The sequence below is a fragment of the Rhizophagus irregularis genome, chromosome 3, assembly GCF_026210795.1.
Source record: "Rhizophagus irregularis chromosome 3, complete sequence".
NCBI lineage: Eukaryota > Fungi > Glomeromycota > Glomeromycetes > Glomerales > Glomeraceae > Rhizophagus > Rhizophagus irregularis.
Window position 1 is genome coordinate 932,228 of NC_089431.1, and position 282,413 is coordinate 1,214,640.

The 282,413-nt window shown below is 26.5% G+C and overlaps 57 protein-coding genes across 57 annotated transcripts, besides 2 other annotated features; 20 read left to right on the top strand and 37 right to left on the bottom strand.

Moving 5' to 3' along the window:
• Positions 1 to 7,073: 7,073 nt before the first annotated feature.
• OCT59_020259 (uncharacterized protein) lies at positions 7,074 to 9,373 on the bottom strand (the record flags this gene model as incomplete). Its single annotated transcript, XM_025313492.2, has 2 exons — positions 7,074 to 8,983; positions 9,067 to 9,373. The coding sequence occupies 2 exons, from the start codon at positions 9,371 to 9,373 to the stop codon at positions 7,974 to 7,976; spliced, it is 1,317 nt and encodes a 438-aa protein (XP_025187028.2). The 3' UTR covers positions 7,074 to 7,973.
• A 7,376-nt stretch (positions 9,374 to 16,749) lies between these two features.
• On the top strand, positions 16,750 to 18,324 carry OCT59_020260 (uncharacterized protein). The gene is made up of 7 exons (XM_025313493.2): positions 16,750 to 16,891; positions 16,969 to 16,991; positions 17,063 to 17,222; positions 17,327 to 17,639; positions 17,708 to 17,745; positions 17,825 to 18,047; positions 18,133 to 18,324. Exons 1-7 carry the CDS (start codon positions 16,766 to 16,768, stop codon positions 18,255 to 18,257), a joined length of 1,008 nt encoding a protein of 335 aa, XP_025187029.2. The 5' UTR covers positions 16,750 to 16,765; the 3' UTR covers positions 18,258 to 18,324.
• OCT59_020261 (uncharacterized protein) lies at positions 18,234 to 20,266 on the bottom strand (the record flags this gene model as incomplete). The annotated part of the gene is made up of 6 exons (XM_066149072.1): positions 18,234 to 18,713; positions 18,789 to 19,599; positions 19,669 to 19,711; positions 19,815 to 19,825; positions 19,894 to 20,148; positions 20,231 to 20,266. The coding sequence occupies 6 exons, from the start codon at positions 20,264 to 20,266 to the stop codon at positions 18,673 to 18,675; spliced, it is 1,197 nt and encodes a 398-aa protein (XP_065990020.1). The 3' UTR covers positions 18,234 to 18,672.
• A 759-nt stretch (positions 20,267 to 21,025) lies between these two features.
• Positions 21,026 to 24,067, bottom strand: OCT59_020262 (uncharacterized protein). Its single transcript, XM_025313494.2, has 8 exons — positions 23,654 to 24,067; positions 23,485 to 23,574; positions 22,856 to 23,412; positions 22,701 to 22,787; positions 22,585 to 22,617; positions 22,312 to 22,512; positions 22,169 to 22,227; positions 21,026 to 22,106 (listed from the first exon to the last, which is right to left on the bottom strand). Exons 1-8 carry the CDS (start codon positions 23,799 to 23,801, stop codon positions 21,350 to 21,352), a joined length of 1,932 nt encoding a protein of 643 aa, XP_025187031.2. The 5' UTR covers positions 23,802 to 24,067; the 3' UTR covers positions 21,026 to 21,349.
• Positions 24,068 to 25,216: 1,149 nt separating this feature from the next.
• On the bottom strand, positions 25,217 to 26,296 carry OCT59_020263 (uncharacterized protein). The gene has a single exon (XM_066149073.1). The coding sequence runs from the start codon at positions 25,995 to 25,997 to the stop codon at positions 25,746 to 25,748; it is 252 nt and encodes an 83-aa protein (XP_065990021.1). The 5' UTR covers positions 25,998 to 26,296; the 3' UTR covers positions 25,217 to 25,745.
• Positions 26,297 to 26,519: 223 nt separating this feature from the next.
• On the bottom strand, positions 26,520 to 27,904 carry OCT59_020264 (uncharacterized protein). The gene is made up of 2 exons (XM_066149074.1): positions 27,722 to 27,904; positions 26,520 to 27,600 (listed from the first exon to the last, which is right to left on the bottom strand). The coding sequence occupies exons 1-2, from the start codon at positions 27,752 to 27,754 to the stop codon at positions 27,139 to 27,141; spliced, it is 495 nt and encodes a 164-aa protein (XP_065990022.1). The 5' UTR covers positions 27,755 to 27,904; the 3' UTR covers positions 26,520 to 27,138.
• A 1,166-nt stretch (positions 27,905 to 29,070) lies between these two features.
• On the bottom strand, positions 29,071 to 32,440 carry OCT59_020265 (uncharacterized protein; the record flags this gene model as incomplete). Its single annotated transcript, XM_066149075.1, has 8 exons — positions 29,071 to 29,425; positions 29,500 to 30,044; positions 30,123 to 30,310; positions 30,394 to 30,820; positions 30,911 to 31,216; positions 31,307 to 31,696; positions 32,005 to 32,223; positions 32,303 to 32,440. 8 exons carry the CDS (start codon positions 32,438 to 32,440, stop codon positions 29,071 to 29,073), a joined length of 2,568 nt encoding a protein of 855 aa, XP_065990023.1.
• A 478-nt stretch (positions 32,441 to 32,918) lies between these two features.
• OCT59_020266 (uncharacterized protein) lies at positions 32,919 to 33,670 on the bottom strand (the record flags this gene model as incomplete). Its single annotated transcript, XM_025313497.2, has 1 exon — positions 32,919 to 33,670. The coding sequence occupies one exon, from the start codon at positions 33,668 to 33,670 to the stop codon at positions 33,077 to 33,079; it is 594 nt and encodes a 197-aa protein (XP_025187036.2). The 3' UTR covers positions 32,919 to 33,076.
• Positions 33,671 to 34,063: 393 nt separating this feature from the next.
• OCT59_020267 (uncharacterized protein) lies at positions 34,064 to 36,118 on the top strand (the record flags this gene model as incomplete). The annotated part of the gene is made up of 4 exons (XM_066149076.1): positions 34,064 to 35,452; positions 35,531 to 35,917; positions 35,982 to 35,992; positions 36,088 to 36,118. Exons 1-4 carry the CDS (start codon positions 34,097 to 34,099, stop codon positions 36,116 to 36,118), a joined length of 1,785 nt encoding a protein of 594 aa, XP_065990024.1. The 5' UTR covers positions 34,064 to 34,096.
• A 2,044-nt stretch (positions 36,119 to 38,162) lies between these two features.
• On the top strand, positions 38,163 to 39,398 carry OCT59_020268 (uncharacterized protein; the record flags this gene model as incomplete). The annotated part of the gene is made up of 5 exons (XM_025313499.2): positions 38,163 to 38,401; positions 38,492 to 38,585; positions 38,674 to 38,822; positions 38,892 to 38,989; positions 39,067 to 39,398. 5 exons carry the CDS (start codon positions 38,163 to 38,165, stop codon positions 39,396 to 39,398), a joined length of 912 nt encoding a protein of 303 aa, XP_025187038.1.
• Positions 39,399 to 43,490: 4,092 nt separating this feature from the next.
• Positions 43,491 to 44,741, top strand: OCT59_020269 (uncharacterized protein; the record flags this gene model as incomplete). The annotated part of the gene is made up of 5 exons (XM_025309019.2): positions 43,491 to 43,762; positions 43,822 to 43,915; positions 43,993 to 44,141; positions 44,224 to 44,312; positions 44,413 to 44,741. The coding sequence occupies 5 exons, from the start codon at positions 43,491 to 43,493 to the stop codon at positions 44,739 to 44,741; spliced, it is 933 nt and encodes a 310-aa protein (XP_025187039.2).
• A 1,301-nt stretch (positions 44,742 to 46,042) lies between these two features.
• Positions 46,043 to 47,269, top strand: OCT59_020270 (uncharacterized protein; the record flags this gene model as incomplete). Its single annotated transcript, XM_066149077.1, has 5 exons — positions 46,043 to 46,278; positions 46,367 to 46,460; positions 46,552 to 46,700; positions 46,767 to 46,858; positions 46,941 to 47,269. 5 exons carry the CDS (start codon positions 46,043 to 46,045, stop codon positions 47,267 to 47,269), a joined length of 900 nt encoding a protein of 299 aa, XP_065990025.1.
• A 2,712-nt stretch (positions 47,270 to 49,981) lies between these two features.
• Positions 49,982 to 51,997, bottom strand: OCT59_020271 (uncharacterized protein; the record flags this gene model as incomplete). The annotated part of the gene is made up of 7 exons (XM_066149078.1): positions 51,798 to 51,997; positions 51,243 to 51,716; positions 50,915 to 51,149; positions 50,321 to 50,614; positions 50,216 to 50,245; positions 50,104 to 50,139; positions 49,982 to 50,031 (listed from the first exon to the last, which is right to left on the bottom strand). Exons 1-7 carry the CDS (start codon positions 51,861 to 51,863, stop codon positions 49,982 to 49,984), a joined length of 1,185 nt encoding a protein of 394 aa, XP_065990026.1. The 5' UTR covers positions 51,864 to 51,997.
• A 2,096-nt stretch (positions 51,998 to 54,093) lies between these two features.
• Positions 54,094 to 55,184, bottom strand: OCT59_020272 (uncharacterized protein; the record flags this gene model as incomplete). Its single annotated transcript, XM_025310018.2, has 3 exons — positions 54,094 to 54,140; positions 54,335 to 54,361; positions 54,434 to 55,184. The coding sequence occupies 3 exons, from the start codon at positions 55,182 to 55,184 to the stop codon at positions 54,094 to 54,096; spliced, it is 825 nt and encodes a 274-aa protein (XP_025187042.2).
• Positions 55,185 to 55,698: 514 nt separating this feature from the next.
• On the bottom strand, positions 55,699 to 56,002 carry OCT59_020273 (uncharacterized protein; the record flags this gene model as incomplete). Its single annotated transcript, XM_066149079.1, has 2 exons — positions 55,699 to 55,845; positions 55,928 to 56,002. The coding sequence occupies 2 exons, from the start codon at positions 56,000 to 56,002 to the stop codon at positions 55,699 to 55,701; spliced, it is 222 nt and encodes a 73-aa protein (XP_065990027.1).
• Positions 56,003 to 60,960: 4,958 nt separating this feature from the next.
• On the bottom strand, positions 60,961 to 61,586 carry OCT59_020274 (uncharacterized protein; the record flags this gene model as incomplete). Its single annotated transcript, XM_066149080.1, has 4 exons — positions 60,961 to 61,007; positions 61,096 to 61,113; positions 61,189 to 61,218; positions 61,295 to 61,586. 4 exons carry the CDS (start codon positions 61,584 to 61,586, stop codon positions 60,961 to 60,963), a joined length of 387 nt encoding a protein of 128 aa, XP_065990028.1.
• A 2,753-nt stretch (positions 61,587 to 64,339) lies between these two features.
• OCT59_020275 (uncharacterized protein) lies at positions 64,340 to 65,394 on the bottom strand (the record flags this gene model as incomplete). Its single annotated transcript, XM_066149081.1, has 7 exons — positions 64,340 to 64,488; positions 64,567 to 64,607; positions 64,680 to 64,716; positions 65,034 to 65,052; positions 65,147 to 65,181; positions 65,277 to 65,288; positions 65,361 to 65,394. 7 exons carry the CDS (start codon positions 65,392 to 65,394, stop codon positions 64,340 to 64,342), a joined length of 327 nt encoding a protein of 108 aa, XP_065990029.1.
• A 3,595-nt stretch (positions 65,395 to 68,989) lies between these two features.
• OCT59_020276 (uncharacterized protein) lies at positions 68,990 to 70,437 on the bottom strand (the record flags this gene model as incomplete). Its single annotated transcript, XM_066149082.1, has 5 exons — positions 68,990 to 69,033; positions 69,104 to 69,139; positions 69,229 to 69,267; positions 69,339 to 70,230; positions 70,387 to 70,437. The coding sequence occupies 5 exons, from the start codon at positions 70,435 to 70,437 to the stop codon at positions 68,990 to 68,992; spliced, it is 1,062 nt and encodes a 353-aa protein (XP_065990030.1).
• A 284-nt stretch (positions 70,438 to 70,721) lies between these two features.
• On the bottom strand, positions 70,722 to 71,098 carry OCT59_020277 (uncharacterized protein; the record flags this gene model as incomplete). Its single annotated transcript, XM_066149083.1, has 2 exons — positions 70,722 to 70,955; positions 71,045 to 71,098. The coding sequence occupies 2 exons, from the start codon at positions 71,096 to 71,098 to the stop codon at positions 70,722 to 70,724; spliced, it is 288 nt and encodes a 95-aa protein (XP_065990031.1).
• Positions 71,099 to 72,617: 1,519 nt separating this feature from the next.
• On the bottom strand, positions 72,618 to 73,114 carry OCT59_020278 (uncharacterized protein; the record flags this gene model as incomplete). Its single annotated transcript, XM_066149085.1, has 4 exons — positions 72,618 to 72,667; positions 72,745 to 72,762; positions 72,835 to 72,864; positions 72,937 to 73,114. The coding sequence occupies 4 exons, from the start codon at positions 73,112 to 73,114 to the stop codon at positions 72,618 to 72,620; spliced, it is 276 nt and encodes a 91-aa protein (XP_065990032.1).
• Positions 73,115 to 82,762: 9,648 nt separating this feature from the next.
• OCT59_020279 (uncharacterized protein) lies at positions 82,763 to 83,949 on the top strand (the record flags this gene model as incomplete). The annotated part of the gene is made up of 5 exons (XM_025313504.2): positions 82,763 to 83,007; positions 83,074 to 83,167; positions 83,247 to 83,395; positions 83,467 to 83,558; positions 83,627 to 83,949. The coding sequence occupies 5 exons, from the start codon at positions 82,763 to 82,765 to the stop codon at positions 83,947 to 83,949; spliced, it is 903 nt and encodes a 300-aa protein (XP_025187050.2).
• A 4,177-nt stretch (positions 83,950 to 88,126) lies between these two features.
• On the bottom strand, positions 88,127 to 89,321 carry OCT59_020280 (uncharacterized protein; the record flags this gene model as incomplete). The annotated part of the gene is made up of 5 exons (XM_025323395.2): positions 88,127 to 88,452; positions 88,545 to 88,636; positions 88,703 to 88,851; positions 88,917 to 89,010; positions 89,077 to 89,321. The coding sequence occupies 5 exons, from the start codon at positions 89,319 to 89,321 to the stop codon at positions 88,127 to 88,129; spliced, it is 906 nt and encodes a 301-aa protein (XP_025187051.2).
• A 2,738-nt stretch (positions 89,322 to 92,059) lies between these two features.
• On the top strand, positions 92,060 to 93,851 carry OCT59_020281 (uncharacterized protein; the record flags this gene model as incomplete). The annotated part of the gene is made up of 6 exons (XM_066149086.1): positions 92,060 to 92,182; positions 92,266 to 92,404; positions 92,880 to 93,178; positions 93,245 to 93,653; positions 93,722 to 93,751; positions 93,823 to 93,851. 6 exons carry the CDS (start codon positions 92,060 to 92,062, stop codon positions 93,849 to 93,851), a joined length of 1,029 nt encoding a protein of 342 aa, XP_065990033.1.
• Positions 93,852 to 99,035: 5,184 nt separating this feature from the next.
• OCT59_020282 (uncharacterized protein) lies at positions 99,036 to 100,243 on the bottom strand (the record flags this gene model as incomplete). The annotated part of the gene is made up of 5 exons (XM_066149087.1): positions 99,036 to 99,361; positions 99,443 to 99,534; positions 99,618 to 99,735; positions 99,834 to 99,931; positions 99,999 to 100,243. The coding sequence occupies 5 exons, from the start codon at positions 100,241 to 100,243 to the stop codon at positions 99,036 to 99,038; spliced, it is 879 nt and encodes a 292-aa protein (XP_065990034.1).
• Positions 100,244 to 108,589: 8,346 nt separating this feature from the next.
• OCT59_020283 (uncharacterized protein) lies at positions 108,590 to 109,865 on the top strand (the record flags this gene model as incomplete). The annotated part of the gene is made up of 5 exons (XM_066149088.1): positions 108,590 to 108,883; positions 108,959 to 109,136; positions 109,217 to 109,502; positions 109,573 to 109,674; positions 109,739 to 109,865. 5 exons carry the CDS (start codon positions 108,590 to 108,592, stop codon positions 109,863 to 109,865), a joined length of 987 nt encoding a protein of 328 aa, XP_065990035.1.
• A 2,744-nt stretch (positions 109,866 to 112,609) lies between these two features.
• On the bottom strand, positions 112,610 to 113,717 carry OCT59_020284 (uncharacterized protein; the record flags this gene model as incomplete). The annotated part of the gene is made up of 4 exons (XM_066149089.1): positions 112,610 to 112,860; positions 113,355 to 113,393; positions 113,464 to 113,514; positions 113,588 to 113,717. The coding sequence occupies 4 exons, from the start codon at positions 113,715 to 113,717 to the stop codon at positions 112,610 to 112,612; spliced, it is 471 nt and encodes a 156-aa protein (XP_065990036.1).
• Positions 113,718 to 118,484: 4,767 nt separating this feature from the next.
• Positions 118,485 to 118,517: a sequence feature (Short protein (OCT59_020285, UZO01774.1) was converted to a misc_feature.).
• Positions 118,518 to 120,942: 2,425 nt separating this feature from the next.
• Positions 120,943 to 120,993: a sequence feature (Short protein (OCT59_020285, UZO01774.1) was converted to a misc_feature.).
• A 505-nt stretch (positions 120,994 to 121,498) lies between these two features.
• OCT59_020286 (uncharacterized protein) lies at positions 121,499 to 123,042 on the top strand (the record flags this gene model as incomplete). Its single annotated transcript, XM_066149090.1, has 5 exons — positions 121,499 to 121,837; positions 122,203 to 122,254; positions 122,360 to 122,434; positions 122,561 to 122,638; positions 122,702 to 123,042. 5 exons carry the CDS (start codon positions 121,499 to 121,501, stop codon positions 123,040 to 123,042), a joined length of 885 nt encoding a protein of 294 aa, XP_065990037.1.
• A 6,608-nt stretch (positions 123,043 to 129,650) lies between these two features.
• Positions 129,651 to 130,421, top strand: OCT59_020287 (uncharacterized protein; the record flags this gene model as incomplete). Its single annotated transcript, XM_066149091.1, has 7 exons — positions 129,651 to 129,653; positions 129,716 to 129,776; positions 129,876 to 129,908; positions 129,994 to 130,034; positions 130,128 to 130,134; positions 130,271 to 130,310; positions 130,403 to 130,421. The coding sequence occupies 7 exons, from the start codon at positions 129,651 to 129,653 to the stop codon at positions 130,419 to 130,421; spliced, it is 204 nt and encodes a 67-aa protein (XP_065990038.1).
• A 3,510-nt stretch (positions 130,422 to 133,931) lies between these two features.
• Positions 133,932 to 134,366, top strand: OCT59_020288 (uncharacterized protein; the record flags this gene model as incomplete). Its single annotated transcript, XM_025310019.2, has 1 exon — positions 133,932 to 134,366. One exon carries the CDS (start codon positions 133,932 to 133,934, stop codon positions 134,364 to 134,366), a length of 435 nt encoding a protein of 144 aa, XP_025187060.2.
• A 4,650-nt stretch (positions 134,367 to 139,016) lies between these two features.
• On the bottom strand, positions 139,017 to 140,906 carry OCT59_020289 (uncharacterized protein; the record flags this gene model as incomplete). The annotated part of the gene is made up of 7 exons (XM_066149092.1): positions 139,017 to 139,060; positions 139,133 to 139,168; positions 139,250 to 139,279; positions 139,355 to 139,695; positions 140,002 to 140,186; positions 140,270 to 140,743; positions 140,832 to 140,906. The coding sequence occupies 7 exons, from the start codon at positions 140,904 to 140,906 to the stop codon at positions 139,017 to 139,019; spliced, it is 1,185 nt and encodes a 394-aa protein (XP_065990039.1).
• Positions 140,907 to 145,795: 4,889 nt separating this feature from the next.
• OCT59_020290 (uncharacterized protein) lies at positions 145,796 to 147,102 on the bottom strand (the record flags this gene model as incomplete). The annotated part of the gene is made up of 5 exons (XM_066149093.1): positions 146,809 to 147,102; positions 146,639 to 146,732; positions 146,406 to 146,554; positions 146,211 to 146,302; positions 145,796 to 146,127 (listed from the first exon to the last, which is right to left on the bottom strand). Exons 1-5 carry the CDS (start codon positions 147,051 to 147,053, stop codon positions 145,796 to 145,798), a joined length of 912 nt encoding a protein of 303 aa, XP_065990040.1. The 5' UTR covers positions 147,054 to 147,102.
• Positions 147,103 to 158,770: 11,668 nt separating this feature from the next.
• OCT59_020291 (uncharacterized protein) lies at positions 158,771 to 160,484 on the bottom strand (the record flags this gene model as incomplete). Its single annotated transcript, XM_066149094.1, has 5 exons — positions 158,771 to 159,114; positions 159,559 to 159,670; positions 159,750 to 159,966; positions 160,115 to 160,124; positions 160,418 to 160,484. The coding sequence occupies 5 exons, from the start codon at positions 160,482 to 160,484 to the stop codon at positions 158,771 to 158,773; spliced, it is 750 nt and encodes a 249-aa protein (XP_065990041.1).
• Positions 160,485 to 175,644: 15,160 nt separating this feature from the next.
• On the bottom strand, positions 175,645 to 176,384 carry OCT59_020292 (uncharacterized protein; the record flags this gene model as incomplete). The annotated part of the gene is made up of 5 exons (XM_066149095.1): positions 175,645 to 175,790; positions 175,887 to 175,978; positions 176,062 to 176,095; positions 176,158 to 176,200; positions 176,280 to 176,384. 5 exons carry the CDS (start codon positions 176,382 to 176,384, stop codon positions 175,645 to 175,647), a joined length of 420 nt encoding a protein of 139 aa, XP_065990042.1.
• A 3,350-nt stretch (positions 176,385 to 179,734) lies between these two features.
• On the bottom strand, positions 179,735 to 180,958 carry OCT59_020293 (uncharacterized protein; the record flags this gene model as incomplete). Its single annotated transcript, XM_025309014.2, has 5 exons — positions 179,735 to 180,063; positions 180,153 to 180,244; positions 180,331 to 180,479; positions 180,555 to 180,648; positions 180,711 to 180,958. The coding sequence occupies 5 exons, from the start codon at positions 180,956 to 180,958 to the stop codon at positions 179,735 to 179,737; spliced, it is 912 nt and encodes a 303-aa protein (XP_025187066.2).
• Positions 180,959 to 183,659: 2,701 nt separating this feature from the next.
• On the bottom strand, positions 183,660 to 184,886 carry OCT59_020294 (uncharacterized protein; the record flags this gene model as incomplete). The annotated part of the gene is made up of 5 exons (XM_025324263.1): positions 183,660 to 183,994; positions 184,068 to 184,159; positions 184,253 to 184,401; positions 184,471 to 184,564; positions 184,639 to 184,886. 5 exons carry the CDS (start codon positions 184,884 to 184,886, stop codon positions 183,660 to 183,662), a joined length of 918 nt encoding a protein of 305 aa, XP_025187067.1.
• A 1,653-nt stretch (positions 184,887 to 186,539) lies between these two features.
• On the bottom strand, positions 186,540 to 187,801 carry OCT59_020295 (uncharacterized protein; the record flags this gene model as incomplete). The annotated part of the gene is made up of 5 exons (XM_025324264.1): positions 186,540 to 186,871; positions 186,958 to 187,049; positions 187,163 to 187,311; positions 187,387 to 187,480; positions 187,554 to 187,801. The coding sequence occupies 5 exons, from the start codon at positions 187,799 to 187,801 to the stop codon at positions 186,540 to 186,542; spliced, it is 915 nt and encodes a 304-aa protein (XP_025187068.1).
• Positions 187,802 to 193,129: 5,328 nt separating this feature from the next.
• On the bottom strand, positions 193,130 to 194,389 carry OCT59_020296 (uncharacterized protein; the record flags this gene model as incomplete). The annotated part of the gene is made up of 5 exons (XM_066149096.1): positions 193,130 to 193,461; positions 193,557 to 193,681; positions 193,746 to 193,894; positions 193,971 to 194,064; positions 194,142 to 194,389. The coding sequence occupies 5 exons, from the start codon at positions 194,387 to 194,389 to the stop codon at positions 193,130 to 193,132; spliced, it is 948 nt and encodes a 315-aa protein (XP_065990043.1).
• Positions 194,390 to 197,145: 2,756 nt separating this feature from the next.
• On the bottom strand, positions 197,146 to 198,398 carry OCT59_020297 (uncharacterized protein; the record flags this gene model as incomplete). The annotated part of the gene is made up of 5 exons (XM_025309016.2): positions 197,146 to 197,477; positions 197,566 to 197,657; positions 197,751 to 197,899; positions 197,978 to 198,071; positions 198,151 to 198,398. The coding sequence occupies 5 exons, from the start codon at positions 198,396 to 198,398 to the stop codon at positions 197,146 to 197,148; spliced, it is 915 nt and encodes a 304-aa protein (XP_025187070.2).
• Positions 198,399 to 200,310: 1,912 nt separating this feature from the next.
• Positions 200,311 to 201,558, bottom strand: OCT59_020298 (uncharacterized protein; the record flags this gene model as incomplete). The annotated part of the gene is made up of 5 exons (XM_025331479.2): positions 200,311 to 200,645; positions 200,736 to 200,827; positions 200,912 to 201,060; positions 201,139 to 201,232; positions 201,317 to 201,558. The coding sequence occupies 5 exons, from the start codon at positions 201,556 to 201,558 to the stop codon at positions 200,311 to 200,313; spliced, it is 912 nt and encodes a 303-aa protein (XP_025187071.1).
• Positions 201,559 to 204,535: 2,977 nt separating this feature from the next.
• OCT59_020299 (uncharacterized protein) lies at positions 204,536 to 205,240 on the bottom strand (the record flags this gene model as incomplete). The annotated part of the gene is made up of 3 exons (XM_025313509.2): positions 204,536 to 204,849; positions 205,002 to 205,069; positions 205,185 to 205,240. 3 exons carry the CDS (start codon positions 205,238 to 205,240, stop codon positions 204,536 to 204,538), a joined length of 438 nt encoding a protein of 145 aa, XP_025187072.2.
• Positions 205,241 to 208,605: 3,365 nt separating this feature from the next.
• Positions 208,606 to 209,963, top strand: OCT59_020300 (uncharacterized protein; the record flags this gene model as incomplete). The annotated part of the gene is made up of 5 exons (XM_025313510.2): positions 208,606 to 208,838; positions 208,937 to 209,030; positions 209,145 to 209,293; positions 209,378 to 209,469; positions 209,632 to 209,963. 5 exons carry the CDS (start codon positions 208,606 to 208,608, stop codon positions 209,961 to 209,963), a joined length of 900 nt encoding a protein of 299 aa, XP_025187073.1.
• Positions 209,964 to 212,114: 2,151 nt separating this feature from the next.
• OCT59_020301 (uncharacterized protein) lies at positions 212,115 to 214,663 on the bottom strand. Its single transcript, XM_066149097.1, has 5 exons — positions 214,482 to 214,663; positions 214,345 to 214,393; positions 214,189 to 214,253; positions 212,997 to 214,071; positions 212,115 to 212,905 (listed from the first exon to the last, which is right to left on the bottom strand). Exons 1-5 carry the CDS (start codon positions 214,573 to 214,575, stop codon positions 212,494 to 212,496), a joined length of 1,695 nt encoding a protein of 564 aa, XP_065990044.1. The 5' UTR covers positions 214,576 to 214,663; the 3' UTR covers positions 212,115 to 212,493.
• Positions 214,664 to 221,058: 6,395 nt separating this feature from the next.
• On the bottom strand, positions 221,059 to 222,920 carry OCT59_020302 (uncharacterized protein; the record flags this gene model as incomplete). The annotated part of the gene is made up of 3 exons (XM_025313512.2): positions 221,059 to 221,394; positions 221,513 to 222,547; positions 222,633 to 222,920. The coding sequence occupies 3 exons, from the start codon at positions 222,918 to 222,920 to the stop codon at positions 221,059 to 221,061; spliced, it is 1,659 nt and encodes a 552-aa protein (XP_025187077.2).
• Positions 222,921 to 227,866: 4,946 nt separating this feature from the next.
• On the top strand, positions 227,867 to 228,109 carry OCT59_020303 (uncharacterized protein; the record flags this gene model as incomplete). The annotated part of the gene is made up of 1 exon (XM_066149098.1): positions 227,867 to 228,109. The coding sequence occupies one exon, from the start codon at positions 227,867 to 227,869 to the stop codon at positions 228,107 to 228,109; it is 243 nt and encodes an 80-aa protein (XP_065990045.1).
• Positions 228,110 to 230,652: 2,543 nt separating this feature from the next.
• OCT59_020304 (uncharacterized protein) lies at positions 230,653 to 231,922 on the bottom strand (the record flags this gene model as incomplete). Its single annotated transcript, XM_066149099.1, has 5 exons — positions 230,653 to 230,981; positions 231,075 to 231,166; positions 231,253 to 231,401; positions 231,483 to 231,576; positions 231,660 to 231,922. 5 exons carry the CDS (start codon positions 231,920 to 231,922, stop codon positions 230,653 to 230,655), a joined length of 927 nt encoding a protein of 308 aa, XP_065990046.1.
• A 1,617-nt stretch (positions 231,923 to 233,539) lies between these two features.
• On the top strand, positions 233,540 to 233,821 carry OCT59_020305 (uncharacterized protein; the record flags this gene model as incomplete). Its single annotated transcript, XM_066149100.1, has 1 exon — positions 233,540 to 233,821. The coding sequence occupies one exon, from the start codon at positions 233,540 to 233,542 to the stop codon at positions 233,819 to 233,821; it is 282 nt and encodes a 93-aa protein (XP_065990047.1).
• Positions 233,822 to 240,794: 6,973 nt separating this feature from the next.
• Positions 240,795 to 241,133, bottom strand: OCT59_020306 (uncharacterized protein; the record flags this gene model as incomplete). Its single annotated transcript, XM_066149101.1, has 2 exons — positions 240,795 to 240,913; positions 240,998 to 241,133. 2 exons carry the CDS (start codon positions 241,131 to 241,133, stop codon positions 240,795 to 240,797), a joined length of 255 nt encoding a protein of 84 aa, XP_065990048.1.
• A 2,142-nt stretch (positions 241,134 to 243,275) lies between these two features.
• Positions 243,276 to 243,926, top strand: OCT59_020307 (uncharacterized protein; the record flags this gene model as incomplete). Its single annotated transcript, XM_025310021.1, has 1 exon — positions 243,276 to 243,926. One exon carries the CDS (start codon positions 243,276 to 243,278, stop codon positions 243,924 to 243,926), a length of 651 nt encoding a protein of 216 aa, XP_025187081.1.
• A 3,067-nt stretch (positions 243,927 to 246,993) lies between these two features.
• OCT59_020308 (uncharacterized protein) lies at positions 246,994 to 247,479 on the bottom strand (the record flags this gene model as incomplete). The annotated part of the gene is made up of 1 exon (XM_025331481.2): positions 246,994 to 247,479. One exon carries the CDS (start codon positions 247,477 to 247,479, stop codon positions 246,994 to 246,996), a length of 486 nt encoding a protein of 161 aa, XP_025187082.1.
• A 2,870-nt stretch (positions 247,480 to 250,349) lies between these two features.
• OCT59_020309 (uncharacterized protein) lies at positions 250,350 to 251,953 on the bottom strand (the record flags this gene model as incomplete). Its single annotated transcript, XM_066149102.1, has 4 exons — positions 250,350 to 251,179; positions 251,268 to 251,359; positions 251,432 to 251,580; positions 251,645 to 251,953. The coding sequence occupies 4 exons, from the start codon at positions 251,951 to 251,953 to the stop codon at positions 250,350 to 250,352; spliced, it is 1,380 nt and encodes a 459-aa protein (XP_065990049.1).
• Positions 251,954 to 252,975: 1,022 nt separating this feature from the next.
• OCT59_020310 (uncharacterized protein) lies at positions 252,976 to 254,374 on the top strand (the record flags this gene model as incomplete). The annotated part of the gene is made up of 5 exons (XM_025330001.2): positions 252,976 to 253,271; positions 253,355 to 253,448; positions 253,656 to 253,804; positions 253,872 to 253,966; positions 254,037 to 254,374. The coding sequence occupies 5 exons, from the start codon at positions 252,976 to 252,978 to the stop codon at positions 254,372 to 254,374; spliced, it is 972 nt and encodes a 323-aa protein (XP_025187086.1).
• Positions 254,375 to 260,399: 6,025 nt separating this feature from the next.
• On the top strand, positions 260,400 to 260,744 carry OCT59_020311 (uncharacterized protein; the record flags this gene model as incomplete). The annotated part of the gene is made up of 1 exon (XM_066149103.1): positions 260,400 to 260,744. The coding sequence occupies one exon, from the start codon at positions 260,400 to 260,402 to the stop codon at positions 260,742 to 260,744; it is 345 nt and encodes a 114-aa protein (XP_065990050.1).
• Positions 260,745 to 260,941: 197 nt separating this feature from the next.
• On the top strand, positions 260,942 to 261,577 carry OCT59_020312 (uncharacterized protein; the record flags this gene model as incomplete). The annotated part of the gene is made up of 2 exons (XM_066149104.1): positions 260,942 to 260,944; positions 261,224 to 261,577. 2 exons carry the CDS (start codon positions 260,942 to 260,944, stop codon positions 261,575 to 261,577), a joined length of 357 nt encoding a protein of 118 aa, XP_065990051.1.
• Positions 261,578 to 265,445: 3,868 nt separating this feature from the next.
• OCT59_020313 (uncharacterized protein) lies at positions 265,446 to 266,524 on the bottom strand (the record flags this gene model as incomplete). The annotated part of the gene is made up of 4 exons (XM_066149105.1): positions 265,446 to 265,456; positions 265,554 to 265,599; positions 265,682 to 266,396; positions 266,472 to 266,524. The coding sequence occupies 4 exons, from the start codon at positions 266,522 to 266,524 to the stop codon at positions 265,446 to 265,448; spliced, it is 825 nt and encodes a 274-aa protein (XP_065990052.1).
• A 2,029-nt stretch (positions 266,525 to 268,553) lies between these two features.
• Positions 268,554 to 271,223, bottom strand: OCT59_020314 (uncharacterized protein; the record flags this gene model as incomplete). Its single annotated transcript, XM_066149106.1, has 1 exon — positions 268,554 to 271,223. One exon carries the CDS (start codon positions 271,221 to 271,223, stop codon positions 268,554 to 268,556), a length of 2,670 nt encoding a protein of 889 aa, XP_065990053.1.
• Positions 271,224 to 276,009: 4,786 nt separating this feature from the next.
• Positions 276,010 to 276,468, top strand: OCT59_020315 (uncharacterized protein; the record flags this gene model as incomplete). The annotated part of the gene is made up of 4 exons (XM_066149107.1): positions 276,010 to 276,022; positions 276,097 to 276,135; positions 276,202 to 276,253; positions 276,354 to 276,468. 4 exons carry the CDS (start codon positions 276,010 to 276,012, stop codon positions 276,466 to 276,468), a joined length of 219 nt encoding a protein of 72 aa, XP_065990054.1.
• Positions 276,469 to 278,868: 2,400 nt separating this feature from the next.
• On the top strand, positions 278,869 to 279,362 carry OCT59_020316 (uncharacterized protein; the record flags this gene model as incomplete). The annotated part of the gene is made up of 4 exons (XM_066149108.1): positions 278,869 to 278,944; positions 279,039 to 279,092; positions 279,224 to 279,254; positions 279,320 to 279,362. The coding sequence occupies 4 exons, from the start codon at positions 278,869 to 278,871 to the stop codon at positions 279,360 to 279,362; spliced, it is 204 nt and encodes a 67-aa protein (XP_065990055.1).
• Between the last annotated feature and the right edge of the window lie 3,051 nt (positions 279,363 to 282,413).

Genomic DNA, 282,413 nt, shown 5'->3' on the forward strand with positions numbered 1-282,413 from the left:
CGCGAAAATATCTGCCTTCAAAAAATCTCCAATACATATAAATTGTCGAAGTTTAGATAAACAAATCTCAGAACCTTGATGTGAAAAAAAATTAAGATGGTTATTTGGAACCATAACCATTTCACCAGTTTCAATTGATAGTTTATGAAATGCAGATGAATGACTCATAAAAGAGTAAATTAACAATTTAGATACCAAAGCTACTCTTTCTCGATATACTTCTCCCCATGGTTCATACCATTCAAACCATGCAGCAATCCCATTATATAAATCTAAATATGAGATTTGTCGTAAGAACGATGGATAATCAAATGTTGGTGGTATTCTATTATCAGTAATTTCCAAAATATCTTTTTCACTATCGGTAAGTACTTGTGGATCAAGACAATTTATATATGTTTGAACTAATTTAGAGGAAGGAGTTCTACGTGTTAAACGAAAAGGTTGACTCCATAATAAAGATACTACAGTTTCACACCAGAGTCTATTCACTAAAAGACATGAATGTAGAGTATATCTATCTTCTTCAAAATCCTTGAAAATGAGATGTAAACAATCCGTTGTTAATAAAGGTGGAGACATTTTTTTATTATAAAAAATTTGAAAAAATTTTTTTAGAAAGATAATTTGGAACTATTCTTTTTTTTTTTATGCGGGGTATATATTTTATATTGTGATTATATCATATGCATAATTTAATAATTTAATTTTTTTTCTTGAAAATTTCATTTCTCGTGACCATCATGACGAAATATTTTAAAACAATTTTCTTTTTTAAAAAAAAATTTTTGGCTTTTTTGTTTGTAAAAAAGAAAAAATTTTTTTCTTAACGGCAATAACTCCTTTTTCTCCATTGTTTATCTACTTATTGTTCTTATTGTCACAAAATCTAGTGACGGAAAAATTTTTGAATCAACTATTAATATATCATGCATGAATATTATAGTTCAAAAATAGGATTAAAAAAAGCCTTTGTCCTCGAATTTATACTAAAGATGGTTGGCTTATCAAATGAATAATGTAATGATCCTGACCGAGATAAGAATTGGTATTCTATAAAAGGAATTAAACCAAACAAAGATTTTGATCGATTACGACCGAATTTGAATTTCTCGGCCGGAATTAATTCGGACCTATAAATTACAAATTAACAGAGTCCAAATACGGCAACATCCTTGTGTTGATCGTCATGATCGATCTTATCGATCATATGATAATAAATCTATACTTCTTTATATATGAAATTTCAAATCATCCCCTACATAGTATTCGCGCGTATTGAAAATGAACAGTAATTAATAAGGGAATTTCACTGTAAATTACGCATTAAACTATTATTAACTTCATTTTATTTATATTATTGCTAATTAAGAAAGACACTTAACTCTGTGTAGATATATTCTCTATAAATGCATTTCTTTTAAATGCATGATTCTAAACTTATATGACACTCTTTTTAAGTTCAGGATTTCCTGTTATAGCATTTATAAAAAGTTAGCTTGTATACATTTAAATTTAATTATTTATTATTATAATTAAGAAATTTACTAGCAACTGTAGATAACTTGCTTGTATTTTCAAATAAATGTTTATATGATTATATGATTAAAATAAAAGGTTCAATTTAATATTTAAAAATTTTAAAATTAAATTGGCCACTAGTTTTAGATAATATCATATACCTTCACTTACCTGTAAATAAATAATATATGACTAACTAGCTGTAATTTAATTTAATAAATAAATTTTTTTTAAAGGTAATTATTCCCTTTAAAATTAATATAATTTACTAAAAATCAAATTATCTCATCAAATTTAATTTAATTTAGAACTATAACATGTAAAACTAATATTATTTAACTTATTTTATTGAAATAAATTAAATGAGTTATATTTCATTTTTTTACAATTACTAAGTGGCAAGATATCTAATAAAATGTATTTTAATATACAATTAGATTTCTATATACTGATATTCTATATACCAATAATTACCTGTATTAATAAATTTTTTATGTCCTGTTAGAATCTCTAGATATAATAATAGAAATTTTATTATATAGATTTAATAATTTAGTGTTAAAATTTGATCTATGATTCTTATTATACATGTATGAATATAAAAAATTGACTAAAGTTTAAAGTATAGATTTAAACAAATAATGATTTGTTTTATTGTATAAATTTACAATAAAATTGATTTTGTATATAAATTTACAATAAATTTTACCTTCATACTTTAGAATTAAAGGGTTTGATGTATAAAACTTATAAATATACTTTTTATTATATTTTTTTTTATCAATTAATTTAATTATAAATGTAAATTTCAGTAAAAAAAGTAACTAATATAAATAGAAGTAAAGTAATAAAATTAAAAAAAAAATTAGTAAACAATAATAATAATTATAATGATAATTATAATAATAATGATAAGAATAATTTTAGTGATGAATTTGAAGAATCTTTAAACTAAAATTTAAAATAAGGGCCCTAATAGAGAAGGAAAAAAAAGATAATCTTCAATTTACTAATATTTGAATCATATTTTTTCTACCAAATATAACATCAAAACTTTAGCTAATAGAAATTAAAATAATTCAAAACTTTAAAAATTATTGCTTAAATATAAAATTATAAGTAGCTATATATTTGAAATTTAATTAAATAATTTGAATAAGGTTTTGATATAAGCAAGCATTTATTTTTTTTGTAATTTTATATTTTTTTTATATTTACTAATTTTTTTAAGTATAGAAATAAATTAAATATTAAATAAGCAATTGATTTTATTGTTAAACTTGAAAAAGTGTAAAATAGAAAACTATATGCAATTTGCTATTTATTTCTGATTCTGAATCAATTTAAAAAATATAAGCTATTGCATATGTGCCGATTTTTGGAATTAGTCTAAATTAAGATTTTTATAAAAATTTAATATTTTAGTAAGATTAACATTACACAAATCTAAATTAAATATGTGTTACATATTTACGTAACTCAGATTTAATAAAAAATAAAAAAAATTTTTTTAATCAATATTCAAAAATAACGGTAATAACCACTTCTTTTTCCCCATCACTGCCCATCACTTTTCCATCATTTTTCTATTCACTTTTATTAATTATGACAAAAAAGTTTATAAGCAAATATAGCAGTTATTTTTAAGTGGTAAGTAAAAGAAAAAACTTAATATTTTATATACATAGATAAGACATATTTTTTCATAATTTTTAGCTTTAATTTATTGTTTTTCTTTGTAAAAAATACATGCAAATAAAAAATAATTATGATGTAAAATAGTTGTAAAATGAATAATAAGATATTCTTTTTTTTCAAAATAACTAATTATATATTTGTTTTTTATCTTTTAAAATTATTTTATTAGATTTATTCTATTAAAATCCTTAAATGGCAAATAAAATCTTTTAAATAAAGTAAAAGAATTTGGGATTCTCTTATGAAAGCATTTTTTGGTAAGAAATAAAATTTTCAGATCGGACTTTATGCAGGTGACAAAATCGTGCATTATTATTCCTGGAGATATGCTAACGTCATCATTTTACATTCATTTGAAAGCTGAGAATTTGCTCTATCGTAAGAATCAAAGATCAGGAAAATTGGATCACTGGATGAGGCGTAATTAACGATCAAAGTCAAATCAAATTTAAAAATTAAAAATAAATATATTAGACATAATTATTCACAATCCAGTGATTCAATTCATTCGATTTTAGGCTTATTAGATAGACCTCAATTTTCTCTTTCAAATGAATATAATTTCATTCGTGTAGCTTGCATCTACAGGTATTTAATAAATTTTTTTATATCAGATTTTATCAAACTTATAAAATTTTATATTAATAATATAATTGATGATTCCTAAACATCTACATATATTAAACGAATTATTTTAAATTTATTTTAAAGATAAAAGTTGGCATCACCTTAGGGAGCAAAGATCATTCAAATTGAATCACTACATGTGAAGTAATTAACGATCAAATTTAGATAAAATTCAATAAATATACTGAACGTGATTACTGAACAACTAGTGATTCAATTCACTTGATTTTAGATTCATTAGATAGATCTCGATTTTCTCTTTCAAATGAATGTAAATTTATTTGTATAGCTTATTTCTACGAAGAATTATCAATAATTTTGTCATGAGAGTTATATTTAATCTTTTAAATTTTAATGATATCTTATATTAAAAAAAAATTAAAAATTATATAATTAATTAGTTTTTTTTGCATTATCTAGTATAAATTTATTATTCTTATATAAATGATAATTTATATTTGCTTTAATAAAATTATTTTTGTGTAAAAAATTAGATTCCAAGAATCGGCCCATATGGTATAAAATTAGATATACTTATTAATAAAATTTCAAATATTATTTCAACTATTTTTATTGATAATAAATAAGGTTCAATATGATTTAATGAATCATATTAATGATGCAAATTTCTTTACATACCAAAAAAAATCTTAGATAATATACAAATTATAAATCTTATATATACAAAATAAAGAAATACCTGCAGGCCTGCTGCAAAAAATAATACTAATAATGAAAAGCAAGGTATTAACTTCAAAAGTTTCACTAAAAGAAGTAATTAAAAAGGTAATTCTTTTTTATAAACAACAACCTATTGATAATAATTGTAAAATAAAAGATTTTAAACTTTTTAGATATTAGTATACTTTAGATTTAAAATTTTATTATATTAGTTTTTTACAATAAAAGTTAATTAAAAATTATTATTTTTCTTATAATTAAATACTATTAATATTGTATAATTGATTTTGGAATTTTTATAACAATTAATAATAATTAATATAAGGGGACACACGTCAAATGACCAAAAATAGGCAAAAAAAATGGCGCAAATCGCATAAACTATTCGCAAATTTGTATAAACTATTTACAAATAGTATAGGTTAATTCGTAAATAGCCAAAAACAGCCAAGAATAGCCAAGAATAGCCAAGAATAGCCACTGCTTTTCGCACCATTTTTTTTGCCGATTTTTAGCATTTTGACCTGTAGAAGTTACACATATCACATAATATTCATTTTATTATAAACCTTACCCCCCCTTGTTAGATTTTATAACCAATCAAATTATAATATTTATAAATCATATGATTTAAATAAGTGTAACGTAAAATTTTAACTACCTCCTCCTCCCTATAATAATTATGTAATATGTGTAAGCTCCCTAATTAAGTTTTAAATTTTAATTTTATAATAAATAATACAATAAATATTGAAATATGATTTTTTTTGCACTTGCAATATGTTATATCTTCCTTTTTTAATATTAATTATGTCAATTATTTTGATTACATAATTTTATTAAGATTTTCTATTTTTTATGGTATGAAACTTTATGCACTTATTATATACTATAAAAAACTTTATACTATACATATTTTTGATTATTTTACAAGTTTTCTTAATATATTAAAAAGTGTTATTTTTACTTTTATATATAACATATTATAGGGGTATAACATAATATAGATGTGATAAAAAAAATAATTTTTTATTATTATTATTATATTCAAGGAAATAATGTTTTTTATTTAAAAAAAATACAAAAATCAAATTTATTTTAAATAAATCACATTCTACTTGTTTACAAATATATTTTATAAATTCAATAAATATATTAAAATAAATTATTTTATAGGTTTTTATAATATATTTATTATTAAAATTTATAAAAAAAAATTTTTTTATTTATAGTCATATCTTTTTAAATGAATTATTCTAAATGTGTAATTATAAAGAAAGTTAACTATATTTTAGTAAATAATAAATTTCAAAATTTTCAGAATTTAAAAGTCAGATTTTTCTGTAAACTTTTTTTTTGGATTTTTTTCTTAAGTTTTATTGAATTTTTTTTTGGATTTTTTTTTTATATTTCTTTTTTAGATTTTTTTTAATTTTTCTTTGAATTTCTTTTTTGGATTTCTTTTAAGTTTCTTTTTTTTTTGTTAAAATTTTTTATTTTTTTTTATATTTTACTTTATATTTAATTTTAATTTTACTTTAATTTTAATTATTTATTAATCTTTTCATTTATTTTATTATTGGTTTTAGTTTATTCTAACTTTGTATATTTTATTTTTAATTTCATTTAATCTTATTTTGATTTTATTTTATTTTATCTTTTTATTTCAATTTTAATTATTTTTAACTTCAGTATAGTTATTAAAAGTCTGTAAAAATCATATGAACTATAATATAATATAATGAGATTATAGATTTTTCCATTTACAGTAAATGTATTTTAGATTAAAACTATATATAAATTTTTTAATTTTTTATACATGTGTGAAATCATCTGATTTTAATAAATTTATATATTGAAGAGTAAATTAGCAACAGTTATTTTTTTTTAGAGCTTACCCCCTGGGTTAAATAATTTGGGTTAAATCATCCTCTTAAAATTTATATTTCACATCAATCATTTTTTTTTTTAAAAAAAAAATTATTTGTATAGTATTATTAATAACCAAGTTTTCTTACATTCTTGATAGTCTTTTGTTTTTGATTGTGACTATAATTTACATTTTTTTTTGAAAATTTGGGCAAAATTATATAATTATATGAAATTTACTAATAGGTTAAATTACCCAGGTTAAATCATATATATATTTTTAGAATTTTTCTAACTATCACCGGGGTGATGATCACCGGTGACTGAAATAACGATGATCGACCAGCATTAAAAAAATATAGTGCCGGTAAAAATTGATAATTCCGGCCAACGGTGATGTTCACCCCCGGTGATTTGAAGTAAAAATCATATTTTTATATGCAAAAAACAAATAAATATAAAAATATATATATTGATTATACCAATGTATTCAGTTATAGTCATGTATTATATATTTTTAATGTTACTTTATTTTATTATTTTATATTATTAATAATTGTATTTTTTAAAAAACAAAATAATGAATTATTTTCCTTGTTCCACAAGATCACAGTTTGCACCAATCATGCTTCACAAAAAAATAAAGATCAAAATTGAGATGGTACAACGCTCTTGCTGACATTTATGATACAAAGAACTTATCGAGAATGTGCTTAGTTTAAAGAGCGATAGAAAGCATTAAAGGTTTCTAAGGTAACAGAATATGTAAAAGGATAGTGGAAATGGATTTTCCTGAATAATCTTTAGGGCAAGACGAACTTATTGAAAGTCGGGACATAAAAGATTCATATTATCGTAAAGTTGCCATGCAAGTGCTTGGTATATTTTCGTTAATTTGTCCTGCAAACTTTACTCAACACGTCTTTGTTTTAAAGATCTCAACTTGGAAGAGGAATTGTCATGTACTCTACCACCCGTCATATATTCTCAAAATGTACTACATCAAAGACTACTACGAAGGAACAACCATAATTGTCAGTAGTAAGCTTAGGGACAACAACAAACTCACATGCCGGATTTTAAGCGGAGTTATTGATCTTGGTGATTGAAATTAGAGAAAGTATTTTAGATGAAAAGACAAGAATAGTAATCCAACAATTTTATAATTATGATATTATTACCACTTAATGGATTCTACACCAAGAGTCCGAATTTTCATACAATCAGAATCCGTACTCAAGGTTTAACTCGACAGACAAAGGAGAAATCTCTTCATGGGGTAATAATCATACTCAAAATTATCGTTCAGCCAATTAGTAAATTAAAACTCAGCGATATTATATCAAATGAATAAATATATTTATGGCATTATTTATTTAATTCATTGGATAATATCAAATATGTTGTATCTAAAGTTGGAAGGGAATACTAAGCGCTAGAACATAATAATATTTACAAGTTTAAGTTTAGCATTTTTACATCATGTAAACAAAAATAATAAAGTTTCTGATTAACTGAGTGTGTATTTACTGTATATATGTGGATGATTGTGTTGTACAAATTAAAGTTTTTAAAGATCAGTCACTAGATCGGCGATGCTGGAAATAGTGGGTAATAAAGAACAGAAGGCTAACCAGCATACCACCAATGTATCCAATTCCATCATTTTGGAAGCCGACCAATAATCCTGCTGTTACGATCACTAGGGTAAAATTCTTCTTTTTTGTCTCATCATCATCATGATCACCTTTTCTCACGAAATTTCGTGCTGCAGATGATAATTCTGCTCCAGAAACAAAGAGCATTAAACCGAGAATTGACATGGGAAAATAATTTAAAAGACTAGTTAAAGTCTTTCCAAATAATATCCCAAGAATCAATTTAAAAAATCCAAGAATCAAAATGCTAACTTCGGATCTTGCGCCGAAACGGTATTGTCCAGCCAGTCCACCCGATCCATGACAATATGGGGTAGAGCCGAAAAAACATCCAATAATGTTCATAAGTCCGATGGAAATTGAAATTCTTCCAACAGTATTCAATGAGGAACGTTCCGGGAACAAATCATTAGCTAATGCTGCTAATGCGATAACAGAATTGAGAGCTGTCAGTGGAAGTTGACCAAGAGATGCACTAAGAAATCCGACTTTAAATTCTTCTAAAGTTGGGACAATAACTTCAGGATAATTAAATGAGGCTGATGGTAATATACTGTCAGATCTAAAAACTTTTATTAAGGCGATTATTAGCCCAACAATGAATAGAATTAGTGCTGACGGTACTCTTTTTGATGAATAAAATGTGAATACGAATATGAACGATAGAATAGCCCATTCATAATTATCATTCCATTTCCAAGAACTACCACCCCAACCACTACTTTTTCGAACCATATCAGCAGCTTTTATTATCAGCGTTACGCCCGCTCCCAATTGAATACCCCTGACAACTGGAATAGGTGTCCATTTTTCGATGATTTTAATAGTTCTAGTGATACCAAGAATAAGTATCATTGACCCAACACCAATACCTGCTGACATGATTTCTCCTATTGATAAATTTGCCGATATTGCAACCGCTGCAATAGCTATATATAGACATTAAGACATTATTAACTTTTTTTTTAAAAAAAAAAGAAAAAAAAGTAAAATTAACGAAATAAATTATCACCTTTCATAGGTTGAACGCACATAGGGATTCGAAACATCAAGCCACTAACGATATTCCATAGACCTCCGAATATAAGTGATGAAGTCAAAGAAATTTGTCCATTGATTGAAAGAGCTACCAAGATTGGAAGTAAGGTGCCCAAATCTCCAAGACTGCCACTCAATTCAGATAGAGAAGTGTTCTTTTTCATATGTAATGTTCTCTCTTTAACGGATGAGCGAATATAAAGTAAAGGCTCGTTCCAAAAGGAAAAGCCATGGTTCGAATTTGGCGATTCATCAATTTCGACAATTTCATGAGATGGCATGATTTAAATTTTATTAAGAAATATTTGCGGTCATTTTATCAAAAAATTTTTCCATCTTGTGATGATACACTGTATCCGATTCATAACGGTTTTTGAAGTATAGACCAAAAATTTTTTAAATTTAATTGGTTTATCAATATGAACGAAATTTTTGCTGGATCTATTCGGGATAAGATAGTAAACGAATACTGTATTTAAACTTTTGTGGATAATATTACATAATAATTATTAAAAATAAATTAAAAAGTTCAATTGTAAATCAGCCAATTGATGCGGATTGTGATTTACTGTACATAATAAGACTTGATTATCAAAAAAATCTAAACAATAATTATTTTGATTTTTTTCATACACAATCGGATCAACCTTTTGAGAAAGTAAATATTTATGCAGGGATCCAGACACAGTTTATTATTAGCAAATTTTTCGTAACTCTACTATTGTACTTTAATACTATCGATAACGATAATCTACATTGCATCAAAAAATTTTTTCACTTGATATTCCAGAAAACTTGTGATTAAAACTCTATAGTATATATTGATAACGAATTTAATGTTATAATATTGAACATTCAGTACAAAATAATGATGCCAAAGGAATTTAGAAATTATATTTTAAAAAAGACAATTTGTGTAGTTTATTTTCGTTTACAAAATAATTTTTGAAAAAAAAAAAATCCATACATAGCATATAATGTATTTACTAAGTATAGTACAGTACAGTCGTACAGTACTGTACTAAATTGTATTGGTACAGACGCATTGTATATTATTGCTTCTGTTATAATACAGTATATCTGTCAAGAAAAGATAAAAAAATTAAAACTCATCTAACTTATGTTAACTTCAAATAAACAGTATCATTAACAATTATGGGCGAGGTCGGGGATGGTGGGAAAATTGTATAGAATAGTAAATATGTTCGAAATTATTGTTGAAAAATAGATCAATTTCAATGGTCAGGTTGATAATTCATAAAACAAGTGTATGATGACGGGAAAATTTCTCAATTTTTCTCATTACTTCCGAAGCGTAATTATAAACTCTAACAAAATTATGTGAAGTGTTTCCAAAATTTTTTGAAAAAAAAAAAGTTCCGGGCTATACGAATACGCAAAATAAGGTGCAGTATTTTCGGGTGAAGTGACTTAAACTAATATCCGATTTTTTTTCGTTCCAAGATTCAGAGGATATTATTTCTTTTATGAAAAACGAACAACGTAAAGCCTTGCTCAGATAAATGGATAGAATTGAAGTCGGGCGGAACGTGACTTTATTTTTACAGAAAAAAGTTCCCAATCTATAAAAAAGTTTGGAAAACCTGATTAGAGGTCACGTTAATATATGAGTATATATCTACACGTGCGTAGCACCTCATTCAAGTCTTTCTTGGTCCCATGATAATCATTAGCTGGAACTATTATTGGTTTATTTGTGGATGATTAAAAGAGGCAGGAGGTAAAGAAATCACACCCAACGCGAAGCAATGACACTTACGTGTCTGATTTTAGAATTACAGTATATTTTTGTTTACTACTTTTACATAATTAAATGGTCAAATACAAAATTTTACCTAAAAATATAAATTTCCGTAACGCTAATAAATTTTTCGGAGGAATTAACATAAAAAATCTTTAAGTTGATATAACCAATATAACCACAACTCAATCTGTTTTAATAAATTTTATAATTGATAAAGAATTACCTGAAAACAATTACATGAAGTGTAGAGTAAGGATGAAAACAAAACCTAATCTTGAAAAAATGAGGGCTAAACCTTTTTCAAATAAATAAAATTTTTATTATAAATAAGACAATCCTATTTGTTTTTTTAAAAAGAATATATTATGATATATTAGATTAATATCAAATACAAAAAAGGAGAAAATGTTTTGTTAATGTTTAGTTTCACCTGGCTAAATTATGCTATAGGGCTAAATTAGGCTAAATAGTTTTTGTTTGCATCTCTAGTGTAGAGAAGATAATGTTAATAGAATTGAAAGCATTTATAGAGGGATATGGGAAGGTATGATGGGAACTTAATTTCCTGATTAATAAGAAAATGAATTATTAATATACCGTATGTAATTTTAGTTAAAATTGAGCTTCTCTTTATTCGATTCAATTTTTGGCTAATAAATAAAAGGGTATGATGTTAGCAACAAAGTTTTTCTATACTTTATGTATGTTATTAATAAAAAAGTACTTCTTAATAATTTTATATATAAAAAGGGTTAAATTTTATCATTGTAAATTTGAGTTCGCGTTGATTGATTTTCGTGTTCAAACTTTATTCGACGACAAATTATATCTGGTCAAAATCAAATCAAATTAAACACGCTAACGCATATACAGTATATATATATATGCACATTATGTAAGACTCTATATATTATATTGACAAAGGATTACACTACATGACGAAATTTTCGCTTTTAAATTTTAGTGTGTAACACACTTAAATGTACTGTCACGGACGCGGAACGTCTAATGCAAATTGTAATCAAGATGTCGTCGACTCAGAACTTAGAATACCTTATTCGATATGGCTGTGTGCATAAGATTATCACGTAAATAAGAGTATAAGGCCATCAAAAGAGCGCATATTTACGGCATACTGCGGTATTATGAAGAGCTGGAGAAATTGTTGGAAACGAAATCTGATGCATGCATAGCTAGCTGCGGAATTTAATTCACGTGACTAACCAACCAATAGGATAATAATTCTGATAGATGACCAGCGTAAATTCTTTATATATCAAATTTAGATTCAAATGAATAAAATGTTCAAAATTTAGAAGGTTGCATGGACCGTTACTAGCATTATACGCACAAGAAGAAATTTTCCTAACGGGATGCACAATAATTTTAGGGGAGTACACATACTATTGACTTTTTGGTGACCGATATTTACTCTACCCTCCTCCCTTCTTTATGGTGATAATAAAGAGGTACAATATCTTTCAAATCAAAGTTAATGAATTATGCTAAATTGGAATTGAAATGGGGGGAATTAAAAATTGGTGAAACGCGTAACAAAAAGAATAATCAATTAAATTGCTAAAAGAAAAAAAATGTTGGGGAAAAATATGTATGGTTCTAAAGAGAAGAGTAAAAATTCTATTTGGAAAATTTACATTTAATCAAATCAGGATTTCAATGAAAAAGAATTAATCATATTTGTTCAAATCATTTGAACTCATGCATGAAGATTAATAATAATAAAAAAATAGACCTGTTCAATTGTCATGTTGCAGGATATTAGATAAACTGATAGAGTCATTAATAATAAAATTAGAACGAATTATCTGTTGCCAAGAAGTATTATGTATTTTAAATTAACCAAATCAGGTTTTTCTTTTGTCTCTTTGTAAGAATAAAAGGATATAATCATATGTTCAAAATCATTTGAGCTCTTGCATAAAAGCAAAATGGATGTCTGCATTAATAAATAATTAATTTTTTTTAAAAAAATAAAGTCTCTAATAAAACAGAACAAAAGAATCTTCTTTTTATTAATAAAGATATTCTATTAACCCAAATTGAACTTTTCTTTTGTTATTTGTGAAAAAAATTAATCATATGCTCTAAAACATTTGGACTCTTGCATGAAGAAACATCACTGGCTGTATAAATTTTTTTTTTTAAAAAAAAATAAGCCTAGTAAAATAATCAAGTTATTACCCGTTTACTAGAGTGTTGATAAGGTAAAAAATTATATTAACTAAATTAGGCATTCTTTTGTTCTTTTTGTGAGAAAAATTTTTAATCACATGTTCAAAAATCTGCATAAGTAGAAAAACATTAAACCAAATTAGGCATTCTTTTGTGAAAACACCAAATCAATTATATTAAATTGGATGTAATTTTAGGGTGATTACATACTAAAATATATATTAAATATGTTCAAAATATATTAAAATATATTAGAAAAAATCATACTACTTTCTTTTGTTATTTAAGTATATAACATTGTTCTGAAAAATATTATATTCGATTAAAGGAAATTAATAGAATCTGAAAAAGGTTATTTACTGCGTTACAGATCTAAGGAGATGATCCAAAATCGGAAAAACCCCATTGATAACTACTACATTGTTATGCATTTTATCATTGGTGATTTCATCATTATAGCGGACTTTGTAGCGGACAACCTGAAAATAGCTTACTTTGTAATTTCCTGTTTGCCGCGGCTGCTGTTGTTCAACATATGAAATTCCATTTTTGTCAATAAACTTGTTTTTTTCAACCACAAGCCTGTGACCTAGATGCATGTAAGTAAACCGTCAAAATCCCAAAGAAAACCTGTTTTATGCATATTCCAACATCTAACAATGAGATAACAAGAGGAAAATCAATGAATATTATTAAAATATGTTTGTAATAACTATATCACAATACATGTAGATAATTTCCTGAATAATTTGTATTATTGAAAAAAATTTCAACGAGTCAGAATTTTTTTTTAAAAAAAACAAGTTTGTCTTCTTTTTTTTTTCTTCAATTTTAAATTTATACCCAATGACATAAATATATGCATTTTTTGGAGATAAAATATTAATTTGCATACATCTTTATAAGTGACTTATCTCGTTTATTTACCTTTTTAGAGTTTTATTGATACCTTCGTAGAAAGATATACAAAAAATGCCATTCCTTAAGTAGTAATCCGGCAAAATATATCCGATATTGTACATTATTAATGTAAAGATTTGAAGTTGTTAAATTCTTATCCTTTTTGTCCCTCTATTAAACATGAAAAAAATAGAGATTGGGACCAGTTAACGTTAACCGGGTAAGGTTTTTTTGGGCGGTTCCAATCTCTAGGAAAAATATATATATATATCACACTACAAACAAATAGATCAATCCAGCTTTACTTACATATCATACAAATATATCAAGATTAATGGTACTTTATTCAATAATTAAACACTGCATTTTTTTTTTTGTTTTCAGATCAGTTTTGTTTCTTTTTTTTTAAAAAAAAAAAGATTCACAGATTAAATTCATCACTTGCGAGTTAGACCTAGGTTTCTTGTTAAAAAAAAAAAAGAAATCCTATTTCAAAACAAGTTCACACAAAATAATGTAACGTTAATGATTTCAAATTCAATTGATATGACTGGTTTTTATTATTTAAAGGAAATAATATTAAATGAATTTATTAAATATTGACAAATATAATTTTATTATCGAAATATAAAAATAATGACCCACCCTCCGCTACAATACATTAAGAAAAACCACTCTCCCACTACTGCTCTCCCATCACAATTAGAAAAATTGTTAAAGAAATACCGCTCTCCCACTACAACTAGAAAAATTGTTAAAGAAATACCGCTTTCCCACCACAATTAGAAAATTGTTAAAGTACCGCTCTCCCGCTCTCCCACCACAATTAGAAAATTGTTAAAGAAATACCGCTCTCCACCATAATTAGAAAAATTGTTAAAGAAATACCGCTCTCCCACCACAATTAGAAAAATTGTTAAAGAAATACCGCTCTCCCACCACAATTAGAAAAATTGTTAAAGAAATACCGCTCTCCCACCACAATTAGAAAAATTGTTAAAGAAATACCGCTCTCCCACCACAATTAGAAAAATTGTTAAAGAAGTACCGCTCTCCCACCACAATTAGAAAAATTGTTAAAGAAATACCGCTCTCCCACCACAATTAGAAAAATTGTTAAAGAAATACCGCTCTCCCACCACAATTAGAAAAATTGTTAAAGAAATACAGCTCTCCCACGAAAAATTGTTAAAGAAGTACCGCTCTCCCACTACAATAAACTACAATTAGAATAGACTAAAAGAAAACCGAAATCTCCTCATGGATCTATTTCCAGATTTCCAGAGGAGATTGGTTTCCTTTTTATTCTTTTTATTCTTTAAACAATGAACTTTAAAGAAAACATATTGGCATTTAATAATAAATTAAAATAAATAATTCATTGAATGGAAAAAATCCTTTCAATAAATAAATTTTCATTTTAAATAAATTAATATATTAATAATAATTAATATTAATATTAATGTTTTGTTTTTAATTATAACAATTTTAAGAATTTTGTAGTCCATAAATTATAGTCTACAAAATTCAATGATTTGTGAAAGAGATTTTTTAGAAAAAAGTAATTTTGAAAAAATTTTTTGGGTTAAGATTTCTAAGGTGTGTGTGTATTATGGAGAATCAAAATAATCTTGGTGGGTTTATATAACAAAATTTATCTTTCACCATCTATGAATTACAAAATTTATAATTTACACAACAGTATATACAGTATACATCAGTAATATTTTTTCTTTTTTATGACTTTATCACTAGATATAGTCCCGAAATATCACTATAATCAAAATTTTTTAGGGTTTATACTTTTTTTTAGTTTCTTTTTTATTAGCCGGGGTGTTTTCCTAAAACTTGTCCCCTATAATTTGGAAATCAGAAAAATTTTTGATTAAAATACAAAATATGTAATTTTTGATTTTTGTAATATAAGTTTCAAATATTGATTAAATAGATACGTTTTATAGAAAAAAAAATGCAAGTTACATTATACGTTTCCGTAATATGTTTAATATAATATAAAAAGAACGAAAGGAAGCATTTGAATATAAAGAAAATGGCCATGGAGCCTTTACAAATTATGACTATAACTACATTAAAATGATGAACTATAAATTAAGAATTTGTTTATTAGAATATCTTATTTTTCGTTTTTACTCTTTACTGTAATAAGCTTGAATTAACTTCCCCATTTAAACTCCTCGATTAAAAGTGGTTCAATATCTGAACTAAGTTAATTCTGTTTTATTTACTGCGTATAAGTGTTAATTTCGTGTCATCTCTTGAAATTTTTTCATAAAGCCAAAATTTTACATCTTCATTCATCAAACTAAGAATTATTTTATTCTTTGTTAAGCATCTATTTCAATAGAATCCCTAACTTGAAATATTTGATATAACATTCGTTTTTTATCGAGAATGACCAGCAATGAATGCGTTCGAAATCGGATGCTGAATTCATAGGTTTGGGTGTTCCAAGTAGTTACACCACACTGACAACTTGTTAATGTGCATATATAAACGAATGGACCGTTAATAAAATATAAATTCCTTAAATAACTAAATATTATAATGATTAAAGTGCGGCTCGATTCTTATAGAAAGTAATTTACGTTTTATTAAGTTAAGTGGAATTGTAGGAAAGATATGATGTAAACAAATGTTATAATTTCATAGTCGAAAGATTGTGGTAGTTATATATACAATTTTCACGTTCGTGATAAATGCTGTTTCACGTGATATCACGTGTGAGTACACAAGATTATCAGATGATAAAAATGAAATTTTTTTCTCCGTTTGCTTTTTAATAATATTTTGACGCATGTATTTCTTACGTGAATTTAACAAAATTAATCCAAGATTATATAATTTTCTACCCCTTAGTTGCGGTTTACAAACCAATACTTTGATTAATCGAAAATTTTCCTCTTCAAGAATGGTTTCTCAGGTTTGTTTTTTTTTATAATTAAAATAATTAAAAGTATTGAAATATAAATATATTTATGTTCTTTTATTGTTGTTTAGACTGGATGGACGAGATTAATTCGGTAATGAAATTTATTTAATTTTTTAATTAATTATTTTGTTATTTTGATTATTAAAATCCTTTTATGAATAGATTCATAGGTGAAGATAATAAATCATATTCGGGTCAACCTATTGTTGATTCGAATGGATTTTTACCGCCCATTTCGGAATTAAAAGCCAATATAATTCAAGGTGATGTTCTTACGGAAGAAAAAATAAATATTACGGATAAGACGATCAAAGTCAAAAAAGTAATTCTTTTTAAAATTTAAATTTTAATGTCTCTCTTTTTTTAATAGCTAAGTATAATTAATAAAATTAAAGGAGTTATTATTTTTTATTTTTAAATTTCTAGTTGTTGACACCATTAGAACCATCAAAAATTCCAATAATTCGATGTATTGGACTGAATTATCGAGAACATGCAATAGAAACATCAAAACCAATACCAAAATATCCAATATTATTTATAAAACCATCATCTAGTTTACAAAATCCTTTTGATAAAATTAGAATACCTACTTTAGTTTCTAATAATCAAGTTGATTATGAAGCTGAATTAGCTGTGATAATTGGTAAAGATTGTAAAGATGTTAGTAAAGAAGATGCTTTACAATATGTTTTGGGATATACTGCGTCAAATGATGTTTCCGCTAGGAAATGGCAAGGTGCTAATTAATTTCTTTAAGAAATTTCTATAAATTATTTAAATAAATTAATTTATTTTATTATTTAGATAGTAGACTTGGATCTGGTCAATGGTGTTTTTCGAAGGTAAAGTATGTTATTTATAAATATATACCTCGTTGATTTTTTTTTACCTGTTTTATTTGATTGTTATCTTAATTTATAGGGATTTGATACCTTTTGTCCAATCGGACCACAATTAGTCTCACCGTCGATTATAAAAGATCCAAATTCATTAAGAATAAGAACAAGACTTAACGATAATAATCAATTATTACAAGATTCAAATACATCTGATATGATTTTTAATGTAGCTGAATTAATTAGTTTTTTAAGTCAAGGCACTACATTACAAGCTGGTTCTTTAATTTTAACAGGAACTCCTCAAGGTATAGTTTTTAATTAACAATGATGTTTGATTTAATAAGAAGCATTGTTTATTAAAAAAATAAAATATATTTTTTGAATTTATAGGTGTTGGATATACTAGGAAACCTCCAATTTATCTTCAACACAATGATAAAATTGAAATTGAAATTGAGCAAATTGGTACTTTAACTAATTTGGTTGAATATGAAAATCACAATTCTAAATTATAGATTTAATTTCTTTTTTGGAGATTTCATATATGTAATATACAATAAATTTACATTTTAAATTTTATATAATAATTGAACATTTGAATTAATGAATTTAAAAATTTTTTATAATATGGGGAATGATGACAAAGTACATTAGTTAGAAAAAATTCATGAAATAGAAGGTATTAAAGCTGACTAAGTTAATTATGTAAATAAATCCGAATCGAAATTCGAAGAAATATTCAATACTAGAAACACTTTCTAATATCATAAACGATTATATCAGGAGTTAATGTTCCTTAAGATTGAAGCCAATTTATGGCATTTACATAAAAGGCAGTCAATTGAAAGATTGATTAAATACATATACACAAAAGTTTGAATCATGATGAATTATGGCGAAATTTCTTCGGATATAATTATCATAACAATTTTACGCAGTTTCATCAATTACGCAATCAAAACACTCCGAAACTGAAATTTAAATTAAAAAAAAGTTAAAAAATATACAATAATAGAGGATCTTTATATAAATAAATTGAAAATTACCTAAATCATTTGAATTTACTGGCTCCGGAAGATTTTTGAAACTTAACAGTCTACTGGTATAGATTGCTTGAGGGTGAGTTTCTATATTTTTAGATATATTTTTAGATATATTTTCATTATTAAATCTTTTTATATATTTATGTCCTTTTATTTGGGAATAAAAATTTCCATTCATGTTTCTTATTTCATTTCTCCATTTTCTTAATTTATGGGATAATTCCTTAGCAGTTGGTCTATTTTCTGCTTTAGCATCCCAGCATTTAACGATCAAATCTGCGAGCGGTTTTGGAATATCTTCGGAGATATTTGGTCGAAGTCCTTTACATATCCCAACAGCTAACGTATGATCATGAGGAATATTACTATAAGGAGTTTCTTCAGACATTAATTCATTCATCACTATTCCAAATGAATAAATATCAGCTGCTTTTGTATATTGGCATCCACGTAAAATTTCTGGTGACATATAAGGCAATACTCCATAACCTCCTTCCTTGTCATTATTTGCTTGTCGGCACATTCCTAAATCACTTATATATGCATGTTTACGATTCATATTAAGTAATATATTTCCTATATGAAGGTCTCCATGAACTTTTTTAGCATCATGAATATTTTGAAGTCCTCTTGCTATATGAAATAAGTACTGAATTTTTAACTTTATATCCATATAATTTTCATTTAAATAATTTCTTAAATTTCCACATTCACAATATTCTAAAACCATCATATACTCTTTAGAATTTGGATCTTGAGTTATTCCAAAATATTGAATAATATCCCAAGTATACATGTGAAGATAAGATTTGATCTAGTACAATATGACGTTGAAAAAATTAATATTTGCGTGAAAGATCAAGTAAATTATTTAATAAATTACCTCATTTAACAAATCTAAATTCGTGTCGAAAGAATCATCCAAGCTTTTTAATGCAACTTTAACATTTTCACTTCTATAATATTCTTGGTTGTCAATATCCCAATAAATAATAAATCCTTTAGTCCATGTAGCTGAATAAACTTTACCAAACCCTCCTCTAGTAATATAAGTAATATCTTGTAAATCCTCATAAGTTATCCATTCAAGACATTTCTTACTACTTACAGCATTAAGTTGTGAATCTTGGATGAATTCATCAATATCTTTATTTCCACTAGTCCAATTTTTAAAATTTTCCTTAAATCTTTTGGCATTACAAGATTGACACCAAAGTTCTCCTGTGCCAGGTTCTTTACATTCCCAACATGTTCCATATATTTCTTCTCTTTTTTCCAAATCTTCTATATAAATTACTCTATCATCTGTCTTATTATATTCTTCTTCGGCAGTTGAATTAATATGAAAAATTGAAACATATTCCTTTTTTTTAAAAAAACAAATGATTAAAAATGATTAAAACTAAATATAAATAAATTGATTATTTACGATATAAAAATTCTACCTGATATTGAGCACTACCGCGTTTCCATGAATACATTGTTATTTTTTTTGTTTAATAATAACGTAAAAGTAAAAGTTCACGGATCACCCATCATTGATGCTTTTATATACGAAATAATGAAACGATTTTTTAAAAATAGATTTGTTTTTAAAATAGATTTGTTTTCTAATCAAAAAAAATTGATCAGCATTATCCGATTCTGATCGTGATCTTTAACTTCCCCAGTATCACCGTAGAAAAATGTCACATTTGGCCCGCATTACGGCGTTATGCACTAACACGTGAAAATAAACAGTGACGAATAAGGGGTGATGAATAAGGGTTTGCCTACTCGAAAAAAACTAAGTCCCTCAGATACTTATAGAAAATGGAAACGCAGTGGGGTGACGGTTGTGATGAATAAAAAACGATCACGTGAATGTGACATTTTTTCTGGGGAAATTGTGATCTTTGGACTGCGCCAGTACTGCGGAGAAAACGGGAACTGAAATAGCATCATCACACTATCCTCTTCCGACGAGTCGATGATATGCTCGATTCTTCGGAAAGTCTCAAATGGGTTTCAAACATTTTGTAAACTTTTCAGCTGGGCAAAGCTGACGAAATACTTCCATATGAGTTCAAACCTTTGTACTGTTGAGCACGAGAGAAGCACCTAAAGCAAGATTAAAATCAAAGAAGGCAGCAATGGAGAGTTGTCGATTATTTCAAATTTTTTATACCCAATTTGAAACATGCTTCATTATTTTAAATATCAAATTCGTATTATGACAATCAATTAATACAATCGCGCTATTTAAAAACGAAAATTTCTATTGAAAAGTTTAAAGTATTTTATTTTTTAAGGGAAGTGAAATATTACAAAATTTTGACATGTTTATAATATATGTAAAGTGTTCATATTTACTTTAGAAAGAAAAATTATTTTAATTTAGTTCGTGATAATAAAGGAACATAAATTAATATAAGAAACTTTGAAGGTAACCGCGAATGAAAATTTGTCCTAATAGATTCGAGATACCATTTCATTGTCATCATCTCATTCACTTCTTCATTTGATAAATTTATTTGGTCCAATAAATAATAATAAATATAGTAAACGTAACCGGAATATCATTCTTAATATTTAAGTGCTGCTTTAATAGCAGGGTCATCTTCTAATTCTTTGGCATCAGTAAAAGTATGGAATAAATCATCAGGTATTCCTTCTCTCAATAATTCAAGTCTTTCGTGGAACATTTCCAAGGGGGTTTTCAATACTTCATTATCTTTATTGCTTTTATCGTCATCATCAATATTATTATCGATATCATCATCAGATAAATTATTGTCATTCTTATCTTCAGCTTTATTGTCACTTTTAATATTACGTAGTTTTGTTGTTATTTTAGAAGAAATGGAAGCAGCTTTATGAGGTGATAATATTTTCGCGCTTAAGGGAGTTTTTGGTTTACTCGTAGCTGATTTAGTTGAATCGCTATCAATAGAATCAGGTGAATCCATAGCAGTACCATATAAATATGAAACATCTACGTGAAGTTTATCTAATAATCGATTGGTTAAACTTGACTGTCGTACAGGTTTATGAGGATCCCTGGGATCTGTTGTTACTTCTCCTGAAGTAGCTGCAGCTGCTTGCTGTGCAATAACCTGGGTTGCCGCATCTTCAGCTTTCTTTTCCTCTGGTGTTTCATTCTTTATTTCTTCTTCATCACCAGCATAGTAATTACGGAGATAATTATAAATTGTTGGAAAGGTTCGAGTATATGAATGTTTTGGTTTTTCTGGTGGCAAATCCTTTACATGTTCTGTTGTACAATCTCGAACATATATACGAAGAATTCTTCCAGGATTTTCTCTTGCAATAGTTGTATATCTAAATAAAAATAAATGTTAATTATTATTATAAATGATGACGCTAAATAATAAACTACGCACATTTCCGGATCGAGTTCGCCGGTATCTCCAATAAGAATAAATTTACGATTAGGAAAATCCTATTACGTCATGAAAAAAAGTTTTTTTTTTTAATTCATTTTATTTTGAAACATTAAATAAGAAATTATATTAGTATTACTTACTTTGAGTAACTCTCTAATGTACATGAATTTACTAGCCATAGGATTTTCTTTTTGTTCATAAGCACTTTTAATTAAACCATCATAAAATTTAAAATGTGCCGAACCGGGAGGGAAATTATAGGTTTGAAAGAAACTTCTTAAAGATGGAAATAATTGCCATGGTGAGTTAGATACATAATGAACTGATGCTCCTTTTTCATACTAAAATAAAAATAAAAATAAATATATAAATGAAAATTCTTATAAAAGACCCTATATATGAAATAAACTTACAAATTTACGATAGAGGTCGGCCATTCCTGGAACCTTTAATTAATTAAAATAAAATAATAATAATTATTCATTTGTATAATTAATTATAATTAATCGAAATATAAAAATTGTCTTACATCTTTGAAAGGATGCAAAAATGTGTTGGATAAAACTCTTTTTGCACCTCGGAGAATATTTGTATCTTTGATTGTATCATCAATATCCTACACACGAAATAAAAATAAAATTAGTCTTATATATTTAATAATTAGAGATCTAAGATGTTACTTACGGAAATAATGGAAACTCCTTCAGGTTCAATTAGATTCACAACACCATAATGAGGATCAATACCATCTCTAAAAACTCTAACTTTTAATAATCTAACTCTATTTTTATCTTTATTTCCAATAATATTATTAATAAGTCCAGTAACAACATTTTCATTATTTTCTTCCCCAATCCATTTATGAATAGTTTGTTTCGGAATTGCCAAACTACCATGGAAATGACCTGATTTTGGAGTAATTGTTACACGAGTAATTTCACTTTCTGGATGAGTTTGTGGGTTAATAATCTTCCCTGCTTGATTTAATACTTTATTTAAGTCAGGTACATTCACAGTTGCTGTTGTGGTCGTAGAACCTTCTCCATGAGGTTCAACGGTGGTTGTTAATGGACCTTCATCATTAGGATCACCTTCAATGGACATTTTGTTGGAATCAGTCAAGCCTTCTACTTGTACAGTAAATTCTCCTTGACTAACATTATTTGCCCAGAAATATGATGTACGTGATTCAAGAAATTGAAATCTTTCATCATCTTTTTGAAATGCCAACGCCGTTAATCCTTATTTAAAATGAATTAAAATTAAAATTTTTTCTTTTTCTTAAATTATACTAGAATGATTATAATACCAACCTAAGAATAGACTACGCGTTTTACTTTTTTTTGGTGCAGAGAATGCCCAACCACGAACACGAATATTCCAATCATCGGTAGTAGACTTTCCTATTTTAAGTCAAAAACGTTAATTTTTGGCTAAATTACACTAACTTTATTAAAATTTAAACTTTATCGTTTTTATTACCGTCAGGATTCCTAGTAGCATAAGTAGGAAATAATAAGCAAACTGATTCTAACGGACCCTCATTTTCTTCTTCAGCAGACCTATTTTTACTGTTTAAATCGTTTATAGCTCCTTCTACTTTTGCCATTAATTTGTTATAAATTTCCATTTTAAAAGAAAACACGATTAATATATATATGTTTTTTAACGATGATCTGCAATTTTCAATCTTTAAAAGGGAGTATTGGTATTTTTGATTATAGTTCACTTTTAAGGAGACATTTCTTTGTATCAATAAATGTGTCCTCGTGTGGATTTACAATTATAGTATTAACAATGAATTTTTTTGTTTTTGGGACAAAAGAAAAAAAAAATTTAAAAATATCTTTTCAAAGATTATTCTTATTATTCTTTTTTAATTAATCGAAACAATTGTAAAAAGTTGGTAAGTTTAAAAAAAAAGAAAATTCCATTCTTATAAAGTATTATTTGAATAATTTTAATAATAATTTATAGTAACATCGTCAAAATTACGCGAACTAAAGACTTTTTAGGAAATTAAAAAAAAATTAAGGGACAAAAATAAATTTTACGCCGTAATTATGTTGGCGTAATAGATTTACTTAAAAGGACTTATTAATTCCCATCGACACGTTATTTTAATTTTTCCCCATCTATATATTTAGATATACATTATTTATGATGACGCAAATTTTTGGGTTAGGTTGAAAGATCGACATAATGAGCATAATGAGAATATGGGATAATGGATAATAAGTGTGAAGGTACAAGTCACAATCCTGAAAGTAAAATGATTTGTGTTGTTATATTTTATTTTTATAGGTTATCGATAATAATTTTAATCCTCAAACTTTTCATTAATGCTTTGCATAATTCCCTATGAAAAGAATGAACCGACCGAAAAGGTAGCCCAAATATGTTAAATAAAACAATGATTTTGTTTCAGGCAAGAAGAATTATAACCAAAAATGTTCAAGGTTAACTTTCATTTCGTCACGTGACTCCATTTAACTTATTAACTTTACTTATAGCAGGTGTATAATGCATGTACTTTCATCTGGGTCATCGATGTTTTTGGCAACTCAGTCTTACTTTCTATCCCGTCAGATTTTCGAATTAGGTAAAATGGTAAATGAATGGCGGATGACGTAAATTTTAACAAAGAATGATATTTATCTTTGCTTTTTTTTTAAAAAAAAATGACTAATTAGAACGAAGAATATCTTTATCTCCGACATTTAAGGTGTGTGATATTAGTCATGTAATTTAGTCTTTCAAATTGATATTCAGGAGCATTGATTATAAATTATATCGTTTATATGGGATTTATAGCAATGATACTAACCTTATCTAAAGCTTAATTTAAGCTTTTAGCGTGTTTTTTTTTTAATAAACTGTATAATGGTTACCATATTTAGTATTAAAATCATTAAACTATATGTGCCATACTGAGACTTTTTTAACCTTAAAATTTTCGTTGGTATTTTTGAACATTTCAAAATATAACTAAATATTCAAACCCCATTTCACATTTTAAAAAGAACGAAAAAAAAAGGACAAATTTTTTTTAAAAATCAATAAATTTTCATATTACATACGCCATACTTTTTTATTCAATGAAGGAAAGGGAGTTTGAGTACATGTAGTATTTTTTTCAAAAAAAAAACTATAACCGTAAATCAAAACCATAAAAACTCTATAGGAAGGGAAGAGAAGATAATAAAGAAAATCGCTGGGATTTTCGTTAGTGGAGAAAATGGATATTTACAAGGGAACAAGGGAAGAAGGAGATGTGTACAACCATACGAAGAGAAAAAAAAGGTAGGTTAAACAAATGGTGTAATGATGAAGAGGAATAAAATGTATTATTAAGAGATTATTACGTCAAGTAATTAATGATAAATTAAAATAAATTAAAAATTCTATTATATATGTGAGGTATTTTATCTAAGAATTAAATTAAATACAAAGAATGCTTTTTAACCGCCTTTTATATAAATCCTCCGGATGGAAATATTTAAATAAAAAAACTCTATTTATCTAATGAATATAGAAAAAAGATTAGAGAATTAAGAAGAACTTTTATAAATAATTAATAATGTACAGGATTATAATTATGTTCGATTAATTTTACGGCCAGTAAATCTCCTTCGACTCGTGGATCCCAAGCGGCATAAACAACTAAAGCAAGACTTAGAGCGATAAGAGAATGAATTAGAGTCCTTTCCCAAGGTCCTAATTCAACCAAACAAGAAGTGCTTGCAGAAGTTGATATGTCGACTATATGGTGGTTGATGGAAATTTGAGTTCGAATGGTTCGGATGGATGAAATGAGTGATTTCATGGTGAAATGAAAGTTTTAATGAGTTTTGAATTAATTGGAGTTTTGTGAACAGGTTAAACCTTTGACTTTAATATGAGGAGTATGAAGAAAAATTTGGATGATAAGGAAAAATGGTATGTATTGTTATAAGAAAAAGGTTTAGTGCTCACCGGGAGAGTGATTATTATGAATAATATAGGAAATATAGGAATTCGAGAAGAAATGAAAGTATGGGTATGAAATATAAAAAAATTTTGATCTAGATTAATGCATTCCCAATTCCAAAATACTCTATTTCTATTTTTGAGAGAAAGACAGTCAAAGAAAAAAAAAAAAAAAAAAAAGAATTTTCACACTTTTTATATTTCAATGTTATGCCCGGTTAATTAATGTCCTGCATGAACCGACCTTGATTGGAAAAGCTCACTTGCAATTAACTCTTGTCAAACTGTTACGGTTATGCACATGTTGATATTATTTAATTTCTTTTTGAAATTCGGAATTGGGGATTTCCTTATCAAGTATGACATGCAAAATATGATTAAAAATGGAGTGTAATTTAAATATTTTATTAATTTATTATCCACAAATAGTCATTCATTTATCTAATCTTTGAAATCAATCAAGTATCATATTATAATGAAGTGCATATGTGAACATTAAATAAAATTTGTGTATATAAATTTGTGTATATATAACGAAATTTCTGTATTGATATAAATATAAACAACATTATTTAATACTAAACATATTTGGAAATTTGTGATCCGGGTAAGAATGGGACTCACGAAATTACCATATATATGACCAATATAACATTAAAATAGTAATAAAGATAAATTTAATATTTCCTTTAATGAAAATCAAATTCTAAACGGTTTAATATTAAAGGGTAATCTTTTTTGTAATTTTTGTAATAAATTTTTTTTTTTAAACAACTATATTACAATTTTTTTTTTCATTTCCTTTTTTTTTTTGAAATGTACATATATTCTAAATATATACTAATCTATAAAAAGTATTACTGTCCAGCAGTATTTTTTTTCTTTTTTTAAAACAAATAATATAAATAAAAATTCAGTAATACTTTTTTTTCTTTTTTTTTTTAAAAAAAAAATTACATTAAAATAAATAAAAAATACATTTAAAACTTAAATGTTTTTCATATGTAATAATAAAACCTTCGTTTTATTGGTGATGGATTTGAATCAAATATAGGAAAATTTTTTGGTATGCCAACTATCGGAGCTACAAAACCCCATCGTTTCATTTTCTTTTTTTGTTCACTTGTTATAGAATCTTCTTGATCAATATTATCAATATTTGATTCTTCCGAATTAGTGTTAGATGAAGGTACATTAACGTAACCCCAACGTTTTTTTGATAATTCGGGAACCTTGTGAACTGCAAGTGATTCTACCACTACAACCATTGCTTTTGGAAAGTAGTGATATCTATTCGGATATGAGATTATTGTATTGAATTCATTCAATTCATTCAATTCATCTAATTCATCTAATTCACTTAATTGTGATTCCGATGATATGCGAGAACTTTTATATGTATCTGGAATTATTTTAATATTGCTGGTAATTGATCTTGATCTTCTTATACATTTCCCTACCTAAATGAAAAAAATTAATTAATTTAAAATTAAAATTAATTAAAATTTATAAATAAAAAAAAAAAAAAAAATTTTTTTTATCTCCGAAACAACGGTCCAATTAAAAGAAGTTTTTACTTACTTTGGAGATTAAACTATTATTTCTACGAGACATATTGATATTATTAATAATGATTTTTTTTTTTATTTATCTATATATAAATTGCTCTGATCCAAAGCAGAAACAAGATTTACTTGGTTGAATTTTTATTTTTTTAATTTTTGTGCGTATTTTGAAAAAAAGAGAAAATCTTTTTTTTATTTTTTTTTTTAGAATGCAAATACTTCGTATTCTTATATATGATTTCAATAATAAAGAATCAAAAGATTGTCTATACCGTTAAAGTATTATCTCCTTGTCAATTTTTACAAAAAAAGGCAAAAAACAAAGTGTTTAAACCCTTTGTTGGAAAAATACTAAAATATCCTTTGTATTATCTGACGTTGTTAAGATTGTTCCTGTAATCTTTAAAAGGAAATGATTGTCCTCCAAAAAAATTTTATTCTAATAATACCTTTTGATATCATAAAAAAAGTTTAGCATAATATATTTATTGGATTGTTTTGGAATAATATATAACAAACCCTAAAAAAAATTCGATTTTTTTCGATCATATACATAAAATTTTACTAAAATTAATTATTATCCTTTCTTCTTTTTTTAAACGAGTCAGATGAGGACATAATAACTCTGTTGTCTAACAAGGGATCTTGCTTTATGTACCACTTTACCTATTACGATAAATATTGTTAATACAATATGTTTAAAGATAACACAACGATGGCGTAAAGTACATGTGAGTTATAACAGATAAGGTCTTGTAATAATAACACAATAGTAAAAATTGATGAATCATATTCTTTTTTGGACAAAAGTGCAACAATAGGAGTTATAAGATTTCGAAATTGCACTCAAACTCAACTAGCATTTTATTCATGCAGGAACAAATTCTAAAACGTAATATTTAAACTAAAGCGAAATGGTTAAATAAGAGAGATGAATGTATGTTAGAAACAACATTAACGATCAGTATGGTGGTCTTCGAAGAATTTGTTGTTTGTCTTGGAACGGTAAATCAACATTGGGACGTTAGTCTAACATATTCCTTACTAAATACGGTTACAAGTTATTCCGTAATGCATGATTAATTTTTAATTGGTTAAACTTAGTTTTATAACGACTGTAATTCATAAATAATAAATTTAATATAATAAAAAAGAAATATTGGTTTAATAATGTTACATTATGAACGTTTGTTTTTATTAGCTGACCAAACATTAACATGAAAAAATATCATTGAATAATAATATTTATTAATGTTTAGGTATAATTTAATAAATAATACATCATATCATAAAAAAAAATTAATAATTATTATTAAATACAAAAAACCTAATCTATAATACATCGGGGTCAACCATTTTATTACATTATTCGATGGCACCACTAGCCATGGCTTCTTCTACTTCTTTAACTTCTCCTTCCATAATTTTACTTCTTCCAAGTGCTTTCTTTGCTTCATCAAGTTTATTCGCTTTCTTAAATACTAAAGCCAACTTTTTACAATCTACAATACTTATTCTTACTTGATCTAAATATTTATCCATTGTCAATTGTCCAGTTTGTACTTGTATAACTAATAAATTCTGCTTAATCTCTAAAGCATTTTTCCTATCTGTTAAATCGTCTGGAATTGATTTATGTTGTGCTTCCAATGTTGCAATTTGAGCATCAACTGCTTCAACTTCATGTTGTATTACAAGATTAGAAACAAGGGCATCAACACTAGTAATAATACATATGTTAATAAATTTTCAAATAATCAATATATCATTTAACTAAAAAAAAAAATAAATTACTTGTTTAATTGCTCTACTGCTTGCTCCAAATCATTTTGTTCGCTACCTGTTGAAATCGTATCACGACTTGGAGTTGCTGCTGCAACTGTTCTATGTGGAGTTGCTTTTTGTTGTGGGACAGGAGTTGATATTTGGGAAGGAGTTTCATTTTTAACAGAAATAGGTGTACTTGGGGGAACTGATGATTTTGGTGTAGATGTGACTTTTGGTTTGATTGGTGTTTGTTGTGGTGTCTTTGGAGTAGCAGCTAGTGGATCTGATTGTAAAGTATTTCTAATAGGGGTTACCGGATCTGATTGTAAAGTATTTCTAATAGGAGTTACCGGAGCTGATTGTAAAGTATTTCTAATAGGAGTTACTGGAGCTGATGTTGATGCTTGAGTAGTAGATTGTAAACTAGCAAAAGTTGAATTATTAGTGTTAAACTCATCTATAATAAGCCATTTTTCAGTCTTAGCTACAATATCTGCTTTCGTTAAGGGTATTCGTATTCTTAAACGAATTTCTAACTTTCCACCTGTAGGTTTCCGTAAGTGATCTACTAGCTGATAATGAATAACATTAAATTATTTGATTATATATATTATAAATAAATAATATTAATTAAAATAATTATCACATACATCTAAAACTTGATGAATTTCGGCCTTATTTAAAAATTGTTCCAACTTAATGGTAGCTTTTCCTAATGAAATGGCTTTTCGTAAAAATCCTCTATAATGAAATACTTCAAAAGTAGCTTTTTTGGAGCTCACATAACGTTGAAATGCTTTTGTCCGTTCTATGTTTATAACTTTTTTCCAATTAAATACTAAATTTATAAAGGAAATTATGGAAATTAGTAAATTTTATAACATTAGTAAATTTTTTATTAAAAATTAAATAATTTTAAACCTGGATCCATTCCACGTGGAGCAGTTGAAGTATCGCCTTTACCACTACCAGCACCAGGACTACCTTCAGTTGGCCATCCAATATCCCAACTTACGAATGCATCAACATCTTTTCCATTCACTTCTTTACTGCCTAGATTATAGGCTCTAACAATGCAAACTTCCATATCATTTGCGGATAATTCTAAGAAAGCATTTTCAATACTATATGTTATGTCTTGAAAATGAAACGCTGGTACATCTTTCCCGTGCGTACGATATGAAATCAATGAAGTTAGATCAGCCGCAAAAGATTTTTTATAACGGTAAAAAGTCGTAGCTTCAACCTTATTTCCAGTTTTCAAATAATAAGCTGATAGTGTAGTACATAAAGCAACTTGTGATTCTAATTGAGATATTAGACGCGCATACTGTTCTTCCGTTGAAATCTAAAAAAAAAAAAATAAAATAATTTTAGAATATCGTAAAATACCACAAAAAAATAAAAATGCCATAAAATAATATCTATTTAAATTTACCATGGTAAATGGTTGTTCGTCATCATCAATGATACTCGCATTAATAGCATTATCTAATACTGTTAATACTCTTTTTTTTGGAGTCGATACTGGCGTTACGTTCGTTGATGCATTTTTTCGTATGGTGGGTGGACTTTGTGGTACAGGTTCACGTTGAGACACGTCAGGATCACCGGGAATCCCCCACCCTTCAGGTAAATTGGCACCATTTTCTAAAGATTTCATTATTTTTCGGATATCTGTTGCTGTATTAAGAAACTCTTTTGCGCGCGGAATATCGGAGGTTTTAAATTTAATAGCCGCCTCCTTATATTGCATAAACTTTTTATTTAAAATATCAATGATCTCCTGATTTCGAGAAGAAATTTCTGTTTTTTGCTGTGCACTAATATCAACCTGAATATTCTCTGATTTAACTTCAATTTCGGAAACTTGTTTACTTTGTGACAAAAGCTGAGCTCGTTTCGCTTCTAGTTGTTTATATGCTTTCACTGATTCTACAGCTCCAGCTTTGTCACCTTCCCGCTTTTTCATAAGAGCATTGAATTTTTCTTCTTGTATATATTTCGCTAAAAGGTCTACATCATTTGATTGTAATTTATCTTCAATTGATTGCTCTTCAACGACTTGCAACTCCGAACTTTGACTTATTAGAGATTCACTGTTATCTTTACTAACTTTAGTCTGAGTTTCCTGTACAACAATTTTCTCTGTTGCAGTAATTTTTTTCACATCCTCAATTTTTTCTTCATCATTTTGATGGCCTCCTAATCCTTGTAACTCTTTCTATAATTATCAACTAAGTTAGTATAATCGTTTAAATATATTATCTTAATTAAATCAAGATCAAGATAAAAAGTAGAAATAAAAATAAAAAAAAAGTAGAAATTAAAGTAAAAAAAAAAAAAAGTAGGAATCAAATAAAAACAAAAATTAGAAATCAGAATAAAAATAGAACAAAATCAAAATAAAAATGAAAATTAAAATGAAGATAAAATGAAAATAAATGAAAATAAAATAAAAATAAAATATAATCAAATAAAATAAAATAAATAAAAATAAAAATAAAAATAAAACTATTAAAAAAAACGTACTAACAAATTTGGATCCTTCATATCATCTTCAGTAAATTCAACTTCATGATCATCATTCTCTGCTCCCAAAGCATTTATTGCATCAATATCAACATCACCAGGAAAATTTGGGATTGATGTAAGATTAGATTTAGTTTGAGGTTGTGGTTGTGGTTGTGGTTTTGATTTTGATTTTGGTTTATTTCTTTGAATACTTGAACTTAAAGCATTTAATTCCCCCTTTAAAATTTAAAAGAAAAACAATCATATTTATAATATTCATTTACTATTAGTAATATAAATAAATAAAAAGTCATACCAATAAATCTGGATCATTTAAATCCATTTCATCAAAATCATCATTCATAGGTATATCTAAATCATCAAGTCCTTCTATACCAAGACTTCCTAAATCAATTTTATCAGAATTATTTGGTGCTTTAGACCATTTAAACATTTTTATTATTATTTTTTTTTTATTGATATTATTATTATTATAAATAAAATAAGTAAAAGAACAGGTATGAATAAAATAAAAAATTTTTTTAACTATATTTTAATTTAAGACGAGAATAAAGAGTATTTAATAAATAAAAAGTATTATTTTTTTTTCCGTTTTTTTGTAACGGCTTTTATCTAAAAAAAAAATAAAAAAAAAATCATGAGAAAGATATTCATTTTCAAGGTCCAAAATCATACGTGCATTCACTCTAATATAATGTTAAATCTTTCATAAATCTGTATTGTTAAAATAAAATAAAAAATTAATAAATATATTGCCTACCATATAACGAATTCAATTGAAAAGTATAAATAATAAAAAATGTTTTTTTGATCGATAAAGCTGAAAAGAACGGCTATTTTGTTTATATATTTATGTGATAGTTACACGACATCTCAAAATTTTTTTAAAAATCGTTAGATTAATTTTTATTAGGTTGAAGATTACTAAGAAATATTTATTTAATAAAACTAATTATACAGCAAGAAGCAAAGCTATTTTGTAGTAAATCAAGGAGTCATTTTATGATTCAGATAAACTCACTAACGTTACAAATGAACATAATACAATCGTTAAAGATCAGATAATTTGTTATTCTTCCTCCTCTTGAATTTTTTGTTGTTTTTGTTCATCATATAGAGTATCTCCTCCCAACAAACCAATATTATGTAAAATATAAACTGCCATTTTGTAAACACTCCAAATAGAAACGGTAAAGAAAGTGGTCGAGATTGCTGAAAAGGTTAAAAAAAGTGCGACAGGAACAAAGAATAACAAACCAATCCCAACGAAAAATCCTTCTGCCAACAAAATACCCATTCCACTGACAAATAAGACAAGAGTAAGAGTACCGATAAGAAAGGTGATTAAAATGGCTAAAGGAATAACATTTAAAACTGCTACACCATAACCAAACCAACTTAGAGGAGGAAAATTATTCCAAACATATCTAACCGACTTGATAATCGGTTTAGAATAATCACGTGGGTGTTGAAAAATTTCGCGTCCTTTATCCATTGCCGTTTCTAAAAGATTATATACCAATGATTCTTTTACGATTCCCCTTTGTGTGAAAGAGCGTTGAGAAAAATTATTTAGTGCTTCATTGACTTTATCTTCCCTTTCTTGAAAATCATCATAATAATATTTTTCATTATCATTAGAACATAACTGTTCTTCAGACATTGTGAACATGTAAAAGCAAAAAAGAGAAAATAGAAGGTTAAAAAAAATTTTTTTTCGCGATACTACTAAATTTATTAGATTTTTATCAATTATATAAATCAAATTTTTTCATGCATCATATTAATGAACTATGACCAAATATTATTACAGAAATAATCTAATGAGTAATCATATAATCATTTAATTAATCAATTAATCAATCAATCAATACAAGTTTCTGAGCAAATTTATCGAATCTCACTATTAGACATAAAAATTGTGCTGCGACAAAAATAATTTTTGTGCTACTGGCGAGGTATCACATGATTAAACAATTTTTGTGACGCGAGGACGCGAGGTATCACATGATTAATAAAGTATTTAAATAAGCCACTCGATGGTCATTATTAAAATAATAATAATAATAGTTTTACATTGACTTCAATTATGGACAAAATCAATAGTAATATTTTAAATAAAAGTCCAGTTCTTGTTCCTGACTGTCTTAATCTAGTCTTTAATTATTTAGCAAATGATAAAAATACTTTATTTTCATGTCTATTTGTAAATCACTTATGGTGCAATTTAGCCGCTCAACATTTATGGAAAGATCCTTTTTCGTTGACTTCGAAAATTCAAAAGGTAAAACTTTTTCAAGTCTACGTATCAAGTTTACCACATAAAGAAATACGACAACTTAACGAGAAAGGTTTGAAGATTCCAAATCTTGTAACTCCAAACTTTAAACTTCCATATTTTTCTTATTTAAAACAAATTTTTTATCGAAAAATTGAAGAATGTGCACTTGAATGGCTTTTATATGAGGATGATTCAGATTCTAGTGATAAATTTTCATTGAATTGTTTCGAAAATATGGAATATAATGATGATGACATTTCTGATGAGGAATATGAACCAACAGAATCAGAATTAGAAGTTAGTTCTGAAGAAAGTTCTGATGAATGTTCTGAAGATGATAGTGGATCTATGAAAATAGTTTTTAGAGATACATTTTTTCAACAAGATCCAAATCATCCAGTATTTGCCCTTCATCAGAAAGCATTAACTTTTGCAGTATTTAAACAACTTCTTGCAAGTTGTAACAAATTAGATGTGTTAAACATGTCATTATTTTCTTCAAATTCAACTATTCCAGATATTGTTCTTATACCAGGATGTCATACAGCATTTTCTGATATAACCGTATTTAATTTTTTTCAAAAAGGAATTTATGGGGATGCAGAACGAGCTAAAATCATCTGCTTCTTGAATATACTTGGATATTCGTCTCGTAATATTTCTAAGATTGGAATAATCGTAGACACAGAGATAGAAGAGACCTATATATCAAATTTAATTAATGTTCAAGAAGATCTTAAATACTTAACAATTAAATATGCACAGGGTCGTACAAACCTGCAATCATTTCTGGAATCTATACCTCAAACCTTAGTGTACTTGGAGTTATATGCTGTTAAACTTAGCGATTGTTCATTCAACGCTCTTTTTGAATGTAAAAATTTAGAAGAAATTAAATTAGTAAGATGTCGATTTATTTGTCATAAATTAGATCAAGAACAGGTGTCAGAATCTGAAGGTCTTAAATTGAGAAAGATCTTTTGGAAAGAGAATGTATATAATCATTATAAATATTTTGTATCTCTCATTAGAGGTGCAAATAAAACCCTTAAAGAAGTTGTACTCTGCCTCCCCGCGAATCGAGTAAGAGACGTTACTGATACTAATGAAATTTTAAATGCTCTTGCCAAATTTTGCCCAAACATTAAGCTCTTTGCGATTCTGGTAAAATTACAGAGAAATTGGTCTTATTTTCATGAAAAATTTTATGTTCATTTATTGACGTGCTTCTATTAATTCTAGGACGTTTACTCGTATTATACACAACTCGTAAAAGTATTTGAATCCTATCCTTGGGAAAATTTAACTTCTTTAACATTAGGATCAGAACATTCTTATTCAGTACCGTATATTGCCATAGATAGATTGGCTCCATACCTTCCTGCGTCTTTACGCAAGTTGCGTATTGCGTGTGCAGTATCTGAGCAAGATTTAAAAACTTTCTTTGACAAATGTCAAGCACCAATTGAAGAGTTGAGTATTCCTAATTTGAATCAAATATTTACAAATCGTCATTTGAGAATTATTAGAGATTACATCAAGGAAAAGAGAACTTTGAAACAATTTGATTTTGAATTTAGTCACAATCAAGTAATTTCTTACGAATTATGGAAAGAAATAAAAGAAATGGTAGATACTAGAACACATCATCTTTTTGATCCATTTTATTATCCTCCTTGTGATCTATTTTAAGGTTAGAGTTAGGTTAGTGTTAGGTTAGAATTAGAGTTAAGTTGGAGTTAGGTTGGAGTTAGGTTGGAGTTCGACTGTCTCGTGCCCTAATTGTTTCCTGCAATTAGCGAAGCAATCGATCCACGTCTTCCTGCATAATTCCGTGCTGGGTAATGGGTTTCAAAACAACAGAATCTTGGGAAGTAACAAACTTAGACCAGATTAGACAAGAATGTTAGATTTAGGTTAAAGTTAGAATTAGGGAAATAAAAAAGTGTTATAGAATTAGGGGTAAAACAATTATGTAGTGAATTTTAATTTTAATTGTTTTTAAAATATTGTTATTCGGGATCCGAAGGAGTTATCCGACGACATTGAAAAGATTTAACACGCAAAAAAAGCAGCAAGAATGAATAGTGGGTTACTTCATTGCAAGTAAACCTCCAGTTGATGCACTCAATTGGTACGTAATATGATCTTGCGAAAAAGGGTTTAGACATAATGGATGATTATTTAATTTTAATAAGTATGGGCTTTTCTGGAGTAACACAAAAGAGATATATAATATTAGTATAGTATGTTTGTGGAATTTTTTACTTTGTATGTATGATTTTTTATGGTACATATATACTTATCACAATATATAATAATATGTATGTATGATAGTATGATTTAAATTTTTTTATTACGTATAAACGAGTGAAATTTTAAAGAAGGAGCGAGCGCAATCGAAAAGGTGTATGACGAGGCTGGTAAAAAAAGTATGATTTATATACGTATGTATGAAATTTTTTTCACTACATACGTACAATTTTTCTATATTTAACAATCAAAGTAGTACGTACTACTAGTGTTGGTCTCCGTAAATAGTTGAAGTCCAAAAGTCAAGTAAATATAATGTTTGTAAATCAGAATTACCATCTTTTAACTAACCACAATAGTGTAGTATTTACAGCCAATTTACAGCTTACGTTTATAATATTACAACCGCTAAAGGTTGTAATTCGATATATAATAATCGTTACTTACGACAACCAACCTTAGTACGTGCGATTTAAAATCATACGTACTAACAAAAAATGCAATATACATACTATTTTACAAATCATACCATACTAAGATCGGATACACCGAATACAAAATATGTTTTTTCAATCAAAATATTAACAATTGAATAAGTGGTATGATTTTTAATGAAAATAATGAAAATCATTATACTTTAAAAATAGTAACGTTTCATAAATAATATTTCGGATTTTCTTTCAATAAAAGTCGTGTAACGAATTTTTGGTCTAGAATCTCTTTTGATATATCAACATAACAGATAAACAATTACGAAAAATCACGAAAAGTAAAAATTTGATTAAAAGGGAAATTTAAATTATTAAACAAATTTTTAAAATTTTTTTCAATATTTTCGGTATAACAAAGAAATTAATATTAAAAATAAATAAATAAATAACAAACAAACGCGAAATGTCAAAAAAAAAAAAAAAAAAAATAAGTAATCATTTTCAACTAGGAAAAAAAAATGGACGAAAAAGGTAAAAAAAAAAATGAACGAAAATGGTAAAAAACGAAAAAGATGATGATTTTCCTGAATTCATCAACAGCTGATTCTATCTTCAGCAAATCCTATTAATTAAATAAAGTTTTTCGTAGTTTTAATTGGGTAATACATGAAAAAATCAAAATAATAACTTTATTAAATCCCTATTGAACCCTTGTTGAACCTCATGTTTAACTATTTTGAACCTGTGATTCAAAATTTTCTGGTTTGGATCTGCCATATCATCGGGTATTTTCACCATTTTGGGACATTACCGAACCCTTACTAATAATTAATTGAAATATGCCTAATATTAGTAAGGTTAGTAAAGTTTTAGATAATAAAATAATAATTTAAATTATAGGTGATTTTTTAAAATAGAAAATTAAAAAAAATCATGGTATCCAATAATATTACATAAAAAAAAATAAACAATTTTTCCGGAATTTATCTCAAAAATAAAATTTTAACAGTTGATTAAAATTAACAATAACAGATTAATAACAGGTAAATAAATAAATCAGACGTGCATAAAAACTCTTTTTTATTTCGTTTCATTTCATTTCATTTCATTTTTTTTTAAAGAAATAAAAATATTGTAATAAAAGATTAATAACATAGTAATAAATAATCATTTTTTTTTAAAAAAAAACTATGGGAAACGGTAAGTCAAAAATTAAAAAACAAACAAAACTTACGACAGAGGTTAAGCCTCAAATAATAAATGAAGTAAAAGAAGATAAAGAACTGAAATATTATTTACCAAATAATTATACGGACGTTGATAGACAACACAATAATACATTTGTAAAAAAAGAAGTTTTTCAAGGTAGTTTTTCTGCTTCTATTGAAGAGAGATTAAATAGAGGAGAATGTAAAGTATTAGATGTATGGTAAGTAAAAAGTGGTAAGTAAAGAAAATTATATGATATTTTTTAAAATAATTTTATTAATAATATATATTTTTATACCATATTCTTTAGTTGTGGTCCTGGAACATGGTTATTAGACCTAGCAGCCAAACACGAGAAATCCTCTTTTTTTGGAGTGGATATTAAGCCAATATTTCCAACGGAGGTAAATTACTTTTAAAGGGATATTAAATTTATATAATACATTATAATACATTAATTAATACTTTTGCTAATATTTTTTTTTTTTTTAGATAAAACCATCAAATTTAAATTTTATTCAAGCAGATGTATCGAATGGATTACCATTTCCTGATAACGAATTTGATTTTGTGAATCAGGAAACAATGTTATTTATTTGGACGATAGATCAATGGGATTTTATCCTATCTGAGCTCGTTAGGTATTTATAATTTATATATGTATATATAAAATTTTTCTTTTATATCAATTTTAAATATTTGTTTTATAGAGTAACATGCCCAGGTGGATATATTCAAATATGCGAGCAAAATTTTTCTGTATATAAAGGCATAGGTCCAGTTTTTTATAAAATTCTTGAAGATGGACGTAAGTATTATTCGGTCCTTTCTTAAAAAAAAAAAACTTGATAATAGAATTCTCTCATTCATACTGTATGTTTTTAGATTACGCCTCTGGTTTAAAGCGAAATGTAGATATAAAAATAACACCTCGTCTTAAGGAAAAACTTGGATCCCAGCAAAATATTACAACGGTTCATGAAGAAGAAAGACAAGTTGTTCTTGGTCCAAATGGTGGTAAAATTGGATTAGCATTACAAGACATTTATTTAAGTTATATGTCAACTAATATAGCAATTGAAACAATGAGTGTTCTTTTAGGAATGTCAAAGGAAGAATATAGAAATCATTTAAATTATGATCTTATAAATGAATTTAAAGAAACTAATACTTTTCATATAGTAAATAGATATTGGGCTCAAAAGAATGTAAATTAAAAGTGTCTTCTTATTAAAAATATATTAATGTACTTATTTATTATACAGTTATTATTGTACTACTTTATTACCCTTAATATTAATAGAATTTGAATAATTTAATATAATTTTTTTGATTTTTTTTTTCCACTATAATTTCATTGTGAGTTGTGACATATGCGATTACAGTACGATTTTCTGAATGGTATTTCCCGAATATAATTTAATTACCTGAATGCCAATTTTCCGAACTGGACATTTTCCTGAATTTGCATAAATTACAGTTTTTAAATTTTGTTAAACAATAATTATAATAACTTTATTAAAATTTATACAAAAATGCATTCAGAAAAGAAACGCGGAATAGAATGAGCAATTATCATTCAACTAGATTACTAGAAATGTCTCACTTTATAAAATTTGGGAAGAAACATCAAATATATACAGTAAGTGAATCTTGAACCGAGATTATCATTAACGTAGTGGTACGGTAATTTCATGCGGTAATCACTTTGGGATGGCGTTTTTGTTTTTGTATTATGAAACGCTGTTATTTGATTTTCACGTGATCATTTGTCAAAGTGATACTTAGTAATTGCTGTTACGTTTAACTTAAAAATTCCCCTGATTATTAGCGTAACCACTTCTTTTAATAAAATAAAATAAAAAAAAAAAAACTGAATTTCTACGTGTTTTAATAATGGCGTGATTTTAAAATCTTAATTTTTTTTCGGTCTCCCTATGAAAAAGGAATTTCAGAATTTGTCTGGAATTTGCCCTCGTTGTCTGAATAATAATGTCTGGATAATGACCGGAATCTTTCACATTTCGGTACATTATTCTTCATCTATAATATACTTTACAATCCTCAATATTTATTTGGGTTATAAGAAATTTTTTTCTTTTTTTCAGAATGTAGCAATAGGAATACAATAAAAATTTTAATTTTCTTTCATAAATCAAGGTATAAATAAAGACCCGGACGTCCGGAATCATTCATATTTCGGTTCATTGTCCGGATGTCCGGAATTATTCATACTTCGGTTACATTATCCAGACGTCCGGAACCATGGTACATTTTCCGGAACGTTCCAGACATTCTCGCTGGACATCTTTTTTTTTTTTTGTAGGGACTAGGGATCTTATAAAATAAAAAAGTGGAATTATAAACATTATAAACATTATAAACATTATAATGTTTTCGTTAATCCATACTTTTTTAAATAATCATAGAGTTATTCGGTTTTCAGACATGTGATCAAAATTTTTAAATCATGTGATTGGAAACTCGTGTAAACCAATCAAAATAGTTTATTTATACAGAACCATTTGAGCCAATCATTCGAATTTTTTGAATTTTTTACCAAATTAATATTAGCTTAAAAATTTCCTTTTTAGATAAAAAAAGAATTTGTTTTGAAAATGATAAAATAATACGTAATATTAGTATTTTGGTAAAAATAAACAACATTTGTATAAACAACTTGAAAATATTTAAAGCATCCAATAAAAATCATTCAAATTAATCATACAAAAAAAAAAAAATTTCGTAATGAACCTAAAAAGAATGATCTAGACAAAACTTTCATCTAAATTTTATTTTTATTGGTGAAGATTTACAATCTTTTTGATTTATAAAGAGAAGAAGAGAAAGATTATTTTTTTGAAAGTTATTGTGAAAACCGATTCGTTCTTTTTTTTTTTGATATCATGACCATAAAGAAAGTAACTGGTACCTTATCAATGTTACCAATAATATATCATAATATTTAAAGAATGGTACCAGAAAGTAATAAAGTAATATAATTCGTTCTTTCTCACATAGTAATGACTAAAATAACTAAAGAAAAAGTGAAAATTTTACATAAAAACTCAACATATTGCATATTTCCGATATACAGTATTTATAATATTACGGGATTTCCTTTTTTCTTCACAAAAAAATTATTTTCTGTAGCAGTTCAAAAAAAATGAAGCTAAAAAAGGGAAAAATAATAAAGTATACAAAGAATTTTAATCTTTTTGCGCGTTTTTACACAAATGTTTTTTACATACCAGATACTGTAAATGTTATTTTCGCATATACATACGTTATACTGTTGATATACATGATCATGTTTTTTTTTTAAGTGTGCATAAAAAACTAAAAAATCCCTTATTGTATTAACAAGGGTTATACATATTTTTTTTTTCTTTATTATGACAAAAGTATATTTTTGTAATGTTTTTTTGTCTGCATGTAATCTAAAAATTTAGAATTTACCAATAAATAGAGTTTTAAAAACTGTCCTATTAAGGAGAATATTTGAATTGTGAGACAATTGAGACATTGCTTTTTTTTTAATGTATAAATATATATACAACATAGTTAAAACAACGATATATGCAGGGTCCCTCGAAAAATAACGTGGAATCGAGGGAATTTGATTGGATGAATTTTTCTCGTGTAACAATATAAATAAAGGAAACTGTAAACAAAGTGTTACTAATAGTCAAAAGATTCAATATTCCGAATTTCCCGATTATTATTATTTTTTTTTTTAAAAAAAAACTTCTAAAGGTGCAAATCCTTTCACCTGACTCTTCTTATGCATTAATGAGTAAAATTTACATGTAAAATTTTTAAGGGATGATATTCATTCCCTTACTTTTTTTTTTAAAAAAAAAATAAAATAAAATAAAATAAAATAAAATAAATATTAATATTTTAAATAATTTTTCATCGAATTTTCAATAACTGGAATTAAGAAATACCGATAAATAAAAAATAATTTTAAATTAAACTAATTTTATATTTGAATATGCAAAAATTTCTCATTTGAGGTTCATATAAATTGACATTGCATTTTGATCCCTGCATATTTATCTGGAAAAAAAACAATAAGCAAATATAGTAAAATTAAAAATTTTTTTTTTTTTCAAGAATAATTTTTCTATTCCGGGTTTGTAATGAACATGTTACAGTTGTTACACGACTTTTTTTTATTATTTTGGTCGTAAAATATTTGTTTTGAATAAACACATAAATAATGTTTTTTTTCTTAAGTCTGTTCAACGAAAATGATGTAATCAAAAATAAAAAACGTATCAAAAGCATCAAAAGTCATCAAACAACATAACATCAAAAAAAAAAAAAAAGTATCAAAAAGTATCAAATGTCATCAAATGTTATCAAACGTACAAAAAAGTATCAAATGTATGAATTTATGCTAAAGAAAGAAAAAAGGCTTTTATTTATTAAATTATACGTACATAATTTTTTATATATAAAAAAAAACTGTAGTTAACATTTTGTGGCTGCATTTTTTTCATATTATACCTTTTTAATACCTTTTGTTTTTTAATAAAGTACAAAAAGGAAAAACGTTATGTTTTTGTTATTTTTGAAATTTTAATAATATTTATTAAAAATAAGTTTTAGTTCTTACTATAAGTCGTACAAAAGTTAATAATTTTTTTTATTAAAATTAGTAAAATTTAATAAGTTTCAAGTTTAGTTTTATTTTTTTATTATTTTTTTTATTTTATTTTATTTTTTTTTTGTTTTTATTTTTTTTTTTTAAAATTTTTTTTTCCTTGTTCTCTTTCGTAACTTCTAAAGATACATGAGATGAGATAATCATCAATCCTATTATTTATTTATAAAAGTAAGCCTCTATTTTTTTTAAAAAAAAGATTGCACGTCAACTGTTGTAATAAAAAAGATTTGGAAAAGATCTGCATATTTTTATTTAGTTTAAACATTCCACATGGAAATACGATAAATTAAACAGATAACTTAATAAATTACAACTGAAACAATGCTTTTTTACAACATGATCAAACAAAATTGGTAAATTAATTATGTCGTGAATATTGATTGCGTATTTATTTATTATTTACAAACCTTAAAAATCGTACTATTAAGACTTTTACTATTAACTTGATAATTTGATAATGTCATATATTTTAAAATAACGATTTAAAAGTAAAACTTTTTTTTCTTTTTTTTTTTTACTTCATATTTCAAAGATTTTTATTTTTTTTAAAAAAAAAATAAAAATAAAAATAACACTCAAATAAAGATCATTTTTAAAGATCTTTTATTTCATTCTTTTTTTTGTAAAAAAAAAAATGGGAAATAACAAATCAAAAGTTAAAAGAACATTATCAAATTCTTCCAAAAAACATCACCAAAACTCACAATACTTATTATCAAAAGAATCCGAATCACGGAATTTAGATAAAGAAAAGGAGTTGACATATTACTTATCGAATCATAATGATGAAGATATTGATAGACAACATTTTAATCATTTTTTTAGAAAACATATATTTCAAAATAATTTTTCTGTTCCAATAGAAGAAGGATTAATCCAAGGAGGATGTAAAGTATTAGACATCGGGTAAGTAACTAGTTTGATTTCTTGAATAATGAATATTTTTTAAATGATCTATAAATTAGATGCGGTCCTGGATCGTGGTTATTAGATCTAGCAAGTAAATACGAGAATTCTTATTTCTTTGGAATTGATATAAAACCAGTATATCCGAATGAGGTAAATATTAAAGTGAACGCTGGATAAAAATGTATATCGTATCGTATAATAAATATGTACATTTTTTATATATATAGATAAAACCGAAAAATTTAGAATTCTGCGAAGCCGATATGTTTAATGGATTGCCATTTCCCGATAATGAATTCGATTTTGTGCATCAAGAAGTAATGTCATTCATAATAAAAGCAGATCAGTGGAATTATGTGATTTCCGAACTTATTAGGTATTGTATAATGTATAATGTATAATGATGCCTTTATTATTATTTACAGTATACCGACCTAAAAAACTTTTTTTTTTTACAGGGTGACGAAACCAGGAGGATTTATTGAAATTGTTGAATATATTTCACCCGAAAATAGTGGTCCAGTATTAACTAATGTGTATAAAACACGTAAGTAATAAATAAAATATATATGTATAATAAAGATTTTAATTTTTATATAATATATATATAATTAATATATATGTTATATATGTTATATATTATTTAGATTTTGATTTATGCCTTCAACGAGGCGTGGATATGAGTTTGATACCTAATCTTGATAAAATAATTGAATCACATCAAAATATATCACAAGTTCATAGAGATGAACGTTCATTTATAATAGGACCAAATGGGGGTAAAGCTGGTTTAGTCATTCAAGATATTATAATAACATTTAATACTTCTGACCTTGCAACTGATGATATTTCTTCTAAAAAAGGAATTTCTAAAGAAGAATATAAAAATATGATTTTAAGAGATTTTAAGAATGAATTAAAAATTACTAAACCCAAATTAAAAGTTTGTAGATTTTGGGCCCAAAAAAATGCCTAAAAAAAAAATAACATATATACATATATAAAAGTACATATTTAAAAAATATTTATATTAAAAAATTTTATTGTATTAAATAAAAAGAGATTTTGTACGAACGAATTATATTTGTATTTAAAAAGAGATTTGTAAGAATAAATTAGAATAATTATTATTATAAATTATAAATAAATAATATAATAAATTATTTTTTTTTCGGGGTTCTTATTTCCGATTAAAACAAAATTCAAACCGTCTTTTTCTTTTTTGGTAACAAGAATTATATTTTATGGGATTCTTAAATCCGATTGAAAATTCGAACCATTTTCGGCTTTCGGCTTTTATATAATTACATCGCGTATCACATGAAGTATTGTAACTGTAAACATTCCTTTTACATTGTTGCCCGAATAAATTTAAATCGGAATTACAAAATTAATTAAGGCGCATAATAAAACCGATTAAATTAGGTTTGTTATACCTCCGAAATAATTTATTATATAAAACTGTTTGAAAATAATGTTGTGAAAGTTAATTTCCAAATTTGGTCGTATTAAAATAATAATGAGTAATTTTCATTACATACAGTATTTTTACATTTCGTGAATGATCTTGATCGAAAATATTAAAAGAAAAATAATTATACTATCATTATATAATAATCTTTTTACTTGAATAATTTTGATTGAAACATTTAAAAATAATTGATAAAAACAAATTGATAAAAACTAATAAGGAAAAGTAAAACTGTACGTTGTAAATCCCACATACTACCACAAAATATATTAAAATCCTCTTTCTGTTTTTTTTTTCCTTTATTATTATATAAACAAATTCCTTTTTTTACTATAAATAAATATATATATATATATATTCAATATTATTTATATTTTTTATAAATTATTTTCTAATTTAGATTCCTTCTTTATATTTCACTATTTTCATTCCTTTTTAATAATTATCATATAATTGTCATTATTTTCTACAATATTCGCTCATTAATTGACAAAACCCTCCTTTTTATACGTCATTTATCCCTTAATTTAATCTTTTCTCCCGTCGTTCTTTTTCTTTAACATTCTTTTCCCCCTCCTTTATAACTCATTACCCCCCTTGTAATACGTCAACTTCCTTCCTACTTTCTTTTATTATTCGTATTTTCTTGCCACTTCAGGCGGAAAATTTATAATGAGTTTAAATTCCAAATTCTTTTAATAAATAGAACACATTTTTTAAAATCACAATTTCGTTGAGAAATCTTTTATTTAATAATATATTTTTTTTTTCTTGTATATCGTATTATTATTTTATAATAAATAAATATGGGAAATAATAATTCGACTTTTAAACGTAAAAATAAAAAAATAGTATTAGATAAAAATGAAACTATGGACTTGGAAGTAGGAAAGGATTTAAAATATTATTTACCGAATAATTATGAAGATATTGATAGGATTCATATGTTTCATTTTTTTCAAAGATATATATATCAAGGTAATTTTTCTTCTCCGATTGAAGAAAGATTAATGCAAGAAAAATGTAAAGTATTAGATATTGGGTAAGTTAAAATAAATAAATTAATTAATTAACTTTTTTTAAAAGCATTTTTTTTTTTTTTTTTGAGAATTAAATTTTTTTAAATAAAGATGCGGACCCGGAACTTGGTTGTTGGATCTTGCAAATAAATATGAAAAATCTTTATTTCATGGGCTTGATAATAATTCAATATTTCCAAATGAGGTTAGTAACGTGACAATTAATAAAATAGTAATTAGGTAATTAGGTAATTAGGTATAATAATTAATATATATATATATATAAATTTAATTAGATAAAACCGTCAAACTTAAATTTTATGAAAGCGGATATGTTTGATGGATTACCGTTCCCTGATAATGAATTTGATTTTGTACATCAGGGTACAATGGCGTTCATTATTAAAGCAGATCAATGGACCTTTATCATTTCTGAAATGATTAGGTATAACTTTATTATAAATATGTAAATAATTTAAAAAATGGATATTTATTTATTTATTTATTATAGAGTAACAAAACCTGGTGGATTTGTTGAGATTCATGAACCATATTGTATATCTAAAGGATTTGGTCCAATTTTAAATAAAATAAATGAAGCGCGTAAGTAAATTAATTATTTCTTCATATTTATCAACTATTTATTATTAAGGAATGACTAAGATCTATTTTTTAAAAATTATAGACATTTCATCTTGTTTACAAAGAGGAGTAGATATGAAATTATTACCAAATCTTGATAAAATAATTAAATCAAATCCAAATACGCCAATAACTTATAAAGATGAAAAATTCTATATTTTAGGACCTAATGGTGGTAAGATTGGTATGGTTAATCAAGATATTTTTATAGGTTTTCATGATAATGATGTGGCGATGGAAAATTTAAGTCCAGTATTAGGTATTTCTAAAGAAGAATATAAAATTATGATGACAAAAGATCTTATAGAAGAACTTAAATATACTAGTCCAGAATATTCATTAATTAGATTTTGGGCTAAAAAAATTAATTAAAAATTAATTAATAACTGATTAATAATATTATTATAGTATTTTTATAGTATTTTATATTTTTTATATTAGTTTATAAGTTATTATTATTTTATGATATAGTATAAATAGAGTATAACAATTATTTTATATATACTTATATTTATACAACTTTTTATATATGAAAAATTTATTTAATTTAGTAGCTTAATTAAATATTTATTTGGTAATATATATATATATATATATATTAATTTTTAATAAATAGGCGCTAATTACCAAATAAAAATTATTGAAGCATACTGTTAATAATGTTTGTATAATAATAATACAAAAAAACAGCACAGTAATGAAGTACTAATTTTTACGTTATTTTGACTCGACATTTTCGTATCTTGTTTTTCCGCTTCAATTTTTTTTCCGAATAATTTATTTGTATTTTCTAAAAAAAAAAACAAATCAACAATTAACAATTAATCCGTTCGTTTCATAATCATAGCAAGTTGCACTATTTTATCAGCGTTACTGGTGATGGACCGATCTAAACTCGGTTAGGATTAGTTGTAAATAATATTGTATATGTTTTTCACATGATATGAAACGAGTTTAATCATTTTTAGTTAAGGTCAGAAACACCATTTGTCCATTGTCCATCTGATTCAGCAATCACTTCTCTATAATTCGTTAAATTTTTAATGATATTCGGGATTTTTTCGGTCGCGATTGCGTGCGTCCACTAGTATTACTCTGTCGGAATAGATACCGAAAACTCTAAAGTGATTTCACTTTATGTAAAATCGTTAATTATCATTCTCTTATTCTTCATAACTACAGTAAAGGTAATCCGTAGTAATCTTCCCGTTTGTTTAAACTTAATATTATGGTGACTTGAATAAGTTAATAAAAGGGTATGATGGTCGTTCTTTCTGCAATTACATTTAATGTTGTCATAATAGAGTATTTATAATAATAACTTTTAGATTTAAGTGAAGATACTACTTTATAAAACCTATGAAATTCAATATAAGAGCGAACGTGATCCCATTTTCATTTCGGATTCTTTAAAAAGTACGTTTATCGTTAGCGTTAAGTATAATCATGTGATAGAATGGTATGATAGTTGATTCATTTCTTTTAATATTAAAAATCCGATTAATTAATAAATAATGTTATGGAAATACTAGTATTTCAGTTATTATCGGTTTACCATGATTTCATTGATTAAATTGTTACTTGTTTCAATAGATGTAATGTTTTTTAGAAAAAAATCTCGAATCTCAAGAACCTTCATCATGATAGTATTATATAAAATGACAATACGATATTTCTATTATACAAACTTTTTAAGTATTATATATTATATCTTATTCCAAGTTAGAAGATTGAATTTATTACTAATAAAAATATTTTTTATTTATTAAATTAACGCTCGTTTATATCCTACAGTATAATAATTAGTTTTTTTTCGTTTCGATTAAAATTAATTTTTTCATTTAAAATTAAATAGTAACTATACGTTTATATAAAAAAAAATATATAACAACCAGCAAAACATTCTTGCTTTTCGATCCGATAGTTTGTGAATAGCATGATCTATATATATATAATTCAATACTTTATTTTCGTCAATATCTAATTAATTGGTGCAGGAGAAACCGAATTTTGATCAATTTATTATTTTTTGTCCTTTAAGATTGTGAATACTATAAGATATTCTATTAAACTTACTGTACTATTGGAAAAAAATAAAAAGAAAATTTTAAGATGATATAAATGAGTACGATTGCAGTTTATGTTTCATGAAAGAAAATATACGTTTTTTTTAACCTCTGTTTCAAAAATAATTTTAGATGGATCAATTATTGCGGTTTTCAGAAATGTTGGCATTGATAGATTTTCAATATATTGTATATTTTGTGTTTTTGTGTTTTTCCGGACATTTTTGATGACAATTTCCGGACAATTTCCAGATATTTTCTGGACAAAAAAAAAAACAAACAAAATATAATTTTTTTCCGGACATTTTCGATGACAATTTCTGGACATTGCCTGGACATTTTCCAGATATTTTCCGGATATTTTACAGACAAAATATTGTATTTATGTTTTGTATTTTGTGTTCTTTTTTGTCCGGAAAATATCTGGAAAATGTCCAGAAATTGTCACCAAAAATGTCCGGAAAAACACAAAAACACAAATATACAATATATTATTGAAAATCTATCAATGCCAACATTTCTGAAAACCGCAATAAAGTCTTAGACAACTTAAAGAGAAAAAAAATTTTTATTTAAAAATTTATTCAAATAAAAAAATTAAAAAAGTGAATCACTTTAAATATAAAAATAAAAATAATAACAAATATAAAATTATTTGTTTGTTTGCTGCTAATTTTAAATTTTTTCTTAAAGCTTGATATACAAATAAATTTTTCATCATCATCGTATCAGAATGCTATTTTGCTAAGCATTTTCGATTTCTAACGTTTCTACCGGTTTGTGATCAAAGTTGAGCGTCTCTTTTTAATTTTTTAACACGTCCCCCAATAAATAATATAATTTCTAATATATATATATATTTTTTTCGTTTATTTGATCCTGACATAAGAAATTTCCGTTAAGATATAGTACTAAATAAATAAAATATATACTAAGTTAATAAAAATTTTTTAAATACTAACTTTTAAATTTATTAAATAATATTCTGACTATTTCCAAAAAAAAAACTTACTATAATTTAAGACTCATCATTCAAATCATCATCTTCTTGATTAATTTCGTTGAGATCTATTATTAAAATAATTAATAAATAAAATTAGACGAATAAAATAATAAATTACTTCAAATAAATTATTTTACCTAATTCACTAAATTGAACGTCAAAGCATTCTGAAACTATAAATTAAACAATAATATAATTGTTAGAATAAAATATAAATTTATAATTAATATTAATAATAGTTATACTTACTTATATTTGCTGATACTGATGGAACATCATCTGTTATTAAAAAAAAAATTTGATATCGTTAAAACTTGAATAAGATTTTTTCATAATTAAAAATTAAAAATTTACCCGAATTAATTTGAAATGATGATAAATCTGATGAATTTACTGGTTCTGGAAGATTTTTGAAATTTAACAGTCTACTTGTATAGATTGCTTGAGGATGAGTTTTAATACTTTCAGATTTATTTTCATTTGAACTGTTTTTCAATTTTTTTTCTCTAGTTTTTGTATAATATTCCCTCATTTGAAAATAAATTTCATTATCACATGTTGTTTCTTTCCATTTATTTAATATTTGATACAATTCTTTAGCAGATGGTCTATTTTCTGCTTTAGCATCCCAACATTTCGTAATTAAATCTACAAGAAATTTTGGAATATTTTCAAAAATTTTTGGTCTTAGTCCTTTACATATTTTAACAGCTAAAATATGATCATGAGGAATATCATTAAAAGGAATTTCTTCAGAAAGGTACTCATTCATAATTATTCCAAATGAATAAATATCAGATGCTTTTGTATATTGATATCCACGTAAAACTTCTGGTGCCATATAAGGTAATACTCCATAAACTCCTTCTTTTTTATCTGATTTCTCTTTATTATTTACTGGTTGACACATTCCTAAATCGCTTATATATAGAGTATCTAATATGTTACCTGAATGAAAATCTTTATGAACTTTTTCAGCATTATGGATGCTTAACAGTCCATTTGCAATTCTTGATAAATTATAAAGTTTTATAGTGTCAGAAGAACTATTTAAATAGTAATTTCTTAAATTTCCATTTCCACAATAAAATAAGACCATCATATAATCTTTGGTATTTGGATCCTGTGTTATTCCATAGCAGTAAACAATATTCCGAATATAAATCTGAAGATAAGATTTGATCTAATAATTAATATTTTAAAAAAAAAGTTTAATAAAATTACAATGACAATTTTATATAACGCACAATAAATTAATTTTTTTTTATTTAATTACCTCATTTATAAAGTCAGTACAAATTTCAGAAGAATTATCCAAACTTTTTAATGCAACTTTACAATTTATGTTTCTTTCCCATTTTTGATTTTCAATATCCCAATGCCAAATATATCCTTCAGGCCATTCAGCTGAATAAATTTTACTAAAGCCTCCTCTGGTAATATAAGTAACATTTTGTAAATTCTCAAAAGGTATCCATTCAAGGCATTTAAGATAATATACAGCATTAAGTTGTGAATATTGTATTAATTCATCAATATCTTTATTTCCACTAGTCCAATTTTTAAAATTTTCTTCAAATCTTTTTGCATTACAAGGTTGACACCAATTTTCTCCTGTACCAGGTTCATTACATTCTCCACATATGCCATATGCTTCTTTTCTTTTTTCTATTTCATCCATATAGATTACTTTATCATCAATCTCTTCTGATTTGGTAGCTGAATCAATAGTAGAAATTGTAACATGAACCTAAATAAGTAATAAAAATATATTTGTTAATTAAATCATATTATTTATACATAGTAAATTATAATTTGAAACTGCATTTACATGATATTTTTTCGAATCAACTCCTTTCCATAAATTTCTTGGCTTTTCTTTATTCAAAATTTCCATACTAGTATTTCTTGGCTTTTTTTGAATATCTTTTTTAACGTGTTTACTACAGTAATTTTAGTTATATGTATAGTACTGTTATTTACTTTATAATAAATGAAAATTTTTAAAACAAATTTAGTGAACGTAATGTTGTTTTATTAACAGAGCTTAGGCTGCTCAGCTAAATATATACAAAAATATGCATCATGCACATCTGAGCAATACCAATCAGAATCAACAATTTTGTCAGCCACACATTTTTATCCTAATCGAATCATTTTAGATAATTTTGTATTATGATTATGGCTAAGATTTTTTTTATACAATTTAAAAATTGAAGAATATATGGCAACTGGTATTATATCCTTAATTACATAAATTTTATTAGTAGATAATTCAATATTAAAAGTTTAATGTGTACTAACCAATATTTATAATTATAAAGTAACTTTTTGTGCTGTCGGTACATAATTTTTAATGGATCTAAACTAGGTTAGTATTGGGTAATAAATAATATTATATACTTTTCACATGATAAGAGTTTAATCATTTTTAGTTAAGGTCAGAAACACCATGATTGTCCATTGTCCATCTGATTCAGCAATCACTTCTCTATAATTCGTTAAATTTTCAATGATATTCGGAATTTTTTCGGTCGCGATTGCATGCGTCCACTATTACTCTATCGGAATAGATACCGAAAACTCTAAAGTGATTTCACTTTATGTAAAATCGTTAATTATCATTCTCTTATTCTTCATAACTACAGTAAAGATAATCCGTAGTAATCTTCCCGTTTGTTTAAACTTAATATTATGGTGACTTGAATAAGTTAATAAAAGTGTATGATGATCGTTCTTTTGCTCTGCAATTACATTGTATTTATAATAATCATTTTTAGATTTAAGTGAATATACTACTTTATTATAAAACCTAGTATGAAATTCAATGTACTAGTAAGAGCGAGCCGATTCTTTAAAAAGTACGTTATCGTTTAATAACGTTAAGTATAATCATGTGATAGAATGGTATGATAGTTGATTAATATTAAAAATCCGATTAATTAATAACTGAAATAATATTATATTATGGAAATAGTATTTATTATCGGTTTACCATGATTACATAGTAGATTAAATTGTTACTTGTTTCAATAGATGTAATGTTTCTAGAAAAAATTCTTTCAATGTCTCGAATCTCAAGTACCTTCATCATGATATTATATAAAATGACCAGTACATTATTTCTATTATACAAATTTTTTAAAGTATTATATATATATCTTATTCCAAGTTGGAAGATTGAATTTATTATTATTATAAAAGTATTTTTATTTTGTTAAATTAACGCTTCGTTTATATCATACAGTAATAATAAATAGTTTTTTTTTAGTTTCGATTATAATTAATTTTTCATTTAAAATTAAATAGTAACGTTTATATAAAAAAAAATATAACAACCAGCAAAACATTCTTGCTTTTTGATCCGATAGTTGTGAATAGCATGACCTATATATATATATAATTCAATACTTTATTTCGTCAATAAACTAATCAATTGTTGCAGGAGAAACCGAATTTTGATTAATTTATTATTCTATTAAACTTACTTTAATGTTAAAAAGAAATAAAAAGAAAATTTTAAGATGATATAAATGAACTAATATTTTTCAGGGAATACGATTACAGTTTCAGTATCATGAAAGAGAATATACTTTTTTTTAACCTCTGTTTCAAAAACAATTTTAGATGGATCAATTAAAGTCTTAGATAACTTAAAGAGAAAAAAAAAATATTTTATTTAAAAATTTATTCAGATAAAAAACTAATATGTATAAATGAATCACTTTAAATATATAAAATAAAAATAATAACAAATTTAAAATTTTTTGTTTGTTTGCTGCTAATTTTAAATTTTTCTTAATGCTTTATATACAAGTAAAATTTTTATCATCATCGCTATTTTGCTAAACATTTTCGATTTCTAACGTTTTTAACGTTTTGTAATCAAAGTTGAGCGTCTCTTTTAATTTTTTAACACGTCCCCAATAAATAATATAATTTCTAATATATATATTTTTTTTCGTTTATTTGATCCTGACATAAAAAATTTCCGTTATTAAGATAGTTAAGATATAATACTAAAGTAAATAAAATATAAGTTAAGTTTAAAATAAAAATTTTTAAATACTAACTTTTAAATTTATTAAATAATATTCTGACTATTCCCAAAAAAAACTTACTATAATTTAAGACTCATCATTCAAATTATCTTCTTGATTAATTTCGTTGAGGTCTATTATTAAAATAATTAAATAAAATTAAACGAATAAAATAATAAATTACTTATTCAAATAAATTATTTTACCTGATTCACTAAATTTTACAATCAAAACATTCCGAAACTATAAATTAAACAATAACATACTAATGTTAGAATAAAATATAAATTTATAATTAATAATTAATATTAATAATGGTTATACTTACTTAGATTTTCTGATATTGATGGGACATCTATTATTAAAAAAAAAATTTGATATTGTTAAAAATTGAATAAGATTTTCATCATTAAAATTAAAAATTTACCCGAATTAACTTGAAATGATGATAAATCTGATGAATTTACTGGTTCTGGAAGATTTTTGAAATTTAACAGTCTACTTGTATATATTGCTTGAGGATGAGTTATAATACTTTCAGACTTATTTTCAATTGATATATTTTTAAATTTTTTTTCTTTAATTTTTTCATATTCTCCCATTTGAGAACGAATTTCATTATTATTGAATTTCTTATCTTCTTCATGCCAATTTTTTAATATTTGATACAATTCTTTAGCAGATAGTCTATTTTCTGCTTTAGCATCCCAACATTTCATAATTAAATCTACAAGAAATTTTGGAATATCTTCAGAAATTTTTGGTCTTAGTCCTTTACATATTTTAATAGCTAAAATATGATCATGAGGAATATCATTAAAAGGAATTTCTTCAGAAAGAAACTCATTCATAATTATTCCAAATGAATAAATATCAGCTGCTTTTGTATATTGATATCCACGTAAAACTTCTGGTGCCATATAAGGTAATACTCCATAAACTCCTTCTTTTTTATCTGATTTCTCTTTATTATTTACTTGTTGACACATTCCTAAATCGCTTATGTATACAGTATTTAATATATTTCCTGAATGAAAGTCTTTATGAACTTTTTCAGCATTATGGATACTTAACAGTCCATTTGCAATTTTTGATAATCTATAAAGTTTATTAATACTACTAGAATTATTTAAATAGAAATTTCTTAAATTTCCATTTTCACAATATTTTAAAACCATCATATAATCCTTGGTATTTGGATCTTGTGTTATTCCATAGCAATAAACAATATTCCGAATATAAATCTGAAGATAAGTTTTGATCTAATAATTAATATTTTTTTTTTAAAAAAAAAAAGTTTAATAAAATTATAATGACAATTTGTATATATCGCACAATAAATTAATTTTTTTTTTATTTAATTACCTCATTTATAAAGTCAGTACAAATTTCGGAAGAATTATCCAAACTTTTTAATGCAACTTTACAGTTTTTGACTCTTTCCCATTTTTGATTTTCAATATCCCAATACCAAATATATCCTTCAGGCCATTCAGCTGAATAAATTTTACCAAAGCCTCCTCTGGTAATATAAGTAACATTTTGTAAATTCTCAAAAGGTATCCATTCAAAGCATTTAAGAAAATATACAGCATTAAGTTGTGAGTATTGTATTAATTCATTAATATCTTTATTTCCACTAGTCCAATTTTTAAAATTTTCTTCAAATCTTTTTGCATTACAAGGTTGACACTAATAATCTCCTGTGCCAGGTTCATTACATTTTCCACATATACCATATACTTCTTTTCTTTTTTCTATTTCATCCATATAGATTACTTTATCATCAATCTCTTCTGATTTGGTAGCTGAATCAATAGTAGAAATTGTAACATGAACCTAAATAATAAGTAGTCAAATATATTTGTTAATTAAATCATATTATTTATCATAATAAATTACAAATTGAAATTGTATTTACATGATATTTATTCGAATCAACTATTTTCCATAAATTTCTTGGCTTTTCTTTGGATATCTTTTTTAACGATTCCATACTTATCAATTACGAAATAAATGTGTTAACTACAGTAATTTTAGTTATATGTGGTTATTTACTTTATAATTGAAATTTTTAAAACAAATTTAGTGAACGTAATGTTGTTTTATTTACAGAGCTCAACTAAATATATAAAAATATGCACAACATGTATCATGCACATCTGAGCAATACCAATCAGAATCAACAATTTTTGCCAGCCACACGTTTTTATCCTAATCGAATCATTGTGGAATTAATAAGGGGTCGTAACTCGTAAAATTTTGTATTATCATGGTGGCTAAGATTTTTTTTTTTATTAAATTATGCAATTTACAAATTGACAAATTGAAGAATATATGGTAACTGATATTATCACCTGGCTACTAATTGGTATTTAGGATTTTTTCCGCCAGTTATAAACTGGCGGACCAATTACTATATCTAGGATGATAAAAAAGTTATTTACTGATCTAGTTTAGTATATAAATGGGCCATCATCCTTCGGATGATAACCCATTTATATACTATTAGATTAGTAAATAACTAATACATACTTTTCACATGATATGAAACGAGATTAATCATTTTTTAGTTAAGGTCATAAACATCATTGTTCCATTAATCAGACTTCTTTATAATTCGTTAAATTTTCAAATGATATTCAGAATTTTTTTCGGTCACAATTGCGTAAAGAAAATTACATTATTACGCTATCGGAATAGTAGATGCAAGTGCTTTTCATTCATAATTATAATAAAGGAAATCCGTAGTAATCTTTCCGTTTGTTTAATATGATGATGATTTGAAATAAGTAATGGGATATGAATGATGTTCTTTTATTTATAATATTGTCATAATAAAGTATTTATAATTAGAAATTGGTTACTGTACTTCTATGTTAAGTGTAATACTACTTTCAGTTATAGCGTCTATGTAACTGAATTCAATATAAGAACGGGCGTAATCCCAATTTCATTCCTGATTCTTTAAAAGGTACGTTATTTTTTTTTTCTTTTTTAAATTTTATTTAATTATTTATAATCATGATAGAGATTAACATAATTTTATAAAATACCTAGAGGTATCGTCGAAAGGCGATAACCCTATAACTAACCGATCTAATCTAAATGACTATAGTCGTGACTCGTGAGACTAAAAAAAAACTAATTGTGTAAAGTCTACAAAATTGATAAACTATTACTAATTATTGCGATTAGTGTGATCAGGTGATTTGTTAACGAAAAAACCGAAAATAACCGAAACCCCTATTCAAAAAGTTATTCCAAATAATTAATGGTCAATTGGTTTGTGTTCTGGTCACTTTTAATACAGTAACCACTAATGTAATAATAAGAATTACATGAAAAGAAGTTGGAAATCGATTATAGAAATATAGAAAAATCGTTACAGTGACGGCTAAGCATTGTGTAGATCAAATAACATTTATAGTAGTTTATATGTCCACATGATCACATGATCACTTTTCGCAGCCGATATTTACGATCCATGGTTTAAAGTTTTTTTTTTGAATTTTCTAATATTTTCTTCTGTTTTTGGGTTATAATTTTCTAATCAAATCAATAACTATATATATAAAAATTTCTAATACAAATTGTGAAATTAAATAATAGATACATTAAGAAAAATAAAATCTAATTAATTTTCTAATAGGAACGTACGCGAAATTAGACAAAAATTCTCCACTTGTCCAGAAATCTGATTCCTTTTCCAAAACAACTTGACCTAATTCGTCCTAAATTTATTTACTCTGTTGAACGTTTATTCGCTATCAGAGTCGTCTCTGCAACCCTGTATGTCACTATGCGTTTCTTGTTTTCATTCAATTTTTCGGTTTCTGACTCCACAACTTTTTCTTTACCTTTAGATACACTTTTTTCTTCTTTTCCGCTTATTTCGTTAATTCGACTACTAAACAGAGTTTAATTGATTAGAATTTTCTACCACATCGTTATTCGGAACCGTGGATACTGAAGGATAGTTAACGCATCTACAAATTAGTTGTTCGTAGGGAGTGCTCCTAACGGGTCGGGTTGGGTCAGGTTTAAGGGATATTTGAATTCGATTCGAATATTCATGTGATTCGACTTGAAAATTCGGATCGATCAACCGTGTAACCAAACTTGACTCGACCCGATCATAGTTTAACCCGAATAACCTGGGTCAAACTCGAATTTATATTAAATTTATGATCAGCTAAATTAATCGTCATTTTACGCAATTTTTTTACGAAAAATTTTACAATTTTTATTGTAATAATGTTTATTTATTAATTAATATAAAATTCAGTTTGGAATCTTGGTAAGTGTGAAAAATCAAAGAAATTTAAACTCATACATGCACGAACAGTTTGTGTTTTAAGGCTGAATCATTTTGTTGCCAGTAGATCAGCTCCACCAAAAAAAATTCGTTCTACTGGAACACTTGTTCAATAATATTATCAATAATTGCATACAATAAGCTTATTTATCTGTAATAGCCAGATAACCTTGGACGTATTGGAGTCACCAATTTTCCGTAACCAAGTCTTATTAACTCTAGAGTTTTAAAAAGAATTATGAAATAATATTAAATATATATTTTAAATTAAATACAATAAAAACTTTTACTTACGAAAACCGCGGCATCCGGGTCACCCGGGTTGATCTGATTCAAAACAACAGTACGACCCTAACCCGACGGGTCGGGTCATGCGGGTTACAAGTCATTAAAATGATTAATCCTGATTCGATTCAAAATTCGAGTCGGGTCGATCACCCGGGTCTGATCTGACCCGTACGGAGCACTAGTGCGACGTTGTCAGCCCCGTAAAAAAAGTCTATCCGTTTTTTTTATATTCCATCTTTTTTCCGTAAAAGGCTCATATTTCCGGAATTAATAGCCTTATATCACGGAATTTATCAAATTATTTACATTTTCCGTGAATGGATCCGGGAAAGGCTCATTTTTACGTAGTTTTTACAGAAATAATGGATAAAATTTTTTATAGGGTAGACGTCTTTCGATTGCCCGGTTTCCTGAATTTCATCTTGCGCTTTTATTTGTAATCCATTCCCTAAATCCTCTGTCATTGCTCATTGATACGTGGCCTTGGATAAATCTTGTCCATTATTTAAATACATTAAAATATATTTCACTTTGTTAATTTTAATGGTTTTAGCAAAATGGCCGCCATATTCTCTAATGTAGTCCTTTATAATCGTGTAGTCGTGTTTCCAATATCTTATTCGCTCAACTTATTAACTGCCTGCCAACTATATCTTTTCTTTATATCGTTCGATGAAATCTTTTCTTCAAACATTCTAAAGAAATATAAACGTCCATTTTTTGTTATTGGTATATTAGATCCACCCTTTATGAAAATTGATTCCATATTATTTGTTAAGCGGATTTTAATCTGGACAGTTTTATATTTGTAGTTTCATTTGACCGTAGACGTTCCACACTTCCACATAACCCACTTGTTCATCACATCTCTTCATCTTTCCAATACGCTACGCCGGAAATCATATTATAATCTCAAGTCACGTGAAACACTCGTGAAACGTTGGCAAAATATTTATCCAAAAGGTACGTTATTGTTTAAACGTTAAGTATATAATGGCATCATTATAGTTGATTCATTTCTTTTAATATTAAAAATCCAATATTAAAAAACTTTAATTAATAAATAATATACTATAGAAATAGTAATTATTATAATTTTACCATAGATTGAATGTTACTTTTTTCAACAGATATATGTTTTCTAGAAAAAATCTTTCAATGGCTCAAATCTCGAAACCCTTGATATCATATAAAATGACTAGTACGATATTATACAAACTTTTTTAAAGTATTATATAATTATTATATATTTTATATTTTATTCCAAGTTGGAAGAATAAATTTATTATTTATTATAAAAATATTTTTATTTTATGAGAGTAACGTTCGTTACCTACAGTATAATAAATAGTTTTTTCGTTTCGATTAAAAATAATTTTTTCATTTATATAATGAAATAATAGCATTTAGTATATAAAAAATACAAATGTTCTTGTTTTTTTTGTAATTTAGTTATTATATTTTGATCTGATAGTCATTGAATAGCGTGATCTATATACAATTCAATTGTAAATCAATTAAATTAGGCATTGCATTTTTAATTCTGCCCAAAATTCTACTCTAATTCTAGTAAGTTGACATTCACCAGCGGTGATATTTAGCAATACTTAATTAAATTAGTGTAAGAGAATTTTATTAAGACAAAATTCTTTAAAAATTCTTAACTGAACCAAATTTCGATCAATTTATTATTTTTGTCGTGATCATATACAGTATTTTATTAAATTTATTATATTGGAAAGAGATAAAAGAAAATTATAAGATGATAAATGAACTAATATTTTTCTCGGATATGATTGTAAATTTCTGTTTCATAAAAGAAAATTTTTTTTAACTCGTACCTCAAAATAAATTAAGCAAAGTCTAGATAACTTAAGAAGAAACAAAAAAATATTTTATTTAATATTTATTCAAATAAAAAAACTAATAATAAATATATAAAAATAAATCACTTTTAAATATAAAAATAATAGATTTAAAATTATGTTTGTTTACTACAACTAATTTTGAAGTAGTTTTCTTAATGCTTAATAGATCAGCTACTAACCCAAGTAACATTTTTTGTCATCATATCAGAAATTCTATTTATCAAACATTTCGCTTTCTAACGTTTCTAACGTTTTGTAATCAAAGTTGAGCGTCTCTTTTTAACATTTTAACACAATCCCAATAAATAATATAATTTCTAATATATACATTTTTTCGCTTATTTAATCCTGACAAAAAATTTCCACTAAGTTATAATACTAAAGTAAATAAAATATAAACTAAGTTAATAAAAATTTTACTTTTAAATTTATTAAATAATATTCTGACTATTCCCAAAAAAAACCTACTATAATTTAAGATTAATCATTCAAATTACTATCATCTTCTTGATTAATTTCGTTGAGATCTATTATTAAAATAATTAAATAAAATTAGACGAATAAAATAATAAATTACTTCAAATAAATTATTTTACCTGATTTACTAAATTTTACAATCAAAACATTCTGAAACTATAAATTAAACAATAACATAGTGTTAGAATAAAATGTAAATTTATAATTAATATTAATAATAATTATACTTACTTATATTTGCTGATACTGATGGAATATCATCTATTATTAAAAAAAATTGATATCGTTAAAACTCGAATAAGATTTTTTCATAATTAAAATTAAAAATAAAATTTACCCGAATTAACTTGAAATGATGATAAATCCGATGAGTTTACAGGTTCTGGAAGATTTTTGAAACTTAAAAATCTACTTGTGTATACTGCTTGAGGATGAGTTTTAATACTTTCAGACTTATTGTCATTCGATCTGTTTTTCAATGTTTTTTCTCTAATTTTTCTATTATATTTATCCATTTGAGTACGAATTTCACTACTGAGTTTCTCGTCTTCTTTATCCCATTTTTTTAATATTTGATACAATTCTTTAGCAGATGGTCTATTTTCTGTTTTAGCATCCCAACATTTCATAATTAAATCTACAAGAAATTTTGGAATATCTTCAGAAATTTTTGGTCTTAGTCCTTTACATATTTTAACAGCTAAAATATGATCATGAGGAATATCATTAAAAGGAATTTCTTCAGAAAGAAACTCATTCATAATTATTCCAAATGAATAAATATCAGCTGCTTTTGTATATTGATGCCCACGTAAAACTTCTGGTGCCATATAAGGTAATACTCCATAAACTCCTTCTTTTTTATCAGATTTCTCTTTATTATTTGCTGGTTGACACATTCCTAAATCACTTATAAACATAGCCAAACCCAGCAATATATTGCCTGAATGAAAATCTTTATGTACTTTTTCAGCATTATGGATACTTAACAGTCCATTTGCAATTTCTGACAATCTATAAAGTTTTATATTATCATCAAAATTATTTAAATATAAATTTCTTAAATTTCCGTTTTCACAATATTCTAAAACCATCATATAATCTTTCGTATTTGGATCTTGTGATATTCCAAAGCAGTAAACAATATTCCGAATATAAATTTGAAGATAAGATTTGATCTAATATTTTTAAAAAAAAATTACAATGACAATTTGTATATACGCAGGATAATTTTTATTTAATTACCTCATTTATAAAGTCAGTACAAATTTCGGAAGAATTATCCAAACTTTTTAATGCAATTTTACGATTTATGTCTCTTTTCCATTTTTGATTTTTAATGTCCCAATACCAAATATATCCTTCAGGCCATTCAGCTGAATAAATTTTACCAAAGCCTCCTCTGGTAATATAAGTAACATTTTGTAAATTCTCAAAAGGTATCCATTCAAGGCATGTTTTATAATGTACAGCATTAAGTTGTGAATATTGTATTAATTCATCAATATCTTTATTTCCACTAGTCCAATTTTTAAAATTTTTTTTAAATCTTTTTGCATTACAAGGTTGACTCCAGTACCATCCTGTGCCAGGTTCATTACATTCTCCACATATACCATATGCTTCTTTTCTTTTTTCTATTTCATTTATGTAGATTACTCTATCATCAATCTCTTTTGATTTGGTAGAAGAATCAATAGAAGAAATTGTAACATGAGTCTAAATAAGTAATCAAAATATATATGTTAATTAAATAATATTATTTATAATGAATTATAAATTGCGATTGCATTTACATGATAATTATTTGAATTAACATAATTCCATAAATTTCTTGGCTTTTTTTTGAATATCTTTTTTAACAATTCCATACTTATCAATTACAAAATAAATGTGTTAATTACAGTAATTTTAGTTACGTGTGTATTACTGTTATTTTTTTACTTTATACAAAATATGAAATTATTAAACCAAGTTTAGTGAACTGTAAAGTCATTTTATTTACGGAGCCCGAAGTATGCAAAAATATGCATGTATCGTGCGCACCTGAAGCTAAAATCCATACCAATTAGAATCAACAATTTTGTCAGCCACACATTTTTATCCTAATCGAATCATTGTGAAATTATTTAGATAAATAATAATAAAAATTAATCATGATGGTAAGATGGTAAGATTTTTTTGAAAACAAATATAAATTTGGAATCTAATTTGCTGATCAGAGTAGATTTGGTATGAAAATTTGTTGATCTTATTTTCGTTTGATCTACTTTGTCATTATCAAAATATGGGCATGATCTGCACAATTTTTTTTTTTCCGAAGTAGGACAGACAGGACGAAACTCTTAAACCAACAATTTTGTGATTATCCAACTCCCCATGAAAAAGAACACTTGTTAAATTATACAATTTACAAATTGAAGAACATATGGAAACTGGTATTATTATATCTTTAATTACATAAATTTTATTAATAGATAATTCAATATTAAAAGTTTAATGTGTCATAGTTGATTAATTTCTTTTAATATTAAAAATCCGGTATTAAAAACTTTAATTAATAAATATTAAAATAGAAATACTATAGAAATAAATAGTAATTATTATAAGAAAAAATGTATTTGTAACAGCCTGTTACATATCTTATTTGTAACATCCTTTTTTTATTTTTTTTTAATAATAAATTTAATATGTGTTTTACAAATAAAATTTTTATATGCAAAATTTAATTTGGAAAACTTTTACTTAATGTATTTAAGACAGTTTCATAGACAAAATTTTAAGTTATAAGCAGCATTGCAGAAACTTCATATTTTTAAACAACGTTGACACTGCGCCAAAATCACGTGATTCATCCGTCGTTATTATCTACCCCAGTATCGCCAGAAAATTTTTTCACCCCCACGTGACTTTGGCCGGCATTATGAGATTTGGCTGGAATTAAGAAATTAACCATGTGTCGAATAACGTGTGACGACTAGGATTTTAGACACCGAAAAAAATCTAAGTCCCCAGAATACTTATAAAAAATGAGAAAGTGGAGGGATGTGACCCGGGTGACAAATTATTTAGGGTCACGTGGGGGTGAAAAAATTTTCTGGCGATACTGGGGAAGATGTCGTTATTGAACGTCATACAACACGTTGCAAAAGTGAGAAAATGTATCGCCACTACGCTTTTTTAATTTACCATAAAAACGATTTCACTGCACCTATTTTACTACTGTAAACATATAGTCAAAACGTAGTAATTTATTTTTTACAACGTTTGTAAACACACTTTATTTGCACATATATTTAATAAAGCAAACAATGTTATATATTACATATTACGCTAGCTAACTATTAAATTATTCATTATTAAGTATTGATAATATAATTCTTTATATAAAATGTATAAAAGTATCTGAAAATAAAATTATTTGATAAACATGTTTTGCTATAGTAATTTGAAAAAAATCTAAAAAAATGAAACTTTTCCTTAAAACGAAATAATCCCATGAACTCCAAAAAACAATCTGTCCGCCGAGATCTAAGAAAAAAATAAAAGAAACATTAAATGTTTCTAATTAAAGAAAACAAAAAAAGTAAGTTTCGCGTAGAAATTTACCGTCTCCAATCTCCAGGTACCCAATCAAAGCCTTTCTATAACTACAAAAAAAAAGTAAAAAATAAGGATGTTTCCAATACTAAGAAAAAGGTAAATTCCATTACGAAACTTACCATTTCAAGATTCCAATACCTATTCTGCTATTCGAAACTTATAAGTAAAACAAGTAAAATAACTTTTCGTGATGAGGGAGCACTTTAAATTCTTGTATTCGCTCTTCTGTATCCAGTATCAAAGTCAAATTTTCATTTTGATTCATTATATGCCAATAGTAATACTTCAAAAGGTCTGGACATCTGAAAGAGAAGTATTGAAACATAAAACCTAAAAAAAGAAAAGAACATGACTGTTTAAAAAAAGAAAAAAGAAGATGAAACGTTAGTTAAACGTTTCGTTAAATAAAAATGAAAAAATTTAATTCGAAAGAACTTAAAAAGGAAAAAATCTAACCTTTGAAAATTTCACACATCCAAAGGCCTGACCTGTCTAAAAACAGAAAGAAAATGAAACAATAGTTAACATCTTATCAAAATAAAAAAATTTAATTCAGAAGAATTTAAAAAAGTAAAAAGAAATCAACCATTGGAAATTTCATGCGTCCAAAGGCCTGATCGTCTAAAAAAAGAAAGAAACAAGAAAATAAAATTTTAGTTAACCGCCAGTCAACGTTTTGTCAAATAAAAAAAATGAAAGAAAAAAATTTAACTTACCACAAGAACCGCCTAAAAAGAGAAAGAAATGAATTGTTAAGAACCATTTGTTAAAAGATGGAAGAAATAAATAAGAAACTTTACCAAAATGTCTCCCAAAATAACTTGAAAGAACCATCTAAAGAAAGAAAAAAAAGAAAAAATAAAGATGAAAAAAAAGAAAAAAATCTTACTGGAATTCTGATATCCCTTCCTTTACCAATTTCTTCTTCATCGATTATAAATTCATCATATTTAAAATAACGAATATACTCATTCTCTAGCTTTTTTTCAATCCATTTTTTTACCGAAGTTATTTTGTCATTTAAGTTATAATATACTTTTTTTTTAAAAAAAAATCGTTACGAACTCTTAATTTTCATTGCATAATGCAATGATTTTTGTCTAATAAAGAAAAATATCAAAATGTTGCTAAATGTTCCGCTAAGATTTTTATTAAAGAGAGTGAAACAAGAGGAAGAGAAAAAGAGAGGAAGGGAAAGGGTGAGACTGTGAGAAAGGAAAAAAGTTTGTTAAGGTTTAAAAAAAAAACGTGGCTGATCTGTTAAAATTGTCACGTTAATCACGTGATACATAATTTCATATAAATAAGGGCTTTCCCCGAAATTTGATTTTTTTTTTCCTGCTTAACATAATTAGGAAATATAAAATAATAAAAAAAATGAATGGCATTCAGAAATATTCTAAGCAATTATTATTAAATTTTTTTCTTACATTAGCTGATACTTAAGTATAAATATCTGCGCATAAAAACAATTTAATTATTTCAGTATAACATAGTATCATCATCGTTACTATGCAATTATAAGCATTGTAATCGCATTTTCAACATCAATATTATGAAAATGAAAAAAATAATACTTAAAAAATTTTAATATAAAAAAAGCCATATTTATGATACAGTCACAATGTATCAAACAACGCAATTACAGTATTGTAGATGTATTGCAATTTCGTATTAACATACAATGCATTGTTACGTTACTAAAATAATAACGTGATACTATAGTGAAAGCGATGTCATAAAATCACAGGTTTCAGCAATGAGTTTCTTGAAATTTTTTAAAAAATTCTTTTGTCTTAGTTACACGACTGATCTTTTGTTTTTGTTTACATTACGCCTGATCTTAAATTTTAATTGGATAAAATTGGGGTTGTTACAAATAAGACGCGTAACAGGCTGTTACAATTAGATTTATCCTTATTATAATTTTGCCATGTTTCCAGATGTAATGTTTTCTAGAAAAAAATCTCAAATCCTAAACTCTTGATATCATATAAAATGACTAAGTACGATATTATAATTTATTATACAAACTTTTTTAAAGTATTATATATTATATATTATATTTTGGAAGATTAAATTTATTATTTATTATAAAAATATCTTTATTTTATGAAAGTAACGCTCGTTACCTATAGTATAAAAAATAGTTTTTTTCATTTCGATTAAAAATAATGTGGTTTTCATTTATACAGTATAATTAAATGGGATTAAAATTTGAACGCACCTGCGCTTTGAACACACCCTTTTTTGTAATGCTGATCATTTTATCACGTGATACCGGAGAATTTCTGATTTTTTTGAATAAACGCTATACCTTATACACTTATAAATAAACTCACGTTATATGTGTATTTTTGCCTTCTCTACAACTTTACTTACTATGGCAAAAAAGGGTTTAAAACTTCATTTTTGACTTATACCATGGGGGTGCGTTTAAATTTTAAACACTAATTAAATAGTAGCGTTTATATAAAAAATACAAACGTCCTTGTTTTATTTATAGTTTAGTTACGATAGTCCTTGAATAACGTGATCTAGTATATGCAATTCACTACTTTACTTTCGTTAGTAAACTGGTTAGCAATCAATTAAATTAGTGCAGGAGAATTTTTATTAAGACAAACATTCTTTAAAAATTCTTAGCTGAACCGAATTTCGATCAATTTATTATTTTTGTCCTTCAAGATTGTGAACATTACTTATTATTATATTGGAAAGAAATAAAAGAAAATTATAAGATGATAAATGCCGTGAGTTCGGCCAGCATTAGGTTAATTGATCTAAATATTCTAAATTTACTAACAAGCCTATTGATTAATAAAATTAGTTTTTCTTTGAAATAATTTTTACTTTAAAAAGAATTAATTTCATTCATTTTCTGTTATAATATAATCTGAAATGCGCATCAAATAACATAATTATTATATGAATCACATGAGCTACGAATATTAAAAAACGATCACTTATTATTAAATATGAACAAACTCTTGAGGTGTTGCACCTCTTTCTCTTAGATTGATATGAGGTTTATAATATCAAAAATTCCTATTGCTATCATGTACGGTAACTAATACATAATATATACTATGATACTGCTAGTATCCAATGTAATGTTCTCAATTTTCACATCCACTGAATTTAGTAAACCTATGATCTTGTTATACATAATTACTGTATATACAGTATATATATCACACTTTTCCTATGATAAAGAATTATTCACTAATGATGATGATTGCTATAAAGTATAAATAATATTGTTGTTGTTATTTACAGATTAAAGAATATCCGTTTTCTAAATGCCTATCTCTATTCAAAAAAATTTTTTTTTTTTGATAATAAATAAAATAAAGTTGATATCTATAGTACCTTTATTATGTTTAACGCAAAAGCAAATGTGATGGAATGATTTGAATGGAAGTAGCTGGTATTTTATAATCATTGATAGAATAAGGTGAATTAACCGTAAATTCTTTAAACTATCGATTTAAGATTTATATTACGGGATAAAAATCAATTAGGCCAATTGCGGAAATCAAGGTGAAGAAAAAATAACATGATCACTTATTATCGCTTATATACATAATAGAGCATCGTGTAATTAATTACATCATTTTCATCTCAAAAAAAAAAAAAATGAATTTGAGTAACTTGATCAACTACCTTAAGTTCTTAATAGGCTGTGTTTTTAATAGTTTCTGATTATTATTTTTTACAATCTGTTACAATCATCAGTACTACTTTTTAGATCATAGCTCAGTTATTTGTTCAAATAATAAAATGTAGACTTAATAATTGTATGGCTAATAATTAACTATGAAATTATTGAATATTTGAATCCATTATAACATTCCAAATTATAATATATGTAATATTGCATCAAAGATTCCTTGTTTTATTATTTATTTATTTCACTTCAGAAGGGCCATCAGTTATATTAAGAATCCCATTAATATAAAATGGCTTTTTCTTCCTTTAAATTTAACTATTAAAAGTAAACTCGCTGTTTAAAACATCAATAAGTGATAAAAATTTTAAATATAAATAATAAATAAAAAAGGTATTAAAATAAATTTATTGATCATTTAAATACTTTAGGACAAACCAACCAAACATTTATTATGCATAATAATTAATATGATTTTATAAATACATTGAGTGGAATATTTACAGTTGCAAATATCACAGTTTTACATTCAAACGATCAAATAATAATCATCAAATAAGCATAATAAAAAATTTAAAATCTTTATTTATACAGAATATTCTTAAATATAAAATCCAATAAATCTATATATACTATAATATACTACGTAGAAAAAAACTAAGATAAAAATTTATAAAGTATAAATGAAAGTAGAATAGAAGTAAAACTAACTTCAACACTCAAACCAGTAATTTACTCTAACTTTCACATATAAGAAATTTACTTATTACTATGTTCACTATCTTGACAAATTTCATTTAGTTCTATAAAAAAAATAGATTGGATAAATTAGAAAGGAAATATTAGTAAAATTACAAATAGATAATAACTTACCCAGTTCACTTAATTGAACATCTAAGCATTCTGAAACTGCATATTATGTATTCATGGTATTTAAATGTTAACAATAATATGAATAAATAATTATAATAATTGATAATAATTAAGAGAATACTTACGTGGATTTGTTGATGTTGATTGAGTAGTATAATTAGCATCTATTAAAAATAAAATAACATTAATAATGTAAAATGGACTATATGATAAAGCAAAATTAAAATTTAATTACCTAAACTGAATTGAAAAGATGATAAATCTGAAGAATTTACTGGTTTTGGAAGATTTTTGAAATTTAAAAGTCTACTAGTATAAATTGCTTGTGGATGTGTTTTGAAGTTTTTGGATTTATCTTCATTTGATCTGTTTCTGAATTTTTCTTCTCTAATTTTATCACATTCTTTTATTTGAGACCAAATTTCACTATTATCTTTATTATCTTCATGATCTTCATGATCTTCATGATTATCTTCAATATCTTCAATCTCATCATACCATTTCTTTAATACTTGATACAATTCTTTAGTGGTTGGTCTATTTTTTATTTCAGCATCCCAACATTTTATTATCAAATCTGCAAGTAACTTTGGCACGTCTTTAGAAATTGTTTGTCTAAGTCCTTTACAAATTTTAATGGCTAAAAATTCATCATGAGGAATATCATTAAAAGGAATTTCTTCAGAAAGAAATTCGTTCATTATTATTCCAAATGAGTAAATATCTGCTGCTTTTGTATATTGGTATCCACGTAAAACTTCTGGTGCCATATATGGTAATACTCCATAAATTCCTTCTTCTTTAACTTTTTGCTTATTTGCTGGTTGACACATTCCTAAATCACTTATAAATGGAAGAGAATCCTCATCATGCAATATATTACCTGAATGAAAATCTTTGTGAACTTTTTCAGCATTATGAATATCTAAAAGTCCTCTTGCAATTTGTTGTAATTGATCAATTTTTGATTTATAATTAATATAATTATTTGATTTATTTAAATAATTTCTCAAATTTCCATTTTCACAATAAATTAAAACCATCATATACTCTTTATTATTTGGATCTTGAGTAATTCCATAACATCGAACAATATCAACAAGATAAATCTGAAGATGAGATTTAATCTAATTATCATCAAAAAGGAAAACTTTTATTAATAAATAAATGCAAATAACAATGATCCTTATATTTATATATGTTGTAAGTGGAAACGGAATCTATGTGGATTCTGAATCCACATATGTGGATATGGGATGTTGACCAGAATTAAAGCATAGTACCAGACTAGGATTTCGTAATGCTGACCAAGATCCGGTATTCAGAAACCACATACAACATATACAGTAGTTTAAGACAAAGTAAGTTAAATTATCTCATTTAAAAAATCTGAACATATATCAGAAGAATTATTCAAACTTTTTAATGCATATTTATCTAAATATTTGTATCTATGCCATTTTTGATTTTCAATATCCCAATAATCAATATATCCTTCAAGCCATTCAGCTGAATAAATCTTACCAAAACCACCTTCTGTAATATAAGCGATATTTTGAAATTTTTCAAAAGGTATCCATTCAAGACATTTAAAATAATGTACAGCATTAAGTTGTGATTATTGTATAAATTCATCAATATCTTTATTTCCACTAGTCCAATTTTTAAAATTATTTTTAAATCTTTTAGCATTACAAGATTGACACCATTGATATCCTGTGTCAGGTTCTTTACATTCTCCACATATTCCATATGCTTGTTTTCTTTTTTCTAAATCTTCTATATAAACTACTCTTTCATCTACATTTTCTGATTTAGTAGTTGAATCAATAGTAGAAATTGTAACATGGTACTATTAATAGACAAAAAATTATTAATATTTTTAACTACAAAAATTCAATAAAATAATTATAATTATTAAAATTATTAAATTGCTATTACCTGATATCTATCAAAATCAATTTCCTCCCATAAATTTTTTGGCTTTTCATACATATTAATTATTTTGAGTTGTGGATTATAAATTTAATTTTAGTTTTATAATTCACTACGTTACTCGAAATAAATTCCAGAATTATTATAGGCAAAAGAAAAAAATTATTAATTGAATGAAGTTCAATAAATTGCGCACTTTTATATTATTTATTTGTATTATTGTTTGTACTACTATTTATATACAAAAATTAGAGAGCATAGTAAACATGTAGTGTATGGAAACCTTTGTATGTAAGTATGGTAAAACATCACGCACTTATGGTCACGTGACCCTTTATATACACAATAGAACGGTCTAGGTCTTTCCTTATTTGGTAATAAACAATGTAGATCTGTATGGAACGTGCGTGATATTTTACTTACACTACATGTTATCGTATCGTAACACCCCAAAAGAGTAAAAGTACAATTTTTGTGACAAAAAAAATTCGTAAGCAGTTGCTGATCAACATAAAAAGACTTAAAATGCGAAGTAAAATTATTTTTTATCTGAACTTATTTTTTTCGGTAATGTACATCTTTTTTCTGTATTACCATTCTACTAAGGCGTAATATTAACAAATTCATTTCTATAATAAAAAATATTAACAAAAAGACATCTAATTTTACTAATTATTTTTAAGAGGGCGTGATTTTGACAAAAGACAATGGGAAAATGTCCGTGTATACGAACAGTATAATGTTCCAGATTCTTATCGAAATAAATCTGAATTAGCACGATCAATCCAAGCTGACAAACGAGCAGGTAACTTTTAATTATATTACAATTTTATTTTTAAATATATTTATGATAATAGCATAATAATTGTATATTTATTTAAATTATTTAGAAAAAAGACGTAAAGACAAGCAACCTTTAAAATCTTCAAATAAAGTTTCTAGTGCATCAAAGAAACAGAGATGTAATTCACGAAACAAGGAAAATGAAAATGAAATTATTTTAATAGACGATGATAATTTACTTGATCAGCAAGTAAAAATTAATAAACTAGTGCTAGAAAAGTTACTTCTTCAGAAACAAACAAATGATGAACTCGAAAAAGAGATTATGTTGCTTGAAAGGCGAAATCGCATTTTAGCAGGAAAATAGTTAACGTGAACTTTGATGCTAATAATAACATGTAATACTGTACATTTGTGCTTTATAAAATATCATCTTTTAATTTGAAACCTAATATATATATATATATTTAATAATTTAAATTATTTTAGTATTTAACGAACATTCAATTTATTAAATTACTTTTATAATTCGACTTATAATTATAAAAAATTTTTTAATCTTATCAGTTATACGCAATTGTAAATATAAATTACAAGTATAGAGATAAATTGTACTGTACGAATTTTTTTAATTACTGTACTGTACTGTACGATAAATTTTAAAAAAAATTCGTACAGTACAGTTTAGCTGCAGTAAGTTTATCTCTATACTGAAAAATTTCCACTAAGATATAATACTAAAATATAACCTAATTTAATAAAAATCTTTAGTTTCCGAAAAAAAACCTATTATAATTTAAGACTTATCATTCAAATTATCATCTTCTTGATTAATTTCGTTGAGATCTATTATTAAAATAATTAAATAAAATTAGACGAATAAAATAATAATAAATTATTTTACCTAATTCACTAAATTTTACAATCAAAGCATTCTGAAACTATAAATTAAACAATAACATAATGTTAGAATAAAAATATAAATTTATAATTAATATTAATAATGGTTATACTTAGATTTTCTGATATTGATGGAACATCATCTATTATTGAAAAAAAAATTTGATATCGTTAAAACTTGAATAAGATTTTTTCATAATTAATTAAAAATTTACCCGAATTAACTTGAAATGATGATAAATCTGATGAATTTACTGGTTCTGGGAGATTTTTGAAATTTAACAATCTACTTGTATAGATTGCTTGAGGATGAGTTTTAATACTTTCAGACTTATTTTCATTTGATTTGTTTTTAAATTTTTTTTTTCTAATTTTATTGTCATATTCCCACATTTGAGAACAAATTTCATTATCGGATTTCACTTCTTCTTCATCCCATTTGTTTAATATTTGATACAATTAGTAAATATCAGCTGCTTTTGTATATTTATATCCACGTAAAACTTCTGGTGCCATATAAGGTAATACTCCATAAACTCCTTTTTTATCTGATTTCTTTTTATTATTTGCTGGTTGACACATTCCTAAATCACTTATAAAGAAAGCTATATTACATAATATATTGCCTGAATGAAAGTCTTTATGGACTTTTCCAGCATTATGGATACTTAACAGTCCATTTGCAATTGCTGATAATCTACAAAGTTTCATATTATAATCAGGATTATTTAAATAGTAATTTCTTAAATTTCCATTTTCACAATATTCTAAAACCATCATATAATCTTTGGTATTTGGATCTTATGTTATTCCATAGCAGTAAACAATATTCTGAATATAAATCTGAAGATAAGATTTGATCTAATAATTACTGGTAATATAAGTAACATTTTGTAATTTCTCAAATAAAAGGTATCCATTCAAGGCATTTAAAACAATATACAGCATTAAGCTGTATTAATTCATCAATATCTTTATTTCCACTAGTCCAATTTTTAAAGTTTTCTTCAAATCTTTTTGCATTACAAAGTTGACACCAATATTCTCCTGTGCCAGGTTCATCACATTCTTCACATATACCATATACTTCTTTTCTTTTTTCTATTTCATCCATATAGATTACTTTATCATCAATCTCTTCTGATTTGGTAGCTGAAACAATAGTAGAAATTGTAACATGATTCTAAATAAGTAATCAAAATATATTTATTAATTAAATCATATTATTTATATACATAGTAAATTATAAAGTGAAATTGCATTTACATGATATTCCTTCGAATCAACTATTTTCCATAAATTACTTGGCTTTTTTTTGGATGTTTTATTCAAAATTTCCATACTAGCATTTCTTGGCTTTTTTTTTGAATATCTTTTTCATTTTCAACAATTTTAAAAATTTTAAACCAATTTTGAAATGAGTTATTAGCAGTAATTTTAGTTATGTGTGTAGTACTGTTATTTATAATAAATGAAAATTATTACAACAAATTTAATGAACGTAAAATAAAAAATATATAAAAAATATGTACAATATGTATCATGCACATCTGAAACTATATTTATTGTCATTACCTAATCTAGGGATTGGAATCGAAAATCGAATCTTTTCAAGATTTTTCTTATAGACAACCAACCTGACTTTGAATCAGTTTCTAATTTCAGAAAAATAATCAGCACTTGGCTGGCATGAAAAATTACTTTGAAGTCAGGTTAACTTATATGTAAAAAATTGCTGAGAATCGATTCTCGAGAATCGATTTTACTATGTTTTGTCGATTTTCGATTAATCGATTCCAATCCCTAACCTAATCGAAATATTGTGAAACCATTTAGATAAGGAAGGAATCGTCAAAATTTTGTATTACATCACCGGATTACGAATTATATTAATTTTCGCTCAGGTTCCCATTGGATCCGATGCGGAATTAGCTCGGATTCCATGTAATGACGGCAGAAGTTATGGGTCCGAATGACTACAAATGATTACAAATCAAAAAATTCCAGATGTTAATCAATCGGACCCACTAGGGGCGAAAATTAGTATAACCATATACGAGTGAAATAAATTCAGTTATACATTTTACAAATCGAAGAACGATGTGGCAACTGGCATAAAATTTTATTACACAAACTTTTATTAGTGGATAATAGTATGTATGATAGTATTCCATATTAAAAGTTTAATATGTACTAACAATATTTACAATCACAAAAGTAACTTTGTGCTATCGAAACACTATCGAAACACTTTCGGTTGTATACACGTAATGGTTTTGTAATAAAAAAAAAATATAAAATAATCAATAAAGTTGCCGGATACAATTTTTTACGAGAAAAGTTCACTTAAAAAAATAAAAGTCTGAAAAATTTGCAGAGTAATTGAGTTTTTTCCATTTAATACTTTAATTTAAAGAATAAATAACATAAAATAAATAGAGATTAATTTTTTTATATTTTTGATTTAACCACAAAAAATTTGAATGGAGAAAATCATACTGTTACTTACTGATCATTGATTTAGAAAGTGACTCTACCAAAGGGAAATTATTACTATATATATATATATATACTGTATATATATATATGTGCCAAAAATTTTGGATATATTTCATTAATACAGTACAAAATAATCTACAAAAATAACATACTTATATCTATTTTTTAAAGATTTTTGCAAACAAATAATGTTTCATGTTTTATTAAATGATTTAAAAATATTATATTTAAGAGAATTAGATCAAAATGTGATTGTTCCAAAATTCTCTTCTTTTAAAAATCAAAATTACAGTATCAAAGTGAGATCATATGATCCTAATCATTAATATCGTAGAAATCTATATGGAAACTGAATATTATAGTATCAATCTTGACCCCTTTTAGATTTCTTAGGACTTAGATTTTTTCCTTCTCTTCAAATAAATAATTTAGTTTTGTATTTTAAATAATTTAAAATAATTTTAACCGGTTCGTTCGATTGTAACTGAAAGACTTTTAAGTTAAGCAAGACGCACTATTTCACGGTGTAGGAACTGTATGGATGGATCTGATCTTGATCGATGATTTGATCAAATAAAATTTGATCACGTTTATGTAATTCGATCATGTGATTATTCAACTCTACATTTCGATATTTTTTTTACAAGAGAAGCTCGTTAACTGATATATTTTTTAAAATGGACATTAATTTATTTATTATAGAGTAATAAAACCTAGTAGGTATGGAAACGTATAGTACATTTAAAGGAGTTTGACCAATTTTAAATAAAATACATGAATTACGTAAGTAAATTAATTATTCACATTTTTATTTTCAATATATTTTTTGGGGAATGGCTAAGGTTTATTTTTTAAATTATAGACAATTTCATCTTGTTTACAAAGAGGAGTAGAAAAAATTATATTTTAAGTGGTGATGCCAACTTAATTGACATTTATTATTTTAATTTTGTTAAAGCTATAACAAAGTTTAAATGATAGTTTATTAAAATTAACTTTTGTGTATAATTACTTGGTCTAACGGTAGTTAGTGCTTAACACTATTACTCCACTCAAAGATTTATTTTTGCAATAAATTAGTATACATATTTTTCGATATTAAGTTATGATATCACGTTATGACTCATACACCCATAAAGCTTATGCTTAACCAATTACAGTATAAAGTATACTTAATGTTAATAGACTAGATAACCTAAGATTTTCCATCATAATTTATCATAATTTTTTTTAATGTTGTTTGCAACGTTCGTTGAGCCTCTCTTTTTTAGCACAAAGCACTCTAAAGGGAAATGTAATTTAGATTACGTCATCACCTGAAATTGGCTGATTTGTCTGACAAGTAAACAATTAGGAAAGCGAAACAGATTATTAACGAAACCTTTAAAAGGTCCATTTCTATAAGTGAGTGGAAAGGGTGGTTTTTTTATGCGAAAGAACACTAGGAATTTTTCTAACGTTCATTTTTATTTTTATTTTTATTTTTTTTAGGAAAAATGAAAAATGAAGCTTTCAGAAAGGCCCATTTCGATGGGTGGAAGTGAGAAATAGGTTTTTTTTTTTAAGTAAAAAGAACGCTAGAAATGTTTCTGATGTTCTTGTTTTTCTTTTTAGAAAAAATGAAACAGAACCTTCAGAAAGGTCCATTTTGGTAAGTAAAAGCGAGGGTGGATTTTCTGGTGAAAAAACGTTAGGAACATTTCTCTAGGAATGGGCTTTTACTTTGACCCAGATTTGTAAAACCGCAATATGAGGTATAAGTAGTGGGTTTTCTTTGCTTTACATTTAGTTCTGCTAATTGACATGTACATTGGGTTGTGTGGTTTTCTGTTCTTGATCTATTGCACTTTTGATCTTGATCTATGAGCAAAAATCCCAAAGCTCGGAATCCCAAAGATATAATATCCTGATATTTAAAATCCTGAAAAATCAAAATACCAAGTTTTGGAATTATAATATTTCAGGATTATGACATTTTGGGATTGAGTGTCAGGATTTAGAATGTTGGGATATTGTACCATCAGGATTCCAAGCTTTGGGATTTTGGACGGATCCCTTCATTCTTGATTCTTGATTTTGGATACATTATATTTTTGAACTCTGGTTGTAATTTTATTATGTATTGCGTGTACCTTTGATTCTTGATGTATTGTGTTTTGATCTTTGATGTACTGTGTTTTTGATCTTTGATATTAACTTTTAATGTAATATTTGAATTTTTTATTTTATATTTATTTATTTTATTACTAAAAGAGTAGTAAAACTAAAACTATTACAAATAAGAGTATGGGAGAATTTTCATGCTGGACTACTAATATACGTGTATAGTAATCAGAACTTCATCCACTACGGGACCTCACTCTTCGATCAAAGATTTAGGGCGTCCCCCGAGAATGCCCCAGGGACCCCAAATCTACCCTCTAATTTCTTCCCATTTCTGGGGGATAATGCGGTCTGCCGAATGCTACCACAATCTTCACATTACCACAAGGTTAGAGTCGACCACAATGTGCTCACAGCCCCGTCAAATTGATAGACCACCATATGGTGGTTGGTAGTCCCGCCCCTACCATTATAACCCCGATGGGCCACCCGGGTACAAGATATTTTTTTTATTTTATTGAAATATTTCGTAACTATTCTAAAATAAAATATTAAGTCACGTGCATTAACATTATCACGTGATACTGCCGAATTCAACTACCCCAAGAGGCAAGAGCACCCTGCACAAATCATGTGATCATTACATATCACATGATTGAGATTAAAGAATTATGTAAAAAATTCTGATATTCAAAAAAATTAAAGTATTTTATTATGAAACTTTTAAAGAAAAACTTTATTACTCTATTACTTTTAAAAAAGAAAATATTTCATAAATTTATTAATTTACTGCCTATCTACAAAATAAATCACTTCTGTTTATTATGATCTTTCCAAGTGAGTGCGTGGATTTGTAATCTGTCTTTCATACTTATTATTAATTTCTTTTTTTGCAAATTATTCCACTCCCTTTTAAATCTTTTCACCATGAAAGTTTTTCCCAACCACATAAATATTTATTATATTGTTGTTGATGATGTGGAATTAAACGAGTAAGAAGAATATAAATTACCAAATCAAGACGTGGTTGAATAAATTTTTGAAACATTGCAATTAAAATCTACTCTACTAGTTAAATCATTTTCTAAATATTCATTAGTGTTGATTTCTAAAATTCTTTCAAATAGTTGTTTTGACATTTCTTCTAGAGTTAAAAGTCCTACCTCTGTGTTAGATTGATTAGATGTTTATATTGCCATATCGGCGGATTTGTTCACCCTCTAATTAACATGTTTATTTAAGGTACTTTTGTTACACAAATTATTACATATGGCGCAGTAGGACCTGGGACGAACATTAAAAAAAAATTATTTGGTTTTATTAATACAATAATTTGATAAATTTGATAAATAGTTCTTTTAAGCCAAAATACAATAAATATTATTCTTAGCAATACTGATAATATCTGTTGTGGAATCTCACTTTATACAATAGCTTCTAAATCTTTTTTGTGTAAAAATCAATAATACATGTGCTTACAATTTGTTTGAATATAAAAGTTCCTATTTTGTCTACAGCAAGATAAATAAGAATTAATAATATGTTTTGAGAAATGCAAAAAATGGACAATTTTATGAAAGTTATTATATAAAAAAAAATTTTTTAAATATTAAATGAGTCTTAGAATACTTTTATAAATATTCATAGCTATTGTGTCTATATAAATTTTTATTTTACTTTTTGTTTTATTAAAACATACTTACTTTCTAATAATACACATTAAAAATACTATGCATGTGAGAAATGGGTTTTTGTTAACGAAATGGGTTTCTTTGTGTCTATTTTACATTAAATAATTTAAGTTTCGCAAATGTAAATTTTCACTCGACTTATTATTTAGTCAAGTGATATTCAATCAAGTGATTTTATGACATTACAAACCAGTTTTGGGTGACAGATATTATGAAAATCATTCAAAATTTAGCATTATGCAAAAGTAAACAAATCCGCTGATATGCAAAGTACGACATATATTACAAGTTTTAAATTGCTGAGTATTTTCATTAATGAAAGCTTCTAGAGGTAAATTTTTTTGACATTTTTTACATTTTTGTAAATTACCAGTAGTTACAATATCCATATTAAAAGTGGAAAAGCGAAACTTTAATAAAAGTTTATTTAATTAAATTATTATTTATTAATTTTTTATTTTATTTTTATTTTTATTTTTAAAATATAGACTCAACTGGGGTCGAACGCTAAATAAGAATAAACATGATCTAAAAGAACAATAAATTCTAAGCTAATAATAGACCCAACCTCTTGGGAGGAGCCCAAAGGGGTCGTCTTGCCTCTTATTCAATAGAACAATCAGGCATAACTGGGAGTCTAGAAAGTACTATCGAACAAAAAAGAAGAACTAAAAAAATTAAATTTAAAATTATATGAAGAAGAAAAATTATCTATATCTAACTCAAAACTACTAGGATGCCGGACAGAAGACAACCATCCACCAGAATGTAAAAAATTACATGTACACAAAATCAACCACATCAGTAGGTGCAGTAAGTGAAGAGGATGAGTAGATGGAGCCGTGGAGGACCAGGGGTGAAGCAAACGGCAAGAAGTACCATCTGAGGATGAAGAGTTCGTCCTGGGTCCAGGATGATAAAGATTTTGTGACCGGTGATGAGAAGAAGAGGCAATTCTAGGTCGAGCAGTAGTTTGATTAAGTTGATAATCATGTGGTTTCTTTGGTTTTTTCCTCTGAAAGTCATGTTTACGTTTGGATGTAATTCCATTGCGTTGTTCCCATAATTTTAATAAAGAACAATGTTTAGGCCATATTTGTTGATAAATATGTTCATGAAATGATATTAAAAGTTCCCATATAATTGAACGGGTAAGTTTGTCATTAAAAGTGAAAGATCGTACAAGATTATATAAATCCTGTGACACAAGTTGGTGTATAATTAAATATAATGGGTGATTATAAGAGTTTGAATCAGAGATCGGTGATAAAAGCTCAAGTTGATCAACAGACTGTGATATGAGAACGGAACTATAGGAAGTATTCTCCACAAGGAGGCGTTGTAATATCTGTTTGTGTTCCAATAAAATATTATTAATGACAGGTAAAAGGTTTGAACATAATCCCAAATGTTCATTGGTATCTTGGTAATTGTTACAGACCGGACAAGGTATGTAATTATTAGAATAAAGGTCAGGATAATGTTTTGTGAGGATATCTCCACAAGGAAGGATATGGTTAAGTGCTTTAATTTTAAAAGCGTTGTGTGATGATTTAGTAAAACTGCATACATTAGGTGTGGAATTGTATTGTAACCAGGATCGAGTAAGAGGCCAATGTATTGAAGATATGGGAAATCTATCAAAAATAGGTGAGAGCGAAGGATTACCCAGGAATTGATCGAAAGTATAGGCATCCGTTAAGTTATGACAAAATTTTCTAATGTCTCGATCAATCGGTGCTATTGAAGCCCATATCGGGGTCATTAATGAACCCGGTAGATTTGTAGGGTTGATTTCATAAGGTGCAAGTTGTCGTGCTGCATTGGCGAGATCATCTGCTATGTCATTCACTCATTCCAATAATCATTGGAGTGAGCTTTAACTTTGTGTAATCTTACGATCAAGGATTTTTTCGTAATTAAAATATCGATTAAACGCCACGCTAAATGATTGTTGCATTTCAATATTCGTCTTGTAGAAGTTAATTTGTTCATGACCACGTGAAAAGTATGGATGACATTGAGCGAATCCGTGAATACATCCAGTTCACTATCATCAGGTACTGCAATAATTGCTGTTAGTAAAGCGTAAACTTCCGCTTTGGTAGAAGATGGATTAAAAGATAAAGCGCCTTTGTATGATGGTGGGGGAGGACCTAAGTTAGGAGTTGCATCAGTAATCTCTATCCAAGCAAAACCCATTTGAGTTTGAGTAGAAGAATTAACATCTAAGCTAGTAAGAGAACCATCAGTATAAAAAGTAAAATTTTTTCGTAACAAAAATTGTTTAGCTATTTCTAAAAGTTGAATAATCAAATCTCTATTTCCTACAAATATATTATTAATAAAAAGAGGAGAAGAAATATTTAAATTTAAATTAATCGAATTATTAAAAATTTCTGAATTCGCATTTAAATACGAATCTAATGTAGATAAAATAGGGACTGTTGAAGGTAAAACATTGGGTATAATTAATCTATGTTTGGTAAATGAAAACGCTAGAGTACGAAGCATATGTAAAGGTGTAACTGGAAAAATAAAAGTTTTTTCTAATTTTAAAAAATTTTTGTTAGGTATAAATTTTTTTGCATGAACATTAAAAAGAATTAGTTGTGATGTTAGGGAAACAATAATACATTTCGGGCGTAAATCACCACTAAAAGGTACACTATGCCCACATTGTCCTGGACAAGGACGCAAAATAGGTGTTACTTTTTTGGGTGTTAAGTTGGTTCTAGTATCAGCGTCTAAAACTGGTATATAGTGTGTTCGATAAGTAAGGCTATATTATTTATTAATTACGTAACTCTTTAATCCCAATCATGTGATATGTGATGATCACATGATTTACGCAGAATTTTTTGGGTGCTCTTGGGGTAGTTCGAAAATTCGAAATGATCTGTAGATCTGTAAATAATGCTTAATAAAGTTTATTTCAAATAAAAATTTTTTATGTGCAAAGTAAGGGTTCAGACTTTTCTTTTTTTAGCTACATCACTCATTAAGGTTGTAACTCGTGACGTAGCTCGATATTATATATATTAGTTATTTGATAGGGGGGTTAGAATATCATCCGAACTGCTTTGCAGTTCGGATGATATTCTAACCCCCCTATCAAATAACTGTGTTATTCTGCAGCCGCCAATGATCATCTTATAAATACTATAAATACAATAAACCATTGATTAAACAACGTCAAAAATATCAATAATAATTATGCAATTATAGCTTAAAAAAAAAATATCAGCATGATAAAAAAAGCATGATCCTATTTGGCTGTAGAATAAAAATTATTAATCTGCAGTGACGTTATTGACGTAACTTTGTTATGGCAGTTACGTTGCACCTCTAGTGCAAAGGCTTATTTAAACTTATACAAACAATAAGGGAGCTACAGGAACCATGATGTAATATTAATTGCATATAGCAATATTCTTTAAAATAAATAAGTTGATGCATCAATTTGGAAGTGATCTCCCATGAAAATGTCTCCGTATTCTCCGTATGGATAAATTTTGGCCGATTGGTGAATATCTTTTTGTTAAATTAAATAAAAATCTGACACAAAATATATTACTGCATTAAATTATAATATTTTATTTATTTTTTTAATTTCCCTTTTTTTAAAAAATTTTTTCTTTTTTTGTAGGTATCGATCCCTTCAATTCTTTTATCGCAGTTTCATTTTAGGAATCTTTTATTTAATATATATTTTTTTCTTGGAAGATTACTGAATTTATAAAAAAGTATGGGAAATAATATTTCGTCTTCAGAACGTAAAAATAAAAAAATAGAATTTTATAAAGAAATTGATAATAGAACGACGGATTTAGAAGTAGAAAAGGAATTAAAATATTATATACCGAATAATTATGAGGATATTGATAGAGAACATATGTTTCATTTTTTTCAAAGCCGTATATTCCAAAATAATTTTTCTTCTCCAATTGAAGAAAGATTATTGCGAGAAGAATGTAAAGTATTAGATATTGGGTAAGTTGAAATTTTTTTTTTAAAAAAAAACGCATTTTTGAGTAATTTTTTTGTAAAAAAAAAAAGATGCGGACCTGGAACTTGGTTGTTGGATCTTGCAAGTAAATATAAAAAATCCCTATTTTATGGACTTGATAATAATTCAGTATATCCAAATGAGGTAAGTACGCGTGCGTAACTTGACAATTAAAAATTGAAATAACAAGGTGTAATAAATATACTATTTACTATTTGATTAGATAAAACCGTCAAACTTAAATTTTATACAAGCGGATATGTTCGATGGATTACCTTTCCCTGATAACGAATTTGATTTTGTACGTGAGAGTTCAATGTCATTCCTTGTTAAAGCAGATCAATGGGACTTTATTATTTCTGAAATGATCAGGTACAAGTTATATTTATTTGCACATATGTAATATTTTATAAAAAAAATGAATATTTAATTATTTATTATAGAGTAACAAAACCTGATGGATATGTGGAGCTTCATGAACCATATAGTACATTTAATGGAATTGGACCAGTTTTAAGTAAAATGCATGACGCACGTAAGTAAATTAAATATTCCCATATTTTATAAGGATTGACAGATTTATTTTTTTAAAAAAATTTTTAGACACTTTGTCTTGTTTACAAAGAGGAGTAGATATGAAAATAATAATAAATATTGATAGAATAATTCAATCAAATCAAAATACGCCAATAGTTTACAAAGATGAAAAATCATGTATTTTAGGGCCTAATGGTGATAAAATTGGTATAGTTATTCAAGATCTTTTTATGGGATTTCATGATAATGAAGTGGCGATGGAAAATTTAAGTCCCGTACTAGGTATTTCTAAAGAAGAATATAAAATTATGATGAAAGATCTTATAGAAGAATTTAAAAATACTAGTCCAGAATATAAATTAATTAGATTTTGGGCTAAAAAGAATTAAGTAATATTACTTTTTGGATATTGTAATTTTCGTGAATCATGAAGTTAACCAATGTAATTCAACCGTATAATATTTATATTATATTATTACTAGAAATGTAATATTACCTTATAATTATTATATATATTAGCAATTTATATGTACGTAAATAAACTATATAATTCCGACAGTCACTTGCACGACTAGTAAATTTTATAATTTTGTTCTAAAATTGTCAGGATAATCAACTTGTCGGTAATAATGATTTGTCGGGATTTTGACTTGTCAGGATTTTGGATTGTCAAGATTTTGTTGTCGGTCTTGTGTCAGTCGTTCAAATGATTTTCGAGATTTCGTATCGGGACCCGGTCAAGTAGATGTTATAGAATATTTTAATAATAGTATTTTTTTTTTTCAAACAAATATTATTAGTTTTACACGTTATTAACTTATTGTCCGGAGCGTAGCGAAGTATACATTAGAGTGACTATAATTTGTAACACTGATAATTTGCTATTTGTCTAACGATGAGAATTTTTATAAACAGCGACTTCTATACTAAAATGTCCGTCTGTCCGTTCAGCACGTGATGATGTACTTAAGTGTAATATATAACGCGAAAAAAATTACTCATCTTGATGTGGGTTTTGTCATGAGTGTATAATTTAAATTAGCTTTATCTATTTTTTTTCTGTCTTCTTTTTTTTAGGTTTTTAGGTCTTCTTTATCTTCCTTTTTTTGGTCTGTTTTCTCTCTGTCCAGGTCTTCTCTTTATTCTTACTTTACGTCTTCCTTTAGGTATGTAGGTTGTTGTGTGTAGGTTAGGTTTGTGTTTGGGTTTGTTGTGAGTATTGTGTATGTTTGTGTATTTCCTTGTTCTTTCCCCTTCCCTCTTTCTCGCTTTTTTCTTTCCCTCTCATTTTCTCCTTTCCCACTTTCCCTCTCGTTTTCCCCTTCCCTCCCTTCCCCTTCGTTTTCCCCTTTCCCTTTCCCTTTCCCTTCGTTTTTCCCCTTCCCTTTATTTCGTTTTCCGTTTTTCTCTTTCCCTCTCCCTTTCCTTCTCGTTTTCCCTTTCCTTTCGTTTTCCCTTTCCTCTTCGTTTTCCCTTTCCCTTTCGCTCCCTTTCCCTCTCGTTTTCCCTTCCCCCGATCAATGTGCTGCACCTCAACGTGATGATCAGGTGACAACAAGTCTTTTAAAAGACTTGGCTAAGTCAGCAACAAATAGTAATTACATACTACATAAGTCATAAATCGATTTATTCACTTTATTAATTTATTAAATTGATTTCATATAAACGTAACTAAATAAACAATTTGATATAACATTCTTAAGACTAACACATTGAAGAAATTTTTAACATTCAAATTTAAACAATGATTTTTCAATGTTTTAAAAATCCTTTCAACCATATTCCTCTTTTTTTTGTAAAACTGATATTAAATTTGCTATTTTTCGTAATAAAATTTTTTTGTTTAATGTTTGTAATAAAAAAGACCCTGAGTAAATAAACGCGACCAGACTTTAATGGTTACTGTTTTCAATAATTATGCAAAAAAATTTAATCATTAATTTGGTAGCTTAATTAAATATTTTATTCGGCAATATATATTTAATAATGTTTTGTAAAGCGATGTACGGGGATGAACTGGAAAGATATAATGTTATTATGTACATTACGTTATTTGACTCAGATATTTTCGTATAAAGAATTGGTTTCAATGAAGAAAAGTATATGATTTTTTTAACTCACAACAAAAAATAATTTTAGATGGATCAATTAAAGTCTTAGTCTCTTAGATAACTTAAAAATTATTTTATTTAAAATTTATTCGGATAAAAAAAAATAATTGTGACTAATTTCAAAGTTTCCCTAACGCTTAATAGATCAGCTAACCCAACTTATCAACGAACTAACTTGAGTGTTAACGCAAAACCAATAAATCCTGCTACACTAAGATATAATACTAAAGTAAGTAAAAATACAAACCAAGTTAATAAAAATTTTTAAATACTATATTTAAATAATATTCTCAAAAAAAACCTACTTTAATTTAACATAAATTTATAATTACAAATCTTATTAATTTAAAATTTAAGATTTTTTTTCATTTGATCTGATTTTCAATTTTTTTTTTCTCTAATTTTTTTATAAGATTCATCCAGTTGAGAATAAATTTCATCATTGAATTTCGTTGTTTGGGTATACATATAAACTGAGGCGTTACTTTTCAATCTTCCAATTTGAAATAAAGCACGGGATGTACAGTATTTTTTTTTTAAAAAAAAGTTTATATAATAAATTTAATATCGAAACGTTGAATGGTTTTCTAGAAAACATTATAATATTATTTATTATTTAAAGTATTGAAATAGTTTTTAATACATATTGAAAGGAATAAGTCAACCAAATATACCATTCTATCGTAAGAATATACTTAACGTTAACAATAACGAAATCTGAAATGAAATTGGGATTACGCTAGTGCTTCGATCTGTATCCGGATCGATCCGGATCGATCTGAATAATTTTTTTTTTTTGGATATCCAGATTTTTGCAGTTTTCATCCGGATTATAATCCAGATGAAAAATATTCGGTTTAAACCAAAATCCAGATGAATCTTTATTTGTTTTTTGTCGCATAGCACCGTAACTTTATATAATTAAGATTTACAAATTATTTATAGAAATAAGTAAATTTTTTTTAATTAAAGTGCGACCATAGACAAAATTTTAAATACTGAAAAGCGAAAACACCGAAAACACTTGCATCACATGTTGGTCAACTGAATTTTTGAAAAAAAGAAACAAATCTCAATTTAACATTTTAAAAATTGCCTTACTAACTCAACACATCTATCTATAGTAATCTTTAGCTGTATATAAAAATAACTTGTTTATCCAAAATTTTATAATTAGTTAATTTACAAAGAAATATTAAACAATAGTCTGAAACAATGCTGAAATAATATGAAATTGTTTTTAAAAACAAAGTATTGAATAAAATTGGAATTATGAAAATTTCGCGGTCTTAGATAATTTTGGCCAAATTCGTAATTCTGGCCGAAATTAATATCACGTGATACCTAAATTCTTTTATTGGCGGGCACTAAAATTTTTAATGTTACACAAATTTGTAATTCTAGCCGGCGTTATGAATTCTGGCCAGAATTATTACCGATCTGTTGTAAATCCAATCCGGATCTATGTGTTGTGTAACCCGGATGACGGTTTTCATCCGGATCGAAGCACTAGATTACGCCCGTTCTTATATTGAACTACATAATATCTATTCAAGATATTCTCATTAAATCCACTTTCCAAGCAAATTAGTAGTAATTTATAATATTGCATCAAATGATAAAGAATTTGAGTTCTTTCTGATAAAATAATAATGCACTTTTCTTCTCGAATATCGTTGAAAATTAAACGAATTATAGAGAAACTGATTTTCGAAACATTCTGACTTTGACTAAAATATTATTTACAGCAGCATTTTCCCTAATCCTAGATTGGTGAATCAATTCCATCACATTGTTCTAAATATTTGTCGTCAGTAGTGTAGCTGAAAGACTATTTAATGTACGGAATACAGAAATAGATATATTCATATAAAACTGGGTTATTCCATGAAATGCAAATCGACGAAGAAGATAATAATGATAATTTGATAAATGAAGCGTTTGATCAAAGAGCAGAATTACTTGGATGATAACGAAGAAGACGAACTTTCACCTTTTTTTGTAATACTTATTTATTTCGGATAAATTGTAAACACATAATTTATATAAATATAACAAGCCCGCCGCATGAAGACGTAGATCAGATTCTATTAAATCGTTTACCTAATGATAACTTTAACGTCGCATCTTTTCAGTTCATTACCGTTCTGTTTTTACACAGCCATTCTAACATTATTAACAGTATGCTTTAACGCGTTTCATTTAATAATAAATAGTTATTGGATGGGGGAAAAGAAATATCGGTCTCCGACCAATAACTATTTAATAATTAGCGTTTATTTATTAAAATTATATATTTTTAACTATCAAATTAACGAATAAATTTTTCGTATATAAAAAGTTGTAATGAATAAAAAAAAAATATGAATACATATATATATATATTTTATTAACATACTCTTTTTTTGTACTATATCATAAAATAATTGTGATCAATCCTTAAAAGAGAGTATTATTAATCTTTTTTAGCCCAATATCTAACCAACGAAAATTCAGGATTAGTATTTTTAAGTTCTTCTATAAGATGTTTTGTTATCATAACATTATATTCTTCTTTAGTAACGCCTAATAAGGGACTTAAATTTTCCGTCGCTACTTCATTATCATGATATCCTATATAAATATCTTGTTTAATCATACCAACCTTACCACCATTAGGTCCTAAAATATATGATTTCTCATCTCTATAAACTATTGGCGTATTTTGATTTGATTGAATTATTTTATCAATATTTGGTATTATTCTCAAATCTACTCCTCTTTGTAAACAAGATGTATTATCTATAAATTTTTTTTTTTTTGAAAAAAAAATAAAACTTAGTCATTCCTTAATAAATTCTTTATAAAGTATAGAAAATAATTAATTTACTTACGTGCTTCATATATTTTACTTAAAATTGGTCCAGCTCCTTTATGTGTAAAATATATATCAAGAATTTCAATATACCCACCAGGTTTTGTTACTCTATAATAAATAACATTTTATATAAATTATTTACATATATATAATAAAGTACATATATCTTTATACCTAATCATTTCAGAAATGATAAAGTCCCATTGATCTGCTTTAATCATGAATGACATTGGATCCTGACGTATAAAATCAAATTCATTTTCAGGGAACGGTAATCCATCAAACATATTTGCATTTATGAAATTTAAGTTTGACGGTTTAATCTATATATTATTATACCTTAGTTAGTTCAATATTTTAAATTGTCACGTTTCGCGCATGTACTTACCTCATTTGGATATACTGAATTACTATCAAGTCCATAAAATATCGATTTTTCATATTGATTCGCAAGATCCAACAACCACGTTCCAGGTCCGCATCTTAAAAAAAAAAAATTGTCAACATTTGCATTAAAATATACATATATATATAAATTTTTAACTCACCCAATATTTAATACTTTACATTTTCCTTGCGTTAATTTTTCTTCAATTGGAGAAGAATAATTACTTTGAAATAAATATCTTTGAAAAAAATGAAACATATGTAATCTATCAATATCTTCATAATTGTTCGGTATATAGTATTTTAATTCCTTATTCGGTTCTAAATTCGTCGGTTTATTATCAATTTCTTTATAAAGTGCCATTTTTTTACTTTTACGCTTTGAAGACGAATGACTATTTCCCATATTTTTATTATTATTATTAAATAATCTACCAAAAAAAATATGAATTAAAATATTTTCTCCAATGAAATTATACTTAAAAAGAATTGGAAATTTAAACTTACTATAAACTCTGCGAAAGAAAGATAAAGGAAATTGGTGATACAAGGGGGTATGAATTATAAAGGAGAACGACAAGATAATTTGAAGGTTTTTTTTGTCGATTATTGAATTTATATATAAGTTACAAAGAAGTGAAACAGTGAAGTATGAGAGAAGAAGTAAATATTTGTAAACTATGAAAAAAAAAATATTAAAAAACAAATAAATAAATAAATTAAGTAAATAAAAAGGAAAAATTTTTTTTAAAAAAAGGGTTTAATAAATTTTGTGATACCATAGATTTTCAATGTATTTTTCCTTATTTTATTTTGTTTATTTATTTCCGTAATTTAATTCGGTTACATATTACAAAAATACTATATATTTCGCCGATTTAATCCAAATGTGAGAACAATTTATATTTATCCGTAATTAAAATTAACTACGTTGCTTCAAATATGACTAATTTTGGAAGTTAACTTTCACCAGATATGTTAAACTACGGTTTCTAATTATGCGCCTTAATAAATTTTGTAATTACGAAGTAATTTGTTCGGTCAATAATGTGTTACAGTTACAGATACCTCATGTTGATACGAGAAAAAAGCCGAAAGCCGAACTTGTTACAAAGAAAAAAGATGGATCGAATTTTTAATAGGAATTAAGAACGTTGTAAGAAATAATCCTTATCATTATATTTATATTTATGTATATTTGTAATAATAGTCTAAATAAAATAAATTATATTTAAAATTTTTTTTTTTGAGCTCAAATCTATAAACACCTAATTGGGTTTAGTTCTTAAGATCATTTAAAACATGTTCTTTTTTTAGAAATTCCTTTTTTAGAAGAAATATCGTCAGTTGCAAGATCAGAACTCAGAAGCATCATTTGACAGCTCTCTACCTTTATTTGGTCTAGACGCTCTTCATCTCTATGAATTTTGTGATAATTTATTGCTATACAATTATTATATTGAAATTGGTCGCATCTACTCCCCGTTGAAAATATATATTATGGAATTTGATATGCGGATTTTTATATCATAAATTATTTTAAAAAAATAGTGTTTAAACTTTTTTTAAATTATGAAAATTTCGTTTGCCTACTTTTTGAAAAACGGAAAAGTTCAGTCTAAAAAAAATACAGTCAACTTTAGACATAGTGTGTTGTACAGAACCGTGTATTACAGAACCAATTTTCTTTGCTTGATATGACGATTTATATAATGAAACGTTATATACCGCATCCAATCATGACAGTTATACTAAACTGCATACTTCATATACCGAATTATCACATAACTTAAAATTTAGCATTATAAATTGTGTATTCGAATCGGATTTTTTTTTTAATTATTAGGACATTTTTGCCAAAACACAATTAATCTTTCTTTAGCACAAGTAATTATGGACAATTTTGCTTGGTGCAAATGATCACGTGTCTATATTTTTATTGGTCAGTTTTATAAACGAACAGTTATATAAATCATAGCGAACTCACTGTTATACGGTCGGTTCGTTATATCCAGAGTTTGACTTACAATATATTTATATTTATTTTTCTGCATATGTCACCTGTTGATAATTCAAATAGTAGCTATTTTAAATTTACTATAAAAAGGTAATTGAATATTTATTGTTAATGTCATTTCAATGTCAATACATAAAATAAATTAGTAATTAAAGACTACTAATACTTTTATTTGTTGAAAAAAGTTTTTTTCATGAAAATCATCATCCAAGTTTCTTAAAAATTTAAAAATCCTAAAAAAATTAACGGTATATTAAGATTAATAAAGAAAACTTTTTTTATCTCATTCATCATGCAAATTTTATTTAATTATATTATTTATTTCTGTACAGAGTTTTTACATTTCTCACATGATTTCTGAAGGAACCCTTTTTTTCATTAATATCCTTTTAAATTTTAATATTTTTAAATCATTTAATAAATATATGAGACAACTTATATTTAATAGATCAATGAAAAATCATTATTTCTGATATTTAATCAAAAACATAAAGATATTTATTATCGTAAAATGGCGTAAAACTGTATAAATACGATCATCTGCATCACTGCATCACTCTGTAGAAAAATAAACGTTGTCATTACCAACTTACAAATAAATTGTTCTGTAAACTTTAAAATTAGATGAAATAAATAGCTAATTAAATAATATAATAAAATCTCCAGATTATAGCGGATTAACTACTGTCATTCATAAAAAAAAAGTTCATAAAAACAACTTCTGAAAAATTTTGATAAAAAATTTTTTTTTTTTCCATAAGTATAAACTAAGACCCGAGATCGGCACTCATTTACAATTAGCTCTTCAGGGCCAGAATTACGTAATGTCGCCTGGCATTATCCAAAAATGGAATGATCTACATAGTATTTACTACTGTTACCTTTCATGTATTGCTCGGTATTATTATTTATTTTTCGCATAGAATGTTATATAATTCTCCATTCATGTTACCAAATGGCTTAACAATAATTCAGTTAGATAATGATATGGTGCATATTTTTTGTATACGTTAAGCTGTATTAAGCTGTAAATAAAATAACTTTACGTTCACTAAATTTGTTTCATTTATTATTAAGTAAACAACAGTAATATACATATACTGTAGTTAACACATTTATTGTTAAGTATGGAATTGTTAAAAAAGATATTCAAAAAAAAGCCAAGAAATACTAGTATGGAAATTTTGAATAAATCATTCAAAGAAAAGCCTAGAAATTTATGGAAATATGTTGATTGGGATAAATATCATGTAAATGCAATTTCACTTTATAATTCATTATAAATAATGTAATTTAAATAAATAACCAATATATTTTTTAATCATTTATTTAGACTCATGCTACAGTTTCTTCTATTGATTCAACTACCAAATCAGATGATATTGATGATAGAATAATCTATATGGATGAAATAGAGAAAAGAAAAGAAATTTTTGGTATATGTGGGGAATGCAATGAACCTGGCACAGGAGGTTATTGGTGTCAACCTTGTAATGCCAAAAGATTTAAGGAAAATTTTAAAAATTGGACTAGCGGAAATGAAGATGTTGATGAACTAATACAACATTCACAACTTAATGCTATACATCATAAAACATGTCTTGAATGGATACCTTTTGAAAAATTTCAAAGTATTACTTATATTACCAGAGGAGGCTTTGGTAAAATTTATTCAGCTAAATGGCCTGAAGGACGTATTGGTTATTGGGATATTGAACATCGAAAATGGATTAGAGCTACAAATTATGAAGTCGCATTAAAAAGCTTGGATAATTCTTCTGAAATTAGTACTGATTTTTTAAATGAGGTAACCAATTTTATATTTAAATTAACATTGTAATTTTATTAAATTGTATTTTTTTAAATTTCAATTATTCAATTATTAGATCAAATCTCATCTTCAGATTTATATTTAGGATATTGTTTTCTGCTATGGTATAACTCAAGATCCAAATACCAAAGATTATATGATGGTTCTAAATTATTGTAAATATGGAAATTTAAGAAATTACTATTTAAATAATTCTAATGATTGTATGAAACCTTGTCATTTATCAAGAATTGCAAATGGACTGTTAAGTATCCATAATGCTGAAAAAGTTCACAAAGACTTTCATTCAGGTAATATATTGTTTAGTGGGTCTATGTTTATAAGTGATTTAGGAATGTGTCAACCAGCAAATAATAAAGAGAAACCTGATAAAAAGGAAGGAGTTTATGGAGTATTACCTTATATGGCACCAGAAGTTTTACGTGGATATCAATATACAAAAGCGGCTGATATTTATTCATTTGGAATAATTATGAATTAGTACCTTTCTGAAGTAATTCCTTTTAATGATATACCTCATGATCATATTTTAGCTGTCAAAATATGTAAAGGTCTTAGACCAAAAATTTCTGAAGGCATTCCTAAACTATTTGTTGATTTAATTATGAAATGTTGGGATGCTAAAGCAGAAAATAGACCAACTGCTAAAGAATTATATCAAGTATTAAAAAAATGGGATAAAGAAGGTGGTATTAATAGTGAAATTTATTTTCAGATGAATGAATATGAAAAAATTAGAAAACACAAATTGGAAAGCAAATCAAGTGAAAATATGTCTGAAAGTAAAAAATCTCATCCTCAAGCAATCTATACAAGTAGACTTTTAAATTTCAAAAATCTTCCGGAACCATTAAATTCTTCAGATTTATCATTGTTTCAACTTAATTCAGGTAAATATTTGATTCTATTAGTTATGGAAAATAATAATCATTATTAACAATATCTTAATAATAGATAGATGATGTCCCATCAGTATCAGCAAATCCAAGTAAGTATAACCAATATTGTAGTTATAAATTTATATTTTGTTTTAACATTATGTTATTGTTTAATTTATAGTTTCAGAATGCTTTGATTGTAAAATTTAGTGAATCAAGTAAAAAAAATTTATTTAAAATAATTTATTATTTTATTAATAATTTTCTCATCTAATTTTATTTTCAATGAAATTAATCAAAGATTCAAGACAAAGATAATTTGAATGATGAGTCTTAGATAGTTGTAGATTTCTACGGGAATAATCAGGATATTATTTAATAAATTTAAAGTTAGTATTTAAAAATTTTATTAACTTGGTTTATATTTTTATTTTTAGAATTATATTTTAATGAAATTTTTATGAAAGGATCAAATGAGCAAAAGAAATTAGGAAATATATTATTTTAGAGTTTTATAAATAGATAATAACATTTACTGTAGCTGACGTTCAAACTTTGATTACAAATGTTATTGCTTAGCAAATAGCATTATAAAAATAATTACGATAAAAATCTTAGGTTAGTGAACACTAAGAAAAATTAGCATTGGTTATTTATTATCTCTATATTTAAAAGCGATATATTTTTATACTACTATTAGTTTTTTATCTGAATAAATTCTTAAAATAATTTTTTTTTCTTTTTCTATTTAAGATATCTAATACTTATTTAATTGATCTGTCTAAAATTATTTCGGAGATGAGATTAATAAAAAATTTGTATATTTTCTTTCGTGAAACAGCAACTGCAATTATATCTGTAGTAACCCCGGAAAATATTAGCTCATCTATTATTTTATAATACCTTTTTTTTAAATTTCTTAAAAATAAATAGGTTTAATAGAATATATGTTCATAAACAAAATAATAAACTGACCAAAATTAAATCAGTCCAGTTAAGAATTTAAGAATTTCGTCTCCTAAAATTTTTTGGCTCCAATTTAATTGATTATATCGATCACGTAATTTATGGACTGTCGGACTAAAAAAATGATATCAAGGTTCTGAGAGTTGAAACATTAGAAGTGAAAGAGTTTTCTAGGAAACATTTACTTTCATCGAAACAAGAAACATTCAATCTACGGAAAGTCGGAAACATGATAAGACGATAATAATTTTATTCATCAATTAAAGTTTAAAATGTTTCGGGCGAAAACAATTGGTGAAACGTTTCGCCCATCTTGAGTTTCGGTTTCGGCTGTTCCGAAACTGCCGAAACCTGGTGAAATGTCCGAAACCCACCGAGTTGTCTCTCGGTATGTGACTAGGTGTAGCATCCGTATTTAGAAGTAAGATAGGAGTTTGTGGTTATACTAATTTTCGCCCCTTAGTTCCATTGAATCCGGCTGGTGAACCGGGTCCGATTGATCAACATCCGGAATTTTTTGATTTGTAATCATCCGGACCCATGACTTCTGCCGTAATTACATGGAATCCGAGCTAATTCCGCGTCGGATCCAATGGGGAAAATTAGTATAGACATGATGTACGAGTCCCCATTTGACACTCGCTGTCACATTTATCATAATTCAATTAGTTGAAATTTGGTTGTAAATAATTCTTGTAAGTAGAAGCTTGATTTTTATAAAATATAATTAATTGTGCACTAAATTTAAAGAATTTTACGAATTTCTTAGTAAAAGCATCATAACCAGTTGAGTTGTGTTGAAGATAAAAGAAAAAAGAAATAGTAATAATAAATGTTCATAGAATAACGAACGTATCAAAAAACCGATAGAAACAACTACGGGAATAATACATGAAAAATTTATATTTGCAAATTGGAACATATTGAACATATTGAAAAAACATGATATTAAAAACCATAAACTTTGAAAATACTATTCGCAAGATATTGTAAAATATGGTAAAGAAAATACACACACATATATATATATTTAACACTCTAATTAAAGTGAATGAAATAAATAAATATGAAAAACACGAATGATGAAAAGAATTTAGGAGTGATAATAAAGAGAATAGAAATAGGTACATTTGCGATTTTGACATATTGAATAGTATATTGGCGTATAGATTATCTATGATTGAAAAATTTAAGACGAATGGCGTGTAATTTACAACTTATGAAACATATTTAACAACCAATTACAGCTGATTTTATAATATACGGGATAATCGCCGGAGATCCTGAAATCGTATGATTATACTTTATAGCCAATTAAAAATTTAACATGGAACTCATTTAGTTTCACCAATTTCGCCATGTTTCGGCAGTTTCGCCAGGGTTCGGATGTTTTTGTTAGAACACTAGTATATTTATTAATCATTACACTTATTTTTAATTGCCACGTTATGCTGCGTACTTACCTCATTTGGATATATTGAATTATTATTAAGTCCATAAAATAGGATTTTTCATATTTATTTGTAAGATCCAACAATCGAGTTCCGGGATCGCATCTTTTTATTAAAAAAAATAAAAAGAAATTACTCTTAAAAATGCGTTAAAAAAGAATGTATATATTTATATCTTATTCAATATCTAGTAATTTTGATACTTTATATCCTCAAATACATATTTTTGAAAAAAATGAAACGTATGTTCTCTATCAATATCCTCAGAATTATTCGGTATATAGTATTTTGATTCCTTTTCTACTACTATATCCTTACTTTTACGTCCTGAAGATGAAATATTATTATTATTAAATCAATAACCTACCAAAAAAAAAAATATTATATATCAAATGAAGATTTCTCAAATAGAATTGCGATGTGTTGTGTTTTAAAAGAATTTGGAATTTAAACTTATAATAAAGAAAATTTGCGATACAAGGGGTACGAGTTATAAGAGAAAAAAGAATTTTTGAGCGAGAAATATAAAGATAATTTAAGGATAAATGACGTATAAAAAGGAGATTTTGTCGGTTGAACGTACATATAAGGTGACGAAAATTACAAGTGAAACCGTGGAATATAGAGAAGAAATTTAAATTAGTAAATAATTTATTTAATGAAGGAAAAACTTTTAAAAAGGATTTACGATATCAATATACTTATTTAGTTTCCCGCAATTTGAAAATAATTTTAAGCTAGTATCATACATTCTATCATATGAATATACTTATCGCTAACGATTGTTAATAACGTACTTTTTAAAGAATCCGAAATGAATTGGGATAATAAGTAAACAAGTAAATATTACTACGGATTTCCTTTATTATAGTTACGAGCGAAGAATAAGTGAACGGTATTAATGATAAAGTGAAAAGCACTTTAGAGTTTTTGGCATCTTTTCTGATAGAATAATAATATAGTTTCCTTCACGCAATTGTGACCGAAAAAAATAAAAATTCCGAAAATTTAACGAATTATAGAAAAGTCTGATTGCCCGAATAAGATGGTCAATGTGTTTCTGAAAATGATTTAGCTCGTTTCATATCATGTAATAAAATATATAAAATATACAATGTTCTTTACAGCAGGATTTACCCTAATCCTAACCTAGTTTAGACAATCACTTTGTGGCATGGGGTTACATTCAATACTTTATAGTTAATATGAAAAAAATAAGGTACGAAAAATATCCGAGTCAAAATAACGTAAAAATTAGTAACCATCGGTCTGGTTTTAAGCTTCAATACGTTTTGTTTGTTAATTAGCGTCCATAAAATTTTATATATATTACCAAATAAATTAAGCCATCAAATTAAATAAATTCTTCATAAATAAAAATTATAAATTAATATTAGTATTTAAAAAACGAAAATTATAAAACGCACCAGTGGTGTTGTAAACACCACATCACGTGATCATGTGTTACTGATCAGTTTATTTTTTTTGACGCGATTTATTATTTTTTCTGTTTCTTTTTTTTAGGTTTCTTTAGACACGACCATCTTTAGCTTTGGGATTAGGTTACAGGTAAGTTTTTTTTTGCTTCTATTTTCCTTTCTTTCGTTCATTAAACTTGCTTGTTCTTTTTTTTAGGCGCGGCTGTTTTTAGTTTCCATTTCGGCAAATATTTAAGGTGAATCTTACTTTCTTTTCTTTCTCTTTTTTTTTGTTTTTCTTTTCGTTCTTTTCCCTGTTCTTTTATTAACCTTTGTTTCTTTTTTAGACGTGTACCATTTCAGTGAAATCTGAGTAAGTCTCTTTCGTCTTTTTCTCTTATTGTTTTATCGCTGTTAAAACGATATTAATTATTTTTTTCTTTTTCTATGGGTGGTGTTCTGGCTTTACTTTTATTTTCCTTTATTTCTCTTACTTTCGTTTTATTTGTTTCTTCATTATTTTTTGTTTTTATCCATCCATTTCTGTTCATTTTGTTTCCTTTTATCTCTTTCTATTTATGTTTCGTTTCCTTCATTCCTTTGTTGTTCTTATTCCCTTTATTTCTTTCATTGTTTTCTATTCTCGCTTCATTTCTTTTGTTACTTTCATTCCCCTTCGTTGCTTTCACATTGCTTTTTATTCCCTTTTGTTCCCTTACATTTCTTTGTTGTTTTTTATTCTCCTATTGTTCCTTTTCATTTTTTTTTCATCTCTTTTGTTCCTTCTCATTTTTCTTTTGTTTCTCTTATTGATTTTTATTCCCTTTTGTTCCCTTTCATTTCCCTTTCATTTCTCTCATGGCATTTTATTCCCTTTTCTTTCATTGTTTTTATTCCCCCTTCATTTTTTTCATTGTTTTTTTTATTCTCTCTTTGCTTCCCTTTATTCCCCCTTTGTTTCTCTTGTTAAATTTTATTTCCCCTTCGATTCTTTTGTTCCTTTTTACTATTCTTCACTTTTTTTTTCATTTCCTTTACGGTTATCTTCGTTTTCCTTCATCCTCTTTCATTCATCTTTCGTTTCCCACTTATTCATTTTTTTCATTCATCTTTCACGTCTCTTTTGTTCATCTTTCATGTATCTTCATCATATTTTGTTTATCTTTCATCATTTTTGTTCATCTTTCATTTCCCTACATCACTTTTCGTTTACTCAACCCTTTTCATTTATCTTTCCTTTCCTTTATTTCCCTTGGTTTTTTTCATTGTCCTTTTTTACTATATTTTTTGTCCTTTCTTCATATATTGCAGTGCATTTACATACAGCATTACGGCATTTAAGTTAAAGTTATGCAATTACGACTTAATCAGCTATCGGTTATATCATAAAATTTTTTTTATAAATCATGTAATGCATTGTGGTGTAACATTTTTTATTGATCAAATAAAATCGAAAAACTAGCCAATAAAAAATTTTATAATCACGTGATTGTGGTGTTGAGCACCAGTGGTGTGATTTAGTATAGTCGTTAAAAAATACTATCATTATCAGTTAATATTTAATTTTTTTTAGCCCAAAATCTAATTAACAAAAATTCTGGACTAGTATATTTAAGTTCTTCTATAAGATCTTTTGTTATCATAATTTTATATTCTTCTTTAGAGATCCCTAAAAATGGACTTAAATTTTCTGTCGCTACTTCATTATCATGGTATCCTATAAAAATATCTTGTTTAATCATACCAACTTTACCACCGTTAGGTCCTAAAATATATGATTTCTCATCTCTATAAACTATTTGCGTATTTTGATTTGATTGAATTATTTTATCAAGATTTGGTATTATTTTCATATCTACTCCTCTTTGTAAACAAGATGTATTATCTATAAATTTTAAAAATAAATCTTAGTCATACTTTGATAAAATTGTTGGTAAGCAAATATGGGAATAATTAATTTACTTACGTGCTTCATATATTTTACTTAAAATTGGTCCAGCTCCCCTAAGTGTAAAATATATATCAAGAATTTCAACATACCCACCAGGTTTTGTTACTCTATATATAATAAATAAATAAATATTCATTTTTTAAATTATTTACATATACTGTATAACAAAATACATATAACTAACTTATACCTAATCATTTCAGAAATGATAAAGTTCCATTGATCTGCTTTAATAATGAATGACATTGGATCCTGATGTACAAAATCAAAGTTGTCATCAGGGAACGGTAATCCATCAAACATATCCGCTTTTACGAAATTTAAGTTTGACGGTTTTATCTAATTAAGTATATATTTTTATACCTAGTTAGTTAAATTTTTTAATTGTCACGTTACGCGCGCGTACTTGCCTCATTTGGATGTACTGAATTATTATCAAGTCCGTAAAATACTGATTTTTCATATTTATTTGCAAGATCCAACAACCACGTTCCAGGTCCGCATCTTTAAAAAAAAAAAAATTGTCAACAATTGCATTAAAATATATACATATATATATATTTTAACTTACCCAATATCTAATACTTTATATTTTCCTCGCATTAATCCTTCTTCAATTGGAGAAGAATAATTACCTTGAAATAAATACCTTTGAAAAAAATGAAACATATGTAATCTATCAATATCTTCATAATTATTCGGTATATAGTATTTTAATTCCTTTTCTACTTCTAAATCCATCGGTTTATTATCAATTTCTTTATAAAATTCTATTTTTTTACTTTTATGTTTTGAAGACGAATTATTATTTCCCATATTTTTATTATTATTAAATCAATAATCTACAAAAAAAATCATATTAAAATTTCTCCGATGAAATTGCGATATGTTATGCTTAAAAGAATTTGGAATTTAAACTTCTTTACAGAAACTTCAAGATCGTAGCGATGGCTTAATGCGCAGTAACTGCATATATGTAATTTCTTTACGATTACATAATGTGGTCACTATGTATTTATGACGCAGTTACTGCGCATTAAGCCATCGCTACGATCTTGAAGTTTCTGTAAAGTTACTGTAAACTCTGCGCCTGAGGTGGCAATATAACGAATAATAAAGGAAATTGTCGATACAAAGGGGTATGAGTTATCAAGGAGAAAGGACTGGGGTTAAGGTAATTTAGAGGTTTTTTGTCGATAACTTATATATAAGATGATGAAATTACAAAGGAGTGAAATAAGGAAGAGTAAATATTTGTAAAATATGAAAAAATATTAATAAATAAATAAATAAATAGTAAACAAAAAGGAAATTTTTTTTAAAAAAAGGATTTAATAAATTTTGTGATTTTTGTGATACATAGATTTTCAATGGATTTTTCCTTATCTGTTATTTATTTTTCCGCAATTTTGATTCGGTTACATATACAAACATACTATATTTTTCGCCGATTAGCCAAAAATTTATCCGTAATTAAAATTAACTCGTTGCTCTTAATATGACTAATTTAGAAAATTAACTTTCACAACATTTTTTAAAACAGTTGTATATATATATAACTTATTCAGAGATACGGTTTCTAAATAATAAAATATGCGCCTTAATTAATTTGTAATTATTCAGCCAATAATGTTACAGTTACAGTACCTCATGTGATACGAGACGTAATTTAATAAAAGCCGAAAGCCGAACTTGTTACAAAAAAGAAAGATTGTTTGAATTTTTAATAGGAATTAAGAACGCCGTAAAGAATAATCCTTATTATATTATATTTGTGTATATTATAATAATAATCCAAATAAACAAACTTTAAATTAAATACTTTAAATGTTTTTTTTTGGGCGTTTTTTTGGGCTCAAATCTACAAGCACTTAATTGGATCTAGTCACTTTTAATTTATTCTTAAGGTCATTTTAAAAATTATGTTCTTTAGAAATTCCTTTTTTAAAGAAATATCATCAGCTGCAAGATCAGAAACTGATCAGCTCTACATTTGGTCTAAACTCTATGAACTTTGTGTCATAATTTATTGCTATGAAATTATTAGTATATCAAAATGGGAAAATTTGCATTTACGCCCAGTTGAAAATATATATTATGGAGCTTATATATGAATTCTGGTAACGCAAATTATTTAAAGCAAATGGCGTTTAACTTTTTTAATTTAATTATGACCTACTTTTGAAAAAACGGAAAAGTTCAGTCTAAAAAAATATAACGAAACTGTTTATACCGAAATAATGTAACCGATTTTCTTATAATTAATCATGCTGGATATAACAAATTTATATAATAAAACGCTATATACAATGGAACAGTTATATTAAGTTATACCAAATTATTATGTACTCGAATTGGATTTTTTTTTTAATTATTAGGACATGGATGTTCTATTTTGCGCCAAATCATCTAATCATCTTTAGCACAGTATTAGACATGAGTACGTCATTGCAATTATGTATAATGCGTAATCACGTTGCAAAATTGTGATTACATAATACTATAAATATGTGGAATCTTCACGTGATATCGTTTCCACTCGTAATACATATGAATACTGAATACTGATTGACAAGTCAATTTTGTGTAATACGTAAACTCATGGTTATAGTATGAGTCATCGTAAAAACATCCCAAAATAATACTGATAAATTCAATAAAAGTCCTTTTTCGTTTATTTTCCCCCTCTTCCCTTCTCTCCTCCCCTACGAAAAAAAAATGTCCGGAATTTGTCACCAAAACTGTTCGGAAATTGTCCAGTATTCCTATAAAATGTCTGGAAAATGTCCGAAATTATGAAAAAATATGGTGTCCGGAATTTTTTGAAGTCCGGAATTTGTCCAGACATGAAAAATTCAGGACAAATTTCGGATAGATAAAACTGGACAAATTCTGGACACAAAAAATCCTGGACACATTTTGGACAATCTCTGGACAAAAAAAACTGGACAAATTCTGGTAGTTAGACGAGAAAAAATTCCAGGCAAATTCTGGACAATAAAAAATCAAAAAATGTAAAAAGCAAAAAACTGGTATTTAAAACCTCTGTGTGTATACTAAGTAAACTTAAAGAGCAAGCAAAAATACTATCTATGATGTTAATTTAAACTGCTATAAACAAGTATCAGTTAGGTATTTGTATAAAGGAATATATCATTGAAATCATGACTTGCCGATCATTTCAGAGAAAATTTTTTTTCCGGACAAATTCCAAATCCGGACAAATTTCGGACAAAAATCAATGTCCGGAAAATGTTCCAAATCTTGCGCGTTTTCGTATGTTTTCAGGACACTCATTTTGTCCGGAATTTGTACAATTATATTCCAGACAATTTCAGAATATTTTCCGGACGCATTTTTTTCGTAGGGCTCATATATTTTATTATAATTTTTTTCTCTTTACGTTTAACTGTTTACACGCACAATATGTTAAGTAATTTTTTATTTGGGTATTTTTGTTGGAACAGCATGATGCTATGCGTTGGGTGGGAGCATAGTGTGCTTACTTTGTAAGCCTGTGAGTACCAGGTTTTCTGCGGTCTTACAGTAGGGCTGGTTTGTTGTGGTACGGCATGGTGCTATGCGTAATTTTCATGGGAAGAGTATAGTACACTTCTTAGGAAGTCCCTTGTGGTAGGGCCGTAATATTTAAACAAATATAAAATAAAATTAATGAAAAAATGTGATATAAGCACAGTTTGAACATATGGATAATTTTAAGATTAAAGTTATCACTTAGGAATTGGTTGGAGAGACACACATTAAATATGAGCAGTTCTTGCAAGACATCCTTTACGCCAAGAAGATTACCACATTTAAAAGAGTTGTGCCACTATTCTCAAATGAATTCTAATAGAATAGATGGAAACTAATTATCATTAATCCAAATAATGCATAGTTTATATTTGCTTTTCAAAAAAAAATATTATATAATTAACATTTTATTATAAGGTAGTAACTCCTATAATTGGGTTTGAAATTTGTTAGTGTTTAATATTTAACATTTATACAGTGCGGTACCTCTATAACCGACCCAATTTTATAGTCATAATGTGACATTTTCAAAAAGATGTCACATTAGCAAAAAATAATATTTTAAAATTCTAACCGATAATTTTAATAAAGCATATCAAGAGCTTTTAAACTTATCGGGTTAGATTAAAAAATAATAAATTTTGCTAGTGTTACATAAGTTTGAAGTTCGGGTAATTTATTATGATAGGAAAAATTTGAGAATAAGTGATTTTTGTGTAACATAAAAAAAAAATAATTATTTGATAGTGCTTATTCAAACAAATCATTTTAGCTTATAAACTTACCCATACTTTATTAAAAAAATTTTGAAAAAAAATTAAAAAAAACTTTGATAGTTTTTATTTATTACAAATTATATTATGCCTATTTCTCAAAAAGGAATTACAGGAAAACTTGCTAAAAAAATATAAATCCCATAGAAAAGTTCCTGATGATATACTTAATCAAATTACTTTTAAATAATTATAATGAATAATAAATTATATATAAAAAATTATTCTAATTAACATTAAGTATTACATTAGCCAATCAAATTTATTTTAAGTCATGTGATTTTGTATTATGTCAGCAAAAAAAAAATTGAGAAAATTTTTTTATTTGCTTAATGATGTATCTTTTTAAAAGCTATCTAATTTTAAAATTTTATAAAATTCTGACCATTAGATCACAAGATATAAGGGGTACCTATTATAGAGGTACCGCACTGTAGTACAAATAAATTTTTTTTTTTTGAAATTTATTTTTACAATAAGATAAAAAATGACAAATCAGTTTGCCACTGTAATGGGTTTTCTGAAAATACAGTAAAGCCACATTGTCAAATAATCACTTTCTAGAAACTTATAGGTTAGTGATTAATTGTAATTATTTTTGTATTAGTTATTACCTCTGTTCCATAAAAAATTTATTTTTAATGTTCCTGAAGGGAATCATCCAATTTATGAAAATACTTATCATATCAAATCAAATGTTGAAAGAAAAGTTACAAAACCCAAAAATCCTGATAATTGTAAGTTAAATTCATTAATAATCATATTTTATTGCCCTATAAAAATTAATTGTCCGTAAAATGTAATAGTAAATAATTGATAAATAACGGTCATATAGATGTCTAGTAATTTAACTATTTTATATATGTATTTTAAACGTTAAATATACGGAAAAATGAGCCCATCCATTTTATGTTTGAAATTTAAATGTAAATTATTTGTTTATTAAATGTACTATTCTCACTAACCCATTCAATCAGTTATTCATCTGTATAATCTACATCCTTATCTATTACATAATAAGTAGTTTTAATCTGAAAAAACCCTACATAATGGTCTATAGCAAATGCATCAATGAATTCATGCGCTCCAAATTTTTGAAATGAAATAAGACCTGCACTATCTTCTCTAACATCTGCAGTCCAATGAATATATGCTAACATATAAGTTACTTTGTCAAATTCGTAAGCAAGATAATATTCAACCTGTCCATAAAATTTTTTCAATACAAATTCTGGTGTTTTCTGAGGAAATGAAGACCATCTATCCACTTCCATAATTACCTATAAATTTATCATAGCAGATAAGATTAATGATAGCAATTTCATAACATAAATTAATATAATAATACATGTACCAAAACTGAGTAATTATTGTGAGCCCAATCTTGATTTTGTCTTGCCCATTTGGATCCAATCTGGTGGCCCTTTTTCGTCTATAGGCGTCCATATTTCATGCCAAATGAAGAAAAGGACTATGAATTAAAAAAAAATAAATTATTTGATTAAAAAAAAGTCCTTTAAACAAATTTTCACATATAAAATTTGAAATTACCATTAACTTTCGGCCTCTAACATTGTGAGTCGTGGAAAAATGCTCTTTAATTTTTTTTTAATTCTGACTGCCTAAGATTATGCCTTTTTGATGGAGATCGCAATACTTCTTCAGAATCAGGTTGAGAATATGCAAGATTATTTGAATTGTGCTTGACTTCTTGTAAAGGAAATATTGCTGTATGCATATTTTGATAAAATTGTAAATGATTGAACATTTCCCATACATGTATATTGTTAATTATATTCTTGTAAGGGTGTAACCGTGAACGAGCTAAAGGAAGTAACATTCCACAGACTCTTTCAATCAGAAATTGCCATGTAGCCCAACATGGACCTGTGTTTTCTATACTATCGGCAATATGTAAAAGGTTGTGAAAGCATAATTTCATTGTACTTAGCCGCTCTTCCAAACTTTGATAATATTCTCTAAAATAAAAAATAAATTAAATATCAAGACTATACTATACAATTTGAAATTAAATTGATAATAAACTACTTACTTTTCATAATAATCATAAAAAGACTGAAATAAAAATCTAATATCATTTATATCTTGAGATGTTAATGATAATTTTTGATATAAACGTACAGCATTAACAAATTTTGCCCATCCTTTGTAATGTTTCTGTGGCATTCTACCTTTCAAAAGAGGCAATGAATACATGGTAATCCAGGCAGCCCATTCTTTAGCTTTATAACCTTTATGGTATAATACTATATTGCGTGGTGGTCGTCCAAAACAAGTTGGAAACTCTTTTCGTGCTTGATGCATTTCTTTACCGATAATCTTCCATTCAGATTGGCTAAGAATATAATCACCAATATTTTGATCACTATTATCATTAAAAAAAGTTCCGGTCCATAATTTGAACATGTAATAGGCAATATTCTCATATATAAGATGCATTAGATCAATCGGAAAAGAATTTGGAAAATGAATTGCTTTAAGGTTAAAGAGTATACTACGCCCTTTTATTCCTTATAAATAAATAATTATTAAAATTACTAAAACAATAAAATTTAATTAAGAGTTATATATACCAAATTCAGTTTCTAATTCTTTTCTTTCTCTTTTTGAATTTGCTTGGTTTAATTGAAAAATTCGATCTTTAAACTGCCTATGAGTTCGCAAAGGTAAATTTTCAGGATCATATCTTTCATATTCATTTTCTTTTTCCATAGGTGGTTTAGTAGGAAAATACACATGATTTAAGTAAATACCACGAATATCACAAAACCGGCACCCCTTATATGAATTATGGCCAGTTAATTGCATGAGTTTGGTCAATCCTGGAGTATCACCTGACCATGATAAAATATGGGCATGTAATAAAAATGTTTCATTTTTTAATCTGTCATAGCAATCTATCCCATCTAAAAGTAATAAAATATAAAATATTACTAAATATTATAAAATCAAAAAATTTAAATCAAAGAAAAATTACCTTCCAGTTCTTTTAATTCTTTAATTATAGGATACATAAATGAATTAAAGTCTTTGGGTTCTTTTGGGCCTGGAATAATTGCTGCTATTAAGAGATTTTCTTTTTTAACACGTTCTTCAGGACATATATTGGCATTAATTATAAGGACAACCCAGCAATCATCTGTTTTTTGTTGAAAGATTTGGTAGCCATCAACAGAACCCATTAATGCAACATCTCTATCATCTTCAAAATATCCATTAGATAAAAGTTTTTGGTATCTAGCGCCATCAAATATATCTCCAATTATTCCATCTAAACCAAATCCTTGACGACTTGTATAATTTGCACGATATCTCAACTCTTTGGAACGTTTTGGATCTTGATATTGAATTCTAAGATGGTCTTTAATGGAAAAAAAGGCCATTTGTTGTCGTGAAACATGTTTTCTAGTCTGAAATCTTGATGTTTGACAATATTCACAAAAATCATTGTCTTTATACTTTCCTGTATAAGCGCAACAAGAGTTGATACAAGTATCTACCCATGTAGGTTTTATTGGAACAATTGATTCTAGTGTTTTTTAAACTTGAAATAAACTAATATCATTACCATTAACTGCTACCATGGTTTGATGAAATGCATTATCCGTTAAGTTACACTGAGATTTAACTTGAAATAATCTTAAAGCACAAGTTAATTCTTCAGTTAATTGTATCTCTCCTTTAAAATCTAAATTAAATAAATGAATTAGATTTGAGTAAATATTTCAAATTATTTAATCCTTATATATTTTTTGTACCTGAATTATCTGCAGAAGATTCACTTAATTCAGAAAGTTCATCGATTACATTTGGAGATAATTCTTGCTCTACATCAGACTCATCAATATTAAAAAAACAATCATCTCGTCCAGAAGATAAATTTTCCATATTATCCAATAAACTTGATGATTCATTTAATCCATTTTCTTCCGGCCTTTAAAATTGTATTTTAATAAAAATTAAAAATTGAAGTACTAAAATTTATTAAAAAATATACCTATCGACACTTGTAGATATAATATTAGCTTCAGAAGCGTTAGAATGCAAAAAATCAATATTTTCATCTTGATCCATAAGCATAGAAGATTCACTTTCAGAACTAGAACGTATATCTGAAATACTTAAACTTGAGGTTGTTGAACTTAAAGTTGAGTTTATTTCTGCTGTTTTTTTTTCTTGTTTGCGATGTCTAGTTCTTGTAGATTTTGAAATTAAACATCCAACTCCTTCAGTGTCATTTTGACGACATTTTAAACATGTACAAAGAACTTTTTTAGATGTTTGATTTAACATGTTTAATATAAATTCAATCCAATCGAAAAAACAAACAATTTGTTAAATAGCTTAATTGTCTTACATATTTATACTTAAATGTATATAATTGACTTAAATGATAAATATTACAATATTATGATGTAATACACTTATCTATATATATACCTGATTAACTTTACATTAACTTTTTAAAGATATAAATACGTAAAGTTTAAGTAATTTTTTCAAACTAATTAAAAAACTACTAATTAATTATCTTCTTAATTATAAATATGTCCAAACATATCATTCAAAAATATCCAAAAAAAAATTTACTAAAGAGAGTTCAAAAGAGTTTGATAATAAAAGTGACTACAATTCTAACCTTGAAAGTTCAGATAATAATAATGATAATCAAAAAGAAGATATGTTATCAAAAATTTTAACTCGTATTACTGCCTTAGAAAATGAAAATAAGATATTGAAAGCTGAATTAAAAAATAAATCATCAGTTTCAAGTTCAAGAAATAAAGAAACTTCAAATATTATAAAGTCCAGTTCCAATAAATTTATTTAAAAAATGGATAGGGTGGTGCCTAAATTGACGTCCAAAAAGCATGCAGAATCCAGCTTAGAACAATCAAGCTCTGAACAAGAATCAGATAGTGATACAGAAGCAGAAGTATATGAAAAAGATATTTTACATAAAGATTGTAAGACTAAAGAAGACGTTTCACATGAAGATTGTATGACTAAAGATGCTTCACACGAAGGTTGTAAAATTAAAGATGATCTACCAATTCCAAAACCTGTCAACTTTACAAATTTGCATTCAAAATTGAACTTGAAAAAGAATGTATATCAAAGTTATAAGGTGAATTTAATAAAGTATAATATTAATTATCAAATATTAATTAATTGTTTTTTAATGTGTTTTTTTCTAATTTAGACTGCTTTCTATAACCTTGTTGATCGGCATACTTCTGCTGAAGTACAATATAAAAACCTTGATAAAAAAACTAAAGCTGGTATTATTCGCAAGTTTAAGAAAGATAATCCTCATTTTCCAAATTGCATTGGTGATTGGGCCTTAATATATCTTATGCGTCGTAAAATAAATTTTAATCGTATGTATTATATTACATAATTAATATTTTTACATTTGTAATAAATATAATTTACTAAATAATGAATTGTTTTTTTATAGGTGATAATATCTGCCGTCAGAATATGAACAAAAGGCGAGCTGTGAAAAATAAACCAGTTAATAAAAGACGTGCAAAAAATAATGTTATATACGCAAAAACACTTGGCAATAATACTGAAGAGCCTAAAATACAAGATACCTATCAGCAGTCTGAACAGTCTGAAGAAGATTTTAATAGTGATGACGAAGCAAGAAATTCAGAATGTGAAGATCATGAAAAGCAAAATGATGATGAGTTAGTACTACGTGATTCAACTAAATTTAATAAATTGGATGACTCTTCTGTGTATGTATAAAATAAATTTATTTGATTAATAATTAACTGGAATAATGGAGATATTTCCTTTAAATATTAGGAATGTCAAATCAAATCCACGACGAAACAATAGAAATAAAGAATCTATTGAAAAACAGCAAATTGAAAAACAGAACAAATTGCCAAATAAATCTTCAAATTCGTATGTATCTTTTAAATGTGTAATAAATAATTGATTTTATTAATATTTATTCTGTTAACATTAGAAAATCAACACCGCAGCCAACACTTCGTAGATCTTCTCGTAAAAAGACAAATGTTGAAAAACGTCCAATTGATGAAGGTAATAATTCAAGCAAACCTGCCAAAAAACGACAATATAAAAGGAAATAAAAGTCATAACTTTTACAATAGGAATTTACTATACATAAATTGACCTTATTATGTAACAATTGCATTTCACATTATGTTTAAACATGTTATTTGAACGTTATTTGTTCATTAAATTAGTGCTTATTTATATTTACAATACAACTTACGAATATTCAATATTGCATTAAATAAAATTATGTTTAAATAATAAACAAATAATGATATTTCGAATAATATATGGTTAAATAACATTTTTTTACATACATTTTACGGAAATTGTGTTTTCATAGGGTTGTTGATCTGATCATTAAATTTCTATACAAAATTAGTAAATATACTTCTTTGTTTACTTTATTTAATTAAATTAACAGAAACAATAATACTAATATTGTAAGTTTTGGAGTAAACATAAATATGAAATTAAAAAGAATAAACCATGGAGTGGTGAGGATATATTTCAAAGATGACCAAAGAAACAACATCTGAATACCTTTTAATATTAGGTTGTGGGACACATCTAATAATGTTAATATATGACATGAAAGTTTAGGAGGTTACCAATTTTTCTCTATCTCATGGGTACATGATTACAAGATGACATATAATGAGAGGCCATATATGTGAACTAATCAAAAGCAACAATCAATACAAGGTTCTGCAATATTCACCTATTCAGTTGAAAAGAATAGGTCAGATTCAGAAGTTCATATGGATTATAAGGATGATGATACAAATAGAAACAATGAGACAAATGATGAGAATGCAGATGGCATGAGCAGTAATAATCTGTTCTTTATTGTATATTATCAACTGTTTCAATTTTTTGATGTAATTACATTGTAATACCCCTAAAAATAATTAATTTTTAAAAATTTGTTGAATACCTGTGATTTTTTAAATAATTATCTAGAAAAGGGTTTATTGCCTATCCCAATTTGCGCAGTAAAAAGTCATTGTATAAAAATCGTGCAGTTTTTGTTTTATTTTTGTAATAATCATCTAGTTTTTGTTTAGTATTTGTATAATTGAATAAAATCACATTTTTTCATAAAATTTAATCATATGATTATTGTAGGCTTTTCATAACATTATTAATATTCTGATATTTAAATTTTATTTTGTAAACTTAAATGTATGATTATTGTAGATTTTTTATAAAGTTATTAAATTCTAACATTTATTAAATGGAAATTGTACAATTATTTTAATATGGATTTTTGAAATTTGTTTGAAATTTGTACTATTTAATGATTCGTGCTATTACTAATTACTTTCAGCATTTGAATTTATATAATTATCATTAGGATCATAAAACTATTTTCGCATGATTTTAAGAATCTATACATTGATCAATCACTCTCATATCAATAAATTGCTCAACTAGCGTATTTTTGCAATATCTTTGTTATATGGTGAAAATTAATTAATGGAATATCATATTCTATATGTAAAAAATATGCAAATATAAAATTAGAGAAATATGCTAAAATATAATATCAATATATGATATATATATATAGTTTAGGAATCATAAACTTTGTAGCCATGCTCAATTATTAAGGCAATGTATTACTAGACCTACACTAAAGATGACTTTAGCAAGGCTTTCTTTGTGAATTAAAAGAAATTTCATACACTTTGCCAGCTGGTGGGATAGCTTATGACCTCTAACCTCAAGTCTGTTTATACTAATAAATCCAGAATATTTGCATCGCTAATAAAAAGTATAGTTAAGGTACTTCGAAGAATCCCTAAAAAGAAAAAAATAAATAAATGAGCAATTAGTAAACATTCATCAAAATTAAAATAAATTACAGCTGAATATACTAAGAGATATAATCAATATATTAACCAAATTTTACGTGTCTAGATCCATCTAAAGAGCAAATAGTTGTAGGTTCAATATTTGTTAGTTTAGTTCTATTGATGTATTAGGGATTGGAACCGTCAAAAAAAAAGCTTAACCGGTTAATAACCGGTTAATTAGAGCATCTAACCGGTTAATAGTCGGTTAATTAATCAGTTAATTAACCAGTTAATTTGTAATGAGGCTAACCGGTTAATAACCGGTTAATATATAAATTTTATATTTTAACGTGTGTTTAGAGTCCTATTTTTTGTATTTTAACGCGCGTTTAAAGATAAAATTTTGTGTTTTTAACTAAATAGTATTATTTAAAAGTAATTTCTGGTAAATATTTATATTAAAATGTATACATTAGTAAAAAATTACATACAGTATATTGTAATTACTTACTACCCAGTCATGCAGTGGTCACCGGTATCAGCACTAAGTTGAAAAGTTTTTTAATTATATTTTTAGTTCTATCCGAAATTCCATTCCAATTCTGATGGCCACTGTAGTATTCAAATTTTTGCATTTTTTCTTATTTAAAATACTATACCCGATCATATGCTGATTTCTGCATAAATCAAAGTTATAACTTTAGAATATTTTAACATAAATAATGTTAAATTATAAATATCATATACAATATATTATATTAAAATATAAGATTGCAGGTTTATCATCAAATCTATTAGGGTAGGCAAAATTAAAGTTAATGCTAGTAAAGTTAAAGTTAGAAGTTGGCTAGGAATTACTAATTTAGGATGATCTGTATTTTAACCGGTTAAGTTAGCCGGTTAATTAGTCAGTTAATTTAACCGGTTAAATTAACCGGTTAACCATTTTTTGAGAGGTCTTAACCGGTTAACCGCCTTAACCGGTTAATTAACTGGTTAACCTTAACCGGTTCCAATCCCTATGATGTACTATTATCAGATTTGTCAATAGTTTCTTGAAAAATTAGTTCGTAATTAGGAAATTCTAAGTCTAAAATTTCAGTATTTTTGTCATTTTCTTCATCTTTGCTTGATTCTCGTTTCAAAATCTCAATATCTTCATCATCTTTATCAGATTCTTGCTCATCAGTACTTGATTTTTGAATATTTCCACTTTGAGAGTATTTTTTTTGATGACGTGTACGTGTTGAAATTGAAACTAAATTTTGGCCTTTGCATTTCAAACAATTACAAAAAACTTTTAGTCCTTTGTTACTTTTCTTTTTTTTCTTTTGACGGTTTTTAATAGACATTTGAATAATTATTAATCGGGATATTAAGAAAAATTGCTGCTGGTTAAAATATGGTATAAAATCTAATAGTCACACTACATTCCCTATAAAAAAATTAAATACGTTTTTTATAAAGTTTTTATACGATTTTTTTTCCTTAGAAATAACGTATCATAATAGGATACGGAAAAATGCACAATTCCGTATCACTAAAAATATGGTTTGGATACGGAATTTATATGGAATTTACATGATTTGATCACTGATTTTATCACGAAATTTATACGATTTGGTCATTGAATTTACTATTTGTATTACAGTTTACTATAATTGTATTTACATAAATCTAATTTCACTTTATTAAATTAAATAAAAAATAAAAAATAAACAAAGTACAAATACATTATGAAAATTCCCTCCTTATTAAAACCACCTATTGCAACAAGTTCAGGTTCATTTGGAGTCAAACAACCTAAAAGAACAAAAAAAAAAATTGGAAACAAAACCCCCCCTCATATAGTATCTGCAATCGTCCAAGTCACCAAAGGTCAGCATTCCTACAAAAAAAGAAAGAGAACTCCAGAATGTCTGACCTACATAAAAGAAAGAATTATGAGGCGTCTAATGAAAAAGAAACCAAAACAACAAAATAAATCCAAAACTGACCTACAAAAAAAGAAGACTCTGAAGCAACAAAACTGAAACAACCTACAAAAAGAAAAGAATTTGAACCCAACCAACAAAAAAACAAGAAAATTTGAACTGACCTAAAAAAAGAAAAAAAATCCTGAATCATCCTACAAAAAGAAAAGGACTCCCAAACTGATCAACAAAAAAGAAAAAAGAAACTGAATATTCTCACAAAAAAAATCTGCTGGCCTATGAAACAAAATATAAATAAAGAAGAAAGGGGAATAAAGAATAAACCAAAAAAAATATTACAGTCAACTCCCTCTATAGTCACTCCCGTTATAGTCACATTCTACTATATAGTCACACCAGTTGAATGTTCAAAACACTTTATTATTAAAATCTATCCTATATAGTCACAATCTATCTATAGTCACTATCACACCTATCCTCAAAAATCTTATATTAAAAAGAACCATTTATAATCACAGTTATATAAAGAATATATTAAATAACTTGGCATCTAATAATCGTACAAAGATGTACCATAGCTTGTTAGAATTGTCTCACTGAGACGAATCGAATGGTGGTAGTTTTATCCTTTCATGATCACTGGCTGATGAGTTATTCAATAAAATGTTAAGAATCGGCATTATTATATTTCTTGATTTACGTTTACTGCGCCATTTAACATTTTGCTGAATTTCTCGGTACCTAGTGATTATAAAAAGACGATTAATAGCTCGTTGGAATCCCCTCATCAAGACGAATCGAATGGTGGTAAGATCATCTCTCTGTGATCAATATTGACGGAGTTACTACTTAAAAACCATTTAATATTTTTTAATTTCGGAAATTGATCTAGTGATTGGATTTCGATGTATTTTATACCATTAGATTCGTCGCATCAAGACGAATCGAATGGTAGTAAGATCGTCTCTCTAGGATCAATATTGGCAGAGTTATTACACAAAAACCATTAATATTTTTTTAACTTCGGAAATTAATCTAGTGATTGGATTTTGATGTATTTTATACCATTAGAACCGTCTCATCGAGACGAATCGAATGGCGGTAAGATCATTTCTCTACGATTAATATTGGCTGAGTTACGATACAATAAAGTTTTAAGTATAATTTTGGCCAAAATTATGTTTATTTTTGGCCGGAATTATGATATACTAATATAAGAAATTTTTTATATAGTCACATCTCTTTATAATCACCAAATATGGACTGTCCCAAATGTGTGACTATAAAGAGAGTTGACTGTATTTTAAAAAGAGGGATAACGAAGTTAGGAAAGTTAAAAAAAAATTTTTTTTTAAAGGGAGGACGTCAAAGTTAGAAAAATAAAAATTTTTTTATAAAGAGGAAATAGAAAAATTTTTTTTAAAAAAAAGAAGAGTGGGAATAAAAGAAACAATTTTTTTTTAAAGGGTGACGAAAAAAAATTTTTTTTCAAAGGAGAGTGACGAAAAAAAAATTTTTTTTAAAGTGAGGTACGAAAAAAAAAAATTTGTTTTTAAAAGGGGGTGACGAAGTAAGAAGAAAAATTTAGAAAAAATAACAAAAATAAGACAAGAGAAAGAGAAAGGAAAGGAAAGACAAAGGAAGATCGGAAGATCAAACTCATCAAAGTAAGGGTTTATATAAAATCAAAAAATGTATCATAACAAAACAATAAACAATCATGTGATCTCGTGTTATGATACGGAATTTTTGTAAAATTATCTTCTAAATATATTAACCGTTAAGTTTAAAAATTCCGTATACATTCCGCATGATTAATTTTTTCTGTATACATTTTCTTATACATTAGTTTTTTCAAAAATGAATTGCTTATTAAATATACGGAATTTGTATACGGAATCTATAGAAACGTACATAAAATGTATACAAAATGTATCCTTTCCGTATACATATTTCTTATAGGGATTCCTTATTTATATAACAAAAAAAACTTTTAAATTTTACTTATTATAGTAGACAATAGATCAATTAAAAATAGTTATGCAATAAGAATTTAACTTAAATAATTATGACGTATTATAAGTTTATATAATTCACATGATCTTTTTTCACTGGTCGAAATCAAAAAAATCGGACATATGGAAAATCAGCTAAAAATCAGACCAAAATCGACTGACATTACAAATCGGAACATCTGATTGATGCCAATCGGACAATTTAATGAAAATCCAGAAAAAAATCATCATATTTGATTGACGGCTGATTGATGCTAGTTGAAATCAAAAAAAAAATCAGACAAATGGCAAATCAACCTAAAATTTACCCAATATTCAAATATGATACTTCAGATTTATGGAAAATTAACAATTCAATAAAAATTCAATAAAAATTTGATAAAAATTCGGCAAAAAAATCATCATATTTGATTGACGGCTGATTGATGCTGGTTGAAATCAAAAAAAAAACAGACAAAATGGCAAATCAACCTAAAATTTACCCAATATTCAAATATGATACTTCAAATTTATGGAAAATTGACAATTCAATAAAAATTTGATAAAAATTTGATAAAAATTTGGTAAAAAAATCATCATATTTGATTGACGGCTGATTGATGCTGGTTGAAATCAAAAAAAAAATCAGACAAAATGGCAAATCAACCTAAAATTTACCCAATATTCAAATATGATACTTCAAATTTATGGAAAATTGACAATTCAATAAAAATTTGATAAAAATTTGATAAAAATTTGGCAAAAAAATCATCATATTTGATTGACGGCTGATTGATGCTAGTTAAAAATCAAAAAAAAATCAGACAAATGGCAAATCAACCTAAAATTTGCCCCAATATTGGTTAAAATTACAAATTGGCACTTCTGATTTGTGGCATACTGGTTAATGATTTATGGTTGAATCTTTTCATATTATTGATATATGTAATTTATGATAAATAATAAATATTCGGTTATCCTCATTAAAAATTGCATGAACGGTCCCTAATATTATTGTTAGATGATTTAAACTATATAATAGTCTAAATCATAATCTGCCACCTGATTTATTTAATAGTTAGAAATTTGCTCATTTTTCAATTGGGTATCAATCAAAATTAAACTATTATAACATTTACTATTTGCTGATCAATTATAATAAGACGCGACACGTATTATATTAATAAAAGTACATCAGGAAAGTTTTTGGGGTACAAAACTGCGGAGATCTGCAAAATTAGCTTTTTTTTTGTCATTTTTTGTGTATTTCTGCGAAGTTCTGCAACTTCGCAGATAATTGAATATTTTTATCTATAAAATCAGCGAAATTCTGCAATTTTGCAGAATTTCATTCAACAGAAAATTTAAAACAAGCCAGACTTGCGAAGTTCTGCAAAATAGCAATATTGCAAAATTTTTTATGGAGCAGTTCTTCGCAATTCGGTAATTCCAGTGTACATTGGAAAAAGAATTGCACTGATTGGTTATATGGGATGATCAGTTACTAGCCGAATTTAGACTTTGACATTTATTTAAACTTTAAACTTGATAAAGTTTCAAAACTTAATCTTTTTCCTTTTGAAAAGTTTCGAAACTAAAAGAAAAAACTATCTTTTTTCTTTTAAAAAGTATCGAAGCTAAAAGACGAAATTTTTTTTAAAAAAAATTAATTTTCGTAGGACACCAGCCCTACGAAGTTTCTGAAAGTTTCGAAGTACAGGATGAACAAAATTAGTAATTTTGTCCAACTTCGAAGTTTTTTTTTAAAATTTCGAAGGTAAGTTCGAAATTTTACTTTTTTTTTCATTTACTTCTAAACGAAACGTTTCTAAACGTTTCGAAATATATTGTTTTTAATTTAATTACTTTTATCGAAACGTTTGTTAACGTTTCAATAATTTTATTATTTTTATTTTTAACGAAACGTTTTTTAACGTTTCGAAATTTTATTTTAAAAAATTTTATCAGAACATTAAAAAACGTTCCGATTTTTGATTTTTTTTATCGAAACGTATTTTAACGTTTCGAAATTTTATTTTTCTTTATATCGAAACATTAAAAATGGTTCGATTCATTTTTTATTCTTAATTTTTAAACGAAACGTTTTTAACGTTTCAATTTTATTCTTAATTTTCAAACGAAACATTTTTAACGTTTTGATTTTATTCTTAATTTTCAAACGAAACGTTAAAAATGTTTCGATTATTTTTTTTAATTTTCTTAATTTTCTTTATATCGAAACGTTAAAAAACATTTCGATTTTTAGTTTAATTTTTAAACGATACGTTTTTAACGTTTCGAAATTTTTTTTTAAATTTTTCTTTATATCGAAACGTTAAATATCGAAATGTTTTTAACGTTTCGATTTTTTTAAAATTCTTTTATTGGAACGTTTATTAACGTTCCGATTTTTTTTTCGAATTTTTTTGTAGGGTTCCGGCGCTTTCTAGACGAATTTCGAAGGTAAAACTTCGAAATTGTTTCTTTTTTTTCATTTATTTAATGAAACGTTTATTAACGTTTCACTTTTTTTTTAGATTTTCATCTTTCCAGTAGTTTTCTGGGTGGAACTTCGAAGGTATTTACCTTTGAAGAATTAATTTTCCGGATGCTGTTTTTACCTTGCCACTTTTGAATTGTGTAAAAAAGTTGGCCATTCATAGGAGACTGGACGGAATTTCGAAGGTAAAAAAAAAACTTCGAAATTATTAATTTTATTTTCTTTTATTTTTTTTTTGTTTAATGAACGTTTGCTAACGTTCTTTATCTTTTTAGGTACAGAAAGCCGATTGGAATCCCAATTCGAAGGTAAACTTCGAATTTTATTTTATTTCTTCTTAAACGAAATGTTTGCTAACATTTTCGTTTTTTTCTTTTTTGTAGACCTATGGCCTTCCAGGTGGGTTCCTGGGCGAAAATTTAAAGGTATTTACTACCTTGTATTTTTTTTTGTTATTGTTAACAAAATGTTCTTATTAACATTTCGATTTTTTACTTTTGTAGGTCCATGACTTCTGAAAACTTTTTCGAAGGTAAAACTTTGAAATTCTTTGGTTTTAATTTAATAAAACGTTTATTAGTAACAGTTTGTTTTTTTTGTAGGGTTTTGGTTCTCTGGATCCTGGACGAAAGAATTTGAAGGTAAACCTTCAAAAATCTTTATATTTTTGTGGTTTTTTCTTTAACGAACGTTCTACTAACGTTCGCTATTCTTTTATTTTTAGGTCCTGGCTCCCATTTGAAAGAACTTCGAAGGTAATAACACTTCGAAGTTCTTTATTTTTAGTTTTTAATGAACGTTCTACTAACGTTCGTTTTTTATTATTTTTAGGTTCCGGACTTCCTTTTGGAGAACTTGGAAGAACTTCGAAGGTAATAGCACTTCGAAGTTCTTTATTTTTAATTTTCTTTAACGAACGTTCTACTAACATTTCGTTATTTTATTTTTTTTAAGTCCAGAATGCCGAAGGTATGTTCCGGACCCATTTGAAGGTAAAACCTTCGAAATTATTTTTTTTTTTTAATTAATTTATTGACGAACGTTAACTAACGTTCGTATTTCATTTTTTTTTAGGTAAAGGAAGCCGGAAACTAGTTCTGGACTTCCATATCGAAGGTAAAACCTTCGAAAATTTTTATTTTTTAATAATAATTTGGCGAACGTTAATTAACGTTTGTACTTCTTTTTATTTTTAGGTAAAGGAAGTCGAAAGACTTCGAATTTTTTTTTTCTTGGATACTAAGAGAGGGTAAGTTTCGTAACGAATTTTCGTTATGAAACTTTAATTTTTTTTTCGTTTTTTTAAGAAACATTGACTAATGTTTCTTATTTATTTTTGTAGATTCTGATACTCGAATCCAAAACTAAATGGTAAGTTTCGTAACGAATTTTTTCGTTACGAAGCTTAGTTTTTTTTTTATTTTATAAAAGAACGTTTCTAACGTTCTTTATTCTTTTTTGTAGTTTCAGTACTCCAAAGATTCCTGAAACGAAAATGGTAAGTTCGCAACGTCTCATTGCAAAACTTTATATATATATTTTTTAATTTTATAAAGGTTAAAGAACATTTTTCTAACGTTCTTTTATTCTTTTTTTTTAGATTTTCGGCTCGTCTAGATTTCAACATGGTAAGTTTCGTAATGAACTTTTCGTTACAAAACTAATATTTTTTTTTATTTTATTTAAACAAAACGTTACTAACGTTTTGGTTTTCTTTTTTTTTGGGTTTTCTGCTTTCCGGGCGGCATTTCGAAGGTGAAACTTTAAAAAAAAAATTTTTTTTTATTTTATTTTAACGAACGTTAACTAACGTTCGTTCTTAATTTTGTAGGTCCAGAACACCAAAGTGCGGGGCTCTGATTTGGCCAATCCTATAGGTAAAGTTTTAAAGTTTCTTCCTTCAAAACTTTCATAAAAAACGTTTATTTTTAACGTTTTTTATATTTTTTATAGGAAATCGGCTCTGATTTGGCCAATCCTATAGGTAAAGCTTTGAAGTTTCTTCCTTTGAAACTTTCATAAAAAACGTTTATTTTTAACATTTTTTATATTTTTTATAGGAAATCGGCTCTGATTTGGCCAATCCTATAGGTAAAGTTTCAAATTTTTGAAACTTAATAAAAAAACGTTTATTTTAACGTTTTTTAATTATTTTTTATTTTTTATTTTGCAGGGAAATCGGCTCCAATTTGGATACCGGAATCCTGCAAGTAAAGTTTCGATTTTTGAAACTTTTTGATGAAACTTAATAAAAACATTAACGTTTTTTTATTATATTTTATTGATTTTTTTTGCAGGGAAATCGGCTCCAATTTGGATACCAGAATCCCGCAAGTAAAGTTTCTATTTTTGAAACTTTTTGATGAAACTTAATAAAAAACATTTAATTTAACGTTTTTTTATTATTTTTATTATTTTTTTGTAGGGAAATCGGCTCCGATTTGCCATCCTACAGGTAACGTTTTGATTTTCTGGAAATTAAGGAATTTAACGTATACCGGATTTCCAGGTTAGTTTCAAAATAAAAAATTCGAAACTTTTATAAAAAAGTATTTTATTATTTACGCAATTAAACATTTTTAACGTTATTCTGGGGTCTTTTAGACGCATGGAAATTCAGTAAGGTGATTTTAAATGGCTACTTCACCTTTCAAGTTTTCAGGCAACTGGAATATTGATTTTTGGGCGAAATTGTTTTATATGTATATGTAATATTTTAAATTTCAGAATGAAATTTACTGTAATTTGCGATACAATTCAGAATAAAATTTACTGCAATTCAGATGCAATTCAGAATAAAATTAACTGCAATTCAGAATAAAATTTACCACAATTCAGAATAAATTTACCGCAATTCAGAATAGAAATTTACCACAATTCAGATTAAATTTACCGCAATTCAAATTAAATTTACCGCAATTCAGAATAGAAAATTTACTGCAATTCAGATTAAAATTTACCGCAATTCAGATTAAAATTTACCGCAATTCAGAATAAATTTACCGCGATTCAGAATAAATTTACCGCAATTCAGAATAAATTTACCGCAATTCAGAATAGAAAATTTACCGCAATTCAGATTAAAATTTACTGTAATTCAGATTAAAATTTACTGCAATTCAGATCAAAATTTACTGCAATTCAGATTAAAATTTATCGCAATTTATCAAAATTTATCATAATTCAGAATAAATTCACTGCAATTCGGTAAATTTATGAATATATTTTTTTAAACAATTTGGATTAAAAATACTAAGCAATTCAGATACAATTTGGATATTCTGATCAGCGTCGATCGGCCTGCCAATCGGAACTTTGCCTAAATTAATAAATCGGCCATCTTTATCACCAAATTCGGCCTAAAATCGGACATCCGATTTCTAGCCGATTTGGACTATTTCGACCAGTGTTTATTTTAAAAGTTTTATTTTCCCAGGATTCATTACTTTTATTTTTCAAAAAATAAAGATTTTCTCTATAATGGAATATAATAATAGTGAAATGTCTGATTGTTCTTCCAATTCCGATGGTGGTTCTTTTATTAATTGTGAAAAGGAATCTACATTGAAAAAAATTGCAGAACTTAAAAAAAAAATTATGAAACTTGAAAATACTTCTATGAAAAAGGAAAAGACAAAGAGAAAATCGAACCAAAAACTTGTAGATAAAGAATCTTTTGCCATAACAAATAAAACAAAAGGATCATCAAATCAAAGTCGTTTAAAGGATAAATCTTTTAATAATAAATATAATAGTAAAAGTCAGCCAACCCTCTCTGAAGAAGATAATACTGAATTTTCTAGTGATGAACCTAAACAGGTGGCAATTATTTTAAATATAACATTTTATTGTTATTTTTATTTATTATTTTAAAATATATAATAGCCAATATTCAAGAAGAAAATATAAACTATCAAAAGATTCCTTCTTTTCTTCATATCCCAAAGAGTATTTGGCGTGGCTATGTGGTCAGTATATAATATTATTATTAATATTTGAGATAAATGTTTAACTTTAATATACTACTGCAGGAATCAATGAGACTTTTAGTAGCTGAAAAACTTAATATCGTGATATACCTATTAATGAAATTAATAAATGTATTGATAAGGTAAATACTAACTGCTGTAATCCTGAATTCCATTTATTTAACACTTTTTAACCAATTTTTTTTATTGTATTAGTTTCATAAGAAAAATCCATCCTTTCCAGAAACTGTTAGTGATTGGGCAGAACGTGAGATGATTTGTTGACATATAAATTATAGACGTAAGTTTATCTTAATTTAATATTGTTTTGTCATTATTCTGCTATTTTACTAAAATTTTCAACATTTTATAGGGTCAATTCTTAATCTTAGCGAAATGCATAAGACAAATATTTCTGTTAATAAAGCTAAGATCCGAAAACCAAATGGTAATAGTAAAAGAGCCAAAAAAAAGGAAATGAACTATTAACAAAAAATTGAATCATGGTAATTTTTAATTTTGATGAAATATTTTAAAATGAATCAAATTAATAATATTACTACCAATCAAACAGAACCATTATTGGTATCCAACAGCCCGAATATAGAAAGTTTGGAAAGGCTTGATAATAATAAATCTTTACCGAGTAAGAGTAAGCTCATAGATTCTTTAATACATATGTAATCAACTAAATATATAAAATATATTACAATAGAATTATTAGAAGCCGTTGATGTCTCCCCAGCTTATTCTAAACGTCCTGGCCATAAACATAAAATAACACAATCATCTGATAAAGAAGAAGCTATTGAAGACGTTGAAGTTGTAAGAATTCCTCCAGCAAAACATCCTGGTCGTAAACGTAAGATAACACAGCCATCTGATGATGAAAAAGGTGTTGAGGACGTCGAAACTATCAGAATTCCTCCAGCAAAACATCCTGGTCATAAAACTAAAGTAGCACAACCACCTGATGATGAGAAAGGTGTTGAAGATGCTGAAACTATCAGAATTCCTCCAGCAAAACGTCCTGGTCGTAAATGTAAAGCGGTATAACATTATTTAATATATTTATCTATGTATTTGATATTTTATAAATTAGTACATATTTAATATATTATACTTTAATATATTACATTCTATATATTTTATACATATGTAAAACAAAATATATACAAATGTATTTCAAATGCTAAATAAAAGTATTACGAGTTTGCTACAAATCATTTACAAATTTTGTATAAATGGATGCTCATAATTGTATTAAACTTGTTATGTTAAAATATATTACATTTTTTATACGAAAATTTGACAAATACTTTTTACTGGGTTGAGTAGGTTAATTATAAAAAACTGTTATTGTTACACAAAGTTAAAAAACTTGCTTATAAGTAAACTATGATCACAAACATCTTTCATCTAATTCAGTATATATATATAGTCAAATTTTTAACTTATAATAATTTGGCTAATATCAGTGCTAGAAATGTGATTTTACTATCATTAGATTCCTCCAATTAAGATGAATATAATGATATAAAATTCATTAAAATCAAATGATTAATAATATAGTCAATATTATTTACCCCCTATAAACAAGTAGCACTGCTTATACAACTACATATTACATATTGGTCAGAAGTGTAATTAATATATTATTTGAATAATATCTATTTTAACAGAAATTATAGGAAGGTTTATTGATTTTATAAAAACTAATTTATTTAAAATTACCTTCATCAGTGACTTTTAATATATAAAGTACTTTGTAAACACATAATATTATGCAGCCTATCAGCATAATATTTAGTTATTGTATTATTGTATTGTAGATTAGAAAAATTCTTTATGATACTTATAAAGATGAGTCACATTTGTCACATCAATTGATTCATAAATTGATCTGAAACTAGTACTGTAATATGATTATGATAATATAGGTACTTCAAAAAAAAATAGTAAAAAAATTAATTTATCAGTAAAAATTTATGCGAAAGGAATGTGCTACGAAAAAAAAGATTATCTCTAATGTGATATGACTATTTTTTTTTGTTGTACAAAATTCGGACAATATATATAACGAAAATGTATATATATTATTTCAAGTCATTGGCTGAGACGATGAGTTTATAGTCACATTATTAAATTAAAAAGTAAATTAATATTGGTGAATAACAGATATTGCTATATTTACTATAGCATTTATAGCTACATGACAGTCATTAGATACAATGACACAGATTTCCAGATAGTAGAGGTATCATAATAAGTGTTATATACTTGGAAATGATTTGACCTTATAGCATCAGATAAATAGATAAACTATATATTATTTATTATTTATAATATCGCCAGACTATTAAAAAATAATTGTAATATTAAAATGTATTTTTCAAATTTTGGCATGTCAGTGGCAAAATTTACAGCCGATCACCCATTATACTATAATATTTATAATATTATTACGCATGTCAGTTATCATCTGATGATATATATTGTTAACAAAAATTTTAGATTTACACAATTTAGTTTTAGTTTTAAAATTTGTAAGTTTTTGATACGATTATGATACGGTTACTTAGTTATATGGGGTAGAAAGAATTTCTTTCTATACTCTAGGTGCCTTTGTATTATTAATAATTATGATCCTTGATCTCATATAATTATAATAAAGCGAGTTACTATTTTTTTTTTTTAAAAAAAACATCTGATGATATATTTATTGCAATATAGTATTATACTATTCAAATATTCAAATATGTTCAAATGAATATTGCATAAGTAATTTTGTGGTCGTTATCCGATTACGTGTTTAGTGGAAGCTGTGCAGAAAGTGACTTACTAATATCCATTTTGACAAAATTTATTTTTGTCACTGCATGTCCGTGTAAGTATCATTTTTATTCTATCTAGAATATCAATGTAAACTGATAATCTGACGATTAACTCGTTTGCACATATATATTTTTGATTTTGGTGATAACAGGGTCCTTCACATGATCAAAGATGATTTATGAAAAATAAGATGTAAACAAAATTCGAAACAAAACTTTTCTTAATATCTTAACATCAAAGGTAGGATAGAATAGCATGATTATAATAAGATGCGGGTTGGTATTTTGTTTTTGTATTCAGAGGATCATTATTTCGCATGTACTATCCCTATAAAAAATAAGTGTCCTGAAAATATCCAGAAATTGTCCGGAAAATTTGTCTAAATAATTGTCTGGAAAATGTCCGGAAAATGCCAGGTACCATGTCCGGAAATTGTTCCAAAAACACACTCGTTTCCGGACACTCATTTTGTCCAGAATTTGTTCGGAAATTGACCTGAAATATTTTTTCATAAAATTTGGCACAAAAAGATGATCAACAGGTGGCCATCATTATAATTGCTTTTAACCTAAAGTTTTATATCATAGATATATAGTATTTTTGCCTGCTCAGCAAATTTAATTAGTATGACAAAGAAGGTTATGAATGTCAGTCTTGTGCTTTTAGCATTTTTTTACAAAATTAATTTATCCTTTTTTGGAAGTAGCGTCCAGAATTTGTCCAGAATTTTTTCATGTCCGGAATTTGTCCAGTTCAAATTATCTGAATTTTTACTATGTCCGGAATTTGTCCAGGTTTATCTGTCCGGAATTTGTCCAAAATTTTATACTGGACAAATTCTGGATATATTCTGGACAAAGTCCGGATATGTCAAAATTTTAGGTATCAAATTTGTAGCAAAAAATAGACATTTTCTGGACAATTTCTGGATATGCCAGATTTATTCTGGACAATTTCCGGACATTTTCGTAGACATTTTCTGGACATTTATTTTTTATAGGGCTAATTTATTTCAAAATTTTGCAATAAATTCGATATTTATACATTTTTAAGAAAAAATCTTTGAATACTTACTATATTCTCTAAGTATAATTCGTGTTGTCTGTTTCTTTCTTATAAAGAAGTCATCAAAATGTTTTTCATGCGATTACTGTTGTGAAACAAATTAAGATGTGGAATCCGTCAGATGATGAAAACTTAAAAATATTGAGTCAATCATTGAAAGTGAAAGCATTTGTGAATCAGTTGTCAAAAAGGAGTGTACTGATGAAAATAGAGGAAGATGTGGGTGGAGGGTAATTTTCATTTGAAATGATTATACTACAGATACAACTGGATATCGTGTCTTGAATAAAATTTCCTTGAAACATGTTGCTATTACAAGTTTTATCCGCAAGACATGAGGAATTAAAGAAATACATCCAACCAGATATTCATGTAACATTCTGAACAGGGAGAAACTTAATGGCGTCTCTCCAGTTATAGAAGGATTCTACGTTCAGGGATAGGTGTTAAATGTGGAAGAGATGGATTCCGTTCTTAATCATCAAGGATCAGGGAACTAGTAGAAAAATCTTTTGAAATGTTCATCCTCTAAACACAAACAAATTTTTATGGCAAGTCTTTTAATGGTTATAAAGAATTCGTAAAAAATACTTTTAGATACTAAATTAATCAATCACAGAAAACACACATATTAATATGGGAATTAATCAAACCATTTGTGATCTTGTAATTGAAAAATGACAATTAACATGGGAGAATTAAGGTGTGGTTACAATCGGTATTAATAACATAATGTGTCAGATTCGTTTCACATAAAAAGTACAATTAAGTTTGATTGTTAATATTTTTATTGAATAATTAATCAGCCATTAAACAGTGATATAAACGAAGAAAAATCATAGTTATGATTAAGGCTGATCCTTGATGTGAACCGAGTTCATAGACTACTCATGTGACTTTTAACAAGCGTGCATTTTGAATATTGTTTTACCGGCAAATATATTGTTTTGATTAAGGTGATTTAACAGTGACGCCATACATATTATAAATAAATATTATACAGTACAAGTGTACTGCTGTTATTGTTTCCATTCCATCACGGGATATTATTGTTGCCATTTCCATTACCGTTACTGATAAATAGAGTGTAATGATTAATGCGGTCGAGTTGCTAGTGTATTAGTATATTGCGTTTTCTATTGATATATATGTATACTGTATCGTACCAATTTACACAGTGAAATTCGATAAACCGGATCTATCAGTTCCACTAAAAATATCTGGTTTATCGGGATATCTGGTATAGCGAAAAAATTTTGATATATTGGAAATCTATTATACTGAATTTTTTTTAGAGAATTCATGCTAATAAAATTAAGATACACTATATTTTAATTTTTCATCTTAGTTTTAAATTGAAAATGAATATAAAATATTTTTAATTGAATATATAAGTAATATATAACTCTGGCCAGAATTAAGATTTTTATAATTCTGGCCAAAATTAAGATTTACCGCATTATGTTACTTAAATTTTATTGGTTAATTATTACGTGATCCGGTTTATCGAATCATTTTTACTATCATATAGCTGGTTAGAAAATTGATCTGTTATATTGAATATTGAGCTTTTACTAGTAAACTCCAGTATATCGAAACAGGACTCCAAACAATATATATAAAGGTAGGTTTTGAGTTTGCTTAACCAACATATAAAAATTTTTCCTATGTGAGATAACTGAGATTTATTATTGCTTATTTGATAACATAATTTTTAAATAGTCAAATATATATTTACGTAGCAGGATAGATTTTTTTTAATATCACAGGTCGAAGGGGCACCATTGTCCAAAATTCAAAAAATGCAAATTTCACATTTTTCTGGAAAATGGTGGGAAATTGTGGAAAATGCTGCATTACGCTGAGCAATTTTTTGGAATAGCATTATTACAACATTGTTCGATTTAGCAAATTTTATGAAAATTTGGGAAAATGCTACATTATATCTCAAATGTAACATTTTGTAACATTTTGTAACATTGTTATAACATTGTCATTAAAATCAAATTTTGCTTTTTTTTTGTCAAATGTTTCAATTTTCTTGCAAATGGTGCATTTTTATGAAAATGCCACATTTTATCTCCAATGTGATATCATTGTAACAACATTTCATAAAATTGTTATAACATTGTCAATTAAAATCAAATTTTGTCAAATATTCTGATTTCCTAGCAAATGGTGCATTTTTTTATGAAAATTCTATATTTTTTGTCAAATGTTGCATATTTTTAGCAAATTTTATGTTTTTTTGGTCAAATGTTTCACTTTCGTCAGAATGTTAAAATGTTACATTTTTTTTTGAAAATGCTCAATAATATGGCATTATACTGGAAAATGTAGCATTTCACCAAATTACACTAAAAAGCATCACAATTATCACATTTTTTGGAAAATTCCACATTACATTAAATTACACTAAAAAATGTAGCACTATACTAAATTATGCGGCATTGCACTAAAAAATACCACAATTACACTAGACAATGTAGCATTACACTAAAAAGTACCACAATTATCATATTTTTTAGAAAATTTCGTGTTATGTAACATTATGCTAGAAAATGCGGAATTGCACTAAAAAATGCAGAATTGCACTAAAAAATGCAGAATTGCACTAAAAATGCAGAATTGCACTAAAAAACGCGGAATTGCACTAAAAAACACAAAAAAAATACTACAATTACACAGGATAATGTAGCATTACACTTAATTACATTAAAATTGTTAGGATAATTTTTATTTATTTGTAAAATTATGGACATTATTAAATTTATAATATTTATATTCTAACGTATTATTTAACATTAAATTCACATTGTTAATATTAACAATGTATCAATACGATGTGTTGTTTAATTTATACGCAACCTTACTACTGAAGACTCCCTCTTTTTGTCACTATAAACAGGCGGAGGGAGCAGCAATGGCTCTCCCCCTATAGGTACTTTATGGCCTCTACCTGTTTACAGAGGAGGGGCTTTTCGTAAAGTTATTAGATAGATATATATATATGTATATATATAAGTATATATATACATCTATCAAAAGAATTATAATAATAAAAAAAAAAATTTTTCGGGGAAAATTCCCCTATTTATATAAAAATATATATCACGTGTATCACGTGATATTACTAATAATTACCGCAGCAGGCGCAGCTGAAGCTGCGCCTGCTGCGGTATAGCGAAAAAAAATAAGCTTTTTTTAGTAAAAGCTTAATTTTTTCTCACGATCTTTCAATTTCTTTCGCCCTTTCCCATTCCCATTTCGTTCCCTTCCCTTTTTCTCTTTCGTTCTTTCCTTCCCATTTCGGTTTCCCCCTTTTCTCTTTCATTCTCCCTTCCCATTTCGTTCCCCTCCCTTTTCTCCTTCGCTCTTCCTTCCCATTTCGTTTTCCCCCTTTCTCTTTCGTTCTTCTCTTCCCCTTCCCTTTCCCCTTCCCGGAATCGTCTTTCAGAAAAATAATGGTAAGTTTCGAAGCGAAACGCTTCGAAACTTTTTAAAAATTGTGTTTTTAATATCTTTTAGGAACTGACTCCTATACTTGTTTTTTTGTAGATATTTAACGTATTCGATTTCAGAAAATGAGTTTTGCCGTAAAATTCGCATTGTTGAGAAGGGTCCCAAGATATGGTCTATTCATTCTTGGGTCGATGCGTGGAATTCTTATGTTTAGTAGGTGAGGTGAAGGAAAACCTTCGAAAAGGAGTATGGTTTGTCTTCAAGTTTGGTAAACCATGAAGTTTCGAAGCATTTGCTTCGATATGGTAAGTTTCGAAGTGAAACACTTTCACTTCAAAACTCAATTTTTTTTTTAATTTTTTATTAGGAAACGTTTAGAAAACGTTTCCTTTATCCTTTTTGTAGGATCGGAGTGTTCAGAACGTTGGGTAAGTTTCATTTTGTTACGAAACTTTTTAAAAAATCTTTTTTTTAATTCTTTTTTGTAAGGAAACGTTTCTAACGTTTCCTATTTTTTTTTTGTATAGGTCTTTCGGTATTCGATTTTGGAAGTGGAATTGGTAAGTTTCGAAGCGAAACTTATTGATTTTTTTTTTAATTTATTTTAGGAAACGTTTCTAACGTTTCCTTTCTTCTTTTTTGTAGGATTTTTGATGCTTTTACTGAAACGAGGAAATGAAATGATGGTAAGTTTTGAAGCGTTTCGCTTCGAAACTTTAAATTTTTTTTTTACTTTTATAAGGAACGTTTTTAACGATCCTTTATTTTCTTTTGTGTAGGTTTTCGGTATTTGACTTCGGGAAGTAAGGAACCGAAAGGGTAAGTTTCGAAGCATTTTTCGCTTCGAAACTTTTTTAAAAAAAATATTTTTTAAATTTTTTTTGTAAGGAAACATTTCTAAGTTTCCTTTTTCTTTTTGTAGGAACACCGGACGTTTGGATGATGGAGTTCGAAACGAACCAGTGAGTTTCGCAACATTGTGTTGCAAAACTTTATTTTTATATATTTTTTTTAAGAAACGTTAACTAACGTTTCTTTCTTTTACTTTTTGTAGGTTCCGGACATCAGGATGATGGAAACGACTGGTAAGTTTCGCAATGTTACATTGCGAAACTTAATTTTTGTTTTTTTTTATTAAAAGAAACGTTTATATTAACGTTTCTTTTTTACTTTTTGTAGATTCTGGACGTTGGAATAAATGAAACGACTGGTAAGTTTTGCAATGTTACATTGCGAAACTTAATTTTTGTTTTTTTTTATTAAAAGAAACGTTAACTAACGTTTCTTTTTTACTTTTTGTAGGTTCCAGACATTTGGATAATGGAAATCGAAACGAACCGGTAAGTTTTGCAACATTGTGTTGCGAAACTTAATTTTTATTCTTTTTTTTTTAAAAGAAACATTACCTAGCATTTCTTTTTTACTTTTTGTAGGTTCCAGACGTTTGGATAATGGAAATCAAAACGAACTGGTAAGTTTCGCAACATTGTGTTGCGAAACTTAATTAATTATTATTTTTTTTAAGAAATGTTAACTGACGTTTCTTTTCTTCCTTCTTGTAGATTTTCACCAGCTTCTACGTTGGCATCGGACATTAGATACATGAATGAATTAGAGGTGCGGATTACCCATCCATGGATCATTGGATATCTGATGAATATAGATTAATATAGATTCTCATCATTAAATAATAATTGTGCATTTGTTAATAAATAATATTGTAATAAATTATGTAAAATTATTAAATCAATGTTTTAAATTGTTATAACGTTTACACTAAATTGTTTAAAATTATTACTAAATTTCACTCAATTGTCCGAAATTATTGCAAAATTTCACTAAATTGTCTCCAAAAATGTTGTGTTTATACTGTTTACACTCAATTGTCCAAAATCAGTAAAACATTTTCACTCAATTGTCCAAAATTATCCTAAATTTCACTAAATTATCAAAAGTTTAGCCAACATTTACCGGAAAAATGCAAAATTCACCACAATTTTCCACAATTTGTATTACGTTTGCACAACATTGCTGAAAAATTCACCTAAATTTTCAACAATTTATATAACATTACTAAAAATACACTACAATTTACCACAATTTGCATTACGTTTACATAAAATTACTAAAAATTTGACTAAATTCACCACAATTTGCATTACGTTTATATAACATTACTAAAAATTTGACTAAATTCACCACAATTTGCATTACGTTTACATAACATTACTAAAAATTTAACTAAATTCACCACAATTTGCACTTCGTTTACATATCATTACTAAAAATTTAACTAAATTCACCACAATTTGCATTACATTTGCATAAAATTACTAAAAATTTGCCTAAAATTCACCACAATTTACATTACGTTTGCATAAAATTACTAAAAATTTAACTAAATTCACCACAATTTGCACTTCATTTGCATATCATTACTAAAGATTTGCCTAAAATTTCCCACAATTTAATGATAATTTACTGAAAAATTTCTCAACATTTGAATTAGGAATTCTGTAGGAATTCCGCCATTTTGACAAAATTTGCCAAATTGTAAGTCCTCCATTATCCCAAAATTGTAACACAATTTACCCCAATTTACCGGGATAATTCTCAATTTGCCAGAAAAATTCCAGGCAAATTTTGCGACAATGACATCTGTTCGACCTGTGTATATCACAGGTCGAAATGCTAAAAATCGGCAAAAAAATGGCGCGAAAAGCAGTGGCTATTCTTGGCTATTCTTGGCTATTCTTGGCTGTTTTTGGCTATTTACGAATTAACCTATACTATTTGTAAATAGTTTATACAAATTTGCGAATAGTTTATGCGATTTGCGCCATTTTTTTGCCTATTTTTGGTCATTTGACGTGTGTATATATATAATATAATATATATTTACATTTTTCACATTAAAAAAATTTAATAAAATATGTAAACAAAGTTATAAACATGTTTGTGTAAAAAAAATTTACTATTTTTAATACAAAGAATAAGTTAATTGTATACGTAATACAGGAATCATTTTTAGACGTGATCGTGTAACGTGTTTTTGATAAAACAAATACGCGTCCGTGTAACATTAAAATTATAAATCATATACGCGTCCGTGTAACAGTAAAAAAATATATATTGAAAATAAGAGCAACGGGTGGGTGGGAAGGGATTTTTCTGTTTTTTTATAATTTTATACTATAATTTTTGTAATAATCAATAAAAGTTATTTCATTTTTACTTAGAAAATTTTTTAAAAATATTTTTTTTTGACAAATTTTACAGTAAATTTTAAAAATAAAAATTCCGCGTATTGGTGGCGTTACAAAAAACATGAATAAATCCATAAATATCTATTCAATCATGATAAAAATTTATGTGTATGTAGATTCGAACCTGCTGAACAACTTTACTTAAGAAGATTTTGGATGTTTCCTTTGACTAAAGTGCTTAAATTACGCTCTAAAGTCACAGAACAGATATACGAAATATTAATAAGAAACATTTATAAGTTGTAATATTACAAAAAAATAATAATAGCTTTATCCATACATTATTTCAAAAATTTTTGTTTTTTTAGTTTTTTTTATATACATATTTTATAAAAAAAATTATATATAAATATATATATGTCATAAAATAAATTGCTTAGCAGTGTAAAAAATTTATGGGTTAGATAAAAGTTTGCTTAGCAGACATGAAAAATATTTGCTTATTGACCTTAGTAAATTTTGAATTTTTTATCTGATCTATATATATATTGTTCGGGGTCCTATCGAAACTATTTTAATATACGTGATTTGGTTCCAGCAAAAAAGTCCGGTTTAGGGCCAAATCCGGTTTATTGAAGATCCGGTTTATCGAATTTCACTGTGTATAATGTTATTTGTTTGGTTACTAATTCTGATACTGTATGTTTCGCCTAAAATAAGAATAAGTAAATCTCAAAAAAATTTGGTTAAACCCACATGGGTAAGTTTCACCGATGAACAATTTACGAAGTGTTACAACTGAAAAATGTCTCCTAAAAAGAATTTGTCTTGTTACGAAAAAGTAAATAAGTGTCAGTTCTGGATATCCTATTTGTTATAGAGGAAATATTTAGTACGGTAATGTTTCTTGAACAGGAAAAGAATTGCATTTCTTAAAGAGTACCTAAAGGGTATTGTATAATAATCACTGTTCATTTTCGGCAAGTGTAATTACATAGTCAGGTAATCATAGGAAAGGACTTCTCAAACATCTGTAGTCTTTATTATGAGTTATCAATTAACGAAACTATAGAGAATTCACCCAAAGACGAATATTTAAAATATTAAGTGGATCATCTTACAAGAATTTGGCAGTTGCTAAATTAAACCGATTTTGAATAGTGCCATTTTAAATATATATAATATAATCATGCCCTATATTCTTGAGAAAAATATATTATATTGAAATGAAGATTGAACAGTTAATCATTGTCACAATGCAATCTTAAAATGATTCAACCATAATTATGAGATTAATTTTTACTTTCGAACATAATTGTGAGAATTATGTGAAAATTTTAAAAATTTTCGTGTGAAAATATAATTCATCTTTTTTTTATGGGGCAAATACCAACTATTAAACCAGATTTAAGATATGACTATACCGCTACATTAATTAAGGATGGATTATATATTATAGGTGGAGCCACTCCTGATGGAAAAACACCAAATTACCCATTTTTATTTCTTGATATTTCTATTCCTTTTGATACTAAACAATTAAAATGGCATGATTTGTCAAATTTGTCAAAAAATGATATTGTTCCATCACATAAATCTGCTGCAGCTATTAAAGGTGGAGCAGATAATAACACATTATTTTTATATGGTGGTATGAATTTAGAAAATAATACAATGTCTCTAGTTTGCACATTAAACAATTTATCATGGGATACTCCTAAAATAAATGGTACACCACCAAATGGAAAATTATTTATGACCCCTGTAATTGATTATAATGGAAGTTCAAGTCAATCATATGTATTAAGTTGATGCATATTAAGGAAATCATCACCTGATTTAACCGGTTCATATAAAAATAGTATTGACATCAAAAATATATGGTAAATGTAATATCAGGAGTCTGTTTGAAAGCTCATCGGCAGTTAGACTCTTTGAGTTCTCAGTATCAGAACTCTCTTCCTTCTCTCGCCAAAAAAATGCAGCCACAGCAAGGCAATAAAGGAAAATCGGGCTTGCACGTGATCATGTGACGCTAAATGACGCTAAACATCACTCCTTACTCTAGAGCTATATATTCGGCGTAACCTGGCAAAGATTTCAGACCAGACCCTGCAGCATCAATCTGATCACCCGACCCTGATCCGAACCTAAGAGACGAAGGAACGAAAAAAATTATTAGTGAAAAAAATTAATAAAAAAAAAATAAAGAAACGAAACAAAAGGTACTTTTACCTGTAGCCTATCACCGAACCAAACCTAAATGGTGATAGAATGAAAAAACGCTTTTTCTCAATTTTGAGAAAAAATTTCTGATTGAACAAAAACAAAAAAAATCAGTACGAAAAAAAAAATTGAAAAAGGAAAATTAAAATATTAAATATTAGAAAAAAAATTTTAAAAAGTGGAATCAAAATCTCATTAACCGGAATTGGATTAGCCCACCGAAATGTGCACATGCCACATTGCCACATGACCCCAACAGCCAAATCAGGTGCAGCATGTCACGGTATTTGTCATATATTTATTAAATTTATAAAATTAGTTAGTATTTCAATTTTTAAATAAATGATATGTTTTTTTACAAAGCCATATACTAAGACTCCAAAGTAAATTGATATAACTTTTCAACATACAGTATTTTCTTTTACGTAACAGTTTTATAATCCCAGTAATTGATTTTGATTTTGATTTCTTTTATTCCTGTGAATAGTGATCTGCACCTGGTCACACCTTTTTGAAAAATTTTTAGGGCGGACTGTAACGTGTTTCTTTTCTTCATTACAAAATTAAGTATACTTTTGTTAAAGTTCTAGTAAAAAAGGTACTAGTTCAAATTCGATTAAGTTGCTTTTAATAATTGAGATATGGAGATATGGACATTGGTATTATCACTGTTCCTTTTTTTATGTGTCGGCAGAAATTTTATTCCTGAATTTTATAAGTATTTGTGAACGGACAATCACAAAGTTCATCAAAGTCGATCCCAAAATAAAGCTAGAACAGAATCGTTTGGTAAGACTCGTTCCATACCCACGGTTTACACTAAAATACTTATTTTCATTTGCCGCTCTTCTAGAAGCAGCATTTAATATTTCTTGCCGCGTATGTAACACCATCAACCATGTCTGTTTGTGATAGTGGAGCAGCAACCCATCCGAGCTTGAGGTTTTGAGACAGCACAACACTGAACTTGAGGCCAAGGTTGCCGAGCTTGAGGTATTTAGACAGCGCAACACTGAGCTTGAGGTCGAGAAAGCCAAGCTTGAAGAAGTATGGAGGAGTCGCGTTACTCTGCAAGAGAAAAAATTGCCGAGCTTAAAAACGAGAATGCGAGGCTCAGGCAGAAACTAGAGAGTAGAAATACAAGCTAATTATTTTGTTTTTTGTCCAAAATTTTGTGGTCGTTATCATTCTAAATCTACAAAAAAGTACGTGAAGCTAGAAAGAAAGAAATAAAGAAAAAATCAACTCATTTAAAGAATGTTTGAAATGTATGATACAGAGTTTAATAATAGAGTAATGGTCCAAAAGAATATTGGTTCTGTTTATAATTGAAAGGAAAAACAAATCATAATCGGTTAAAACAAAGAAAATTGAAATAACTTAATATACGAATATATCATGAATTTCTTCTCTCACTTTACGTTTAACCTATGCCCTATAAAAAATAAGTGTCTGGAAATTGTCCAGAATTTGTCTGGAAAATTTGTCTAAATAATTGTCCAGAAAATGTCCAGAAAATGCCAGGTACCATGTCCGGAAATTGTTCCGAAAACACACTCATTTCCGGACACTCATTTTGTCCAGAATTTGTTCGGAAATTGACCTGAAATATTTTTTCATAAAATTTGGCACAAAAGATGATCAACAGGTGACCATCATTATAATTGCTTTTAACCTAAAGTTTTTTATCATAGATATATAGTATTTTTGCCTGCTCAGCAAATTTAATTAGTATGACAAAGAAGGTTATGAATGTCAGTCTTGTGCTTTTTGCATTTTTTTACAAAATTAATTTATCCTTTTTTGGAAGTAGCGTCCAGAATTTGTCCAGAATTTTTTCATGTCCGGAATTTGTCCAGTTCAAATTATCTGAATTTTTAATATGTCCAGAATTTGTCCAGGTTTATCTGTCCGGAATTTGTCCAAAATTTTATACTGGACAAATTCTGGATATATTTTGGACAAAGTCCGGATATGTCAAAATTTTAGGTATCAAATTTGTAGCAAAGAATAGACATTTTCCGGACAATTTCTGGACATGCCAGATTTATTCTGGACAATTTCCAGACATTTTCGTAGACATTTTCCGGACATTTATTTTTTATAGGGATGATTTTGTAATTTAAATCTTTATCTTCATAGTAATTTAAAGGATATGATTAATTCATCCTATTTCATGCCACTAAAGATAATTTTTTTTTATTTTGATAATCAAATTTCCTGAATTATTTTGAACAGAAATGTGCCTTTAGATAATGGACATTCTTTATTCTGTGAAATATTTATGAAGAAAAAAAAAAATTTAAATCATGATTATTACTAACATTAATGAATAATACTTTGTCAGAGAAAAAAGCAATAACAAGATATCTTTTCTAAATTTTAGCGGATGTGAAATGAGAGTTTATATTGCATAATATAGATTATAATGATAGAAAGAGGTTATTTAAGATTTTTTTTATTAAATTATACAATTTACTATATGGCAACTAGTATTACATTTTTAATTATATAAATTTTATTAGTAGATAATTCAATATTAAAAGTTCAGTGTGTACCAACCAATAAGGATTAAGGTGAATGCTGCTGTGAATAATGTTATGTATATATTTTGAATTATTTTTTAGTTAAGGTCAAAATCACCAGACGGATGTCTATCTAATTCAACAATTGACTTATATAATTCGTTGAATTTTCAATAATATTTGGAATTTTTTTGGTCGCAATGCGAAGAATGTTAGATGTCAAAATCCCTAAAGTACTTTCGCTTTACGTAACATCGTAAATTACCGTTCTCTTGTTCTTCATAACTAATCTGTAGTAATCCTGTTTGAAAAATGAAATTTTTAGCTTAATATGATGTAGGCATGTAGCAAAGGGAAATGATGTTCGTTCTATTATTTATTTATGTGCTGTAATTACATTTAATGTTGTCATAATTAAGTATTTATAATATTAGAAATTGATTACTTTTATATTTAAGTGAAGATACTAGTATTTTATACTGTAACGCCTATGCAACTGAATTCAATGTAAGAACGGGCGTAATCCTAATTCAATTTTAGATCCTTTAAAAGGTACTGTACGTTATCGTTAACGGTAAGTATGATAGAATGGTATGATAGTTGATTCATTTCTTTTAATATTAAAAATCCGAGGTTAAAATACTCTAATAAATAAACAATGTTATGGAAATAGGTCTTATCGTCATCTTGCCATGTTTCCATAGGTTGAATTTTAACAGTTTCTAGAAAATGATCTTTCAATGCCTAGAACCCTTGATATCATATAAAATGACTAATACAATATTTCTAATTTATTAATATAAAAAGTATTTTTATTTTGTGAAAGTAACGTTCATTACATACCTATAATAGTTTTTTTTCATTTTGATTAAAATAATTTTTCATCTATAAAATTAAATAATAACGCTTATATAAAAAATATACTAACAATCAATTTTGCTTGTAATTGGTTAATTTTGATCCTATAGTTTGTGAATAGTGTGATCTATAATTAATTCAATAAATAAATAATTTAGCGCCAGAGAATTTTGGAAGATAAAATTCTTTAAAATCCTTAACTGCACCAAATTTTGATCAATTTATTATTTTTGTCCTTTAACATAATATATTCTACTAAACTGGAAAGGAATAAAAGAAAATTTTAAGATGATAAATGAACTAATATTTTTTTGGGTGATTACTGCGGATACAATTGCAGTTTTTGTTTTATGAAAGAAAATATACTTTTTTTCAACCCACCTCAAAAATAATTTTAGATGTGTCAATTGAAGTCTTAGTAGATAAAAGAAAAAAAAAATACTTTATTTTAAAATTTATTCAGATGAAAAACTAATTATAAATATATAAAAATGAATCGCTTTAAATATAAAGATGATAACGAATTTAAAATTATTTGACTAATTTTAAATTTTTCTTAATAATGCTTAATAGACCAGCTAATTCTTTTCATCATCATGTCAGAATACTATTTGCTAAACATTTCGTTTTCTAACGTTTCTAACGGTTTGTAATCAAAGTTGAGCGCCTCTTTTTTAATACAAATCCCCAATAAATAATATATTTCTAATATATATATATATATTGCTTATTTGATCCTGCCATAAAAATTTCCACTAAGAAGTAATATAAATAAAAATACTATAAACTAAGTTAATAAACCATTTTAAATACTATCTTTAGATTATCTATTCCCGATAAAACCTACTATAATTTAAGATTCATCATTCAAATTATCTTGATTAATTTCGTTAAGATCTATTATTAAAATAATTAAATTAGACGAGAAATTATTAATAAAATAATAAATTACTTCAAAAACTTATTTACCTAATTCACTAAATTGAACATCAAAGCATTCTGAAACTATAAATTAAACAATAACGTAATGTTAAAATAAAATATACGGTAAATTTATGATTACAAATTATTAATGATTATACTAACTTATATTTTCTGGTACTGATGGGGCATCATCTATATATTATTGAAAAAATTAATTATTGTTAAAACTTGAATAAGATCTTTTCATAATTAAAATTGAAGATTTACCTGAATTAACTTGAAATGATGATAAATCTGATGAATTTACCGGTTCTGGAAGATTTTTAAAATTTAAAAGTCTACTTGTATAGATTGCTTGAGGATGAGTTTTAATACTTTCAGACTTATTTTCATTTGATCTGTTTTTCAGTGATTTTTCACTAATTTCTCTATTATATTCCCTCATTTGAGAATGAATTTCATTATTATTGAATTTCATATATTCTTCATGCCATTTACTTAATATTTGATACAATTCTTTAGCAGATGGTCTATTTTCTGCTTTGGCATCCCAACATTTTATAATTAAATCTACAAGAAATTTTGGAATATCTTCAGAAATTTTTGGTCTAAGTCCTTTACATATTTTAATAGCTAAAATATGATCATGAGGAATATCATTAAAAGGAATTTCTTCAGAAAGGTACTCATTCATAACTATTCCAAATGAATAAATATCAGCAGCTTTTGTATATTGATATCCACGTAAAATTTCTGGTGCCATATAAGGTAATACTCCATAAACTCCTTCTTTTTTATCTTTATTATTTGCTGGTTGACACATTCCTAAATCACTTATATGCATAATCCCACTATACAATATATTGCCTGAATGAAGGTCTTTATGGACTTTTTCAGCATTATGGACACTTAACAGTCCATCTGCAATATTTGACAATCTACGAAGTTTTATATTATCAAAGTTATTCAAATAAAAATTTCTTAAATTTCCATCTTCACAATATTTTAAAACCATCATATAATCTTTGGTATTTGGATCTTGAGTTATTCCATAGCAGTTAAGAATAAAATGAACATAAATATGAAGATAAGATTTGACCTAATAATTAATATTTTAAAAAAACAATTTAGTAAGAATTACAAATATAATGCACAATAAATCAATTTTTTTTATTTAATTACCTCATTTAAAAAATTTGTACCAATTTCAGAAGAATTATCCAGACATTTTAGCGCAATTTTACAATTTATTTCTCTTTTCCATTTTTGATTTTCAATATCCCAATATTGAATAGGTCCTTCAGGCCATTTAGCAGAATAAATTTTACCAAAGCCTCCTCTGGTAATATAAGTGACATTTTGTAATTTTTCAAAAGGTATCCATTCAAGACATTTTAAATAATATACAGCATTAAGTTGTGAATATTGTATTAATTCATCTATATCTTTATTTCCACTATTCCAATTTATAAAATTTTCTTCAAATCTTTTTGCATTACAAGGTTGACACCATCTCCATCCTGTGCCAGGTTCATTACATTCTCCACATATTCCATATACTTCTTTTCTTTTTTCTATTTCGTCTATATAGATTATTTTATCATCAATCTCTTCTGATTTGGAAGCCGAATCAATAGAAGAAACTGTAACATGAGTCTAAATGAATGGTTAAAATATATTGGTTACTTATTTAAATCATATTATTTATAATAAACTATAAATTATAAAGTGAAATTGCACTTACATGATATATTCTCCAATCAGAGTTTTTCCATAAATTTTTTGGCTTTTCTTCGGATAGTTTATTCAAAATTTCCATGCTGAATATCTTTTTTAACAATTCTATAACTGTCAATTACGAAATAAATATGTTAACTACAGTAATTTTAGTTGTACGGTATGTGTAATGTTAATTTTCTTTATACAAGATACGAAATTTAATAAACCAAGTTTAGTGAACGTAAAAGTTATTTAGTACGCAAAAATATGCATGTATCATGCACATCTGAGCTACAATCCATACCAATCAGAATCAACAATTTGTCAGCCACACATTTTTATCCTAATCGAATCATAGTGAAACTATTTGGATCGTCAAAATATTATGAATGGCTAAATTTTCATTTTGATACGAGTGAGATTTTTTTTTATTAGATTATACATTTTACAAATTGTAGAATATGACAATTGGTATCATATTTTTAATTTCATAAACTTTTATTAGTAGATAATAGTATGGTAGTATTCCATATTAAAAGTTTAATATGTACCAACCAGTATTTGTAATCACAAAAGTAACTTTGTGCTATTGAAACATTTTCAGTTGTACATGTAATGGTTTTGTAATAAAAAATTTATTTAAACATTAATTTAGGGAAAAATATAAATAGTTAATAATAAAATATGTATAAAGTTGTCCAAATTATTGTGGATACAATTTTTCAAGAAAAAAAGTCTGAAAATTTTGAAGTGCAATTTATTTAGATGTTTTGTAAAAAAGTTTCTTCATTTAATACTTTAATTTAAGAAATAAAAAACATAAAAATAAATTGAGAAATAAATTAATTTTTGCATATTTTAACCGCAAAAAAATTTGAATGGAGAAAATCACATTATGTAAGCGTAAAAAAATAATGAAAATGGAAATAAGTTTCGTAATATGTAAGGCGCAACTAACTGATAATTTTTTAATTAATTTGATTTGTAATTCACGTAATTTATACAGTATAAATTACAGTATGTTATTTATCGCGTATCTTTCTATGATGAAAAAGTGAGTGAAATTAAAATTAATATCTTAAAACAAAAGTATTATTTAACTAATTAATTTTTTTTTGTTTTGTTTTTAATCCTCTCCTAATTTCTCCTCTCTTTTTTCATATCAATTTATACAATTCAACAAATGAGTTATAAACTTACAAATAATAGTAGATTTAATAGGTTGATGTCAATAAATCACTTCCATTCGCATGAATGACAGGACGTTATGCAGATATTAATGATTTAGATAAAGCGAATTCAATTTCGTAGGATTTTGAGTAAATATGGATGATGTATAGAATGGTTATGTTTCGCCGAAGGGATATTTCGTCAAATAGAAATTTCGATGAATAGACATTTATTCGAATCCTTTCTCCGAATTATCCATTTAACCGAAATCTATTTCACCGAATAGGACATTCTTCCGAAAATGTTAGCGATTGACATAACAATAATGTTTTTAGTAACAAAACTTTCGGTAATAACATTTAAAATTTTCGGCGAAACGGCTTCGGCAAAAAGTCCTTCAGCGAAATGTCCCTTCGTTCGGTAAAATACTTCGACAAAAGTCAGGATACCGTAATATGGAATTATTTTATATGGATCATATTATGTGAAATCATATAAGAATTGTTAGTGTACTTCTGATATGAAATGGATAGTTTCCATTTTATGACGTGTTGAATCACTCAAAAAAAATTTTTTTTAACGAAAATTTTAAACTTTAATAGTTATGTTTGGCAATTTCTACATTAGTATAATTATGGTAGTATTAGTAATTTGTCATGCCGTTAAAATTAATTAACTCACTATCAATAATCATTATTTTTTTTCAGAGCAATAGAACCGAAAACAAAACACTCAAACGCACCAATGACGAGTAGAATTACCTTAACGAATTCAACAATAAAAGATGGTAAATGAAAGATAATGAATCTTTAATAGGAGGAGGTGGTTAACAACTGCTTATATCCCATTAACTTCGCCATTTGTTACTTCAACTCCATTCAACTCCACCAGTAACAAGCACAAACACGACCACAGCCACAATAACATCAACAAATACCAATAATATTGATTATTTTGATCATTCTAATTCAAACGGATTGAATTTAGCTGCAATGAATTCAATGAAAAATAATATATTATAAATAAGTCTAATATTTAAATAAATCATAATGAAATGATACGTATAAAAGGTTGAATCTTTATCAAGATCTAGCACATAAATTTTAACATTCATTAATATTAGAGAAAATTTAAATCCTGAAGAAGGTAATTCAATATATCCAACCTTTTTAATGCCAAAAAATGAATTTTTAGATTCTCGTGACATAAAATTTTAAAAATGACCCGGCCGGCCGGCATTTTTTTTTATATTTGTAAAATTTTTTTATATGTAAAATTTTTTTACGGCCAATAACTTAAATCATGTGATAAAAATTTTTTACTATAAAAAAAAAATTCCCATTTTTCGAAAAACTGACCCGGCCGGGTCACGAGAATCTAAATTTTTTTTTTACCCGGCCTAATAGAAGTTCTTTTAAAAGGTCTATATTCAAATGATGAAATAGCCGTACCGTTTTTAGTATATATTAGTATCACCATCAAGATAAATGTTATAATAAGATGTATTTGTTATTTTAGAATAAATTTTAGTGGATTTGAAGAAGAAAATTTATTAAGAACATTAAGAACATTACATTGGATATTAATACAAATTGTATAATAATTATGATGATATGTTTTTTATATTATAGAAATTGTATATTAAAACAATCCTTTTGGTTATCTTTAACAAGAGAAAGAGTTTATTTAAGACCTATCTGATTTAAGAACTAACTATTCTACAATCGTAGTCCGATTTATGTAAGTGAAAAAAAAACCATTGGAAATTCGTGATTAATAAGGCGCAGTAACTATGTATTGTAGTTCACGTGATTCATTTATTTTAGGTACTATGACAGAAAGCAATTCAATATTTTAAATAAAAATTTTGTTCGTTCGATTTAATAATATTGTGAAAAATCCAGATGCTTTGTATTTTTGCTACTTACTATTTTTTAAATTAACCCAAAACAAATAAGAAAATTTACCTTTGAATTTTTAAGCGCTTTATATTAATTTGTTTATTCTTTAATACGTATATTATAAAGATTATACGAAATAACTTTAGATTTATGAATAAATCTTCCTAATCCACTTATATAAGTTGCATGTACTGTATATTGTTCGCATAATCATTAAAAATACAACTTGCACATTGTATCCCGATCAGTTTATCGATTTTGATTTCGTAAAAAATAAACAAGTATTTTTATGAAAAATGAGATTCAAAACCGAACGTTTAAATAATAATCAAAAAATGTATTTAAAAAATAATATAATATGATTTTATAATTTATATTCGTAATAACATAATAATTTAATTTATTATTCGTAATCAAGTTTTTTCTCATGTACCTGAAAGTTTTCAAATATATTTAATTACTAACCTTCATAATATTAAAGGATATTTTTTCGCAAAGTTTATTATTTTATTAATGTTCAATTTTTTCTTTTCTTTTTCTTTTTTTTTAATATTAAATAATAATTTATTTTTCAAGCGCAACAACATTGTCCCAAAGGATACGTTTTTAAAAATAACATTTGTAGTAAAAAAAAAAACAAGTATTTGGGTAATTGAATAAAAAAATATCAGTAATTTTATTGTTAAGCACTATCTTTTTAATTATTTCCTTTTTAATTATTTTTCATTTTACAAATATAAATTTCATATTTTTTAACAGGAGAAATTTTTTAAAACCAGCAAAGACAAAGGCAACAAAGACCATAAAGGCCACTGACTTTGAATCACGAAATTATTATTAATTTAATAAAAAAATTATTTTTTTTTTTTGGTATTTTATTGTTAACGAAAGTTGAAATGGAAATTTGGAGTTTCTTAAAATTCTAGATTCATATTCTCCGTTTCAGTGGTTTTAAGTAAATTATCCAATTATAATAAGAGCTTCTGTCTAAAATTCTATTTCTAGAAATTTCCAAATCTTTTACAACATGGAATACAAGCATGGTCAACAAAAAGTTATCCAAATAGTCGTTGTTTAAATTTAGTATAATGAATAAAAAGTTATCAACATACAATAAAATTTCCATTAATTGTCATTATTGTTAAAGGAACGTTTCTTATTCTATGTTATTTATTCTCAAATGTAGAATTATGTTATAATTATTAACATTTTTAATTTTAGAATAGTCGTACGTTTATTTTAAAAGAACAAAAAATCTTCTAGTGAATTCTAATACTCTTTTATAAAATTTTCTTTGGTATATTTTATATGCGGTGATAAATTTAATAAGATGAACTGATGAAGTATAAAATCACAAAGTTAATTATTGCGTCACGTCTCAGAATTTTAATTATGTTTTAAGGATCAAATCTTAATTGAATAACAAATCGAATTTAAATAAATTTGGCGAGAAATTTAGATTTTTAATTATGCTGAATTATTTATTTCTTAGCGTTCATGTTATTATTATTAGTAACTTCTTATAATATTTTGTTTATACAGTAGTGGAAACTCCCAACTCCCACTAAGATATGTAAAAACTATGGTATAGATAAATACATAAATAAAGTTAAAAACTTATATATAAAATATAGTACAAATGGACGTAATTTTCCATTAATATATGAAATATAAACAATCATATTAAATGTTTCGTTATGTTTTATAAAACAGTTAACGATTTAATGACTATTCTTTATATAAATATTTATTTACCTTAAATAATCATATTTCTAAATTAAATATTAATACAAAAATAAATTCAATCAAGAGTTAAAAAGTATAATTTACACCAATAATAAATTAATTTCACAATAATTACAAAAGATTCGTGACTAACGAATGATCGTGTGGTAATTAATAGGATTTTTTACCATGATTATTCCGATAATTGTTTTTGAGCCCAAAATCTAACATGAACACACTCAGCTCTAGTTTGTTTAAATTCTTCAGTTAAATTTTTCACCATATTATTGAATTCTTCTTCAGAAATTCCCAATTCTTTACTTATAACTTGAATTGCCAATTTTGATTTAAAATAAGCAATAGACATATCTTGCCAAACTAAACCAATTTTACCTCCATTTGGTCCCGTAATAAAATCTTTTTCAATTCGATGAACTTTTCCTATATTTGGTTGTAATTCAAATTTTGAATCTAGATTATACATCAATTTAACATCAATACCTTGTTTTGAATACATTAACCAAACTATAATCAATTATATTTTAAATTAATAACTTATAATACATATAATACATTAAAATAAGATTAAAAGCAATGAATATAATTACTTGCATCCGTTAATTTACGAAAAATTGGACCTTCGCCAACATAACCATTACGTCTACCAGCTACTTCAATATATCCACCTGGTTTCGTTACTCTAAAAAAAGATATACAGATCAGTATACTTAATTTTACAAAGTAAAACACGTCTCATGTATTGTGAATAATATTTTTTTTTTAAAAAAAAGTAAAAGAAATACCTAATTAACTCAGAAAGAACGAAATCCCATTGGTTTGATGTAAAAACAAAGCTCATAAATTCTACATGTGTAAAATCAAATTCGTCATCATTAAATGATAATCGATCTGTTACATCGGCTTTGATGAATTCAAGATTATATGGTTTTATCTATCAAATTTTATAGAAAAAAAAGGATTAAAATTTCGAGTTTTCTTCATATAAAATAAAATAAAAATTTATAAATCTTATTACCTCTTGTGGATATATTGGTTTAATATCAACTCCATAAAAATAAGAATTTTTATATTTGGTTGATAATTCTAATAACCACGTAGCAGCCCCACACCTTAAAAAAATATATATATTGTCATTCAAATAAATATATGTATCATGAAAATGACACTTGAAAGGTTATCACTTACCCAATATCTAAAACCTTACACCCTTGAATTAATTTATCCTCAACTGGGGAAGAAAAACTACTTTGAAATATACATGCTCTAAGAAAATGATATATATGTGATCTATCAATAGCGTCGATGCTAGTCGATAAATAAAAATCCATTAACTTTTCATTTCTTTCTTGGTCTGATTCTATTTGGTCAAATTCTGGTATTTTTTTTATTGATGGCTGTTTATATTTTATATGTGATTTGATATTACCCATGATTTTAGTTTAGATGAAATAATCGCATAAAAGATTTTTTTTATTAAATAAAGTTTTAGAAATTAAGGGGTTTTTTTCACCTATTTATATGAATTTTAATGATTTACCATGCATCGACGGGTTTAATTTGTCATTTTATGGATCATATAATAATTTGTCAACGCCAAAAAGCCATATGTACGTTTTGTGTTACCAAACCTACATATTTAAGCAGTTGTAAAGTTAATTCGAGCTTTATCAAACAATTTCTTGTCATGCCACGTGAGTAATGATTATATGATATTTACTACTTTAAGAAATTTACAATCTTAAAATTTAGCAACAAACACAACATCCATTGTAAAAAATGTCACGTACATATGTTTTAATATAGGATGCAATGAACCTTCTATTGTAGTTCATTCATTATTACTAAAAAAAAAAGAATGTTTTCATTTTAATTTAGAAATAACGAGATTGTGTGATATTTTCAAAAATTTTAATTTGTCAAAATATTTTGTTATTTTAATGTTCCTTTACATTCTCATGTGCTTATTAAGAAAATATTTGTTTTTATGTTATCCGGTATTGATTTATTGATTTTTATGAAAAAATCTTTTTTTAATAAACAAAAAAAATTTCCGATTGGACAGATTTATATTTTTAATTCATTTTATCGATACACATACTATGACTATTAGATGACGATTTATTTATTATTATTTATAGGGTGAAATTACCATGGTTAGAAAATCGATCTGTTGAACAACGTTACCATCATTTTTATCCCGATTTTTCCATCGGAGATCCAATATTTTCCCGTAGATTACATGATTACATCTTTTTTTTTGATTACGTAAAATAACGTAGTAACCATTAAATTATCTTTGATTTTAGGTTTGATTTATTATTTTCATAACAAAAAAGAATTGCAGGAATCTGGACCCATTTTTTTTAATGACAATTATTACAATTATTATCATTAAAAATTTCCATATAAAACAATTTAAGAATGAAATTTTATAATATTTGACTTGATTTTATAGTTTGTATTACTAATTATTAAAAGAAATACAATATGCATTATATTTACAATAAGAATTTTTTTTTACGTAAGTACTTTGTCATCATCTTGAAATAAACAATACTGTTATATTTTATTAATAGTATTTTCTAAAAAGTAATAAATATTTTTTTTATTTTATTTTAATTTATAGAATTGGGGTATATTTTTTTTTTAAACGATATACTGTATATAAATAATATGATATAATTGGGTAAAATTACATTTCTAATTTTAGGTATACAAAATTTTTTTTAAAATCAATAAATATGTATTAAAAATATTAAAATTAGAAACAAGGGGTTAAGTTGATCTATCGAAGAATTTTGCGTATCATTAATTTACACCAATTGAAGATAAATTAAATTATTAAAAAATTTTTGGATTTGAAAAATGATTGGATTTCATTAAATATATAAATATTTGTTATTTTTATAATTCATGTGTCGGACCATAAGCGGATAAAAACAATATAACTACGTAATACAAGTTTCTCAACAAATATTTCTGAGAAAGGTATATTTTTTACGTTAATATTAAAAGTAAAAAATTTATCTTATGTTAGAAAATTTGAAATTTTTTTTTTTTTAATAAAATAAAATTAAATAAGGTAACAAACCCAAAAAATCATGCGAAGAAATATATTTTGTATATCAAATCTCCGAAGAGATATGATGGAACGGTCTAGACTAATGTTAATCAGCAAATATATTGTCACGTTCACTCGACATGTGACATTTGCACGATATAATGATTGTTACTCTATGTATACTAATTATAATTAATTTATAATCTTCCCAAAAAAGAAATATGTGTGACCTTGACTTAAATGTTTAAATCACATTAACGAAAGTTCATCGAGAATAATTAATATTTCGATTAATTAAGTAATATTAATTGTTTCTTTAAATTTTAAATTAGAATTACGAAAAATTTTTTTAATGAAATTACCCTTAAATTTATTCAACTATAATAATAATATTTATGCTTGTATCAAAAACGTTTTGTTGGTATTATCAAAGTGCAAGAGGTTTGCAAGAAGGCCAGATATGAATTCATTCTTGCAGGGATTGACTATCGTAGGCCCTTACATCAAGATTTATAAGCATTGGAAGAATTTTTATTTTTATACTTGGATATATTGTATTATAACGCAAAATGTTATTTGTGAATTACATAGTCAATAGCATGAAATCATTGAATTGCAGATGCTATCTTATTTTATTTATTAAGAAATATTACAATTAATAAATATTTCGCTATTATTAATACATTTGCAATAAGTTATTTATTTCAAAAATGTAAACATTGTTATTAAAAGGTCGTGGTTGTTATTGTCGTTATTGTTGTTATTTAGACAATTGTGCCGTCCATCCTGTGTATTTGAACAAAGACTAAATATAACTTATTAGTAAATAGAGCTGTTTTATGAACTTTCTAACTAAGACGTATTCAGATACTTATTTTTTCGTCGATTATTTTTTTTATTAACATCACGCTCCTAAATTTCATTTTATTTTTTTTTCGCTTATTGTCCAGAGTAAAGCGAAGGACTATATATGTCTACGCACTATGATGATCTATGGAAATAACGTGTAAATTTTCAATCACGTGAGTTTCTCTGTCCAGGAATTCCAAGGCGTTATGCTGCTAATCAGCAGAAAATTACCGGAATTCCAAGGCGTTATGCTGCTAATTAGTAGAATATCGCTAAATCTTTATTTATTATACCTCGCTCCGGACTTACAACGGTTCCCGTTTCCTAGTTTTAAAATATTATTATTATAATCGTTAAAAAAAAGTAATATGTGAAAAAATGACCGACAGTTGCATATGATTGGAAAAATAACCAAATCAGGTTAGGTGAGATAATACAATATTTGATATTATTAATTTAGAATTACATCATGCCATAAAGAAAAAACTGATCGACATTGGCACATCTCGCACATCCTGTTTTTTTTTGTTACGAGTATAATATAAATAGAATGATGATCTATTGATCTTTCAATTAGCAAAAAAAAAAAAAAGAGAACCACAAAAGAAGTCGTTAAATAGTTTAAACACTACTTTTATCAAACCAGATAAGCCTACATAAATTTTATACTACAATATTGCTTGAATTATATTCTTTGAAAATGCTGTCCAGAATTTTCTTGATAATAATTATCATTTTACTTTCAACCGTTAATTTTATCTATTTATAATTAGTAAGATACTGTATACTGTATATATAACAACCTTTCAATAACTTTTTATTTTGAAGATTAAAATAATTTATAAATTCATATCTAATCTCCTAATACTGATAAATTTAGTCAGTAACGTTACTGTCGTGTTTGTGTGCTGAAACATGTTTTAAAATCTATTTTAAACATTAGGCTTAATTTAGACATTATTTATACAATAAAAAAAACCTAAATATAATGGTAATGTCACTCTACCAATTGATTCACCATCCTAAAAAAGAAGAGGGCGGTCATTAATAATGAATTGAAAAAAGCGCATAAAATATAAATATGCAAACACAATATAACGGAATGAATCAAAATCGAATAAGTCTTGATTGACCGGAAATATAATATCAGTCTCAGTATTGCTCATCTTGTTTTTTAAAAATGAAATTATTTTTTAAGCAAATTACTACTATATCAGAAGAAACTATTGACGATTGGCGTTGAAGATTTGTTTTGTTCTACATAATTCTAATCTAAGAGTATTAGTTAACTTCGTTTCAAGGCCATAGAATGACTTGCAAGTTAATGAACGTGTGCAAGGTTTATCAATAAGTTACCTCGCATTGTATGCCCAAATCAATTCCTAGTTTGAAAAAATAAAAGTATTTTTTAAATTTCCAATTAAAATAATTAAAATTTAAAAAAGCTAAATACTTCCATTTCTCGCAACTTTTATTACGTCTTGTAACTTTCTTTTCCCTCTTCAAATTTTTGTTTTTTCTCAGGAAATGTTTCAGCAGCTGTTGGATAATTAGGCCTTTTTTTCTAAAATATTTCAAAAAGAGTAAAAAGATAAAATACAGTACGTATATAATTATTTTCACGCAGTTAGAAAATTTAATTTGAATGATAACAAACATACGAGTTTTCTCATTTTTGACTGTAAATAGAAATAAATTAAAAATTTTAAAATTAAAATTTTTCAAACATTATACTGTACTTTGTCTTTATCTCATTTCATTTTATTTCATAGAATATCAGATATACTTTAACGAATATGATATGATTTTATATGTTCTGATTTATCTGATAAAGAAAGTAATAGTGAAAATAAATGTATAAAAAACTCTCTAAAAAGAAAATGAAACCATTTTTGTCTAATACATATTTAAGCCTTTAGTGTACAGTTGACCTCACACCCAGATATAATCACACCCTCCTTATAAGCATATTTATGTTAACCCCAAGTTACTAATAAACTTATTAAAAAACCCCTCTTTAGTCATGTACACCATATAGTATTTTTATAATCACACCATATTTTTTGGTCCCAAGGGTGTATCTATATGATTAACCATTTTTGGTATTTACTGGAAAAACAATAAAATCTTTTTCTCGAAACATTTAAAATAAAATACATAAATTTCAATATACTTACAGTAAATCTTGTGATTATGAAAAGAAAAAAAAGTATCAAAAAAGTTTATATTAACTTAATATGGTGTTCAGGTAAAACAATTAATTTATATTAAAGCATTCTCATCTTTTAAACGAAAATTAGAATAAAAGTTGGTTGACATATTTTAAGAAAGAGCAATTTGATCTTTCCTTCAGGTTTCAGTTCTTGTAGAAAGGCAGGTGTTTTTTACTTTTTGATTCTTTTTTGGTTTCCTTTCCGTTATCTTTGCTGATTATATTTTCTCTTCTTTTTTTTAGATTTTTGGTAAGACCGGTGTTTCTCTTTTTCATTTTTACGTGGTTTCTTCATTCTAATTTTATCCTTCCTTTAGGTTCGTTCTTGGTTCCTTGTGGCTCTTCGTAAAAGGCAGGTGTTATATATCTTTTTTTTTTGTTTTTTTTTCGTTCATTCTCCTTTGCTAATTTCATCCACTTTTTATTTAGGTATTCAATTCTTTGCAGTTTTTTATAGGTGAGCAATGGCTTAGAATCATTCTTTTTGCTTCTTTCATTCTTCATTCCTTGCTAATTTCATTCTTCTTTCCTTTAGGTTTTCAGTTCTTGCTGCTCTTCGCGAAAAGGTATATATTTAGAAAAGTTTTTTTGCTTTTTTTTTCTAATTTCATCCTTTTTTCTTCAGGTATTCTGTTCTTTCCGAGCAAGAAAATTTCATAATGCAGAACAATTTGGGGAAGATAGAGATAAAGGGAAGTTTAAGGCGGATGACAAATCAGTAAAAAAATAGTGGAAGTTATAAATGATTTGAGATCAGGAAATCAATCAACTCCTACGCAACAAAGTATCAATATGGGATCGGAGGAGAGAGTCACAAGAACAGTCTTAGGTATATGTAAAGGATAAGATAATATGATTAATGAAGAAGGTAAACTGAGGGAAGATAAATTAATATTTTTTCTTTTATTTTACGTGTATTATTGTTTGTAGTTTAAAAGGTTAATAGATTAGTTAGGTTAATAGTTTTAAATTAGACTTAGGTGAAATCCACAAAAAGTAGGGAATTAAAATAAAAAAAATAAAACTAAAATAAAATAAAGATAAATTTTACAATTAAGTTGCGAAGTTGTTGCCGCAGTTTTTTTTTTTTTTTATTTCAGTAGAGAGAAGAAATTTACATATAATTTTTATAGAAGCAAACACTACGAATAGCGAAACTAACTATAGTGACGTATAACATTCCATATTTTTAACAGAACCTTCTCTCCCAATTAAGAACTACTCCAACAATAAAACTACACTATTGCTGAAGCTAGAAACATAGAAACAAAATAAAAAAAAATAAAAAATAACGCACTGGGGAAGGGAATATGACCAAAATAGGAATAATAAAAAGGGGGGAAGGAAAAAAAGCTAAAGCTAAAAAAAAATCTTAAGGACCGCACTACATCTACCTACTATTACAACTATACTACTCCTTTAAATTCACCCAATGACATCTAATGCTCCTACCGGGTCGGATTCAGTCAGGTTTGGAGAATATATCTGACTCGACCCGGCAAAAATAGAAATGATCCAATTTTAACCTGACCCGAGTATATTTAATTCGAATAACCCGGGTTAAACCCGAAATTTTAGTAATTTTCATTGCTGTATGCTTAGTAATATATCAAAAATATTTTTTCAAACGTAATTTTTTCAATAACGCAAGGTAATTGATCTAAAAGATGATCATATAGGTCACACAACTTTTTATTATTAAAACTAAAGCTAAGCACGAATTTAAAGATATCTTCAATTCCTGTTTATTTATTGCTTTATATTTGAACTATAAAATCGAAATTGTATCACTTGCTTTAACAGAAATTTGACTATATTTTATGTCTGCATGCTCTAATTGTATCTGCTTTAAGACTACATCTTTTTGCAGCTATCAAATCGGTTCCACCGGCAAATACTTTTTCTACTGGAATGCTGGTTGCTTTATTAATTATCAAAATCAACTTATTAGCTAATGTAATATTAATAATTAATAATAACAATTCATATACATATCTGTAATTGCAAGGTGTCTCTAGCAATTTTTGCTATACTACCTCATTCATCTAACAAATTATATAAAATTAATCAATATTAACGTGTACTAATCAATATGTGATTAGTGATTTTAATGATCATTCGGGTCTAATTCGAGTCAAAACCTGAGTCAAGGAAATGAATAACCTGACCCGACGGGTCAGGTCATGCGGGTCATAGGTTATTAAAATTGTTAGTACCAACCCGATTTAAAATTCACTTAGGTTGAATTATCCAGGTTAGACCTGAATTTTGCGGAGCACTAATGACATCAACGTGGGAACCTATAATTGAATTAAAGAAAAAAGCTGCATGAAGTTAGTATCTTGTCGTACATGTATCAGAGGCACTTCATTTTTCTATTCTAAGGATTTTGCTTGAAATATAGGAGAGGAGATTCAGTATTAATTTCAATAAAGACCTCGTATCGTCATTCATTTTCGTGTGCTGCTTGGATTTATCATGGGATTTATTCGAAGAGGTAGATCCCTTAGGTTCTGCCTTCTTCCCTTTAAGGGATTTCAAGTTTTTCTTTTTGTCCTTATTGGACTTGGTACGTTTAGTATGGGGAGGATGTAATTCGGTCATTTTCCAAGTCTGTGGAACTTCCATGGCTGCATGTAGGTCTTTCTGAGACTCAAAATACATAATCACTTTTCTTTGTCCTTTATCCATAATGTGAGTACAAGATTTTGCTTTAAGTTTCTTTAGCACAGCTTTGCAAGTATTTAGACCAAGATAACCCTGCACGAAGTCACCAAAAGTTTGCCCTTTGTAGTAATTTTTAAAATCGCATTCAGGGGTATCTGATGGGATAGTTATTTTAGCTTGGAAGCATTCATGTTCTTTACGTCTTTAAGTTTCCAATGTTCCAGATACCAACGCATGCTCACATCATCTAATTTTTGCCACCAAATTCTCATAACAAAATTGGTGTCGATGAGTGGGCGGAGTATTATTTTAGTCCAAACAGATTGGTACTTATGCCATGGCTTGAAAGAAATTTTTAGCCCCATGATGAGAGTTTATTCAGGATTACATCGTGTGACCAGGCCATTGGTATATCGTATATCATGATAGTTCGCACTTGACCTTGTCGTGAATCATGTACAATGTTATTGTTGAGTGTTAATCTTGTGACCTTACTCTTTTTATTTTTCTCTTCCAATTGTGTTATGTCATTCGGAGAAGCAGTACCAATAGAAGTAGTTGTAGATGATGTGCTTTGTATAGATCTGAGATTACCTTCCTGATTTGGTTGAGAAGCGGCGATATTCGGTTGTTGCCGCAGTATATTTTTATTTTAAAAAAACTTTTCAAAATTAAGCATTATGTGATCGTAAGAAAAATTCAGATGAATTTTTCTTAATTTACAATTATAAGTTGCCACAGAAGCTTATATAGTATATAAAAAATAATTAACAATTTACCAAGATACAACTATGTGATAAATGCTAATAATTTACCATAAAAATACATTTTTTTAAATACTAAGCTAATTTGAATTTTTATATTTTATCCATACTTTTAAACACATAACTTTTCAAATTGTTTCTGGATCTAAGCTGCATCATCTTTGTGTAATGAGATCTGTGCCATTGGAAAATACTTATTCAACTGGAACACTTGTACCTATTTAAAATAGCAAATTAATAATTATATTGTAAATTATTATTAAATAATTAAAGTTAAAATATACCAGGAATTGCTAAAAAATCTCTAGCTACTTTTGACAAATTTGAAAATTTATTTTCATGAATCTATAAAAAAATTAAAAATTTAATATTTGATATAAACTTCCAAATAACTGATATAATAAATAATATCATGTATTTGTTATTTACCTTCCAAAATGCTAAAATATCCATGTCAAAATTTGCCAGTGGTTTATTAAGATATGCTTCAATTTCATAAGAATAAGAAGTTTTTTGCTTCTTAAACATATGAGCTGCAAGAGAATTTTGATTAATATTTTGATTATTATTTTCATTATCTTCGTGCTTATATTTGGTTACCCATAATTCTTTATATTATTACATATAAAATCAAATTAGTCTTCTTCAAATTTATTATCAATTATAAGTATATATGAATCTTAACAGAATGGATTGGTAAGTTTTGAAGTTTCACTTCACTTTCAAAACTTTTTTTAAAATTTTTTTAAATTAATTTTTTTATTAATACTTTTTTTATCTTTTTATTTTTATTGTCAGGTTGTACTTCCTGGACAAAGTTTTGAAGAATAACTTCAAAACTTTTTAATATAAAAATTGTAAGTTTCGTTGCAAAGCCTACTGTCTTTTTTTTCATTTTCTTTAACAGTTGTTACTTTTAATAATAGAAAAATTTAGCTAATATTTACATCAGGAAATTTGTTTAGGCGTAATTTAGTGTAATATTTCGAAGGTGGTGTAAAATTTCGAAATATTACACTAAAAACGTAATATTACAAAAGTTTACGCTCTTAAATTTGAATAATTATAGTAATTTAAGAATATCTCGCTATTCACTGATCCAATCAAGACGATCTATAGCTCATTGGAATCAGCTCATCAAGACGGATCGAATGGTAGTAAAATCGCATTTCTACAGTTGATAGAACGCTCTATAGTATGCAGTAAAGTTTTAAATTAATAGAAAATCATCTATCGAACATAAAGATACGATTTTACTACCATTCGATTCGTCTTGATGAGCTGATTCCAATGAGCTATAGATCGTCTTGATTGGATCAGTAGATAGCGAGATATTCTTAAATTACTATAATTATTCAAATTTAAGAGCGTAAACTTTTGTAATATTACGTTTTTAGTGTAATATTTCGAAATTTTACATCACCTTCGAAATATTACACTAAATTACGCCTAAACAAATTTCCTGATGTAGTAGACTTAGTATATAGATTGTTATAGTGTATTTTAATAAAATAAATTCAATAATATTTAACATTGTCATATTAACATAATTTATATAAATTTGATATAATGTTTATTGTCTTTAAAATAATGTACATCGTTAATGTACATTAAAATTAAGTAATGCACATTGAATGTTGTGACATCAATTGTACATTAATATGAAGCCTGAAAGAAAATTTGAAATTCTTTGTGAAGCTTTGAACCAGATTAAGTATTTTAACAATTGTCTTTTATTACTTGTTCATTTATATTATTTGGATAGATTTTTGGAAAAAGAGACTGAGTTTAGTATGCAGCACAGTTACTTATTACTTTGTGTGACAGTTAACTGCATATTACAGACCCTCTGCTACTAGGATTTTTTATATTTTTGAAATTCCAGGAGCTAGACAAATTATGAGAACTACGAAAACCAACATAACATTGTTAAGAGAACTTAACATTCAAGAATATCAAGGTTTAGTTCTACGAGCTTCAGAAATTTTCAATAGAGTTAAATATTCAGGAGAGAATGATGTCATGTGATTATTATGTGCCACTCCGAAATTGATCAATATTGCAAATGTTTAACATGATTAACATGTTGAACATAATTAATATGTTGAACATGATTAATATGTCCAACCTAATTAACATGTTGAACATGATCATATTGAACATGCTAGTTATATTATAGTAGATATATTAAATATGTTGAATTTATTAGTATATGTATAATTTATTATAAATATAGGTCAAATTTCTTGTAGTAATGTTAGGGAATAAATAAAGTTTTTATTTAAAGATAAATTGATAATTTTTATCAAGTGAAATCCTTTATTCGTGTTTAGAAGTATATGCCAACGTATAGTGCTATACAACACATCTAATTGGATAATTTTGATATAATATATTATTGAGTATATTATTTGTCTATACACTACATAAACCTTCTGCTACCTAACCACATAAATTGCTTAATAATTTTAAACGTAAAGAACTGATATAACAGTAAATCACATGATACATAAGGCTTTTTCCGATATTAAAAAATGAATAAAATAAATTGGCAGATTTATCACTAAATAATATTTAATACATCTAAGAAATATCTTAGATTAATTTTCACTACTAATTCTCAATGTTATTTACCACCTATTCACTACCTATTTACCACCTATTTAATAGCATTTTACAACTTCGTAAAGATACCATGTCATTATATGTTGGTTAGAAAATTTGAGTGAGTGTAATCATTAATAATTATTGTAATTATAAATTTACTGTAATCATTTATTTTAACATTACGTTAATGTTCAATTTATATTTCAGAACATTTTGGTGTTCAGTTCAGTGAATCAGGTAAAATAAGTAATTTATTATTTTATTAATAATTTCTCATCTAAGTGATTCATTTTATAAATTTATTATTAGTTTTTTTATCTGAATAAATATTTAAATGAAATGCTTTTTTTCTCTAAGACTTATCTTTAATTATTTTGAGGTAGGATTTAGAAAAAATCATATATTTTTTTTCATTGAAACAGAACCTGCAATAGTATTCGCCAGTAACCATCCAGAAAAATATTAGTTCATTTATCATCTTAAAAATTTTTTTTTTATTTCTTTATAAGTTTAATAGTATAAAAAATTTTACATTATTTATTTTTGATTTTATACATTGAAAATGGTTTTATATACTTGTTATTATTTTGATAATTTATATTTAATAATTGAAAGTTATAAATAAAAAAGAATTATTTAAAAAAACATATTCCTTATTTAAATTACAAAGAAATATTTACTACTCTAGTTTTAGCAAATAATTATTAAAAAGAATACAATATTTAATATTTGGATAAAATATAAAAAAAGGAATTATTTAAATTACATACTAAGAATCTTGTAGAATATTTTACTAGTATTCTAACCTTAGTGTTTAAATAAATCCAAAAAGAATAAAATAAAGAACAATCTTTGTTGAATGTATGACATCAAGTATAAAAACTATAAATCTTTTTTTAAAAACATAAACAATTAGTTAATTTTCATATGTTTTAATATATAAATAATTAAACAAATAAAGTTAATTAATTTTCAAGATTAATCTTTTTATATATCATAGCACATACCTAATGATCCCAAATCTTTAATTACACAATCATTCAAATCTGAATGACTTGCATGATATGCTTGTGAATCTTCAAAAATATCATTCAATGTTTTACTAGTAAAATCAAGTAAGCGACTTGTATAACATGCTTTGGGATGAGATTTAGTAGCAAGATTGTTATGTACAATTGGTGCATTTATAAATTCCATAATGTTGCTTTTTATTTCCCCACTGACATCATAAATTTCATAAGAACGGAAAATCCATTTTTCAATAATTTTTAATACTTCTTTAGAAGATGGTCTTTTTAATGGATCCTCATTCCAACATTTTTTCATTAAATCTACATAACATTGTGGAGTATTTTCAATAATTTTAGGACGTTCACCTTTACAAATACTTAAACTAAGTTGAATATCATGTGCTCTATCATTAAATGGTGATACTCCAGATGTAAGTTCCCACATAATCATAGAAAAACTATATATATCACTAGCTGAAGTATAAGATTTGCCTCTTAAAACTTCAGGAGCCATGAATGGTATAACACCATAAATATCATACTTACTCAATAACGATTTTACAGGTTGACATAATCCTAAATCACTAATATAAATTTTATCCTTATTCTCATCATTATGATTTAAAATATTGCCATCATGAAAATCACAATGAATAAGATTCTTTCCATGCATCTCACTAAGTCCAGAAATAATTTCGTACAACATATATAATTTTTGATTCCAATTATTTTCAACTATTCTTGTTAAATTTTCTCTTAAATTACCCTTATTTGCATAATCCATTACTACCATATATTTTGAAGTGTTTGGATCTTTTGTAAATCCATAAAAATATATAATATCATTCGAACTTAAAACACTTGTATGATATTCCCACTATAAAAAATAATAATAATTTATTAATATAAATAAATCTTAATTTAAATTAAAAATAGAAAATAATATACTATCATACTTCTTTTAAAAATTCATTTAAATTTTCATTTAAGTTCTTATGGCATTTAAGAACTACTTCTTTATCTTTATTATTCTTTGACCAAGTAGCTTTATATACAGTACCGAATCCCCCTTCATTAAGATATTCAATGTCTTTAAATTTGTCATAAGGAATCCATTTTAATCCATTTTTAAGAACAAAATCATCTATAGTTGCATTTTCACTTTTTCCAAATCTATAAATTTAAATAGTTAAAATTATATTATTGCTTGTATTATAATTACACTAAAATAAATTATTACTTACTCTAAAATTTAAATAAGAATTTAATGTAATATAAATCTTAGTTTTTGGATAAATAAATATAATAGCCTATAATTTACAACTTACCAACTAAAGTAACAGTTATTTTTTAAATGAAAAAATTCAGTTAACAAATAAAATTATATTAAATATACACTAGAAATATAAATATCTTACAAGCTATATCATAAATAATTTTTAAATAAAGAAAGTTAATTTAAATTATATGCAAAAATTAAATAAATAAGTAATAATAGACTTAAATAAAAAACTTACTTTCTATATTATTTAATAATAATTTTTTATATAAAGAAATTAGTTAGTTTAAATTATATGTAAATATTATATAAATAAATAATAATAGAATTAAATAAATAACTTACTCTCTATATCATTTAATAATTTTTTAAATAAAGAATTTAATTGGTTTAAATTATATGTAAATATCATATAAGTAAGTAATAATAGAATTAAATAAATAACTTACTCCCTACATTATTAATAATTTTTTAAATAAAGAAATTGGTTAGTTTAAATTATATGTAAATATCATATAAATAAGTAATAATAGAGTTAAATAAATAACTTATAACTTACGATCTATTAAATAAGAAATTAGTTAATTTAAATTATATGTAAATATTATAACAATAAGTAATAAATAAATAACTTTGACTTACTAACTAAAATAAATTACAAAACAAATTTTTAAATAAAGAAATTAGTTTGAATTATATATAAATATTATAAAATAATAAAAATAAATAAATAACTGATGACTTACCAGCTAAAATAAATCACAAAATAATTTTTTATATAAAGAAAATAATTAGTTTAAATTATATGTAAATAAGTTATGATAGAATTAAATAAATAACTTATAACTTACGATCTATTAAATAAAGAAATTAATTAGTTTAAATTATGTAAATATTATATAAATAAATAATAATAGAATTAAATAACTTATAACTTACCAACTAAAATAAATTACAAAATAATTTTTTAAATAAAGAAATTAGTTATTTTAAATAATATGTAAATAAATAATAATAGAATTAAATAAATAACTTACACCCTATATTATATTAGTTAGTAGTTTAAATAACATGTAAATATTATATAAATAAATAATAATAGAATTAAATAAATAACTTATAACTTACGATCTATTAAATAAAGAAATTAATTAGTTTAAATTATATGCAAATATTATATAAATAAGTATTAATAGAATTAAATAAATAACTTATAAGTTATAACTTACCAACTAAAATAAATTACAAAATAATTTTTTAAATAAAGAAATTAATTAGTTTAAATTATATGTAATTATTATACAAATAAATAATAATAGAATTACTAAATAAATGCTTACGCCCTAGTATATTATTAAATAATTTTTTAAATAAAGAATTTGGTTAGTTTAAATTATATGTAAATAAGTAATGATAGAATTAAATAAATAACATATAACTTACAAACTTAAAGAAATTGCAAGATAATTTTTTGAATAAAGAATTTAGTTAGTTTAAATTATATGCAAATATTATATAAATAAATAATAATAGAATTAAATAACTCATAACTTACCAACTTAAAGAAATTACAAAATAATTTTAAATAAAGGATTTAGTTATTTTAAATTATGTGTAAATATTATATAAATAAGTAATAATAGAATTAAATAAATAACTTACGCCCTATATTATTAAATAATTTTTTAAATAAAGAATTTAGTTAGTCCAAATTATTTGTAAATATCATATAAATAAGTTAATGATAGAATTAATTAAATAACTTATGATTTACCAACTAAAAGAAATTACAAAATAAATAAAGAATTTAATTAGTTTAAATTATATGTAAATATTATAGAAATAAGTAATAATAGAATTAGTAAATAACTTATAACTTACAAACTAGAAGAAATTACAAAATAATTTTTTAAATAAAGAATTCAGTTAGCTTAAATTATACATAAATATTATATAAATAAGTAATAATAGATTTAAATAAACAACTTATAACTTACCAACTAAAAGAAATTACAAAATAATTTTTAAATAAAGAATATAGTTAGTATAAAATATATGCATAAATAAGTAATAATAGAATTAAATAATAACTTATAACTTACGATCTATTTAAATAAAGGATTTAATTAGTTCAAACTTCAAATTATATATAAATATAAATATTATATAAATAGAATTAAATAATAACTTATAACTTACAAACTAGAAGAATTACAGAATAATTTTTTAAATAAAGAAATTAGTTAGTTTAAATTATATGTAAATATATAAGTAATAATTTGTCCCCAGCTATGCTTCGGATATCTTTAGTTAGGTATATTGTAATGCAAGGTATGTCTGTTCGCACGCATGATTAACCAATAAAATGTATTATTGATTGATATCACGTGATCAGTTTTTGGTGATGACCCTGACGTGTGATTTTAAATGAATGCTTCAGACATTACAACAGATTGTACTGTAGTGTTGTTAAGTACAAGTCAAAACTGAACCAAACCAAACTGGACCAATGGGTCAACTCAGTTTAACTTGAAGATTTTAAGTCACAGTCCAGTACAGTTCGACTTGACTTGTCAAGTTGATAGGGTCAAACCGATGGGTTGATGGGTCAATAGGCAAGTTGATGGAACAAATATTAATGACCCATCAGTTCGACTTGGAGGTCCAAATCAATCAGTTTGATTTGACTTTAACTCCAAATTAGACCGAACTGGACTATTCACAACACTAAATAATAGAATTAAATAATAGCTTATAGCTTACCAACTAAAAGAAATTTCAAAATAATTTTTAAATAGAGAATTTTGTTAGTTTAAATTATATGTAAATATTATATAAATGAGTAATAATAGAATTAAATAAATAACTTACACCCTATATTATTAAATAATTTTTTAAATAAAGGATTTAATTAGTTTAAATTATATATAAATATTATATAGATAAGTAAGAATAGAGTTAGATAAATACTTACGTCCTAGTATATTATTAAATAAAGAATTTAATTAGTTTAAATTATACGTAAATATTATATAAATAAGTAATAATAGAATTAAATAAATAACATATAACTTACCAACTAAAAGAAATTACAATATAATTATTAAATAAAGAATTTAGTTTAAATTATATGTAAATATTATATAAGTAAAGTAATAATAGAATTAAATAAATAACTTACGCCCTTTATTATTAAATAATTTTTTAAATAATTAGTTAGTTTAAATTATATGTAATTATTATATAAATAAGTAATAATAGAATTAAATAAATAACTTACACCCTATATTATTAAATAATTTTTTAAATAAAAAATTTAATTAGTAGTTTAAATTATATGTAAATATTATATAAATAAGAGTTAGCTAAATCACTTACGTCCTATATTATTAAATAAATTTTTAATTAGTTTAAATTATATGTAAATATTATATAAATAAGTAATAATAGAATTAAATCAATAACTTATAACCTACCAACTAAAAGAAATTACAAAATAATTTTTTAAATAAAGAATTTAGTTAGTTTAAATTAAATGTTAATATTATATAAATAAGTAATAATAGAATTAAATAAATAACTTACACCCTATATTATTAAATAATTTTTAAATAAAGAATTTAATTAGTTTAAATTATATGTAAATATTATATAAATAAGTAATAATAGAATTAAATAAATAACTTACACTCTATATTATTGAAATAATTTTTTGAATAGAGAATTTAGTTAGTTTAAATTATATATAAATATTAATAGAATTTAAATACTAAATAACTAATAACTTACCAACTAAATGAAATTACAAAATTAATTTTTAAATAAAGAATTTAGTTAGTTTAAATTATATATAAATATTATATAAATAAATGATAATAAAATTTAAAAATAGCTTACGCCCTATATTATTAAAATAATTTTTAAATAAAGAATTTAGTTAGTTAAAATTATATGTAAACATTATATAAATAAGTAACTTATAACTTACAAACTAAAAGAAATTATAAATTAATTTTTAAATAAAGAATTTAGTTAGTTTAAATATTATATAAATAAGTAATAATAGAATTAAATAAAAAACTTACGCCCTATATTATCAAATAATTTTTTAAATGAAGAATTTAGTTAATTTAAATTATATGTAAATATTATATAAATAAGTAATAATAGATTAAATAAATAACTTACGCCCTATATTATCAAATAATTTTTTAAATAAAATATAAAATATATATGAATATTATATAAATTTGCAATAATAGAATTAAATAAATAACTTACTCCCTGTATTATTAAATAATTTTTTAAATAAAGAATTTAGTTAGTTTAAATTATATGTAAACATTTATAAATAAGTAATAATAGAATTAAATAAATAACTTATAACTTACGATCTGTTTAAATAAAGAATTTAATTAGTTTAAATTATACATAAATATTATAGAATTAAATAAATAACTTACACCCTATATTATTAAATAATTTTTTGAATAAAGAATTTAGTTAGTTTAAATATTATAACAATAAGTAATAATAGAATTAAATAAATAACTTACTCCCTATATTATTAAATAATTTTTAAATAAAGAATTTAATTAGTTTAAATTATATGTAAATATTATAAATAAGTAATAATTAAATAAATAACTTACTCCCTATATTATTAAATAATTTTTTAAATAAAGATTTAGTTAGTTTAAATTATATATAAATATTGTATAAATAAGTAATAATAAAATTAAATAAATAACTTATAACTTACGATCTATTTAAATAAAGAATTTAGTTAGTTTAAATTATATGTAAATATTATACAAATAAGTAATAATAGAATTAAATAAATAACTTACGCCCTACATTATTAAATAATTTTTAAATAAAGAATTTAGTTAGTCTAAATTATATGTAAATATCACATAAATAATAATAATAGAATTAAATAAATAACTTATAGCTTACCAACTAAAAGGATTGCAAAATAATTTTTTAAATAAAGAATTTAGTTAGTTTAAATTTTATGTAAATATTATATAAATAAGTAATAAGAGAATTAAATAAATAATAACTCACCAACTTAAATCAATTACAAAATAATTATTTAAATAAAGAGTTTAGTTAGTTTAAATATATTGAATAAATAAGTAATAATGGAATTAAATAATAACTTATAACTTACCAACTAAAAGAAATTACAAAATAATTTTTTAAATAAAGAATTTAGTTAGTTTAAATTGTATGTAAATATTTTATAAATAAATAATAATAGAATTAAATAAATAATTTATAACTTACGATCTATTTAAATAAAGAATTCAGTTAGTTTAAATTATATATAAGTATTATATAAATAAGTAATAATAGAATTAAAATAAGTAATTTATGACTTACGATCTATTTAAATAAAGAATTTAGTCAGTTTAAATTATATATAAATATGTTTTTTACTTCAAATCACCGGGGGTGATCATCACCGTTGGCCAGAATTATCAATTTTTACCGGCACTATATTTTTTAATGCTGGTCGATCATCATAATTTCAGTCACCAGTGATCATCACCCCCGGTGATAGTTAGAAAAATTCAATAAATATTATATAAATAAGTAATAATATAATTAAATAAATAACTTACGCCCTATATTATTAATAATTTTTTTAAATAATTGGTTAGTTTAAGTTATATGTAAATATTATATAAATAAATAATAATAGAATTTAAATAAATAACTTATAACTTACCAACTAAAATAATTTTTTAAATAAAAAATTTAGTTTAAATTATATATAAATAAGTAATTATAGAATTAAATAAATAACTTATAACTTACGATCTATTTAGATAAAGAATTTAGTTAGTTTAAATTATATGTAAATAAGTAATAATAGAATTAAATAAATAACTTACACCCTATATTATTAAATAATTTTTAATTTAGTTAATTTAAATTATATGTAAATATTATATAAATAAGTAAAAATAGAATTAAATAAATAACTTATAACTTACGATCTATTTAAATAAAGAATTTAATTAGTTTAAATATTACTGTATATAAGTAAGTAATAATAGAATTTAATAAATAACTTATTACTTACCAACTAAATCAAATTGCAAAATAATTTTTTAAATAAAGAATTTAGTTAGTTTAAATTATATGTAAATATTATTTAAATAAGTAATAATGGAATTAAATAAATAACTTATAACTTACTAACTAAAATAAATTACAAAATAATTTTTTGAATAGAGAATTTAGTTAGTTTAAATTATATATAAATATTATAAATAAACGAAGTTTTTTACTTCAAATCACCGGGGATGATCATCACCGTTGGCCGGAATTATCAATTTTTACCGGCACTATATTTGTTTAATGCTGGTCGATCGCCATAATTTCAGTCACTGGTGATCATCACTCCCGAGGATAGTTAGAAAAATTCATAAACAAAAATAGAATTAAATAAATAACTTACCAACTAAAAAAAATTACAAAATAATTTTTTAATAAAGAATTTAGTTAATTTAAATTATATGCAAATATTATATAAACAAGTAATAATAGAATTAAATAAATAACTTACGCCCTATATTATTAAATAATTTTTTAAATAAAGAATTTAGTTAGTCTAAATTTTGTGTAAATATTAAATAGATGAGTAATAATAGAATTAATAAATAACTTATAACTTACCAACTAAAATAAATCACAAAATATTTTAAATAAAGAATTTAATTAACTTAAATTATTATATAAATAACAGACTTATAGATATTTACTATAACTTACACCCTAGTATTATTAATTAATTATTAGTTAAATATAAATATAATACAAAAGTATTTACTGTAAATTAAATATATCACTTACAATCTAGTTATTTAAATTAAGAATATAATTAGTTAAGTTATATAAAATATTAAACAAATAAATATACAACTTACCATCTGTAATACAATTAATTATTGAATAATAATTAAATAAAGAATTTAATTATTTGTATATTATGTAAAAAATAAAATAAAGTAAAGAATTGAAAATTTAAATAACTAATAACTTACCGACTATATATAGTATTATATTAATCATTAAAAAAAATTGTTTAATTACATGAAATGCAATAAGATGATAAGTAATTCTATTATTATTCAATTATAAGATAACCTATTAACTTACGAGCTAAATTATTTAATATTATTTTTGTATAATTTAGTTAGTTTAAATTGTATTTATATATTATGTAAGGTATTGAAATGTATTTACAAATAAAAATGTAATATTTTATCATGTTTAATATACCTATAGCTTCCTTGATAATACTTTCTTCAAATTCTTCAAATTCTTCAAATTCTTCAGAGTCACTTCCTTTGAATCCCTCGGAGCCACTTCCTTCAGGTTCTTTAGTGCTACTTCCTTCAAATTCAACATTACCAGAAACTAGTTTTATTATATTATAAATTTGTTTAAAAATATTAGAATTCTATTTGTATAAATATTTATACTATACATATGTTATTACCTTTATCATTATTGAGAGCCATTGCTATAATTATATTAAAATTCTTTCTGACTGGAAAAGATAAATATTTTTTTTACGCCTTTATTAGTATAGGTATATATGGTAATAATATGCAATGTGCAAAAACATTGATTATAAGTACAACATTGCATGTATACAATCTAATTTTGCACATTACCGAAGGTATGTCAATCATCAAGCCTCATTGTTGCACAGCAAAAATTATAAAACGGAGAAAAATTTCTTAATACATAATATATATATATACTTAGAGTGGCAAAGATAATTTTGAATATCATTTTTTTTGATTTTTTGTTAAAACTAACTTGGAAATAATCAGTTACATCCAATGTAGTGTTCATATACAGAGTAAACCTTTATTTATTTATTTTTTTTTGTTAGTAACGCGCATTTCCCCATTTTTATTTATACTTCTCAAAGTGAACAAGGTTACAGTAAAATTACAGAGATCACATATACTAAAACCGAAAGCAATTCAACCACTGAAAACCAAATCGCATCCAGCCTTACGGAACTGGAGCGATGCCACCTTGGTGAAAAATAAGATAAGAAGTTGTGTGAATCAAATTCACAGCCTGACTAACGCACCGAGGTAAAAAAAAGTAATATAAGAAATAAAAATAATGATCTATAGTTACGTATTAAAAATGTTACATACATAAGAAATATTATAATCAGTATCTATAAAATTTGAAAAGGTAAAAAGTGAATTGTCTCTATGTATTACCCAAGCACCAGAATGTAAAAAGTTGCTAAAGTACAACGAATGTAAGCTTGGTCATTTGTTTGGACACGTAAATTATGATATGGAAGAGGATTCATTTGTAAGAAGCCTAGGTCGCCATATAGGTGTGCCCATATTTATTGGGCGTGATTGAATATCTTGATCAAATGGGTCGCTTGCGTTGGTGAAGTTGATAGTATTTTTTCTTTTTTTGTTTGGTGATACCTTGTGGACGTTCCCTTTCTCCGCGCGTTCGCGCCAAATCACGGTATTGATATCATGCATTAAGGGAGTAATGAATTGTTCGAACGCAGTATCACGGCCGCGTTTGTTGCCTATGTAGTTGTATAAAAGGGCGGTGAATTAAATTGTGTAAGAGCAAATAAAATGATGTGTGCAGAAACCGGCTCTATAAAAAATTTTCTGGAAAAATTCCGATAAATGATCATTTTTTTAGTTTTCATTCCAAAAAAACTCCGATATGTGATCAATTTTCTAAAATTTTTTATAGGTGGTTCAGAATTGGTAATAACAAACATAGGAGAGTTGTTGATGCGATCGTGTAGATCGAAGACGAGCCCAGTGGCGCGTTCTTTAATGACTTCCTCTAAAATTGGTATGTATTTGCTAATAAGATTCCTTATTTTCTGAAAATGCGTAGGGCAAGTGCCGAAGTGTTCGTTGGTGTCACTGTGGAAGGTGCATTCTATACAAGAATGGTATGATAAAGGGTAGTTTGTGAAATATGAAATATCCAATGTCGGATAAATAAAATTTGATTTTTTGATAATTTTTCGCTCGTAGGTGAATTAGTAGGGTTGGGATTAATCCATTTGCTGGTATACTTTTGCTTGGATAACCGTGTTACTACATTTTCTTATGTTGTGGTCAGTCCATAGCATATAAGTTATTCCACTGAATGTAACTCAGGAATGTGGAGGAAAAGAATTATAATAAAATTTAAGAAACTAAATTACATTTATAAACCAAAAAGAAAATACATTAGACACTAATATCTATTATCTACCAACCCGTCTAAGACGGAAGCAGGCACACCTACTTACTAGTTCGACTATATATTTTCTAAACTACTGTCGCTATATTGACGTTATATTGTGATATGTGTTTCTATTAATAATTCTATTACTCAATATTATTTCTGTTACATGTAAGGTAAATGATCGAAAAAAAAGTGAAATTCCGTTCAGACAAAAAGTTCCTATTAACTAAGTTAATCTTATACCTTTTTAAAATGAAAAAAATAAACCTAACCTACTTTTTCGACTTGTTTATTCTATATTGAAAGGTTAGTTGCTATCACTATCATCCCCTCTACTACCCTGCTGAGCAATCACAACACGCTTTTTGTTTCCATTTAATTCTTCATTTACTAGTTCAATTACTTTGCCTTTACCTTTTGATCTTTTGATCCTTCCGCATGTCCGTTAATGTCTTTGATTCTATCACTAAATTCTGAGTTCATCTTGTTATAAACGTTTATTACTTTGCTATACGAGACCATGAAACCCGTTGGACTACCCGTTGCTTCGAGGTGTCTTGCGAATTCCCGGTTTCTTAAAAGATCCGTTGTAATGCCGTAGTATACCTAGTAAATTTATTAATTATGTGGCGCAGTATTATATTTAGAATTAGTGTATAAATTTTAGTAGTTTTAAAATTGTATGACGTTACAAATGTAACGTCCGAGATGACGTAAATAGTAGATCATTTGAGAAGGGAACTAAAATTAGAATAATAACATTTTAGGAAAGAGACTTGAAGATCAAAATGGGAAGAAAAATTCGAAATTTTAAAACCATTAAAAATGGAATGTATCAGAGTGTCCGGTTTCGATGGGACATAAAATTTTGAAGAATGAAAATTTTGAGGTTTTTGAGTTAAAAAGCGGAATCCGGTCAAAATATTCCTTTGAAAAGGTATTTTTAGGAAATGATATAAATAGGGGTAAATTTTGAGTTTGTGAAAAAAAAGGGATAATACGAATTTAGGAATTTTTTTTTTAGTATTGTTAAACTAAGCATATATTTGTATTTATTTGTATTTATTTATTTATTTATTTATTTATTTATTTTATTACTAAAAGAGTAGTAGAACCGAGACTATTACAAATAAGAGAAAAAAGTGATTTCAATGAAAAAAACTTAAATCTAATATGCGTGTATAGTACTCCGTACTTCATCCCCTACGGGACCTCACTCTTCGGTCGATACTATTTGATAAAGTAGGACTACGCTAATTAATCAAATGGGACAATGATAAAGAGACGAACAAAAAATAAACACAAAAAGAATTCTAGTCAAATCACCCGTATTTTTCTTTTAACTATTAACTAGTTATTGTATGTAAATACTGTCATATACAAAATGGTGCATAAGTAATAGGTTCGTAATTATTTTTTAAGGAGTATAAATTTTTAAAAGATGATTAAGAATCTTTGTATTTATTTATATTATTAATAAAGTATTATTTTGTTAAACCTAAGGTGGCAACGTGATTTATCACGGGCTTAGGTCTTACACCGTCTTTGTCGATCAATTCGTTCTACCATTTAATCTGTCCCCGATGTCTTCTTGCATCGCGGAATCATATACGTATCACTTTCGTCGTTGAAATACATTAGAATGTATTTGAGTTTATTAATTTTAATATTTTATAACATATTCTTTAATGATTTCATGATCCTGTCTTTTTTTCATTTTTTTTTAATTTCTTTACTGCTTGCCAACTATATCTGTTTCTGATGTCGCTTGCAGTTAGCTAATATTCCCGTCCTTTCTTTGTTATCGAGATATTGAATCCACCACTCATATAGACAAGCTTTCCACATGTCCCGCATCTTTCAGACTTTCATAAATTTCTTCGTCTTTCCAATACCAATAAAAGATCATGTCACATGACACTTCGGAATAATGTTTATCCAGGAGTTGACGAAAGTAAAGTATTGAATTATATATAGATCACGTTATTCAAGGACTATCGGATCAAAATTAACTAATTACAAACAAAACAAGAATGTTTGATGATTGTGATATTTTTCATATAAAAGTTACAGAAAAAATTATTTTTAATCGAAACGAAAAAGAATATCTATTATAGTTTCACAAAATAAAAACACTTTTATAATAATAAATTCAATCTTCCAACTTGGAATATAATCTAATTTATTTAATACCTTAGAAAATTTGTATAAATAAATTTAAAAACATTCGTATTAGTCATTTTATATAGGATATCAAGGTTCTCGAGAATCGAGACATTGAAAGACTTTTCTAGAAAACTGAAGATTACATCTGTTGAAACAAGTAACATTCAATATATAGACGGAAACATGACAAAATACTATTTTTATTATATTATTTATTAATTAAATTTTTTTAACATCGGACCTTTAATCATATTAAAAGAAATGAATCAACTATCATACTATTCTATCATATGATTATACAGTACTTAACGTTAACGATAACGTAACTTTTAAAGAATCCGAAAGGAAATTGTGATTACGCCCGTTCTTATTATTGAATTCAGTTGTACAGGTATTATAAAGTAGTATATTCACTTAAATATAACAATAATCGATTTCTAATATTGTAAATACTTTATTATGACAACATTAAATGTAATTGCAGAGCAAAAGAACGATCATCATAGTATTCTTTTAGTTAAGTTTAAACAAACGGGAAGATTACTACGGATTACCTTTACTGCAGTACTGTAGTTATGAAGAATAAGAAAATGATAATTAACGATGTTACATAAAGTTAAAAGAACTTGGCATCTATTCCGACAGAGTAATAATGTAATTTTCTTCACGCACGCAATTGTGATCGGAATATCATTGAAAATTTAACGAATTAAAGAGAAGTCTGATTGCTGAATCAGATAGACAATGGTGTTTACCTTAACTAAAAATGAATAAACTCGTTTCATATCATGTGAAAAAATATACAATATTATTTACAACTAATCCTTAGAAGATAAAAATAAATTATTCATATTAAGAAAAGAAAAAAAATTGACAAGGTACGAAAATGTCGAGTCAATATAACGTAAAAATTAGTACTTCATTACCGTGCTATTTTTTTATCTCATTATACAAACATTACTATCAATATATTTTATTTGATAATTAGCGCCTATTTATTAAAAATTTATTTATATATTACCAAATAAATATTTAATTAAGCTACTAAATTAAATAAATTTTTCATATATAAAAAGTTGTATAAATAAACAAAAGTATGATATATAATTATTGTTATGCTCTATTTATACTACGGTATATCATAAAATAAATAATAACTTATAAACTAATATAAAAAATATAAAATACTATTATTATTTTATAATATTATTATAATATTATCAATATTAATTAATTTTTTTAACCCAAAATCTAATTAATGAATATTCTGGACTAGTATATTTAAGTTCTTCTACAAGATTTATCATAATTTGAATCTTCTTTAGAAATACCTAATACGAGACTTAAATTTTCAATCGCTACTTTATGAAACCCTACATAAATATCTTGATTAACAATATTGGCGTATTTGGATTTGATTTAATTATTTTATCAAGATTTGGTATTATTCTCCTCTTTGTAAACAAGATGAAATGTCAAAAAATAAAACTTAGTCATTCCTTAATAAACTGTTGATAAATATTACTACGTTTTACTTAAAATTGGTCCGATTCCTATAAATGTACTATATGGTTCATGAAGCTCAACATATCCACCAGGTTTTGTACTGAAATGATTAGGTATAAGTTATATTTATTTTATTTATTTGACATATACAGTACATGTATTTTTATGGTTATAAAAAATTAATATTTATTTATTTATTATTGAGTAATGATAAAGTCCCATTGATCTACTTTAATAACATTTGAACCATGTATAGTACAAAATCAAATTCGTTATCAGGGAACGGTAATCCATCAAATATATCCGCATTTTATAAGACCGTTTTATCTAATTAAATTGTTTTTTATATTAATTATTATACCTTCTAGTTAGTTCAAATTTCTTAATTGTCACATTACGCGCGCGTTACTTACCTTATCAGTTATTTGGATAGGTATATTGAATTATTATTAAGTCCATAAAATAAAGATTTTTCATATTTATTTGCAGGATCCAACAACCAAGTTCCGGATCCGCATCTTATTTAAAAAATTACTCTTAAAAAAAAAAAAACTTAAAAAAAGTTATTTATATATTTATTTAATTTAACTTACCCAATATCTAATACTTACATCTTCCTTGCATTAATTTTTTTTTCAATTGGAGAAGAAAAATTACTTTGATATATACAGTATGATTTTGAAAAAAAATGAAGGCGAATTCAGTTATTATTTCCCATATTTTTTTTATTATATAATTATTATAAAAGAGTCAATTAATAATAATATGCGTAGTATCAAAAAAAAAAATAAAAAAAAGAAGAAAATTGGCGTATACAAGAAGGTAATGAGTTATAAAGGAGAAAAGAATATTAAAGGAAAAGAACGATTAAGATTAAAGATTAAATTAAGGGATAAATGACGTAGTATAAAAAAGGTCGCGAATATGTATAATTGATAATTATACGATAATTATTAAAAAGGAGTGAAAATAGAGAAGGAATTTAAATTAGAAAAATAATTATAAAAATATGAGAATGATATCAAATATAAATAATATTAAATTATTCAGCAAGGATCTTTTTTATAATTTTTTCTTTTAATCTTTTCGATCGACATACAAGTAAGGTATGCACATTTTCACTGATTTTCTTATAGTTGGGCGGATATTTTTTGTTCAGTAATAGTTTTATATAATTAATGAAAATATTATAGAACGTAAGTTATTTTATCCACGGGGCACTTATTCTGGAAAGTAGCATAATAAATATTCCATTGGAAAAAAGTAATTTTGTACTGCGCAACTGCGGATACAATTGCAGTCTCTGTGTTTTTATTTAACCTTCAATTTAGGAAATAAACCGCTACATCTTGCTGCAGGTGATTTTCGCACATAAAATTTTATAAATTTGATAAAAAATTAGTGTAAATGCGAATAATCAAATTAGTAAAACTACTAATAAATTAAAATAAAGATTGAAGTTTGTATCTTTTTTTTTACTATATAATACCCGATACAATATACTGTATACCGATATTAGCTTATAATGATATTTTTTATTTTCCCGTTTCACAATTTCATATACCGATCAATACTATAATGTTAGTCTAGTTAACAATGTATAACTTGGAATTTAAGACCAATTTTCTTGCAAAAATAAATCTTACTAAATGAGCTTGTACTGAATTTTATTTAGCATAATGCGGACCAAAATTAGATGCGTGACCAGTATTACAATCTACTAATAGTCATTATATACCGATCGATAATTTGATATACCGCATACTTTTTCCCATGTCGATATATTTGACAACATTTATATATGTAAATTTACGAGTAGAACAAGATTTTCTTAAGAAGACAGTTATCAAATATTCTGAGAAAAATACGAAAACTATACTGAAGTGTAAAATCACCATGTTAAATAATATCGCGTTTTAAAATTATAATTCAAAACTTTAATTTTTTTTTAGAATCCAAAAAAAAAATAATCTATATAAATACGAATTAAAATTTCTTAAATTTTTAATTATATCGAATTCTTTATTCCTTGACGTAACGTTCATGTGTGTTATTATTAGTAGTAATTTATAATATTTTGTTTATGACAGAAATCTCCAGATCCCAATAATTAATATTTTCATTTATTTAATCCTGCCGCCATTAAGGTATATAAAAACTATAAGTAAAATAAACTTTTTTATAAGGTAATCAAAATTCCCTATTATAATTTTCTATTATTAAAGTATGAAGTATAAAAAAATCATGATATTCCGCTATTTTTATATGACAATTAACGTCTTATGACTATTCTTTACATAAATATTCATTTGCCTTAAAAATTCTATATTAATACATAAAAATTTAATTGTAAGTTAAAAAATAATTTGCACTAATAAAAAGATTCGTGACTTCGAATGACTGCGTGGCTTGTTTTGGTAAAATATGATTTTTACTTTACTATTATTATGGTTGTTATTCCAATAATTGTTTTTTTGTCCAAAATCTGAAATGAACACACTCAGCGCTAGTTAGTTTAAATTCGTCAACTAGGTTTTCCACCATATTTTTGTGTTCTTCTTCAGAAATTCCCAATTCCTCATTTAAAACTTTAGTTCTCAATTCTGATTTAAGTTAAGAAAAAGTCAAATCTTGAAAAACTAAACCAACTTTACAACCATTGGACCTAAAATAAAATCTTTTTCAATTCGATGAACTTCTCCTACGTTTGGTTGTAATTCAAATTTTGAATCTAGATTATAAGCCAATTTAACATCAATATTTTGTATTAAATATGTTGACCAAACTATAATTAGTTATATTTTATGGAAAGTGAAATTAATAACTTATAATACACATAATACATGAATTAAGATTAAATGAAAGCAATTAATATAATTACTTGCATCCGTTAATTTACGAAAAATTGAACCATCACCAACATAATCATTACGTCTACCAGCTACTTCAATACATCCGCCTGGTTTCGTTACTCTAAAAAAAATTATACAGATCAGTGAACGTAATTTACAAAAGCAAAACACGTCTTACACATGTCGATAATAATTAAGAAATACCTAACGAGCTCAGAAAGAATAAAATCCCACTGATCTGGATAACGAATTTGATTTTACACATTTAGACAATATGAGCTTCATGAAATGATAATCTACTAGTTACATCGGCTTCGATGAATTCAAGATTATGTGGTTTTATCTATTAAATTTTATAGAAAAAGGGTCAAAAAATTTCGGTTTTTTTCTTCATAATAAATAAAATTTATAAATTTTATTACCACTTGTGGATATATTGGTTTAATATCAACTCCATAAAAATAAGAATTTTCATATTTGTTTGATAAATCCAACAACCACGTCGCAGCAATAACTATACGTATCATAAAATTCCTTGAATATTAAATATATTCACTTGAACGATATCACTTACTCGACATCTAAAACCTTGCACTAATTTATCCTCAACTGCTGGGGAAGAAAATCACTTTGAAATATATATACTCTAAGAAAATGATATATATGTAATCTATCAATAGAATCGATACTAGTCGATAAATAATATTTCATTAACTTTTCATTTCTTTCTTGGTCTGATTCTATTTGATCAAATTCTGCCCTATAAAAAATTTTATCCGTTATTTCTAGCCTTTCACGGATCCATTCACAGAAAATGTAAATGATTTGATAAATTCTGTGATATAAGGTTATTAATTCCGGAAATATGAGCCTTTTACGGAAAAAAGACGGAATATAAAAAACGGACCAACTTTTTTTACAGGACTGGTATTTTTTTATTGATGGCCGATTATGTTTTAAATGTGATTTGATATTACCCATGATTTTAGTTTAACTGTTAAATGAGATAATTTTTATTTATTTATTAAGGGGTTTTTTTCTTCGCCAGTAATAAAGGTTTTATCTATTTATATGAATTTAATGATTCGACAGTTTAATTTGAATTATGCATTATATAATAATTTGTCAGCGATAAAAAGCCATACGGATGTTTGTGTTACTAAACCTTTATGCTTTCGCAAAGTTAAGTAATGTGAATTTATCAACAACAGAGGAATTTCTTGGCATGTCGCGCGCGTAAAGTAAATCTTTACGAAATCTGTGAATCTGTGATTATGTGATATTTACGATTTTCAGAAATTTATAATCTTGAAATTTAGCAACAAACATAACAAATATTAAAAAAATTGTCACGTATTTGTTTTATTATACCTTATAAAAAATTTATTCCGTGTTTTTTTTTTATTCCATGTTATTTCCGTAAATGTTTCATATTCAGGAAATTATCGATTTTTAGTTATTTTTTCCGTGAATGTATCATACTCACAGGGTTTTTACAGAATTACGGATAAAATTTTTAAGATGTAATAATCATTCATGTATAATTATTAAAAAAAAATTTTTAATCTATTTCCAAAATTTTTAATTGGTTAAATTGGGTGCCGTCCAAAATCATGAAACTCAAAATCCCGACAGGCAAAATCTCGAAACTCAAAATCCCGAAACTCAAATCCCGAAATCCAAAATCCCGACAGGTAAGAATTCCTTACATACTCATGTACTTATTAAGAAAATATTATGCTTTTATGAAATTTTTTTTTTTTTTATCTTAATAAACAAAAAATTTTCCGATTGGCAGATTCGTATTTTTTATTCTTTTTATTGATGCTTTGACTTAATGAATTGTTTATAGGGCCATCCAAATGATCCAATGTCGTCCAATGATTAAAGGAAATCAATCGGTTGTACAGTTTTTTTCCATCTACGATTCAGTCTTTAACTGCAGATTTACATTTTTTTTTCGGATTACGTAAAATAATGTTGTAATCAATTAATTTAATTTATTTATTTATTTATTTTTTATGATCTTAATGACGATTACCATTATTATAATTTTTCATATAAACAATTTAGGAAATTTGTATCACAGATTATTATTAAGAAATACAAATATGCAATAAATTTTTTTACGTAAGTACTTAGTCATCTTCTTAGAACAATAATAATATTATAATATTTTCTAATAAACCCATAAATATTTTATTTACTATAATTCTACCGTACCGCACTGCACATGCACATAATACCCGGGTATTATACAAAATACCGATTTAAAAATTATATAATACCCGCGGGTACTTTGTGAGATACCGGGTATTGTATGGGGTACATAATAGTTTTAACCAGAATTAAGCTAAAATTACCAGAATTAGGGGGGGTACTAATTGAGAGCAAAAATTTTTATATCTAGTAAAATACCCTACGTGTGGGGTACTAACTTTGGGGATACTATAGGCGGTACGGTACGGTAATTACAGAATTAAGCATCAAGAGGTTTTATTTTTTTTAAATGATATGATATAATTTGATTAAATTACATTTCTGTATACAAAATTATTAAAATTATAAAAATTAACGAAACAGGGATACCAACTGATCTATCGAAGAAATTAACGTATTATTTATCAGACGATAATAGCGATAGTTAAAAATAATTGGATTTCTTTAAATATAACAAAACATGGCCTGATACAATAATTATCAAATACTTTTAATAATATAAGTAAAAAAAAATTGAATTTTTTATTTGGGAGCTGACCCAAAAATTATACGGAGAAAAGATATTTGCAATATGGAACGGTCTAGACTCTAGACTATGTTAATTGATCAGCAAATAAATTGTCTTCATATATGGCATTTGACATTTGCACGACATTGCTTTATGTATACTAATTACGAAATGACGAAATGACGAAATGTGAACAGAATTTGTGTAACCTTGACTTCACATTTAAATCACATCATACATAACAAAAGTTCATCGTTCATAAAGCATGTTCAATATATAGTATGTATATTGACAAGAAAATCAATATTTACGTTTAAAATGAAACATAAATTTATTATGATTAAGTTAAATTGTTTGTCCCTGTTGGTGTGAATGATCCGAGTCACCAACATCTCTATAGGTATATTACTTGGACGGGCTTCGTAAAAACAAAGATTTTTTTTTTTAGAATTTAATAAAGTGGATTAAGTTTACGAAATATTTAATTGTCGTTATTGCACTACGCATACCTATTATGCAAACGTTTATAAATATAATTTATCGCTTGGGGTCTGGTTCATTTCACCGACAATCATTTCACCGACAAACGTTTCACCAACAGGGTTATTTCACCGACAAACGTTTCACCGACAATCATTTCGCCGACACCGGAGGGATATTTCGCCGAAAGGTACCATTTCACCGAAAACCTATTTCTCCGAATTCCATTTCGCCGAAGCCATTTTACCGAATGGACATTTCGCCGAATGGACATTTCGCCGAAAAATTATTTATTCCATTTGGTTATTTTATTTGTTTTTATAATAAATACATAAAAAAATCATTTCTAGATAAATTTTGAATTAGCTGATTTTTATTAAATTTACCTCGTTGTTTATAATATACGCTAAACTTTTTTTTTACTTATTTTTCGTGAATAAATGTTTTCAAGAGAATAAAATTATTTATTTATTGCTTAACAAATATCAGTTACTTGAATGTTGAAGTAATAATATCCTGGAAAAAAAAATCTCTATAATTAATTTAATTTTTATTTTCATTGTGCGATGAATTTTTTTTATAAAAATGTTAATCGCTACGAAATGTCCATTAGGCGAAATGGAATTCGGTGAAATGGAATTCGTAATAAAAAAAATTGAATCATTATTATTACGATAATTTTTGCGTCCAAATCCTAACATAAATACTTTCAGAACAAGATTGTTTAAATTCTTCAAGTAGATCTTTTTCTATCATATTTTTGTATTCTTCTTTAGAAACTCCCATTTCTTCACTCAGAGTTTTAACTAACGGTTCTGCTTTGAAATAACCCAAGGCCAGATCTTGAGCAATCATACCAATTTTACCACCATTAGGTCCTATAACAAAATTTTCTTCAGTTCGATGAACATTTCCTAGATTCGATTGTAACTCAAATTTTGATTTCAGATTATAAATCAAATTTGTATCTAAATTTCGTCTTGAACCACTTGCATAAACTTATAATTATGGAAAATAAAAAATAAATAAGTATCTTGTAATACATTTAATACATGAAATTAATATTACAAGAAATGAATATAATTACTTGTATCCATAATTTTACAAAAAATCGGAGCTCTGACAACATTTTCTCTACGTCTACCAGATACTTCAATATATCCACCTGGTTTCGTTACTCTAAAAAAGAAAAAAAGAATATTATTATTTAAACATTAGCAAAAACATAATAATAATAATAATAATAACAATAATAAAAGAAATACCTAATGAGCTCAGTAAGAATGAAATCCCATTGATCTACTGTATAAAAAAGTCTCAATAATTCTATATGTGTAAAATCAAATTCATTATCACCAAACGATAATCCATTAGATATACTCGCTTTGATAAATTCAACATTATTTGGTTTTATCTATCAATTTATATAAAAATAAAGGGTCAAATTTTTTATTTAATTTAATAAATAAAATTTCATAAATTTTCTTACTTCTTGTGGAAATATTGGTTCAATATCAATTCCTACGAAATTAGAATTGTCGTATTTGCTTGATAAATCTAATAACCATGTACCAGGGCCGCACCTTAAAAAATTTTCAAATAAATATGTGTATCATAAAAAATTTCCACTTAAAAGATGACTTACCCAATTTCTAAAACCTTATACTCTCCTTTAATTAATTTATCCTCAATCGGGGAAGAAAAATTACTTTGAAATATATGTTGTTTAAGAAAATGAAACACATGAAATCTATCAATAGAATCGGTATCATTCGAGAAATAATATTCTAATAACTTTTCATGTCTTTCTTTTTCTGACTCTATTTGGTTAAATTCTTGTATATTTTTTATCACTAATTGTTCTTGTTTTGAATGTGAATTTTTATTACCCATAGTTTTACGAATAAAATATTGTAAAGTGAAATTATTATTCTATAAAATTTTTTTTTCGAAGTAGAACAAAGAAAAAGGGTCCTGTCAACCTTAATTAAAACATTAAATGATTTACCATGTATGACAGTTTATAATAATGTATAACAAATAAAACGCGAGACATTCTATGGACGACTGGACGTTTGTGTGACCAAATCTTTAAGCCATTATGTTACAATTTGTTGATCCAATGAACCTGCATATTGTTTTGCTGATTCCAAGATTTTCATCTAATATTAATCATTGTATTTAACATCATTTATTGATTTTTATAATAAAATAATTTAAAATCAAAGTGACAAACGACAATCATACCAATTTAATTATCTGTTTAGATTCCTCCTCCCCCCGAATTTTTCAAATAATTGGAAAAAATACTCATGTGATCAAAAATACAGCCAATCAAAACGTTTAATATTACTTAAGTGTTTTGTAACTGTGCCTCAAAATTTACAGGAAAATTATTAGTCATCCAATATGCAATTATTTGTAATAAGAATGTGAAAATCATTTTATTAATGGGTTAATAGAAAACCAAAAATTAATCATAAATTAAATTAGCTTTTTCTCCGTTATAAAATAGGTTCAGTCTAAATTTAAGAACTAGCGAAAATTTTTTTTGGTAACCGGATAGCATACAGAACAGAGCAACCTGGGACATTCGGAAAATTTGTAGCCAGTCAGATATTGAAACACGTGACATTTAGACGATCCTTATTTATTATGATGAACGATCGTGTCATCTGTTAAGCTCGATTGGCCCTTAGGGGTTACAATGGTGTCGGTGGGGCACCAACCACCTATGGTGGTTCACCAATTTGTATGGAGCCTTGAAAACATTGCAGTCGACTATTACAGTCTATGTCTATATCTAAAAAAATAAAATAAAATAAAAAAGTCATCTATTTAAGCTAAGATGAGTGATAACCCGACACAGTATTATTTCAAAGAATCTGGAATCAATAAGTAAAACAGGTTATGTATGTAAAACCATTATGTTAAAAGAAAATTTATACGATTGTTTAATATAAATTTCACTTAATATTCGATACATCTAGTTATTAAAATGATTATATATAGTAAAATTAAGTAAATCTTTTTCGTTGGATTTTGTATGTGGGATCTTTTATTGGCTACAAATCTGCTGGTTCCAAATCTACTAAGTGATACTTTATAATATGCGGACATTTGGACGAACGAATAACTTGCCAGATCGTTAAGTTCTGCAAATATAGCTTGAAATGAAAGTCGTACAAAATTGACTAATTACAGTCATTCTCAACGCATGATAACCATATGAGCGACAATTAAATAAAACACATGTGATCAATTCCTGTCAGAAGTCGGTAGATTATGCCATAATAATCTGTTTTTAGTTACTGAAAATGGAAAATTCATCAATAGAGCTTTAGTAGAACTGTAGATGATTTTATTATATCAGCTATCATGTAAAAATCTTACCTGTAATTCCTGTAAAAACTCCGTGAATATGATACATTAAACACGCAATAAACTTTTTATAGGGCTAAAAAAACGAAATAAACTTTTTAAATTTGCAAATGATGAGAGTAGGACCCTATGTAGGGGGTGCATAATTGCGTTGCCAGCATAGAGAAATTTTACGGAGTTAGGCATTGATTTGCGTACAACCTGAGGATTTTTTAGACTATTAAAATGCTTATTTTTAACAGGTTTTTTGTTTAGGTAAGGGTTTATTTTGCGTATTTTTAGTAATTTGGCTGATCATTATATATATATATATTTCATTGAGATAAATATAAATAACTATTAGTGCAAAAAAACTTTATTTAGTGCAAAAAAAATGTGTAATGCTTATGCATTTAATAAATACATTTATATAATTATGTGGCATATAAAGTTATTAAATTTTTTTAAAAATTTTTAAAAAAAAATTATTCTTCGATAAACGTTAAATGTTTGTTTGATCAACAAAAACAATAGGTAAATCACATGATGATCGGTGGTTAGTAAATTAATTTGCGTATTTTTTCCAATTATCCAAAGCAAGGAAATAATTTGCGTATTTTTCCAATTATCCAAAGTAAGGAGGTAATTTTGCGTACTGAACTTAATAGAAAACCCTTGCGTACAGATATTAGTAAAAAGTTCGAAGGCCACCTTACTTTTTTATATATATTTCGGGGTCCTATAGAGTATTTTTTATTTCAATTGCTTTATCATTTTAGAAATTTTATTGATTAACATAATTAATATTCATTTGATAGCGTAAAAATTTAAATCTTATATCGAACAATATATGTCAACTTGCATACGCTTACAGACCGTTTCGGCAGGACAGACATTTTCCCGACAGCCTAACGCTGGCCGCTTGATCACGTGTTCGTGCATAACTATGCATAACATTGGCCAAACCTGTCGGGCAAATGTCCTGTCGGGAAATCATTCGACGCGTAACCTTTGCATATTATGGTACTAAATCTCTAATTACATAAATTTTTATTTTACGAATTAATAGCGTAATAACGATGTGAAAAACAATAATGCATGAAAAGAGAGTGTATCGATTAAATATTTATAATCATAAAAGTAACTTTTTGCTGCAATTGCATGTGGTTTTGTTTAAATTATCTTGTTTGACGTAATTTATTCATAATAGAAAAAAAAAAAAATATTATTATTATTATGTTAATTGTTTTTGAGCCCAAATTCTAACATAAATACTTTCAGAATAAACTTGTTCAAATTCCTCAACTAGATCTTTTTCTATCAATTTTTTGTATTCTTCTTCAGAAACTCCCAATTCCTCAGACAGAAATTTAATTAATATCGGTTCTGATTTTAAAAAAGCTAAAGCCAGTTCTCGAGAAACCAAACCAATTTTGTCACTATTGAGTCCTACAATAATTTTTTTCTCAATTTGATGAACATTTCCTATATTCGGGTGTAACTCAAATTTTGATTCTAGACTATAAATCAAATTTATATCTACATTTCGTTTTAAACCACTTTCATTAACTATAATTATGGGAATAAAAAATTAAGTAACTTGTGATAATGAGTTAATATCAAAAGTAATAAATATAATTACTTGTATCCATTAATTTACGAAGAATTGGAGCTCTTTCAACGTTTTCATTACGTCTATCAGCTACTTCAATATATCCACCTGGTTTCGTTACTCTAAATATTATTTAAAAATTATTAAAAGCAAAATATGTCATATATATGGATCGTATTTCTTTAAAATAATAATAATAATAATAAAAGAAATACCTAATTAGCTCAGAAAGAATGAAATCCCATTTATCTGATGTATAAATAAGTCTCATTAATTCTATATGTGTGAAATCAAATTCATTATCACCAAATAATAACCCGGCAGACACATCAGCTTTGAAAAATTCAACATTATTTGGTTTTATCTGTCAATTTATATAGAAAGATAGGTCAAAATTTTGATTTAATTTAATAAATAATAAAATTCTTCTTACTTCTTGTGGAAACATTAGTTCACTATCAACTCCAAAAAAATAAGAACTTTCATATTTGCTCGATAAATCTAATAACCATGTACCAGGACCGCACCTTAAAAATTTAAAATTATTATTCAAATAAATATATGTATCATAAAAAAATTGTTCATTTGAGTGATATCTTACCCAACATCTAAAACTTTATACCCTCCTCTAATTAAATTTTCCTCAACTGGGGAAGAAAAATTACTTTGAAATATATATTGTCTAAGAAAATGAAAAACATGAAACCTATCAATAGAATCGGTACTAGTCGAGAAATAATATCCCAAAAACTTTTCATGTCTTTCTTGATCTGATTCTATTTGGTTAAATTCTTGTATATTTTTGATTAATGATCGTTCATGTTTTGAACGTGAATTTTTATTACCCATTATTTAAAAAAAATAAAATACTTTAAGGTGAAATTATCCTATAAAAATTTTTTATATTAATTATCCGTCAAGAACAAAAAAAAGGGGTACAATTTAAGGAAATATTAAATGATCTACCATGTATGACGATTTAAAAATAATGTACAACAAATAAACGCGAAACTTCAATGGACGAATAGACGATTGTGTTACAAATCTTCAAACTATTAAGTTACCATAATGCTCATTATACTCTCTAAAAAACAATTTGTTGATCTCAATTAATCTGCATATTATTTTGCCGATTTGGGTAACAGTTTTAAAAAAAATAACTTGTAAATCAGTCAAGATTTTCATCTTTCTTCCGAGATTAACGAGATTTTTCTTAGATTGCTTCTAAAGGAAGAAATACTCTTCCGAAAATCTTATCAATTTAAGTTTTCATTGTTATTAGTATATCAATTGTTGATTTCATATAAAATAAAAATGATAAATGACAACTATATTAAACTAAATTAATTTAATTCTTTTTTTTATTTTTTTAATAATATCTATACTTAATAAAGAACTAAAAATGGCTATAGATAATCTGTCTTTGATTGAACACACAAACTATCTGTATACCTTAATCATTAATGCTGGCCGGTATTAAAATCACGTGACACCGCATTTGAGTTTTTTTTTAACCCGCAAAAATGTGAATAAGGATTATCCGACGGCTTAATCCGGATTTATCCGTGACGGATGTCCCAGAAATATATAATAAGGGTCAGGTGGTCTTTGAACTTCTTACTAATAGCTGTACGCAGGGGAGTTTCCATAAAAATATACAAATAAAATTTCAGACCTTAAATTTTTTATTTATATATTTATTATATGTTTGTACTTCCATAATTTATTAAATCTACTTTTCACCACATACAATTAAATTTAATATAACAATACAGTACATCATTGCATCAATACATCATGATCGGTATTAAAATCTTTAGAAAACAACTTTAATATTATATTAAGAAACTAAATAAATAATAGATATTGGTTAGGGTGTTATTACGCAGACGTCCAAAAGTTAATATGTGTGATATTTAATCTAATGATGCGTCAAAAATATCAAAGATATTAATTCGTACATATTAAGATTTTTTAATAAAAATAGTATGCAATATGATTGATCCTGAATACAGAATAAACAAAAAATTCCTAAACTGTACGCAAATCAAAACCTTACTATGATGGTAGACCTTACCCTATATATATTTTCTGGGTCATGATGTATCCGGAAAATTATCCGTTATCTGGGTTCGGGTATAAGATGGATTATCCGGATGGACGATCGTTTCAACAATTATTGTTAACACAATTTATTACTATTATACTGCCCAGAACATAAACTATTGAATCATCAAATTTGTATTATTAAATTCTTGTTCTACATCCTTTTACTTATACGATTTCGAATCGATGAATATAGTATGTCAACTTGCATATAATGGTACCATCTCTTTAATTACATAAATTTTTTCACGAATAAATAGCGTGATAATAATGCGCATCGATTAAAAGATTTATAATCATAAAGTAACTTCTTGCTGCAATTGCTATGGGGTTTGTTTAAAATTATCTTGTTTGACGTAATTTATTCATAATAAAAGAAAAAATGAATTATCATAATTACATTAATTGTTTTTGCGCCCAAATCCTAACATAAATACTTTCAGAACAAGATTGTTCGAATTCTTCGGTTAGATCTTTTTCTATCATACTTTTGTATTCTTCTTCAGAAATTCCCATTTCCTCAGGCAGAATTTTACTTAACGGTCCTGTTTTGAAATGAGTTAAAGCCAGATCTTGAGTAATCAAACCAATTTTATCACCATTGGGTCCTATAATAAATTTTTTTTCAATTCGATGAACATTTTCTATATTCGGATGCAACTCAAATTTTGATTCTAGATTATAAATCAAATTTACATCTAAATTTCGTTTTGTACCACTTATATTAACTATAATTATGGAAAATAAAAATAAGTACTAACTTGTAATACACTTAATACATGAAATTAATATTAAAAGCAATGAATATAATTACCTATATCCATCAATTTACTATAAATCGGAGCTCTTACAACATCTTCATTACGTCTACCAGATACTTCAATATATCCACCTGGTTTCGTTACTCTAAAAAAAAAAAATAATATAATATTATTTAAAAATTGGCAGAAGCAAAACATGATATAGATATGTGGATTGTATTTTTCTTTAAAAAAAAAATTTAATAATAAAAGAAATACCTAATGAACTCAGAAAAAATGAAATCCCATTTATCTGATGTATAAATAAGTCTCATTAATTCTATATGTGTAAAATCAAATTCATTATCACCAAATGATAATCCATTAGATACATCGGCTTCAATAAATTTAACATTATTTGGTTTTATCTATCAATTTATATGAAAAGAAAGGGTCAAATTTTTGATTTAATTTAATAAATAAAATTTCATAAATTTTCTTACTTCATGTGGAAACATTGGTTCAACATCAATTCCAATAAAGTTAGAATTTGCATGTTTGCTTGATAAATCTAATGACCATGTACCAGGGCCGCACCTTAAAAAATTTAAATAATCATTCAAATAAATATGAGTATCATAAAAAATATTTACTTGAAAGATTAACTTACCCAATATCTAAAACTTTATACCCTCCTTCAATTAATTTATCTTCAATTGGGGAAGAAAAATTACTTTGAAATACATGTTGTCTAAGAAAATGAAATACATGAAGTCTATCCATAAAATCGGTATCATTCGAGAAATAATATTCCAATAACTTTTCATGTCTTTCTTGATCTGATTCTATTTGGTTAAATTCTTGTATATTTTTGATTACTGATCGTTCATGTTTTGAACGTGAATTTTTATTACCCATGGTTTAAAAAATAAAGCATGTAAGGTGAAAATTATTGTATAAAATTTTTTCTACCAATTTAATAGAAAAACAAATGATCTACATGCCGATCTACAATAATGTATAACAAATAAAACGCGAGACTTTCTATGGACGACTGGACGTTGTGTTACCAAATATTCAAGCCATTAAGTCCTTTAAAAAACAGTTGCTAATCCAAAATTCTGTTTTGTAACATTTTTAAAAATAATCCGAGGTACTGTTATGTCTGGATTTTCATCTCATTTTTCTTAAATTGTATAAAAAATTTATTCCGTGTTTTTTTATTCCATGTTATTTCCATAAATGTATCGCATTCCCGGAATTAATAGTCTCAAAACAAGGAAATATATAAGTTGCTTAGGTTTTTAGTTATTTTTTCCGTAAATGTATCATATTCACGGAGTTTTTACAGAAATTACGGATAAAATTTTTTACAGGGATCCAAAGGAAGAAGTACCCCTCCTAAAATCTTATCAATTTAAGTTTTCATTTTAATTAGTATATCAATTATTGATTTTCATAATTAAAATAAATAGAATAAAATAGCGACAAATAACAACCCTACTAAGATTTAAGAATTAGCGATTGTATCTGATTAGCATCCGGATAAAGAATCCGCCACCGATAAGAATATTTAATATATTCGGGTAATCACCATTCACCTTTTGGTAAGTCATTTTTGTAGATGCTTAGGACATCGGAATCGGAAAAAATGTAGCCGGTCAACGTGATATTTAGCCACGTTATTATTTAACAAAAAATAGATGAGCAAGAACATCAAGAAACCACGACGTGTCATCAAAAAATTCTAGTTACAGAATTATTTAAAGAAACCAGAATAATCTGGAATTAATAAAATAAACCAGTTAAATGCAAGACATTATGTAAAAAGAATATGCTTTATAAACAGCGGATAAATAATAGGAAATTTTCCGGTTAATATAAATTCTACTTAATATTCAGTTCGCAATAGCTATTGAAAATAAATAATAATGATTATATTTAATATAGTAAAATTAAGTAAAAATTGTAATTTAATTTTTTTTTTAGTAAATTATTATTGGATTTGTATGCGAGATCTTTTATAGGCTACAATCTGCTAAGTGTCCCGTTACAATAAATCCATACATTTGTAGCTGAAAACTTGCCAGATCGTCAAAGTTGTCGTAAATAGAAAAACTCTTTACAATTTTAAAATAAAATGTAATATGTAAAAATAAAAAGAATATTATATTATAAAAAGATATAAATTTGAAACTAATTTTTAATATTCGATGCCTGCTCTGGTAACTGTATCTGTTTCTCCTGAACACCACGTAGAGACTTCAAGTTAAAAAATAATGAATAAGAGTTAACCAGGGTTTATCATTCTATGATAATATCTGATTAGGCAATACAGTATCCTTCGCCGAAGGGATGTTTCACCGAAGGATGTTTCGCCGAAAGGACATTTCACCGAAAGTGCATTTCATGGAATCCATTTCATCGAATAGTCCATTTCACCGAATTCCATTTCGCCGAATGGACATATCGTCGAAGATGACATTTTTATAAAAAATATTCATCGCGCAATACAAATAAAAAAATAAGGTATTGCTAAACGGTTCCTTAATGCAAGTGTATTACTCCTAAAATCAGGCCAGTTCGTACGTTAATATCGAACACCCCCATTGTACGTTAAGGACGCCCATTGCTTATCATGTAATGCCGGCCAGTGTTTTGTTAGATTTTTAATTCTGGCCAAAAGTACTAGTATGGTGATCATCCACACAGGTGAGCTTTTAGCAATTTTCTAAAAATAATTTTATCTTTTTTTTCAGGATATTATCACTTTAACATTTAGCAATAAACATTTTCCTGAAAACATTTATTAACGAAAAAGTAAATAAAAAAAAAGATTAATGTATTTATTATAAACAATGAGATAAATTTAATAAAAATCATCTAATTCAAAAATTTAGTATACAGTATAAACAATAAAATAACCGAATGGAACAAACAATTTTTCGGCGAAATGTTCATTCGGCAAAATATCCATTCGGCGAAATGTCCATTCGGTAAAATGGCTTCAGCGAAATGAAATTCGGTGAAATGGAGTTTCAGTGAAATGGCATTTCGGCGAAACATCCCTTCGGCGAAATGGATATCGGCGAAAAGTCCTGATACCCTAAAAAAGTACAATCACATGCTTTTTCATCATTTTAAGTTTTTTTCATTTTTTGTCTGTCATTTTTTTTTAGTTAACCATCTTTTATTATCTTTTATCCCACATCTTTTGTTATTTCGACTATTGTTGCTGGTGAAACTACTTTTAAAATCCAGAACATTTCGCCCAGTGAACTTCCTATAAGTCCGAAACTATCCGAAACCTCCGAAACCCTAATTTGGAGAGATCAAATTGGGCGAAATTATTTTCGTCCGCAAATTTCGATTTATCCTCTTTTTATTACATTTCGCTGTCTTACTTCATTTATTTCACTGTTTACTATTCCTTTTTTTAACATTAACTTCACCCCTTCTTTTATGTTATTTTTTTTCTCTTTTTTTATTTTATCTTTATCTCGCTTTTTTCTTTTTTTTGCAGCTTCTTTCTTTAATGTTTATTTTTTTAGTTTTATCTCGCCATTTTTTTTTCACTTCGTTTGCTTTTTGGTCGTGCCCATTTCTATATTTCATCTTTTTTGGTCATTTTTTTCCGCCTTTTATTATCTATTTTATTTTATTTCCTTACAATTTTATTTAATACAAGACCGTCAGATAAGGAGCAAAGAAATTTTGAAAGAAATACTTTTCATAGTTCATACATAAAATCAAGATTTTAAATTTGGGTATTTAAATATCATATAATGCGAATCAAACCTCATTCAATTTCACTGGCTTATATATGTTTGTTTTCGTTTGCAAAAATTATACTGAAATTTATTTAACGTGAAAAATAATACTAAGCATATTATATATACTTCCATATCTAAATAAATTTTCATTGGCCATATAAATTTTTATCAACCAAAATGTATACTGTATATATATCATTAAAAATTTTTTTTTTTTTAATGTACTTGTGCCTTTCATTAAAAAATCAATATGTTTAGAGATTTATTAGATTATTACTAAATTATCGGCAGAGTGAGCAGATAATAAAATTTGGAACTCTTTAAGAATTAAAGTTTATTTTATTCATGATATTCCAATTCAAGTTAACAATTTAATAAAATATTTATATATCCTAAAATATTAAACCTTTTAATATATAAATTCTTAACGTTTTTCCCTACACTCGATTTGGGTTTACCACGAAATCCCGACAAGCACAATCCCGATATGATAAAATCCCGAGGCACGTATTCCTAACAGAGACAATATACTGAACGATCAAAATCCCGAAAGTATCAAAATTCCTGAAAGTTCAAGTTACTGATGAGTCAAAATCCCGACACAATATTATAATTTTGAGTATCTCTTTGATTTTTGTTTACTAGGAAGATCATTTCCTACTGATTATATAATTTGCGACAATTAATACAATCATATATACAATACATATGCACTATTTCCAATTTAAATGATAAAAAATTGCAATTTTGATTTATGACTTACATGTTACAGTATAATATATAGTGAGATCACGCAGTAGTAATTGACATAATAACTCCTTGGCAAATTATGCAAATTATTAACAATTGTGCAATCACTACGATTTATTACATAAATGGTCACATGAAAAAATTCTTTTCTTTATTGTGTCGGGATTTTGACTCATCAGTAACTTGAACTTTCGGGAATTTTGAATTCCAGATTTTGGACTATTCGGGATATAATTCTTTCAGTATTTTAATCATTCGGGATATTGTCTTAGTCGGGAATAGGAGTGTCAAGATTTTATCACATCGGGATTATGGTTGTCGGGATTTCGGGAGAATCCCACTCGATTTAATTGTTATTTACGTATTATGTAACAATTTGTCAGCATGATATGAAACGCGAGATGTTTGCTTACGTTAAAAGCTTTTTTGTCTTATCTTGCCATATGGACGTTAATATTTCTATATTTAAAAATCTTTTACGAAAGCATAAAAAAAAAAGGAATCTCTTGGCGCGCTAATAGAGTCTAAGTTTAATTCACATTTCGAAATTTATGACACTTAGAGAAATTTATAATCGTCTTAATAATATTTAAATGTGCATATATTTAATTAATTTGTAAATAATGAATATTCCATTTAATGCATAACAAAAAAAAAATTTTTTTTAAAACCCGAATAAATTTTGTGTCACTGTCAAGCATATTAAAATAAAAAATTTTTAATTGGTTAACTTATTTCATTATTCTTATTATTCTTTATATATGTGTGTATATGTTATACTCATGTATTTATTAAGAAATATTTTGCTTTATATTAACTGTTATGCTTTTATGAATACAAATTAAAAGAAAAAAATCCGATTGGCTGATTGTAATTTTTATCTACGCTATGACCAGTTACACGTAATTGTTTATACTGAATTTTTATAATGTACAATTTACTGTAATGTCTGCACATAGAATTAATAATTGCACGCATTTCATTGATATGACGATATGCTAAGAAAATCGATTTGTTGAACAATGTTATTTCTTCCAATTCTGCCTGAATTCTTTTTTCTGATTTCTTTAAAATTCGTTTTCTTTTCCTATAGATTTGCAATTTTTTAAAAAATTACACGAATAAAATAACAAATATTTTAATAATCTGAAAATCATAAAATCTACTTTTATTTTATGTTCTTTTATTTTTTCGATTTTATTTTTTTTTGTTTATTTTGTTTATTTTATTTTATTTTTTTTTTGTTTATTTTATTTTTATTTTTTTTTAAAAAAAAGGAATGTCGGGGACGTGGATATACAATTATTATCATATGATAAATTGATTTACCTGATTTTGGTTTGTATCACTGATTAAGAAGCACAAATATGCTTTATTACATCATCAAATGAAATGTTACGTAAGAACTTAGTCATATTTGTACAGCGATATCAAAATTAAGCATTAAGCAGTTTTAGTTAGATATGCAGGATTTAAAATTAAAAGCTTAAAATAGTTATAGTTTTATTAAAAATAAAAATAACCCTTCTAATTATAACATTAACAATTTCAAATTGTTAAAATTTAAAACCAAAATCGAATCACGATCTCAAATCAGCGAATGAAGATAAAGATATGTGACTATTTTTATATACATTATCAATTTATTGGACTTGATATGAAATTAATATTTCCAGGAATTTCATCAATATAAATTATGTGATGTACTAGTATCATTAGTATGTTACGATAATTGTTTTTGAGCCCAAAATCTAAAATGAACACACTCAGTGCTAGTTTGCTTAAATTCCTCAACTAGATCTTTTTCTGTCATATTTTTGTATTCTTCTTCAGAAATTCCCATTTCCTCACTTAGATTTTTAATTGCCATTTCCGATATATAATAAGAAAAGGCTAAATCTTGAAAAATTAAACCAATTTTGCCACCATTGGGACCTATAATAAGGTCTTTTTCAATTCGATGAATTTTTCCTATATTTGGTTGTAATTCAAATTTTGAATCTAGATTATATATCAAATTAGTATCAATATTTCGTTTCGAACAAGATGCCCAAACTGTAATTAATTATGTTTTGTGGAAAATGAAAAATTAGTATATTATAATTACAATAATACATGAAATTAAAATTCAAAGAAATGAAAATACTTACGTGCATCTGACATTTTACGAAAAATCGGACCTTCGCCAACATAACTATTACGTCTATCGGATACTTCAATGTATCCACCTGGTTTCGTTACTCCGTAAAATATATATGTACAGTATATTAATAAACTGGAATACCCAAATATGATATACTTACGTGAATAATTTTTTTTCAAAAAAAAAAAAAAAATACCTGACAAGCTCAGGAATAACAACATCCCATTGGTCTGATGTTAAAACAAGGCTCATATGTTCTATGTGCGTAAAATCAAATTCGTTATCATGAAATGATAGTGCATCAGTTACATCAGCTTCGATGAATTCAAGGTTATTTGGTTTTATCTATCAATTTATATAGGAAAAATGATAAATTTCGGTTTTTATTTTAAAATTAAATAAAACTTATGAATTTTATTACTTCTCGTGGAAAAATTGGCTTAAAATCAACTCCAAAAAAATAAGAATTTTCATATTTGTTCGCTAAATCTAATAACCATGTTCCAGGGCCGCACCTTAAAAATAAATAATCATTCAAACAAATATATGTATCATAAAATTCCCAAGATATTTGTTGAAAAATGTCACTTACCCTATATCTAAAACTTTGCTCCCTCCTTTAATTAATTCATCTTCAATTGGAGAAGAAAAATTACCCCGAAATAGATACCTTTTAAGAAAATGATACATATGTAATCTATCGATAGAATTGATATCGGTCGATAAATAATAGTCCAATAGCTTATCTTGTCTTTCTTGTTCCGATTCTATTTGGTCAAATTCCGGGATTTTTTTTATCGTTGACTTCTTATGCTTTAAACGTGAATTTTTATTACCCATTGTTTTAATTTCTTTGAGAATAAAATAAATTGAAATAATCACATAAACTTTTTTTAAATTAAGATCTTTGTAAGGGACAAAAAGAATATCTCATCTATTTTATAGCGTAGATGAAATTTTTTTAAAGTTTCTCCCTGCATATTTATGTATCGTGTAACATTTGTCAGATATTTTGTTTATAAGTTTTTTTTTCTTTCCATATAACGTGCGTTACAATATTTCTAAATTTAAAAAAATCTTATTAAAGCATTAAAAAAAAGTTCAATACGACATATGTACAAAGAAATTAATTCCTTCTCATATCAATAAAAATATACAAAATTTATGAACGACATTATTTACGACGTTTGAAAATTCAAAAATTTATAATCGTCCGAAGTTCAAAGGTTATAAAGAAATTTATCACAGTACCTACACATAATTAGTTAATCCAAACCTTTGTTTATTACAGTTTAGGATAGGATTCATGCACAATAATTATTATAATTAAAACAAAATTTTGTGATACTATTAAGCATGAAAACTCGCCCGGGTAATTTCTTACCCCCAAATTTAATATATAAAAATGACGTCATGCCGATTATTTTCTAAAAAAAGAATATTTTTTTTTTTTGACGAAAAAATTTTACTTATACAAGCTTTGTATAGCTTATAGGTAATTTGCCTACTACAAATACCTTAACAAAGGTCATATGACAGGTAAGTATATCAAATCACCTAAGGTGAGGAATAGTACTTTCTGGGGGGAGCCGTAACCACCTGATTCCTGATACGATATTTTTTTTTTTTATTACTTTTTTTATAGACGTAATAAATATGTAACAATTTTTAAAATATCGCAAAATTATAGTTTCTATTGTAAAATAATAATTTTTTTAATATTGCAAAAATAAATGTTATTGTTTTTTTTATTAATATTTAATAATACATCGCAAAAATTCAGTAACATTATTAATCTGCAATGATACTTCGCAAATATGATTTGCAAAATCACTGCGCAAATATTAATGTTTTATTGTAAAATTAATATTTTTTTTATTAATATTTTAATGAATTTAATAATACATCGCAAAAAATTAAGAATCACTTCGCAAATATTAATGATTATTGTAAAATTAAATTATTGCGTCATAAAGATACAATAATTTTTTTATTTTTTCAATATACTGATTAAAGATTTTAATAAATCATTTTTTAGAATTTCTATATTATGTCATTATATTTCAATTGCTAGGAGGATAGTTTCGGGATAATGAATGTCGGGAATAATGTGGTTACGGGATTCCGAAGTTTCGGGATTATTATTTGTCGGGATTGTGAGCGTCTTGTAGCAGGATTCTGATTGTCAGGATTTCGTAGTAAATCCCTTTCTGGGACGCATTTATTTATTAAGAAAATATTTGTTTTTATGAATATAAAATTAATTTTCTAAAAATTTTCTTTCGATTGGCTGATTCGATTTTTTTATTACAACTTTGATTGTTTATAATGATGATTCGTATATAATGCACATTTACTGAGACCGTCCGTGCGTTGCTAGTAGAGCAACTGTTCTTCCTTTAGTTGTGAATTTTAATAAGCCTCAGGCAATCAACTTTTTTCACATTTTAGAAATGCCTGTACACTACTCACCCAATGTTGAGAAAATCGATCTTTGTCAAACAACGTTACTAATTCCAATTATATCTCCCGGTTTTTAAGATTTCAGCTTTTTTCCTGTGGATCCACAATTTTTTTTAAAATTACTGAAAATCACAAAATCTTAGTAGAGTTTCTATTTTCTAATCGGGTCGGGTTGGGGTCACATAATTTAGTGGCCCGTGACTGCATGAAGAACCGAATATTTTTATTATACTGTATATTTAATTAACAATTATATATATATATATATTACAGCTGATTTCATAATGTACAGGACACTTGGCAAATTTATATGCCGAACACATGATTTAGCTATTGTCACGTGACACCCTTTGGGATGATTAGCTACCGACAATGTCAGCTCTCGGCAAAAATTTGCCAAGTGTCCCGTACATTATGAAATCAGCTGTAAAGAAATTTGATGGGTCAACCCGAGTTATTCAGATCAAAACATGAGCGAGTTTAGTTCGGGTACTGTTCGGGTCATGGCTTTTACACTCGGGTCGAGTTCGAAATGAAGCACTATTCTTTTTTAACTGAACTAAAAAGAAAAAAATAATAGTCTTCCAATTATGATTTCAAATTTCTAAGAATCGAAACAGGTACCAGCATATCGTATTGTCACCATATTTTAATATCTTTCAAATAATTTTTCTCCACGTACTGATTTAAATAAATTATTTAAAGCTCTGGATCAGATGTTATGTTGACTGAATTCAATTTTCAAGAAGAAAGGATCTTTTTGAATATAACATTTTTTATACATTTAAAATTTTTTTTTAAGTGTGTACCAGATATATAGTATTTTCATTATAAAATTCGCACACAAATTCTTAATCTATTAGACTTGATATAAAATCAATGTTCATCCCAGAAAACATAAAATTTCGTCAATATTTTTGAGATCGATATATGAATGTTGAGTTATAAGTAAAAACGTTTAACATACTTCAGGAAATAATAAAAAAAGTATAAGTTACATTTTAAACGTAAACATTAACTTATTTATAGTCGAAAAATTGGATTGATTCATTTACAATAGGCACATTATCTTTCTGAAAAAAAAAAATATTTATGCTATATTTTTAACTTATTTTAACAGAGAAGAATCATTATTACGATAATTGTTTTTGAGCCCAAAATCTAACATGGAAAATCCTAGGGCTTGTTTGTTTGAATTCCTCAAATAGATCTTTTTCTATTATATTTTTAAATTCTTCTTCGGAAATTCCTATTACCTCGCTTAGATTTTTAATTGTCATTTCCGACGTAAAATAAGAAATACTAATATCTTGAATAACCAAACCAATTTTACCACCATTAGGACCCATAATAACATCTTTTTCAATACGATGAACTTTTCCTATATTTGATTGTAATTCAAATTTTGAATCTAGATTATATATCAAATCAGTATCTATATTTCGTTTCGAACGAAATGCCCAAACTGTGTTCATTTGTGGAAAGTGAAAATTTAGTATCTTATAATTACAATGATACATGAGTTTAAAATTAAAAGCGATGAATATTCTTACTTGCATCATACATTTTACGAAAAACAGGACCATCACCAACATGACCATTACGTCTACCAGCTACCTCAATATATCCACCTGGTTTCGTTACTCTGTAAAAATAAATATGTACAGTATACTACGAATAAACTGAATACGCAAAATATGATATATTTGTATGGATAATTTATTTTTTTTTTAAATACCTGATGAGCTCAGAAAGAATAAAATCCCATTGGTCTGGTGTAAAAATAAGGCTCATGCCTTCTACATGTGCAAAATCAAATGCGTTATCATGAAATGGTAATCTATTAGTTATATCGGCTTCGATAAATTCAAGATTATTTGGTTTTATCTATCAGTTTATATAGGACAAAGGATCAAATTTACGGTTTTATTTAATAAGTAAAATAAAATTTATAAATTTTATTACCTCTTGCGGAAAAATTGGTTTAATATCAACTCCAAAAAAATATGAATTTTCATATTCGTTCGCTAAATCTAATAACCATGTACCAGCGCCGCACCTTAAAAATTTAAATAATCATTCAAATAAACATATTTTTTCGAGATATTTGAAATGTTTACTTGAAAGATGTCACTTACCCTATATCTAAAACCTTACATTCCCCTTTAATTAATTTATCCTCGATTGGGGAAGAAAAATTACCTTGAAAAATATATCTTTTAAAAAAATGATACATATGTAATCTATCAATAGAATCGACATCAGTCGATAAATAATAGTCCAATAGCTTGTCTTGTCTTTCTTGTTCTGATTCTATTCGGTCAAATTCCGGGATGTTTTTTATTGTTGATCGTTTATGCTTTAAATATGAATTGATATTACCCATGATTTTATTTTCTTGAGATGAAATGATCACATAAACTTTTTTAAATAAAGTTCTCTGTTAAGGACAAAAGATTTTGTCTATTTATATAATGAAGATGAGATTTTAATGTTTCGTCTTGTATGACAATCTAATTTGTATTTATGCATTATGTAACGATTTGTCAGATGTTCTGCTTATGTTAACCTTTTATCATATAACGTGTGTTACAATATTTCTATATTTAAAAAACTTTTTACAAAATCATCAAAAAAAAGGATAATTCGGCTATGAACAAAGAAATTCCTTGGCATGCCAATGAAAGACATTTGAAATTTAAATTTTAAAACTGTCACGTGCACATACATTTAATTAATTCAAACCATTCATAAATACAGGATAGGATGTAATGAACATTCTATTCAGTTCATGCATTTTTTTAAGCTAATTAAAGAAATTTGTAATATTTTTTTCAAGTAATGGTATTAAATAAAATAATTTTTTTAATTGGTTAACTTATTTCGTATTGCTTTCTTCACATATTCATGTATTTACTAAGGAAAATATTTGTTTTAATGTTATCTGTTATGCTTTAATGAACATAAATTAATTAGCTAATATATAAAAAAAATTTTCCGGTTGACTGATTCTATTTTTTAATTACAATTTCATCTACGACGCTATGACCGACAGTCATACGTGATTAATTATTTATAATAATATATAAATAATTTACTGACCGTCTGTGCGTTATTAGTAAAATTGAAGATTGCATGCATTTCATTTGATTAATATGATACCCATTTAATGTTAACAAACAACGTGCAATATATGCAGTAAATAGGTAACACTGAGGAGATCGGATTTTTACTATTAGCTCTACGCATTTCTTCAGGGCCAGAATTACGTAATTCCGGCTGGCATTACCAAAAAAAGAAATGAACTACACGTTATTTTTATTTCACGCAAACTCTATTGTGTATAGCTCGGGGTCCTTTACTACTTCCCATCTAATTCCAATTCTATCTAAAATATTTTCCCGGATTTTTCAACATTCGGTTTTTCTTGCAGATTTACAATATTTTTTAAAAGAATTTGCTAACTTGCCCCTGGGTTAATTAACCTGGGTTAAATCACATTTCACTTTATATAGCATGATATAGGGGGTTTCCTGGGTATGAAAAATATACTCTATCATGAATAGGGCGGTTTGGTGAAATTGGCGTTTTTTCAGGGGTGGTAATTTGGAAATTATAGAGCATAATGACCAAGTTTTCTTACATTTTTGACAATGTCTCAATTTTGATTGTAATCATAATTTTACTTTTTTTTTGAAAATTTGGGCAAAATTATATAATTATATAAAATTTACTAGTAAGTTAAATCACCCAGGTTAAATCACCCTGAGTTAAAATTAGTCTTATACTTTTTTAAATTACATAAAATAACATAATAATCTGATAATCATAAAATCCTAATAGTAAGGTTTACATTCTATCTTATTCTTATTACTAAATCGTGAATAGTTGGAAATATATTTCAAAATAATTTTTCTTCACAAATTGGAAATAAAGGATGTTAATAGTTCTTGAATTAAGTTAATTCAAGAAGGAAGGATCTTTTGAATATAATCTTATTGTTTGATAATTATTTTTTCAGGCGCGTTCCATACTTCCAGGTAGTTGAACCAGATCATTTAAGACCATTTTATTAAGCCAATTTTTATTTTTTAAGTTCGATCTACGAATGTTGGTTGTGTTATAAGTAAAAGAAATAAATTACACTTTAAACGTAAACATTGTGACTTTATATTTTTAGTCGAAAAATTGGATTGATTCATTTATAATAGTCCACTAGTAGATTCTGGAAAAAAAAATTTTATCACTATATTTTAATTTATTCATAGCAGAAAAGAAAAAAATAAAAAAAATAATCATTATTGCGATAATTGTTTTTGAGCCCAAAATCTAAGATGGAGATCAAGAGGGCTTGTTTGACTGATTTCCTCAATTAGATCGTTTTCTATCATATGTTTGTATTCTTCTTCAGAAATTCCCATTTCTTCACTTAGATTTTTAATTGACATTTCCGATGTATAATAAGACATACCAATATCATGAATAATCAACCCAGCTTTACCACCATTGGGACCTATAATGAGATCTTTTTCAATTCGATGAACTTCTCCTATATTTGGTTGTAATTCAAATTTTGATTCTAGATTATATATCAAATTAGTATCTATATTTTGTTTTGAAAAAGTTGACCACACTATAATTATATTTCATGGAAAGTAAAATTAGTAACTTATATAAATACACAATACACGAAATTAAGATTGAAAGCAATGAATATACTTACTTGCATCTGATATTTTACGAAAAATAGGACCATCGCCAACATGACCATTACGTCTGTCAGATATTTCAATGTATCCACCTGGTTTCGTTACCCTGTTAAAAAATATATATGGTAATATGGTATAAATTTATTTGTATTATTTTTTTTTTAAAAAAAAAAGAATAAAAAAGAAATACCTGATGAGCTCAGAAAGAACAAAATCCCATTGGTCTGGTGTTAAAACAAGGCCCATATTTTCTGCATGTGTAAAATCAAATTCGTTATCGTGAAATGGTAATCCATCAGTTACATCGGCCTCGACGAATTCAAGATTATTTGGTTTTATCTATCAATTTATATAGGAAAAATGATAAATTTCTGTTTTATTTTAAAAATAAAATAAAACTTATGAATTTTAATATACCTCTTGCGGATATAATGGTTTATTTTCGATTCCAATAAAATAAGAATTTTCATATTTGTTTGATAAATCCAATAACCATGTTCCAGGGCCGCACCTTAAAATTAAATAGTCAAATAAATATATGCACCATAAAATTCTCTGAAATATTTGAGATGTTCATTTGAAGAATATCGCTTACCCGATTTCTAAAACCTTACACTCTCCTTCAATTAATTTATCCTCAATCGGGGAAGAAAAATTATTTTGAAATATATGTTTTTTAACAAAATGATACATATGTAATCTATCAATAGAATCGATATCACTCGATGATAAATAAAATAGGTTTTCTTGACTTCCTTGTTCCGATTCTATTTGGTGAAATTTCGGGTTTTTTATTGATAATCGTTTATTTTTTAAATGTGAATTTACATTACCCATGATTTTAATTTATTAGATGAAATAATTGCGGATGGTTTCATCTATTTATATAATTTTAATTTTACTGCAATTGGTATTTATGTATTATGTAACGATTTGTCAGATGTTTTGTTTGACCGGTTTTATCTGTTATTGTTTCACATAAAGAGTATTACAATATTTCTATATTCAAAATACTTTTTACGAAAAGCATAAAAAAAAGGAAGGTCAATGCGGCATATGAACAAACTTCCTGGTTTTCCAATGAAAATCTTACATTTTTGCGATAATTGACATTACGAAATTTGGGAAATTTATAATCTTAATAATATTTAAATTCAACAACAAAAGATTTATAAAAAATTGCCACGTACACAAATTTAATTATTTTAAACCATTCATAAACTTTCTGTAATGAACATTCTATGTATAATAATTAAAGTATATATACATACTGTATATACCGTTTTTTTTAGTGAACGAAATTTTGTGATACTCTCAAGTAAAAAATTTTTAACTGGCTACATTTATTTCATTGTTATATAGTCGGCTCGCTTTATACGAACTCGCGTTATGCCGAATTTTTACAATAAACGATTTTTTAGTGTAGTACATAAAAAAATATCGGCATATATACTCCGGATATTATTAATTAAATGCTTTACACCGCATAATGAAGTAGAAAATCTATAATCCGTATAATAAGTGTATATATTAAATAACTCCTAATACAGTATAACGTAATTTTTCTTATAACAATTTTTTTATTTTGTGTATAATACCAGATTTTCCCCGAATATCCTATAACGGAGGCCTGGACAAAAATTCGCGAGCCGACTGTAGTACTTTCTTTACATATTCACGTTTTTATTAAGAAAATATTTATTTAATGTTATCTGTTATACTTTAAAGAACACAAATGAATTTATATGTATATGTTATTCTTTTTTTGAGGCAAGAGGATATTCAGCAAATCAATAGGCACGGTTGATCAAATTGATACTTACAATTGAACCTTAATACAGATCGTACTACTCCATAGCTGTACATTTAGAGGTGTTATTTATTTGGTTACGGTCTTGTGCATTTTGTTACGGTATTGTGATTTATTGTTTTTTAGTAGGTATGAAACTTTAACCATATGCTTTCTCCATTTGCCTATCTTACCGTACCTGTTTCTTTGGATGTACAGTATATATTATAATATAAATACAACTAAACTCACAGGTACGGTACGAAGTCACCTAATAAAATATAATACCTATAATATTTTAAAACTTACCATTAAAAAGTTAAAGGATGTAATATGATTAATCATACCCAAAGGTTATTCATGTGATATTGTAATTCCTATGGTATTTCGGTACGATTGGCACTATATACTCTACATTTAGCATAGAGATTATTTGGACACCAATGTCCATTGAATATATAGTAAAGTAGTATGGTGTAATAAGTAAGGTACAGAATTATTGGTAAGATAGGTACGATGTCAATCGTACCGAAATACCATAGAAATTGCAATATCATATAAATAATGATTGATCACATTACAGTTTTATTATAGACAAAATGAATACTAATCTTATAAAAAATTTCCTTTAACTTTAAATAGTAAGTTTTAAAAATTAAATTAAAAAAAGAATATTATAGGTATTATATTTTATTAAGTGACTTCGTACCGTACCTGCTGTAACTCTGTAAGTTTAGTTGTATTACCAAACATGGTGGTTATTTAGATATTAGCTTAATATAATAGTTATCAAAGAAATTTGGCAACTGTACCGTACTGTACTGGCTTTATAGCATATAAATATATATAAGACAAGTACGGAATTTTTAGAATTTTTGGAACGATTTAATAGGACTGCGGTCCCGGTATGCGGTTCGGTTCTGGACCGCAGACCGAAGAATGGAACGGGCGGATCATACGTAAATTGTTCATAATGAATTGTTTATAATATACAATTTTACTTAAAAGTCAGTGCGTTGCTACTAGAAGAATTGAAGTTTGCATGATGCCCGTTAAGAAAATTGTTGAGCAACGTTACTACTTCCAATTTAATTACAGTTCTATTAGTTCTACTTGATTTTTTTCAACTCAGTTTTTCTCGTGAATTTACAATTTTTTTTTAAATTATATATAGTGTAAAATAATGAATATAATAATCTGAAAACTATAAAATATTAGTAATACGTTTTACCTTATTCTTATTATTAAATGATATAAATAATTGGATTTGTAGAATTAAATGTCTCAAGCAAATTTTTTTTTTTATTAAAAATATATATATATAAGTATAAAAATTACACTTTCCGATTATGAACATCAATTAGGGAAGCAGATATTAGCGTATCATATCGATAAATAATTTTTCTTCACTGATTGAAAATAAATTAGGGTATAAAGCTTTGGTTGTTGAGTTAGCTGAAACAATTTAATTCGATTTTCAAGAAGGGAAGATCTTTTTGAATTTATTTACAGTATTTGTTTGATAATATAATTTAGGTGCGTTTTATTTTTATAAAATTCGTACACAACTTCTTAATTTATTAGATCTGATATGAAATCAATTCCAGAACAGCAGATAGAATTTCATTACTGTACAAGTTACATTGTTGGGGTCGTATTTATTTCACCGACAATTATTTTATTATTGGGAAAACTTTTTCTATAATCCGCGATAGTACTAATTGCGGATCGTGAAAATGATTGTCGGTGAACCCTGTTGATCATAGGCGATCAGGATCCCGTTAAAATACAAATCCGAGTATCGTCTGATCGTCAGGATTTCGTCGATCTATGAATGTTGTGTTAAAAGTAAAAAACGTCTAACAAAAATAAGAGTATAAATTACATTTTTTAAACGTAAAAATTGACTTTATATTTTTAGTGAAAAAACTGTACAATAACACACTAGATTTCTGGGAAAAAAATTTTATTACATAATATATTTTATTTAATTTACTGTTTATAATAGGAAAAAAAAAATCATTATTATTGTGATAATTGTTTTTGAACCCATAATCTAAAATGAAAAATCTTAGGGCTGGTTTGTTTGAATTCCTCAATTAGATCTTTTTCTATCATATTCTTATATTCTTCTTCAGAAATTCCTATTTTTTCACTAAGATTTTTAATTACTATTTCCGACGTAAGATAAGAAACATAAATATCTTGAAGAACCAAACCAGTTTTATCACCATTGGGACCTATAATGAGATCTTTTTCAATTCGATGAACTTCTCCTATATTTTGTTGTAATTCAAATTTTGAATCTAGATTATACATCAAATCAGTTTCTATATTTCCTTTTAAAAAATATGTCCAAACTGCAATTAATAATTATATTTATTTGTGGAAAATGAAAATTTAGTATCTTATAATTACAATAATACATAAAATTAAAATTAAAAGCAATGAATATATTTACATGCGTCTGTTATTTTATGAAAAATCGGACCTTCGCCAACATGACCATCATGTCTAGTACTACCAGCTACTTCAATATATCCACCTGGTTTCGTTATTCTGTAAAAATGTATATACAGTATATATACAAATATTTATAAACCGGAGACCCCAAAAATAAGATGCACATATGACATATGTATGGGTGATTTTTTTTTAAAAAAAAAAGAAATACCTGATGAGCTCAGAAAGAACAAAATCCCATTGGTCTGGTGCAAAAACAAGGTCCATATTTTCTACATGTGTAAAATCAAATTCGTTATCGTGAAATGATAATCCAATAGTTACATCGGCTTCGATGAATTCAAGATTATTTGGTTTTATCTGTCAATTTATGTAGGATAATAAATCAAATTTTCGATTTTATTTCATAAATAAAATAAAATTTATAAATTTTATTACTTCTTGTGGTTATAGTGGATTAATATCAACTCCAAAAAAATATGAATTTTCATATTTGTTCGCTAAATCTAATAACCATGTTCCAGGGCCGCACCTTTTTTAAAATTAAATAATCATTTAAATAAATATATGTACCTTAAAATTCTTCGATATTTTGAGATGGTCACTTAAAAAATATCACTTATCCAATATCTAAAATCTTACACCCTCCTTCAGTTAACTTATCCTCAATTGGGGAAGAAAAATTATTTTGAAATACATATCTTTTAAGAAAATGATACATATGTAGTCTATCAATAGTATCGACATCACTCGATGATATAATTATACCATAGCCTTTCTTGATTTTCTTGTTCCGATTCTATTTGGTCAAATTCCGGTATTGTTATTACCCATGGTTTTAATTACTTGATGAAATAATCGCATAAACCTTTTTTAAATAAATAAAATACTCTACTAAGGACAAAATGAGGATTTCACTGTTTATATCAATGAATTTCATGACGATTTAATTGGTATTTATGTATTATGTAACGATTTGTCAGATGTTCCGTATAACGTGTGTTACGATGCAGTTTCTTTTTTCTAGGCCGTTTCCAGACCGTTTCTGGACAAAAAAATTACTTTTGTGTTATGCTTTTTTGTGTTTGTGTTTTTTTATCCGGAAAATGCTCAGGCAATATACGGAAAATATACTGAAATGTCAAAATTTGTCGATGAAAGTCTACAGTTACATTTTTGACATTTATGACATATACAACATTTGGGAAAATTTATAATCGTCTTGATAATATTTAAAATTCAACAAAATAATTGTCATGTACACATATATTCAAACTTTTTATGATAGGGTATATAATGAACATTTTTATGCGTTCATGAAAAACTAAAAATATACATATAAGCATTTAAAATAAAATATTTAATTGGTCATTATATTAGTACTTTTCTATATATACTCACGTCTGTTATTCTTTAATTAACACAAAATTAATTTTCTTAAACATAAAAAATTTTTCCGATTGGCTTCTTCATCTACGATGCTGTGACCAGCGGTCGTACGTAATTATTTATAATGAATTTTGAATCGTCTGTGCATTGCTATTTTATTGATATGAACCCTAAGTAATCGATCTTTTCGAATAACGTTACTCACAGGTCGAAGGGATATGGCTTACATGAAAGTTTATACTATTAAAATTTGTCCAATTTCCATGGTGTACGCCAGATTTCAATGAAGTTTCCAGTTTTTGTGGAAATGTCATGGAAATTTTATGTAAATTGGACAAGTATTAATCACGTACGCCAAGGTTTCCATAGTGGAAACCATATCACTTTAACCAGTGACTATCTGGTTTCAATTCGATTTTTCTTGTGAATTTATAATTTTTTTAAAATTACGTCTCAAGTTAAATATTCTTTTTTATCGCCGTTTTCAAAATGATGCACATTTTGAAAACGGCGATAATTAAAAAATAATGACCTAAAAAAATTACACTTTTAAATTATGAGTTATCAATAATTTCAAATTATTAAGAATCGAAACAGGTACCAACGTATCGTATTGACACCATTTTTGAAATAAGTATTATTTCAAACCAATTTTCTTCACCGATTGAAAATAAATTATGAAGGGGGATATAATATTTAAAAATCTTTATATATTAAAGGTTCGTTCCAAATACATGGATGGTCATTTTATCATAAAATACGTACATTTTTGTATCCTTTCCTAATAGATATTTTGATTTTTGTACAGTAAAATAATTCTTGTTTCGTGGAATTCTCGCTTCCCTATCATATGTCAGGGATTAATCAAATTTTAGTATTTTTTATTGCAAATCATTTATGCTTAAAAATATGTGAATTTTAGGATTATACATTATATGAACAAAGAAAAATAAAAAAAATTTCACTTATTTCAAGTTAATAAATTTTTTTTAATGATTTGCCATGCATGACAACTTAATTGGTAATGATGTATTTATTACATAACAATTTGTCAGCGAGATAAAACGAGAAATGGCTTGTTTATGTTAAATTTTCTCATTATTTTGCCATATGGATAATTAGTGTTACCAAATTTCCTATAATTAAATATTTTTTTTCGTGTATTTAAGAACAAAGAAAATTCTTGGCAAATATCCAACGGTAATGGTTTAATTTATATTTATGACTTTTTTTTTTTGACATTTATTTAATTTACGACATTTACGACATTTACGACATTTAGAAATTCATGAAAATTTATAATCGTCAACAAAAGATTACGAAAAAAAAATTGTCACGTACATAAAAATTTAATAAATCCAAAACTCATTTATGAATTTTTTTTAAAGTATTATTACAGTTTAGGATAGGAACATACTGTTCATGCGTTTCATGCGTTTCATGCATAATGAATTAAAAATAATTTTTTTTTTTTTCTTTCTGCCAAGCAAAATTTAATTAAAAAGTTTTTAACTGGTTAAGCTTAAGTGTGAAATCTTCTTCGCATACACTTCATGTACATGCTGTATTAAAAATTATATTTGTTTATTTACGTTATCTGTTATCTATTATCTGTTATTAGCTTTAATAAAATTTGAAATTAATTTAAAAAAAAAAAAAAGGGAAAAATTATCCGATTGGCTGATTCTTTTGTTTATTACGTCATTTACTACGTTATGACCAGTTCCATGACCAGTCACGCGTAGTTTGAACAACAAATTCTAAAATTGTGTTCATGGTATCAGGGACTCAGGGAATCTGGAAATCTTGCTGAAATTTTTTTTCCCGATTTTTTCAGTAGATTTTCAATTTTCTTTCCATAAAAAAAAAGAAATTAAATTACATAATAGTATAATTTGAAAATCGTAGGATCTTTTTCTATTTGTTTTCATTACCCTTTTTTTTTTAAATAAAAAAAAATAAAAAAAGTGGAGTGCATGACCTTTTAATGACAATTATTATTATTATTATTATTATAATATTTTATATAAACAAGTTTAGAATCTTAGAAATGATTACTAACATGACTAAGTTCTTACGTAAATTAACTCTATTGATGTACGATATGATAATGCATCTTTGAATAATCGGTGGCACAAAAAAAAAACAGGAAAAGTAATACACCACGAAAAGAATATAAAAAAAGCGCCTCAAGTCCACAAGTCCAACATCCTCTTCAAAAAAAATAATTTACATTTCCAATTATGGGTATCAACAATTCAAGACTATTAAAATCAAAAAAATCGAAATCGATACAAGTATCATCTCATGATCTATTAAACAAAGAAAAAGAATCAACGTATTATTTATCGAACGATATAAATGATGTTGATAGGTTACATATACACCATTTTTTTAAAAAATACATATTTCAAAATAATTTTTCTTCCCCGATTGAAGATGATTTAATAAGAGGATGTAAAGTTTTGGATGTTGGGTAAGTTTTAATTCAAATATGGGTGAATTCTATGATTCTACAGTATGTATAATTTATTAATTTTATTACCGTTACTTCTTTTTTTCTTTTTTAAAAAGATGTGGTCCTGGCACTTGGTTATTAGAATTATCAAATACATATACAAGTTCTCAATTTATCGGACTTGATATGACGCCAATATATCCACAAGAGGTAAGAAATTTGTGTGGTGATGAAATTTTGTGAAAGTGAGGAAATTTTGTGAAGTGGTGAATTTTTTGAAGTGGGGAAATTTTAATTTTAATTTTTCTTTTTTTTTTTTAATAGATAAAACCAAGTAATCTAAAATTTGTCGAAGGAAATATATTTAATGGATTACCTTTTCCTGATAATGAATTTGATTTTGTACATATGGAATCAATGATACTTATTCTTACAAGAGATCAATGGAATTTTGTTTTTTCTGAGCTCATGAGGTAATTTTAAATTATACAAGTATTTCTTTTTTTTTTAAAGTATCGCTACTGTATCACTTACTTTATGATCATCATCATTTAAAGGGTAACAAAATCAGGTGGATTTATAGAAGTAGTCGAACCATACATTATACCTGATGAAGCAGGTCCAATTTTTAAAAAATTATATGGAGGAAGTAAGTTCATTCTTTATCTTGTATATCTTTTGATGATGGAACGGTCTAGATTATGTTAATCAGCAAATAAATTCGTCACGCTCACTTTTTAACATATGACATTTGCACAACGTAAATGATTATATTTATACTAATTAAATATTTAATTACTTTTAATTAAAGTTTATGACTCTTCCTTAAAACGAAATGTGGATATGAATTTATCATGTAATCTTGATTCAATATTTGAATCACATTCAAATATAACAAAGATACATCGAGATGAAAGGAAGACCATCATTGGACCGAATGGTGATAAAATCGGCATAGTTTATCAAAATATATTTGTATCATTCTGTACTACGGAGATGGCAATAGATAGTCTAAGTAATGAATTGGGAATTTCTAAAGAGAATTTTAAATATATGGCAGAAAATGATATAATAGAAGAATTTAAACAAACAAAACCTGAAATTAATTATATTAGATTTTGGACTCAAAAAAATTTAATATAATAAATACATTTTTTAAGAATTTTTTTTTATGTAATAATTTTATGAAAAAATTTTTTTATATAGTAAATATTTTTTTTTTTTAAATATATTAAAATATATATATATATATAGATAGATATCATAATATGTAATTATAATTCTTTTTATTTTATTATAAGAAAGTAAATATAACGGTATAAATATTTTTTAAAATCAATAATGAAATTATTTTAATATATATATATATATATAGTATAGAGATCATAAATAAATTACGTAAATTCGAAGAAAAGAATTTCTTATTTTAAAGATGGCGTTTTGGGAGAATCGAGATTTTTTTTTTTCTGATCTCTTAAAAAGTGGAAGGTAAAATTACTTAATTCAATCACCATTGAAAGGTTATATCACCATAACATGACCCCTCTCCCCCCCTTAAATAAATAAATTCAGCGTTTTAAATTCCCTGACTAATGTTCCAAATCTAACTTGGTTAAGTCATTTGAAACAATTATCAACAATTATTCAACATATTTTAAAGTTTGGTTAGGACTCCGAACTCCGAATAATACAAAAAAAGGTAACAATACAAAGTTTGCGTATTACCCTCTATGAGAAAAAAATTGGTAGATCCCTCCATTTAGATAATTCCAGGCTTAGTTCCGGCCTTAAAAGAATGAGGATTAATTAGTAAATTCATTTGTTACCTATTTATATGTTGTTATTCGAGAATTCTTGTATAATAATAATGTTTAAATAATAATAATAATAATAATATGGGCTTATAAGAAATTTATGTAGTTTTTGGTAATTATTTACAAATAAGCGAATATCAGAATTTGCGCGCACATTCGAAATTGTAATTTTACGTAATATCGTAAATAATCATTAACCGATTTATGCACAATTTACCCCCTCTTGGAATTTAAATGGCTTTATTATAAATTAGATAAATTGTTAAAAATCATGTGATATATCTATACTATTCGCGTGAATAACCATCTCCTATTATGGATCGGTAGACATATTACAGTCCCGATTAAGAGGGAATGTTTTTTTTCAAATGTGTAGTTGAGGGTCACGAATCGATAATATAGTTATTGAGTATGATATATACATCCGATGGTGTATAGTATAGTGTAAAAAAACTATACCGTATAGATAAAAGCTATACTGTATAAAATAAAAAATTATACTGTATAGATAAAAAATAAATTATACTGTATAGATAAAAAATTATACTGTATAGATTTTTGTCAACTATACTACACAACATCGGAGGTATATATCATACTCAATATCGTTTAACCGTCACGAATCTGAAATAGAAGATCTTAGGCGAAAAAATGCGGAATTGCGGGTAAAGCTCAAGAATGCATTGGAAGCGTCATCATTAAAAGAAGAAGGGCATGAAAGCTCTTAGTATTTCAAAAGATGCCGATATATCAATCTAGCAAAACTGTCTATATATCTAGCAGCCAACTGTTATATATAGGTAATATCGTAGAAAAATGAAATTTAGCACGTCGAATGACTTACATTTATTTGCTTAATTATAAATTTAGCTCATCGAATAATTATAGTATGTATATACTACTTAATCGTCAAAAAATTTCAAATAAAAAATTATAATTTCTTTAATATTAATAAATATTTTAATGTTCGTTCGTTTGTCCCCGCCCCGATAACGCCCCTGTAATTGATAAATAATTTGATCAAGAAATACGATTTAGGACTCTAGGGGAGGGGATAGATTGATTAGATTAATTGTTAGTCAGTTGATGTTACTACGCTATTAAGAGGAAAAAAATCAATTAAATGAAGTGATTCAAGTGTTTTTATGCAAAAATAAATCGGAGTAACATTTATAATGGCTTTAGAATACTGTAACTTTTATAATACACTTGAGGAAAAAATGTAATTAGAAATTTAGAATGTTGAAAGAAAAATTGTCAAAACATTAAAAAATTTTAAAACATCAAAAAATTCGGGGAATAAAGTTCATCTCGTCCAATCAAAAGTGCAAGTGTTATTGTATACATAAGCTCAAGGAACGGATTCAGTAATGGATTAGCAAGCAAAAGTATTTTCACGATAACATTTATCGTAAATACAGTATATTATCGATATAAATCAATCATTATTAAAACAATCATTATTAAATCAATCATTATTAAATCAATCATTATTAAATTATTTAAGACTATACCCATCAATACATTTTATTTTGAAGATTTCTAATACATATTTTTATTTTTCATTTTTTAAAAATTTTTTTTGTCTAAAAGTTATAATTATTATAAAACAAAATTTAACGAGTTATATATTATTGATAATCTAAGAACGATACGTAATTAAATAGGTATTTATGATATTTGTCAATTTGGAAATATATATATATAAAATAATTATATTTAAATAAATACAAAAATATTTGCAAGGAAAAAAAAACATCGTGTTAAAAACGGGGGGAAAAAAATTACATGTTCTAAAATGTTTTTTTTTTACGATAAAACTTCTCTCCCCTTTTGAAGTCCCAACCTCATTTTTTTTTTTAAGCTGCTTGTTGAAGTAAAACTTGAACACCACTAACAGGAGGTGCATCTCCATTAAAAACGTATATATAAGAAGGACCAGGAGAAATTATTGTAGGATTTGGAGGTAATTTAATAGTTAAAATATATTGATCAGCAGCTGATGAATCGGCCCAAAAGTTTGTAATTTCAAGATAAACATAACGTTGACTGAAATTTTGTGAATGTGTGATGAAACCATGATGTATAATACAAGCTTTCAAAACTGGTTGGTTACCACCATCAGATTTAACTTGTATAACCATAGTGACTTCTTGGCCATAACTTACAGGAATTCTGTTTTCATTAATTGGGGAAGTTTGAAGAGAAATAATATTTGGACGAGGAGTTGATGAATAAAGATAAGGTGGATAGAAAATTTCAACACGATATCTAATGGGAGAAAAAAAAAAAAAAAAATGATTAGAATTTTTTTAATTACCGTAAAAACACACACTATAAAATATTAAAAAAGTTAACTCACTCAGTGGAATATTTAACATTAAGAGAGACGCTACCCTGTGGATTACTTCCGGCAATAAGTACAGATCCATCAGGTATTAAAGTAGAAACAGAGTGATACATTCTGGGTATAGTGGAAGCAGCAAGAGTTTTATACGTTTTAGCAAATGGATCATAAAGGAATGGAGTAAACACGGGATTTTCATTGACCCATAAAGCGTTAGCGCCTCCACCTTTACGATAACCAGCGAAACCAGTTGCAGCACCATTAACAAACAAGATGGACCCATCCACTAAAAAGGTAGCATCAGGCATAACACGTCCTTGACCACCGAATTCATCCATTTCCCATGCAGCATTTGGTGTAGTTAATTCCAATCTACCACAAGAAGCTTCAGCTGGTGATGTAAGTTCATAAACTTTATTACCACCACAAATCATGACAGTTGGTTTATAATAATCCGTAGGGTCAAGTGGTATAATAATAGAAGTTCCAGTTAATGGATATGAACGAATACCACCTGGAATTTTTGGATATGTTGTAATAGTTGTACCGGTGTCAAGATCATAAGCAATTCCATTTTGATTCGCAAATATGAAAAGTTGAGTTTTTCCTTCATAATTTGGAATTACATGTACCATTGGATAAAGATTATATGGTAAAAGGGAACTTAAGAAAGGAAAAGCAGTGTCTGTCAAAGGACCACCATTTGGAGGTGGAAAGATTGTGTAAGTTGGATTATCAATTTCAGCTCTATTAACACCTGTAGCAGCAGTTGAACCTCCTAGAATCATTACATTTCCGTTAGGTAAGGTTACCATAGCTGGATACCATCTATTTGATGGAACAATTCCTTCTAATTCAACCCAATCTCCAACGGATGGATCATATAAACGAAGCGTTTGTATACCACTACGATAATTTGCATCTCCTTTATCACCTCCCGCTTCAACCAAAGTTCCATTCCCTAACCATGAACCTGATGAACAAAATGTATTTGTGTAAATTCCAAGTGGTTTAGCTGTATTTGTATCTAAATCATATTCTGATGATAACGCGGAAAGCCCATCAGGTCTCTTCAACGCATTATTTTCAACTAATTTAAAATGTAAGGGAAGAAAAGAAAAAAAAAAGAAAAATAAATAAGTAAATAAAATTAATAAAATTAATAAAATTAATAATTTTACAAACAAAATAAATATGAAAAATTTACGTTTGTCTACAAATACTACTTTTCTAGGAGATACCAAGACAGCATGCATGGCATTGACTCCGGACCTAATGTACAAAAAAAAAAAAAAAAAATTGTAAGTATTATGATATGCAACTTTGTATACACATATTATTACAGTTACAAATAAACACTTGCTTTCCAACAATTTTAAAAGCTCCAAGCGTTGAACCTGGATCTTGGCGTGCTGTAAGAAGGAAAGAATCATAAAATTTAATAAAATGTACAGAATCAAATATGCGCAATCAAGGAAAATTAGCTGATTAGACTATTACCTTGTAATGCAGGTAATGCATTTACGTTTGTTTTGTCATTTAGTAAAATCAATCCTCCAAAGAGGAATGCAAATAAAACTAATTTAACATTCATGTTGTTCACAACAAAATTATTATTATATTATTATTTATTATTTATTATAAAATAATTAAGAAAGGAAGAACAATTTCTCCTGTCTATCAAAAGAAGAAAAAAAAAAAGAAAAAAACACTTTTGGGTGGGTTATTTTATATTCATTTTTTTTTTTTAAAATAGGCTATAAATAAATAAAAAAAAATAGATATTCAATTTATAGAAAACACAGAATTTATATTATTATTTACTTATGTACGCCTGTCGTTCCTTGTTTTTTATTGTATCAATAAAAAATAATAGAATAATAATAATAAAATAATAATAAATTAATGAGACATTTTTTGAAATATTATATTAGTAGGAACAAAAAAAAAAATTCTCACAACGTATATGATAAGTTACTTTGTATAGATTTAAACAGTTAAGTTGATGTTCACGAGATTTACTTATCAATGATTTTGTACATCGTTTCACAACACGTCTTTTATATATTTTCCAAAAGTAATGAAATACCAAATTTTTGTTAACGTTATCTCCGAAACACAACTTTATCTCAGTTATATATTTTAGAATACTTTATTATTACTTCTAAAATTAGATGAGACTTTTAAACCTTGTTACAGGACATTACTTTTCCACATTATAAGTTTTTTTTTTAAAAAAAAATATAATTCTTTTGACGGAATAATTTCCCCTACTTTATTATGTACGGCAAATATATCTCAAATGCATCCTTATTTCCTTAATAAAAAATTTTGCAAAAAAAAATTATTTTTGGTCGCCACATGTTATCATCTTTGGTTTTAGTGTTACAGGAAATATCCCGTTTATTCTCTTTAACTTGGTTTTACTCGTTTTAAAAAAAAAAAATTACTAAAAATGTTTAATGTTGTTTAAAATGTCAAAAATAAGATATACTGACGAATTTATTTATTCTATTTTTAAATTTGTCGATGAAATGTATTTTGTTGTTGAATAATTTTGGAATTTCTATTAATAGAAACCATTTTTTTTATAAAAAAAACCATGACCTTCAAAGAAACTTAAAAAAATTTGCATATCTTTTAGCCAAAAAAATTATACTTACACAATTCGGAAATATGTTCTCCATATAAAATAAACACTATAAAAATATTTACAATCACATAAAAAAAAACAATCATTTTTTTTAAAATAGGTACAACCATCAAATATAAATTTTAATTCGTCGAAAAAGATTTCACATGGGTTAAACATTTTTACTACCTTAATTTATCATTGGTAACATTATTATTATTCGAAAAGTAGAACAAGTGAAATATTTATTCATGCCGCAGTAATTCTGTATATATAAAGTACTATAAGTTCGCTTTTTTTTTTTTCTATACCGTACACATGGAAATGAAAGTATCATTATTATAATTATCATCATTTTTTTCATAGTAAATTCTTTTGGGGCTTTTTTGTTATTTATGATTGAGAAAGAAAAAAGTTAAAAGAAATTTTCTTAAAAGAAATTCTCAAAGAACCTTCTATAATTAGCGCATCATCTATATATATATATATATTATATATAATTATTATATAATTATATTTTAACGATAAAGGGAAAAGATAATAATGAGATGATTTTTTCATTTAAATTATCCGAAAAAAGTTAATCTTTGGACGACGACAAATCATACTTTTACATCGATCTTATGAATTCGAGTGGCTCATGCGTTATGTCTAATAGATTTTTTTTACATTTTTTTTTAAAAAGTGATTTTTTATGAAAAATTTAATTGTTATTTTTCTTGGCAAAAAGAAAATAAATTTGGGTTATCGTTCTTAATATATTGTTGTGTGACGACGTGTAATTATTAAGTAATGAGGGGGGTTGGGTCACGAACTCACGATTGATTATGAAAAATAAGAAAATTGAATTAATTCTTTACGAAATAAAATGATGAATGACAAAAATGGGCTAAGTTCAAACGCATTGCATTACATTACATAATTTTTTTTTTTTATTAAAGCAATAATTTAATGTAGTACAAATCTCTAAACTTGGTTAAAATTTTAATTAAAAGGCGGAAGAAAAATTATCAAGAAAAGGTTTGTGTTGCAAGCGTACAAGATATATTAAATTTTAACAGGTTAAAAAAAGTTCATTCTTTTAAAGGTTTATATTATATTAATATTTACAAATTTTTAAATTTCGGATATCAAAACTTTTTCAAAAATGGTCGCTAACTGTTAAATCAGGAAGGTGTTTAATTAAGTATTTGTTACAGTTTTAATAGTGTCACTTTCCTCGAAATAAGGTATATTCAATGCCCCCTTAGCTGTAAATTGAGAGTTGCATATGGCATGGTGCATTAACGAATAAAAATTGAATCTTTTTATTTGTACATCGTATGACTACCATTCACGTGGTTTGAATCTATTGGAAATGTATGATTTTAAAGATTTTACAACTTTCAAGATTTTATCTACATTACTATAACATTCTTGGTTAAATTCTCAAAGAATCATATTTATTATTATTATTATTATTATGAAAAAAAGATCTTTGTCTCCCTTCTAAATTATCATATGATATAAAATCATCCCACAAATTATCCCCATCGATTTATATGTATAAGCATCCCTATTTTTTTTAGATTCGGTCCAATCTAATTTTGGTTCAATTAAGTCATACTATAATTAGTAAGTTATATTTATCGCATACTGGCTTATTATCAATATTTTGCCATTTAAAGTTATTTTTTTTTTCATGTACGATCAATAATAGTAATTTGATTTAGGCTTATATTTTTTTTTGAGTCATCTCAGATTTTTTTTAACTGTTAAATTTGTATCGCAAATAATTCCTCCTGTAAGAAGCGTCATTTTTTTTCCGATAAATGCGGTATAACTCACGGAATTTTTAGGCTTGTTCCGACCATGCATACAACGGAAATATTCGGATACAGGGGCCGGTCCAAAAAAAAAAAAATAATATTCTTTTTTTTGATTTTTTTTTTGATTTTTTTTTAAAAAAAACAAAATTCTAAAATTGGGTGAAATATTTTTAAATCAAATACTAAGAAATTGTGAAAAATTTAACTAGCTAAAATTACATTGAGAAAATCAAATTTGTACTGTATTTTTAGACATTATTTTTAAGAATTTAATTTCCAGGTTTCGAATATCAACATTTTGTGTAAATAAAAATTATTAAAAAATTATTAAATCTTTTTTTTTTTCAAATGTACATTAATTATCTTTGTCACAAAATTTTCACAAAATTTTCATAAAATTTTCATATTTTTTTTAGCATTCTTTATAAAAAGTTTTTTTTAAAAAAAATATCAAATATTTTTAATCTGATAATCTAAAGTTAACGTTTAACAAGTACAATTATGTAGTAAATACGACAATAACATTAAAATGAAGAAAAAAGCCAAGAAATTTATGGCAAAATTCTATTGAATATCAGGTAAAAAAATTTATTGTTGATGTTAGATAATAATACATATTTATGTTTATTATGAAAGAAGGTTTTTTGGTAAAATTTAAAGAATTTATTCGTTATTAAGACATTAAAATAAAAAGAATAGGTAAAGGATTTCAAATAAACAAAATCGCATTGAAAAAATTTGGATAATTCTTCAGACATAGTATAAATCCTTTACATATCTAAATGATACTTTGCATTAATTAGAAAACGTTATTAGATGGAGTCCTTTTTGTTAAACTCTTTTTTAATGACGTGATGCTGCGGATGTGTATAACGCATGATTTCGTGAAAGATAAAAAAATACTTATAAAAAATTGTCGGCGTAATTATGAAATATATTACACCAAATTTTTGTTTCAAGATTATTTCGGCATGGTTTGAACCTAATTCACCCCATGTATACATTTTAAAATAGATCATTTTATTACGGGATTATTTTGATCTTTAAATAGATGGAATAATAATTGGAATAAATAAAGTTGTTCAGTTGATTATGAATATGTAGATTTTTTTATCGTCTTTCAGGTAAATGTTTAATTTTAATCGCAAAAAAAAAAAATATTATCACGCAGAACCCGAACACAAGCTGAAAGTGAAGGTTAAGAAATCGGAGGTGCATCGGTAGTTTATCTTAACATATTCTATTAATTATTTCATTATTATGTTATTCAAATTTTATAGATTTAAAATTTTAAATGAATCAGATAAAAGTTAATGCTTTGGCGATATATTTTCAAAATATTATTTTATCATCCTTAAAATTACAACTGTTAATTGTTATATCTATTATACCAATTACATAAAAATAAAAAATAAAAATTCGCAGGTTTCATTAAAATTATTACCATTGATCAGATTCCTTTTGGTTAGTGTTATAATATGAATAGATCTCCGATATATGTATAGACAAGTCAGGGGACATTAAAATTTTTTACAAATGTCTGTACACAGGGGTTTTAATAAGATCGGTACCTAACCACAAACTAATCCCCTGACGATTGTTTCATTTAGTCGTACAAAATGCAAGACAACTAGTGTATTCATTTGCGAACAATTATTAACATGGTGGTCAAGACGATAATCTTTCCAATTTTTGATTTTTTACCACTACTTTCTTAGGAGTCCACCTTTAGACCTGTTGGGTCAATAAATGGATGATCGGATGTATAACACAAGCAACATATTTATTATATTTCCAACATGCTGTGATATATTTTGCAATTATGCAAATCAATAAATTTATTTCCCTCCGCCAAGTATACGCAATACAAACCCCCTTTAAAAAATCAATTAAAAATAAATTAACAACATGACTTTGATGATTTTCTGTGTTTCACGGAAATCACAGAATAGGGTTATAAAAATGATATTAATTTTCGCCTGATTTAGGATGCAATCATCATAATGCTGGCTGCCATTAAGTTTGGCCAGAATTTGTGAATCGTAATGTTGGCCGACCTTGCATAATTCACAGAATTTCACATAACTTTTATCACACGCAGAATTCATCCTTAATCACCGCAGAAAATCATCCTCCCTGCTTAGGTCAAAATCTAACCCGTAGAATATTTCTATAACGGCGACTCAATAATTCCTACCTCTACGTATATATTTCGGGTCCTATATGAATCACTTCAAAAATTTAAATGCAGCATATTTTTGATTGCCGCGGGAACTAATATCACGTGAACATTTGCAATGAATTTAATATCAAAGAATTGATTCTCTTGGATTGCTGGTAAATTCATCTGAAGTTGATGGCACATTCTCTTAACTATCGATGAAGTAATCGATTGAGGTGATGCAGAAAATTTAGACCACAGTCTTAACGCTTGCAGTTGCAATTAGCGACAGAACAGTTGTTTTGATGTGTAAGTAGGAAATTTTCCTCGAAGCATCCTATGACGCTAGTAAGTCTGGTAAATTATTAATTTCGTGTTATAAATACTTCTACCTCTGTTTCTACGCCACTTCTAGCCATTGAACGTCTTGCATTAGTAGACAACAGCACAGTACAGCAAACGTACTATAATTCTCTTCAGGAATTTCACCGCTCCATTTCGCTCACTACCTTACAAAAAAATTTTATTCATTATTTCTGTAAAAACTCCGTAAAAATGAGTCTTTCCCGGATCTATTCACGGAAAATATAAATAATTCGATTAATTCCGTGATATAAGGTTATTAATTCCAGAAATGTGTCTTTTACGGAAAAAGATGGAAGATAAAAAACGGATCGACTTTTTTACAGGGCTAACGAACTTGATTCCACAACTTGGTGAAGAAATACGGGACGAGTAGATTATGCAATCAAGGTTCTCGATGAATTACTAGTTTGTATTCCTGAAAACAAGCAGCATACTGTTGCCATCTGTTTTATCCAAAATGTCTTACAATGTGAAAATGTACTCCAAGCGTAGCGTTTGAAGAGGACTTTGATTACCTTTATGGAATATCATAACGACAACAGAGTGATATTTTTTACTTTACAGATCTGATGGGATTTAATGTACGAGTAAAATCCACTCAATATCAAGTTTTCCGAAGTTGCTTTGATAGAAGATTCGGAAGAGGATTTGAAGTTACATAAAAAGTGGAACGGGTTTTGGAGGTTATCATTGCCAGGCCCCCATTCAAAAGAAACAACGCTAGCCCGCAGCTTTATAGTATAGAACTCCATGTAAGATGAATAGTCTGCGCCATGTGAGCTTCGTTCGGATTTTGAATAGTAGCCAAATTATTAAAGGTCAACAATATTGAAGATTATGAATTGTACTATAATTTAATGTTTGTATTATTATGGTGTAGTTCGCCACAAAAATTTGGCCGCAAGTGTAATTACTATTCTTATTCAAGACCTGTCGATTAATTCCTGTCTATTGTTAGTATTCTGATTCAATTTTTTATTAAAGATTCTTAATTTTTTGTAATACATAAGGTAATGAATAAATTAAAAAACAAGTGATGTAAAAAAAAAAATTTATAAAAAAATATATAAGGATTTTTGAAGTGATTTTTTTTTACACCATAATTTAATTTTAAACTTCCGATTTTTTCTTTTCTTTTTCTTTTTTCTCTTTATAAAAATGATCTTCGTTGGATAATTCTTCAAGTGACAAACCTTTTGTTTCGGGTAATAACAGGGTGAATAAACCACCAATAAACATCCATGCTGCAAAGATTATAAGCAATCGACCCACAAATGCGTCCGCTCCACCAATGTCTTTAAGTTTTGAAAATCCAACTTGAGCAACAATTGCACCAAGTTTTCCGGACGCTGCTGATATACCATGACCAGTTGACCGATAGCGCGTTGGAAAAACTTCTCCCGGTACAATAAATGTTGTTGTGTTTGGACCGAAATTTTGAAAGAACTAGCGAAAAATGATTTAGGTATTTAGTTTTTTCGCTTTGATTTGTCCAAATCGGCAAGATTGCGCTCCAACTCAGTTTTTGTGGAAATAAAAAATAAATAAATAAATAAATAAATACCTGCAACAATACGAATAAGACGATAAATGCAGGAATAGAATGTTCCTTCAGTTGTTCAAAAGAGGCGCCCATAGCAATAAAGAGTGCAGTAAGGACACCAAAACCCATAAATTGAATAGGCTTTCGACCCCATTTATCTACCAATAATACGGTAACCCAATAACCAGGAATGGTACCCATAATTGTAATGATAATATTACCAATTGCCATATTTTTAAGTGAATTATAAGCCCTTAAATTATAATCAGCATCTTTAGCATCCGAGTAGCCAATTGCACTTAGAATAATCGCGTTGTTAAGACCAATTCCATAAAAAGCAATATCCAGTGCGAACCATGACATGGAAGTACCTAATAAAACTTTTCCATTATACCATTTTCCGAAATAATTAAAGAAATCAGACCAACTTGCTTTTGGTACATGATATTCAGATGATGTATCATCATCGTGATTGTAATTATCATTATGATCGTTATTGTCGTTATGATTGTTATGATCGTTATTGTCGTTATGATTATTATCGTTATTATTGTCATGATCATTTTTATCGTTATTGTGTGATTCATTAGCTTTTTTCTGCAAATAGGATGTAATATCTGTAGACGCTTTCATTAGATTTCTTTCAACTTCCATTGTATATCGTGGCGTTTCTGGAATAGTGAGACGAAAGTAGAGAGCGAGTAAACCAGGTACGGCTCCCAAACCAAGTATCAAACGCCAGCAGTAATCAATTACCATAACATTATGAATGATGCCATTCCTGAAAGCTGCTAATACAATAAGTGCTACAAGACCTGCTGCGAATATTCCGAATCCCTGCATAGCAAACACAGCGGCCATCATTGCGCCTCTTCTTTTTTTGGTTGCAAACTCTGAGGTAATTATTGACGAAAGTGGATAGTCACCACCAATACCGATACCCATGATTACACGCCAAATCATGATTGTAGCGGTTACTGAAATAGCATAACTTTCACCGCATAATGCTGAAGCCACTGTTGCAACAATAATAATCATCAATTCAATTCCATACATCTAAAATGTAAAATAGAACCAAATTTAAACTGAAATTTAAGTTTTCTCCATCCTCATCACACTTTTCTCACATCATTTTATTTACCTTTTTTCGTCCGAGTACGTCAGCCAACCAGCCGAAAAGTAATTGGCCTATTAAGTTTCCAATGGAGGCCGACACTTTCAAACCCAAGTCGATATTAGCGGGTATCTTGCCGTTATAATAGACATATCCGATCATAGTAGAGGCGAAATTGATAGCAAACAGATCGTATGCATCCATAAAAAATCCAGTACCAGCTACTAAGCACGCACGAACATGATACCAACCAAATTTTGCATCATCAATCTCCTTGAGAGCTGCTCGACGTTTTTCTATTAAATCAGTCGGCATTATGTAAAAGTGTTAATTATTTAGAGAAAAGGAATGAAAAAAAAAATGGAGAAAGGGCTTTTTTATTACTGAATTTAAATTATAATTACCAGGGTTGTAAAATTCCGAGTGAAATTAATTTGTAAATGATGATGAAATTATTTCAACAGCCCAATATACCTTTGCTTTGAAAAAAGGAATGGTTATTTTAATATTAGGTAAAAAATTAAAAATTAATGTTCATATATGGCCTGGAACCGGCGTTAAGGGTAGGGGTCGTTACCAGGGTTTTGTCGATCCTCGAGATTATCCGGATAAATCACCATGTTAAGCTCAAAAAAAAAGTTATGGTAATTTTTTTATATTATCATCATTTTGAATATTGTGAAATCATAATTTGATAAATATAATCTTTTTGATTTTTGCGAACAATTAGTAAGCTTTTACCATAAACGGTAAAAACAATTTTTTGTTTCAAATATGCAAAATTGAATTTTCCGTTCCCCGCGGAATTTCAAAAAACTTTCTTTGGTAACAAAACTCCGGTAGACAATAGAAAAAGAAATTTTTTACACTTCCGTGAATACGATGGTGTTAAAATATAATGATATTGGAAGTTAAAAAAAAAGTTAAAAAAAAAAGTAGCTTTTTTTTCATTTAAAATAAGCCTTATAATAAAATGACAATAATAATTTTTTTTTTCTTTTTTTTCAAAGAAATTTCGCCGTAATTATGATATAACTTGTTATACGCAAATGCAAAAAAAAAAATTCTACCCATTTTATATATGCGTGACATTGTACGCATGTACGATCAACAAGACTTTCCATATTTAGATTAATGACATGATCTTTTTTAGGTTTGCAGATCCATAGATCTTTTAATTTATATTTTTTATAACGTAAAAATTTTTTAATTAAAATATACATAATATATATGCGCGTATAGTTAAAAAAATTATAAAGTTAAATTTAAATTCAAAAGTTAATTAATTAATTTGGCGAAACAGCATTGGTCGTTTATATTTAATGTAAATATAATAGAAATGTTGGAGAGTCTAAAGAGAAATTTCAAAAATTAGTTGTATGTCTAAATTAGTAATTGCAATTATGTCCGCGGTATGTAGTTATTTTTATGATGATTTCACTTGTAGACATTAAATTATTTAAATTGAACAATTATTAAGATATAGTACATGTAATCGCGAGTTACCGTGTATTAACTATATATGTGAAAAAATTATGTCGCTTGCCGTGTCATATGAAAACAAATAAATGCGGATAATATAGCAACCGATTTTTAGTGCAGAGATTGAAGGCAAATCTTTTTCAGCCATCATGTAAGATAAAATAAGATTTAGTAATTAGGATTTATTTATTGAAAAAAAAAGGTTTCACAATCTTTCGATTATGGCAATGATAGAATGTGCTGTCAAAATTCTTGGATATGATTGGTGGGAATTATATCCTTCAGATGTTACCCATATTTCCGAAACTCCGAAAATAATTCTATTTTATACTGTATATTTTACATATATATATATAAAGTGTAAATAAGTATACATCTAAAGTAAATAATATTTATGATGTTGCAACTGTCATTAATGTAAACAGCACATCCTTTGCTAAATTTTGTTAATATGGAAATATGGACGAAACGGCAAAAGAAAAAAAAAGCCGAGAAATCTATGACAAAATGTTGATGGTGAATTGGTGATAAATATAGATAAATTCAATTTATTTTATTATCGAATATCCGTAATAATATTATTTAAAAGCATGTTACAATTTCTTTATTAATTCAGCTAACATAGAAGAATAGATAGAGTCAATTATACGGAAGATTTAAAAAAAAAGAAAAGTATATGATATATGTGGAGAATGTAATGAGTCTGTAGGAGAAAGATGGTGACAACCCTGTAATGCTAAAGATTTAAGAGAAATTTCTTGAATGAATACCTTTTGAAATTTTTTTAAAAATGTTATTATGTTACTAGAGGTGGCTAGGACCCAGAAATATATATATAGGGGTCAGGTGGCGAAAAATTTTTTTACTATGAGCTGTACGCAGAGACTTTTTATATGAGTAGTACGCATAATTGACACCTGATATTGAAAATCCTGCAAAAATACGCAAATAAAATTTCAGACATTAAGTTATTAATTATTTTATCATGGCTTCTCTATTATTTATAAAACCAAATACTAATGTGAAAAAATAGAATTTGCCATTTTTTCAATAATATTTTTCTAAAATTTCACTTTTAACCATTAGAAATTTCTTTCAATTAATACTAAATATTACAATGCAGTTAATTAAATAAGTACGTACAATAAAAATATTTTATATATAAGATTAGCCAAATTTAGGCCAAAAATACGCAAACTAATTTTTTACATATAAAAATTTTGATAAAAAATACGCAATCTTGATGACCTAACTATAGATGAAAAATTCTAAAATTGTACGCAAATCAAAACTTTACTCTAATTCCACTATGATGGCGACGCATCTGTGTACCCTACCCCTGTATATATATTTCTGGGTCCTGGTGGCTTTGACAAAAATTTACTCAGCAGGAATGCTGGATGACCTGAAGGATTTATTTATTTAAATCAAAAAAAGGAGAAAGCTAAAAAAGCATGGATAATTATTCTGATATTGGAATAATGTATTCGTCGGATCATGTGATACCAATGATGGCAAGTGAGTCATTTAGTCACGTGTCATTGGTTATCGCATATATCACGTGATTATAAATTTGTAGGTACTAATCATAAATTAAATGGAACCTGCTTAGTGTATTAAATGTCATTTCAAAATAGTTAAATGACCTTACTTTGATTAATAAGTTATCCTTCGTCCGAAAATTGATGTATTTTTACGTCATTTATTTTATTACTATACCATCATTGTGTGACATGTAACATTTGCGGTCACTGATATTTTGGACGTCTCATTTCAACTTAAATGACCAGAACCAAACTACACTGATTACACTTTAATCATCATGCAACTCTCTTACTTTTTTTTGCGTGTATAGGCCGTTAGTCCTAAATTAACATAGATGAGTGGCTCCCCAATAATTCATAAAAAGAGTTTGGCAATAATAAAAATTACTGATGCTAACGCGAAAAAAGAGAAGGGTTTAAGAAATTTATTCCTTGTCCAACTAATATGCTTACAGTTCACAGTGTAAAATTATCAACAAAATCAGGTGAACATGTCACACTAACAAATGAAATTTATCCTTTCATCAGAACCTAACAAAATCCGTCTAGTTTCAAAATTGAGGAATCACCAAAACTTAATATTCCTACCAAATCTCCTTTTCAGAAGTTTTCTTTGATAAACATAGTGAGACACACTTTTGAGAAAGTAGTGACCTCATTTGCGTACAGGTATTTCTTAGAAGTAGAAGGAAGAGATCTTACTTTTATTAATCATGAGATTGATTTACCTGATCGGTTGCATAAGTGGTTCTTGGACGTTAAAGTAACATTATTTTTTAGATAAGCGTCTAGTACAGTACAGTACTGAAATTTTAGTATTAGAATTGTCTCAATCTCCAGGCTCCAACGGCATCAATTTACATTTAGAAATTTGGATCAATATGGTGTGTGATGTATTATTTATTGTAATATCAATTATTTATCTGCGGAATGAAATAAAAAATACAAATGTGCATCATCATCTTACATCGTCATCTTATATAAATTTACTGTAATAATCACTTAGCAGTAAATTAACGAGCGCTTACAGCAAAATTCGAAATATAGTGGACACTTGAAAATTTTTATTGTCGGGATTGTCAGGTACTCGGATTACTCGGCTAGTCGGGTTATTAGAAAAGAAAATAACACGGTATACCTTAATTAAATTTTAATATAACATAATTACATTATATAGCAGATAGTATATACAATTATACTTTTTTATACTTTATACTACGTCATCATGATATATATACAGTATATATGTCACGTGTTATATATCTTTTCTAATAACTCGACTAGCTGATAACCCGAGTACCCCAACAATAAAAATTTTCAAGTATCCACTATATTTCGAATTTTGCTGTTAACCACAATTTGATTGATACATTAACGTGCGGTAGACCTTTCATTAATGTAACAAAATTCATCATCAAGTTTGCTTATTAGATCATGGATTGTATAGAAAAGGTAAAAAAAGAGAACGCCAATTTTAAATTAGTTTTAAAAAGAAAAATACTACGATATGTTATCGCTCGTCGTTTTTTAATTTTTATTCGTCAACCTTTATAATAAAGAGGGTGCTTATTTTCGAGGGGTGCTTAATTTCAATAAAATACAGTATTAAAAAAATATTAATTTTTACAATTATATAAATATCAGATTATATAAATTGTTTCAATTATTTGCAGTAAATGATTTTCTTTATTGAATATTAAATCCGACAAAGGCATTAATTCTTGCGAAATATTCTAAAATTATTACAAGGTTATAGCAAAATTATTACATCTAAAAAAAATTAAAAAAAAAAAGATACTGTAAGGCCACGCAAATTAATATTTTCAGTTCACGTAACATTAAAATTTAAAATTAACCCGGAGACCTGGGTTTTATTTTTTATTAATCAAAAATTATTATTATAAGTCACGTGATATGCTAGTTTATAATTAGATAATCTGTATGGGGTTTCGAAGGATAATCAAATCGGTTTATCCCACACAAATACAGGAACATAATTCCTAAAGAACCCCTTTACACGGACAAGGGTGTTTATATAATTCCAGGTTCCAGAGAATGGTTTACTTATATGTATAATTTACACATCAATATACCCCACCTCTTACAAAAGCTCAACGCCACGCCTTACGACTCAATAATGAGTGTATCGAGAGAGACACTAAATGGAGAGAAGATGCAAAATATCATGGGACATCATTCAACCGAATCAACCGTTGACAATATTTAACGTTCTCGATGACTAGATTTTGTGATCGTTTCCACACTGAAATGATGGAATTCAGAGAGCAATACCTACAAACTAATGACGAGGATAAGAAATTACAAATTTATATGAAAATGAACACATACACCACAATATTGTCTGTACCTAACAGAAACCGCAAATCCCTTATCAACCCAATCGCTACCCTTCCTTCGGGCGCTCCAGATGATACTTCTGACGATACAAGAGAACTCAAACTTAGACCTAAAAAATGAAGAATTTCTTCGTATACTAACCTTTACCCATTAATAGATAACAGTGAACGATTCAAACGTAGGCATTCCTCTCCTGCCTTATTGGACGACTCAACAGGAGCGGACCTCAAATGATTTAATATTTGCATTAGTTTTTTGAGTCAAAATTTATTTTTTTACAAGTAGTTTTTTTTCTACATCTTATTTTTATACAATTTATTTTTACACCAAATTTATCGATATATTCAAAAACAATTTAGAATAGTGTGAATCATTCCAACTCTGACAGTATTTACAGTTGGCGACCTTTTGGTTGAAAGAAAAATACGGAACATTTTTTTTATATTTGTTTGTTATACTTTATTAGTGTAGTCTTTTTCTTTTGCTCTTTTAATGGCTACCTGTTCCCTCATCGGTCGGGATGTTGGAACAGTCTATATATAACTATTACGTAGGGTCCGTTCTATGGAATGGATGATGGACTAAGTGTTGGGCATATTTCTTCGGATACATGCTCTCTTAGATAGTTTTTCCGACTTTACATAAAATAAATAAATAAATAAAGAAGGATAATCAAATTTTTTTCATTCCAGTTTGTTACTAAAAATGTCTATCATACATGTACGAATAAGTTACAACCCTGTAACTTTAAAAGATTAGGAAGGTTTACCAGTTGTAAAGGTATAAAATACACAAAGTCCTCATAGCACAGATGACTCATTAAAAAAATTATTTTCTATTGTTAAGGTTAATAATACCCTAACATGTAATAGTCCTATTGAAATTCCATATTATTCAAGTGGATTATTTAAAGAAGCACTTGTTTTAACTGTGGGGCAGAATGTGAAGAAGAAAATAATTATGGAAAGTATTTTCCATATTGTGAAGATTGTAGTGCGTTAAGGAAAATGTTGGTAGTACCATTGGAGATGATAAGATGGAAGCTCAAGGATATGCTACTAAATTAAAGGGAGAAAGTAAAATGGAGAGGAATAATCAGTCGAAAATAAAAAGAGAAGAAGTAAAGAAAATAAATTTGTAAAGTCAAGTAAACGTAAAAAATTTTATCACGTGATTTCAAGTAATAAATCTTTATTATGAATTAGTAATTTAAACATTTTTACATATAAAAATTTTTTAGTCAAATTTTGAAAAAATGACCCGGCCGGGTGAAATGAACCGAAAATATTAGTTTTCGTGGCCTAATAAGTGTGTCGGACTTGTGTTAAAACGGGATTCTGATCGTCAGGACTTTGACAGTGATCGGGGTAAGACTAAATTGATTAAAACTCGATCACATTTAATTGATCCATGTGGTGACGGACCCTATAACAGATAACTAATTTATTAATCCCCCCTGTCGCACTCATGATTACTTTCATACTAATTTTTGAAAATTGCGAGTGATTAGCAGAGTTTATACTTATTTCCGGTCTCATATAGATAGCCGGGAAATTTCTAATTTTAGTTTAAAATTTTACCACATGTTAAGTGACACGCTCCTGGGATCATTTTCTAGTTTTTTATTCCGAAGAAACTCAGACACGTGATCATTTTTCTGAAACATTTTTTATAGAGAGGGTCGGAGGAAATTACTCATTTATTTCCAACTCCCCATGAAATAAATAATACAAATTCGCGTATTTAATTAGTACTGGCTATAACGAATTAGAATTTTTAAATTCGCTATATAAAGGTGAAACTGTACATTGCTTTATTTTGAGTGGAATAAAGGATATATTTTTGTTACATGATTCCGCAAGGAAAATGGTAGGTTAAAAGGAATTTTCATTGTGGGTAAATGCCAGTTATGGTCCAAGCGTTGGAGTTGTTATCTTCAATAACGAGGTTATTATGTGAAAATATTTGTTTGAACGTTGTTATTCATCAACGTGAAGGTGTAACAAGAGCTAACCGCAACAAGTTGAAACCGGCTTGATATGATGTGATTGAATCCTTATTTTATGGTTGGGAGAGATATCTGGGGCAAATTAAATGCTGCCACTTTCGGCTTCCTTTTTCCTGATTCACATGTCAGACTTTGTGGTAATATAGGCTATAGGTGCTGAAGTGGTATTATTGCTATTAGCATATGATTATATTTTGTCCACAGCTATGAAATTGATCTTACGTTATAGCTATACAGATCAATTTTTTTTGATTTATCACGTGTTTAAGTACATTCTCAATTTAAATTATATACAATTCGCAGCAGTAATATGTAGTAAATATAAATGCAGTATTATAAATTTACGTAAATATTTGATTTCGAAATATGTTTAAACCTCTCCGTTAAGAAATTTGAAAAACGCCATTATGCTCATAAATCTTTTTCTCAATAGGTTGAATATTTGTAAACCAATGTATGAGTGCTATTTATTTTACAGCATAATCTCAATACTTTGATATTCATTCACTATTGATATTGAAAAAAAAAAATCAAGTAATATTAAAGTATCTTTGCGATATGGACGTGATGATACGAATTAAATTAATTAAATTAAATAAAATAACCGGATTAAGAAAGTAGGATATTGATATATATTAATATTCCCCGGTGTAAATTAACAAATTTTTTGAGTCCAAAATCTAAGAACATGACCTTTAGAAGTTTTGTTTTCCTTTAAGTCTTCTTTAAGACTTTCTACGATTTCCTTAAATTTCTCTTCAGAAATTCCTATTTCAGCACTCAAATCTTTAATTGCCCTATTTGTGGTAAGAAATAATATTACCACTTCTTGATAAACTAAACCAGGTTTACCACCATGTGGTCCAAAAGTGACAATTTTCTCGTCATGATGAACGACTCCTATATTTTGATGTGATTCAAGTATTGAATTAAGGTGAATTATCGATCTTATATTCACATTTCGTTTTAAACAAGACTTGTAAACTACAATATTTAAAAATAAAAATAATATTAATACTAAGACTAGTATGTAATTATATAATGTGCGTGATTATAATAAGAAATGGATACACTCACATCCTTTATAAATTGTATAGAAATTTGGACTAGATTTATCAATGTTAAGGTATAAATCAGTTATTTCGATATATCCGCCAGGTTTGGTTACTCTGATAAATGATGATTATAATAAAGTCGAATATTAATAATATTGATATAATAAGTTATAAAAAGATAAAAAAAAAATTCTTTTTACCTAATCAGTTCAGAAAGAGTGAAATTCCATTGTTCTGTCGTTAAAATATTCACCATTGATTCTATATGTGTAAAATCAAATTCGTTGTCTCTAAATGGTAATCCATCAAATATATCGGCTTCGATAAATTCAAGATTACATGGTTTTATCTATCAAGTTTATAGAAAAACAATTTAATCTTATTCTTTAAAAATACAACTTTTTTTTTTTTTGCACTGATGAAATTTTACCTCTTTTGGAAATACTGGCTTTATATCGAGTCCAAAAAAATTTGATTTGTCATATATAGTCGCTAAATCTAATAACCATGTACCGGGACCGCATCTTATATAAAAATACGAAAAAAAATTATTTATATCAAAAAACGTTTAATTAATTAATTTTAATAAAATTTTTCTTTCACTTACGCAACATCTAGTACTTTACACCCTAGAGTTAATTTCTCCTCAACAGGGGCAGAAAAATTACCTTGAAATAAATATTTTATAATAAAATTATGCATATGTTGCCTATCAATATCATTTAAATCATTATTTGATAAATAATACGCTAGTTCTTGTTCTTCTTCATTTACGACTTCTGGTGATACACCTTCTGATAATTGGTTTGGTACTAATTGTGATTTTGATCTTGTTTCTCTTGATTTCAAACACGAATTACTATTACCCATAATTTGAATATTTTATTTTTTCATACAACTTCAAGAAGAAAAAAAATTCATATGTCTAGAAAATGGCTTATTTATTATAATTTTGAAAAGATTGACAATATTTCGGGTGAAACTATCGGATTTTCAAAAAATTTACCATGTTTATTTAAATTCCGATAATTATGGTACATCAATTAAATGAATGTACCAGATTTTCTGATTTTCATATCATCTTTACGGGGTAAAAAGAATAAGAGGTTCAGATGTACATACTTCACGAGTTAAAGAGACAATATTTGCAGAAAGTACAAGAAAATACACGCAAATATTCTCATAAAAACTCTAAATACTGTAAATTAAATTCAAAAGGAGAAATATACGAATTTTACATAACTATCGATTAATGATCGTCATTCCATCGGATGATTTATTTATTATTAGGATCTGCATTCTCCATGTTTAAATTGTCAATCAATCTAAATCGGTATGACACATAATAAATTTTAAATTTTTAATAATTTTATTTTTTTTAAAAAAAAAACATGACATAATTTTTTACAAAATATAAATAAGTTTTTGCAATTATAGTGTTTGTGTATTTATTGTCAATTGCTTTAAATTTCACCCTAATTTTTAATATAACGACAGTGCCTATCCTTAGACGAATTGCGAAGATACGTACAAAATGTCATGGATTTGACCAATTTTGATAATTTGAGAAAATTTGTAATCTCCTTTCCTTTTTATGTTAAATAAAATCTATTCACGTAATAAAAAAATGGGATTTTACTACTTGCTAAACTGGTGAAAACTCGCATCCTTTCCAAATCCTTTCCAAATCTTTCTAACGTCCTATACATGGGGGTGTAATTATTCCAGATAATTCGGCATTTAGGCGGCGTAATGGTGAAATTTATTACACCAAACTTTTGTTCAAAGATTTATATTCCCTATAAAAACGAAATGTGTTAAACCTGTTTTATATTTGTACTCTTGTGTAATAAATGTCTATAAAAGCACCATTTTGTTTAATTTTGTTTTTTGTAATAAGATATAAATCGGACAAAATGGTGTTTTTTTAGACATTTTTTACGTATGAACACAATTCATTTTTATAGGGATTAAAATAGTATTATGCCGAAATTTTGTAATGTAATATTTCGGGATGGCTTGAACCTGACGGTAAGACGAAAAGGAGTGGTATCGAGTTAACCAAAAAAGTATAGTATGGTGTGAAATCGATATTGAGTATGATTTAGATAATAAAATTATACTTAACTGTAATAGAACGAAAAAAGTATTGTATTTATATTTTTTTTATTTATAATTATACTCAACTGCCATATTAAGTTAAAATTGAAGAAAATTTTATTGTGATTAATACTAATTCTTAATTAGCTAATTTCAATTGACGCTCCTTTTCACAATTATTTTTGTTTCACGTTCCCTTAAAGCAAGTTCATATTCTTTTAATGCTAAAAACTAAATATATTCAAGCTCTTTAAGCTTTAAAGCCAACTTACTTTCTTTATTATTATCTTCTTCAAAATCATTTGGCATTTGCGAAGGACAATGTAATTTAGGATTTTGTTATGAAAATGGTATAGGAACGTCTAAAAATGACAAACAAGCATTTGAATGTTACATGAAATCAGCTATTGGAGGAGATGGTATTTAAAATCAGCATACAATGGAAACAAAATTGCACAAAATAATTTGGGAATTTATTACTATTATGATAAAGGGACATATAAAAATGAGAAGAAAGCATTTGAAAGGTACATGAAATCAGCTATTGCAGGGTATGCTGAAGGGCAATGTAATTTAGGATTTTGTTATGAAAATGGCATAGGGACAATTAAAGATAACAAAAAAGCATTTGAGTGGTATTCTAGATATCTGAAAATGGAAATGCGATAGCACAAAATAATTTAGGAGCTTGTTATCAACAACTATATAAGAATGAAATAAAAGCATTTGAATGGTACATGAAATTAGATGTGCTGAAGGACAATATAATGGTTATGGAAATAGCTAGGAGTGGCTAAGAATGAAACGAAAACGTTTGAATGGTATTCTAGATCGGCGAAAAAATGGAAATTTGATAGCACAAAAGAATTTAGGATTTTGTTATTCAAACGGTATAGGGACAGATAAAAATGAAGCCAAAGCATTTGAATGTAGCAGAAAATTGAAATGCATAAATATGATAAAACTGAGACGAAAGCATTTGAATGGTACATGAAATCAGCTATTGCAGGATGTGCTGAAGGACAATGTAATTTAGGATGTTGTTATGGAAATGGCTAGAAACTGATAAGAAGTAAGAACATAGAAAAACCTTTTATATGGTATTTAAAATCAGCTGAAGGTGGAATGCAACATCACAACATTATATAGGAGCTTGGTATTATAATTAATAAAAATAATGACGAAGCAATTAATTGGTACAGAAAAGCTTCATATAACAGAGTTGAAGAAGCAAAGAATGAACTAAATAATATTCTATCAGGTATGCAACATTAATTATTACAATTTTACGTTAGTAATTATTTAATTCTACATATAATACTTTGATATATAAAACTGATTTGAATCTACTAATAAATATCGTGTTTTTAATTAACGTGAATAATATAAGTTGAGTTTTTACTTCTTACGTTCCCGCATAAAGTACAGAGAGTATCATATATAATATTGATGAGAATTTTTTAATTTCCCAGAATAAGCGGTAAAATAGAACATAGAAAGATATGACACATTGTAATAATAATCCTAACTTACTACCAAAGCATAACTTCGCAACCAAACAATATATACTATAAATTCCTATTTTTTTTTAAATTGTGACCCCGGTTATGAAAAAAAAAGGAAGACCATGAATTGTATGTACTGTAAATATGCTAAATAGTGTATGTAAAATTTTCAGGAAAATTTTACGAGGCTTTAAAATATAATTTATACGCTAAATTTATAAAAATCGGTTTATTATTATTACAATGATATGGATGTGACATATTTTCTGGATCTTGTGATCCATAAATCTATGATAATCAAACTCTTATCGCAACAACAGTTGTTAAAGTGAATAAAGTGAATAATAGTCAGGATGAAATTATATTTTAGTTAGGAGTTTAAAGATTGTTATTCTTATTAACCTTAATTTTTGGTACATCATTTTTACCGTTTTTCGTTCTACTCGTGTGAATTTTATTTGATGTTCCGAGTTTTAATTTATCTTAGGAGAACCAAATCAATAAAATAAAGAGACTTTAACTATCATTATCAAAATGCAGATTCATAATTTAGATATCAGTATATGTTTAATGTGAACAGATCGGTATTCTTGATACATAAATGTAACAAAACCAACAGAGATGTTAAATATTTAAATATTTAAACATGAAAAACATCAATTCTTTTTAATAGACAATTGTATTCACAAGATATAAAACAAAATAAACTATTTTTTTCGTTCCTTATTCAGTTTTTTTTGAGCGCGTGCATCCTAATATTTCTAAGACCTTGTTTTGTTGATCAACACCCCGGACTATAGTCCGAATCTGTAATAATAGAACATCCGATTCTTTGATGAAGTAAGCTCTAGTGCGACGCTTCCTGGATACAATATTTGAGAGGACACTCGTATCCAATTTGGTGTTAGTCGAAACTACGATTTCAATAATTACAATAATTTCCATAAGACGTTATTTCATTTACATATTTTTATTTGTCTAAACCATAATACAAGATAGAAACAAAATAAAAATAGAATGTTGAATGAGAATAGGAAAGTATACTAATTTCTAATTTGAGTCGTTGCTTCATATGTTTAAGAAATAGTAGTTGCATTATTTTCTTTGGGACTACAGTCTTATCTCGATGTAACGAACTTACGATGTAACGAACTTTCGACTTACCGAACTTTTTTTTAAAACCAGTTTCATAGTATTTAAAAACATCTTAATATACCAAACATCATATAAACTTTATATAACGTATACCGAACTTTTATTGATTTACCGCTTATTATAAAACATAAAAAATTTTTGATATACCGAACTCAGTCACATGATTTGCCAATTTCGCCTGAAATTAATTAATTTCGGCCAGAATTAGAACCACTTAATTTTGCCTAAATTAATTGATGCCAAGACATCTTAATTCTGGCCGAAATTGGGACATTAATTACGTGATTTTCTTTTATATACCTAGGGGTTCGGTATATAAAAAATTTTTCTTTACCGAACTCTACTATATACCGAACTTTTACCCCAAACTTTGGGTTCGGTAATCGAGATTTGACTGTACTTATTTAAGAATAGAAACTATTTCCGAGATTCTCTGGTTCAAACTCCCAACATCCTATTATGTAATGTACAAGTTAGATAGTAGTTAGATGTGTGTTTCTGTTACGAAATAAGATTATTCGCTACTAATTTTCCGAAGAAAATCTCTCCAGGAATTTTATACTTACTTTTATAGAATTTAACATATTCACTATTTGTGTTTGGAATGGGAATTTCTCTTTTACCATTTATAATGCGGATTTCCAAACTATTATCTGTTTCGAAAGGTGTTCAATTGCAAGAATAATACCTGGATCTATGTAAGGCGTAACGCCATATGCTTTTTCTTTTTTGTCGATAACTGATCCGTATAGATGTGAACGTCCAAAATCTGTGATCTTTATCGTATGTTTGATGTACCATGCTTACTGAGTTTTGTAGCAACGATAATCCCGATATTTTCATTTACTACTTTACCTATAAACTTCGAGACTTCACATAGTTTAATTATATTCGGATGGATATCAACCTTTCCCAATAAAAAAATCTAAAAAAATAAAATTACCATATGGATAACAAATTTCCTCTTAAATATTAAAAAGTACATGTAAACAAAATAATACCTCATTAACAACGTCATTCATCAAACTATTGACGAAATCCTTTTAATTACATATGTTGTTGTTGTTCCATTCATTTGCAGTATGAATCACCGATAATCTTTGAAAAATCTCAAGGACAATAATTTTTATAATAAGTAGACCGCTTTATTAAATTCGGATCATTTACATATATAATTTACGGGAATATAAGCTATCACATCATTAGGCTATACTTGATCTGAAACTGCCCCATATGTTGAAGCAGAGACTTCGCCGTTACCATTGTTACTACCACTTCTATTATTTTTTTCACGGAGTTTTTCATAATAAGACAAGATTGCAAAGTAGAAATAAACCTATTGATTCAAAACAATCGTCAGAGAAAACTATATACATGAAAAATAAATCATCTAAATCATTAAATACCTGCATAATATCAGCGATAACTATTAATAACGTAAAAAGAAATATGAGAGTTGTATAAATGGCAATACAAATTCCACAACCCCCTACTTGACAATAATCTGAAAGATTATAAAAATAAATTGATATAGTAAAAAAAGTGGACACTATGAAGTCAAAAATTACCGCGACCAAATAGTAATTGACAAAAATTGTAACATATAAAAAATTATCCTGAATTAAATCAAAAAGGACATTAGCGAAGAATTTGATAACCTTGGGATACACTTCGGGTTATGAAAATTTACCAGAATTATGCCGACGAATCCGAGAACACAAATTATAAACCTGAAAATGAAAATAAAGAAAAATGCGAGATTTGTGTCATAACGAACAGAGGCACAGGCACAGATAAGATTGAGAAACTATATTGTTTCGTAGAGACAGAGGTAAGTACAATTAAGAATTATAAAATGCTCCCATTGTTTTTAGAAAATATGAACTTACAACTGCAAGAGCGGCAATAAAAAAGACACCCGATCTAAATATACATAAAGCGTTATATATGTTATTCAAAAATCATAAAAATTTAGTACAATTTTCTTCTTACTTAAGATTTATACAAAAACAAAAGTTGTTCATAGTCAACAAACTAATTGTTAGATTGATATAAAACAATTGCTAAAGTTCTTGAAATTCTGCGCAATGACGCAATGTCGCAATGTGGCTAACAATTTAAAGGATCATTTTAAATGTGTACAGATTGTTACTAAAATAAATAAATTACATATAAAAAAAGGGTATATTATCTGTTATATAAGGTTTTTCTTAATTTAGTTCGATTATTCACCTGCACGTGACCTCACTTGTCACTTCTAAATTTGTGTGATATCTAAAATTTATTTTAATTGGATTGCTTTTGATAATGTTATTGACAAGGTTACTGAAATGTCGATGTCGTCATCCAATAATAAGTTACACGTATCATTTCAAGTATCGATGCTTTAAAAGTATATATGGATATGATATGATAGTAGATAATTAACAATTAATTCTATAATAATGTAATTAATAAAGTTTTAATATAATAATAATATTATAACGTTATATTGTATTTATTGTAAGTGTTATTCATTGTTTACATATTGGGCGTGTGTACGAAATTGATTCGTGTGCACAAAATTGATTTTTGAAGTTTCCATTCCCAGTCACCCGCGCGCGTTATATCAAGATTTTGTATGCTTCTTCGTGTCATTATCTTTCTAACAAGGAAAGCATTGAAAACAACGACTTAACAAGGAGGTTTGGTGAGTACTGACACGTTATAAAAAAGAACCCGAATTTAAAGTTCATACTTAATATTCTTAAAGTATCAAGCGTATTTCGTGTTGAATTAGTGTTGAATTTTTATTATTTGTGATTATTTCCTTTTTTTTACATGATAATCTTGTAACTGATTAATGATATAATATTTTAAAAGATTCTGCGAAAGATTCATATTACTAGTTTCCAGATCTAATACATAGGAATCGATCGATGCGATAAATGTGACCCATGATCAATATACCCCTATAACTCTATAAGTATTAATCATGACTCATGAATATTAAACTTTTTTTTACACTATTTTTTTACTTTTTTTAAAAAAAATTGAGTCCTTTATGAAACAATCTTGTAACTGATTAATGAGATGAGAAATGATTCTGTAGTGATATTACGCAATTTATAAATAAAAAAGTTTTTTTAATTTGATGGTAGTTTAGTAGTTTAATAAAAAGATTCATATTACTAGTTTTCAGATCTAAATACTAGGAATCGATGTGATAAATGTGATTTACGATCGATATACCCCATAAATATTAGTCATGCTCATTTTCAATATTAAACTTTTTTTTTTTACATTTTTTTTTACTTTTTTTTACTTTTTTTAAAAAAAAGATTGAGATTTTTTTTTATCAAGATTCAAGATTTTATGAGTCATTATTTCCTTTATGAATCAATATAGTAAAATATATAAACAAATCGAGATCTTGTAATTTTGATTATCAAATCATGTGTCACTATAACATCGAAGTTCCCATATCATCTACTGTGTAAAAGGTTGTTTAAAAAGTATAAATATACCCTCAAACTCCCTCAAATTTCTCAATACTTTCATTTTTTTATCAAAAACTTCAAATAAACGTATTCATATAATGAACTCACTCACTCAGAAAAATAAAAGTACGGAATATATTTCGTACTTATTATTTATTCTCAATAATTTATTTTTCATTTTCTTATCAAAAACTTCAAATAAATATATTCATATAACGAACTCAGAGAAATTAAACTCGTACTTTATGGAAAAATATATTCAAATATGAAATTTTTCCTTTTTACGAACTCATTTTCATAAGAATATCTTTACCTGATAGGTTCTTTAGATCTTCTTTTGTTTTTCGATATTAGAAAAGAAAAATATATTTAATATGAAATTTTCTTTTTTATTTTTTTTTTTTCCAAGCAAGACTCGTGACAATTCTTTCTTGGTTGGCAATAAAATAACACAAACAATACTAATGTTGAAAATAAAGAATATAAACTTGAATTTTCTACCAAAGATGAAAGAATGTAATATAGTATGGATTGTATTTACGAATTAAGTTTATGGTAGACCAATATTAAGGTAAGCATGCGCTCCCTGCTTGCATAGTTTTAATGATACAGGTTTACAGATAAAAAAAGTTGAAAGGAAGTATATATGAGAAACTGGCTTTCCTGGAGGAGAGTTAGCCTATGCACCTGGCTCTTATGTATGATGTCATATTGTCAGTGGTATCCCAAAGGACCATTACAGTAGGGGTTAAAAAAAAGTGAAAAAATAAAAGAAAAAAAATATATAAAAAAAATGAAAAAAAAGTGAAAAAAAAATGAAAATGAAAAATAAAGAAAAAAATAGAAAATAAAAGAAATATATATATATATATATATAAGAAAAAAGGTGAAAAAATGAAAATGAAAATAAAGAAGAAAAAAAAGAAAAAAAAAACAAAAAAAAAACAAAAAAAATCTTTATTGTGCAAGTTCTGGGGTATCCACTTGAGTAGTATGATACCATCACCTTCCTGGAGACTTTTTTTTTACGCGTATGGTGGTGGCTGATTTTTCTTCCACCTGGTACCAGCCATACTAATGACTTTTTTTTCTTGTTATTTATAGATCCTATTTAATAGTACTTGTGATTAAAGAAGAATAGTTGAAATTAGTGTATACCATCATCTATTTATAAGGTAAGCATGCAACCCACAAGCATACATCACTCAATCTAGCGTGGAAAGATTTACCGTGGCAGTTTCTCCAGCACCACCACTTGCCATCCAGGTATGCCACTCTTTGTGAAGGTTGTCTTTAAATGGTTTATTTATTAAGACATCTAGAAGCTGGCAAATGCTGGTTAAACCACCAGGAATTACTGCCAGATTGAACCCGCTCTCATGAAATTTTTTTTTACAGATCCTTCCAAATGACCTTTGAATGAATCATACACTAACATTGCTGGATTCCTTCGAGTGCCATTTTTTGACCTTATATCATTGAAGTAATCAATGTACTTTAACATTAAACTTGAGTCCATCCAACCGTTTTTTGGAACCAAACTACAACACCAGGAAGAACTTGTTCGTTGCGTGGCATTTGTTTTCCTTTGAAAATACAAATTGGCAGTAGTTTAGTTCTATCTATGATATTGCAATTTAATAAATTTGATTTAGTAGCAAATTGTTATACCAAAATGAAAGATGGTTTTAAAATAAAAGGAATACCTGCAGCACATGTCAAAACGACGGTGAACCGATTTTTTTCATTACCTGTTGCGTGAATATGAACTGTTTTTTCACCCTTTGGATTTATGGTAAAGTGCCAGCCAGTCATATCAAACCAAACGGGCGTTTCGTCCATATTAAAAATATTTTCCAATTCTTAGGATTTTTTGACCCTAAGGTTAGTTACAAATTGATTGAATTTCTCCAACTGTTACTTGGAAGCTTTTGGAGATCCTAGTGCATCGTCTCAGTGTTAAATTGTATCTTTTCAAAAATCCTCTTAACCAATGATAAGAAGTTTTGAAATTTTCTGCAAGTTCTCCATAAAGTTCTAGAATTTCCTCCCTTAAAATTTCTAACATTTTACTTCGTAAAATACAGGCATACAGCTTCCTTTGCTCAATTATCCAATCATACAGCCTTTTTTTAGCTTCGGGAAAAAACGCTTTTCGGCCAGAACCAACTCACTTACTTTTTCCATTAGTTTCAACATTCCAGGTCAAACTTGCTTTTACCCAGCGTCCTACCATACTACGATGAATATCAAATTGTTCCGCTGCTTTATTATTCCCATATTCCTCCGCGTATTTAATGACCTCTATCTATTGTTCTACGGAATATGAGGTTCTTTTACGTTTACAACGAGCAACTTTTCTTGGCATTTTTTATTTGTTGCACTTGGCGTAGCAATTGGCGTAGTAAAACAGGTGTGTAAACTAGTTCGCGACTTTTACGTAACGCATGTTAAATGATTAGCGATCGCGGGAGTCATGTTAAATGATCGGCGATCACGGTAGTTCTGTTATTTAATCTTTTTACAAATTTTATTTCCAGTTTATTATTAATACGAAATTTAATCTTTTAGCTATACATTTTTAAAAAAAGTTGAGCTACCCGAAAATAAGCAACGTTATAACAAAAAATATGTTGTTTATTTTCAGAGGAATACGGTAATAGGAAATCTGGTCACGCCTCGAATTTAAATAACAGGCAGGACGACCCTGTTAGGGGTTGGGTTTATAACGTTATATATAGTTTACCATTTGTATACGGTAATAACTTACAGGGTTTTCCCTTGTTATTGTTCCAGTCTACGTCTATAAAATAAAATAAAAAAAAAATCATTGCTAAAATAACAAAAGAAACTTTATAGCTAAGAATAACATTTCTTATAAATAAATATACAACTATTATGTTAATAACGCGAATAAGAAAATTATATTAAAATGCCTTGTTATTGTACTATTTCAGTACATTGTGTTTTTATTCAAAACCTTGCGGTATTTGCCGATTTTTTAATGTTGTAATATCGTTATTCATTTTTTTCGCAATAACTTGAAATTTATCCAAATGTTATTTAACCATAAATGACCTTTTGGCTTATGTATAATAATTTTAGTCTTAAATATAGCTAAGAATAGAAGTCAAAATGCGCATTTACAGATCTTTATGCGCATAATATTCTGATACCTGTGATACATGCAATTGTGTTTTTATTCAAATCCTTGCGGTATTTGCCGATCTTTAATTCATTTTTTCGCAATAACTTGAAATTTGTCCAAATGTTATTTAACCATAAATGACCTTTTGGCTTATTATGTGTAATAATTTTTAGTCTTAAATATAGCTAGCTAAGAATAGAAGTCAAAATGCGCATTTACAGATCTTTATGCGCATACATGTGATACATGCAATTGTGTTTTTATTCAAATCCTTGCCGTAGTTTGCCGATTTTTTAATGTTGTAATATCGTTATTCATTTTTTCGCAATAACTTGAAATTTGTCTAAATGTTATTTAACCATAAATGACCTTTTGGCTTATTATGTGTAATAATTTTTAGTCTTAAATATAGCTAAGAATAGAAGTCAAATGCGCATTCGCAGATCTTTATGCGCACAATGATATATCTGATACATGTGATACATGCAAATCTGCATGATGCGCGTGATTAGGATATGTATTTTAAAGATACAAACAAAGCAAAAATTTTATAAACTGGTTAAGACTTGATAAAGTGAAAGTTTATTTTATTGATAGTCATTATTTTTAAGTTGAATTTGATGCGCAGTAATGCACGCTCATGAAGCATTTTCTGTTGTATCATTGCATCATATACATGCGCGTGATGCTCATTACTAGATGAGATATCGGATAATCTGTGAACTCCTCAAATGAACTTCTAAAACCAGTGTTTCATTTTGCTAAAATATTTTATATATTCATGAAATTTATTTTTCCTTATGAAATGACTATTTCTTCATTTACTTTTAAAGAAAATGGAATATTGTTATAATTGTAATGATTACACCGATGATTGTTACTGCTCAAGATATGGAGATAGCTGCGCTACATATGATGGCATTTTATATGAGGACTCATACGATCAAAATTGTCAATATTGTTTCGCAGGGGCTTCTTATGGCGATAATTACTGCCCAACATGCGGCGCTGCCTTCGGTACAGTAGCTACAGTAGAAGAGTCCTCATACGAAATAGTCTCATACAAAATTAAAGAATCAGCAGAACCATTGATTGAATATGTTGATAAAAATGGTGGTAAAGCTGAAGTGAGTGCGCAAGTAGGAAATCGTAAAATAACTGCTACATATAGTCAAGAAGCTACAGAAATTTCATTTACTTCATATACTCCTGAAATTGACTACGATACAGAAGATTATACTCCTGAAATTGACTACGATACAGAAGATTATACTCCTGAAATTGAATACGATACAGAAGATTATACTCCTGAAACTGACTTCGGTACGGTAGCTGAGTCCTCTTCATTAATTTCGATCGAAGAATTCGCAGACACCATTAGAAAATCAGCTGAGGTAACGGTCGAATTTGCTGAACTTCATGGTGGTAGTGTTAAAGTAATTACGCAATTAGATGGTGTTGAAATAATTACTTCATATACCCCATAAACGAATACATTATATAGTATATATTAAGGATAGTAGGATAATATACAGATTTAATACTTCTTTTTAGTACATATATTTATGAAATTTTGTAATAAAAGTAGCCATTTTAGTATGTATTATGTATACGTATATGATCAAAAATTCGAAATAAAATATTTTTTAGTAAAATATTATATGCAAGATGGCTAAATAGAGAAGCGAGGTTTCAAGGGTGGAATTATGCATGAAAAAAACATGCCCTAACTCGTATAATAGCAGTTCCTTCCCCGCTACTCATTGTCATTATCAAAACTACCAATATTTTCTTTACTATCGATCCATTCTTTAAATAACTTTATTTTACTAAATTTTAGTTCCCCTTCGCCATAATAAAAACTTTTCACAGTATCTTTCCGTCTTTTTGACGAATTTCACTTTCGGATTGATTGGCCACGCTCTGTTGATAAAATTCGACCTGAAGTCTTTGCATAACGTTGAATCATCTCATTGCAGAGAGCTCGATAGAGACATTGATTCAGATAAAATTCTTCCCAAATTCATTACTCGAAAGTATTAAATAGTCTTGTGAATAAGATTTTCTGCGCCTCAGTGGCGTAGCCAGCATCACGCGAATTGATTTTTAGTGTTCAGTATTTTTTTTTTGTTAATACTTAGTAACGCATTTCTTCACTTACTATGTAAGGTAAAAACAAATTTACAGTAACACAAATTAGAACAACTACGGACTAGTCACGCCAAGTATGACTATAACTATCTATGGGATAAATAACCGCCATGTATTCTTAAATTTGGACATCTAATTCTATACATCTTACCAAAAATCCTAAGCGAGATTAATCCAGAATCCTAAAAATACCGAAAAGTCTGCCCAACGTATTACCATTTGTTAGACCAACGTCAAAGCAGAACCGCCCAGCCGAAATCCAACATCCCAGAGAAACCCCACATCCAATAATATGCAATACCAATACGCGTTCCTACAGTACATCAGGAAACACTTTACGAACAAATCAGAACTAGTGTGCTCCTCACGCATATCCTAATATGCGTCGTAACTCTCTCCAGGCGTCACTTCATAAAGGCCTCAGCTAACGTACAAAAGACTATTAAGTACAGTATTGTTCTGCCGAGCTAAGAAGCGTTAATTTCGGATAAACGTGCGATGAATTCATTGTGATTTTAGCGTCACGTGCAGAAAGTTCATTGGCGATTTTGGTGTCCCACGTAGAGAGTCCCTATAAAAAAAGAATGTCGGGAAATTATGTCCAGGTCTCCGGAAATTTGCAATATTCCGGGCGTCAAGACATTATGAATTTCCATGAAATCTCCAGAAAAGCTTAGAAGGACTCAGGACTGGTGTCCAGGAAGTGTCCGGAATATTGCGATTTTCCGGACATTTTACACTCTTCATTGGAGAATTGCTTTCCGATGACATAAATCAAGAAACATACGCCAAAAAGAATCGAAAACGTTGGAGCCTTCAAAGATGTGCCACAAGGCGTTGCTTTACAAAGTGAGTGTAGGCATAATTTCAAATAAAAGAAGAAGGTTCAGATGTGATAGATTAGTATTGCGTTATTTTTACGATTTAATAGTATAATTTATCGCTAGTGAAGCTAAGGGCGAATCTACTTCTCTTTATACATTTAACATTTTGCAGTCAGTTCGCAGCAAAGTTCCAAAGGAAATCATTTATTGATGCTAATATAATTGGAATAACTGTGAAAATGATATGACCACATCACTATTTCTGAGAAAAGAAATGTTAAGATCCGGCGCGTCAATAAAAATTTCGTTAAAGTCTGGACGAAAAAAAGTTAACATAAAACCTATAGCCCCATATTTTTCAAGTGATGTGAGTATTATTATTTTTTGTAAATGCTTTACCGTAAGGTGCTTCGCAAAAGAAAAAGTAGTCATTTTTTTTATTAGTAAAACTACATTTGTTGCTAAAGGTTAAACTACATAAACATTTGTACTACCGCTGATTCACCTTCTCGAAGTCAGAAAACAAGAGTGAAATAGAATAATAACTGAATAGGTTCCGGTATCTTCTCTATTTATCTTTCTTCGAACTGTTGAAGAAATGTGTATTGAATAATATATTGTTTACTTTTCGTTCGTGGCGCAATTCGATACATTCGTTTTTTACTGCAGATCATAACTGTATTTATAAAAATTTCCAGGCAAAATAAATCGCATAAATATTTTGCATAAATTAGTCATTCCGGGAATAAGAAGCATTGGCGTAAATTTTATACCCATATATCACTATTTTCTCCTCGCGATTTGCAAAATATTCCTCTAGCAATAGTATCGTATGAGTTCACATGCATGTTTTATTGTCCGAAATGTTAACATTCCCACTCGAAAGCATGCAATGTCACGCCACGTATATGGCCAATGAAATTTTAGAATCAGGTGTAACGCTTACGCCAAACAACAAAAAAACCAAATTATTAAAAATCCACGATAATTATAGTTTTAAATTAACTATAGTTTTAACTTTTAATAAAATAAATATTATACATTAATTTTTGTTGTAACAAATTATAAATGATAAAATTCAATAATAAATATCGTTAACTTTTTAAAGTGTAAATAAATCGTTGCTACCGTTGCTTTTAAAGTGTGTTGTTGTTTCTAAAATTCGATAAAATTTAACATTTTTTAACATAACTTTTATACACTTTTTAGCAATCCATTTTTTTTTTAATTTTAACAATACATACTTTTTATAATTTTTTTGTGATATTAATTGACGATCATATGGTTATAACGCTTCAAATGCTTCCGTTTCCTAGTAATAATACTGAGTAGCGAGGAAGCTATACGGGTTAGGGCTGGCAGGCATGTTTTTTTCATACATTATTCCTCCCTTGAAACTTCGCTTCTCTATTTAGCATTTCTCATATATTATTTAAAAAATATATTAAATAAAGACCTTTATTTTGAATTTTTAAACATATGCGTATGCATAATACATGCGAAAATGGCTATTTTTATTACAAAATTTCATAAATACATGTAAAAAGAAGTATTAATTCTGTATACTACCCTACTATCCTTAATATATACGGTATCTAGTAACCGTTCTTTTCGTTTCTGGAGTATATGAAGTGGTTACTTCAACATCATCTACTTGCGTAATTACTTTAACACTACCACCACCAAGTTTAGCTTGTTCGATTGTTGCCTCAGCTGATTTCTTAATGGTATTTGCGAGTTTTCCGATTGAGATTGATGAAGAGGACTTAGCTACTGTACCGGAGGAAGTTTTAGGAGTATATGAAGTACATGAAAATTTTGGACCTTCTCGGCGAGTATATGAGGCGGATATTTTACGATTTCCTATTTGCGCACTCACTTCAGCTTTACCACCATTATTATCGACATATTTAGTCAATGGATAGACTGATTTTTTAATATTGTATGCGACTACTTCGGTTGAGGACCCAGCTGCTGTAGCTACTGTACCGAAGGCAGCTCCGCATGCTGAACAGTATTTAGCGCTACTAGAAACCTGCTCATAACAATATTGACAATATTTCATTTTCTTTAAGCTTGCAATTGAAGGTGTAATTATAAGTAAATGAAAGAATGGTAGGAAAAATAAACTTATGAAACTTTCATGAATATATAAAAGTATTTGAGAAAATGAATCACTGGTTTTAGAAGCTCATTTGAGGGAGTTTCATAGATTATCCGATATCTCATTTAGTGATGGGCACTTGCAATGACGTACATACTTCATGAACGTGCATTACTGCGCATCAAAATTTAACTTAAAAAATACATTTCATTTATTTCATTTCTTTAAAATACATATCATTACCATATAATCATGCGCATCATGCAGCATTGCATGTATCAGGTATGATGTGCATCAAATACGCAAATGAATCAATATTAATATTAATTATTATAATATAAAGTAATGAATTATATAGAATAAAAATTCCAAGATACAAGTACTCCATGCAAATAAACTAAATCCATTTCGTAGGTATGTCATAAAAATAATAAATTAAGAAAATCGGTATGTGGCTTAGGAAATTTATCTGTGATACAATTACCTGAAAGTATGATTTTCCCCTGCTTAAAAAATTACTCAAATTTTTTGCAGATCATTTCCAGACTAGAAGATAAAATTTTTAACGAATAAATTCCACGTTCTTATTTTTCAAACGTAGTTTCTAAAATCAAATCTTATGTGTAATTTTGCTTTTTAGAGAAAAATTGGAGATTTTGAATACCGATTTTTTTTACTATTAAAGTCAATTTTTACAAGATTCAATATGGAAGCCAATAAATGTCATTCATGAGTGATGACCTCTTTTTTTTTTTTTTTTTAACGAAGTCAACTTTATTTAGAAAATAAGAAAAATTACAAAAAAGGAAAAGATCTACATTATATAACATTTAGTAAAGAACACGATCGAACTATACTATAATATTATTAGGGACTTAAGATTTTATGTTCAAAAGAACTATCTGCCATCCTGCTCACCCAAATAGGTTCACTAAACTATCCGCATAACTACTACTATTCGTATGGACTTCGGTAATGTTATATAAAAACCCACCACAACTCCTTTAATTACTACTACAACATCAAAGATAATAAAAATAATACTACGAAACACTACCGTAATCAACAATATTATAGTAATCTATTGTATTACCCCAAAATAAATATGACTTTGAAGACTTTGTAGATTAAAGTATTTCTTATTTTTTGATTTACGCGTTTTGTCAATAAACTGCTCTTTACCAAAATGTTGTTTTTTAACATTCTTATCAATTCCCAAACCTCTATCAATTTCACTAAGTTTATTACACCTCACTTTCCAAAAAATCATAGATTTATCCAAAATTTCATTCCTAAAATTATATGACAAAATTTCAACTTTTGATTTCGTAGATAATAATTGTTTAAAAAAATTAATTAATGAACAAGGAAAGAAACCTTTAATTAATCTATGAAAGTTATGTGATCCTCTGATACTTCAAGTTTCCAAATATCATTGAGATTTTTAATATGTTCAAGAGTAATATGATTAATAGGATCTAAAATTTTATTAATTTCTAAAAGAAGCCAATTTTGTACTCCTGAAATTAAATCTCTTGTCTTTCTTCACAAAACCAGATATGATTGAAATCTTCTTCATCCTCTTCACACATAGGGCAAAACCTTTCTTTATATAATGAAAATAAAGTTCTTTTAAGAGTGATGACCTCTCTTTTAAACTTGCAGGCATTACGACATAAAAACCGATCACGTGTGTGTAGATCATATTTCGATTGTGTAATAAAAACAGGTATTTTTTTTCGTATTGAGACGTCAATAAAACAGTAAAATGCGTTAATTCTCTAAAATTTCTATAATTAAACTTAGAAAAAAACCTAAATTTCAATGTTATACGAAGGAAATATAAGCATTTTTCATACTTTAATCATCTCTAGTACAATATTTAACATTTTTATATGTAACTTTTAACCGGCTTATTTTATAATATTAATTTCGCTTATCTTTTTTTCTAAATTTTATTAGACGTTTATATTATGGATTTAATTTGTAACTTGTATAACTAGTAAAATTCTTTATAACTTTATTTAAACAAAAACATTGTCAAATATAAACTACTAATCTATATTTTTTGTATTCTGTTTAATTGACTCTATCTGTTTCTTTTTAATTATTCTTTTTTGACGTGGTGGTATTGTTTTTGGATTCATATTTTCTATATTTTCAAAAGATATTTTTGATTATTACTCTTACTTCTTTATATAGATGTTGCTTGCACTTTCATTTGTTTATCATTATTGTTTCTAACTCTCCAATTCTTCTTATAATACTTTCTTATTGTTTCATTATTTTGTAAATAAAGATGCTTCTTGAATATTCCGAGCATAAAAAAAGGTAACAATACTCAAATTAATAAATAGATCCTTCCTTTTTTGGATATTGCCAGCGGCATTACGTAATTCTGGCCCTGAGAGATGCGTGGAGTTAATGATTGCTCTGTGTGTAATAAAATTACCCATTGTCAACTTATTGCAAACTCAAAGAATTTTTTCAAAATTTTACTACAACGGATACGAAACTTTGTCTATATACTGTACTTTTTAGTAAGAGATTTTAAGGTTAGCTTGAACGCCAAGGATAAATTCACGTATTCTTAATTGCGTCTATAAATTATATTGTAAGTCGTTCATATTCTTCATCTAGAGAAATCAAATAATAACATTAAAACCAAATCATGTGATATTATTTTGAATTTTATAAGCCATTTATTTATTTCAATTTAGACATTAATAAAAAGAGAAATAGAAATTATTAAATTAATAATTTTATTACGTTTACTATAAATTAAGAAAGTACAGGTAATAACAAAAAAAAGAACGCAAAGTAAGTAAATATTATAAAGTTTTTTCACTCACATACTCACTATCCTCCTCATTCTCCCTTTCATTGTTTTTTTCATTCTTCTCAATGTCCTTTTCATTCTCCTTCCCGTTCTCCTCCTCATTACAATTTTCATTCTCCTCCTCATCGTTCCTCTCCTCATTCTCCCTTTCATTGTTCTCATCATTCCTCTTCTCATTATCCATTCCATTCTCCTTATTATAACCTTCATTCTCCTCCTCATTGTCCTCCTCCTCATCATCCTCCCTTTCATTTTCCTCATCACTCTTCTTCTCAATGTCCTTCTCATTCTCCTCTTCATCATAACCTTCATTTTCTTCCGCACTGTACCACTCCTCATTTTCCCTTTCATTGTCTTTTTCATTCTTCTTCTCAATGTCTATTTCATTCACCTTTCCGTTCTCCTCTTCATTATAACTTTCATTCTCCTCCTCATTAACCCTCTCCTCATTCTCCCCCTCGTTCTCATCCTCATTTTCCACCTCGACATTATTCTCATCATTTTTCTGAGCATAAATACGATAAATCATAAACTCCATATGAGAATTGTCTAATTCTTCAATAAGATTGTCGATCACTTTTAAATATTTTTCATTACTAATTCCCATATAATGACTAATACTTCTAATAATAATTTCAGAATTAGCACTATCTTTAAATATATAATCTAAATATGCTTCACCAATTTTATCACCATTTGAACCTAATATAAATGTTTTTTCGTCTTTTCTTACATTAGAAAGATTTAAATTTGATTCTAACATTGATTCAAGTTGTTGAATAATTTTTACATCTATACCTTTTGATAAGAATGTTTCACACGCTAAAAAAATATAAGGCGTGAACGTTAGAGAGATTGGCTTCCTTTAAATATATAAATATATATATATACACAGAATATAGAGTATAACCTGATGTATAAAATTCAACAAATAAGGGACCTGCCCCTATGGCAAATGAGTATGGCTCAACTAATTCAATCCATCCACCAGGTTTCGTTACCCTATTGCATAGAAAAAAGAATTCTTTCATTTATTAATTTATTATTTGAGAAAAACATTTAACGATTATTTACCTGACAAGTTCAGAAATCACAAAATTCCATTGATCAGGTGTATATGCAAGAATCATTGTTTCTTGATGTACAAAATCGAATTCGTCATCAGGATATGGTAATCCATTTAATATATCAGCTTGGATAAATTGTAAATTTTCAGGTTTTATCTACAAAAAAAAAACAAAATTTATATATATTCATTGTATGTCAAAAAAAAAAAGCTCTTCTTACCTCTTTCGGAAAGAGTGGTTTTTTATCGAGACCAAAAAAATTCGATTTTGGGTAATTAATAGATAAATCCAATAACCAAGTTCCAGCACCACATGCTACATCTAATACTTTACATTGATTTCTAATTAATTTTTGTTCAATAGGGGAAGAAAAATTGTTTTCGAATAAACATCTTTTGAGAAAATGATGCGTATGATGTCGATTTATTTCCTTGTCATCATCCGGTAAATAAGATTTTAATTTTTCATATTCTTTTGATTTTGTTTGAAAAAAAATTTTTGGTTTTATCTTTGATATCCTATTTCCCATATTTTTACCATTTAATTTTTTATTTAAGAGTAAAACGAAAAAAAAAGAAGAAATTGAAATTAAGTTTGAAAATAATTGGGATAATAATTTTTTTTTATATTACACAGAATTAATGTTTTGCGCCAATACAAATATTGTTACAAAACGCGATGAACCATAATTTTTATTGAGTAGGAATTTTTTAATTTTATTTCTTTACTAAATTATATTATTTGTACTTTTTGAGTAACGTTTTGATTGATGTAGTGTCAAATTAAATAGATAACTATTTCGTAATCCATCAAATTAAAAGGGGTGCAGAATTTTGCACATCTACTGTAGCAATTGATTCTGTGAGCACGCTAAGATATTAAATTGTTATATTATGATGTCGTTATTATCTTTCGAAAGTAAAATTTTTTTTTTTGTATTGTGTGGGAACCAAATTTATATCATCGGTACACCATCGGTATTACAAAGCGATCGAAGTTTTTTAAGCTTTTGTTAGGAGGCAACGTGAACCTGCATAGTATCACGTAAGACCAGGCTGATCATTATATTGTGATTTCGCGATATTGTTTATCCGTCCATCCCGACGGTTTTTTTTTTTTTAAGAAAAAAATACCCGCTATGAAATATAAAATTTAGAATATTTGTTTGTTACTCATTGTTACTCATATCCGTTATCTTCTTGGCTTACATGAGTTAACGAAAACAATTACCGTTACCGGAAATTACCGTAATTATTTATAATTTTTTTCGCTTACATAATAGATATCTTACTAGTTAATGGTAAGTTTTTTTGATCCATTCAAATATTTACTGTTTAGAAGAATAATTGCTACCGTTACTCATTATTATGTTTATCGAAAATAAAAGTTATATAACCTTTATGAAAATGATATTTCAAACCCATTATATTATTTTTTTTTTGAAAAAAAAAAATAATTTTCTATCATTTTATTTCATCGATTTCTTCGTTGTAAAAAAAAAAAAGTTATTTAACCTTACCTTCTTTTTTTATATATATATTTTTTAAAATAATGGGAAATCGCAATTCTACCGATAAGGTTAAAAGAAATCCATCAATTAATAAGACTAATAATAGATCTCATATTAAAAAAGAGTTCGAACCTACCTTACCTAGTACCTTACCTACTTCACCTACCTCACCTACTTCATCTAACGAAGAAAAAGAAACTTTGAAATATTATTTACCAAATGATAATAATGATATTGATAGACAACATGCGCATCATTTTATTAAAAGATATTTATTTCAAAGTTATTTTTCTGCTCCGATCGTGATTGGAGAAGGAGTTAAAGTTTTGGATGTTGGGTAAGTTAAGAAATTTGAAAAAAAAAATCGTTTTTTTTTCGATCCGTTTTTTAAGAAAATCAAAAAATCATTTTATATTAAAGATGTGGAGCTGGAACTTGGTTGTTAGATTTAGCAAACGAGTACAAAGATTCCATATTTTATGGACTTGATATTGCACCAGTATTTCCTGCTGAGGTAAAAAAAAATCCATCAAACGTATATTTATATATATATATATGGGTCTAGTACGAAATCCTGAACTCTAATGCTAGTCAAACACATCACGTGACTAGGAATAATTCTGCATAACGCTGGCATTTCGTATCATTCGACGGATCCCACATATATATATATATTTTTTTAAAAAAAATCAAAATATTTATTTATTTGTAAATTTAATAGATAAAACCGGAAAACTTGACCTTTATTAAAGAAGATATATTTAATGGGTTACCATTTCCTGATAACACATTTGATTTTGTACATATGGAAACAATGGCATACATTTTAACACCAGAAAAATGGCATTATGCGATTTCTGAACTTATCAGGTAGGTAATTATCGAATTCATTATAAAATCTTAATTGTTATTAACGAATCATATATTTTTTTAACAGAGTAACAAAACCTGAAGGATATATGGAATTATCCGAAGCGTATTATAATAAAAATGAAGGATTTGGTCCTATATATATTAAATTAGCTGAAGCAAGTAAGGTTATATAATTGTTTGATTGTTACTAATAATTAATAATAATTGATAATAATTTATATTATTATAGTTTATAAATCAAGCTTACAAAGAGGGGTTGATTTAAAATTTACAGATCAACTTGAGAGTGTGTTACGATCAAGACAAACTATAATGAATGTGGATATAGACGAAAAAGTAGTTATTATAGGTCCAAATGGTGGTAAAGTTGGTACTATTTTTATGGACCTTTATATACAATTTTGTTCAACAGATTCAGCGGTTGAAGGTTTATGTCCTTATTTAAATATGTCAAAAGATGAATACAAAGAATTTATTTTTAAAGATTATAGAAATGAAATATGTCAATCTAAAAACACCAAACTTTATATGGTTAGATATTGGGCACAAAAAGTTAACAATAATTAAAAAAATTATAAGAAATATACAGATAATAATATATTCCTTTAAATTAAGTTTAACTTAGTAAGAAAATAAGATTTTATATAAATTCAATAAGTATAAATTAATTAATTTAATTCAATAAATATAATCCGGATCCCGTAAGTGAAAATTATAGAAAATAACGTTTTTATGAGATAAGTAATTTAAATATTATTTATTATTAATTTGTATCTTTTGTACAATACAATATCCTTTTGGAAAAATAAAAAAAAAAAATTGCCGTTCGTATCACATTTCAATATCTTGACTCACGAATTAAAATTCTACTACGGGATTGCTTTTTTCGATTAAAGTTAGCGAATTCATGCAGGGAGATATTACATATTTATTAGTTACGTGGAATTACATGAATGATTGTGGAACGTTAAACGAACCAACAATTACCATTACCGGAATATTATAATATAGTAATTCATGTTTTTTTTAATAAGATTTGAGTTAGTGGTAACTGATGGTTCTGATGAATGATTGATTTGATTGATTGTTAATTAGTAATACTGTACCTGCATTAGTGTTTTTTAAGCCTAATATATAAATATTACAGAAAATGAGGCGCAAGGCGCAATATTTGGATCATATGAATTGATTGAATTAAAAATAATTTTTAAAAGGTAAATTTTAATAAAAATTCGTTATTTCATGTATCTTTAATACATTGTACATAATTGTCCGGAGCGAAGCGAAGGAGGACTACACATATATATAAATAAATGATCGATCACGTGAATTTCTCTGACCTCTCACGTGATGTCATCCAATGAAAATCGCAAAATTTTTTTCTTCGCTCCGGATTTACAACGGTTTCCGTTTCCTAGTATATATAACTACATCATCTCGATGTAAAATTTACATTAGCATGACAAATTATTTTATTTTTTATGTCTCATTGAAATTTGATTTTTTCTTATATATTCATAAATTTAATCTATTTTCTTTATATTTTGATGATATTTACGTTATAATACAATAATTCTCGGTTTAATATTAAAAGATCGATTACAACATATTTAATGATTTAATGATATTGAGAGACCCGTTTATTTCAAGTAAATAGAGATTTATGAGAGAGTTGTGACATTACGTAAGCAATGAAATTAGGCTACAAATTTAGGAGTCTCCAAATATATACTTATTTTTCTTTACATTTCTAAGACGTTCTTATATTTATCAATTAAATATGTAAATATGTTTTTAGACTTAATACAAGACTGATATTTACTCTAAAGAAAATGAAATAGTATGTGATTAAAATGGCAATCCGTTAAACATATATATATTGGCTTTAACAAATTCAGGATTAAACTGTCAATATGTAATATTCTTAAATTTCTATAATATCACGTTTTAACATATTCATCATTTATTCATCATATAAATTATTATTTATATATTTAATTAATGTGGATGTATTTTATTATTGATAATAATGATTTACTTTGTTTTTATTAAAATTAATTTCTTGGCAATAATGAAACTTTATTATTGTGTTACATTGAGGCATTCAAATTTGAATTACTTACATTAAATTTGAACCACTTACGTCAACGATTTAATTTTGGTTAACTTATTTCGTTTAATATTATTTACTAAATTACTTTTAATTTGGATATTATTATTCATTATTTTATTTGAGAAGGGAACCCAGGGGGACCGAATTATGTCATGGTTAAATAATTTTGATCAGTAGATTAGCGAACCAAAAAGTGTCAAAATTCCGAAAATCATATTTTGAAAATCCGAATTTTGAAATTCCTAATTCCTTATATATTTTTTGCAGCGCATTTCTTTATTAATTTCATGACCAAAGGTACAGTACATATATTAATTTTAGAGGCACATGACTTCAAGAGTCACATGACCCTATAGCAAAAAAATGATCTATCTAAATACAAAGAGAGTACTTACCGAAACGTGCAAAAAATAATAAATCCAAATCACCCTCACTATCCAATATGAAAAATTGTAAGAAAAATAAAAACATAAATCACCCCCAAAAAATAAAACTATCATTTCTAGACCTATCAAATTTCTAGTCTATACTACAACCTAATCCTAAATTACTCGTTAAATTTCCTTGATTTTGTATTAAGTCCCTCAGTAAGAAAAACCGTGAATAATGCTAAATAGCTAATCGCCTCTCTAAAATGTTGAGACCTTAATACCCAAAATCCATCTAACAACAACCAAATTTCTACAAAAAGAAAAATTAGTACCTATAAATTCCAATTCTACGCCATTAATCGACCGCCTACCAAGGAAAAAATAGACATATGAGTGACATCATCCACAAAAATCACTTTGACTCCTCGTTTTTAATTTGTTATCGGTAAAAAATTTTTTACGGGAAATCACGTGACTTCGATATCCAATATTGTCCACTCTCCAACGTTTCTGGAATTTCTTCGCTGGAGGACTGTTCTTAAATCTTTTCTTGTTTACATTCTCATCGTCTGTCGCTCTGTTCTCATCTTTTAGGCGTTTTGTGAAATCATCGTTTAGCGTAGTATATTGTCTCAAAATATCACTTTGTTCCGCTAAACTAATAATTCTGCAACCTATCATGGTGGTTTCATTCCCTGATTAACCCATTCTTGAATTTTTCCTTCTTCTATTCCGTTTTCTATTCCCACCGAATACATGTATTTTAAGCTTAAATCCTCCCATTCCATTTCGTTGAAGTTGCTTTGAAGATCTCTTTCAATTATTTGATCTTTGCACTGAATTTTTCTGGGTGACCGAAGTGTCATATCGCTCGTACTTTATCTTTTCGTTCACCTGATATTTTTTTATAATTTCTACTACTTCCTCCGTTAGAACGTTGTCTCATTTTAAGCTTTTACTCAATTATCTTCTTCTTTCTTCTTCTCTAACTCTTCTCTACTTCTATATCTTTTTATCATATTCACCACCTCTTCATCATTGATCTTATTACTTACTGATTTTTCTTCTACCTTATCTTCTACCCTACTAGATTCGATTTTGTCCAGCTCCGCGTACTGTCTAGTGGGGCATTCGTAATAAAATTGCAGAACCATAAGAAAAAAAAATTCCCAATGAGTCTAGTATATATATAAAAAATATGAGACTTAGAAATGTAATCGAAATTATAGTGTTAATTTTACTAACTGTGGCTCAGATGCGGCGCAGTAATATCGTATTTTGTTGTGTTACAGCCGAGATAATTATGTTACAAATTTGAAATCTAATATAGATATTAATATAAATGAAGTAAAAGAACTTTTACTTAAAAACTGTGATTTCCGATAAAAAGTCGAACAAATCACTTATCAGAGCTGTCTTACAACGTCACGTGAAGAAATACTTAAACAATCGGATTTCACGATTTATTATTTGACTATTGATATTACTGATATTACTATTGATTAATCATTGACGCGTTTGGTAATAATTATGTAATTATAATTCCAACGCCAACTTTCATAAGCTTAACCAATCAGAATTTGAGGATAATATAATATATAACCTATCTATGCGAAAATTAAAAATCTCAAGCCTTTTTTATTTATTTGCTGGCAATATAAAAAAAAATGGCTTATCAACGTACTATTCTTCCGTTCTATCACAACCCAGGCATTTCACCATGCAGCAGGACTGTATGGTTTCTTACTGGGTTTCTTTTTGGTGCTTTGCCCTATGAAAAAAAATCATCCAATTTTTGTACAATATTTGTTCAAGTCCGTGTGGAAATTGTACAATTATTGCAGATTTTTGGATAAAAATAGCTGTGAAGTTTTTCAAAGCATATTAAAAGTATGCAATTTTTGTACAACTTAAATTTAGGATATAGAAAATGTTCAATTTTTGTGTGATTTTTATACAACTTAAATTTAGGATACAGAAAACATTCAATTTTTGTACAATAAAAATTGTGATTATTGTACAACTTGAAAATAGACTTAAATTTAGGATACAGAAAGCAATTTTTAGGTAATCCTACTATACTACTTTCCATCTTACCTGTATGGTTACATTTGACCACTTTTAGGGTCGAATAGACCACTTTTAACCATTACAAATAGATTTTCCTAAGTAAAGTGATTTATGCAGTAAGGTTACACAAAATTCAACTGCATATTTGCTTATAAACGGGCATCTTCCGGACCCATTGGTGAAATTTTTGTATCATCTTGTAACTAAAAAAAAGTCAAAAACTTTTTATTAGGTTACACAATTAGTTCTGACCGGAATTATAATTTGGCCAGAATTATGCGGTAAAAATCAACTCTTAAAATTATATATGTTGATCACGTGATCTGATCGTCAAAATAAATATGATGACGCGCAATGTTTTTGTTTATGTTTTTTTAACCTTTTAACTTTTCTTCAACTTTCTTTTAAAATATTAAGTAAGAAAAACTTGTGTTCTTTATTTTTTTATTTTCCTAACTTTTTACATTTTAATGTTATTAACTTGCTTTCTTCACTAACTTCATACTTTTTTTTTATTACTAATACTAATAATTTACTTTTTAACACTACTAATTTGCTTTCTTCACTAACTTCATACTTTTTTATTACTAACACTATTAATTTACTTTTTAACACTACTAATTTGCTTTCTTCACTAACTTCATACTTTTTTATTTAATACTAATAATTTACTTATACTAATAATTTACTTTCTTCTTTGATACTACTAATTTACTTTCATGTTACTAACATACTTTATTTTATTTTATTTTCTTACAAATTTTTATATTTATGATTATATCAAATTTAGTATTTTATTTATGAAATATTGTGTATATTTTTTATATTTTAAGTCAATAAAAAAAATTCATAATTTCACTTTATAAATTGCCTGTTATTACTGTAAAATTTAACCTATAATTCCTAAAATATGGCCTAAAATTTGGCTCAAAAATCACACAATAATTGTATAAATTCAGGTCAAAAATAGGATAATTATTGAATGAATTACCATGCAATAATTGTGTGATTTATTGCAATTTTTAGCACAATTATTGTATGGTCAAATATACAGAAATCGTAGTGAATTTAATTGAATGATTTTTCAACAAAAATCACACAGACTTTTTTCATAGGGTTGGTTGTGTTGCCTTTGGAAGGCCATCACTTTTTTATGAATTCTTTAATTTTCTTTTTACTCTTTTTCATTTAGTTCTAGATTTTTATAAATCAGAAACTGGACAACGAATAGTTATTTATATCAAGAAATTATACAATAACTATTCGGACTTCTGCTCTATAAGGAACTTGGAAGAACTAATGGGAAGAGGAAATCACATGATACCTTCCCTTTTCATTTGGATTTTTCAAGAATATCCTGAGTCAGCTTATTATTTGACCCATTTAGCAGAGTGACCCTATTAGTGTTATCTTACAATAAAAAGTATCATAATTATGTAATTAATTTAATAAAAAAATATTGGTGTAACTGAGTAATAATGAAAAACAGAAAGATTATATAATTCATTTATTTTTTTGGTAAAAAAAAAATGACTATATGAATTAAGAATCATAATTTGCCATTATTACTACTTATTAATGCAATATTATTGAAAAGATATAATATCAATAAGTGATGCAATATTGACTCATTATTATGAGCAAGGACAAATTTTTTTTTATTTAAAGACCTGCCAAATGATTTTTTTCAATTCAAAAAAAATTTTCAAGAAATTTTTTTCCAAAAATTATTTACAATAATATTTTTTGTAATGCAATATATATTATATCATATATAGTTCTTTACATCTTGATATTATAACTGCTTTATTATTATTTTCTATTCATTTAAATTTTTAGAAAAAGCTGAGAAACTGTATCCTATTTCTTTACTCACCAACGTAAATACTACCTCTCAGGTACATACTACACTGCTGAAAGGCTTAGGATTCCAATTTTATAAATAGTTTGCTTTGATTTCAAAATTTTTACAAAATTTGATAAAATTTTGGCTGTATTTAAAGAAAAAGGTGTATTTTTTATTGTATTTGATTTATAAATGAGACATTTGGAGAATGAAGAAGAGAAAGAAGATGATGATGCTGAAATTCAGCATCAACAACTTAAAAGAAATTGGGCACTCAAAATATGGTGTCAAGAAGAAGAAAGATTAAAGGCTCTGGAAGAAGAAGAAAAGGCTCAAACCACAAAAGCAGAGGAGGAAGAAGAGGAAAGTGAAAGCGAAACTGATTCTGAGAAGGAAGAGCAAACATCAAGAAAATTATTAAAGCCTGTATTTATACCAAAAGCACATAGAGAAACTGTGTTGGAAAGAAAAAGAATGGAAAAATTAGAAGAGAAAGCTGAACACAAAAGATTACAAGAACTTAAGGATTGCAAGTAGTGCTTCGATCCATGTATGGATTGATCCGGATTGATCCGGATTAAATCAAAAATCTGGATGAAATCTGCGGTTTGAACTGGATTTCGTCAGATCCATCCGGATTGCCAGTTTTCGGATAACTTAAAATATTTCCGAAACCAATGATCAGAATTTAACAATTTAAGGCATGTTTGATAGTGCTTGACGTTGCGTATTTAATGGTAGGACTGGATTTTTTGAAATAATTTTTTTTATCCAGATTTTCGTTTAATAACAGTTTTCATCCGGATTAAATTGTTATTCAATCCAGATGACGGATTTCATCCGGATTGAAGCACTAATTGCAAGAAGTTGATGAGATGAGCAAGTAGAATATAAACAATGGAAATTACGTGAGTTATTAAGAATTAAAAGAGATAAAGAGGAAAGAATAGCAAGAGAAATAGAATGTGAAGAGATTGAATGCAGATGTAACATATCTAAAGAACAACACTTAAAAGACAGAACGAATTAAAAAACAGCACAAAGAAAAGCCAAAAGGTCAATACAAATTCCTGCAAAAATATTATCACAAGGGCTCATTTTACTTGAAAGAACATGATGAAATTCTTAAACATAATTATACTTTATCAACACTGGATGAAGTAGCTCACAGGGAAATTTTACCCAAAGTCATGCAAGTTAAAAATTTTGGTCACGTAGGGCAAACTAAATGGACACATTTGATGGATCAAGACACTTTAGTAAAAGATGCACCTTGGAATGCAAAAACAGAAATTAACAAACGAACATTATCAAAATTGAGTAGTTTACATGGAGGGTTTGATAAACCTATAGCAAAGAAAAGTCAATAAAAATATATCTTTTTTTTTTGTTTTCAATCCAAAAATTTTAACTTTTCCAAAATATTTTTTTTCCCGGGCAAATATTGGTATTTGAATATACAATTACAAATAAACTGCGTACACCATTTTGAAAACGGCGATAATAAAAAAATACAAATAATAAAAATAATAAGAAAAATTAAAGGAATATAATTATATACTTTATTATAAAAATAATACTGCACATTAGTTAGAGAATTATTAATTTTATAAATTACTAAATATCATCTAGGTGATCATCATTGGAAGAATTAAGAATATGAATGTATGTGTGGTGAATAAAGTTTTAAAATTAATTTCTCTAAAAGTTTGTTTATTTAGAGTTTGGATGAAGATTTTGATAATAACATGTAAATTTTCAAGGTGGTTAACAAATTTTCTTTAAGAATTTCATGCACATTAAATTATTTTATGTGCACATTCACCTCATTTTAAAAGTGCATTTTCTGCTAATTAGATTACAAAGAAGGATAATATGATTACATTTATTAAACAAAATTTAATGTTAACTATTTTTGATATGATTTTGAGTCAATAAGAACCATTTAATTTATTAACTTATTTGAAATATATATATTAGTTCTTCATTGTTAGATGTATTTATACTGGAAATATTCTGTACTCCTTGAAAAGACATTTATACATGTTCAAGATTATTTAATTGAAAAACATACTAGTCGGATTTATAATTGTTAAACAATTTATAATTTATTTTTATCTAATATATGGTCATATCCAAAATGTATATTAGGCTATTCCAAACTAATAATTAGTTGTCCGGAAGGACTATATATGTCTACGTACTATGAAAAATGATCGATCCCGTGTCCCGGAATTCCAAGGCGTTATGCTGCTAATCAGTAGAAAATTGCGATCACGTGAGTTTCTCTGTACAAGGCTAATTAGTAGAAAATCTTGATATTTATTATGATACCTCGCTCCGGATTTACAATGGTTCCCGTTTCCTAGTTTAATGTCCTTTCTGACTGAAAAATTTGGGAAATGATTTAAACAAGCATGATATTTTATTAAACTAAAAATTAACGTGGTGTAACAGCCTTATGGTTGAATAATACTTTTCAACAAATTAAATTACAATTTTTCCTTTAAAATAAAGCTTTAAATAGAGTTCCAAACATGATGACCTGAACTGAAATTTTTATTTAAAAATTTAAAATTGAATATCTCCGTCAATTCGAAATGAAATAACTACCATTAGATTTGTCTCATTGAGATGAATCTAATGGGCCATAATTGAACGTTTTCTGATCATTAAATGCCAAGATATCGTAAAATAATCTATTAGCCATCTGATATCTGAAACTTCATCTCTATCCTTCTTCCCTCTTTCGCCCCTTCTCTTTCCTATCCTACTAATTCCGTGACGAAACATTTTAGACAGTACTGGTAAAATTTCTAGTGTTTTTTTTTTTATTCTTTTAACGAACTGTTTCTAATTGCTTATTTTTTTTATTTATTTTAGCCAATAAGATTTTTATTAGTTTTTTTCCTTTATTTCTTAACGATTTTAACAAACAGTATCTAACGTTTTGTTAATTTTTTCTTTTTAGACGGTTCTTTTGATTTATGTTTCATCAATTTTCATGATCATGACGGATTTTCTTGCGGTAAGTTATTTTTTTTAAAAAACATTTTTTGTTTTAAACAAAACATACTAATATTTCATTTTTTTTAGACTTTTCTTTTTCATATTTCTCTGGCACGTGGCATTTCGGTAAGTTCAAACTGTTTTTAAATTTTTTTATTTTAATGAATGTTTCATTTTATTTCCTTTTTTTTAGACATCCTTTTTTTCGGGTAATTGAACGTGAATTCCAGCAAGTAGAAAAAAAATATTTTTTTTTTATTAACTTTTACTAACTGTTCATTTTTTTTTTAGACGACTGGGTTTTCAGGTATTCAAACGGTTACTATAATTATGTTAATTATGTTTGTATCTTTTTATTAGTATAACATTATTAGATATATTATAAATTTATTTAGTTATTTATTTAATAGTTTTATAAGTAGATTGACTTGTTTGAAATTTTTTTAAAAAAATCACGTATTTTCTTTTATGAGACAGGAACTCCGCAGTCAAGCGTTATAAAATTTACTGGTTAGGGACCTTCACACCTGTTCCGGGCTATTTCCCTTTTGATGAATCACCTTATCATGATACGTCTAATAAAAAATATATTAATGAAAATGAGATCATATTAGCATAATCGTTACCGTATGCAATGATAATATTGTATCGTGGTAATTAGGTTCATTTTAACAGGGTTGTACTATCACAAAATTTTTTTATATTAACGGAGTATCTATTATTTGGAGAACTACACAGTTTTCCTTCACATATCGTGGATGAATTCCATTTATTGTGTACATCAGGCATGTGTTATCTCTTGGATATATAACAATTTGTCTCTACATTAGACGACGTTCTGAGATTAAGAACGTGATAAATCATCAATCATGGCGGATTTATGAAATTTGACAGTATTTTAACCACCAAATTATTATTTAAGTCACAAAAAGTTTTTTTGTACCCCAAATTTTGCGTCTAACCAATTTTCCCACTATACATTATAACCAATTTTTCCAGCATTAAAGGTGCGTCATTATTTGACATTTTTTCAATTGATATCACATGTTTTCTGTAACTCAATTTTAACTCCTGCAGGGGTTTTTGCCAAATTTCATAAATCCGCCGCAATGTATATTTAGTATTAAGTTAATTATAATCCTCGGAATCCTCGGGTATCCTCGGATTTCTGCAGATCATCTGTCGGATATCCGTTCACGCCGCAATTTTACAATAAACTCTCGCTACTAACAAATAATTTTACTATTATGCCATATATAATTATTTGACTGATATTTTTGTCAACGGTTAAATATAAATATGTTTGCAACCATTTTAATAAATATATTCTATTATTAAATTTTATTGCATGGACTTCTAGTTTGTTTGATAAAAATATGGGATCGTCACTGGTGATACAATATACTTTATTGCATATAAAAAGCAAATAAGAATGCATGTTACCTGTAACAACCGTTATTACTGTTTATGTAGCAAAATTCTAAACAAGTTTTAAAAAGAATTCTAAAAGAGGTAAACAGATAAATTTCAAGTTTGAGAAATTTTTTTTTGTATAAATTGCCGCCGATTTAACGTACCATCGCACCATAAATCAAAAAACTTTGAAAGTTTTGTGGTAAAAATTTTTTTTTCAAAAATAAAATAACAAAAATACTTAAATAAAATAATAATCATGAAATCGACAATAATTCTACTTTATTTAATAATTTGTTTGATAACAATTTCAACGGGAATTCCGGGTAAGAATAAAATATACATAATATAACATAATTTGTATACTGTATTTATTTATAAATGTCTATATCTAATTTTTTTTTTTTAAATATACGTAATTTAGTTATCAGTGACGGGACCGAAATAAAAGAAAAGCGTTATAACATTCATGTAAATTCACCGTGTTATCAATATTTTCGGTCTGACAATGCGATGTTAAAATTTTGTAAGAAAACACGAGAAAATTAAAAATGAACTTTGGCTCATTTCATTGAAGAGAAAAGTATAGATTTATTAAGCAATTATTTTATTGTATTATGCATTTAGAATTTTATAATATAATTTTTACTAGAAACTGTTTTGTTAGATACAATTCATTTAGAAATTTAGTAATAAGTATATAATATATACATATATATATTTAATAAATAATAATAAAAAAACATTTAATAATATAAAAATTTAACTTTTAAGATCGATCAATAGCTCACGGTAATTTTTTTTCTTCAAAACCAGTTAAATCGCAACTAATATTCCACCATAATTTTTGTAAATCTTCTTTATAACTATCATCACTTGATTTATCAATTTGGCAAAATTTATTAATGTATAAAGCGCTCTTACTTTCAAGTTCTGGCGATGTTGCTGCATAAACAATCACTGCCCCTCCCTATTTTTTAAATTTTTTCAAATAAAAGTTAAATAATTAAATTTAATTTCTCGTTCTCTTTCCTAAAAAGAAAATACGTTACCTGTTCGGGCGTTCTGGTAAAAGAGGCAAAAGGAAGAATGTATTTCATAAGAAGTTTAACATATGAAGGACTTTCTCTTGCCAACTCAGTTTGAGGCACGAATCCAGGTTCAATAGCAAATATTGAAATTTTTTTCTTTTCATCCTTTTCTTCCTCTAATAACTTATTTAATTGGTAAAAAAATAACATTTGAGCTAATTTAGTATTTTTATAAAATAACATACTATCATACCCTTTACTACCATCTAAATTTTCTATCTCTAATTTTGGTCCTATTTTGTTATGACCTTCACCCGGTTTATGTAAAGAACTATTAACAAAAATAATTCTAGAATTAAATGATTCCAATTTATTTTGTTGTTCGGAACTCCATTTAATTCTATCTAATAATAAATTTATTAAAAGAAAATATGATAAATGATTAGTTTGAAATGTCGTCTCTAAATTATCTTCGGTTGTACTTAATTTTGATTTAACTGTTGCAGCATTTAATATTAATATATTTAAAGGTAGAATTGGATCTCTCGTAAGTAATCCTTGTGCGAATGATTTAACTGAAGTAAATGATGATAAGTCAAGTTTTGATATTTCAATACTATGTTGTGACGGGATTGTTAAAGCTGAAATGGCTTTTTCTGTTTCTGTAACATTACGTACGGCAAGAATTAGATGATATGGTGTCGAATGTTGTATTAATTGTTTTAATGCCTCGAAACTTTTTTTTTATTCAAGAATTATCGTTAGAATGTAGTTAACGATTTAATAAAGAAAAAATAGGCATTTTATTTACCCTAATCCGGAGTTGGCTCCTGTTAAGATAATAACTTTACGTTCCTGAGACATTATTATATCAAGAAAAAAAACATGCGGTTTAAAAAAACGTAAACTTTATTTATATTTATATAAGAAATTTTCATTCCTTTTTCGGAACCAAAATTGATGATCGAATCACACGATAGAATATTCCCGATCCATTTGGATTGGGGCAATTACATGTGAGAATCATTTTATGTTACGTACCAAATTCACATGATCTTTAATGATATGCAAATATTTATATTAGTTTTTATTAGCAGGTAAAAATCAATATTTTCTCCCAACCCAATTTTGAGATGGATTGCCCTAATTTCGGATTATCGTTTCCTTACCCTTATACTTAAAAAATATTTATTATTTTATGATGTATTTTTTTCCTTTTTTATAAAGATTTACGTCTTAACTAATGAGCGGGATGTTAAGTTCCGGTATTCTAACTTGGCGGTTATTTCAACAATTATCCTAAATGTAAATAGATAATAGAATTCACAAGCCAAAGATAAAAAAAATTAAAAATATTTAAGAAATGTATTTTTATTGTAAGAAAAAATCTAACTATCAATAAATTGAATATAAACATTAATCTAATAAATATTTAATGCTTCATCTTTGAAATTTGCATTAAAATATTGATTGCAACGTTAACAAAATTGTCGAGTGCAACTAAAAAGTTAAGTTCTTACTACAGTTTGAAAGAAAATATATAACTATAACAGAAATGGTAAAAAAAAAAAAATTTTTTTTAGTAAAATCTCGAGTGGTGAACATATCGGAAGATCTTTGAAATCTGGTACATACATTTTTTTTACGACCGTCACAAACATTTCCAAATACACGACCACAAACTCAGATTATTTCCTTGGCCTTAGATCACCTCCTTACTATTCCAATACATTGTTCGATTTTCGCCTAAATAAATTGACATATACACAAAAAGGACCAAAGTTAGTAACATTCGGATTAAACATTGCATCATCTAGATTCTTGATATTATTCGTTATTATTAAAGGTTAATAACTGAAATAGCAAATAGTATTTAATTGTTAATAAATTTGATTCCAAATTTGTCAAATTTGCTCGAATCTATGCTGTCCGAAACCTGATGGTCTTGGCAATTGTGCCATTTATTAAGTAGTAAAGAATTATTGAAGAATAAATTGCTCAAATAATAGTAATTATTGATAAATTATTAATTAATAGTTACTCGGCTTCTGACGATCTATTTACTGTATATTATTAATTGACGATAAAGGTGCATTATTACATAATAAGTCTATTAACACTCCGGACTAATATGTACTTATTCTAGCTCTAATTCTAATTATATGACATGAAATAATTCGAACTTTATTGATCACTTCTTGGGGTAAGTGGAAATCGGAAGGGGAGATCCCTTGTGTAAGACTCATTTCCAAAAGCCAAAATCACCTTTTGATTATTTATTTATAAGGTAGATTAAGTTTTGTATAGGTTTATAGGTAGCTTGAAAATAAAGTAGATAGATTAGATTTGGTTTTAATAAATATTTTATATATAAGATACGAATCTTGAACTTCAGCCTGAGCTAAATGGTATAGTTATAAATGTCCGTTTAGAGAAGGAAAAAAAAACGCTTAAATTTTTTTTTTTATTTTATTTTTAAAATATAAACAAAGACGGGAGTAACCACCGTACGTGTATGTAAAAACACTAACCAAAACAGTGTAATTAATTCGAGCTCAGTCTTTATTTCTACGTATCCATTCTGACCCAATTACCCGCTTAAATCGAAAAAATCAAAAATTTTTTTCTTGACGGATGACTGATCACACGGAACATATGATTTTGGACCAGATAGGAATATAACTTTATATTAAGAAATGGATAGAACTTATATTTTATTAGGCATAGACATAATAGAAAAATAAATACATTAACAATATGAAGAATAATAAATAAAGAATGTAAAGAATGAATAAAAACGATAAATATGATTATAAATTTTTAACTACTACTATTTTTTGATAAACTTAGTACAAAACTTTAAATCGACCGTAAAGGAAATAATTTATAGAACTTAAGTATTTTGTTGCTTTAAAAGTACATCCAGAATTTCTTGAACATCTAAACATCCATTTTCTATAACTTTCTTATACCAATAAATAGCATTTTCTATATTTTTGGTAGTCCCTTCACCATGTTCATATAAATATGCAAGACTTTTTTGTGCATTAATATTTCCTCCTTCTGCTGCCAATTTATATAAATCAAATGCTCCTACTTTATCAATATCAGTTTCAATTCCTTTCTCATAATAATATCCAAGTTTATATTGAGCATCAATAAATTCTTGATCGGCCGATTTTTTATAAAACTCGAATGCTGTAGCTTGATTTTTCCAAACACCCTTGCCTAATTCATAAAATTCACCTAATTTATATAACGCGACTCTATTATCACTTTCTGCAGCCTTATGGTACCAATAATTAATTTTATCTAAATCATTTGTTATTTCTTCAAAGTTGTTCTGGAAATTATTTCCAGCTGCTTCATTGTACAATTCAAACCCCTTTTCCTTATTAATTTCAGTTCCAATACCATTTACATAACAATATCCAAGTTGAAATTTTGCTTCTATAAGTCCATTTTCAGCAGATTTTTTATAAAACTCAAATGCTTTAATTTTATTTATCGAAACACCCTTGCCTAATTCATAAAGTTCACCTACATTATATTGTGCATATATATTTCCATTTCCTGCCGATATTTTAAACCAGTAAAAACTTTTTTCTAAATCTTTATTTGTTCCTTCGCCATGTTCATATAAGGACCCTAATACATTTTGAGCGTAAATATGTCTTTTTTCAGCAGCTATTTTAAACAATTCAAATGCTTTTATTTTATTAATTTCAGTGCCAACGCCATTACTGTAACAATATCCAAGCTCAAACTGAGCTTCTAGATATCCTTGATCAGCTGATTTTTTGTAATATTCAAATGCTTTTTTTTCATCTTTTTCCACACCTTTTTCATATCTGTAACATTTTCCCAGATTGCATTGTGCTATACTATGTCCGTTTTCTGCTGCTTTATTGTACCAGTAAACAGCTTTTTCTAAATTTTTTCTTTCTTCATATAAAACCCCAAGATTATTTTGTGCAATGAAATGTTCTTTTTTGGCTGCTATTTCATATAACTCAAATGCTTTTATTTTATTGACTTCTGTTCCAATTCCTTTATCATAATAGTATCCGAGTATAAATTGAGCATCTAAATATCCTTGATCTGCCGATTTTTTATAATATTCAAAGGCTTTAACTTCACTTTTTTCAACTTCGATCCCATGCCTATAGTAATAAGCTAAATCATACTGTGCTACTTCATATCCATTTTCTGCTGCCTTGGTATACCAGTAAATTGCTTTCTTTAGGTCAAGACTTTTATATAAAGTTCCAAGATTATATTGTGCAATTTTATGTTCTTTTTCAGCAGCAATTTTGTATAATTCAGATGCCTTCGTTTTATTAATTTTAATTCCAATTCCGAGACTATAACAAAGTCCAAGTTCAAATTGAGCATCTAAATATTCTTGATCAGCTGATTTTTTAAAATATTCAAAAGCTTTATTTTCATTTCTTTCTATACCATTTTCTCCATTTACATAAACTTTGCCTAAATTGTATTGTGCGAATTTATTTCCATTTTCTGCTGCTTTTTCATACCAGAAAATAGATTTTTCTAAATCTTTTACCATTCCAATTCCATATTGATAATAATTACCCAACATATTTTGTGCAAGTGAATATCCTCCTTTAGAAGATTCAATATAATATTCAATAGCTTTCTCATCATCTTTATTAATTCCTATTCCGTTTTGATAACAAATGCCTAAATTATATTGTGCATATATATTTCCTTTTTCAGTAGCTTTTAAATACCATTCAAATGATTTCTTTTCATTTTTTGTTATTCCTATTCCATTTTGATAACAATAACCTAAATTATTTTGTGCACTAGAATTTCCCCCTTCTGCCGATTTTAAATAACATTCAAATGCTTTAAACTCATCCTTACTTTTTCCTATTCCAAATTGAAAGCAGAAACCTAAATTATTTAATTCAGTTAATTCTCTCTTTTTGGTATATCCCATTTGATTTTGATTAAAATTTTTATCTGGTGATTCAAAATACTTCTCTATTGTACTTAACTCATCTTTATATAAATTTATTTCTAATCCATTAAAATATTCAAAATGGTCATATGACATGATATTTTCCAACTTATTTGTAATTGAAACTTTTTTACTTACAATAATATCTCCATAATAATAAAATGATAATAAATATTTTGCAATAATAATATTAAGTAAATGATACATAGAATTAATAGTACCATCTTTATTATTAATAGATAACGAATATAATTTCAAAGAATTATTTTTATTTTTATCAATAAATTTGGTATCATCATCATCAAAACCTATTATAATATTATTATGTTCATAAAAAAATCCTATTAAACTTGAAAACCAATTTTCACTTTCTTTATGATTTTCCATTAATTTTAAAATTATTTCAGGATTTTTTTCATTATGATTTAAATAATCTTTCGTCCAATTTGTTAAAAAAATATTTTTAAATTTAGGATAATATTCTATTTTTATTATTTGACGATAAAAATCTTTTAAAAATTCTTTTAAAAAATTTTCATCATCTTTCGTTATATTATTATTATTATTTGAATACATTATGTTTTTTCAAGAAATTCTTTTTTTGTTGAAAAAAGAAATTTTTTTTTTTTATTTAATGCAATTTCGGAGTTTTCTGTTTCATATTCCGAAAAAAGAAATCTTGTATGGAAATCCTCATAAGTTGTGTCGCACCAATCAAAAGTATTTGTATGACTGGTGTTATTTACATTTGGTGTTATGAGAATATTGTATTATGCTTTGTATCGGTTATCAGAAGAACTTGAAAGGAATTAAAAAATCGTCAATTTATGCAAAGAATGACTATTTGTGTATTTTTTTTTTCTTAACGAATCAAAATATCATGGTTAAATAAAACTCGAATATAGAAATATTTTAAAAATCATAATTCATTATTAACCTTATTGCCTCGTTCGAAGAATTCACGTCGTGACTGTAGTATATTCACTTCGAATATTTTTTTTATTACTTATTTACCTTATTTAAAATTCTATTAATTTTGGAAGAATTTATCCAAACATTTTAATGCAATTTTAACTGATTAATTTTTGAATTAAGATGTGCTATTAACGTAACTATATATACACGAATAAAGTAATATATATTTGATTTATGATAAAAGAAATTAAGCCGACAAGAATTTTTTTTTACATACGAGTTCAAATGTATTATATGTATTATGCTGCAATTTCTACCGATCAGTAAAATCGTAAAAACTAGATTATTTTGGTGCTAAATTGTAACTCAAACCGATTTCAAGAAAATTTTGATAAATGGCCCAATGGAAATGAATTAATAGACAAGTTTATACAGGATGCTCAATGAATATACTCGTGGTATATCACATGTTTGACACGGCACGATGACACATTTTTTTCCAATCGATAACTATTGAATTAATCGAAAAATTGTCATATATATGCTTGACCCGAAATTTGATTTTTTTTTTTATGATATGTTATCCTACAGCCAAATGGTGATGATATTTTTTTATTAAAAGCTATAAATAAACTACAATCATATTATTTTAAATAACATGTAATCAATAGTTTGTTGTATTTATAAGCATGATCATCAGCAATTATTTGATCGGGGTTAGAATATCACCAAACTGTCATGTTATTTTCATATTCATAGTAAAAATGACATCATTGATTACATACATCATGTTCGGCTGCGTTAATACGTAAGTTTAAAATTTTTAATAATTAATATACACTTTTATGATTACATATTTTTTTACACTTTATGCCTGCTTCAGTTATTTATTTGATGAATTCAGTTAAAATATTTATATTTAAATATGTCAAAAATGACTTATTAAATAAATGCATCAATACACGTTAAATAATATTTAAAATAAAGTTGGGCACGTTAATTAACAATCTATCAATAAGTGTATTATCAGTAGAAGTTCAGAAAAAACCTTAATCGATTAATAATCGATTAAATTAATCAGTTAAATTTAATTTATAGTTAATTAATCGATCAAACCTTAGTCGATTCCAAATATTTAATGAATAAGTAATTTTTTCATTCATCTATTTTGATTTTTTTTAAAATAATTTAACTTTAAATAGGTGATGTGATGTAATGCTAGCTTGGTAAAAGATTCCAGATTCAAAATATTATTAATTATATTATCCTTGAAAAATTTGTTTGACCATAGTGAACAAATATTCTTTTTTTCAAATTATTACAGTATTTAAAGTATTTAACTAAATTAATCACTATTTTCATTTTTATAATTTCATAGTAATTTTTCATGGTAATTATATGATTATCAATTTATCATTTGTACCATTTAGCAAATAGGGATCTATCCAGGTGATTCCTGGATGCATCCAGGGTAACTACACTGGATTTTTGATCGATACGTCGTAAAGTGCACGATATAGAGGACGACTTTATCTAGTGACATTATTAATTTTGGGCGCAGTATTATATTTAATTTAGGTGTTTAAAATTTTTAAGTGTTTAAATTTACTGAGGTCCGAAATGACCTTAAACTAGCGATTGGTTAATTAATTTAATTTACTGAATTCCGGAATGACGTTAACTCTACCATGATTAATTTTATTGGTCGGAGAATAACTAGGAAATTTTATAATTTGAGTAAATTTTTATATGTAGATCATTTTGAACTGAGATACGAACCACAATTTTATTTCAAAGGAAATTCCGACACAATTTTTGGAGAAATTAATTTTAGCAATTTTGGAAATTTTTATTTTAATTGTTGACTTAATTTTTTAATTGATTTGAAATTATAATTTAGAAGTTAATTTGTTATTTTAGAATCAGATCGTCATTTAAATAAGCTTTATTTTACATAACAGAAATTCTTTTCTTTCTTAAAATTTCATTTTGATTTTAATTTTTGTTTTGTCTTTTGAACTATAAAAGCTCTTATTGTGCACCATCTAAAATTGATTCAACAAATCATGCACGTAAAGGTGCCCTACAACGCCCACTTGCCAACTTGGCTTAAAAACTATGTCGATCATTTTGCGGGGTGACTGTCGTTTGTAAATCTATTTATAATTTGAAACATCAACATATGTCTGTTTTTCTTTGATCATTCTTATTTTGGTAATTTTTAATGAACTTTTTTTTTTCATCACAATAATTCATTGTCTAATGAAATTATGGGCGTAAATAAAAAAATAACTAATGTAATCATTCTCTTAAAATAATTAATATGTATATAAGTCACTTTTCTCCCCGCGAAAAAATTTTTATAAAATATATACTATAACTAACAATAAATATGGTATATTCTGATTACAAATATTACAATAATTTAGATGATCCAGAAAATGATGAAGACTTTATAAATGGAGTCAAAGAAGTCTTGAAGCAACTTAATATTACAGAAAACATAAATGATATAAAGGATTTTGTTACACTAATGAAGTTTATAAATAGATTAATGACAAAACATCATAATGATTTAGAAAGTGTTATTGCGGATACTGGGGAACCATCATTGCTCGTTAAATCCGAAATTTATAATGAACGACATATCAAGTAGAAAAACGATGAGTTAATCCAGAAGATTATTAATAAATGTTTAGAAAATAACGATAAAGGAGAGCACAAATTTATGCTTGTGGTTTCGCATTTACTTCCAATTCTAGTTAAAAAATCCTATAAAAACCTAGTAGACAATCTCGCGATACAGCTCAACTACAAAAAGATCCCGCAAAATTGGTGCAAAAAATTGGGTGAGGACAATAAATTCATTTCAATTCGTGAACATCTTTGGGGATATAGGTTTCCTAGTTCCAAGAAATCACTCTCGTCCACATTTGACAGGTTTGTATATATCATCCCTTTCACTTTCTCTTAATAAGTTCAATAGGATCACGCATAAATCGCTGTTATAATATAAATTAGATTTAAAAAGGAACCTCGACATTACGCAACGTTGTGTTATGTACCATTACCTGGCCTATGTACCTTCCATGAGGATGCTAGTCGTAATCGTATTTATAGTATCTTGTTCCCCCGTGGCACAAGTCCCTTTATTCGAATGGTAATGTCTAATAAAGATGAGCTATTTTATGATGGACATGCTTATTCCAAGATGATTGATTCTCCATTTTTTCATGCTATTGTCAAGTTCAAGTGGCATACCTTTGCACGGTGGTACTTTCTTACATATTTTATTGTCGTTGTTACTTGGTTCTCCCTTTTAATTGCATCATCCACTGTTGATTTAAATAAAAATATGGAAATTATCAATTTAAATAATGATTATACCGATAAAATTACTATAGCAGCAACTAAAAGTTATATGGCAGCAGTTACAATGATTGGCAATCTTAATGATGCAACAAATACTTTTGTTAACAATATGACGATTGCAGAAGCATCTAAAAGCAATATTGAGTTGATTACGAAGGCGATCAGCAATGTGGCAGCTTCCAAAATTTATAATGTGAACTTCACTTCAGAAATTAACAAAGCGGCAATTGAGGCAGTTTATAACGCAATAATTTACAACACGACGTTTACTGCAGGAATCAGCAACTCAACAATTACGACAATTAACAATAACTATGTTACAGAGATAAATAAAGCAATTAGCGAAATCGACATCACTGCGATTAATAAATTAATTAACAGCACCGATGGTAATCAAATAATAATTGCATGCACAATCATAGAAATTATTATTATTTTTCTATTAGTCCGGCTTCTTATTATATTTAAAATAAATGGCTTGGCTAATCGAGTTCTTAGAGTCCCTTCGAGCTACGTCATAAGCACAGGAGTTCTTTTTAATCTTATAGTTGTAATTCTAAAGCTGTCCCCTCCTGAAGCCTTCAGATCCTTAAAGAATTTTTTTCTGGAACATGGTTATGATTGTATCTCAGTTTTCCAAACTATCACAATCTTTATTTCAGTATTGTGTATAGTTGGATATCTATGTTTATTCAGGAATATTGGACTTTATGCCTATAGTAAGTATCGTAATAATTTTTCTCTATAAATGTTGAGCAAATCTATTAATTAACCACTCTATTATGCAGTTATTATGCATATTTGCAGAAGGGCTATATGTATACTTTTTCTTTTGGGCATACTTTTGTTAAATGTTTCTTATGCAACAATGCGTATATTTGCAACGACCATACCTGATTTTGATGATGATAAAAAAATGTATAATAAAAATACGTATGATAATTACATTAAAACATCAAATAACGTTTGGTCAGGGTTTTTAAATGCTAGTTACGACTATATGTATCCATGGGATAGTCGTTACTTTGTGTCTATAATGAGGATTGCTTTCTCATTGTTTGCATCCATCATAATCATGAACCTTTTGAGTATGTATATCAAGTTCATCGAATCTTTCTTTTTGTCTTTGCAGATTCTTCCTAATATTTTTTTTCCTTTGCAGTTGCATTTGTAAATAATGTCTATGAAGAAGTATACAAACGTAAGTACACTGAATGGACCATGTTTCGGGCGCGAGCAATTGCTTACATTGAACTTACATGTTCAGTACCGAATAATTATTCTTTCTCAAGTTTTTGTTTTATAAATCGTAAAAATAAGTATGTTCAAAATTAGTATAAACGTATTTCTTTATATAATGTTACAGAATTGTATGATTTATTATATTGATTTGCTTATTTACATTATTTACAATTGCAGGGATTATTTTCCTCCAACCATTATTTATGAAGCCAATACTGAAGAGTTTAAAAAGTGGCATGATGAATTACCTAATCTTGAGAAACAGTTGTTCGATTCCACTTATCCGATATAGGACGAAACGGTTTATTTTGTAGAACTTTTTTCTTTTGAAGACGTTTAAAAAAACAACCTTTATTAGTTAGTCATTTCTAATAAAATTTACCAAAAAAATTTCTTATTACCCAATATCATATGATATTTGTACATTAAATAAAAACTTTGATCTCTCTTTCAATTTAGTTTGGTTAAGAAATAATATTTTTAACAATTTAAAAAATAATTCACACCAATCAGATTTAATAATATTGTCGACAATCGTTTATCAAACATTATGGTCATTATGCGTTTATTCAATAATAATATTTCACCGAAATCGTCTTACCCATAATCAACTTGTCTACCGACAGTCATTTTACTGACGGGATCAATTCACTTACAACTTTTTCGCCGATGGTCCTGTATGTCCGTCTTGGTCCTGAGGATCGACCAGTCATATAAAAGACCGCGGTCCGAGAAGTTACGTGATAATTCTGGCCGGCACTATAATGTTGGCCGGAATTATACCAGGCCGGCGTAGGACCGGTCTTTCAGGACCGTAAAGTATTTTTAACCAAGAGGATTATATCACCGATAAATACTAAATAAATAACTGAATTTTTTTTTTATTAATTTTCATTATCCAACATTATTTCATAATATAATAAATACTATTTATCATTTCAGTATCATACTGCTTATAAGCACAATGCTAAATGCACTTTATTTCATAGAAATTTCATATTTGAACACTAGAAAATAAAAAAAATAAATATATAGAATGGATCAAGACTTAATATTAAAATTAAAAAAATATTAAATACTAAAAAGAAACAAAAATATCAACTTAATAATAATTGTAGCTACCGACGTTATTAATTCCTAAAATAAATAAAAAAAATTTGGTGAATGATTTTAGGTGTAAAATAAATCGGACTCCATAATCTTTTATAGTATTTATATGTTCTATTGCTGAAATTTAATCATTCCATGGTAAAAAACAAAAAAAAATCATGCTTATAAAAGTACATAACTGTACATTTTTGTAATGCAAACGCGATTTAGTTTTTGACGTAAAAATATGTGATTTATTTAAATTAAAAAGATCGAATTTCACTAAATGAATACTTATCGTTGGAATTAATTATGGCATATGGAGTTTATACGTAATCCGTAATGCCGTAATTCAAATACCGTAAAATAGAAATATTATGCGATACAAAAAAAAAGAAATCCATTTGAATATATCAACATTGACGTTATAGATTTATAATTTATGACATTATTGAATATGTATTTATGAATAATATATGTCATATTCAAAATGCCGAATTAATAATTCGATAATTCCGAACGTATAACTAAATGTAATTACGGGCGCTCAATTGAAAAAATTCGAATAAAGCGATGCAATTTAAAACATCACATAAGACAATGAAACAAATAATTAAACCCACTCTCCTTACCCTAACAAGACCGTGCTTGCAATAAAAAATCTTTCTCCACTGCTAAAAGCCAACTAGCAGTTGATAACTCAGAAGTAATTACTAATTATTGCAAAAAACACTGAAAGGATTCCGGTCAAACGATTATACTACTACAAAAGAATGAATATTATTTATAAATATGATGGTCCGAAGAAAAATACTATTTAAAATATTAAATTCTTTGATATTTAATCTAAGAAAAGGAAAGATTTACTACTTACCTAGCATCTAATTTCATCGACTTGAACATCAAAGTTAAATTAATGATGAATTTCAAACTTTATCTCTTCTTTTCAACTAAAACCTTAATGTCAGGACTTAGCAGGAGTTATAAGCATCATTGAACGGAATAATGAAACCCAAAGTCCGTAGAAGTTATTGCATTGTAATGCATGTAATAATTATAGTATGTAGTACATCAGATGTTATCAGGTGTATAAAGTTAAAAGTTTCCGAATATACAGTACATAAAAAGGTAAGATCTCGGAATTAGAACCAAAAAGTCCTATAGGTCTTTCTGGTCCTTCCTTTTTTGGATACTTCTTTAAACTCATTACTCATTAGTGCACTTATTTGTTTAAATTAAACTTATCTATTGCTTATCCATAAATATTCCCTGAATATCCGGATTTTACTACCCGGGTTCCGGATTGACAGTTTGTATTTATGCCGAATATCCATTAAAAATAAAAATTTACGGCAGCCGGCACTATTGTAATTCCGGCTTTGAAGAAATGTGGAGTTCGTGTGCTGATCACACCCAACTTATTTATGTTGTTCCAGAATCCCGCTTTAAGGGTAAATTCTTTCTCTTTAAATTTGTTGAAAAAAATAATATAATGTTAGAAAATATTATTAAAATAAAAAACAATATGCATAATAATAAATTTCTAATTGAAAGAATTTTTATAGTAATGTTCTACGCTGTGAATAACGCCTCAAAATAGAACATGGAACCGTCCATTATTTTATTAATACATACAAGTTTACTTATTATATCCTCTTTAGTCAATATGAAACAAAAAGGTTAATAAATACTGATTATTCATCTATAACTGAATATTTTTGTTTTTTTTTACTCACCATATTAATATAATAATTTTGTGATATACAATCGTAGCAAATCAGCGTTTAAAAAGTTATGCATTACAACTTATTAATTCGTATCCACTCAGTAGGTACAATAATATTTAATTGGCCACGTACCACCCAAATACCAATTTTTAATCGGGATAAGAATAATAAATAACGAAAAACTCAATCACATTGAAATAAACTCCACATGCTTTTCGGAGAACCACGCAGACGCAAACAGCATGGCTACCTTTTTAAGCAGGTTGTTAACGACTTCATTTCATCAATATCCATGGAAATATATTAACTCGTTTATTTCGAAAGTAGAATCGTTCAAAGCACTAATATCCTTATTTGTTCTTCCATTTAAAGTAAGTTCAAAAATAACGTCATTTACCGCCATTTTTGCAAATATTGTAAAATCTTTCAATAAGTAAAATAATATTCATCGTAAAAGATTATTCCATTGGTATTTAATATCAAATCTCACAAATAACAAAGTATATTTAATAATAAGACTTAACAGGAATTATTATCAAAGATATTTTTCTTTTTTTTTTGACAGATGGCGTATTTCATTGTCAATATATATATGTATGAAAAATGTTAGATATATTTAGGCAAGAATGAATATTCTTTTCAAAGAATAATTTTTCGTTCTTTTTAAGGTAAGTCATTGTAAAGATTACCATAACTATTTTGATTTATAATTATTTATTTTCTGTGTCCATAGATCGTTGTAAAAAAATTGTAAAAATTGTATAATACGATCTTTCGATTATTAATTATTATTACTAATTCTTTAAATTTATACCTTTTCAGAAAAGTTTCTTTGTTTGTTTGTCAAATTCGGGAACTTCAATGCATGAATGAAAGACTTATTTCACGTGATAGTGTAACATGGATTTAAAAAATGCACAGCAAGTTATATGTTTACGATTGATCGAGTCGAGTTCTTTTAGTAAATGACATTTCCTTCTTTGAATGTTTTATTATTCATTGCTTTTATATTGTTTATAAATTTAGATCTAAATCTGTTAAGTGTTTTCGATTAGCTGAAATTGAGATAATCTTTCAACTTTTTCAAAAATCAATACCGTACATGTATGAAGAAAAAATAAAAAAATCTATTCATTTATTTATTAACAATATTTCATTTCTTTCCATTTACAATAATTACAAAAAAGTTTAATTTTTCTCTTTTAAAGGGAACTATAATAAGAAATGTTTATTAAACCATGAAATCGACTTGATAGGTAACGGTTCGCTAGCCGATTAGAAATTAGAAATTTTATCCCGTATCAATCAGCCATATTATTTGATCCTATATATAATAACAACAAAGATAATTATTCATCGCCACACTATAATTATTCATCACCACAAATTGATAATTATTCATCACCATAAAAAAAGAACTCTCCCAACAACCTCCAAAAACACCTTAAATCTAAAATAATAAAACCACACGCGAAAACTCGCGATACGGTCGAAAGTGTGGGAAGAAAAATTACCTATAAATTAATCTAAAAATACATTAATATCTAAACCCAAAGCCAAGTTATTTTCGAACTGGCTTTCTGAGCCCATTAAATTATAGGATCAAATAATTTGCTTTAAATGGGTAATTTGCTTTAAATGGAATTCTTTGTTCCATTTATATCACGTGAACAGAATGTTCAAGTTTTTTCACCCATGGAACACGGATAAAATATAATCTAATCTCAGAAAAAAAATAAACATTATTGCTAAATTAAATTTGAATAAAAAAAAAAAAAGAAAGAAAGAAAATTAGTAATATGAATTTATTGAATTTACGATGTTCCAATACATAAAATTTCGGTATTGAAAATTTTTATTTTTTTTTATTACGGAGGAGACGATAAACATTTCCGTAATAATATAATAATTGAATAATTGAGAAAAAAAAAATAATAATATTGTAATTATAACTTACATTAATATTTGTTTATTGATAAATAATAATTTATTATTAGTTGACTCTATTGGTAGAAAAATTTGATTTTGTGCGAGAAAAATTTTTCGTTGGTTCACAAATTGTTTTAAGAGATGAAACTTTTGTTTTAATTTAGCAAGTAATATAAATAATAGTCTCGGGGAGATGATTTTTTCAGGTATCATTTTTTTTTTTTTTGTGTGTGGCTGCAAGATATTTTTAAAATTTTATATATATAAAAATTAGTTATAAGGCAAGAATTTTTTTTTAATAAACAAGTATTACGGAGTTAGAAATTTCGCTATTTATTTATTTTTTTTTTATTTTAGGGACTTTATTCCGAGACCCATAGAATTATCAATATAAAAATTTTCAAATATCACCAAAAAAATACACAAAAAAACACCCCCCTCACAAAAAAGGTAATTTCCAAGAATGCAAGATGCGTGTGATTACGTGTGATTATTTAGATAGGTTTGACAATTTCAATAATTCCTTTTAAAAAATTTTTCTTTTCCGAAACATCTCATTTTTTGCAGTAACACAAAACAAAATATAGTAACTTTAAAAGGTCTAGGTTTGGATATATTTGTATATTTATTTTCAAACCTTAAATATAAACTGTACGGTTTCATGGTTCTCATACAGATCTTTATCAAATAAAGTAAAAAAAAAACATAATCCGGTTTTTTTACAGTTTTTAATATTGTTACATTATTTTAGAGCTGATTCTTATTTTTTTCTCTTATGCATTGCATTAAAACATGATCTACATTATATATGTCTAAATATTTTTTTTATTTTCTTTTTTTTTTAAAAAAAAAACAAAGAAAAAAAATAACGTCATTTTTTCCCCATAAAATACAGATTACGATTTAATTTCTTTGTTATCAGAAAATTTAGATTTTGGGGAAAAGTACAATATAATTTTCCTTGAATATAACTAGTTTAAGCCCAAATATTTTTTTCATAATGAACATTAAGCGTCGCGTAAATTTTTTTCCGTAAAAGGTTTATGCCACATTAATACATGAAAGAATATTACAAAATTTGTACCATTTACGCGTTTTAACTTTATTTGAAATTTTCATTTGTACAAATTGATATAACCAATGCATCGATTTTTTTAATGTATTGTATTGATATTGTTTATTTATTGCTTGTTAAATCCCAAAAAGAATTATAAACTAAGCCTTAAAAATTTTTGAATTGAATTAAGTGGGGGACTTTTGCTCTTAAAAGTTGCACAACAGATTTGCACGTCATAAAGGATTTTTCAAAGCCTATTAAAATCACAATTGTGCAACTCTAAAACCGTCAAAGCACCCTTTTCTGTAGTATATGACATCGAATTTATGGTCTTTAAAAAGATGTGGAAATTTTTTTTTGTACTAATGTAACATATAATCATTCATCTTGATTCGATAAGAGATTTTAATTTTTTTCAATTTTTGTTAGTTGTCT

Bases quoted from the DNA above. Each gene is read 5' to 3' on its own strand.
- OCT59_020260 (XM_025313493.2), top strand. From the start codon at position 16,766: ATGTATTTCTTACGTGAATTTAACAAAATTAATCCAAGATTATATAAT. The intron at 16,992-17,062 runs GTAATGAAATTT...TTTTATGAATAG, and splicing joins GGATGGACGAGATTAATTCG to ATTCATAGGTGAAGATAATA. The intron at 17,223-17,326 runs GTAATTCTTTTT...TTAAATTTCTAG, and splicing joins AGACGATCAAAGTCAAAAAA to TTGTTGACACCATTAGAACC.
- OCT59_020262 (XM_025313494.2), bottom strand. From the start codon at position 23,801: ATGGAAATTTATAACAAATTAATGGCAAAAGTAGAAGGAGCTATAAAC. The intron at 22,513-22,584 runs GTAAGTTTATTT...TTTTTATTTTAG, and splicing joins CCGACCTCTATCGTAAATTT to TATGAAAAAGGAGCATCAGT. The intron at 22,228-22,311 runs GTAAGTAATACT...ATGACGTAATAG, and splicing joins ACATTAGAGAGTTACTCAAA to GATTTTCCTAATCGTAAATT.
- OCT59_020263 (XM_066149073.1), bottom strand. From the start codon at position 25,997: ATGAAATCACTCATTTCATCCATCCGAACCATTCGAACTCAAATTTCC.
- OCT59_020264 (XM_066149074.1), bottom strand. From the start codon at position 27,754: ATGTCTCGTAGAAATAATAGTTTAATCTCCAAA. The intron at 27,601-27,721 runs GTAAGTAAAAAC...TTTTTCATTTAG, and splicing joins ATAATAGTTTAATCTCCAAA to GTAGGGAAATGTATAAGAAG.
- OCT59_020301 (XM_066149097.1), bottom strand. From the start codon at position 214,575: ATGAATGTTAAATTAGTTTTATTTGCATTCCTCTTTGGAGGATTGATT. The intron at 214,072-214,188 runs GTAAATTTTTCA...ATTTTAAATTAG, and splicing joins AGTAGTATTTGTAGACAAAC to TTGAAAATAATGCGTTGAAG. The intron at 212,906-212,996 runs GTGAGTTAACTT...TTCTCCCATTAG, and splicing joins AATGTTAAATATTCCACTGA to ATATCGTGTTGAAATTTTCT.